The sequence below is a fragment of the Phaethon aethereus genome (assembly GCF_964289735.1).
Source record: "Phaethon aethereus genome assembly, chromosome: 4".
In the NCBI taxonomy this organism is placed as follows: Eukaryota; Metazoa; Chordata; class Aves; order Phaethontiformes; family Phaethontidae; genus Phaethon; species Phaethon aethereus.
Window position 1 is genome coordinate 78142446 of NC_138578.1, and position 279081 is coordinate 78421526.

A 279081-nucleotide genomic window follows, 5' to 3' on the forward strand; every position below is an offset into this window, starting at 1 on the left:
CTTTAAGAAGGTGGGGGCTTCTTTTAGAGAAACAACAATTTTTTTTTTTGATCTTTTGAAAGTGTGAACAAAGGAGTGGAAGGTTTAATTAATGTTCTTTTTTGCAGGGGTCATTATTTGCAATTTCAAGAATAGAAGTCTCAAAAAAAAAAAATCAAATTCAACCTGTTCTTTAATCTGGCTTTTCTTTGAATCTCTCCTTTCTTTGCAGACATGTCCACTAGTCCTTAACCTGATTTATGTGATTGGTCAATTGTGAGTTAATGAAGGATATAAAATGTTTTCTGGAATGCTGGGATAATCGACAAATAGCAATGACCAGTAACTGGACCACGGCCAAGACAGGAACTTAATCCCCTGAAGTCCAAGGGTATTGTGAAGTTGCACTGAAGTGGGAACTGAAAGAAACCAGTTACATCATTCCATTTGTTTCCTTAGATTGGGACAAATGCGCTTACTCCAGTAAGCATATTTGAAGACTAATTATATAGGGAGAAAACAAGTTAGGAGGGAATTTCTTCTACTTCTTGGCATATGTGATTTCAAGTGTGGTTTAAGGGTTTTAATCCTCTCCTTTTCTGGCAACTTTTTACTGTTTGATGCATTCAGTGTGGGTTGTTTCTTCCAGAGGTCACACACTCTTGCCCCCTACCTCTGCTTTCCCTAATGATGTGGAGCAGCTCCCTCACTCTCTGTCAAACATTTCGCCTGAATTCTCAGTGGCAACACAAGAGCTGAATGGTTCAGCTGCAAGGATTAAAGAGGTGGGTTTAAAATGTATGTATATCCTTCGAGTGTAAAATTTAAATTAGAATACAGAGAGACACTTGCTTGCTCTGTGTTGGATTTTGTGTAAAGGTCAGAATTCATCACTACTGGAGTCCCACTGACGACAAGGATTTGTCCTTGGGGCTATTCAGTCCATCCAAGGCTTCTCAGCCTGGTTCTTTCTGATTTTGAACACACACCTCAAGACACATGGTGGGGGAGGATGGGGAGAGAGGATTTTCAGGTGGCTGGTACACAGTCATTTAATTTAAAAGTCAAAACTATGCACATGAAGCCCTGAACAATGCTCAAGAGTTCAGCACCTAGACAGGGACTGAAGCACAGCACCTGAGAGACCACCAAAGAAGTGAATTATCACACTTTTGGTGGAGGAAAAAGTTTGGGCTATGGACAACACACTAACGATAGCGAGAGGATAAGGGCCCCTCTGAAATACTCCCTCTCCCTGTGGTGGGTATCACCAGCACCGAGGAATTTGCCAGCAGTAGAGGGAGGACAACCCACTTCGTCCTAGGCCTCCAGTTTTGGGAAGTTAGACCAGGTCCCTATTGTGTTACGTGATATATATGAGCACAAAGAGATTCATTGACTCAATCCTTGTACTAAGACTATGCAACACTTCTCCCAGAAGGGGATTTGGGGATACTGCAGGATGACCCTTGTGCTCTGATCAACACCTGGATGGTCAGTAATATTTTCTCAAATACACATAATCTTCGCAGATCTTAGATCTTACTGGAATAAAAAAAACCCTACAAACAAACTGAAGTGACAGAAACTCTTCATGGACTTCCAAGCTAACACCCTTCCATGTGTTTCTATGCTGCTTACGCTCACTTTTCTTTCAATGACTGGTTAATTTTTACACCATTTTACAGTTATTTTTCCAGTGAGAGGCCCTGGAGAGCCCATGTTGCACATGCAGGTGGATTGTAAATTCACTGGGGAGAGGGCTGAAGTTTATTTGCCTCATTTGCACCTCAGACAGTAGGTCCTGATTTCACTGCTACGCCTAATTCATGTAATTGATGGGCAAATAATTGAAAGACTTAAAATGCCTGGGAAGGCCCAGGAGAAGCTTCAAATGGCCATTGGTTTTCTTACAAGAACAGTTGGGGTCTGTAATGATGTGAGCTTTGAAGGGAACAAGAGATGGTGTTTGCAGTAATGAGATTTCCAGAGCTGGAGGTCCATGGGGAATCATAAAGAAGAGAATGAAGTGAGACATGAGGAGTGAGGAGAGATTAATTAGTGGTAAGAAACATCCTCTTGGTACTCTTTAACAAGCCAAAACACTCAAATATGTAAGAACTGTGTTAATAGCCCCTGGTGAAGCACCGGATGGGCCAGCACCAGAGTCTACACCCAAATGTAGGAGCTCTGGGGCAGTCCTGCCGCTCCTCTCCCTTATCTGGCTCTGATCCGCATTTGCAGACCCCTCGCCACCCAGTGCTGCCTGGCTATACCTCCGATGGAGTCAGGTTCCTCTTCCACCTCCCCTTGGCTTCTCCACACCCGTCTCTTTATGCCCCTGGCCTTGCTCTGCGTATTACTTCAGCAATTTTGCCTCTTCATTAGCATTTCAGCAAGCTAATTGCTGTCCTCCCACAAGCTGGCTGGATAACTGTATCGGCCAGGCAGCTGCATCTCTCTTGTGTTTAGGGATTTGTTGATTAAAACGATTAGCTCATCCAGTTTGACCCTATCAGCTCCAGCTTCCTTTGCTGCTGATGAGAAGCACATGTTGGTGGGCCTGGAGCCTTTCACAGCAGAGCTCATCAGCAAGACAAGGGATTGGTCAACAGGCAGGTGGGTTCTGGCAGTGCAAATTCCTTCTTCCCATGGGTTCAGGAGAGATCCATAGGGACCAATGGTAATCACCAGCACAGAAAATACTGCCCGCAGCCCAGAATTCCATTTAAGACAAAATTCTGCAATAGGTGGCTTCAGAAGACAAGTCCTTCTAGAGAAAGATTGAAAAACATGATGTTGGTTGCATGAGGTCTGGGAAGTTAAGGGAGAAGAGGTGATATTTAGCTGTAGTTTGAAAAAAAAAAAAAGACTTGCATGAATTATTAGTAGAACATGTAGAAATGCTTTGTGAAGAAATAGAAATTCTTCTCATCATCTTTGTGTGTGTTGTACTAACAACATTGCATAAACTCAGGAGAGATGTGTCTGCTCTACATGTCAGAGGTTTCAGATGAAGCTTTTGTTACTAGTCGGCTTTCCAACTCCCTGAAGAAAGCTAGATCTGATTAGGTTACAGCCCAAGGTGTTAAACCTCTTGTTCACACCCTTCTAGTCATAAAGAAAGGGCTTGGAGGAGAGGTCCAGAAAAGTTTTATTATTAATTTGCCTTCAATCCTTAAATGCCATACTAAGGTACAGACTTCTTAGGTCTAATTTGAATCATGTTTAAATCAGGAGGACAAGTGCTCTTGAGGATGACGAAATACAGCTGTCCAGCAATGAATGTCTACGATAGCTCAGTTCAAGTCCTGATTGACTTACCTCAGGTCTCTTAAAAACCTCCCGTTAGAGACCTTCCCATGCAGTCTATGCCAGCACTTGCCAATTCATCGAGTTACAGAGATTTTTGGTGTTCAGCAAATCTGATTCTTTCATTTGTCCATTGTTTTCCATCTATTTTCTCTTCTGTGATTTGGATCTATGTGTCTGCAGTACATATTACTTAAGCTGTAGTGCTTGGAGCTGAACAAAGCGCTCCACATGGCTCAGATGTGCCTCTCTCAATTAAAACCATAAACTAGAGCTGCCAAGTGCTGAGTTCAATAACGGATCTATTAATAGCAACTGTTATCGGGAAAATGGGAAGAACAGCAGACAGAGAAGGAGAAAAACAGTATGAAATTAGACATTTCTCTGAGAATATGCTCCAACTTAAACCACAAAATATAGTCAGATAACCTACAGAGTTATGGCTATGTGGGTGATAAGCCACCCTTTAATTTTTGCACAGGAAACTGTGCTTCAGATTAACTTTTCAAGAAGGGATAACAAAAGCGATTTACTCCTACATGCACAAAACCCCACACTAGCGTGTTTATGCATTGCCATGGGCAAAGCACTTTCCAGACACTCAAGATTATTCCCTTCTCTAAGCATTGTGCACACCAGACTGGTTTTGTTGCTTACTGAGCTATACCAACACTGATAATTAAGTTTGTAACAGAATTTCAGGTAACATAAATATTTAGAAAACAACAATCCAGAAGGATTAAACAAACACAGAGCTTAACTCTTACAGGGTTTCCCCTGTGTTGCTATTCAACTTGCACATTTTAGAGATAGGAAAACCAAACTGCAGGGCTGCGCTGGTTGCTCCCAAAGACTAAATGACCATACATACGGGACGATTCACATGGAGGATTTAAGGATCAGTACTAGACCCTGTTCCTAAATCCTAATTAGGCAACTAAAGAAGGTAGTTCACAAATCCCAGCACGCTAAGCATGGCTCTGCCTGGTACCAGACCCTCTATAAAAAAACAACAAAATGCTGAAGGGGAGAAATTTCATGTGGGATTAACAGCTGGAGGTTTTTCCTTAAATCTAAGCGCTGAATCAGGTCAGTCATTCCTCTCCCTTCTCAAAATATACTAGATTTGGGGTATCTTGTGCAGAGCTCACCTGCCCCAAATATTAGCCTACAAGTCTTTGACATGAGAGACCTCCTTCAATGTCTATGATTCTACATCCACACCCTGCGCTGAAGACCATCTTTGACGCTGTGTCATTGGGTCTTCTGGTGTAACTGTTAAGGGGTTTTCATGCAAACGGAGTGGGGTTTTGGTGTGATAGGGAGTGCAAGCAGAGGGGGACAGGCTTTCTGCAATAATCCATGGGATATGCACTTTGTCTCCAGTATGCTTTTCCCAGCTGTGGCCCAAAGAAAACCTAAAACCCAGCTCAGATTGGGGGGAGGCAGCTTTATGTGGTGAGCCACTGGGCTCATACACAATGAACCCTGTTTTGGATGGAAAAGCTTCAGTTCCAGCTCCTGAAACATGCTAGTGTCAGGGGACTGACCAAGTTATAATTGAATCTCTTTGTGTTATTGGCCCCTTGGCCTTCCTAAGCTGAAGCAAGCTACATTTGATTTCTTTGGCATCATCCAGCACGCGTACTGCCAACGCATTGCCCTTGGTGCCTTGTGTAAGCCAAGCTGGCCACTTCTGTGACCTCTTGTTCCTTCTATACATGGAACATATTTCAATGATTTTATAACTCCTCAAATAAAGTCTCTTTTATTCTAATCTGAATGCCCTGTTAACTTGGTTTTGGATCCTCTCCCAGTCTCCAGAATACCTGACGCTTTATATTTTGGATATGCTGGACTGCCTGTTGTTCCAGGTTGTGACAGAGGATGTCTGGTTCGCATACTTCTGCCTTTAGATGTTAGACTGCTTATTCCAGTTCCGCATCACTGCTTTAAAAAAAAAAAAAAAAGGGGGTAGTGAGGGAAGAGCATAAACAGCTTCCTTCAAAATTCTCACTGTAAAAGCTCCTCACTTGTGCTGCCTCATCAGCTAGCAAAAACAAAAAGTCCCTCTTGTTCTTCAGTTCAGCTTGTCCAGCCCATGACAGATTTTGAATCAAGAAAGCTCAATATGTGTTGTTTCAACACGGTTCTAAGGTCAATGTTTGAGGCACAGAACTACAGAGATGAGGCTCAACCAAGCAGTGCAGGAAACTGGCACGAGAAAAACCACATTTCCTTGAAATGGGTTTGTCTGAAGCCAACCTGCTTGCAGGAACATTTGAGGAGGGAAGAATCTCCAGACTAAACATTTTAAATATATACTTTTCAACTTGCCATAATTTTTTCCTTAAATGAAGAATTTCTTTTGATTCTAAAGCACCTTTGAAATTGTAGTACACTAAAGGTTTCAAAACTTTTTTCATTATCTTTAGGTACAAGAATTGAACAAACTGTTCCCATATGCTTCAGATCAAAATTTCAGTGGAACCAATCTGGAACTGGAGGGGAAGAGTTTGGCATGCAGAGTTTTACTTGTTGTTCTTATTTATTACAGGAGGGGAAAAAAGAAAGCTCTGCAATCACTAACAGAATGGGGAACAAGTTTTCTACTCACTTGTGGGGGCCAAGTTCTCCAGGCAGAGCTGCTCTCACAGAAAACCAGCCCTGGTGAAGGTTTCTTTCCATCAGCAGATGGAGAGGAAATACTCCCCTCTCAAGTATAAACTGGTCATGGAGGGTATAATCAAAACTGAGGGGAGGGGGTAGATTAAGCTGAAGTGATTGACCCTTTCTCTCATTCTGAACTCAGCTTCCTCCTCTTCCTCCAAATTAACTTGTTTATTTGTACATCCCCTACTTAGTATTAAGCATGCAAGCTGTAGCTTCTGCAGTGGTGGAAGATAAGGGTGCAGTTATATTAAATTATAGCAATTGACCCCAAACTTCCCTTGTTTTTTTATGTTGTCATGATTGCTTTTGACTTCTCACTCTCTTTCTCTGTCCTTGGTCATTTATTCCTTGAACATTACCCGCAGAAAGACCTCTCAAATCCTGAAACAGCCTCTTGTGTCTCGCTCATCTGCAGATTTTCCAGTTGAAGCATCCCAGACAGTGCCAAACTGGATATCTTTGAGAAAAGCCTCCCAGAGGGAAGCTTCAAGTGTTTTCATCTGCTCTCCCCCTACTCCTCCTCACACCTTTTTTTATGGTTTGAACTCTGGGCTGTATCATCTCTGCAGCCAGTAAATTATCCAGGAATTCAGCATAAATATGTTCAGCAACATGTGGATTCTTATCAGTTTCTTTGCTGTACTCTATGGCAGGAGTCAGGAGAAAACGGTGTTTTCAGCAGAAAAAAGCAAGATACGCAGTCCCGAGTGTCTTGTTGGTACTCTTCTCCTGTGACACTGGAAGGTGCTTAGCAAAGGCTACTGGACATCCAAGCCTTTAGCTTCATTATGGACATGGTTGATGAGTTTCCAAAGGGTCATGAGGTCTTGGAAGAGTGGACAAGATTGTCTGCCACTCTCATAAACTTTTACAAAACTAATGGCCTCTCTCCAGGTGTTAAAATGAAAGCATGTGGTTAATTCTTAATTATTTGTCCCTCATGAACTTTCTTTTGCACTCAGATTCCTACAATACGGATTTTTCTTCTTATTGCCTGTCTCAAACTTTCAGTCAGGAAGAAAACTACCAGTCGGGAGCCAAGGAGACCTTGCCAAGAGACTACAAGATTCACCAGTCCAGAAACAGAAGCTGAGTCAAAATGGAGCCCAGGCTGACTGCCCCTACTTCTTCTGGGCCAGCAAAGAGAGGAAATTGCTCCAGGTAGCAGATATGACTGAACAACTCCAGGCTGTGCTCCAAACGTCATGCCATATTGACAGGATGACTCAATGCCACGTCAAGTACCATCCTGTGCACTGGGTGCAGATGCTGCTTGCAGAAATCCCTGCCACGATTTACATCATAATCCTGGGCAGTGGAGAAGCTGAGGTTCCCCTGGGAGTCCTGTGACCAGCCAAAATTACAGCAATGAAGAATGTTCAACGACCAGGACAAGTTAAGTGAGGCTTCCATGAAGTCCTATGAGCAGTAGGAAAATATTTTTAAAGCTCCTTCTAGAATCCAGTTTGCCTTTTCAGCTCTACACCTTTTTCTTCACAGTGAGGGAATTTTTCTGGGCAATATTGCAAGGACAATCCCAAAGGCGTAAGGAAGCAGGGAGGGCGAAGAGGACATCAGGGACAGAGAGAGATGGCAACACAGGACTGGTCTGGACCAGAAATACAAGACAACGTGGAATGGCAAGGACCCTAATCTCCCAGGTAAGGATAATATCCAGGTTTTCCAAGCCACCTCCACTCAGAAATATGAAAACTAGAGAATTGCAATCAATTTATCCCCACAAGGCACAGATGTTCTGAAGCTTAAATAATAGCCTGTAATCCCAAGTGGGGAAACAATTACTAATTATAAATGTGATATAGAAAACACGTTTTAAAGAAATCCCAGTTCCTCTTTTCTTTTCTGACAAACCATTCCTTGAATTTTGTAAAAGTGTTTGCTATTCATATACCTTCACTAAAAATTTTGAGTAATAACTTTCAGGCGGTGGGATGCCTGTGAATTGCTCTCAGGTTAGTCCATGTAACTCCCCAGCAAGAGATGGCCACGCTGCCATTTGCAGTGGCCAGCTAAACCTTCCAGCGGTGTCTGTGTTACTGCTGTAAAGTGAACCACAACTACAGGTTGAGGTGTGCTACTGGCTAAACAAAATTATTCTCTCATCAGAAACGAGTGGTTAAGGAGATGCAAACATTTTAAGAAATCCCCCGCAGCTGCCCCGTGTATTTGTGAATGTGTTATTTAATTATTTGATGGGCTCTGGGTTGCTATGGGAACTTGGTGAACTTGGAGAGACACAACAAAACGAGGTCTTTCCACTTGGGACAACGATGTCTTTGGTCCCAAGCCCTTCACGATGCACTGTAATTACTTAAACGCCAGCAGAGCAGTGATATCATGCAAAGACATGACAGATCACACTTTTCTCATATTAGGAGAGAGGGCTGGAACATGTGAATATGTGTACAGGAGTCTGTTTGTAATGAAACTGCCGTTACGGGGCCCTTGTGTGCTTGCAGTCTCATTTCATCGAGTTAAGAGTACTCACTTTTCTTAATGCTTGCTTAATGTGTTTACTTAAATACATTTAATAGCCTATGGAGCCCATTTCCATTTACCGTATCAGGTTTTTTAGAATGGCAAGGCTGCATAACATACCCATGAAAAGCATCAGTAATGATATATTGCAAGCGCTGAGGAGTGCGTGTTCAGGATGTAAAAGGGCAACCTTCAGTTTTGTAATGAAAATAAGTAAATGAGGAGGACTGGGGAGGGGGGCATATTAAAATAGAGCAACCAGCCAGAAAAGTAACAAATTATTCTGTATAGCCGAAGGGAAACAGTGAAGAAGGCCAGTTTCTTTTTTCAGATGTTGCTCATTGTGGAAGCAATAAATGCCCAGTTTGGGAAAAAAAAAGTATTGATAGTACAAGATACTGATCTCTCCGCTCCCTGTTCACCCTCTGACCTCATCACTATTGCATTCCTGGCTGCAAAGCAGCTCATCTTCAAGGAAAAGACTGGACAGCTCTCAAGAAACGCTATGACCTGGTGGTTAGGACACTCTCTTAGCACGAAGGCAAGGAAAGTTTAGTCCCCCTTGGTGTCAGTGATAGCCTCTTTCTTCCTAGATGAATGCAGTAGCATGTGAACAGCAGCCACCACCAAGAGCAAAGGTAGCGACTGTCCTGACCACACTCTGGGATCTTCTCTGGGAAGCCTTGGGTTGATGAATGTGGTGGACTGGCTGCGACTGTGATTGAGCTCTAGGCGGGAGATCACCACCTGGTTTTACCATTACAGGCTCTTCTGGCCATGGCTGAGGACTAGAGATAGGCATTGGGGGAAATCTGAGGCAACGTTGCTGCAAGAGCTACAGCTATTCTTGTTTCTAGGTCAGTATACAGGACCTGGGGGACGAGAGGGAGCAGAAGAGGCTAAAAGCCTTGAAGCTGAGGCACCGAGTAATTGGCAGTACACCCTTAAACTGCAGGAATGGCAAGGGGATTTTGCACTCACCCCTTCTGTGTTTGAGAGCCGGGAGTCTTGTTATTCCTGCTAGAGACTTCTGTATATTCGAAAAGCAGGTCCTGGTGGCAAGGGACACAATGATCTCTTCAGAAGGGTCCCAGCTGCCTCTCCCTGTTCAGTGTCACTCATAGCGCTGGGCCTGGGGAGCCAGTGCTCATGCATGTAAAATCACTCTTTTTAATTTTCTGTTTCTGTAACATGACCTATTACTACACTACATCTTCATGAGGCAGAGCTGTCTGGAGAACATCTGTTGCAGTCCCAGCTGTTCGGGTACTTCCTCTGTCTGATGTTTCAGCCCTGCTATGTGCAAATCACTGACAGTATTACATCCCCCAGTTCCTCCTACAAATCCTATTTTCTCTGTTCTCACAGGGCGGGGGGAAGACACTTCGTTAAATATGGGCTAGATGCTTTATTCTCACCAAATTGGCACCAGTAGGGTCATTGTGGACTGACTCATACCAGACAGACAGTAAAAACCATCCTAGTGTTTATTTCCTTTGGAGCCTGTATAATTAAAGCTGCCCACCTGCTCCTGAATTTTGCTGTCATTTTTTGATGCTATGGGCAATGTGATACTCAGTTATTATCATAAACTATGTTAAGCTCTGCCCACTGTGAGGTTTGTGACAACAATCCTTGAGAAAACTGTAATCCTCTGTGCTCAAGTATATCTCCTTGTTACAATGCTTATGATTCTTGGCTTGAGATGATGGCAGATGATGGCCATAAAAGACTTCCAAATATGGGTCCTGGCAACTTGCTCCTTCCCTGGCTTGCCTGCGTTAGATACGTTAGGTGAAGCCATTTTCAGCCCACCTCTTCCAGCCTTTCAGCACAGCCGTCATTCCTCTTCCAGGACACATGACTGAGAGATGTGATAGCCTGCCCCGAGGTAATAGTGACCTTCTCATCTCCAAAGCCATCCCACACACATCCGCTGAGGGTCCGGGGGGAATAAGGTGGCTGCAAGGAGGTGGGGGGGCTGGAGAGTCATCTGTACAGCTCTCACGATGCTTCACCTCAGAGTTTGAAAGAAAGCCACTTGCCTCCTTTCCCTGCCTAGCCCGCAACTCTTGTTTTCATCCCCGCGCAATAGCAAGCGTCAGCGTGCCCAGCCATGGGTGCTCAGCAAGAATTTGGAGAAATCTCCAGGGCTTTGGCTGGAAAATCTGCAGGGACCGGAGCGTACAGAGCCCTTCTCCCACACCTTGAGTGAGAGTTACGACCACTAGATTAGCACATTAAAGGGTGGCAAATCCTCTGAGTGTGTTTTAGAAGAAAACACTGCTTGGATTTTGAGAAGGGTTATATGGAAGAGCACTCCAGGCTGTGGGTCTCATGCAGACTGGACTTTGGGTGCTTCCAGGGTCTGATATTTCCCCTTGGAAAAATGGGAGTTATTGACTAGTCCTCCTTACACACTGCACAGACCCTGCCAGAGGCAAAGGCCAAAACATGTCTCCAACGCTCAACTTTTAATCTGCTACATTTGAAAAATAAACTAGCTTGAAGGTCCAAATACTGTAGAATAACCTGAGGACATCAACCTACAATCTTACAAATGCAACCATGGGACAGTGCAAATAATTGACAGTCTTGGAAGCAATAAAATGGGTTTCTGTATCACCCGATACCAGTGACACATATATTAAAGCAACCATCATAAAATGGTTACTGTAACTTCATGATTGAAAACAGCAACATGTTTTGTTTCTGTAAGCACTCTCCACTGGTTTAGGGAAAATTAAAAAGCATTAAGAATGTATCTTTATAATAAAATTTGGTAAATGGTACAAACACTGAAGGCTTTGGAAATTCAAAAAATTTTTACGACTCTTTTTTTTTTTTTTTTTAAATTCTGAATAACCATACATCTAAAATTTAACACCACATGGTTAAAAAAAATACACATCTGATATAGTTTTCCCTGTACTGGTGCCTCCAGCTATAATCCCAACAACAAAAAACTATCAAGATTAACAATCCAAACATGTTTCCTAGAGAGTCTGGTCATCCATAATTGTTGGAAGCAGCCACTTCTCTTCACTGCCAAAATATTGTCTATCATTTGTTGCCTGATACTCCTGGAGGGAATTACCAGTGTTTATTAAATAATTTGAATCTGCTCGGTAAAGTTTCTGTTTAATGCTAGTTGAAATGTGAATTATTTATCATGCGTTTTTTCCCTCCCAGCTTTCTGAAGGACGACACGTGGTCTTTGATAAAAGCATTTGAATGCTGAACATGCAAGAGTTGGAACCACACACAACTACCTTTCTGTCGTAGCTGTAGGACAAAGGTTTGATGCTGACACATCTTGCACAGGACGGTGCAAAGCAAAGTTTCCCTCCTATTTCTCTTGCACATGCTTACCCAGAAAAAAAAGGAAAAAAGAGTCGTCGCTCAGTGCTGATGACAGCAGTTCTCAAAAAGCTGCTAGCTTCTTAAGAGAAATGAGCTATTCTCTCAAGAAGTCCAGCATAAGACTCCCAGTGACTTCCATGAGGCCAAATTCAACCCAAGCTGCTCAGATGGCCTCATCCAGCGGCTGCGGAAACAGCTCCACCTTCTAGAATGTGTTTTGGGACAAACAAGGGTAATAAGGACCTTGAACAGAATAACGAGCCAGCTGGGCTTCCCATTGAGTGAGAAACCGAGCTCAGCACTGGGATACAGGCACCCCAGTATGGCCTCCGGTATCTTCAGTCTGTCACCAGCTCAAGTTTGGGAAATAATTGATGCTGGTCTTGGTTTGCTACCTCTGATGCTCTGAAAGACAGCAGATATCCTGTGATTTCCCTGTGTCAAGGAAGCACTGCTGGTATAATGAGGAAGGTAATGGCTTCGGGCAGACGTTAATTTAGTCCATGGAACCAAGTCCAAATCTCTGCCCTTCCTGCTTTAAAAAACTTTTCATTTCTCTGTATTTCAACGTTTCTTCTATACAGTGAGAGTAATTATGGCTATAATTCATAGGGATGTAGTGAGACTAAGTGAGCAAAGGTGTCTGGAGCTCAGACACTCTGGAAATGGAGAGGCACTCAGTCATTTACCTACACAATGTATACCATCTTTTCTCCTAAAATGATTTAACAAGTAGGTTACTTTTAAGTGCCATTTTGACTTTGTCTCGCCTATGTGATTTTCTGCCTTTTGGTTTGTAGGTGCCAGTTCTAGCAAAGGCAACAAATGAGATTAAATACTGCAGGGACTTCCACTTTAAATGCTGACCACAGAGTTGTGTTTGCACAGAGGCCCCTGCAACACTGTCAAAGAACCAAAAAGCAAGTGCAAACGGAGTTGTGCTGACTTTACGGCCCCTTACAAATCTTTTCTGGCATATGGGAGTATTAGGTCTTAACACACCAAAATGGGAGAAAAGTGTTTTATCACTTCTCTCTGATATCAGGTCAAACTTGTCCTTACACGCAGCGCACATTTGGAAGCGGGTTTCAGATAAACATCAAAACGCATCTCTTCTGATGTCAAGCAGGAGAGCTCTTTGCTCGTATTGAACCATGACGGAGGGCAGCTTGTGTTCCCCGGCAGCGTGGGGCCAGGGCCGGCAAACGGCGATGAAAGCTGGGGCTTGTATCAGCAGGCAATCCCACCCTGCACGCCTCTCCCCTCTGAGCCCCTCATTTTGTCTCCCATTCCTATGGGTAAGGAGAGTTCAGGAGAACACCAACCTCCCAGGCTCAGTGGGATACTGCAGAACACAGCAACGGACGGAAAGTCACAATTATTTGCTGAGGTCTCTGCTGGATTTGGGTAAATTTAATGTATATGGACACTTGAACATTTGCTGTGTATTTTTGCAATTTTCCAATGTTGTATTTCAGTGCCAAAGCCAGGTTCATCCTTTTGTTTCATAGTAACTGGATGACAAATTTAGCTTATCTCGTTGGCTTCAGTGTAACGGTAAACACCATTGGTGGTCTTTCCACCCAGAAAACAAACTACTTTTGGGAAGTGCCAGTTTCCCTCTCTTATTTAAAAGGAAGCTCATGATGCCTAGGAAGCTCCCTAACTTTGCTGCCTCACTTAAGTAGAATGAATCCTGTCCTTAAAACACGTCCTTATTTCTCTTTGAAATCCAAGCAAGGCAAGAACCTGATTTGAATTAAAGATATTCTCCAGTGATGTACTGGATTGCCCGTTACTGTGGGAATTGAGTGCTCTGGTGTGTGCTGGGTCCAGGGGAGCAGCCAGCAGCAGCCCTGGCTGCCTCCCGGCCCCAATCCGTGCGGAGCTGCCAAAGCAATGGCTTGACTTTACCCTGGAAGCCTCCTGCCACGTGTCACCTCTCCACCTCTTTTCTACTTGCTCCTCCTTATCATTCACAACTCCTCTTTTCATATTCACCTCCCGTCTTAGGCAGCATTAGTGAAAATATTAATATTTTCAATTTTTATATTAATAGCATTAGTATTTAAATAACTCAGCAAAATTTGCCTTAAAGCCTTGCCCAGTGCCTCAGCAACACTCAGGATCCCAGCTCCCACTGGTTTCAGGATCTGGGCCTCCATCCTTACCGCTCTGATTAAATCCTTAGCTTTAAAATCCTTCACCATTTTTGACCTGATAATATTAAGCACAGGAAAACACGGCTGGAAGCTTCACGAATATTTATTTTTTCAACAGCGAAGGAGCAAGTTTACCTAATAGCTTTGTTAACTGATCGTCCGCAGAACACGGAAGTTATGGCCATGTTAGCGCAAGCAGTAGTAGTTTATTGTTTTAGTAGACACTTCTTTTTCCTTCCTTTTGAATAAACACACTGCAGGGTCTGGGAGGACGTGTGCCAAGAGCATTACTGAGCGCAGCAACAGCCGAACAAAGCGCGGCAAAAGCACAATCCTAATCATAACAGAGAGAGCAAGTATTGTTGCAAACGTTCCCTTTAGAATGGAAATGAGCCAGGGGTAATAAAAACACCATAAAAATGTCAAAATGACTGATCACCATGAAGCACTGGCCCTTTTATAAGCAAAACTTGCAATGAACTTAAAAAAATTCCCATGTTAAGAGAAATGCCATTTTTACTTAACTTTATTGTTTGACTTATCCTCACTTCGCTGCACAGTTAAATGATTGCAGAAGAGAGCAACTTCAGAAGGGCATCAGTAAAGATCTGATTGATATTAAATGATGTTCAAGCATGATGGTGGACTCTGGATGGAAACAAACTGTTAACCAGGGCATTAACATTAACACTGCTACTGCCTTTTTATGAGAATATGGGGCATATTTAGGTACTAATTGTTTGAACAGCAGCAATAAAACATAATGCTTAATGACATACAAATGAAGAGCTGTGTAATTCATGTAATTCCATCAGAAAACACTCAGGAACAGCAGCTTGACTCTTTAATTATTCAGATCAAAGGAAAAAAGAGGCATTTTGAAGTCTCGTCTAAAGTGTTATTTATTACTCTTTCACTAAAGCATAGATCAGCTCGGCTAGGAATAGCACTAACAGACTGGGTTTGGTTAGCGAAAACAGGAAAAAAAGGAATATTCATTGCTTTGTTGATGTCCACGTACATTGTGGGATATGTTAAATCCCAGTTCCCACAGATTGGCAGATGGGAAAGGAGAAAAGAAAGAAGAAGTGTAATAGCTAAAATAAGGACAAATAAAGGTCATAGCACCACGTATTAATCTCAGAGACCTGAAGCGAGCAAACACACACAACGGTGCCTGGGCTAAACACAAAATGGAAACTGGGCATCCTCTTTCCTTCGGACTCCACTCTATACATAGACCGCAGGTATGTGCCACTTAAAAGTCAATGTGACACCAGTTTTTTAAATATGGTTATACGAGCCATTGCTTCCTATTTACAACTACAATAATCCACATTTTTGGTGGTGGGTTTTTTGGCATTTGTAGCAAACTTTTAAAAGCTGGGAATCCTGGGCCAAGAAATGCTTTGCTGGTAAGAGAAGCTCAAGAGAAACTCTGAAATACCTACAGCTTCCTAATTATTGGCATTTTCTGGGGGGTCCACAATGCAGAACCGACCTGGCAGGTGGCCTGAGTGCATCCCAGCACATGTGGATGACAGACCCTGATGCTGGTTTGGCCGGTACCTTCATGCCTCATTTTGTCCTCTGTGAAATTCTTGCTGAGATCTACAGGTGAAACCCGCTCCATAAAGCCAGCTGGTTTTGCGCTACGCCCCTCACACCCGCACTCCGTTGATCGCCAAGCAGAGAGAAACACACGGGTGCCCTCCCTGTGGGTCTAGTACCCATCAGGATGCCATGCGTGCTGGAGACCCGTAGGGTCACTTTGGCCAAACCATACAACCCAACATACAACCACTCGTGTCCAAACGAGTCTGCAGGGGCAACCTGTCCCCGTCCCAGGGCCAGGGCAGGATCCTGGCTGGCTCCCATGCGTGGCAAAAAGGGATTGAAGACACTTAACACAAGTAACGAGTTTAATCGGCGGAGCAGGCCATTAACTGCATGTGTTTACATTCAAATTCGCACGTAAATCCTTCATGACACTAACTGCAGCGAACCCAGTAAGGTTTTCTGAGATGCTGAAGCACAGAGGAGGGCTGCGCGTACGCACAAGGCTACGCTGCTGTTTACACGAGGGGTTTCTTGTAGGCGCAGTGCGCGTCGACGCGCAGCTCCAACCTATATAAATAACGCCATTACCGTAGTAATAAGCTGGAAAGTGCTGAGATCACACGCTCACAGTCTGGAGGCAAGCGGAGCTGGGTGCGCAGCCTGAGCGTGGCTGCCGTGTGCCGAATGCCGCTGTAAGGTCTGCGGTGCACGTGTGCAGCTACGCCGCTCGCCAGGAGCAGCACGGCTGGGTGCGGGGGACCTGCGCTCGCATCTCCTTTGCTCTGCAGCTTGGCTACACTTCTTGAGTAGCTTGGCTACACTTCTTTAGGGCCAGGATGGATGACCCCATCTGGACTAGATGTATCCCTTTATCCTAATAAATTCTCAAAATCTTGCATCCAACCGAATGCCCTGCCCAGAAAGCACCCAGCGCTGTTTTGAAGATTTTGAGAGATGCAGTGTCTACTCCTTCATTCGAAAGCTCCTTCCAAAATGTATGCATTTCCCGTTTAAATATGTCTGGCTCCATACTCTGGCCATTAACTCCTGTTACATCTTTTTCTGCCAATGGGCCAGCCAGAACAAAGATGTAAAAACCTTGCAAGGACTCCATGTGTCTGACTGATTTCCCAATGGACATTGCAGGGATTGTTTCCCACTGGCATCAGCAAGAGCTGGAACGGGTGCTCTGTGTGGAATAATCATTGACTTTGGGGCATGTGGAGTCCTGGGCACTCTCAACATACCCCATGCAGGCAGAGGTGATGCCCAGATAGCAAAGCCATGATAAATTCCCCATTAACCTTTGACCACTTCCCAGTTTTTGCTCACTGCTACATCTCCCCTGGGGCTTTACTCCAATATTTCAAACTTCTGAAGAGTTTCAGACAGCCACAGAAATGGAGCTGACAGAGAAATAGTTCCTCTTTCCCACCCCAAGTGTGCCATTTCTGCACAGGGTTCTTGGGACCAAGGTCCAGGTCAGGTCAAGATGAAGTTTGTGTGAGGGCCAGCTTTGCTTAACCTAAAAGTGTCAGAGCTTGGACATTTGCTGCCTCTGGAGCGAGTAGTGAGACGCTCACATGTTTGCCTTGAAGGCTTGGAGGTCCTGGGCTTGACCCTGAAATCCCTGCTCCACTCCGGGCACTGGAGTTTGGCCATCAGCTCCAGGGACCCCAAAATTTCATCTTGCTAATAGCAGTTTGGCTCCTGGTGCAACTATATGGCATTTGGCTCTAGAGGTGAAGAGAGGAAAAATAGTCCTTTTTCACTAAAAAAAGAGAAGCTTTTTCTAAATCATTCAAAAACTAATGCCTCCGCTAGATTCAGAGCACCTACACGAAATATCAGACCGGGTCGTGGTGCAATATTGTCTGCTTTGTCTTGCCAGCAGGTACTCCTGATGTGTGCGAACACACGCACATGCACACCCTCACACACACACACAGAGCCATCCTTCCCTTCAAAACATAGCATGTTTACAGAACTCCATCGTCCATTAACACAATTCCTGGCTTATATTCCTTTCTCCTCTTCTGTAACTTTTACGACCCAGCCACAGACATACGCACGCTCTGCCATGCTGTCTCGTTTTGATGTGTTCAGTTACCATATTTGCCACTGATTGAAAATCATGTGACACTTTTTATTTTAAATGTCTGAGAAAAGTTTTTAGTTCGAAAAGGACCGACTGTACAAAGATTTTCCATACAAAGTTTAAAAATGCCACACACAAGCTGGCATGCAAGGCCATGTTTGGTCTGTAATGCAAATAAAATAAACAAAGACAGTGAGTTTTAAGGCTAAAATTCCTTTGATCTTTGAAGCCCCATGGCTTTAAAATTTCAACTGCCTTCTGTATCAGAGCCTAGCATGTACATATGCCTATACCTACACCTATACATAACATAAAAAACTTCTGTGTCCAAAATAGGGCCAGTAGCTAATTGCAAGACTACGGTTTTCTTCTTAAACACGCTCTGTTCATGAGTGAAGATGAGTCCAAATCTTGTCCCACTGATGAAAAAGAAATTCAAACATGAGCAGGACCTGTCTGAATTTATTTAGAGTAAGGAAGACGTTGCAATACATGCAAGGCACAATCAAGCCCTAATAATAAATGGCACGCTGTAGGGCATGAGACAGAGGGACTCTTAAGAGCACTTACAGGTACCCTGTGGAGGCAAAATAACTCCTCAACAATGCAAAACCCACCCAGGCACAGCAAACCAGCGCAAGGCCCAAACAATATATACAGCCCCTCTTAAATAGAGCGTATGATGACATTTTCCTAGGGGGAAATTCCACACCAATTTGGGTGCCCAACAGGAGATGCTCAAGAGGGAGCTGATACCCCAGGCAGTATGAAAACAAGCTTTCTATCAGTCAAGACCTCTATAGCATCTCACATGGTGCATCCAAAACCAGAGCTGCCTTCTCAGCACCATGGCTGAGAGCTGCATCTGTGCTTGGCTGTTGCGTCGTCCATGATGGTTGGTTTACTGCAGTGTTCCCCTTTGGAAATCTCTCTATCTGCATCACTACAGAGTTGTGTCTAAATGCAGGAGCTTTAAAGGGCAGGAAGAAGCCACTCTTTCCCTGTATCTGGCAATATGTAAAGTTTTTGACTGCATCATGCAACACTACGGAGCTGGATCACAAAGGGTAGAAGGCACCAGTGGAGAGCATGATGCTGGGTGCAGAAGACTGTGCTGCATGGAAAATGCAGAATTGCTTCTTTTAACCCACTGACCCTTTCTGCGAGAGTCAGCGAAACAGCTGCCATCTGAAAAAGTGCCATGGGGCAGTCTCTTCGGGTTTGCTTAGAGTTCAACCATAGAAAACCAGTGTTCACTTCCACATTTGAAGCGGGTATCAGAACCACTATCACAACATATGTTGGAAGTGTCCTCTTGCTGCAGCACTGGCACAGGGAGCGCAGAAGGGCCACGGGCTTACAGGTGTGTCCTGCGCTCTGCCATGCCCCTAATGTTGCTGAAACCTGCGGTAGCTCGGTACATACTATGGTGCGGTAAGTAGCTTACCACAGGCACGAGGTACGAGATGTAGCCCTTAGTATCTCTCCTGGGAACATCCACTTACTGCCTCCTTAAAATAAAGGTGATGCATTTAGTGTATAAAGTCTTTTTAGGTCTTTTTTAATGAAATCACTCAATAAACTACTAGGTTAGTTAAAACAGTTGCTTAAACTGTTGCTTAAATCATGCCTTGTATCCAAAAAGACCCCTCAATGCTCTTATTTAAGTCTTCCTGAAGCTGAGAGAATGCATGCGAAGATACTCCTGATCTGAATGTAGCTTTTATGGATCTGCTGGTTTTGACTGGGATAGAGTTAATTTTTTTCCCAGTAGCTGGTATGGGGCTGTGTCTTGGATTTGTGTTGGAAACAGTGTTGATAACACAGGGATGTTTTCGTTACTGCTGAGCAGCGCTGACACAGGGTCAAGGCCTTTTCTGTCTCTCATCCCACTCCACCAGCGAGGTTGCTGGGGGTGCACAAGAAGCTGGGAGGGGACACGGCCGGAACAGCTGACCCCGACTGACCAGAGTGATATTCCATACCATATGGCATCATGCTGAGCATATAAAGCTGGGGGAAGGAGGAGAAAGGGGGGAATGTTCGGAATCATGGAGTTTGTCTTCCCACGCAGCCATTACCCATGATGCAGCCCTGCTTCCCTGGAGATGGCTGAACCCCTGCCTGCCCATGGGGAGTGGGGAATGGATTCCTTGTTTTGTTTTCCTTGCGTGGATGGCTTTTGCTTTACCTGTTAAACTGTCTTTATCTCAACCCATGAGTTTTCTCACTTTTACTCTTCTGATTCTCTCCGCATCCCACCAGAGGGGGAGTGAGTGAGTGGCTGTGTGATGCTTAGTTGCCAGCTGAGGTTAAACCACAACAATGGACTTCAGAAATTTGTGTTAACAAAGTGTAACTGAACCCTCCCACTGAAAAAAAAAAAATCAGCAACGGGTTGCTTTACTGTAACATCTACAGGAAGACCATCGTGAGGGATGGACTTCCTGTAGAGTTTGTAACATGGCTTTTCTACTACAGCATGCAGGAAAGCAGCAGTGGGCTATGCAGCGCTATATTGCCACGGTGCCAGTTGGTAAACTCCACGTGAGTAAGAAGGCCTCCCTCCTCTATTTCCTCCTCTTCCTCCTCCTCCTCCCCTTCCCCAGAGTTATTGGATGGCTCCAGCCAGCATCGGCACAGTGCACAGGGATGGGGCCACTGATCCAGGTGGCTAAGGCAAAAAAGGGACTTTTTGGAGCAGCATGGATTAGTGAAGGAAAGCTGAAGGTTACGTGCTTTGCTGAATCGGGGCCCCATCTCAGCGCTACGGCTGAGCAAACAGGGAACTGTTTGGTTTGCTGGTGATTCAAACAAGCCAGCAGAAAAATCACTGCAGGTCAACCCAGAGCAAATACCTTCAGAAATGTTCAAAGCAAAGCAAAGCCTAAAGTACTGTTTTGTTTCAGGTTAAATGAAGTGTTTCACTTCTAAATGGAGCAGCTGGTTTGCTGAAGGTCTCTTTCGTGGAACAGGCTTGAGAAGGAAGTAATTTCAAAATGAGAAATTGGCATGTTTCAAATTTTCAGGGTTTTTTTCCCAACAAACTTTAAGTGAAACTCAAGTCAAGAGCAAACAGTTGCAGCATTGCTGAACCTGCCTTCTCTGAACAAAATTCTGGCCGCTAAACGGTTGCGTGCCTCTCCTTGGCATGCAGCAGACTGAAGGTGAGCCCTCCTGGAGGGGAGCAGTCCCCCGCGTGCTCTTCTTACTGCACCCAGCTCACCCTCCGCTGGCTCCTTCAGCAGCTGCACTTACAAATGAAGTGTTTCACCTACATTTCGTAATTTCCCCTCCCAAGCACCCTGAGGCCAAAGTTCATTATACAGGCTCACAAATTATCATGTTTTGAGTCACAAAATTTTCTTTTAAAAAGAAAACCTGCTGCAGGTTTGTGCTTAAAAAACAAATACAAGCTCTTTCTCCCATTAAAAAAAATGCATAGTGAAACAGATTTCCCTGTTAGCAGAGATCTTTGCTACCAAAGGTGACAAGGGGTCCATGAGAAGTGATCTGGCCATTGCAGACCCTCACAGCCAGAATATAAACCATAGAAAAGGACGGTTTCTGATGGGATCTCAGCGGTACCTGAGATGATGTTACCAGGTTGCACGTGGCTAGTCTGAAAAGGCATAGAGATAGGTGACATCCAGGTTAGGAGAAGTACAGTTTGTCATATGCTACATTGAGCGTATTCTGAGCATGGCATCTATAGAACCTGAAAAAAAAAAGTCTTTATTTTCTTTGATCAAAAATATGTATAGAAATGCCTGTTTTGAGGAAAATATCATACATTTTTTCTTGTTTAACAAAATAAATTAAATATACATGACTTCTGTTTAAACTCTATATAGAATTACAAAGGTTTTATATTTGCAATCGGATTCATTTCCAGTCCATATAGGTATTTAATATGGTCCTTATTTATTTTCTCTTCTTACTGTTGTTTGAACTGCAATGAAGTTGTATCATTTCCAAAATGTTATCCGAGGGGAGGGGACAACCACACAAAACCTAGGTGAATATTTCTCAAATGCATTTTTTCTACAATATTATTCTTTCATTCTCTTTGTTTCTTATTCTTTTTTCTAATGTTTTCATGTATTTTGCATTGATATAGAAAATCCAGTAGCTTGTCAAAGTGAGCCATCAGAGGACAGCGTGTTTTGCTTTCTTCACTGTTAGCAGTTCAATTATTATTATTATTAATTATTATTATTTCTTAAATATAAATATAAAGGTGTTCTGTACAATGTTCCTCTTTCCTCCCTCCCTCCCTCCCTCCTTTCCTTCCTTCCTTCCTTCCTTCCCTCCTTCCTTCCTTCCTTGCTGCCCTCCTTCCTTCCTTCCGTCCTTTTTCCTGGCAGTGGCACTGAGTCCTAGGACCGGGGGAATGGCGCACTCGTTGTTTGATCTGCAGAACACCCCATGGGAAACACAATGCTTTCAACTTGCAGAAATCAAACCAACCAGCTCAGTTAGCATTTCAGACAAAATGACTGTGACTGAGAAGCATTCGGCATTTCACATTCTGAACAGAAATTAATTTTGCCAGACCCTCTTGTGTTATTTTTTTCCCTGGAAGACGTGAGTTGGTTATTTCTCCTGGTGCTTTGGCACTGAACCTCAGGTACTTTAGAACTCCACTCAGAGGGAACAGACAACCGTGGTTGCCTCTTGCTCTTCTTGCTCTTCTTAGCAACACAAGGAAGGAGGTGGTGGTTCATGTCCCTGTGTTCTGTCTCGCTTCTTGCCACCTTCATTAAAAAAAACAGGAAGGCTCCGCTGTTTCGGATGGGTGCCTCTGCTGAGATTTGGAGTTCCTTCATTATTCCTCAGCTACATCCTGATTGCAATAATTAAAAAAAAAAATCTCTTTTCTCTCTTTGTCTTTCTCTATTATATATATATTTATATAGATAGATATAGATATATACACATATATATATACACACACATACACACGCATATACAATTATATATATATGTATATATATATATTTAAAATTATATATATAATCTTTTCTGTCTGCTTTGCCTATTGCTGGCAGTGTGAGCTGACGTGGCGCAGTCTCTACTGAGGTACCATGAGGAAAAGCCCAAATGAGCTACAGTACACGGCCACCGTCTTAGCACTGGTACTGAATGTGCTGGTGCTGATGGACTTTGCCTTCCACATGTGAGTGGGTGTGGGTGTGGATGTCCGTGTAAATCTTTGGGTACATTTTGGATGCCACAGCTGGGGCGAGTGCAGGTCCTTGGGACAGTAAATGCTGCTGCTGCGCAACATATTCCTCGTAGTTTATGGAGGAAATGCAGTCTTTGTCGGGGACCTGGGACACACAGATCCTGTCCCGGGGCTGCGGTCGGTGCACAGGGGCAGCAGCTGGAGGGGAGCAGGGCTTCTTCTTGGTCTGGCAAAGCCACAAGAGGATTGTCCCAAAGATGAAGACGGCTCCAGCAGGGATGCCGATGATCACGGGCCAGGGCAGGCTGCTGGCCGAGGAAGGGGGCACAGGTGCACTTGGAGGCTTGGGATCTGGACATTACGGCAGGAAAGAGAAAGAAAGAGTTAATTAAATGCAGGCAAAGTGGATTCAAAACAGATGTCACACTTGGGCTGGCTTTTGTACAGGCTGTCTGACAACCCTGCCAGGCCAAGTAACAAGGGAGAAATCAAGCCAGCACATGATGTTTGGTAACTGTTTTGCCTTTCAGTGCTCCTGGAAGGACAAGCAACTCATTTTCTCTGGTTTAGGGGTTGGGAGGGGAGTCTTTGGGGGATTTTTTAACTTTCTTATCCAATCTTTAATAGATGCACTAGGGCCAGCCCGAGAGAGTTTCCCAACACCCTCACTCTGCGATGGCGTAGGCTTTGCTGCTCAAATTGGAGGTCACAACGTGGAACGTGTCAGTAATACCTCCATGTCAACAACCTAGGAGGCACAATCGGGTTGTGCAGAGCCATGGCACGTTGGCCACTCGCCTCTGCCAGGTGTAGCTGCGTGGGCTTTAGACACTCTTTAGTATTCCTGTCTAACGATACCGGAGCTACTCAGCAATGCTCCGCCATGGCAGGCAGCACGAATGTAGTGTTTTGGAGGTGGTGTCTTGAGTTTCTAGTGTGACTGGGAGGAAGGCTGAAGGACGGGAAAAATGTAGGTGAGCTGGTGTCCCCTCCTTGGTGCCCAAGCCATGGAGAACTGAAAGTTCACACAGTATTAAAGTGTGTGTCCAATTTCCTATGCCAAATGGGCTCTACCTCCACTAGTCTCTTTGGAGCTGCTGCTGGCTTTCCAAGGGCAGCAAATTCAGCTACCAGAGGAGATAAGATGCTTCAGACAGCATCTTTCACACCTACTTCCCCCTTTCCCTCTTTGCCTGTACAACCCTGGGTGAAAACTCTGCTTTCTCAGTCTGATCTCTTGATTTATAGACCCAAAAGGAGTGCTGGGGTAGGATCCTAGCTGTCAAAATCCTCATCTAGGTAGCCAGCAGCTGGGATTTCCAAAGCCCTGAAAAATATCTAGGCACAGAATTCAGTTTGCAGTAAGAAACTCAAGAAACTTTGAAAACCAAGGCTATCCAAATCGCCCAATATGTTATATTCAAACATATATCACTTAACTTTCAAGCCAAACTACTTTAAGACACTAATGTCTTTTTCTCTCCTTGACAAATAATCCTATGGCTAGTTTGAAATATGAAATATATACCATGTGGTCTTTTTGACGTCAGGAGGACCTATATTGTTGACCTCAATAGACAAAACTTTGATTCACCAACACTAGAAATTACAGAATAACTTAGGCTGGAAGAGGAGTCTGGAGGTCATCTGGTCCAGCCTGCCGTTCAACGCAAGACAGGATCAGAGAACTGACCCATCAGCTGACCATGAAAACAACAGTCTTCATGTTGGTTGGCAGAAATCCTCTGCTGGGCTGAAAAAAAAAGTGTTTTGATATTCATCCATGCTGTTCTTCAGAGCTGTCTATGTCAAATCTGGTAGATTTACAAGCAAAATTGTGTTTTTCTAACTCATGGCCTTGCAACCACATCTTTGTCTCTAAGGGCAAGCTGGGTTCTCCTTCTCCATCATTGCCAATAACAACAGGCCTGCAGGCTCTGGTTCTGGTATGAGGCCTCATTATAGTCCCATTTAAATCAGTGGAAAATCTCACACTGATTTCAGTGGGAGCTGGATCAAACTCTCATAGTTCAGAAACTCCTAGAGGGTTTGATTTATATCCCACCCGTGCAGCCTTTTCCTTGGGATTGAGAGGCTTTCCAGTGGGAGTTTAATCCTAAATCTAAGTGATGAAGAAGACGCCAAGAGCATTCTCTTACTTGGCAACCTGCTGTCAGTACCTAAGTTCAAGCTAGTGACTCTTGATGGCTGCTAAGATGCAGAGCTTTGGTAATCAGTGGGCAGAAGTCATGCTGCTTTAGTTACAGGAGTCATGAGCATTTTCCCTGCTACCTACACAGAAAACCAGTCCTAACAGCCTGTGAGAGTTAATGATCCCTGTCTCTCACTGGTGTTTTGACTGGAGACATCCCATGAGATCTGACAGCTAAAATGTTCTGATATTGGCTCCAGCTCCTGCGCTCTCTTAACTGTGTTGGCCTTGTAGTGGTGAAGAGAAGAAAACCAGTAAGATTGATTTTTGTCATAAATCTGGTGGATCTGGATACTCACAGCAAGATAAGGCAGAAAGAAATGCCCTTTTCAATAAAAAATATTTATCAGGGCAGAACTGCAGTCAGGAGGCAAGGAGTAAATGACAAAGCAAGGATGGTGTGCCTCAAACAAACTCAATACAGCCTGAGCTGGATGTGGCCACCAGCTCTGAGGCCTGGGGAGAGAAGGAAGCAGCTGTGAGTTTGGTACGAGGGTCCCCAGGGGATCGTTGGGTAAGAATTTAACTAATCAAGCGTTCTTTCACACTCGCTCTTTTCCTTTCCTTGTGACGGGGACAGTTTTTATTCTTCTCTCATTTTATGGGCCTGTATCATTGTTTCATTTTACCAGTAAAAGCAAATAAATAAAAGCAAGAGGAAGGAGAAATGTAAGGGGGTGGGGTTGCAAACTGTGCTGTTATTCAGTTCCCCTCACATCCTGCACCGTGTCACTGAAGTGATACTGCAGTATCCTTTCCCAGCTCCTCTTCCATACAGGGATAAAAGGAAACATCATCAAGAGGATTTCAGCAGGGACTGATTTAAATCAGGGTTGATTTAGTCCTCATTCATTCTTATCAGAACTGGGCTAGCCTAAATCAGCGCAGCATCATAGAGGGCCATGGAGCCCCATGGGCATCAGCAGTTGTATTCGTAAATACCATGATGCAAATTATTGGTTCCAATGGGGGAAAAAAGGCATAACTCACCTGGCAGGACTGTGAGAAAAGCGCTGCGAAAGCTGTAGCCCATGGTGTTTGCCCCTAGGCAAATGTACATCCCTGCATCCTCTTCCTTGGCTCGAGTAATCATCAGTTTGTTCAGGTAGGAACCGTCAGGACGGGACCAGACCTCCCCTGTGGGCAGCACAACAAACTTCTGTCCCCCAACATCGATGGTTGAGTTGTACTTGCTCTCTGTGCCGTACTCCACCCTTTTCAGCCACTGGATGACAGGTTTGACATCGCTGCGGACTTTGCACTGGAAGGACGTGGTCCCACCGTAGTCTACCGTTGTGTTGACGGGATGTGTTCCTGTCAGGATGGGCTTGGACCTCGTCCTCTCTGCACAAAAACACAGGGAGCTCCATGGAAAAAGGTGTTTGCCAATCTCGTTAATTTGTGATTGCAGAAACATAGGAAAAAGGTGTAGGAGGGATACGAAATAATTGTCTATTCCAACTCCCTGCCCCAAGGCAGGCTGAGATTTCTGCAAACCTCTCCTGATATAAATTTGCCCAGCCTCTGCCAAAGCCTCTAATGGTAGATGCTCTCCCACCTCTCCAGACAACTCTTCCATTGTCTGAGGCTTAGCAAATCTCTTCTCATGCTCAATCTGCCTTCTTGTTTCTAACAAGGAAGTTACTTACTCTATCTGCATCAGACCTGGAGAAAAGTTTGCTCTCCCTCTTAGCCCTTATATTTTGGAAGATTTTCTTCATCATTCTTTTCTGTACACTGAACAACCCTCCTAACTGCTAAGAAAACAGTGTCCTAAGAATGTCCTAGAGAAGGTTTTTCTGTCTTTGCTGTGTTTCTGCTCTCTCAGGTCACTCATGAAGCATTTATATTTGGTACCCAGTTTGTGGTGGTATTACTTGACACCATACAAGTCAGGCCTGGACTTTCTGCTCCTTGGCAAGTACTGTAAGTCTAGTCTGGAGCGCTGAATTTCCCCATTCCCTTGCTGTAAGCTGCAGCTATAAGATGACAAAAGGGGAAATCCTTCCTTGTACTCTCACTTATCCCCATGTCTCAGGGACCATATCTCAGAATAATAGGATCTTAATGATGTACCTTGACCTACAGGGTCAGAGGCTGCAGTGATCTTTCTTGAGTCATGACCAGAGGAAAATAAATGGCCTGATACTAGTCAAAAAGTCCAAAACCCTTCAGGATTAAATTTGGGCACTAGTACAGGTCTGAATACAAATTAAGTGGATTATTTCCTGTAAATGTTCACTTGATATTGACCCTGATGATGTCTTATCAATGTTTATAAATATCTGAAGTGAGGTGTAAAGAAGATGAAGCCAGGCTTTTTTCAGTGGTGCTCAGTGACTGGACCAGAGGCAATGGGCACAAACTGAAACACAAAAGGATTCCTGTAAACGTCAGGAAACACGTTTTTATCGTGAGGGTCACTAAGCACCGGCACAGGTTGCCCAGAGAGATTGTGGCATCTCCGTCCCTGGTGATACTCAAAAACTGTCTGGAAATGGTGCTGGGCAACGAGATCTAGGTGACCCTGCTTGAGGGTTGGACCAGATGACCTCCAGAGGTCCCTTCCAACCTCAGCAATTCTGTGATGCTGTGTCTCTTACCACCATGTCTGGTAGGGTGCAATTTACAGATGAATATGATAGAACCTTATGTATTCTCAGACACAACCTCAGTTTCTTATCATGTTATTTACAGGTAAAAATAAGAGAGAGTCCACACCAGAACCACTGTGGCTACTCCCAGTCTGGGGACAATGAGGAGTGGGGTGAGACATGTTCCTTCTCCTTTTGGTCTTCCCAAATGTTCATAAGGACAGACAAAATTGGATGGGAAAAAGGCCTCTTCTTTCACAGACTAATGGCAGGCTGTGGATATTGTCTCATCTTTCGGCTGGGAGTCCTTCAGGAGATATCTGTCATCTCTGTTGCTGGGCCTGGGGGACCAAAGCTGCCCATGGGGACCAAACTCTACTGGAAGCCATTCCGTGCCATGTCATCCATTGCTGGAGAAGTTGAGACCACAGGCACTACCGATGAAGAAGATCTTTTCTTCATCCTCATATCCTTGCTTTTATTATTTCTTTCTTCAGTCTAATCGTCCCCACACTCACTATGGAGCAAATTTTTGTGGCTTTTGCTTTTCTAGCCAATAAAAAAATCTTTCCTTTCTCACAAAGTTTTTTGCCTCAAGTCTCAGCTGATGAAGGAAACAAGATGGTAGGAAAGGAAATCAAACACAAGACGTTCACAAGACAATCCTTTCCAGCATGATCGTAAGCCTTAGGTTGTGTCAACACCACAAAAGCAAAAGGAAAAATATATCCCTCATTCTGAGGAATGTTTTGATTTTTTTTAATGCTAGCATTAGAGGAATCAGTCACAGTTTCCAGACAAGGAGGTACTGCAAACTTCTGTCCTAGGCACAGAGAGGAATTATGGTGCCACAGTGGGTGGTAACTGCTGGCTATCATCGACCGTTTTTGATGGCAAACACTGTTGGATTGAGCATGTAACAAAACAGCTCCCACCAGCACTGGCTTTGGGGTGAGGGGAAGGAACAATGGACCCTCTTTCAAAAATCAGGATATTTTCAATAATGAGGGCTCTAAAGATGTGCTTGGGAAACAAAAATACCACAGTGGTCTCCATAGGCTTTGCCTTGGGACTATGAGCAGGAATCACAGCTGGGGAGACTGAGACTCAGATAAGCAGGACTTAGGAGTGGAGTCTCAGGGGGACAAAAAAAAAAGAAGGAAATTGAATAAAACCTGTAATGCTCCACAGAATGATGTTAAAAATAGAAAAATGTCTGAAAACTACTTAATGCCCTTATCTCCTTGACTCTGGTTCCAGCTTTGGTTACTGTTTTCACTCCTAGCCAGCAAAAGCTAATGAAAACAAAGGTTACATACATCTTTAAGTTGATAAAAACCAAGATAAACAGGGACACAGAAAGGGGTTTGTTCCTGGTGCTGTCTGGTTTTGATGAAGTGAAAATGCCACAGCTGCCATTAGGATGGGGCTTGATTCATTTCCCTGTCTCTGCTCCTGGTTTTAGTGTAAACACATGTTTTTACTGTCTCCACACAGCTGCATCTTTATCAATCCCAGATGTCCAGCAGGTTTGTGCCTTTTTGGAGCCCAACAGAGCTCCCCACATGTGCTTTTAATTCCTGTGATTCTAGAGAAAGGACTTACCAGAGAACAGATCTTTACCTTTAAGAACAATCTTTCACACTGGGATAAACTTTCTCATGCTAAAATGTATGCACAGACAGACAAACAACATGCTCCCCATGTGGCTGGAAATAACCTCCTATGCCCCTGCTCCTCATTAATGAAGGCTCTTCAATCTTCCCTCCACTCAGCTCATCTTCTCCACTTTCTTGAGTTGGCTGCTCTGTAATCATTTCCATGACAACTTATGATGATGTCATAGACAAAGCACAATGATTTAAGAATAAGAGCTCTTCCCTGATAGACTTAGGTAGGATTTGAGTATAATTATCTTCAGTAATAATAGAGGAAACAGGAGATTAGAGACCAAGAATCAGAATAGCTAGACAGAAGAAGGGGAGCAATTTCTGAAGAGCAATTTACTCTATTCCACCACAATGCAGGGTAATCCCCCACAGCTCATCTTCTAAAAATTGAATCTTTAAAGCCATGTAGGCATCTAAAGATACAGATGGGACCCTAGTGGGATTTTTTTTTTTTTTTAAGTATCTAATTTGTACCCACCCGAAACTTCAGATGGCCAAATGTTTGTTAAAATATGGCCCTAAATTCTTGTCTGGCTAATCACTCTAGTCATAAGATTTCTGCTAATTCCCTGCGGAGACTTCTAATGACGTGGACCTCCTATTACGGCTACCTAGACTAAATTTGTAATTGTTTCATTTCACCCTATTACCGATCTGATGATAGAGTAATTTGGGCCATCCTAAATATTTCCACCTTTCCTCTATGGTACGTGAAAGGGCTTTCTCAGTTAATTCTCAGTTTGTCCTTGAATATACTCTGTTGGTAGTGTAAGATCGAACTGGGTAATGGTAAACTTTTACCATGCAGGTGCCCTAAAGGTGACTGTTTCCCAAGTACCTCTCCTAATTTCAGCTACTAAATTGTATTGTTGCTACTCTGTCTTGCCCTGGTGTTAGGTTTATTCTAGAGTTTCAATAACATTTTCTCTGTCTCTGCTGACCGTTTTAACACTTCCCCATTTCTGTGTCCAGCTATCGGCACTGCACACTTGCCGTCACACTCTCTTTACTCAGCCAGCCCCCTGCTCAAAGCTGCTTTCCTGCCTTTCCACCCCAGTGGCTGCACTTACGGATTACTTCAACTTTGTATGTTGCATTGATTTCTCCAACTTTATTAAACACTCGGCAGGTGTATTTGCCACTATCCTCTGGCTTCAGGTTCTTCAGGTTCAGCGTCCACTTCTTCTTCTTGTTCTCTCCAATCTCTTGGGGCGTGAGGGGCTTATTGTCCTTCAGCCACGTGATGTCAGGCCGTGGGTTCCCGCTCGCCACGCATTTCAGGCGGATGGAGCTGCCAACAGGACGGGCAATCACTCTCCGTCTCATCTTGGCAGGCTGCGTGAACCTGGGCCGGGCTGAAAAAGGCATGACAAATTGACTGTGGTGAGCAAAAGGCATGCAAAGAAGGATACTGCTGTCAAGTGTGATGGACAAATTTGCTTGAGAGGCACCTGGCAGCCCCATACACACCATTGTATCGCTCTTTCTCATATCAACTCAAACTGATTTCCTTAGAAAAAAGACATCATCCAGCCTGGTGCATTTGAACATCTACTGGACTGCTACAGCCACCGCATTAGCCTTCTGCATAGCACAACTCGGGAATTTCTCAGTGTCCGTAAGGCAACTGTGTCAGATCATCTCAAAAAATAATACCAAAATCATGCTATTGTAGCTGAAGGCAAAATGCGGCCCCATAATCACATTATAATTGTTACCATATTCCATGCCACAAATGCAAGCCCTTAGCCAATAGCAATGGAAAAACCTCAAATTCCTGTCAGGCTGACCATTTTCTCAGTCTTTTGCTGGTCGCTTGAAGCTTCATTTTCTGAAGGTGTTTTGCCCCTTAGTTCTCACTGGCTTTCACAGGACTTAAGAAGTCAACATCTTTTCAGTATGTAGGAAAGTCTTAGAAGTGTGCCAGACTTTTGTACATTGATTTGAACTTAAATGTATGCAATTCATTCAACATTAATTTTTGAAAAATTCATATTGAAAGGCCCAAAGAAGTAACAGACAAATGGAAAGACCCAATAAAAAACCCTTCAGTTTGCTATTAGAAAATACCCCATGCCAGTCCATCCCAAAAATGGAGAAACTGAAGCAGTAGCTGCTGGTGGACAGAATCATGGTTAAGATAGTCACCTTGTCTTAGCAAGGAAATCACCAATATTTCTAATGACAATGACAAGAACACTAGAGAAATGCAAGGTCTTCACCTGGCAAAATCTGAAACTTATACTCTCAACTGCACCTAACTTTATGTCAGAATTCAAGAGGGAAAAGAGGTGGCACCTTTACACCCTAGGAGCTTTGATGACGTTGCAGAGAGTTTTCCTGTAAAGTCATGAGTTGGTCTAACTAAACAACAGAAAGAAAAAGATCTTTGCAAAAAATTTTAAGACAATTGGAACAATAGAACATGATCTGTTGCAAGGTAACAGCTTGTCTAATGGTATCCTGTAATGAACAACAAATTTCTCAGTTACTTTAATTACGCAATGACAGTCCAGGGGCACTTCTAACTGCAGCCTCTTGCTAAGATTAACACCACTTCTGACTCCTACTTAGCACTTTTCCCCTACATCCAAAATACTCCTGCCAAATTCACCCATCTTCTTTTTTTATTTTGGCAAAGCCAGTTTCTCCTCCAAGTCCATTCAGCATTTCCACAACGGGTTTCTCCCCCTGCTTTTGAACCCTATTTCTTGCTTACCATGAGCTTACTCTTCAGCCCTGCATTTTTGCACTCTGCTGGTAAATCCTCCCACATCCTTTTCTTCAGAAAAAAGAGGAACAGGTAATGCATGGCCTGCTCTGCGGCACACTGGATTGAATTACACCCATCAGCCACTTGCCTTCACCAACGGCAGCTGGAAAGCCACAACCTCAGTAGCATATAACACACCAAGTAGCATATAACACACCAAATGAGAACATTGTGCTTCAGGTATCAGGGCAGTTAGCTTCAGGATGGCATGGTGGGACTCTGTACTAGAGAGCCAGCCCTGCTGCTCAGGGCTGAGACAGAAGCTCTGGGATGTGCATTATAGCGGAGCTTTGCTGAATGGAGGAGGCTGGTTTGCAGCTTCCTCTCTCCAAGCACTGGGGAACAGCAGCCATTGCCCTCCGAAGTCTGTGAACATACCCCTTAGTCCTCACCCCCCTGCAGCCTTGCCCAAGAAGAAGACACCCTTTGGCATACCCCTCTCTTCAGAGTCCTTTTCTGTAGGGGAAACCATCCGCCTCCACAGCCTTCCCTTGTCCCCCTTGGCTGTCATTTTGGGTCCCAGCCACTTCATGTTATTTCAAACTCCTGCTCAGAAATGCATTGCTCTCCGTACAGAGGCTTTCATGTGTAATCTAATGAACCAGAGCGACTCCGGCACTGAAAGTCCTTGCCGTGACAGCTGAGCAGCAAGTGTGACATACTACCCCGCTCCACAGGTTGTGGTGCATAAATTGGTGAGTATTCCTTTGGGGGTCTGCTGCAAGGCCCCCTCCTAGCAAAAACAATCACCATCCCAGAGAGACAATTAACCCTGTCAGAGCTGCACGTTGTGAGCAATGACATGCCGAAGTTCAAGTCTGAGCTGAGGGAGACATGCTGATAAGGGCTGTCACTGTAGAAATTGAGTAAATGTCTGCAAGGTGCACGGAGAGGTTAAGAACCAGCTGTGAAATGGGTCTAAACAGTTATCCTCTAATATGGCAGTAATTTACTCCAAGAGCGGGAACTGCAGGTCCAGGTACGGGTAGATCCTGGCCAGGTGGGGTTCCCAGGTTGGGACTAACTATCAAAGAGCAGGTTGGAGACAGGACAGCCATGCTGCCCGTGCAGAGTGAAGAGTCCAGTGAGTGACTCTAAGCTGTCACCTTCCCTTGTCTCTCCCCTGCTTCCACATCAATACTTCCACAGCAATTACAGAAGGACTTGGAGGTGTCCCTGCTCAGTAAGGGCACTGCAAGACAGAAACTCTCTTTCCTCCCAAAAAAGCAGGCCTATAACATTTCTGGGTTTCCTCCCACTGCAACTCCCATGAATCTGTCTGGACTTTTGCATTCACTCCTCGTACATTGTTGCCCAGATACATACCAAACTACAGGTAAAGCTAAACTTCTTTGGCTCTTTCTGTCTTTCTTTCTTCTGTTTAAAGAAGGTTAAGTGATTATGTGGTCTCAAAAGCCACTCCAGGCTGTGTGCAATACGCTGAAACCAGATCCCATTTACACAGTCCTGAATGTTTCCTTGATAAAAGCCTGAATTGGACAAGTTTAGAAAAGCCAGTTAACAAAGAAGGAGAAAGAGACACACACACATAAGAGAGAAAAAGAGCCCCAGCAAGCACAAAGGAGAAAGAGGGAGAAGCAGCAGTGTGAGAGAGGCAGAAAAATCGTCTTTTGAGTTGGTGCTAGTAAATGTCTGTCCCCAAATCTGTACCATTTACAGAAGTTTTGCTTGTTGGAGTGCCAGCGAAGGCCATTACAAAGTGCCTTTCTCTTATTTATACTTCACATGCTTGTTCTCCTCCACATCATTTGGCATTTGCTTCATAAACATGAACCACACATTTGTGCAGTATAAATTATGCCACACACAAGAGCCAGGGGAAACATAAGTGGATGGGCACAAAGAGACAGTGTTGTGTATGGGTTCCTTACTGAAACACTGTGATACCACGAAGATTTATTCGAGCTAATGAAAATTAAATGAAACAGAAGGCTGTTGGCACAAAGGCCTGGGAAGAATTCAGCAGTCTCCTCTCCCTGTGGGACACCTCAAGGTGCATCGATTTGTCCCAGAGGTTCCTGTCAGATGTTGCTCATACAAGGTGAGGTGGTTAGCTAAAACATGGAGTCTGCTGCGATCCGCCACAACTACCTCCACGTAGTGACAGTTCACTTCAAGCTTTCGTGATACTTATACAAAAAAGTCATAATATGTCTAAGTATTGAAATGCTTTCAAGTCTTTTGGATAAGAACTCAGTCAGTTGTAGGAAGATGTGGATGGGGATATCTATCTTTCCCCATATCAGCTCCCTGCTCTTGATGGAGGCAGGACCCGTCCCCAGCAATACCGCTCCATGATGGTAGATAGAAAGCAAAGTGGAGCTTTTTTTTATTACCATGCTTCTCCTCTCCCACTTGTCTAGGGCCCAGGACTCTGTAAACACAAACTGCTCTTTCACCCATTATCCTCCAGAGACCTGCAGACACACACTGAGCCTCCCTGCACACCAGCTCACACCAGCACTTTGCTGGTGAACGCTGCTGGTTGGAAAGGACTTGGGCATGTGTGTGGCTGGCCCCAGCCACTTCCCTGCCTGGGTAGAGGAGACAGGAGGGAGGGAAAGGGGAAAAAGCAGAGGTGCAGGAACACTCTGCAGCACAAAGAAGGACTGGACCAGGGCAGCACAGAGTGAGACACAATCTGATATGAGATTGTCAATGCCTAATAATTTCAGTAGTGCTTACATCTGTTTTCATAATATTGTTGTTGTATTGATCCATCATTCACCAGCTCTACCAGGAGCACATCTGCCATGACATTCAATGTCTGCTCCTAACTTCACCAGGGTAATGAAGAATGGAGAGACAGCAGCTTTTCTTGCTAGCTGCTGAATCCCTCCTGAAGGACTCCTGACCTGTAGTTTATCTAAACCACCCTTTCTCTAGCTCTCAAATGATGTCATCCCTTTCCAGAATGAGTGGAGGTTACCTTCCTCTCCCAGAGCAAGCTCAGTCTCAGACAAATCTGTAATCCAAAGCTATTATGGCACTGCCTCCTCCAGGTGTGGACTGGACTACACCACGGCACACCACATCACTTGTTTGCCAGCTTCTGAAGAAAACTGGCCTCAGCTCAAGTCGTGGGGACTCATACGGTGAAAGCTCGACAGGTTCCACCCCTACCATTGCTATGAGGCTACTCCCTGGCCACGAATGTGGTACAAAGCAGTCTCTGTATTATAAAATTAAAAGGAGGGATGTCCTGCAAGAGCAAAATGGAAATGCTGTGCTTCATCCCTTGAGGTCATAAACTCAGATCGCACTCCTGTCAGTAATAGCCAAAAGCTCTTTGGCAACAGCCTGACAACTTATTGCCCTTCAAGGAGTGCTTGGCCCAAACTTTGGACCTGCAAGTCTTGTGGTGATTCAGAACCTGTTCCAAGTGAGATTTTAGCAGTTCCCCAAAGGTTTGCAACAGCATCATAATCCTATGCTTAAACAGTCCAGGGTTTAGAGAAGTTCATGCAGGTGTCTAAAAGAGAGAGTAATTTTAAAAAATACTCAGCTTTGGCCTAATGTTAATTCTCCCGAAGTGAAGTCAGACCTCCCATTTGCCCTCAGTGGGAGCAGGGTTATGTTGGCACTGAAGGCTTTTGGAAATATTGCTGTAAAAGTCAATACGCCTTTTACAGAGAGTCTATGAAAGCTATAATAGCTGCACATGCAAAAGAAAGTCACTGCCCAGAAAAACAAATGCAAGGGAGGACCATGCTGGGGGATATGGCAGGGGGTCCTCGAACGGACCACGGGCTGCATTTTGCAGAAGGACTCTTGGATGGGATCCGTTCACACTGACGTGTTCAGCTGACGCTCTGTTTATTATTTGACCATCTGTAGGGAGAACTCACTCCAGTCACTCTGCCTTTCCTTTCCTTCAGCAACTGAAGGAAATGTGCCACGTGAATAGCACTGAACAAAGAATCGAGGAAAAAAACCAAACATACACTGCTCCTTACCCCATTGCTTCCCAGAATGATCTTCATATTCTCCATTGGAGCCTTCAGGTACCTGGCTATCCTTTCCTGAGCTGGCATCATCTGCAAAGGAATGGAAAGGGAAGATATTAAGAAGGTCTCCTGCAGCGCAGCAGTACAATAACAAGAGTTTGCATTTCCTCCTGGAGGCACCATGCAGCTGAAACATGCTCAACATACACTTGGCATCCACATCCTGGCACTTAGAGCCTGGACAGTTTAATGAAGAGTTTAGTTTGCTGCTTTATGAGCTTTTCGGCAGGCTACCAAAGCAATAGGAGAGTAATCAATGTTTCCATTAATAGCTGACAAAAGCCTCTTTGTTTATGTGTACAGGTTGCTGTTCCCTAGGAGGAGCTGATTCATTGTACCTTCTATGTAAATAATGGTATAAATCAAAATTACATATAATTAAACCTAGGAGGTGGGGGAAGACTTATGTGATCAGTCACACAGAACGCAAGCAGTGGAATTAGGGCCACTAATTCGCCTTTCAGCTTCCATACAAAATCAGGAAAGCAAACAGGTCTGGGGCCAAATGAGCCCTCAAGGGATGCCGAATGCAAAGCTATCGCTGGAGAAAGCAATACTGAATTGAAAAGCTGTTTGTGGTTTGGTTTTTTTCTTTAATTAAGACTGCCCATCAACTTGTATTGACAACACACCACTTTGTCCCTTATCACTCTAGTTGTCTATACCACTACCACAGAGCAGCATCAAGGTCTCAAGTCTGCCCTGTACCGCCAAACGTCACCACAAGGTGAGACCCTCAGCTCTTCAGCAGCCCCCACCTCAAATTGCCGCTGTGATATGGTCACCTACAAGGTCTCCACAAGGGCTGAGGGAGCAGGAGAGTGCCCTGAGCCTCCTTCTACAACCTGTGTGATGCTGATGGCCTCACACCTCTGCAGTGTCCGGACGTGAAGTTTTTTCCTCCTCCAGTAACAGCCTGACCTTTACTGCACAAGTGCTCAGCTCAGAGCATCCGCTTATAGCAATGCATCACACCAGGAGGGAGGTCCACCTGAGGGACTTCGGGCACCTACAGGTGATGGCGTGGTAAAGCGTGGCTCTTCCAAGGCTAATCCTGTGCTCTGCAGGTGGCACAGCCCCATATGGCAGCTGGATTTGAGGTGAAGATTGTGATCAAGAGCTACTCAGCTCCCAGCTAAAGCGCACTCAAGTATGCGAAGTCTTATTTTCAGAGATAGGTCAGGTGAAGGCTGGGAAAAAGTTCACCTTGATAAGAAACTGCTCCACAATGGTGAAAAAGAAAAACCAAAACCAAAACCAAAAACGAATCAAGAGAAGTGGAAACCTCTGGCCTAAGGAATGAGTTCCTCCAAATGCCCAGTTCTTAAAACCCATAAGAAAAAGGTCTCATGAGCAAAAGAGAGGAAATTTCTTGCTGCAATCTCTGTGGCAGAGAGGAGAAACTTATCTCAGCTTATACATGAGCATGGCCCCCAAAAAACCTAGAAATAGTAGAGCTGCTCTTTATGGCTTCTTTAGAAGTTGGGCTGTGCTTAAACAGTGCTTAGTGCGTAAACTTGTGTGCAGTCTTTGTGAGAGAAGAACCTGTGTTTAACCCCATCGTCAATCCAGGTTCGACTATTTTTGGAAAATCATCTTGTCTCTTCAGCATGGGGCATTTTATGCCGACACATGTTCCTCTCTTGTTTGCTGCTGCGATGCCATATGGGTTTGTCCTGACAGATTTTTCCCTTCTCCTTGTGATTACTTCGGCACAGTTTCCCCCGGAGGAATGTGCAGCTGTCACTTCGAGAGGAAAAGAAAACTTGCAGGGCAGCAGCATGCCGTGCTCCTACTTCGGCAGCTCGCTCCAGCCGCCTGCCCCTCCCCGCCTGCCCCTCCATCCATCCTCTGCCGGAGGCTTTCCCGGGCGCTCCAGCCGGCTCCCAGCCCCGACCACAGGGAAGCAGCCCGAAGCGCAGTCATGCTCAGGAAACATCAACCCTCGCACAGCGCCGGGAGTGCAAATGCACCGCCCGGGCTCCGCCGAGGCTGGCCCGCAGCCTGTGTTACAGGGGAGGCGAGTAACCCGTGTGCTGCATTTTACAAATGTGTTTTTACAACCTTGGCAAACTGAATGCAGGGAATACAAATATACTCATTATATATGATGGCTTGCATATGACAGATTGTCTCCTTTCAGTCAAAATACTGAATCGATTATCTTCTGGCACTTGTACAATTTTTCACATAAATATCAGCAGTGCTACAAATGAAATCGTCGATGCTCTCTGACAGTGAACATAGTAAATCCCTTAAAACAATTAGAAAAATGTATTGAGTAATGGAGAATAAAGAAAATCTGTGGTCAGAGACGTAGGATTCCTGCCCGTTGTTAACTGCCGAATATCTTAAAAGTGGTTAAGATGTTTAAGTGGCGATGTTCTGTCAATTATATCTTAATCCTACTCAGCTTGATGTACAAAGAGCGGTATATCCTCCCTTGTCTCCTGCCTCATGTTACAGTATGTCAGCCCATGTGCGCTCCTGCTGCCTACACACCAGGACTGACTGGAGTTCTCAACACCTCTTGACACGCTGCCAAGCTTTTGATGTAAGTAGAATTGCTCTGAATCTGTTTGATCCTTTGAAGATGCTTCTTTGGTTGTTATCCTGCCAAATCGCTAAACCTGTGGAGTAACCTATCAAACCCAGAAAAAATCATTTTAGGGGGGAGAGATCAGGATAACTAACGCCACCGTGCTGAGCCTATGAAATAGATAATTTGGTGGAGGAGTAAGACTGAAATAAATAACCACATGCATTTGAGCATGTTGGTTTAGATCCACTGGAACCAGTTTCACGTTTGTTAAGAATGTAGTAATGTTAACAACAACATATAGCAGAAGCCTCGGGCGGGGGAGCCGAGTGTCATAAACATGGAAACTCATGTAGAGCAAAACTACTTCTTCGCACCCCCAGAGCTACCGACTGGGTGAGGGATGTTACAGCAGCCTCCCTTCCAGCTGCAACATGCAGTGAACTGGGCTCCTACCTTCAGCGCGACTGTGTCTGAATGAGCTCACACATGAGAACTGCAGGAAAAAAGCTGATTCATGAGATCCAGAAACTGGATGAAATTCAGCAGCGCTCATTTTGGGAAGATTCCCTGAAGCCCAGGAATCTCTGGTCAAGCTTCAAAGTGTGAGTGAGGCAGCAGAATAGCCAGTGATACAACGATTAAGCATTAACCTGTGATGCGAGTGACCCAGGGCCATGTTCCCTTTCTGCTGCATTCAGAGGGGGATTTGAACCTCCCCTCTTGCACCTTGTGTGAGTGTCTTAAGCCTTGAACTGTGAGAGCCAAAAAGGAGCTTATTATTACATAAAGTGGAACAGTACTGTGGGAGACAGATATCTCAAGAGCAGCCTTAGGATGGAAGACCCCTCTCTAATTTAGGTATCACCAAGATTTAACTTCCACCTCTGCCCCATCCAAAGTTAGTACTGTGGTACTGTGACTGCATGGAAAGAATCTGTCTCTCCCTTGTTTTGAAGAACTTTCTTATTTTTTTAATTTTAATATCGAGTGGTTTCCTAGGGTAGGGAAACATTTCTGCAGTTGTTCTAGTCCCTGTGCTAGCAAGGACGGGTATCTTTCTGCACCACAAACACACTTCGGTCATCCTGCTCACTCCTAGGGAGGGATCTATGACACTGAAAGCAAAGCCAAATTTCCTGAAAGTTCAGGGGCATCTGGTTCAGCCCAAACCTGGACTCCGAAGCAAGCTCTGAAAGGTCTGGATAATACTGCCAGATCTGAAGACCTGCTGTTTGCATTTCACCCCAAGCTTTACAAATGCAACTGGCCTGGCAATATATTTATTAGACAGAGAGTGGACCTGAAAAACAAGCCACATTCAAATATGTACGACCAGCATATGAAAGGATGAGTTAGTAGCAGAAATCACATGAGTCTCAGCTATATTCAAAAATGACCTAATAAGCCGATTGCTTATTCATGCTCTTGTCACCTCCCACAGAGGCAGACAGGTCAGGGTGATAAGTACATACAAAAAAATCAGCCTGCAGCCAAAGGGCGGAGGGGCCCAGCTATGCTGCCTTGCCAGCTTTGCTGCCAGCAGATTACTGCAAGAGGCAGTGCTAAGAAGGATGAGCTGCTGAAGTTTCCTACAAGCTCCCTTTTCTGTGACCTATATTGGAAGGTCATCCTGTACTGGACTTCTTGGACAGTATCACGGGCTTAGGAAAGCAGCCAGTTGGAAGGCGAAGTGGAAAACCTGCCTTGAAAAATAATCACTGACTAATTTTATGTCACGAGTATCTGAGGCTAAGAAAACATACATGATTTAGGTGTCCTCACTGTACAATTTGGTTCCACGGTGTTACAAAGCGTGCTGGCTGGTTGAGAAACCTGAAGTGGAAGGCTCTGATCTCATGTCAGGTGATAGACTTGAAGACACGGGACAAATTCGCATAGCCCCTTCCCCTCCAAATACCATACAAGACAGGACCAGGATGGATCCAGAGGCATCAGCCCGTTGTTCAGGAATGTCATCCCAGTGGCATGATCCCCAGCTGCTCTCCAGCCATTGCCTCTCTTTTGCTTCAGGATCTCGTTCCAAGCTGGCTTCTAGGTCTGAGATGCCAGAAGACTGAGATGCCACAGGACTGAGAGCTGGCACTGTGCTGGGGAAGTGTGTGGTGGGGCTGAAAGGGGCAGTCACAGGCTTGTTTTTGCAGGAGACTTGACACATCTGAGTGTATGAAGCCCTGATTATCAGTGCTCATGGCATCATGGGCCAAATTGTCCTTTCTCTACACATGTTGCAAGCCACGGGTCTTTCTGGTCTACTCCCTGTCCCAAAGCAGGCTGGATTTCTGCAGAAGAGGGATTTCTGTATGTAACTCCATCAATTGACAAAGCACTTTGAGGATCCTATGGGACAACGAGTGCCACATAAGTGGGGTATGGTTACTGTTTATTACCATAGCAGAATTGTTCCATTCCCTCTTAAAAGTTAAAACAAATGGAAAATTCTGCATAACGGTCCGGCTCTGAGAAAAACTGATGGGAAATATTCACAGACTGTTACTGAGGCAGGATCAAATTTTATTTACTCACAGACTCTCTACGAAGGCTTCGTGTTTTAGCCAAAAGGGCATGACTGGTTTTCAGGCCAATACTATGTGCTAAGCATCCATCCCCAAGTCAAAACAATGGCCCAATTTTTGAAGCAAAAATCTAACCGTAATATTTCTCTATGATTCACAAAGTTGCTTTAATTTGTTATAATGCAAGGCCCATTCCTGCTCTGACTTGATGGGACCAGCTTTGGAGTCTTTGATGTCAGAGGCCTTGAAAGCCCCATTTCACAGATGAGCCAGCTTTGCATAAATAAAGCAAATGACCTCTGAACTGGAGCCTGAGACCTGAGCACACTTCAAAGCACTGGGGGAGGCGATGGGGGGCAACGGCGAATGAAGCGATCAGCATGCATCATTAAGGCAGCCCCTGCTCAACGCTGCCGCTGAACAACGGGTGTAAATAAAAGGAGGGAGGCAACTGGGGAGGGAGGGAAATGAGGGGGAAAGTGATGTAATCCAGTCAGGCTTGAACAATTATAATGAGGCCTTCTCCCATGGATGAATGAAAGAGATCTCCCTGAACTCCAGCTTTAGGAGCTGACTCTCGCATTTACCCAGATGCATCATATTTGCACATCATATTTGCGCCTCAATATCCTTCACTGCTGCAGATGTCCAGTGAGTGACAAAACACAAGTTGCTTGTGGGAGGTGGGTCTTGGTCTTTCCTAGGAGTTAAATCAGAACTTGTTCTGCTGAGCTTAACCAGTAAAACTGAGGGGTAGGAGCACACCATAAACTTAGACTGGGGAGTTATTGGACTTATTTTTCAGTAATCCTGATGATGCAGTAGACAGAAGATGAGCAACACACATGAAAGTAAGTACAATCCAAAAAAGTAGATCTCTGCAGTTTATCTCAGATAAATTCAGGATTTCCTCTAATACTTGCTGGAATTTAAGGGGAAACACAAGGGAAAAATTCTGTACTTTGTTTTAGAGAGTCTTCTACTATCCTGACTGGTTCATCTGATGCCCAGATGAATGGTTGATGAGGTATATATGTAGGCAGGCAGTTACAGCTTTATGACTGGGTTTGTGGGGATTAAGGCACTTGCTTTGCCCAGATCTCCTTAATGTGGATTAACACTCCAGATTTCACTAGAATTTCAGCTCGTATTAACCCCCAATGGCCAGCGAGACACATCCCAACCTACTGGCTAGTGCATGATTTCCATCTGAAAGCTACCATTGACAGCTGCCAGGATTTTATTGCTCATCTTGTGATATTTGAGGTGTTTCTGGAGGACCTTGGACCTGGCAAGTAACTACTTGAGAATCTCATTTTTTTGGTTATTGAATAACAATTCTTAACATCTGTGATCATTAAAAAAACCCAAACCCACTATACAAATACACCTTAAAAGATTGGGGGAAAAAGAACAAAACAGTCATTTTTGAGATCTTGTGATTTTTCAGCTTGTTTCATGGTTTTGCAAGGACTGAACTATAACTTCAGGACCCTTGGGACTGGTGATCCACAGATGCATCCCAAGGCTCATTTGAAATCATGAAAAAGATTAAGATGCAAAGTCTGCATCTTGACTAATTCTGAATTTCCTCCAATCACTGAGGTCTAATTTAGCAAGTCTCCTCTCTGAAGCCTCCTTTCTGCCAGAGGCAGACAGCACAAAACTCCAATAACCCATCCCACTAACACAAACGTGGTTTAAATCTTAGATACTATTTTGAATGTTTTTCATAGTTCCTCCATCAACCTTTCATCTCATGCTCACCATTCCTCAACCTGCCTACTATATTAACAGTCTCGCCTACTGTATTAACTGTGCTGATGCTGTGAAAAGACAGGAAATGTGTTTAGAATTTATTTGGAAGGGCACAGTGAAAGCAAAGGGATCAGGAATATTTGGAGGGAAGAAAAAAGATCTCATGGAGGAAACCCCTCTCCTTGGGCCCAGCCAAACAAAACCCTTCAAGATGAAAAAGAAGAAACCCACTCAGAGGAGCACATAGCCAAGGAACACTCTGCTTTTTAAAAAAAAAAAACCCAAAAACAACCAAAACCAACACAAACTAAAAGATTACTGGCAGAGAATTTGCCTCTGTAATGGGCACTGAAGATTTTACTGCCTACTGCCTTTGACTCCAGCTGGGCCAAAAATAACCAGAGGTATTGATACTGGAATTTACTGAAAACAGAAGTAAAAAAAAATGTTTGTGTTAGTGGCTTATTTGGTATTTTAAGCTCTGGCCATTCTCATGAGAATTTCCATACAAAAAATTTTCATGAATTTCACTTCAGCCCCAGCACTGGGAATCTCTCTGTAAGCAGAATGCCCTGCAAAAGAAAACTTTGCAGCCCACCTGCCTTCTGAAACACTGGAGAGGCTCCACAGATCACAGATCACAGCCCTGGCTGGAGAGGGAAGAAACAAGACTTCTGTCCCCAGCTAGATCAGTAACCCACATTTTTAAGTTATAATGATGTACAGGCCAATCTTATTACCTGTACATGACACAGCTCTTAATTGGTGGTCATTGCTGCATCCCGTATCTCAACACACAGGTAAACATATATCAGAAGCGACTGCTTGAAGACCAAAAAAGACTTGGCTCCTTTCCAGAGAATGAAAGGAGGGACTATGGGGTAGCATAGACATATGAGAGTCAGTTTATTTTACAGGCTGGTACCAATCTAGCTCCAACAGCACAAGCAAACCAGCCCTTCTTCTCTGGACAGTTTTAGCAGCCCACAGAGAATCTAATACTGCTGTGCATAAGCTGCTACCAGCACCTGAGCTAACTCTTTTACCACCAATTCCTTCTTAATACTCCAATCTCTGCTGAGAGTACAACATAGACGTATCACGGCTCCACACTCTTGCAGACCACTAAAGAATGCTGTGGTTAATTGCTTGGTTTGGAAAGGGATCACATATTTCCTTAGAAAAGTAAATGTGTAAGGCGAAGAGATGAAACTTCAGAAAAGTGGGATATTTTAGGCATATAAAGAGATTAATACACAAATTATAAGATAGACAATGAGAGTATTTAAATTGAACATATGTGAAAGCTTCCTAAGAGGGGCAGCTGCTAGACTATGGAATAGTCTCCCATAAGAAGAGAAAGAAGTTGTATTTCCCTCAATCTTTGGAACATTTAAAATTATAATGCTCTGAACTAGATGATTTTACTTGATGATGGCTGAACCACAGATTTTACAAATTCATTTGCCAAAGTTGGCTCATCTAGTTCCCAAAGAGAGCTGTAGTAACTCCTTCACTGTTACTGTGAATGCAGCATAACTGTATGATCAATAAGAATGAAAAAGCACAACAGAAAAGGCTGTTCATGAAAAAGGAGTCCTTGAAGATCCATTTAAAAAAACCCTATTGGCTATATCCATACAGAGTAACTTTGGAGCTCTTCTGAGCTCCTGCATGGAGCTCTTTTGAGTCCATGAAGGATAAGAACCATGTGTACTATGTTCATCTCTCTCCTCTCCTTCTTCATCTCCATGACTGTATCTGGTTCAAATCTGCACCTCCTTTATAACTCTTTCTCCCCCTCCTTCCCCAACCACTTTCCATAAAGCTGCGGAGGGAGAAGCCTTCCTGAAGGTTTAGTTCTTCCCTTGCTCACTGTGGTCTATTGCTACCCACAGAGCCATCTGAGACACATTCTCAGTCATGGCACAGCTGCACACAGGGACGCCCCATCTCCTGCTGTAACCACACAAAGAACCACAAGGAGAAACGGCTGGAGCATTTCACTGAACCACTGCAATTCCCTGCTCTACCATTATAACAATTACATTGGAAAGGCAAGCACAGGCCTTCCTCCATGCTGACTCCTCCAGACACAAGGACCTCCTGCCTGTCTTCAGGTCTCCATTCCACAGGGGGCAAGAAAACAATTCTTCCATCTTTGTTGTTGTTGAGGTTACTTGTTTTATCAGCATGCTCCAGCACACACAGACAGCAGTCCCGAGAGCTCTGCACTGCAGGCACCAGTCTGCAGTTATATTCTTGATCTACTACTGGAGAGGATGAAAGGCAGGAGAAATCAGAGAACAAGATGAGTGGCTAGGCTTCTTCTGTCTTGTCACCGGCACTTTCTGAGCATGAAATAGTAGCACCAATAAGACAGTAATTACCAATCAGCTGCTCCAGACCTTGAACAAATTGATAATATTTGATAGTATTTTTTAATTGTTACGTGTGCCATGATAGTATCAAGGATACCTTACACACAGGTTCCCAGTGTGTTAGATATTGTTCACTCACAGCATGAAAGACAGTCTCTGTTGAAAGAGTTTACTGCCTGGGTAGTGCAGGCATGGAGTGGATGTCACACGTATTACTGTTCCTCAAGAATCATATTTTTAGCATCCAGTTGTTTTGTCCTGCTGCGGGAATGATGGGGGTCTCTTGTACTTTTATGGAGTTGAGAAGCAAAGCTTCATTTATAACATCAATCAGCCTGAGTTTATAACAATTTTATTGCATTTATTATTTATAATAATAAATCATTAGTTACATATAGTAAGATTATAAACATTGGGAAGAATTACGTGATTTTAATTGTTATCTGACAAATAAAGATGTTGAAACAGCCCTTACTTTAGAAACCTAGCTCTAGTGCCCAAGTTAGTAGCGAGAACGAAAAGAAGGTCAGGTTGACATCTACCTCTCTTCCCTGACTGGAAAGGGATGACAGAGGAGGCCTCAGCCACGGACAGTGGGTGCCAAAAGCGAGGTGGTATGAACACTCCACCCAAGAACATAGGCCAAAATTCCATCTTCAACAATCCTAAATCGCTTAGAGTTGGGGGAGGGAGGCATGCCACTGAAAGGACTAATGCAAGGTTAATGATAAGAAGAAGCTAACAGCAGAGCTGAGGATAAACTGATAAGACCTGGCTCTCAGTCTTCTATTTTAACCACTACACAGCTGCTGTTCCCCACATAAAGTTATACCTCTATCAATCCCCTTCCTAGTAACACTGATCGATGTTTATTATTTCCTTCACCAAGATGTGTAGGAACATCACTGATAAATGTTCTATCCCCCTGAATGTTCACATGGTCAAAATAGCCAGCACAAAGAAATTTCCAGAGGGGTTGGAAGGAAAGAGAGGTCATATATGTCAGTGACTGAGTACAGGAATTATTTTTGGATGGCATTTATAATCAAACAAAAATAATCAATTGTACAATCCTGTCCCTTCCAAACACTGAGTTAATTCCTTAGTGTGGAATTACCCAATCCATCATGATGAACTGGGAATTGCAATACTGGACTTTACAGACAGGAACGTGGATCCAGCTGTTTCTTCAAAACCAGTATGAAAATTATTGAAACATTCTTTATGGGCTTACATATTTCATAGTCTTCTAGTAGAAAAGTAAATATATCTCCTATGGAAGAGAATGGAACATCCTATGCAGTATGCAGCAAACTCTCAGAAACGACTGCTGCTTAACATCTTTAACAAGAAAAGTGAGCCCCATGTGTGTTTGCTTGAGGCAAAAAACCACACCTCATTAAGATCCATCACTAGCCTACTATGTTTTAACTTTGATTTCAAGAAATAACAGCATCTATAAGTGGTAAAAGTGCTAAGAAATCAACAGAGCATGACGGTTTTTAATTGGACATTACAGCACATATAAAAATCTCAGTGTCTAAGGTGTTAGTTATATTCAGTAAGGCACAAAATGTTTTTAAGGGATCCTTCCTCTCAGATTTCAAAAGAGAACTATTTCATAAAACAGTCCATATATGTAATAAATATGGATTTAAAAAATCATGTAATTTGCAGCTGTCAGCCCCTCAACAGCCACCACCCTATGACTATATACTCAAATATCTTTTGATAAATGGACTTTCTAAAGGACAGGTAAACCATTAAGGTAGAAAGTACAGAAAAGGCATTTGAAAGAGTAGAGAGGAAAAACAAATTTTAGCTTACTCTTTTTTTTTTAAACTTAGATTTATTTTTTATTAACAAACTGATACGCAGTAGTGTAATAGCAATATGACAGTGGTTTAATCTCTCTTTATACTTTCATTATAATTTATAGCATGACAAATTAAAGAAACTGAGATTTTGGGGTCCAATCACGAAAGATAGAAAGTAGCCTCAGTTTCTGATGATGTCAAGCTTTTCAACATTGCCCTCATATGCTGTTAAACACATATTTCATTAGTGAAGTGCCATACACCTTCTACATAATGTTCAATGAATGCTACATATATCTCTGGGTTATTGTTAGACTAATAAATGGGTTTAAGTAGCAAAATGTTACCACTTTCACAATTCTGTCCAAGAACAACTCTGGGCAAGTGGCAATTTTGTTGGCTCCCAAAACAAACGGAATACTTGGCACCCTACCTAACGTGAGGATTACAGTATATTACACTGGATAATATGGGCCTATGTCTCGCCAAAATTAAACCTAACCTAATTACTTGGAGTAAATTATAGCTTTCCATGTGGGGTAAAACACAAATTGTAAAAATGGTTGCTCCACAATTAACTATATAAACCCAATGCTGTCATTACAAATTTCTAAAACATACTTCAAAACAATGACTAGTGTAGTACAGTCATTCCTGTGGGATGGAATTAAATTCCCCTGTGTTTTTTGCTTTTTTTTTTTTTTTAAAAATGTCTGTCCTAGCACATGACCAGCAGTATATGAGAACAACAACCAGAAAATTTGTAGTACCGGAAAAGACGAGAGACAGGAGCCATTGAAGAAAACATGTGAAACCCAATGTGTTTTTAGGTAGAATTCAACAGATTTTGGGTGCTCAGTCGCAGAGTTACTGCATTTTTTGGAGAGTGAGGGTGCAGCTCTCCCCAACGCTCAGAACCCTCTACAGTCAGAGATGCAACACACCCCATGTTAGTGCACTTCATACCTTGAACTTCTTTTAAAGGCTTCACTGAGACGAAGAAAGAGTGGCAGAGGGTTTGCGTGAGTAATACTGCTTGGCAGAATGGGAACACAGGCAGGGAGACCATATAAATGCCTTGAGAAGAGATACTAGAGCTGCAGTTTGAACTCAGTGCTTGTCAAAGAACCAGAGCTAGCGAACACCTAACCAGTTAGCTGTCACCTGTGACCTTGCCTAGAAGATCCATAAACAACCTTTGCTAAGTAGTATTTCACCTGCTTTGATATTTAGAAGCTAAAGCAGGTGCAGTTTATGAGCTTTCTATGTGAGTTACTCCATAAGGATTGCTCTTGGTGAGCACTGGAAGCCACAGTGTGCACCAAGGGTGCAAATGGGAACATTTAAGTCCTCTATTCAAAATACAGATAATATATCCCAGTATTATCGGGGGGGGGGAGGCTATTTAATTTTTTACTATTAAACAGTGCTTTCTCCAAAACCTAAAAATACTCTAATGAGCACTGCAGTTACACATCTTATTTTTTACTGTGATAATGTATACTATTATTAACATACTCACAGGAATATTGCATACTGAATGTATCCCACACACTGTTGGCTATTTTAAACAACAGATGTGAGAGGGATTTAAATGCCAATTTTAAAACTGTGCAGTTGATTAAAATCCTGTGAGCCATTCATAGATTGCCAGATATTCTATTTACATGTATTCCTCCCATGTAAAATACTTCAGGGAATACTCTAGACCCTGGCATATGGTTTAGAATGATGATAACCAATGTTGGAGATGCCACACAGACAACAGGACGTATTATCTGGTTACATCTGTGTGTAAAATGCTTCGGGATTTTTTGATGGAAGGAGTTATGAATGTGTAAGGCTTAGATGCTACATTTATGTCCCTCTAAATCATGCTCAGAGATAACAAGCAGTCAGAGCCCCATCAATGCAAAAACAAGCACTTTTATGAATGCATTTCATTGCATCCATGTGCTGTTATCCTCTAGGGTAATTATGACTTGTGGGTGAACCTTGAAAAATTGTGGAGGATCAGCTTAAAAGGAGCACTCCAATGCCAAAAGGCATCCAAACCTTGAAAATGGAAACCTTGTGAGAATATCCTGTGCACAGCCTGCAGTGCACTCAGGGCTTGCTCTTGACTCCTTCTAACACTAGGGAAACCCCTACCCATGCCTCAAATCTGACTGACTTCAACTTCTGCATCTGTAGCCTTACAAATCCCACCGGCCCAAAACTCCCACGCTCTATAGCAGAGGCCCTGCCTGACAGATTACATGCAAATGTTACAACTACATCATAGGTTATACAGTGGAGGAATGCTCACAGTGCTGCAGACGCGGTCGGGAAAAAAAGATTCGGCAAGACCCCCTTGTTAAAGTCCCCCTGATAATATGTCCTGAATGAAGAACTCTATCGTGTGAAAACATTCCTAATAATTCTTTCTGTTTTCACTAATAATATTAAATTTCCTGCTTCTGGGATATCTTTTTGTTTTTACAACCACAACTTTTTGTCTCGTCTTCTGAAAGACTGCACCACTATTATTACTATTTATGCTGAGGTCATTTAAATGGACCAGGCATCCATATCCAAAATCAGCAATTTGCAAGCCATAAACTCATACCAACCAGATTAATGTGACACCTGAGATGTGTTTTCTTTCAAGACGTAGGAGTCTGAATGGCTCAAAGTGTCAGAAACGCATGAAAAAATAGTCTTTCTGCTTCAGAAACCTATATGCAGTTGATTCTGCAGTGCTCATAAGTGACCTTCAGTGATTTTTTTCTTGACAAAGAGCCAACTAAAACTGAATCAAATTGTAATAGGCCAATGGTTTGAAATCACTAGGAAAAAAAAAAAAGAGTCTTTTTCTTGCTCGTTGAAATACCTCATTCTGGCACAGATATAATTAGGGGTGGATAAATTATCTGGTCTACGATTTTCTCTGGCATATTATTTTACTCATGTCTTTCTTCTCCCTCTGCAGGGGGTACTTGTGGTCATATTGTTCTTTTATTTATGGCTCACAGCCTTTTCAGTGGCAGCACGCACACCAAAGCGCAGGCACCAAGTGGGAATGCAAATTCCTTGCAAGGTAACCAAGAAGAGAAAAATGTCCCAGACCATGCCAAATCTTTTCAAGAACGGCAGTTAAACAGAAAACTATACACTTAAAAAATAAAACCTGGCAAACAATAATGCTTAATTAGAATGTCATGATTTGTATATTTACAAGCTTTAAATATAAGACCTGGTTCCCCGTTGAAGCCTAATTGGTTCTTTTGAAATTCCCTTATAAAACAGCGCTCATATTATCCAGCTGATGTTTTCCCCTATTTATTTTGCTCGATGGTGACTCGCTTCCACTTTGAACTGGTCGCTCCCAGGACTGCTCTCTGGCTCAGCTTTCAAGCTGATTTCTCTGACAACCTGGCAGCAATAAAATAATTCATTCCAGAGGCTGAGAGAATCACCCGCAGCATATACTGCAAGTATCATCTGGCAGCAGCACAGAGGCCTACGCAATGGGAAGCCTGGGGTAAACCCCGCGCTGGGACGCATGAAAGCTGCAGGGAGGAGGAAAGGCTTCAGTAATTCGGCCAGGAATAAAGGCAGCACCATGGCAGAGGGATGGGAGGAACACTGGAGAGGGGTTGCGCCGAAGGAGACTCACTGAACAGAGGAAGAGGCAACCAAGGAGAGAAGTGTTTTGAGTAAAACCAGAATTTCCAAGAGAAGAAGTAAGCCCCTGGGAGCAGCCCTGCGACGTGGCACAGGTTTTCAACCTGTGGTTTGCAGATCCATGATTACCTCTGAAGGCCTCGGGAAGGTAACTGAGGAGGACAAGCCAAACAGCAGCAGCCATGCTTCTGCAATGTTTTTGGTAGGGTTTTCTCTGTATTTCTGCTGGAAATGCTGGGGATCCACAAGCTGAAAAAAAAATCCTTATGTTAAGCACTATGATGTAGGAAGTCTTATAACCATGAAAGACTAAAACTTTCAGACTATGAAAGTCTGAAAAACAAGAAACCGTGGATCGACTCCTGTTCAAAAAAAAAGGTAAACTCCTCGAATGTAGGAGGTTTTCTTTCTATAAGAAAAAATAGGCTCGAGAGACTACATGTCCCCGCTGCAGTCACTGGATCTCTACGTGCTCAAGGCAATCGGGACTTTCCTGTATCAGCATGACGCGTAATGAACTGGCCCAGTATCTCACTGAACAATCACCAGCCTGTTGCAAGGAAATCTGATTACATATCCCCGTGTACTTCCAAACCAACCACATCTGGGTAGAGATTAGTCACTGTTTTTACAGTAAACTCCTGGACTAAGATCTGCTGTCTGATGCATTTCCGAGGGCTAGAGACCCCACTTACCTACATGCCCTGAAACCTGTACGAGCGCAGCCCCAGCAGACTCCCACATGCTCCCTTGGAGGGGCAGGAAAGTCAGGGTGATTTGGCAAGTCCCCTTTGAGCTAACACAGCAGGATAGCAAGGTTAAACTGTGCTGGCTTTGCTCCTTGAGCACTCGAAAAATTATACCGTTGGAAAACTATATCAGCCTCCACATGAATCTTCCTTAATTTGACTTCTGGCTGGAGTAACCATAATTTGTCAGCATTTCAAACTGCAAGAAGTCTCTTCCGCAAGAACTTCTCATAACAGAGAGAGCTGCCCCTCCTGCACAACCCAGTTTGCTCAGCTCGGTGGGCAGATTTCCATTGCCTCCATTCAAACCTGCTCACATTGTCCTGGCCCAGTCTACATAAAGCTCATCAATCCCTAAGGATAGCCTGGCCAAGGTCAACCGCCCGACCTGCAGCTAGCATGGCTCTCTAGAGAAGCTGTCTAGAAGGTGATGCACGATGTTGCCCCTTCACGAGTAAGCGCTAATGCAACCACACTGTCAGAGATGCAAAACAGACTTCATAACATGACATTTAATCACAAAGTCCCATACTGAAATCTTTCCATTGAATTTCCAGGCTGAAGTTGGCAGAATTTAGGATTATGCTTTAAATGAAGCAGAAAATTGCTGCTATTTTATTTCTAAGCTACATGTTATTCAAGTGACCAGATATTCCAGATGAAAACTGCATTGGAAACTTCCCAGAAACCGAGGTGTGGCATTAATTCTGTATAAAGCCGAGCAGAAGGCAGCTATCTCCTTTCTATAGCATGAGTGGTTGGTTGGTGCCCAGCAGTCTTAGGAAGATTAAGTATCACCTTAATTTCAGAAGCCTTCTGCTCTGGCTGTAAAAATGCTACAACTGCAATTGTAAAACTTCAATATTTGGCTTGGATTAATACCACTTCATATCACAGGGAAAGTAGTACAATGGGTCTTATGTGTTATCTCCTCCAGACGAGAAGGGTTAATTACTCATTATTCATTACACTAATTGTGTTTTTGCCTTCTGAATGGAAAACATACGTTGTTTTATGCTTTATAAATGACATGTTAATCTTATCAAAAGAAAAAAAAAACAACTCTGCAAGTAGATAATTTCTTTTCAATTGTCCTTTTTAAAAAGGAAAAGCATAAGAAAAGTGAAAAAGCATTTTTTAGCTACTGATTTTTTTTTTGTTAAAAAGCTAATTTGGAGGCAGTAAAGCTGGGGAACACATAACCATGTCTATAGATAAACACACCATATGACCGTTGTGCAGGAGACATCTCTCGGAAGAGACTTTCAGGGAGCTGTTATCTCAAAGCTGTCAAAGCCCCTTCCCTGTCCTCACCTTCAAGGGGGACTAGTGGAGCAGAGAGCACGGCATTGGCCAGGTTCTAGGCTCTTCACTACTCCTGGGCAGGTGACCTTCCCTGCTGATGGCCCAGGACCTCGTCTGTGAAACCAGGAGCAATAGGTTCCCGCCCACTGGGAATAATATGAGGGTAAATACAGCCAAATTGCAAACCTCTCTGGTACAAGCACAGATGCAGAGAGACAGGCATGTTGTTTTAGTCAGTGAGTATAACTCACTTAAATTTACCATGCAGTTTCAACTTGCAATCCCATATTTCCTGTCCTAATCTCATATACAATGTGGGTTTTGTACTGTTAAACAGCTTCTCTGTGGTTACTCCATAGCAATGGGCAAATTGATTCCAATACAAAAGGCCAGACTCTGCTTTTGGATGCATGAACTGTTTCCACCGGTCTGAAATGGGAGTAGCTGGTGTGTTCAAGAACAACCACCAGTGGAAGGATAAGGCACAGGTATAAGGTACAGAGGAGCTGATCTTTTCCCAGTTCTCCCCACTGCCTCTGAATATAAATGAGCAAGTTATTTACTCCTCTTACTGGCTCAATTTTTTACCCATGGCAATATTAATTCTGCCTTGTCTGCTGTTACTAAGATTACATATTCTTTGGGCAAGGGTTGCTTAACTGTCCACAACCAGTTGTGCAACAGGACCCTACTACAAGGAGTTAGTAACAACTAAGAGCAATGTTGGTATTCCTTTAGAGGAAAGGCTAACTACAAACTCCTTTCAACCACCTGTACAGTGAAACAGCAACCTTATACAACTATCACAGGCCTGATCAAAGCACACCAAAGCCAAATAAAATGTTTCATTGGCTTCAAAGTAGAATGGATGAAGAACATTAATGTTTAAGGATGGATGTGAGCAACACTGAAAGACCCAAAAACCTGAAACTGTTCTCCAGTGGCATCTTGCTGAAGTGTTGAAGTGTTCTTCATCATGTATTAAGGGATTATATCGACAAGACAGAAGCAATGCCACAGGGAAAAAAAAAAAGAAAGAAAAAAAACAATGGAAAGCACAAGCTGTAGAAGGCCCCAGTAAAAGGAACAATACAAATTACCCGGGAAAAAAAAATGGATAAAATTACCACCTCCACCCTTCAAAGTTTCTGCCTGAAACCAAATCTAAATCACACCTTTGCTGTGCAGGAGTGTTACTGGATGGGAAGGCGAAATACCTAGTTAGCAGCAGCAATGCAAACAGAGGCAGTGAAAGATGCAAATCCACTTGTTAAATAACATATTGCCTTAGGGCAACACATATTATGTAGGTTATTTTTGTGAGTTCATTGATACCTGATTTCATCTACACCTTGGGGTTTTTTGAGCTTAACAACTAGTAGGCCTTATGATAAATCCTGATCTGTATGCACAGTCAGTGGTCCCATTGGCAATTTGTGCCAGAAAGATCTTATTCTTAGGGTTATTACAACTGTTGTTTTAAAAGAAAACTATTTTTTCAAAATATGTTATATACTTGTCTGCACACAGTAGATAACTAGACACTGGTTTGTGCTTCTGTCATCGAACCCAAGGACAAGCTTCCAACATCATCCACCAAATGAGCCAGTACACAAGTGTGTTCCCATGTGCTACTGGGAAAGGGACCACCCCATGTAAGATAAACACCACCTGGCCCTAAGTGCTTCTCTGTGCTTATGATTTCTAAAAACAAGTCACTCATCTTTGCCGTGGCCACAAAGCATATTTCTCAGGAACCTATCCAACCCTCCTGCCTACCAGAGCTGAGGAAATGGCAAGTGCTTTGCCTTCAGCAACAAAGAATTTCCACCCTCTGGAAATGGTGGACAGTGTGAAGCCACTCCAGCACGGGCAATGCACCTTACAAAAGGGTGACAATCCTGCAACAGAGACAAGGAGGCAAGGTTCCGGTGGGAACAGATGAAATGCTGTTTGATTGGAACTGAGCAGGCATCAACTAGTCTCAGAAAGATGAGAATTTGTCTAGACAGCCTTAGGCCATGCAAGCAGAGAGACTGGACAACTACTGTAATACATCCTACCTTTGCCATTTCCCCAAGGTGAAAGATAGGTTGAAGGGTTGTCTTCTCCAGTAAAATCACTGCATTTCACTGCGTGTCTCAGCTGTTGGGTTTTTTAATCATACACCCTCAAGATCTAAGAGCAGGAACTGGTTATTAAAATGGCAGCAGCTATGAGTGAGCACAGTTGACAAATGTAGCCTGTGAAAGAGGGGAGAGCTGGCTTCTATGTCATACATCACTGCTCTGAGCAAGGAAAACATAACTGGCAATAAATTACAATGAAAAGAAACAAGCTGATCAAATAGCACTGAAAAAACTGTCATTAAGAAAAAAATTATTTAACTGGCCACTGGATAGTGCATAATGACACATTTGAGCTTCACCCTGTGAAAAGCAAGGGAGATTGGAAATCTCTTGAAAATGAGCGAAACGCCTCCTAACTTAAAGAACATAAAAGCAGAGACACCTGTAGCGCAAAGTCACAGCTGAGAACGTTTCAGTAGCAAAACTAGGCTCACAAATAGCAAGACAGAAAAGAAGGTTCTTTTTCTTATATCTTAACCATTGCATAGTCAGCATGAGAAGTAGATACCTGCCTCCTTCATGCAAGTCTAACCAAGCAGGACAGCCCAGAGCCAAGTGAGTGCTCAGAGAGAAGTGGGGCATCAGTGAGAAATCAAGATTTGCCTTAAATCTGCTGGGATAATCTAGCAGGTCTGAAGACTCTGATTCACAGTTCAAGCAAGGTAAGATTAGGCAAACTCTATAGAACTCAAAAATTGCAGAAGAAAGCAAAAGAAACCAAAAGCCAGTTGCTCTGGAGGAAAGGCTGTTGTACTGGCTGACCAGTCCCTTTCTCCAAAAATCGTTTGCAAGCATCTTTCTAATATTGCAAAAGGATTGTTCTCTAATACTGCAGAAAGTATTGGCAATGTGAAGAAGTTCAAGACAAACCCTTCTGCCCAAAAAAAGTTCACCTCTACTATTAATAATTTCTTGTCTTTCAAGATGTTCTGTCCAGATCCAGATAACCCTGGAGTCCAGGAAAATTCAAATCTACCTAAAAATGGGACAGGTCAGATGCAACTGCCTGCCTGTATCAGACTTACAGCACAAAGAGTAATTATCTGCAACGGTGTGCCGTTAAGGCATCTATTGCAATTTTTCTCTCCAGAGCTACGGGCATCATGGGCTTCATCCACACAAGTGTCTATTAGCACAACATGCAGAGTGCTCCAGGAGAAAAGCAGGAGGATTATGCTACAAACAGTTCCGTAGCCTTCAAAAGCCTTCACTATGTTAATAGCCTTTAAAGTGACATTTCAGAGCACCAGTGGCACCTGGGCCAGATGCTTGCAGCTCTGCTTCCATCTGAAACCCCCTTGCTGCTCATCTCCCAACCCCAAGGGCCAAGGTGAGGAGGGCTTGCGCCTGCCTGCTCAGTGCTAAAATTTATTGGTTAGGCAAGAGGAGAGGACACAGGATTCTCCTTCGGTTTCTTCTGCACATTCTCCTCTACAGCTGCTGAACGTAACTTTAGCAAACATCAAGGAGAACAGGAGGCTTTACTGAATTAAAATATTTAACATACTGGCTAGTCATCGTTCCCTTTGAAACCAATACCCATCTGGGATTTGACTTCATGAAGACTGCTACAGTCTTTCCATACCATGTCCCAAAAAAGTTCAGAAGGGAAGCACATTGTTGTATACTTTATGTAGGCCCATAGAAAGATTTGGTTTGAAGTGCACATGCACACAAAAGCTTTTTATCTCTAGGGACCTAACCTTTGATAACTGTCATTGCAAGCATTTTATTTTGCTCACTTAAGTAGCACTATCAATAACTGCCTTTTGCTCTAAAGACAAACGTGGCCTGCTTTTCCAAGCAAAGGAAAACAAATTAAAGACTTAAAACACCCATCAGTTTTTCACTTCAGCAATTTGATCGCTATCTTTTTTTTTTTTTTTTTTTTTTAATTTCCAGAAGACATTTCAGGCCAGATAATAGTCACTCGCTGCCTGCAATGCTGCATTTCAGTCCACAGTATGTGTATTTTTTGAGAGCTTCAGTGAAATATGAGTGAGAGGCACAGATTAGAATCTGGCCTGGAATTACAGTTTGAACTCTGCAAAAACGGATACAGCAGGTCAAATTCTCCTCTCAGTTACACCAGAGTAGCATTCCAATGAAGAACAGAAAATCCATGTTTTTAGCCCTCATTTTTTAGGTTATTTATACAACCCAGAACAATGGGGGAGTTTTAGAAGGATTAAAATAATTTGTAAGAAATCCGTGGCAAGCTGCATGTATACAACTCACTGGCACATCAGCTGAATGCTTGACTGAAGAATAAAAAAGTGTGTGGCTCTGTGTCATTTGGGAGCAGGCAGAAAGGTCTTACTGCCTTGCACGTCTTAGGGCTCTCCATGGCAATTCCTGGAGTCTGGCTGAGTTTGGAGGAAGCTCTTCAGGCAGCAGAAATTTAGTTGCAACAGCACAGGGCTCAACAGGGGCGATTTTACTCAAATACTTGGGATTCCTCAGTTATTCTGATTTACTCTAACAGTATGATAAGACACACAGACTTCACACCACCATGGCTAGGTGGATGCTGCTCCCCATGATATCTAGGCTAATTACATCTGTCATCACTTCATTAAAATGAAGACAGTGGTGGAGGCATACCCAAAAAACAGCGAGAGGAACTTGACATTTACCTTGAAATGGGAAGAACCAACATAAACATGGTGGCAAACAACACCAGAAAGGACCCTGTGCAATTCAGTCTAGGGAGCACTAGCATGGGAGCAATGCAAGGCATTTCTGATGCGCACAAAATAAAAGCAGCGTTTGGGGCCCCAAACACATGAGTGAGTGCAAGTGTGAGTTGCACCCACGCGCACCCACGTGCGTGTGAGAAAGGGAATGGGGCACGTGCATCTCTGGTGCAGTTGCCATGGAGTGATTCAAGAGACAGCATTTATTGGCCCTGCTCCTCTGCTTGCTTGCAGTGGAGACACATCAGGGATAAATTTCATCCTGTGATTCTAAGCAGCTGGCCAAAACAATAAAACTGCAATCTGTAAACGTGCTCAGACTTTTTTTTTTCTCCCAAAAGGTAATAACTTCCCCTTGCATACACAGATGCACATTGTTCAGAAATATTAGCCATTTCTCCCCTGCTCCAGCTCTGCTAAGTCAGGTAATTGAAGCTTCAAAGGAGAATCATGGTTTTATGGAGCTGTGCTTGCCAAAGAAGACAAAGGACTTTCATTAGATTTCTTCCAGCTTATTTACATGACTTATCTTTTTATAAATTCAACTTCCTTCCAAAGTTGATAATGAGGTGCCTTGACAAAAAGAAAGAAATGGAACGGTTTATTTTGTCGCAAGACAAGTGATTATTTTTGTGATAGAGTATGTCTGGTGTAAAGTTCAAAAACAATAGAAGTAATAGTCTTTAGGCAAAACACATAACTGTTCCTGATAAAAGTCTACCAGGAAAAAATGGCATTTTTCAGAATTCTGCATAATAGCATTGACAAATACCTTCCAGGAGCAGCTGTCATGGTTAGTTTCTGCTCTAAGATCTAAAACCAGGGGCGGCTTTTCAATTAGACATTATTCATAACTTTTTTTTTTTTTTTTTTTGCATTTTATTTCTTTTGCCTGAGCAGAGAACAGACATTTCCGAGACAGGAAAAGAACCATTAACATACTAAATGAAAATGTTTCCATGCATTTTAGCCCTTGTCATTCTGACATGGACACAAATATATCCAATTTCTCCAGTGTGGAGTCCTCATAAAATCACAGGCGTGCTGATATTTTCCTAAACTGGCCTCTAAAGTGTGGCAATGAGCCTTGTGAATATCAAGATTTTAGTGAAGGAAAAACTGAAATGGGGCAATTGGATAATTTGAAATAATGATGGAAGTTACTTTCTAGGTAGTAAGTGACCAAAAAATAGGCAAGGCGATTTGTTGTGATTTGTCATTCAGCAGCTGGGATGCATGGAGAAGATTTACCCAAAACAACAGAAGGGGACAGATGATCAGAAAAAAAGGATGGAGCAAAGCATCCCTCTCTGCAGGGAGTCAGCTTCAACACTTCAACTAACTGCTTCTTTATGGTTTGCATAAAATCCCGACAAATAAGCACTGACCCAGGGCATTTGACAAATTAATCTGAGGGTCTACCCACGTGAATGTATCCCAAATAACTACCACAGTTAGATCATGCCTTAGCTGAATATAAATTAACTTGAGAAACACTCAGTTCTGGCCCCAAGATTCCTGCCTCCAAACTTTTTCAATATATACATCAGCAACCAAATATGTTTGAGTTTCACTCAGAAAAAATAATCCCATGTCATGAAATAAAAAAAAAAATTAAAGCAAAACTATGTGTGCAATAATTAGACCAAAATAAAAAGCCCTAGCATACTTGAGTAGACAAACTAAAAATAGTTCCCAAAGACATTCTCAACATTTCTAAAATTAAAAGCTGTCATAAGAGCATTTTGCAATAGCAAATCTTGCTGCAAAAAGTTCTGAACTAATCGAAACTAAAGCAAGAATTTTTACAAGTCACTTGACTCAATATTATGGTACATTAACCTTGATTTTTATTACTGCTCAGCATTTTTGCTTGTGGACCAGACCAAAATGCAGAAATACCAATGAATACACATATGGGGGTGGGGAGGAGAGAAATGGGAAGATTTGGGTTCTAATCACTGAAAAAATGCAGTATGAGTTCTGTGCTAAAACCCAAGTGGGTTGTCGTTTTATCTAACTGATTATCTTCATCCACAATTAAAACCCAACTTTTCTCCCTGCATCGAAACACGTGTCCCAGAACTGTGCAGGAGGGACAGCCTGGGATGCGACGTGGGCTCAGGTTCAGGGCACAGCTCAGCCTCACTCCATTGAGATCAGACTCCAGAAGGAGAGTAACTTCCCAAAACATCCATTTAACTGACTACCTCTTATTCAGTGGAATATCACATGTTTGCAAATAAAGTTGTTAAAAATAAAAAGGGTAGCTGCTCTGCCTTTGCACTGATGGGAAAGACAGATGTTGCCTGTAGCTCTACCCACCACAAATTTATTCTCAATTTACCCACCACCCCCTGTTTTATGGCTCACACTGTGGTAAAATACTGGAAGTCGGAGCTGCTGATTGCCAGTATGAACCTCGTGCTGGTGTTTATAGTGCCTCATACCGGCAGCCTTTGCTGGAAAACAGTTTGGAATATATCAAGAAACATTCTCCAGTCATTCCAGCGGGAACCCACGAGAGCTCTGATTTAACCTTGGCCAAGAAGGAAGTGAAAAGGAAAATAAAGAAAATGAGTGGAGAGAGCATTCTTGATAACACATCCAGTTTACGTGCCTAAATCTTGCCCTCAGATAGAAACGGGCAACTCGGCTGCTAAACAAATGCTTGAGCAAAGAATTTGGCACTGACGTTTCTAACCACAGGTCAGTGCAAAGCAAATCGTCTTTGCTGCCCTTCGCAGCACTGGAAAAGGTTATTTCCCAAAGATGCAGGGCCCCAGGGGTCCTCCGAGTGGGCCAGGAGACCCAGAAGCACTGTGGCAGAGCATGAAAGGCAGCATGGAGTAGCAGCAAAACCAGTTCATCTCAATCTCTTCTTAAAGCAACTGAGTCCTCCTGCAGCCTTTGAGGTATGACTAAAAGCTGCTTGTGTTTGACAGAATGAGATGCCAGCGGTGTGGCTGATGTCCCAGCCTTTCCAGGCTTCCTCTCATCTTTCCCAGTAGGAGTCTAACGATCTCATGATCATCCCAGATTTAGCCCATTTTGTAAAATTAAGCTGTGCCAACACAGCGCGGACGCCCTTTCCCCCGCTGTGTTTACATCCCTCCTTGATTCGACACACCTTTACATTCGTCTGCAATCAAACGTCAGCATGTTACCTTGGAATTTTTGTAAAATAAATATTTGAATTGTGATTTCTCCTAGTAACAGAGAGCTCCTGCACTGATTTGTGAACACTGTTCTTCTACGCCGTGTAAGACCGTGAACAAACGGGTAGATGAATTTTGAAGAAGCCGGACAGATTACGGCAAATGCACTGGCACCCAAAACTAGGCAACAACACAGCAGAAAATTAGCCCAGATTTCTTTAGTTAAACTGACATGCGAGTTGTTCAGCTGTGGCTCATCTCTAGTGGAAATGCAGCATATGCTGATTATTTCAATGATGTGGTGAATGCAGGTAGCACAGAAATGCAAGCCCACAGAAACATGGCTGGTTTTACAGGAGATGCAGCATAGTCTCATCTCAAACAGACTCCTTCATCTTCAACCCACCTCCATCTACACAAATATTTTTGAAAAATGCCTAAATTGCCTAGTGGTCAGCTGTATATCCCCTCACCCATAGCGGTGTGCTCACTGGTGTGCCTTTACTGGCCAGGAAATCACAAGAGGGTACACACAGGTGAAAAAAAAAACCTGGAACTTGTAACTTGATGGGGTTTTTTGCTCCTAGTCGAAGGTATTTTTTATATTACTCATTTCTGGCTCTTTCATTAAGCTAAATGATTTGGATGCCTTTATGTACGCAGGCTGGCATGGTGAGGCAGCGAGACCGGACCTCCAGGCCCACCAGAACTCCCACTGCTCCAGAGGAAATAGCTCTGAGAGCATCTGTGCTTGGAGTTGGTTCCGGAATAACTATTTTGCCGTCAGCCACATGGAGATACCCTTATTCCCAAGCTCTCAGTCCAGATGAGGAATGAGTGGTGACCTCAGACCTCTGAAAGGAGAGGTTTGCACTCCAGAATTGGTGTCTAAAAACGTATTTTTGCCACAAAACCCTTTCTTGGATTTCCAAGCGTTAGTGCAAGGGAAGCGAAGCGGGCTCCCCAGAGAGCTCCCTCCCTCTGCCAGCTAAACCTGCAGTAATTCTGCATTTGATCGTACTCCCCTGAAAGAACAAGAACTATTTTGATGGCCAAAGGAATGTTCCGTAGGAACAGCAGGAGGCAACCCTGGAGCCTTGACTTGCCTGTTATACTGGCCAATACTCAACCGAGGTTTCTGGCAAGGACAGAGGGAATTTAGCTGCACACAAACTTCACGTTTTGGCCCCAAGAGACTATGGATAGATACCTAAAAAATAAAAAATCTCCTCTGCCTCCAAAGCAGGAGTATTTAGGAATCGAGGGAAAGTCTGAAATCTCCTACGAAGAGAACTTTTCTATGGAGAAGCTCCTTGGTGCGGGCAAATTAGAACTGGAAAAAATCAAAGCTCTGGAGGGTTTTATGCAACAGTAGCCAAAACCTTGAAAGAAAACATTGTCAAAGGTTCGTATTTTCTCTTTTCTTTGGGGTGACCGTTTCTTCTGGAGTGGCCTACATTCTCAGGCCTGAATGCTCCCAAATTAATTGCTTTGCGTCCCCTTCCCTCCCCCCACCCCCTTTTCTTTCCCTCTCTTTAGCTTAGTCCCGAGCCAGTGAAGTCTTGGCCGGGGCTCGTAATGAACTGGCAGAATGATAAAGAGATGCGGGGTGGAAGGAGGTGGGGGGGCTGAAAGCCTGCTAATAAGACGAGGATCCCCTACTTATGCCGTGCCCCACCGCGGGGAAGCCATTAAAGACCCACAGAATAGAAGAGAAAAGGAAGAAAGTTCTTACAGAGAGACCTCCCCTCCCCGGGCCCTCTCCAGCACTTTTTCAGAGCGGAGCCCTCGACATGGCTAATCCCTCCACCGCTTAATGAACTACAAGTTTCCCTTTCACTCGGACAAAAGTTTCTTTCCTTTCTCGGGCCTAATCGCAGACGAATGGTCCCCCCACCATGATGCCTGTTAAAAACCCATTCCCTTTTTTGAGGCTGCAAAGCAGGAGGAATGCCACTGGCAAGAATAGGTACCCTTGAAACGAGCTCCTTCTGCACTTCTGAGAGATAAGTGGGAGATGACATTGGAGCTATAATGGAAAAAATATTTTCACAAGGCAGCATCTGTTGTTTCAGTGGATGCAGCCCCATTTTTGTTCCAGAATGCTTCTGTGCATCTGTCTATATCTTTTCTGTCAGTGAAACAATTACCTCCCGCCCGCCCTCTCTCTACACACACATATATTACTGCTAGGAATGTTGCATGGCTGCACAACAAAGCTGCCACAGCCTCTGCCGAGTTTCGTACGGACAACAATTTACTGCAAGAAAGAGTTATTGGTTTCCTTCCAAAATGAAATAGTAGGCATGCCTTTTACAATTTATTACTTCACAATGCGTGGGATGAGCTCAAATATTGCCAGGTCCATACAGGAAAAGGAAGATATGCTATCTAATTGAGTATAAAAAAGTTTAGCATCCAAATTTTATTTCAGTATATAAATAATTATCCTTATTTCAGGGTAATAAAGAGGCAAAGCATTTGCAGCTCTCGCTTTTGCTGAGCAACAGTGAAACCAGGCCATTTATTTTAGTGTTTAACCTTCCAAATACAGTATGAATATTTTGTCCTAGATGGCTTTTTAGATGATCATTCAAAGTTGATTTCCCCAAGTTTATAAAATGCACCAGTATCAGAGCTGGGAATGTGCCAGGTCTGCCAAGCCTCCCTTATGTCCTTGGTCTCACACTCCTGTGTGACAAGAAGATGGATAGACTTTAAAGCATGTAGGGACTGTTTGAACATCTAATCTGAACTCCCATCTAGTCAGTGCTGCTGTATTTGGCGAAAACATTTTCCAGGAAAGCTTCCAGAAATGAGCTGAAGACATCAAAAGATGGAAAATCCATCCTTTCCCTCAGCAATGTGTCCCAGGGGCTTTTCACCTCCATGGCCTGGATAGTTTCTACCTTGCTTTTGTCCAGAATAACCTTTTAGCTCTCATATCAACTTATGCTAAATTAAAGAACTGTTTAATATGCTGTATCTTCTGCCCATGAAGTTCTTGCACCCTGCAATTAATTCACCTCTCAATCCTCCTGTTGATAGGTTTACAGCTGGAGTTCTTTAAATCTTTCTTTAAGGCCCTATCTTAATCCTGTCAACATTTTTGCGGCTTTTTATATAGCCCCCCTGATATGTCAGTGCACTCTTTAATGCATGGGCCCTTTGGTTGTGTGCCACATCTCTCTGTCTCACCAGTGCTGTTCACATGGCAAAATAATGTCCTGCTCCCAACAATTGAGACCATACTAGACCTTTTGCAATGGCATCGTTTATACAAATATACAATCATACTTAACAAATAGAAGTACTTAGCATATAAAAGTGCCTTTTTGGACATTCTGTGGGAATGGCTCTGCTTATTTTCTGCACCTGGACTGAGGGAAAAGGCAGACTTCAATTTGTTTGCAAGACAATATTTAGTTACTGGATTTGACTAGAAGGGAAGGGAGAAGGAAAAACTCCGAAACCTATCCCAGCACAGAGCCTTGGGACACAGGCTTCTCTCATGCTCCCACTCTAAGGAAACTCTTGAGTTTGAATCCATGTCTCAGTAGACTTCATATACAGTTAGTTTATATTTTAAAGGCAGTGGGCGGGAAACTGTATGGTTTAAATGAGCAGCTGTAAATCGATTTAAGATCAAATGCTCACAATGGATAAAAGTTTACATCAATGAGCAGGTCAAGTAAGACCCAAAGCACATCTCTGGGACACCATACATTCAGCGTTTTCCTTCCTATTACAAACCATCGCAGCAATAGCAACTGCAGTTTCCTAACAGGCCCCTGTGTAGGTACCCAGAGTTTTGGGTATGTCACCAGCACCCTACAGAGCCTGTCTGGGAACTCCCAGAAGCATTTTCCCTGCAGGATTCCCAGTAGCTCTTGCTCCTACTTTGCTCCCCTACCACTGTACTTCTGCTCATGCTCTGGACAGATCCAACAAATGCAGAAGCAGTTGAGGAAATGACAAGCATTACGACAATAAGGACTGTGCAAAGCGATCTCACATCGCCACACACCGCAGAGGAGAGAGAAGCTGAAACCCACTGGGGCGAATAGGAGCTCTGTGGCTTTGAGCCCACCTTGAACCACCGCATTTATCTAGAACAAGGGTGATGACACACATTTGGACTGACGAGGCTTTAAACTGAACTAGTATCAGCTATACAGAATCAGGAAAATGCATTTTTGACAGAGGAGGTCTCTTTTAAGGCTATTTCCCACTACTACACCATTGAATTATGTCTCTCTTAGGAGAGGTTCTCCCCATTCCAGTGGCAGACGCCCCCGATATCTGGGTTACTCCAGGCTTTTGCAAAAGCAGCACAGAGCTTATCATCACCGACTTGCAGCAGAGTTCACACCGCAGTCTAGGTGAATCTATGCCAATGTCTGTAAAGCACCTAGGATGTGAGAAGTGACAAGTATTAGTACTTTCAACCACACATTTCTGACTCTCCAGAGCAGGCTCAGGTTCAAAGGGCTGGATTCTGTTCTTATTTCTCTCAAGCTTGTCTACTCATCAGTACTTGCAGGGTCAGGCGTAGGAGGAGGGGACTTCTACCCAGCAAATCAAGCAGCTACAAAACAAAAGGAATCCCATTCAATTATTCCCAGCAAGCGGATTAAGCAATGAAAGCGACATACGAGTCCTTTGTGTGGTATTTTTGCAATTATGTTCATTTTTCCTACATTACTAATAGGCTACTAGAAACCAGACACCATGCCCAATAATGCGAAAACAAGACAAAAGAATGGAGCCAAGAAGGGGAAGAGAGAGAGTGGAAAATGCAAAACAGTAAACTATTCCTCTTAGCAAATATTAAGTACCAGCAAGGGCACATTATAGCTGGGCCCCCAGACTCACGCAGCAATGAACTAGGAGCAAAGCAGCAGATGGTGGTGCAGCAGATTAGAAATTGCTACCAATAACCTGCCTGGAGAGCTTTGCTTGGGATTGCAGACTTGAGAGTAGAGCAAAAACCTGTAGCAAGAGACATCAAAATGCAGGGATCCTTGAACAGGAAGGGTCCAGGCTTCATGGACTGGAAGTCCATGTGGATTCTGCCCTGCCAGTGTCAGAGGAAGCAGACAGAAAGATTTTGTGAATGTGTTACTAGAAAATGGAACTAGATCATATTACTGTTGTGAATCAGTGCAGCTGCATTGGCACCAGCAAACCTAAGTCAAAATGTGCTATCTGAGATTCAGGCTTCAGAAACCAGGCAAAAACAGATGAAGGTAATCACCTTGTGGTGGGCTTACAAAGGAGTGGGAATGAAAAAAACCACCATAGTCTATGTATGCCCTAGAAGGAAACACTGAAAACGTATTGCTTTCTCGTTGTTTTTTTTAAAGACCACTTACATAGGTCTGGTAGGACCGGAGCAGCTCTGACAGGTTTCATAGTCTTTCTCTGCCCTTTTGCAGAGCCTGATGTGCAGTGCACTGAACTCTCCACATCTCTCTCTGGTTTCTGGCGACAAGGATCCAATGCACTAAGACTTCTAGTACAGAAATGTACCTGTGGTGTGAGAGACGTGAGCGTACCAAAGTGCTTATACAGTGCTCCTTCCTGCAAAGATCAACCATTAATTCTCCTTCACTCTTCTATGCCCGTTGTCTTCCAGGTATAATCGTAGAGTGACGCATTAGCATTTCCCCATTAAAGTGCCATTACAGAGCAATACTTCCTAAAGTGCTGATAAAAAGTGATGTATATTTGAGGAGTGATCACCTTTACTGTTGGCTGCTTGGAATAGTAACTGCAGCACAGCCACTGAGAGTAGAGAGAATTGCAGCACTCTTCAGTGTCGAACAAATGTCTAACAAACTATTTCATTCAGAATTTCATTCACAAGGTCATCCTCATGTTAAATGGATCTCACTTAAGTTCCTGTTAACTACCAGCAGCTACTAGTTTATCAGTGCATCTCTAACTACAAGCTGACAAACACACCTAAGCAGGAACCCAAGAGGTCAAAGGAACTGACTTCAAACATTACTGGATTTAGCCCTTCCCTTGTATGACCAGAGGTATTTTCCAGACCAACAGTTAGATGAAAGCTTGGGAGGAGATCTACTGTATCAGCATGGGCAAATGTGCATGTATGCATATATTTATCACCGCAGTCCTCCCAAGGACTCAAAGTGCCTTCTGCAGAGGGATACAGTTTCTTTACTGGGTGATGTCCAAGCATCAGCTTCTGTCATTGGCTTTAACTAATGAAACGTTCTGACAATAAACGCCAGCAAGCCGCATGCCGCATCCATCGTGCTGAACCAGTGTGTGTTTGCACACACATTTTGAAAGCACGCTTTCCTTGATAAGCCTTGTAATTCAACTCAGTACATCAGTGCAATGTGCACTAAATGGGATGGGAGAGTCCTTCACAGTATCACTCACATGGCCAAAGATCTGAAGCAAATCTATTAAACACATTATGTTATTCCAGATATTTAGCTGTGGAAACAAGATCAGGACCTGGCTTATGATCACAAGAAAAATGTCCCTTATGACCTTTGTCTTTCAAGAGTGAGGGGAAAAATCTGCCGCTTGAATATATATAAGGTTTACTGATATAGATTTCAACCTGGACCAAAGAGGACCTAATGAGAGGGCCAAATGTTAAAACAAATTAAATAAGTATTTTACAGCAGTTCAGATTTGGGGGTCCAGTTGTCAGTCCAACCAAATGCTGTTCTCTTTCTATTCCAGCATCTTCCAACGAAAGCAACACAGGATTCTCTGTTTCTCTTGAGAACACAAAGCTCTAAGTAGCTTTGGAGTTTTACTAAACAATACCTACATACCTATACTTTAGAATCACACCTTTGCCTCAGCATGACCCCATTTAGTTTATGACAAAGTACCTTCATAAAATTCTTTTTTAAAAGGAGTGAGAAAGGGAATGTCCTCCTGTAAATACTGCCCCACTCGCTTTTAGTGAAGGAAGCCCAGTTCCCAGTGAGGTAGTTGCTCCTGTCATAGAGGGCAAACACAAGGAGGTGAAATACCCATCTTGTTGAGCACTAACTCTTTAAAGCTATGTTTGACACAAACAAAACCATTTCTGAGCACCTTATTTCAGGTGCTCAGAAAGCTGGCATTTTCACATCGTATTTGTAAATCAAATAAGGTTTTTCAGGCAAATAAATAAAGCACAGAGGCTGCCCTGCTTAGGTTTTTTCCAAGAAGACCGGTGACATGAGCAGCAAGACATGTCACATCTTGCTGCCATGGGGGCCAGTTAGTGGGTCAGATCCTGCCAGTGATGCCATGCAGTGTACCCTGTCGATACACACTGCGATCTGTGGGAAGGGAGCAGTCAGGGTTTATTGCCATTTCCATGAGGAATAAACCCTGATTAGACTGGCCAAGGCAAACGCTGGCCTGCCCTCCCGCCTGCCTCAAAGGTCAGGGCTGGTGGGGCCAAGCCAAGTACTGGCTGTCATCTGCTGAACCTGTGCCATTCCCCACGCAGACAAGGCTCTGCTTTTCCAATACGCAGCTACGGCCAGGCCTGGCAGATGCTCTTTATTGGTGATTCCAGGACTTTCACTTTGGCTTGACTTCTCCCATTTGGATGGCAGTCATTTTTAGTGGCAGACAGGCTGGCGCCTGACGAGGACTGCTCTGCAGGCAGGATGCGACCCCTCAGAGATGGCCAAGGGCTCCCTTTTCTCTCACCTCTGAGTTCACAATCCAAGCCCAGAGGCAGAAAAGAGACAAGCCCATGGTGCACATGGCTGCTGGATGAAGCTCAGCCCTTGCCGCTCAGAAGATGAAGGCAGGAAACAGTCACTCCATCCACTGCAGAGAACTTGAGTCTATAAAATAGCAGAGCCGGCAAAGTTTCTTTTAAAGCCAATGCTCTTTGTAATGAAGGCAAAAGAAATCTGTTAAACTAACCCCCCAATTATAATGGTCTTTTTACATCAAAAGAAAATTTAGTAGCTTTGTTGCTTTCACAATAATAATAAAAAAAAGAATCACTTCTCAGGAGACACAAATTAAATATTTGTCTTCTTTGCTGACAGAAAGGGTGAGGTTTCTGTCATCTGCTGCACAAGTAATTTGTGCGCAGTCCCCTCGTGTAACACTATCCCCCTCTGCCATTAAAGCAGTGTGGGTAGAGTTTAATCACTGCCCCTACCTGCTCTGCTTACAGCCTTCCCTTAGAAGACAGGTCTCCCTTCGGAGATGGATTTTACCACCAAATCCCTCTTTTCAATGCCACACCCACTGCACAAGATCACAAAGAAAGGAGATTATTTAAACACAAAACCACAACTGTTTGATCACAGCCATGTTAGCACTTACAAATACTGCAGAATCTTTCAAATCTCCAGGTATTCCTACAAGAAACAGTTAATCTCTGCTTCACGTCATAACATATTATTTCCTCTTCACCAAAAAGAGTTGATTTAAACTTGGAAAATGAGAATGGCACTTATATACATAACACATATAAATAAGTCTTACTCCCCTTTCTACTCATTAGAAGTCTACTTAAAGATTAGCCCAAGTCAAAAGTCAGGATCTAAACAACCTCAGGCGGTGAAAACGTGTGGATCCAAGAGAAGTAAAGCCAATCTCCAGTAACATATCAAGAGGTTACCCTGCAGCAGAGAAATAAGGGACCCTTTCCCCATCTGAACCAGACATAAATTCTAGCAGAGTCCTTCCTTCAAGCTAAATGGCTTTTTAGAACATAAGTATTGGTTGTGTGTTATTTGTGACGCAAGCACAATGCAAACCTGTAAATTCATTGAACTAAAAAAGGAAAATGGAAAAATTTGGGCAAGAAATATATAAAATATCTTGACATAAATAACTGCAGGACTATAGTCCAGTGACCTTACGAAGATGCATGTTAAAAGCGTGCAAAAGTGACTGACACGGAGCTCTTGAGACAGCTTTGAGAATGGAAAAAACTGAAGAGCACAGGAAAATGTAAAATTTCTGCTTTATGGAAAATTCTGACATTTCAACATTTGTTTTATATCCTGGGTCTAGTATGTTGACACCTTTTGATATTTGTCTAATGGACCAAAACATGAAACTGTTTAATTTTCATGTTGTGAAATCAAAACAAAACATGCTAATATTCTTAAAAATTAGACACCCCATTGTGATGTATTTAAAAAGCCCAAAATGTTTAATTTCTCACTATGTTGACACTAGACTGCTTTCTCCTCCTCTTGCACATTGGATTATGGGAGTTGTAGTTCCCAGACATACTTCATCTTCTCATAGGTATGCAGAATGACTGATTCTTGCGATGGATCAAACAAGTCAGGACAAGAGATGCAGGTATTGTATTACAAAAATAGCCCATGGGAAAGAACGTAAGACTAAAGTATAACTGCTAGAAGGTGCTTGCTGCATTAGTAGAAGTAACTTAATACCTTATTGAACTGACTCAAAACAAAGTAAGGTGAGTCAGATTCAATAAAACACAATATTTTAATTTGAATCATGCATACTCAAATAAAATTTCTTTAGGATTTTGCCAACAGAAGAACTGATATTTTTGGCATAATCATAAGTTTTCTGAATTAATGGATTTATAATTTCCATTTTCCATTAGAAAATGTCTCCGGGAAAAAGTTTCCAAACAGCTTTCATAAACATTGTTGGTTGAGGCAGCAACCATCCTTCTGTTCATTGTGCACTGGCGAGTACAATAGGGTCCCAGCTTGTGCTGGGCCTCTTAGATGTTACCTTGTTACCAGTATCATTAAATACTAGAAGAAATACATTTCTATTGCCTTGTTTTGTAACAGCTTTTTTGGTTTCTTGTGCATATTTCTTTCATCTCCGTAAGTCAATTTTACATGCATGAAGTTTCTTGCATTGCCACATAAAGAACTTCTCCTTGGATCACGAAAGAAGCTGGCAAGGCTTGCTACCTGGCAAAACTTTACTGAACATGGCTCAAACGCCAAATTTACCATGAAAAGACCCAGCAGGGAAGCCTCACATTGATTTCTTATACTTCGCCGACACACCACCAAATAGGTCTTCTCCTGTGGCTAGCAATTCATAGCCAGGCAAATAAGTGAATCATTTCATGCTGGGCTTCATTCTCATGGCACACACCTACTCCTCTAGGCAAGAGAAGTTGTTTTCTGGGCCTGGGGGGAAAGTATTTGACAGTAACTGATCAGGACGAATGGCTGCTGTGTCCCTCTCCAAGTCAGCAAAACGTGGTAACGCACCATCCAGAATTTGTACTACCGCAGCTTAAAACACATTAGGAAAACAGTCCAATCAAGAAATCCTCAATGAATGCACCAGCACATTGCTGTGTTATCGCACGAGTGGAAACAACAAACGTGTCACTCCAGTGATTGTCTGATGTGAAACCATGTGGAACGCCTCATTTGGAGAGCGGCCCGGTCGGCCTCTCTGAAACCGATCCCCCTTGCGCCATGTTAACGAACGCTGGAGCGTGAAATCCAACCTCGCATCTGCGCTGCTGCAATCTCATTTTGTGCCCGCTACGTGTCAGCGTCTGTTTTTATTTTCTGGCACCTTGAGCGAGTGTTAGCAACTCTAAATAATAAGTGACACACGGACACTTTGCTAGGAACGAGCACCTGGACTGGAGCATGGCATTCATTAAAGCCCGACGCATTCACCCTCTGCACTCTTTTCAGTACCTTCCTTTCTTTCCCTTACCACACGATTACTCATGTGCCTACTGGCAACGTCAGAAATGGAAAACATAGCATGCCCCACTGGCCTAACAACTGGACCATGATTCCAGAAAAACTCTTCTCCTCTTTGGTCCCTTTTATCCTTTCTGCACAGCACATTTAATAAAACCACAGGCACACCTTGGTCAGCTTCCTTGTTAGAGAAGATTAGGCACTTGTTTTTCTTCATTGCATTGAAACCAGGGATGTCATACACAGGTGGTGCAGTCAAGCTAAAAGGGTATGTATGTTTTGCTTTACGTGAGAAAACAAACTTCAGGGGAGGTTAACTGCGTCTCCACAGCTTTGTAACATGCAAAAAGACCGATTTTTTGATGCATACCTTCCATGAAGTTGAACTTCAAAGAAAGTAAAGAACAGTGCGCACCATGATGGTTTTGAGACTTGTTAGTGCTCTCTTATCCTGTGTAACTACTAACTTACCACCAGATGAGTCAACAGGAATAGCAAGATGCTGGAGACACATGTTGGGTAACTTGTGGGTGATCAGGAAGTTGCCAGCAGTCATCCTCCCCATAGGAGTTGCTGAATCAAAACATTTACTATCCTCCAGAAAGCAAGCTGTGTCTAGAGGGGTGGAGGGATTATAATGGCTGTGCCGTATTGCACTGGGTAATGCAGGATGAACTAAACATTTCCAAACCACGTGAAGGAGGAAGAGAGACTTATAACCTTTACCTACAGCAAGCTCAGTCCCTGAGCTAAGAATGGGATGACCATGAAGTTTTTTCACAGAGCAACTGCTTTCATTGGCAGACCATCCACTGCCATTAGCAAAGACAATGAGTGCTCCTTAAGCCTCTAGTCATAACACATGTGGGTATTTAAAAAAAAAAAAAAAAAAAGCTTTCCAGGGCTTAGTTGGACCATTTACCTGGGCACCCCATGCAGCCTGAACTTCCCGGTGGCTGTCTTGGGGTAGCCAAAAAAACTGTCTTGGCTAAAATGATGTATGAAAGTAATACCAAAATATTAAGAAAAAGCATGTATATATGCATGTATATATATGTTCATATATATATATACAGGTTCCCTGAAAAACAGGGAGAGGAGAAGATTGATGATGAAGAATGTCGTTAGTCTTTAAAAAACACAGCCTGCAAAAAAAGTAAGTTAAAGGAATGAAACACCAGGGACTCATCAAGCCAAAATCAATAAAAGCAGCATTTAAAAATCCATTTTCAGTTCAGGATAAGCCTGTTGCTGTATGGGGAAGGAAAAACCATCAGTGTTAGTACAGAAAGGAAAAAAGCAAAAACAAACTGTGGAGGCTGTGTATCCTGAGAGAGAGAAGAGAGGTGACTGTTAAAGCATAAACTGCATTCTCCACTAAATAGGTAACCATTCAGCAGGTTGATGCAGTGTGCGTATATCTGAGGTTGGAAGAGTGCAAAGCTTCAGGTTGTGAGAACCAGTCTTCAGAAGTAGTGACTTTAGGACTACCAGCTCAACTTGAACTCTCAGGCAAAATCTGTGGTGAAAACAGCTAATGCATTATTTGTATACATGGAGAATACTACAGTGAAGTGGATGGGTGATCTGACTGTATACACAACGGTATCTGAGATAGATAGCATTCTGGGTCCAGACTCAATGCCGTGGCTCAAAAATTAAACGGAAAGAATGAAGAAAAAAAAAAAAGAGCACAAAAGGGAGCGAAAAAAAGAATTAAAAGAGCAGGAGAAAACACTTGTAAATGTTAAAGTACTCAGCACATTGTAATAGTTAGGAAGAAGAATGAGAAGTGAGTTAAGCCCCTTAAAAGATTCTACTACATAACCAACACATAGAATTATGGCCTCTGCAATCTTGGTGAATCAGTCAAAATATAAGCCAGTGGCTAACGGTGGAAGTCAGCAAATGGCAAAAGAGAATTTGCAACAGTACAATTTTTTATGTTTCATTCATCAACATCTTCAAGCCCTTGAGTAAACCATTTTCCAACCTTTTCCTGGACGCATACATAGACATACAGTTGTAATATGGGACTGAAGAACTCAGCTGTTATTTCACAGCAAATCTTTCATGGATTCCTAAACCAGTCATCTTTCATTAACTTTAATCTTGTCAAGTCGCAATGTTTAGCCTTACTTTCTTAAAAAAAAAAGCAAAAACCAAATAGCCAAACCCAAATATTTCACCATTTTTCCAAACAATAGGAACTAATGTAGCGTAGGTAGCAATTGTGATGACATTTGAGATTATCCTATAATCCAGTTTCAGTCTTCCAGCTGGAGAGTGGAGACTGGATGGTTTGAAATCTGTGAAGCTCTTTCATTTTAAAAGCTTAACAGGCAAATAAAAGGCAGTGTAGGCCAATGACACCAAATTTGCTGTACAACGTATAGTATGCTGGATCCAGATTTTATACGTGTCCTCTGTTTTCTTACTCTGATATAAAGTTACAGTAAACCAGAAATATGTGCTGTCTGTGCAAGATGGACTGGAATTCTGTCTTTGCTCACGTCTGATCTGCTCACACAGAAGTCAGCGGGATCAGCCAAAGAAAGAGAAGTTCTCAAGACAGAAGGTATTTAACAACAACAACAAAAAACCCTAAAAAATTTGATCATGAAGGAGGAAAGGTCATAGGGAGCAGAGTATGCGTCTTTATATTCTTTGTATCGTATTGTAGTGTGCGACTAGCTCTTGTCCACTAACTTAATCAGGAAGACATATTTTAGGAGAGTGACAAGTAAGAATGAATACAGTCAGTCTTGTTTTCACCACAGGACAGAGAGATTGGGTTTGGATGTCTTTTTGAAGCATTCATTTGCCAGGCAGAATGGGAGCCTGAGGGCAGAAGGCTTCAAAAAAGAAAAAATACATATCCCAAAAGTGATGTAAAATACAGGGCTACACTGTCAGCTAGTGTAAATGAATGTAACTCCACTGATGAGAAGAAGCACCTATACTATAAACCAGAGGAATATCTGTCCATGACAAACTGAAATTGTGCCCTTGGTCACATCTGATCTATTCACAAAAATATGCATGCCTTCTGGGGCAAATTTTACTATCTGCTCAAGTTTCTTTGGGGGAGTGTATACAGCTATGTCTACTGGGAGAACCAGAAGGGGCAGAGGGAGTGCTCTGGCATAAAAAGCACTACATCATTAAACATCTCGAGGAGCAAATTCCACCCTCAGTTGCACAGAGGACAATTAACCCTCTCCAGAGCTCTGCTCCAGATGATCAATCCAATGCCCAGTTCTCACCACTCTTGTAGGAAAACTCCTGGTAGAGCCATGCTCTCCAAACATTGTGCTGGGACAAAATGGGAGCAACTTTGCTGAAATAGCCATCATAGTCAGTCTACCATAAAGCTGAGCTGCCTGCAAGGGGAATGCAATTAGAAATAAGAAAGAATTTATCTGCCATGAGTGGCAGTGTGCTCTAGTTCAGAGCAAATTCCTTGTCATTTACGCATGCAGCTCTATGTGGTTTTAACCTTAGCATAGTCACTGGTAAGTCAATAGTAACAGAAGGGGTGGGGGGGGGCAGATGATTTATTTTTCCTTCTTGCTGCTGCAGAGCAACTGCATATTTTCCTTGTCAACAGCTGTGGTTCATATACACTACAGAGATAGGCAGAAAGAGGAAAAAAACCCCACCCAATAAACAACATGTAGGACTCTGAGGAATTGTTATTACATGCTGAGCATGCCAATATAATGCTATTCACAGTCTCCTCTCTAGGTCACTAGAGATTCCAGCATCCTTTGTCCAAAACAGTTGCTCTTCCCCAGGAGTCTGTGCAAACCCTCATCTTTCTGCCGTACTGCCAAACCCCAGTGGAGGCTTTAACCAAGGGAGGGTAAACAAGTCCCGCTTGTGCACCTAGCTGAAACGTCTCTGCTCTTCACACCAAATTACCACATGCCTGTCTACCCTCTTGCTTTGTATCCCTCTTTCACACTTCTTTGCTGCTGCCTTCCACGTGACCGCTCTTGTCTCTAATCCCTTCCCAGCCCCAGTTCTCTAACGCCTTCCACACGCTTCTGCTGGGAGGTTTTACTGTTGTTAGAGTCCACAGGGACACGTAATCCCGACACTGACAGGCAGTGACACTCCTACTTGCTTTTCACCTACTCCACACATGGCATCTTGCTTACAGCTTAGGATATTGGAAGCTCCAAGAGGACAACTCTGGCTATGTTCCCTTTTAGCATAAAGGCTCACAACCAAAGACAGTGGAGCTGCTGTGTCTATCACAGCCATCTCTTTGTAACACCAAATAATCACTCCGTCTGCTCCAGCAGCAAATTAAACATGGAAAACTAAATTGCTGTGAATGTGATGGCATAAGAATGCCATTTTGGGTACCACAGCTCAGCTGAAGAGGGGTAGCTTATTAAATGGTTCAACCGAAGCCTGGGATTTTAGGTTCCTTGAATTTAGCTGTAAATTCTTTAGCACCTTACTGGCATGAAAATACAAGCGCATTCAGACTCAGCCCTCTACCTCAGCTTTCTTCTATCTGGGTAGGATAGAAAATATTGCCAGCTGTCCACGAACACAAAACACAACTGCTGACCTAAACCTTCACCTACCATCTGACCCAAACTAAAAATGTATTCAAAGAGGTAGGAAGTCTTTACTTTACTCTAAAAAGTGTCTGAAGTATTTTGGTATTTTCCAAGAAAGCTGATGTCACAGTTTCATGATAGAGGCTGTTCACTGAAATGTTGATTAATATTTATGTTGTGATAGTGTCTCAAAAAAACCTCTGTCAGGTCCCCACTGACTGCAGCACTCTCTCCAAAAGCATTCAGCTGACTGAAACACCAAACCATTTTACTTGGCTGAAGTACTTGGGGAGGACAAGAAATTAAGGTCAATTATTTAGAGTTCCAGTAGAATCCAAGCAAACCCATGCAATTTTGAGCTGAATTTTGTCTGTATAGGAGCTCAGCAGAAGTTGAGGTCAGTAAAAAGAACAAAATTTGGTTTTCCACTGTCTTGTTTTCACCAGAGAGAAGATTTTTTGAGGAAAAATAACACAGTATCTGAGCTTCTCACAGCCACCACGCTATCCAAGTTTTTCAGTTTGAGATCTCACTTCATGCGTGTAATACTGGCTCCATAAATGGGTCTTGGAGAAAATGGTCTTACAAATATAAACATAACGGGAACAGATGCAGTTCTGCAGAATACTATCTATTCTTAGGTAGAAAAGTAAGCACACAGATCACCCAAACCAATTTTAATATTAATTTTCATAAAGAAATAATAGAAAATAGCCAGTGATCATCACAGAGGTCCTGCAGCCAGGCTCAAACCTGCTTTCAAACTAAACACTGTGGAAAAGTGAGCAGCATTTGCTGGCATTTCCACAATGCAGGTTGGAAAGAACACTATAACCACTGATTGACACGACTCCTTCCAACCAACCTTCAGGAGTTGCACAAAAACAACATCTCCCTGCACCCACTTTCCCTCCACTCCCGGTCCCCAGAGAAGGGCATTGCCTCTTCCCAGATGGACTGAAGGTTGATACTGGCAGCTGCATCGATGAGAACAACAAAACACAAAAAGTCTTGCTCTCCTGGGCTAGGCACTGAGCTATGCCTACATGTCTGGAGCCAGATACTTTCCTGCCTGGCTTTCACAATGCCAGCTTCCCTTTTGTTGTGCAGCACATCTTACACAAGGAACCATGTATCTGCTTTCATTTGCAAAGAAAGATCACCCACAGGGCGGGACCTCCATGTGCCTGGAGGGAAATCTTTCTCTTTCGCTTGGTGGGTTTTATGAGGGCTATATTCCAGTTTGCATAGCAAACATATGGCCTGATACAAAGATCATTCAAGTCAACAGGAAGGCTCCTCTTGACTTCTATAAGCTTTGGCTCTTGCTGCTCTGGAGAGCAAGAAACTATAGTCTTCATACTAAGTCCCTGGGCCAAAAATAGGGTTGCACACATGACACGACTCTCACCCCAATCCCATTCTCATCCCCCACCTGCTTCTACAGGTCACGGCTTTGTAGCCACAGGAAGATGTTTACATCATGGTCCTATTGACACAGGTCAGAGTTCAAGGAAGCCCAGTAAATCATGAGTTTAAATAGGGTAGGGCTGGAGCTGGGAGGAGGAGAGAGGGGAAGTAATGAGAGCAGAACCATCTCTTTGAAGAGGAACAAATGTGAATGTTTATAGTTCCCCTGGTGCATTCTCCCTCTGCTGAAAACACGTTCAGATACTGGTTGGCTAATCTGCCTTCTGAGAAGTTGTGCTGAATGGCAAGGAGCCCTATTCATGCCATCAACATGATCTTCGCGTCTGCTTCAGTCTACCCTGCAAAACTCCTAGTGGCATGGAAGGGAGACCGTGCAGTAGTCCTGTATTTTCATATGCGCTGTACCAAAGAGCAAAAAAACCCCACCAAAAACCCAGTTAGCAACAAGACAGGGCATGTTTCTGCACTAAACCACAGCACATAGTTTAACAACCTTTCACAAATCTTCATTTATCATTAATCTGAAGGCAACTTCTTTTTCCCCAGCAGAGTGTGTATGATCCAGTTCCTTTATACTACAACATTTCAGGGTTTTCTGTGAAGTTTAGAGGATCTCAAAGATATTCCCACTGCCTGTAATTACTGCAAAGTGCATTAGCACTTCACTCTGTCACTCATTGATTTCCTCTGCCTCATTAAGACTTCAGGAGTATCTGATGAGAGCATTTAATTAACAGTGAGCACAAACTGATAATGAGGCCTTGTGATTCTTTTGTTCATCTCTTTGTTGATCAGTAAATAGTAAATTCAAGGGACTGAAGGGCAAAGTCCAGGACAAAATGAGTGGAGGAACAGTAAGAAGGGAGAGTTAATGTCCAGGTGTGGGACATGGACCCAGCAAAATCAAATTTCACACTGAGATCTGTGTAGCAAAGGTGGACACTGTATTAGAAATGCTTGAACTTTCTTCCTTTTAAAAACAGTTTGAAAGACATCTGAAAAGCATTGTCATGTCAGGACAGTCCTGTACACGATAGACTTCTAAAGGGAAGTGTGACCTGCGTGCCGTGTTCCATCCACTTAGCAAACAGAATCCAACCTGTCTTCAGCACAGCCTCTTTACCGATGCCTAATCTATGCTACAAATGTTATACTCGCACAGCTTTATTGTCAGACCCTTCCTTGCTCAAACAGACGTAGAAAATTATCATATGGACAAAATCCTGCTATTGCTAGTAAAAATGATTTATTCCAGCTAAGCCGCTGGTCCTGGCTTCATTTTCTCTGCAAGAAAGTCCCAGCAGAGATTCACACAAAGAAAGGGATCCCCAGGTAAAAGCAACATTCATTTGGCTTCCCTGCTGTAGCCTTGGCTGATAGCGCTTTTATTAGATGGCTGTTTCAGCGAAGAACAGAATATTAACCATGTGGGCAGCCAGCCTCCCACTTCTGTAGGTTTCAGTGAGATCTCCAACTTTCCTTAAGCCTTTTTAAGCCAGAAATATTGTTCCTGATCAAGTTTCTTTTCTGCTTTTTGCAGCGGACAGCAGTGGCCTAACTTTGCTGCTTTACAGTCATACAGATCCTCACCCACAGAAGCTGAATGGCTCCTCTCTTGAGGCAACCACAGAGAAGTCTGTGGGATCAGACTGGCGTTTCCTACACAACATGTACTTTTAGATGTTGTAGCTGAAGGTCAAAAGAGATCACAGGAACATCTATACTGACTGCCTACCTATCACATGGCATGACACATCGCCTATATTCTTCACTTAACAAAAGTTTTTAGTTAATCCAATTTTCAAGCAACTACGTCAAGCACAACAGTGAAGGCCCAACCACTGATCCACATTCCAGGCCCTGATGAAGGAGAGGGTTAATTGCCTGAAGTAAGGCCCTGTGCTAGCAATATCCCTGGCTGCAAATACACACAAAAAAATATCTTGAGAGATCCCTGCCAAAACCTTTAAAGAAAAAATTCCTGGCTCCTCCTCTGGCAATGAAAGGTGTTTGCCATGTGAGAAAGACACAAAAGACAGACATTGAAACCACTGTGCTGTCTCAGAATTAAGACAAAAAGTCCTCCTTTTTGTTGGTATAATCAACTGGTCTGGGCTAGAAAACAGGATAATATGAATTATTCTGTGGCAGTAAGTATTTTCCTTACTCTTTCCTGACTTACTTTTGGGTAACCTGTGAATTTTAACAATGTAGAATCACAGTCCTTGTAATGACTGCCATTTTTTATTATTTATTATGTATTCTGTAGCTATTGCTCAGGGACTCCATTCAGGCTAGGCGACGCACAGGCCAGGAGCACAAAGCACAAGGTGACATGGATATGCAAACAGCCTTATGTCTGGTTTATAGGCTTTGAGTCGTCATTATTATTTCCTTGTTAGGTAAGTAAATGTAAGATGCAATTGTATCAGTCATCCTTCCTGGCGCCTGCCTAGCCAGTGATAAGCAACACAGCCCACGGTATTGCTTTTAGTAGGCGACACGCACAATTCCCTCCTCCGGCTACCTGAGACATTATACTTCAGTCTTATCTGCACAGGAGAAAGGCATCGTGTTAGCAAACATACTTGTTAGCACAACATTCAACATAATTTGTCCTTCTGAACAATGATTATCGCTTTTAAAAACACATTAAGTGATCTCAGATATTTCACAGAAACCCGTTAGTGACCTGTTAAAACGTTTAACAGTGTCTTGGCTCAGGCCCCCTGGAAAGTCAAGGACAAGCTTATCCCTCTACCTGCAAATGACTTAACTATCTTTACTTTTCTTTAGAAGAGTTGGTTGTAATATTTGGTTGCCGAATTGCCTGCTGCTTTCCGTTCCATGTACTCTGAGGCACTGAGACGCTGCAGGTATTTTTGACGACCCTCAATGAGAGGCAATCCAGCAGAGGTCTGGGTGAGCATCCAGCACACAGTGCTCCCCCCTCCGCTGGGGATAAAGTCCACCAGCTGCGGCTGTTGAGACAACTTTCCTAACACCATCCCATGATGCAATGTCTCCTGCTCAGAAATTACTCAGAAATCCCCACTTACAAAAACAGGACACAGGAAGAGGGTTTTTAGGACACCCAGGACAGGCTGGCATAACCACAGCTCTGTCAAAATATGTGTCCCGCTGTGGGCATAGTAACGCTCTTGCATGGTTAAGTGATGCAACCTGCCATGTTCCAAATAAGCACCAACTGTAATTTTCTCCATATTTTGAAAATTACACGTGGCTCTCGAGAGCCTGGCAAATCGTCAACACAGCCCCTAGTCTGGGGCAATTTAAGCATCCTTAATCCAAATGGTATAAAAGGAAACAGTTACGGAAACTCTGAAAATAAAGGATGATGTTGGGTTGATGGCTTCCTAAATATTTCTTAAAATCCTGGGGATGTCTTCTGTAGACATCAATTTGCAGGCAAAACTCTAAAAGCCTGAGCTGCCGTCACTTTTCAGAGGAGCTAGCTTAAAGGCTATGTTTAGGAGATCTTGCCAAAAAAGTTTCCTTTAAATCAGTCTGTTTCAGCCTACCTAGAAAAGGATGTCATTTTATACTCATTTGCTTAACTTTTAGCTATTTCCATACACATACATTTGTTAAAGGAGAGAGACAACTGGGCTACCTCCTAAACTTAAACCATCATATAAAGCTTGCAGAGAAAATGCCAGCTCTGTGCATAGTTAAAAAACAACGTAGTATTTTCCTGGCACTGTGCAACTGACTGATCCAGTGGTTGTTATCTTTGCAAAGTGATCAAACTATGAAATTCTTCATTGGTTGGCAGTTACCAAAAACTTTTGGGCAGAATCTGGCTTATGTGATTTGAGCACTGCTTATCATCTCTCATGAAAAAGGTTTAGGATGAGTTTTGTTCTTTTGCAGGAATGCAATGAAACCGAAGGAAAACTGAAAGCATGCGGAAAGAAGCACATGAACAGAACAGCTCAATTACTACTACTGAAGTGTTCTTCAAGCATCTTTAACCATCAAACATTAATGTGATCCTGTCTCCTTAGGGATGGATTACATGACCTCTTTCTGTAAGTCTTTCCCAGCTCTTACATCTATGATTCATCCCTCTTTTGGGCAAAACATAAAACCAGTGTGCTGATCATTCATCATCATTAAAAACCTCATTGCATTTTTCACAAAAGCAGAGATGTTTGTTCTAGACAAAATTCCAATTTGTGTAATTACTCTACATTACCTACCTAAAAAATTCCCTTCAGCCTGAATCACAGAGGCATTACCCTATAATATCTCCTATTCAAAGGAAACAGACTTCATTCTTCACTCTTGAAGACTGTGCAGTCATTTGCACGTACCCAAAGTGGGCATAAAAACTCTATTTACATACATTGTATTTGAGTCCTACTGGGTAAAGCATCACACAAGACACTGTGCAGGGAAGAAATGAGCATTATAAGTCGTGCAAGCCATGGGATTGTAGCAATAAGGACAGAAAAACATTTTGCATGCTTCCAGATATGAATTCCTTCTTGCTGCGAAGCTGAAAGCCTTCATAGCAACTGCAGGGTACCGCCCTCCCAGAGGACATCTCTATAGACTAGTCCTTCATGGATGTCAGCTTTTCTGCCCCTGCTTTGGGTTGTGTTTGGTCAGAAGGGCCTTACAGCCATGTTACACTCTGCCCAAGGCGACATTTTCTATCAAGGTGTTTTCCTTACTGTTTTTCTTACAGAAATGTGAATGGTTTTTAGCACAGAAACTACCTTATCACAGAAAATTCTGGTTCCACCAAACTCCAGAAAATTTACAGAAAGAAAATTTGGGGCCTGCTCTCAGAATGACTATTGCTCTAGACACCACCACGAGCTGCAACAACCTCTTCCAGAAAGCAGCAAATCTGAATAAATGACTGTGTTATTTGGAAAGAAACAAAGGTGAAGGAAAGACTATTGTACAGTACCCTCACCATCATTTTGGGTGCCATTTCCACACACAGTATACTTCTCCCTACTTTTGCAAGCCACCACCAAGGCAAACCTGGAAGGATTTGTGGACAAGTGTGAAGGAAAACAAAAAGATCACCTTGTGGATCTTTAAAGTGGTGGATGCCAACCTGGGGCGAATGTAGAGCCAGATAATGGCTTTTCAGCAGTGCATTTAATTTGGCTGCTCCCAGCATGAAGGATCAGGCCCAGGGAACTCCTGTCACAAGAAAAGGACTGAGTTGAGTTGAAGCCTTCAAGGGTTTGCTGTCCGTGGGAGGTGAAGGAGTAACTTCTGCTAGAAGCCACCCAGAGCTGCAAGAGGTGGTGACCCTTCAGCAGCAGCCCTAATGCTGCTTGCAGCTATGGAAAGGGCAGGTCCTTTCCTTCCTTTCTGCTGCAGCCCACTCTGACAGGAGAGTGAGGTCCGTTGCCGCTCTCACAGCCAGTATATTCCACCACAAAAAATCCAGCCATGTCTCCCATACGCTAAACAGGCTGTTTACTCAATTTTTAATTACAGCAGAATTTCCCCTGTGTTGTTGATAATAAGCCAGCACAGCTTGGGGTCCAGTGCTTTGCACGCTGTACAGAGACACCATTTCTGTTTCAGGGAATTCCCAAGGAGCCCACTAATGGAGTTCGGGCACTTCTCCCAGGGGAATACCACGATATGATTCCTCTATGTTTTTTTCACTTTTCTTTAGGCATCCACTGTTGTGGGTGTTACAGACAGAATGTGCTAGATGGGTCTCTGCTTCAGCCTGACCCGGGCATGCCCATGTTCTGGCACCCTGTTCCTAAGGCCAGCTTGTAAGACCCGCTCTGAGGATATTAAGTCAGTGACAGTAGGGTGATAACACAGCTACCAGTCATAGTACAGATAATTGCATAGGAATGTCCAGCACAGATTCTAAGCTCAAAGACTCCTCAAAAAAAGCAAATTCTTAGGGAACAGAAGTTATACTTCATTTATTGTAATAAAGGTATAAATGCTGTAAAATTCTAAGACCAAACTGCTACTGCCAGAGGGTCAAAGAGATTTACAGCACCTCCAGTGCATTGAGACACTCTTAACAGATCCTTCTGGGTCCTTAATCTAACAACTAAAATATGGAAAACACCATGAATGTAAAATAAATTTGGACAAAAAAACCTCAAACCAAAATACAAATTATAGTGGAAAATATTGACCATACTCAGGGTTTAGGTTAAGCAGGCCCTTTTAAATTGTTAAAAAACTGTATCCTCCACATTTGGGCCAGTTATGTGTGCATGGAAGCACCTTTGACCCATGTCTTCTCCTCTTCACCCTGAGACGTTATAGTTTGCTTTATATATACTTTATTAGCCTGCCTGATTTTAACAGGCAAATTTTAACACACAATACCTTCCATATGCATTACAGAAATTTCCTGGTGCAGCAACGAATCTTGTGCCTGTGCACAGAAGCAAACCCAACAGTCATTGCTCTCTTATCATGTATGTGTGTTGTCAATAGTAGAAAGCCAAAGCTAAATCGTAGAATCATAGAATAGTTTAGGTTGCAAAAGATCTTTATGATCATCAAGTCCAACTGTTAATCCAGCACTGCCAAGTCCACCACTAAACCATGTCCCTAAGCACCACATCTTCATGTCTTTTAAATGCCTCCAGGGATGGTGACTCAATCACTTCCCTGGGCAGCCTGTTCCAATGCTTGACAATCTTTTCAGTGAGGAAGGGTTTGATATCAATTCGATATCAAAAGGGGATATCAAATTCTTTACATTGTGTCTACCTCAAACTAGAAGAATGAAATTCAAAAAGAAAATATTTAGGTTTTATATCAGGAAATCAGAAAAAAACCCTCTCTGGCAGAGCAGTAACATCTATTAATAAGTTTTGGAAAAGAAGGACAGACTTCTGATTATGGCACCTGGACTAGTAACACAGAGACTCAGTTTCCAGTTCCTATACAAACTTCCTTTGGAACTTCAGGCAAGTTCCCTCACTCAGTAAAATGGGACGAGGGCTGTCACTCATCATTTGTCTGTGTAGTTGACTCAGCCTGTAAGATCATAGGGGTGAAGTCTATTTCTTACTACAAAAAAATGACCAGCACAACTGGCTTTGCTTTTCATTTGCACCCCTGAGCACTATCGTATAAATCAGAAATAACCCAAATGTATGTAAAACTGCTTGGGACAAAAAAAATAAAATAAAAATAGGCTGAGGGGGACAAAACAATAATAAAAGAACCCCATGCTTCTTGCAATAAAGGCACGCAAATGACACTGTCTGAAGAAGAAAAGTCCAGTTCTATGGTAGGACAGGCAGAGTTCATAGCTGGGAATGGGCAGTAGACTTCCAGGAACTGGCAGACAGATGTTGCTGCCTCGATATCCAGGACAGCAGAAAGGGAGCTGACAGCAGCTCTGGATTCCTGCTGGGCTGCTCCTCTTCTAGTTTCTGTCTTAAACCACCCTGAGATGCTGCTGGGAGCTCTGTCGTCAGCTCCTGCTCTGCCCTCCAGAACATGGAGCCTTGAGTGACTTTGATGCACCACCATGTCTTCTAGCCTGGTGGATACCCTTTCCTCAGTCCCTCACCAAGGGGCTATCATATCACCCACCCCTTCACCCAATGGGTGCATTTATCTGCTGGTGTTTCCTCTGCTGCTAGGCACTGCAGGAGGGTTATGAAAGGACATGGAGACTATAACGCTATAAGCCCTGTTCTCCCATGGTGTAAATCTTGGATCCTGAAAAATAGATGCAAGATTTTCCCTCAGACAGAAAGCAGATTTCAAAACTGGAGAATCAAATTCAGCCTTGGCATATTCCCAAGCAAATGGTCAACCCAGGCTACACTGAAGCCCAAGGGACTGCACAAGGCAGCACCCTGCTTTTTAGCAATGCATTTCTGGCCATCACACCACCACACTTCAAATTAAAGGTCTACAAAAGCCTCCAGTTTATAAACCTCTATCAGGTACTTCCATGTCATACAAAAATGTGAACGACAGAGAGATGTAAGTGGAGAGGAGAACTAATACACTAAGGAAATCAAATGCTGTATGCACAACTGACATAAGCACTAATTATTTACTTCAGTTTAAAAACTTGAGTTATTTTCCTTTTCAGTCCTATCAAATCACTTCCCTAATCATATACACTTGTTTTTCCCCAAGGATATGAACACAGCTAGTAAAACACCTACTTGAGGAAAAGCAAAGTGTAGCCCGTGTGACATGAATTGCTGAAGAAATGCTGCCGAGGGTCTGACCCGAATGCAAGCTTGAGCCATGGGCTTCCAGCAATACTGAAGTCCAGAGTCTGAAAATCACTTGTCTCTCTTTGTGTCTTCTGATTCAGCCACTCCATGCTAACCTTTCAGATTACCAGAACCCACACTTCACTTAATTCCTAAAATAGTAGAATCATAATGAAAACCTGAGCTCAGCTGCTTTTGCCCGAACCTGAGATCTGCCGCTTGAAATAAAGGGACTACTTTTTCAATTTCGATTAAATTATTTTTGCAAGGAAATTGTTTTAGCAGATGCTAAGCAAATACTGAACATTTGCAAGCTGCGAAGATCCACAGGAACTGAAGAACTTTTCTCCCATGACTGTTGCATTGTTTTACATGAGGAAGGATGAACAAGAGGTCAAAAGCAATGCAGGAACAGGAGCCTTTGGCCAACTTTGTGTGCTGAGGACTAGGAAGTCCCACCAGGAATTCACTCTGCATTATATAGAACAACATGGTTTCTTTGCAGTGTCCAAAAATCCCGCCCCACCTCCTCAACAGTGGCACATAGGCCCTACAGCAAGCAAAAACTGCTTTAAAATATTTCATCCTGTGCTCTGGCTAAAGCGTTAAACCAGGCTTCCTTCCACCACTCAAAGCTCACTGGAAAAAAAGTCCCAAGCTCTCTGCAAAGACGTTATCCAGAAATAGGTCTTTGCATTCTCTCACATCCAGGATAGACAGAAGCAGAAATAAACTACTCTGTCTTTAGAATTACACATAGAAATTAAAAGAAAAATACTTTAAAATAGTCTTATGTAATTTAAATGTGACCCTCCACTAATGACATTCTTTGAAAACTTCTTCAAGAACTGCAAAGTATTATTGTTATTGTGTTATAAAATAACAGTGTGAAATAATTCCAGATGTAATGAGGATGGAAAGGAAGAGGGTGCCTCATGTTCCTTCAGAATTATATCTTCAGATGACTCTCTCACTCTAGTTGAAATTTCCCATTCTGTGTCCCAACAGTGGAGGTCTGCCGTGCCTTACACACTGGAATTGCTACGATGAAGCCCACGATGAATAATAGTGCTTTTGTTTCAAATGAGCTCCAATTCCCATGATTTCTTTTGAGAACTCTCTCCCCCTTCACAGATTCTATATTTTGCTGACTTTTCCTTATATTTTAAGTGTCAGCCAGCAAAGAATTGGCAACAATTGTGGGACAATTGCTGCTGCTTCTCACATCCCTCTTCCAGGGGGGAAAAAAAAAAGGAAAAAAGAGGAATTTAAAGAGACAGCCTGCATGAAACAGTGAAGCTTGAACAGTAAGCTGCACATTTTCAAAGAGCGTGAAGCTGTGAAGGGGAAGGCTTGGGGAACTGGAGAGGTGCAGCACACCTCAATATGCAGGTTCTTTACCATGCCACCTGAAGTGGAATTTAAGGGCAATGGACCTGTATGGCAGGGCTCTTAGTGACTCACACAGTCAGATGCCACCCGTTACAACTTCACTCAGTTCTCCGTAGCCCGCGGGCGTGTGCAAGAAGGACTGGTGGACTGAGGTGGTCAAGTTGGAAGAGCATTGACTTGGCAATTAGGAGACCCATAGGGCATCCTGAGTGGGATTGTTCTGTTACCACCCCTGCTACAGCTCAGAGCCTGGTGAGTGCACCCTAGATGTTGAGCTATTAAACATGGAGAAAATAGTGTGAAGCCCGGGACTGAGTTGGACAGGGAGCTCTGTTTTCTTCCTGACATGCTGTGCAAGGGGAGGAACGACCCCCTACCCTTCCACTGCCTTTCTACATAGACCTAGGCTACTTCCTACATGGACAAGCACCCAGTGAAGTGCAGATAAATTATTTTTAATGAACAGAAGGTGGTCTAAGCCACTTATCTGCTGTTGACCCTTTGGGAACTTCCAGGAATGGGAGTTTGCTGGAAGTTTGCATCAAACGGCAAATGATTTTTCTTTGGCAAAAATCATAGTCCTCTTATGTTTTCTCCCATAGCGTTTGCAACTTGTTGAACGCAGATAAGGTCCCTAAAGCAAGGGATCTGGGATCTCTGTTGCCATGTTGTAGGACTGTCCTCCGTGGAAGCATGAATACTCTGGTCATACACTTTTATTTGGGATCAGAAAAATAGATGATGTTCTCAGGAAGTTTCTAATGCAGTCCTGGGTGCCACAAAACTGCATCTATTCCTAATCAGTTTCATCCCTCTCACCATCCTCTGTGGGCACAAAAAAGTCCCACTTCTGCTCAGGATGGAGGCCATGCTGGCTAGATGTCCCTCCTACCTTTGCATGTGGTCAGAGGTGACGCTTTATCTCCATGGTGCACAAGGAACTTGGGACACCACGGAGGAAGAAGACAGGGTAAGAACAAATGGGCCCAAACCTGGGAGCCAGGCTGGCAGGACACATGCAATGCCCAGGAGGCTGGGGAAAAGCTGACACAGGGATCTCTACCACCTTAGACTTTATGAGCATGAACTTGGGCCCTTTCTAATCTTCCACACAAGAGTCCCTGGGACAAACTACCTTGCTTATTCACCCTTCTACCTTATTCTCTTCCATCTCCTCTAACACCGTTAGACCCAGTGAAACCCTAATAGTCCCAAGAAACAGCTTTGCCATTGCTCTGGCATGAATACAGTGGTTGCACACAGGAATGAGAGCTTAGCCTGGAGACATAAACCCAAATATACAGCTGTGTACGGTATGCTGAAAACTAACCCAGCATAGAGAGCTGCTTTTATGGGCAGGATTTGTTTTTCCAAATGGGATTTATTTAAAAGAAAATTGAATGGTTATAAAGAGCTCACTAACAATAACACAGAAAATGAATCCAGTGTTCACTGCCGGCTTTGCTACAGGGTACAATCCAGATAGAGAAATCTTCTTTAGAGGGTCCTGGCAGCAAATGACCTGCCCTGCAGAGCAACCCATGCCTTATGGGGAAACAGCTGGCTGAAAACTGGGACTCTGCTAATGACTGAAGTTAAGGCAGGAATTTCACTGGGGGGGAGTGTTACAATACCATCGTGAGGAAGTGACTAAGGGAACACCCTGTTTCAATAACCTGTATCAATAGCGTAGCAAGGCTCTAGGAGACCAACGAGACTTCCCCCTCCAGGAAATTGTTGGCGGTCCCCATTCCCCATTTCACCATTTTCATCACCAGGGCCAGGACCCCTTCAGTCCAAAGGTCACTTGTCCTCCCTTGATGCTCCAGCCAGCTGTATAAAACTGCCTCTGTACAACCTTGCTTCAATTATGACGGCATTTGGGAAGTAACTGATGGGTACCACAGAATCATATGCATCAATAAAAACCTGATGCTTTAGGTTTCAGCATAAGGTGTCCATAACCTGCCCCAATGAGTTCCTTAAAACAAAGCACCTGGGGTCTTTTGACCATCACCCTCTACAAACCCTTTGCTTTTCCCAGTGCAGTACAATGTACTGCAGCTTCCTTTGTCCTGTTTGTCTCCTTCAGTATGTGTCCCAACAGGCCAATAGACACGGTCACCTAACTGCAGTTTATCTGACTATCTGAAGAATAGAAACAAAAATAATTAGCCATGACCATTAATGTTTCTGATACAGTTTGCTTCAGAACTACAAATCTATTTCACAGACTAATTAGAGAGATTGTTAGATGTCTTTAATTTGGGGCACATCAAAGACCTTTCTTCTCCAATTAGGCAATGGGCTTCATTCAGTCCTGCCCAGGACAGTAAGCCATGCACTGTTGCACAGATGTTTTCAAGTCACGAATCAGGGACAATTTTTACAGCTCTTACTGGAAACCTATTAAGGTCATGGTGTTGAGAAAGAGCACAGTATGGCCTTCATATTTTAAGCTTTGGAAATATCAAACCCAGAGTTATAAGATTATTTATACTGGAAGCTGGCTACTAGGCAGCTGCCAGGGTAGAGCTAATCAAGGGACCGGTTGGCTTATTAATCCTGACATATTCCCCAACCCATCGTCTGCCCATAGCCTTCCATGCCTACTCCACAGTCAGCAGATAATCCATTACACTAACAAGTCCTGATGAAATCCCAGATGCAAGCAATTTTTTTAACCTATCCCAACCATATTAAGACCCAGGCAGAGAAGCAGCAGCTGGTTATTTAGCTGTTATGGACAGAAATCTGGAGATGTCGATTAGCCCTGGAAGAACTGTGCCTTGAGATCACCTGATCCCTTTCCAGACCCTCCAAGAGCTCCACAGACTTTTCCAGAGAGACATCACCTTTGCAGTCCTCCCCATAGAGTCTGTAGTTTCAATCCGAATTTGCTCCCATCTCTTTGTCTCAGCACTCCTATGTATCCTTGCTCTGCCCCAGCCTTCATCCCCCAACAGCCTGGATAACACCTCCAAAGCACATTGGAACATCCTTTCCTTCTCCCACACTCCAAGTCTGACACTCAGCAACCATCCTGCACCTGCAGTAGCAGCCTCCATTGCCTCTACCTCACACATAGCAAAGCTTCATCTTTTCTCCAGCAAATCTTGAGGAAAGATGTACTGATCACAGGTGAGACTGAACATGCCTATTCCAAATCTACCAGATCTCACACCCTGCTTTACAGTTATCCTAAAGGAATTCAGATTTCAACAGCAATTCCAAATGTACCTGCTTGCCCTCGCATGAAGTAGATTTCTCCTGCATAAACTGGCTGGGCTGATATCCCAAGATCATCTTGCCATCAGAAATATCCTTACTTGATTCCCTCCTGGGTTATTTGAGGATTAATTCACTCAAAAATGTATAACACCTTGAAGAGGTAAGACACCTGTGGAAGTGGTAAGTTTTAGTAGGGTACACTAAGCGATAGTGAAAATTAAATGGGGTATACAAATTATGCAACACAGTTTTCTAAGACCTCTGCAGATAACTTGTGTTTCTTTTCTATTACGCTGGCGCATTTTCTGAGAAATCCAATGTTACCTAGTGCTAAGGAAACCCTGTCAAATACCTACCCGTGTTAAAAAGAGGAATTTCCCTTACTTAACCTTTTGAGGAACAAGAGGTTAACAGAAAAGGTAAATTGTAAATCTTTCCAATTTAGAAAGCGGGACCTTTTCAACAGCATTTTCAAGGAAATCTACTGCCAGAGTGTTCCCAGAATTAAAATGGAAAACCTGACACCTTTAACAATTTCCTGCCACTGTATAACTGTCAGCGTTGCATGGATTTTATCAACCTAGAAGTTAAGTTTCAAGGTTAGGAAACCTATGCATTCATATGCTTTTGGGTTGTTTTTATACAGTTTTCTTTCCTCTGCAGCCCAAGATACCTGGCTGAGGAATCCTGGGAAAGGCCACGCTGTGTTTTTTTACAGATTCTTCCTTCCCCCATGAAACACTATGAAATGAAGATCTGAACAGGAGAGTTTTGGATCATTCTCTTGATCCAAAATAGCTCAAATCTGTTGCTCTTCATGTCACATCACAAGATACAACTTTCACAAGTGCCAGCGAAGGACCAAACATCATCGGTGCGGCTACTACTTGCCATGCAATTAAATCCAGATGCCATAACAAAAATTAGAGCCCCACAAGGATGAACACTGTCCCTCTGGGAGTACACAAGTGACATATGTAAGACCCAGGTAGGAAAGCAATACCCAGTGGCCCCCAGTAGCTAAATGCCAGAACCAGGGAAAAAATCCAGGTTTCTTAACTCCTTGCTTCATGTGTAGTACACTGTGGCACCCCGCTTCTGGGATAAAGCGAAAATTTGGCTTAGCTACACATGCTGAATTAAGGCTAGAGAGGACTGAGGTGCAGTTATGGTCTTGCTGAGTTCATACCACACATGGATGCACACAGCTTTTACTATCTTATCAGCCTAGGTAAACTTTAAAAAAAAATTACCGTTCCTTTCCTTCTTGGTCTCTTTCTCATGTGCACTTAAAAGTCAAATCAGCATCACCAAGAGTCACCAGCATAGAAAAAGGTCCCAATATTTTACCACTCCATCCTGTTTATTACACAAAAAGTGCTGGCTTTCCTCTTCAGAGGTGTGCTAGGGTATACCAGCCCATTTTCATCACTGAGAAGACATTCTTGTGCCCATGTCTTAGCCAGAGATGCTCAGGATCCTGAGAGTACTACGTGTTATGATTTAATCAGTTTTAATAACTAAAGAAGTATAACATTATAAACACAACCCCAAAAGCACCCTCCAAACATGCGCATCTCTATAAGGAGAAAAGCAGAAGAGCTGAAAGGAAGGGAGTTCACATGGGAGGAAGAGACTACGACTATAGGAAATGTTTCTACAGTGCTGTTAATTATTTTAAAGCCATCCTCACCATCCCCCACAATATGCTATTTTTTAATTTTTCTTTTTTTTACAACAGAAAGAGCATTTGAGACAGGAGAAGGCATTCGGTTCAGCTGTCCACTCTAAGCCCTGCAAAACCACAGGGCACTCTCTGTATTTCCACCTCCACCATGCCGGGGAATGACATCACCTCTGCTCGAGGGGGCTGGCGGGCCAACAAAAATAACTGTTACTGACCAAGAGCGCTATTGCAGGGAATATTTTTGGAACCATACTCCGCATTCCTCCGAGTCCCCTGCTTCCTAGTCCAAACATATCATGGCCTAAAAATTCCTCACATTTTCTATGCAGTGTTTCCTTTGGGCTCACACAATGGGGCAGTTCTTCTGCTCAGCAGCACTAGTGTTCTGGAAAGGGAAGGGGAAAAAAAAAAGCTGAAGCACTAAATAACCCTAATGGCAACCGCAGGGGCCGCAGTGTTATTTTTAGGTCAGAAAAATTATGCAGAAGGCAACAGAGTCACCTCAGATTTACCTTCCACTGCCCTTTACTGAACAAAAGACCAAAGAGCTTGGTCATTTCACAGAATCACGGAATCACTAAGGTTGGAAAGGACCTTCAAGATCATCAAGTCCAATCATTAATCCAGCACCATCGTGTCCCCTAAACCATGTCCTGAAGCACCACATCCACACGTTTTTTGAACCCTGCCAGAGATGGTGACTGGACAGCCTGTTCCAATGCTTGCCCACCCTCTCAGTGAAGAAACTTTTCCTAATATCCAATCTAAACTTCCCCTGGTGCAACTTGAGGCCATTTCCTCTCGTCCTATCACTAGTTAGTTGGGAGAAGAGGCCAACACCCTCGTCGCCACAACCCTCTTTCAGGTAGTTGTAGAGAGCGATGAGGGCTCCCCTCAGCCTCCTCTTCTCCAGGCTGAACACCCCCAGTTCCCTCAGCCGCTCCTCATAAGACTTGTGCTCGTTTTCTTCCACAATTCTTCATCTCAATTTCTTCCACATGGCAGTAAGGGGGACTCACCTATGTTTGTGGCAAAGAAAGACCCAGCTATTTAGGGGAATTTTGCATGGAAGAAGGAGGCCAGGAGGATGTGACATCTCCCTCTGACAGCACCTCTGGGACCGTGCAGGGGTAATGCAGCTCCAAAACCTCCTCACCTCTGTGGTCAGCTGCCCTTCGGCTGCAAGAGGCACAAAACAATGGAGGCAAACTCTAGGTTACGTCTGTGCACCAGCCATCTCTTCCCAGAGGAAAGAGCAGAAATCCCCAGCGGGGACTGTCCCTCCTAAGATCCCACCCAAATGACACTGTACCAATCCCTTCCCCTCCCATATCTGTTGGCGTATTGGCAGAAGCTCATTCTGGAGGCTTTCTTACTAGCAAACAAATTATTTTGGCAAAAATGTGCATACCTAAAAGTATTCAGAGAATCATAGAATCGTTTAGGCTGGAAAAGGCCTTTAAGATCACTGAGTCCAACCATTAACTTAACATTGCCGAGTCCACCACTGAACCATGTCCCTAAGCACCACGTCTACATAGCTTTTAAATACCTCCAAGGATGGTGACTCAACCATTTCCCTGGGCAGCCTGTTCTGATGCTTGACAACCCTTTCCAGCCTAAGGCAAACAATAAAAAAACCTGTTATTGCTTCTTCACTGTGCATTTCTACCATTTTTTTTTCTCCTTCATTGTATGAAAGCCATTTTTCCTTATTATCAAGATAAAAGTCATGGGTGATCTCGCAGGGACAAGTTACATGTACCTAAATGGTAGCTCCATTCCAACCCTGCTCTGTCCCAAGCAGAACTATTTACCCAGTCTTGGTATAAATTTCTATTTGTATAGAAACAGAGGCTATTAAACAATACGTGCTTTACTGGCCAATACTTCGTTTCTTTTTTTAGCTGTCCAGATAAGAAAAACAATGCAGAGAAGAAACTAGTCCCGGGAAAAAAGAGGCCACTTACGCCACTGATGTTCTGCACAACGTTTAGAAACTCCCTTTACCTTTTTGTTCCTCTGTTACTCCACCAGTCCTAAACAGATAAAGATCAATTTTATCTGTTTAGATCATAAAGTCTGGGAGTTGCTTTCTGCTGTGCCTTACTTCTCCCACTCGTAGGTGGGCCTGAAAGCACATGTTTATTAAAAATCATTGTATTTTATCAGGTATTTAGAGTCACTGCACATCCACAAACAGAACAGTTGCCATAAAACTGTTTTCAAACACAGGGACAGCAAACAAAGTCCACTCTTTGCGGTGTTACAATTGAGAGATGAGGAATGGGCTGGGGAAATCAGTATTTAGGTGGAACTAATTAGCAACGACTAAAAGCTAAATGACAATGTAACCCACAGCCCCCTTGTGGGATATTCTAAAATGGCTGTGCATGTCTGAAGCATTTCAAGGACTTTCATTATCTGCTCAGTCTACTGCTTTCACAGCTCAGATAAATCAGTATTTTCAACCACAGCATTCAGCCTGTTGTCCCACGGAATAATTCCCCAGTCGTAACATCCAGAGATACAGAAGCACACAAAATATGATCTCTTTTACTAGGCTAATAAAAATCAGAAACTATACTGTATAAATTTTATAGACCTCGAAGGTCTGTCTTCCATAGGAGGAAACTGGGACTTCAGGCTACTGTCGGCACCGTAACAGAGATAAAAATATTTTTTGGCTGCTTTAGAAAACCCACCACATAGAAGTCACCAGCAAAGCAAAATAACATAATTGTAAACTTACCTGAATCCTTCCTCTTTGTGGAGTTCCTTCATGTTACGGTTTCAACTTGCAGATTAACACTCGTAGAGCCACAAGGGAAAAAGGGCCAAGCAGCAAGAAAACCACTTCTGCTTCTTCGAGCCTACTCCGAGCAGGCAACTCTATACTATCAGAATGCAAAACGCAAGGGCCATATGGGTCTCACTCGCAGCTCCTCTGCATCGCCGCGCTGAGCCCGCTCTGTGCTGTGCGCGGGGTCACCGGCTCCCTCCAGCTAAGCCGGGCTGGGGGCGTTCAGAGGAGAGAAGGCGCCTGCTCTGTGCAGAAAGTCCTGCTGAGTCGGTAGGATAATTCGGGGAACCTCTCTGCACTCTGTTTCTGAAACGCACTGGCCCTTAAGATATTACTGTGTCACTGAGCGCTCTGAGGTATGTCAAGCACAGCCCTCATGGCTGTGTTGCTCCTTGCTGATCCAGGGATGAGAGATCAGAAACCCAAACACCCCCTGAAAGCCACCTGGGTGCCTCCCAGGAGCTACATCCTGAGCCAAGAAGATCCATATGGATTTAGCTTCTCCACAAAGTGGGGGGAAGCAGACTGTGAAAGCAGGGGACAGAAGGGAAGGAAAGGAAAAGATTCGCGCAATTTTCCCCAAAGAAACTGAGGTGTTGAGGTAATGCTTTTATAAAGATGAATGACTCTTCCAGAGGTGGGAAGGAGGACTTTTTGACTGTCAGATTAGTGAAAGTGGGAAGAAGCTGAATACTGGGGTCCCAAGGGAGAGAGCGAGCATGCTTCAAGCAGCAGCTGGGAGCTGCAGGAGGGGAGCCCAGCAGAGGTGACCTGGAGACCCGGAGAGGCACTAATAGAGATTTTGGAGATTGCCTCGAGGTTGGAAGGAGGACCCCTGCACCAGCAATGTGTTTACTCCCTTCAGTATACCTTCTGTGTGGTACAAAGCAGAAAGTGCCTGCTTCAAAGAGCTTTCTGCAAAATCCATGTCTGTTTGCTTCTGGGCAAAACCTCATGCCTCAGACAAGTGATATCAGACACTTTGGTATATGCCCTGGATTCTCAGAAAGTTCCTGAAGACCCTAAACCTCATCCAGTTTCTCTGAGATCAGAGGTAAGACTGATGTCCCGAGCGCAGACCTGCGCAAATGTGTTTTCATGAGCCTTAGTGGAAGGCTACACCTCTAAAAGTAGTTATGGTTTTCCATAAAAGAGACATTTTTCTCCTCATTTTGTTTGGGTCCAGAGAGCCTTCCCACATGGAAACACCTCTGCTCACCTTCATTTCAGTAATCCAGGACTGAGCAGCTTCAGAGGGGGGACACTATGGTTGTGTAAATAAATCCAACCAGGGACCATCACATGTTTTGCTCCTCCAGTGACCAAGGAGTTCAGAGACCGTAGGAAACAGGACCACAAGTGAAAGCCAAAAGGTGCTTTTTCGTTCCCCCGTGATGACAGTTAGGTTGGATTGCACAAAGAAATCTGATTCTTGCCAGGCAAGCTCTTCTTGGCCCTAGAAAAAATTTTCCCCAGAGTTTTCCATTTTACCCACCAGGGGTGTGGATGGCATTGACCACTCTCCACTTCAGCCAAGCCTCAGGAAAGAAATCTGTTGCAAAGGAAGACAAGCAAATACGTGTTGTGACTGGCTTCCACTTACATAACTTTGGACTTAGTCCCAAATTCATTAGCCAATTTTCTCTGTTTCTAACAAATGAACAAACAGAATCCCTCCCTGGATTTGAGGACTGGAGGGAAACTGGAGGGAGACTGCAGTAACCTTGACAGGTTTGGAGGAAATGGAGATAGGAGAAACTCTACTGAGACAAAGTTCCTCGAGTGAGATTAACCTAACTAATCTGAAGTATTCCATCTTGACAGGAGAGAGAGGGAGGCACCCAACCAGCTTAGCTCAGGTTAGTTATGTGAGGATCCCATCCCCACAGTCTAGTGGAAAACACAGTGGGTGCCTCTTCAGCCCAGCTTTAGTCCTAGTTTCAGTACTAAAAGATGGAACAAATAGAACTGGCTCATGACTTTGACATTTGCTCTGCTGTCATCATCAGCTCTATCTGATAGGATGACACTGCTTGAGCTGTGGTAGCCAGAGGAAATCCAATGTTAAGGAAATGGACATTCATTTAATGTTTATCTAGGATCTGCTCCACCAATGAATTCCAGATGTTGGCTTTAATTGTCGCATTCTGGTACGTTTAAGCAGCAGGAGTTCATAAGGCCGATTTGTAAATCAATCTGGCAGACTCATACTGAATCCCATCTTTGCCAGCTTTTCTAAGTAAGAAGATGCTCTTAAAATATTAAGTACTTAATGTGTCTGCAATGCAAAAGGAAGGAAAGTTTTTTTAAAAATCCCTCCCTGATGTTTTTCTCCTTTTTCTCCTTCTTTCCTTCATGTCCTCCCTGCAGAACTGCAAGACAAGCCTTTCACCTCATATGAGTGCGATGAATTTTAGCAGTCCTAAAGCTAACAAGGGCAGGTACTAGGATGCCTCTATAACATGGGCAGAGCACCCTGCTCCTCACTCACATAAATTCCTTCTGAGTAACTCCACTGATTTCCCACCACAGCCAATGGCAACTGCATGCATGGACTACATCCAGCAACAGTGTTCCTGATATTTGAGCCCGGAGTTTTTTTACAGAGGGAAAAAAAAAATGATTACTGCAACCTTAGAACTGTGTCAGGGCTCAATTCCATGTTCTTATTAATTTGTATTTAACTGTTACAGCAGCTACAGCTCCTATCCAAAGGTGGCAGAGAAATGTCTTTCATATTCTGAACTCCAAAGCATCGTACAAGCTCCGTGTTAGACACTAGTAAACCTCGCAATCATTTTGTGCTCAGCATGACTTCACGCAACAGCTGAATGTGATTGCTTATTGCAACAGCCAACTTCTCAGTCAGGCCTTGCTTACAGGAGAGAAAACTATGTTACTTCAGCTGAAGTACTATGTCCCTACTGACTAGGGCAGACACTATAGCTCCTTAAAATTACTTTTGAAATCCGTTTTCTCAATTTCCTTTCAAAACACCTGCTTCCAAGAAAGCACCTCAGTGTTCAACACATGTGAACCCTACTTACATTTTCCCAAGAATGTGTGCTTAGTACACACATTTTTCAAAAGGTGTCACTGGATGGTTAGGTAAGGTTTCAAAAGCTTTCAGCATTGGCAATACTCATCCCGTGGAAGTTCATGGGAATTCTTCAGAAGGGGTTGGCTCAGCCTCGGCTGACTGCTTTTGAAAAACTCCTCTTTATCTTCCATCTTTGATGGTCCAATAGATAAAGTGCTGTAAGTTCAGTTTACCATCCTCCTTTAAAATTACAGCCCTCTAAGTGGGGTCCACTTCTTCCCTCACTAAGAACACGAAAAGCATTTCACTCGTGGCATGAGCCAAGCCATATTTGAAGAGGGGTTTGAGAAAAGCAGTGGCTAAAAATCCACTCATTACTTTATGCTCTGAGCAGAGACAAAAGTACCATCAAAGACCTCTCTGTATCATCTCAGCTTAGCAGTGATTTAGCATTTGAGGCTGGAGAAGAAATCTTACTGCATTACAATAGCAAATCCCCCAAAATAGACAGAATGAAGTGAGCAGGCTTGAAACTACCTTCCAAGTCCATGGGATCATATCTAAGCAAGACACAAAAGCAACGCCATCCCAGTAAGTTAAACTGTTATCACTGTGTATCCCGCAGAGCTGGGGTGGCATCATGTATTGTGCCACATCTGAAATACAAGAAGGCAGGTCAGAACTCCGTAAGGGAATAAGCAAACTGGTTATTTCCCCACAGCAAACAGGCTCCCTGTGCTGTCAAAAAAGCTGGTACAGGGCTCTAGGGAGGTAGCTGTCAATAAGAAAAAAAATAAAATACTGTAAAAACAGGCTGCAGCAGAAATAACAGGAAGGATGTGCAGGCAACTTGTTGGCTTTTATTCCCCATGTCTGAAACTATTTCTGTGGTCCATAGCACATGAGCAAAAATGAATAGTTTTGGCCCAAGACACAGAAGAGTGCCTTCTCCAAATAAGAGGTGGGAAGGATCTAGTGAAACTTTTAAACTCTTTCTCCTTCAGGACATGCCAGCACAGCTTTGGAGGAACAGAGATGCTGTCACAGGATCTGCAATATTCCCTTCCTCGCTGCAGATGCTGAAAGGTGGCAAAAATGTCACTTGTGAGCAGTCCAGTGTGCAGCCTGTCCTCCTGGTAAGTGTGGAGCTTTGAAAACAAGAAGGGCCAAAAATTCCTAAGAAAAGCTAACATGGGTCAAACAAACAAATAGCAACAACCACATTTATATGTGGCGTAACTTCTGTATTTAAGGTTTAACAGTTTAATTTATAGTTGAGTATGTCCATGACCCAGGTTTTCCCTAGAACAAGGGTAAAACGTAGCCAAAACATTCCTGGCAAAGGGATGGGAGATACACACGAGCACTGACGGTACCAAGGATGTTGGGTGGCCAAATTCCTTTCTGACGCAATTCCACCGATCTACCACTGAAAGCTGTTGCCCTTTTGTCTGTTTGTCATGGCAACATTTCAAGAGGCCACCACAAAATTCTCTGTAATTACCCAAGGACGGAGCACCCAGAGAACAACTTCTTTTTTTTGAAGGTCATATAGACATGTTTTTACAATGGCCATGATTACAGCTTCTCAGACACCTCCCCATAGCCTCTGAAAACCATCCCAGAGGAAAGATGTTGATGGATTCTCCACAGATGAAGCCAACCAACGGCCAACGTGAGCAGGAGACTGCTCGCACCTCAGAAGCACGCCTGTCAGGACAGGAGGAGCATGCCTAGCACCTTGCTTGCATTTCAAGCCAAAGGCACAGACCAGCTTCTCAAAATTCACCCTCACTTCCCACAAGTGAAGGCTGCTGCATCTTCCAAGCTTCCTTGAAGGAAACGGATTATCAAAACCACACTCAAACCAAAGCTGCTCACACGCCCTTGGATGAAACAACTCTCTTCATGTCACATTCCCACAACTTTCTCCTGGGTTGGAGTTTCTTCTGCCAAAGCACACGTGAGGTCTACCAGGAGAAACTGCAGTGGGCTTGCAGTTGTCAGGAGATGCTGCAAACAGAGCACAAACACTGGCTGTGCTGGAAGTTGGGGAGGTGCCGTCCTTCTCCTCCATGAGATTCCTGGGATTGCTTTGGAGAGAGCAGCAGGCAGGTCTGGCAATCCCAGCCCACATCTGATGTGGATCCAGCTCCCTTCCCAAATTCCCTGCCAGCGAACAAGGAGGACTGCCACCAGCTCTTCTCTCTCTTAACAGCTGCACATTCAACAAGGGTGAGATGAAGATCCTTGTTCACTTCAGCGGAAAGGTCATCGTAATTTATTCTAGCTTGAAAAAACCTAATGCAAATCATCATGCCAACTCATATGGTTTCTCTTTAAGAAAAGAAACATCTAAGATTAGACCAAAGAAAACTCAACGAAGAATTTGGTGGTAATGCTTTTTCCAAATCAAAATAGTTTTGTGATGGAAGATTCAATCCCAAGTATTTCAAAGCCCTGTGTTGATAATCAAGCAGAAAACTGACTCAACTCAATAGTTCAACTGACTTGACAACATTTTTCAGGGAAACAATGAATTGGAGGGAAAAAAAAAAAAGAATAGATCAGAAAACCATCCATATTCTGCATTTTTTGCCGTATAACCTTTGTAGAGTGCCTGTAAGAAAATTATATATACACACAGGAATACATGTATCTATAGCAAGATGACAGAAAAGAAGAAAAGAAAAGAAGAAAGACTGCCTTTGTTGCACTGGATCACTGCAATGGAAAATAAAATTATTTGCTTCCCTTTAATTTACATGAAATATTTTCTGTACGGGCCTGTTAATAATTTAGCTTGTTATTAAACAGCAGCATTGTTCTTACTGTTTGTCTCTCTATTGTTCTGCCACTTGCAGTAATTTAAAACAACCCAGAAGAAATCACAGACAGATGCATTGCGTAGAGGACAGATGTGTTGACCCATACAGTGCTTTAACAGCTAAGCTTGCAAGGTATGTTTATGTTCTTCGCTTTTACTGCACATTGAAAGAAGGTTCTCTTTAAAACATTAACTTGAGACCTGCAAAATACATCATGGGAGTAGAAAGTGAAGGGATAAATTCTATGTTATCTGATTCCTTTTACTGCTTGGAGGGGTTTTATTTTTCCCCTCTTTTCTTTGGCTTCAGCACGAGGAGCAGGTTCCACCCCGTCAGCGCGAGCAGAGTAAAACTGACATTTTATGAGTGGAAGCAGTCCAAGGATGGTGGCTTATGCTCTTAACATCCTGACACCTCAACCTCTGAGAGCAGCCGCGGCACTGCTTCCAGTGGCTGCAGAACACCTTAAAAAGCAGCACAAACTGACAATGAAAATAAACGACGGTTACAGCACTGCTGGAGTCTGGCAGCCCTTAACAAATACAGCGGCGTCTGGGTGTTAAAATACATAAATCTGTCATCATTACCAGGCTAAGGGGTCGTCATCCTATTCACAAAATAAAAGAACTGTGCATAATCAGTAGGGCAGGGAGTTCAGAACAAAGTACGCCTTTTACAAACTCTCAACTGCTGATAGATGGATGTTTGCAAGGGACTTAATGTCTTCAACAGGGTATGTTTAAGAAGGAGTGTAGGTTTCAGAACTCCTGGGACTAGTCCTTTTTTTTCTCTCCTTTTCCAAATTTATTGCCAAAAGTGTATAATGTAAACACTCAGGTCTTCTGACTATGAAACCCAGGTTATTATAAAGTAAGAAGAATCAAAGCATTCTAGCACAATGATATTATTCATCAAGCACAACACAGAATATGTTCCTTCTTTCATCAAATAAAAATAAATTGGATTTAAAAATAGGTTTATACACTAATTGCCAGCAGTTTTGTTGGTTTCTTTCTTTCCCTTTCTTCATCATTTTCTTAAAGTGGATGCCAAAGACAGCACAGGAAAGGTAGAGAACCAGACCCTACAGGAATGTTAAAATACACCTCCTCAACAGCCATACATTTTAACAGGCAACATTCCTACATGTATGGATCAAGAAGCAGCACATGAGCAATCGACGGTGTCTATGTGCTTTTAGACATAACGAGGGACTCTCCAAAATCAACATTCAATCTGTACCTTATAAACTAGCCCAACTTGGTGCTGGTCTTTCAATAATAAATATTATACACTGTGCTTTAATTTACAAGTGTGCCTTTTGTGCATTTCTGAGTTAACTGATATCAAAGGGACTAAAATTTTGCTAAAAAAAATACTATCAGCGGTATTTAGAATCATAGAATAGTTTGTGTTGGAAGGGACCTTCAAAGGCCATCTAGTCCAACCCCCCTGCAGTGAGCATCTAGAGCAAGTTACTCAGAGCCCCGACCAACCTGACCTGGAATGTTTCCAGGGATGGGGCATCTACCACCTCTCTGGGCAACCTGGGCCAGGGTTTCACTAGCTTCATTGAGAAAAATTTCTTCCTTATATCTAGTCTGAATCTACCCTCTTTTAGTTTAAAACCATTACACCTTGGCCTATCACTACAGACCCTGCTAAATGGTTTGTCCCCATCTATCTTGTAGGCCCCCTTTAAATACTGGCAGGCTGCAATAAGGTCTCCTCGGAGCCTCCTCCAGGCTGAACCACCCCAACTCTTTCATCCTGACCTCCCAGCAGAGCTGTTCCAGCCCTTGGATCATTTTTGTGACCTCCTCTGGACGCCCTCCATCAGGTCCATGTCTCTCCTGTGCCGAGGGCTCCAGAGCTGGACGCAGCACTGCAGGGGGGTCTCACCAGAGCGGAGCAGAGGGGCAGAACCCCCTCCCTGGCCCTGCTGGCCACGCGGCTTTGGGTGCAGCCCAGGACACGGTTGTCCTTCTGGGCTGCGAGTGCACTTTGGCAGCTCATATCCAGGTTTTCATCCGCTATTTTTACTGGGCAAACTGAGGGCAGCAGAGCTGTATGATGGCACTAGTGAATGGGGCACAGTGCTTTCTGGCAGAGACTTCCTGGAGACACTGTGCCCATGAAGCTCAATGCCGCTTCAGCAGTCCAGTGAGTCCAATGAGGCCATGCTAAGTCCTTCACTCCCAGCCTTTGACAAAAAGAAGAGAGATCATAGAATCACAGAATCATTAAGGTTGGAAAAGACCTTTAAAATCATCAAGTCCAACTGTCAACCCAATACCACCATGCCCACAAAACCATGTCCCAAAGTGCCATATCTACATATTTTTTGAACACCTCCAGTGCTGGTGACTCCTCCCTGGGCAGCCTGTTCCAATGCTTGACCACCATTTCAGTAAAGAAATTTTACCTAATATCCAATCTAAACCTCCCCTGGTGCAACTTGAGGCCATTTCCATCTTGTCTTCTCATCAATGGAGCACAGGTGCCAAGGAAAGACTGTCAGGAAAAGGGGAGGGGCAGTAGTAGTTGTAGGAAAGTTAATAGAAAGATCCTGCTACTTGGGAAAGATGGTCATTTTGGATTGTTGACAGGATGGTAGAGATCTCAAAACTGCAGATGACCAGGTCTCCAATTAATGCAGTGGTTACTCATTACCTGGGGAGCTATTAATTAAAAGACTTTTAACTAGTATTCTGCAGTCACAGCAGACCTTAACTGGTAATCTAGACCACCTTCTGCACACCTGCCTTCCACACACATACGTATCACCTGCCTGGACCAGGGACTGCCTTGGCTTTACTCATAAATGCAGCTATTTCTAAGCGTTACAGATCCATAGATGTGGACAAATCAGTGGCTGTGCATATCAGCATTGCTCTGTCAACATGGGCTGAAATTCTGCCCATTAGCTGTATGGAGGATTCTAACAAAGACAACCCTGATTAATTAAGTCAGAGGCAAAAGATGTTTTTAGGCTCAGACATACTGACAAGAAAAACCCAACATGTACACCGCAAACTCATTGGGATCAGAGGCTAATTCTATTAATAACATTTAACAGAAGGAAGTCATAAATTGCTCAGATCAAACACACTTTTAACGTCAGCCTGCCTGGCATTGTGTATTGCTTTCATTCCCAAACAATATTTGTGCACCAAAGAGAGCTGCAGTTTGCTGTTTGCATGGGTGTAGCAGCAGCTACACACTCCAAAGCATCTGCAAAGGATTGTGGGCTAAATGCATCCATATGGCCTGCATGCCTCGCATTTACACTGGCTGCAGCTCTGGTTTGCCGCAGTCTACCACAGGATGGAGTACGGGGGGAAACTATATATCCATACATATATGTATGAATTTCATGCTTACATCCATGGAAAAAAATCTTTTCATTTCCTTTAAATTGTGAACAGGTGTTGTCACCTTCTTAACTTGGCTTCTACGTTACAGCTTCACGAAGGGAAAAAAGAAATCTACCCGAAACAGTGAGGCTTTTGTTAGCCAGAACATGATGTATTGATAAGCATACAGTAAAGTTTGTTATAAAATCAAATGAAACTAATAAAACCTAACAAAGATCTTGTAAAAACTGTGGACATTATACAGCATTAGTAGTGAGTTACGTTATAGATCTGGACATGGAAGAAACAAGACTGCTGCCCGGTTGCAAAGTTTTCCAGCCTTTTACAGACGTTCACCAAGAGCCATCAGTCACATCGCTCGGTGCTACATTTTTGATCAGTCATTTTTAGGGTAGTTACAGCTAATACTGGCACTCACATCATCACCTCTTTCTGGAGAAAGAGCTTTTCAAGAACAAATTATTATGGGCTGTTGTGATATTAATCTAGCATAGCACTCATCAAAATGACTAAAACTAGTGAAATTGTTTTTCTGCAACAATCCAGGAATAGTCACCTTTTCATTTTGGAGTATTTCTCTCCTCCTTTCCTCTCCCAGGACAGCAGAGATTTTCCAGGGCTAAATACGCTGCACGTGCGAACTCTGAGCAGGATTCCCCAAAGAAGGAGGAAATGAAGCACCACTGAAATTCAGGGGATAGGAATAACTGATTGCTTTTAGATTCCTTTTAACTTCTGCTTCTGCTGTTCCTGGGCTACACCAAGTCTGGTCAGGGTGTGTGTGTCTATGCCTACGCTCATAAACACTCAGAAGGAAGAGCCTTCACTTGGGTGAGGGCATCATTAGTCAATGATGAGTCACTTCCACTGGAAAAGGAGCTTCATTGCCAAGTGAACAGTGTTAGTTATGAGTTTGCACCAAAACATGAAAATATTCACATTTTATGTACCGAGCATTTCATTTCATTGACTCCTCTAGTCAATGGGATCGGTTCAGGCAGACTGACAGCCTCTTCCCACAGGCTGACATGAAGGACCCCCGCACTTGGCAACACCCCTTAGACAGTTATTGTTCTGAACCAAAGCCCTACCTGCACCTCCACAGAGGGGTTGCTGTGAGCCGGTAACACCATACCACACACTGACAAGAAGTCCTTGTGCAACGATTGCAATTGCTAGGCCTTGAGTAGTAAACTACGGCTCCCCTTTTCTGCTCAGCTCCCAAAGGCCAAAATCAATCTGAGCTTTAATTAGCAACATAACCATTACTAAGCATCAGTGACTATGGCCAGATCCTCATCTGGTGTTAATCTGCGTATGCACAGGAGGCCACCAACGTAGATACAGCTGCCGGATTGGGGCCTTAACAAATTAAACATGAGAACTTTGTTACTGTTTATTGTCACAAGGAATTCTTCATTTCCATGTAACAACTGACTAATCATCATTAGTCATGATTATATGCCCTGTGATTGTGTTAACGGTCCCACGCTGGATAGGCTGCCTTTCACACTTTGTGTTGAAGTAAACGTGCTAAAGACAGATTGCTAACTCCATACCATGACCAGCATAAGCCACACCATCTTGTTCTTGGTCTCAAATGAAAATACTGCACCATTTTTTTCTTTTTTTAAGTGTTGACTCATTTCATTTTTTGCTTAGCATTAGCAGTCCCTTGGTGCACACATTGCTGACTCAATGTTGATTCACATCTTCTTGCTGAGCACATCTCTCTCTGGTGTCCAGAGTTTATTAAGAGGCCAAAACCCAAACATAAATAAATTTGTTATGCTTTTCCATCATGGCTGGTGGCACCTGACTCTGTGCTACAAATGTTTTCTCAGCTTTTGCGCTATAAATGAGTTCTGAGACATGGATTGATGACTTCATTGGAGAACTGTAATGCAAACCATATTTTACTGTACTTGACTTTTTTTCACACAGTATTTTCTACTAGTATGAGCAGAAAAAAGCACATTAGAATAAATATGCTTTCAGACATTGCCATGATTTTTTTTTTCCAGGATACTTATGCTGACTGTTTAAAAAAAAAGGTTATTTTAATGCAAATTTTTCACACATGTCTGTTATCAAAGAGAGCTGTCTTTGGACAAGCTGTAAAAAAGCATAAAGTAGCAGCTGGCTTAGCAGGAAAAAGCTACTTTAAAGATAAATCATCTGATGTCAGGGAAGATTCTCAAAGCAATCAATTGCAGCAGACAGACAGCAGACATTTAATAGTAAATTTGATTTGTTTGAAAACGAGATGTAGCTCAATTTCTCAACAGCCCATCAGAGGTTTAGGACAACAAGCTGCACTCTTCTTCTTTCTCTCTGCATTAGTATTTTACTACTCCACATCCCCAGTGGGGCCAAGCGGCTTGGTCACTCAGAGGGCCAGGCACCAGACAGGGGAATGAACTGGATGGATGATGGATTCTTCACCAAAATCTTCCTCCAAATAAAGAAAAAGAAGAGAAAAAACAATTGCAGTAGTCAAAGATACAGGGCAAGAAAAAGAAACAGTAGAGCAGCTGTTCCTTGGACTGAAATGTTGATCTTCCTTGTGCTAAGATGCACCCAAGTAAGATGTGTCCTTGGCAGTTTATAAACTCCAAGTGAAGCAAGAAGTCTACAGTGCAGAGACAATCCCAAACCCTACTCTTGTGGCTGCTTCCTTTTTCTTTGCTACAGAAGGTAATGAAAGACATGCATGCAGATGCAAAAATAGAGACAGTTTGATCTTTCATCACTTGGTTGAGCAACTGATGCAAGATGAAGTATTTACTGGCAGCACCTGTAGCAATAGCCCCGCATGTTGCAATGCTGGCACACCTTGCAGGATATGGCCCACAACACTTCTGCAAGTGAAAAGTCCTCTGTGTTGTGCATTAGTGAAAGAGGTCATTATGCTACAGCATAAGTATTTACTAATAGTCCTTCCTACAGCTGTTCGCCAACAATTTTCCCTTCAGAGAATGACCAGACTTCTGGTACAAGTAGTACAGTTTATTATTGCAGAAAGAGATGGTAATGGAGTTTGTCCAGCACTTCCTTGTTAGAAGACTTTGTATTCAGTTATTTATAAGTCAGGCAAATCTCACCCATTTGGGCAAAGATTTCCCAGTGAGTGCCTGATGGCTGGAGCATGTGATGGCTCTATATGCACAGCCTCACATTTTCCCCAAGATGGCCACAGCTTGATACAGGTTCCAGTTACACCATCACATGCTGTTTTTTTCTGCAGAACACACCTCCATTCAGCACACAAGGTGGACAGTTTTCAAATAATGAGAAGCTATTTAACATTTTTTCTCTTCCTCTTTGGCCTTAGGCTTCCTTTTAGAGCACACTGGCAAGGAAGTCTTACTCTGCAGTAATGAAACCGCAGGTTTCCATCAAGCGTCTAAAAACAAAGTTACTTTTCATACCTGTAGATCATAAATCAGCTCTTCTGAATTGATTCAACTGGGAAAAACCTTAAAGATAAGTTTTTCATGGACATCACTGTACAAATAACTCTTTGGGAAGGTACATCACATTTGTTTTGATGAGTTACAGATAATTCTCCACAATAAGGAACCATTGTACTTAATAACTGCAATGCTGATTTAACACTGATTAAAGAGAAGTTCCTCTTCCAGCATTTGTAAATCTGTCTGCAGTATAATTGGCATCCCAGATCTTGTGGTAAGCCACAAAAACTATTAAGGCTGGCTAGGAAAGGAAATTGTAGTTTTGACTTATATTGGTTATCTGCTTTTACTGGCTTACATTTCACACAGTGGTGTATTAGAGCAGGATTCCTTGGATCTTTGGGATCCAGGCCCTGCAGTCTGAGAAGATGGGGAAATAAGCAGGGCAGAAACCAATTGCTACCATCTGGGTTGGCAAAACCTTTGTCTGAGAAGGAAGATCAAAAACCTAGAACAAGAGAAGACTCCCTTCCAACACAGCAGCAGGAGGATCCTAAATGAGGAAGAAAAGACTTTAGCAAGTGTTATGAAGGAGGAATAGTCTTTTAGGGTGAGATTTAAGAGGTTTATACTCAACTCTGAGCCACAGCTCATACTTTATGTGGTCTTGGACTAATCATCTGGTCTCTCTTTGCCTTAGTTACCATCTGTAAAATCACAGTAATCTGTCTCATCCACACTTGCAGACTGAGAAGTTCTCCAGCCAGGCAATGTGAAGGTATGTCTACCAGACATGTAGAGGCAGACCCAAGTTTGGTCTGCTTGTGCACTGAGCTGGCTGGTTGTAAGCAATATCTGTCATGGAAGCCACAAAGTGACGTTTGAACAGGCTTGTACCAAAATTATTACATCTCAGAGAGACCAACCTGCAACGTAGACAAAGGAGCTCATGTCTGCCAGCACCCACTGATATTGGTGGATCCACTGCCCTTTTTTACTCCTTTGTACAATGTCACAGATTTTTGTTGGTTCTCTATACTCTCATTCCCAGAATATTTTCATGCCAAAATGGATTTTATTTTTTCAAGTCCCAACATTTAATGAGTCATTTGATGCTATTTTAGACTTAATATCTTAACCACCTTGCCCATGTCTGATACCTGCATGGTTTTACATGCTTGGTATCAGTAGTAAAGCTGGAGTAAAAGGGCTTTTGCTCCTTTGAAGGAGTGGGAGACTAGAGAGGCCATATGGTTCAAAAGGCCACTCTGCCTAATGAAGTTTGTGCTTTCCGGGGCACAAACAAAACAGCTCCATCAATTTGATCTTCATCCTCAAAACTGACATGCAGTTGGTTTCAAAACATTGCCTCCTTCTCAAAAATCAACAAAGGATTGATTTGCTTTCAACCAAAAGCATTTTCACCAAGACGAACACAAGCATCTGGCCGATGCATTAAATGTTTGGGTCCTTTGAAAGAATAAGTCAGTGATACCTTGTGTTTACTTGCAGACCTTGGCAAGAAAGACACTAGGGGAACATTTGTTTTCAGGGGAAATTGTTCTAGTGAAAAGCAATTGGTTTGAAACATTATGTGAATACATCTGTACCACTGGAGACAAGGGACGTAAGTAACCTGTCAAAAATGTTCTGAGCAACAACAATGCACAAGGGTACACTGTGAGACTAGGAAGGAAGGTGCAAAGAGCCTAAGAAATACTGATTTTAGCCAGCATTAGAACAAGGATGCATGGAGGTGAACGATAACTCAGCCCATATGTCTGCCACACATTTAGTTTAAAGTTAGCCTTTTCTTGGCACTTGGTGATCAATATTTGTTTGCATAGGGCTCAATCTCACACCCACAGAGGCCAGTGGGAGCTTGCCATTTCCTTCCATAGCTGCCCAATGAGGCTCCAAATAACCAGTGTTTGTGCCCAGGGCTTTTCAGTGCCAAATATAATGAACACTATTGTTCTTAACACAATTAAATTTGATAATCCAATTTCCCTGAGCAACTGAATTGGAGTTTTTGCCTCAATCTTTCCTGAATTCTAGTCCAACTTTTACCCTGTGCCTCCTGGCTTTTCCCTTTCATTTGTTTCTGTTGTGCTACCAAGAATAGTCAGAGCCTTCTTTGACTCACAGATGCCTCAGTGTTGCTTTGCCTTGGAATAATGGCAGCTGGCTAGGGCCTTGAGCTTTATAGAAGATACTGGATGACAGAGAGATCAAAGACTTTGGCAACCTCTACATACTGCAAAAGCACACGCAGGACTGAAGCAGGTTCTTATAGCGTTCCTTTCTCCACACCAAACAGTCTGGAAAGCACGTCCAAAAGGAGTCTGTATAGACATGACTCTTTAGAGACTATTTCCACTTCACCCTTTTTGCTCAGTGTGGGAAAGAGAGATGGATGAATGTGGATAGGAAAGACGTGAATGAGGAAAACCAAATCCACAAACTATGTAAACCATAAGATGGCTTTTGCAGCTTTATCCCACTGATGCTACAGCAAGAGTGTTTCCCTCACCTAAAGCATCTCTTTCCTGATAAGACATTTACATTCTGGTCTCTCTCCCATACCGACTCTGCAGCTAAGTGCATTCTCCAAGAATCACCCTGTTATCGGGTGATAATCCTCCATCAAGCAGCACCAAGTGCTTGCTACATGCTCTGAGTCCACAGAAGCCCTCCTACTGCAAAGGGGAAGAAGAAGAAACAACAAAAACAAGCAAAGTGCCAACCAGTACGCAGCTGGAAACTGCCCTAAGCTCTGTCCTCACTCCCACTGTCTGAGAGAAACAGAACTTCATAGACCAGATACTAGGGGTGCTGATCAGGCAATAGGGTGGGCAAGATACTTGATCTCACTCCCTGCTTTATAATCCTCCCCTTTGCTTCCTCAGTATCTTCCAGCATGCCAAATTTTATCCTGCTCTTTCCCTCCTCACAGACAATGACCAATGAGGATATTTCTGTGGCAGCCACAGCAGAGGAATCTCTGATTACCCAGAGAAGTGTCTTTGGGGACTTTCAGGAACGCTCAGCCCAGCAGGTGACCCCAAAATCTCATTTCCAGGCCAAGCAAGTCCTCTGGAGCTAGTCAAAAGCATAGCCAGAGAACCCACAGTCACCAAGATGGCATCTGAAGCTTTTTTAATCCTGCTGCTACCAAGGGGATTTCTCAGGAATTGAGCGTCGCTGGGGCATATGCCAGCTTTGAGCTTTATTTCAGACTAAATGTTATTATTCCTGAAGACACCACGCTTTGTGAAAGCTCAGTACATGGATCTTCCAGCTGTGCGTTTTTCTACGGGTGCCTTAAACATTTGTTTTGAGAACTATGCTGTTCCAACAGCAAACATAAAGATCAGTGTGACCTCTCCTTATCACACAGTCTTTCCTGTGTGGAATTCATTGTGATCTGGACCCTAGTGACTATTGCATCATTTCTGTTTATTTGTAACCTTTGGCACTGCGTAATCTTATCTGCCTGCAGCCGGCTGCAGCAGAAGATGAGCAGCAACACAGCCAGCTCTGGCAATCTTCAAACACTGGAAAGGGCCAGTTAAGAGTGGAGGTCAGTAAATTATTAGCAAAGCAAATCTGCAATCACTGACAGCTACACAGCTCGGTCTCTCTCTCCAAAGCAGGTGAAAGCTTTTCTCCAGCTCTACTCACCAATCACGATAAGGGTGTAGTTCACATTGGTGCTGCCGAAGCCATTGGTGGCTTTGCAAATGTAGGTTCCCGCATCTTCACTTTCCACCTCCTTGATTTTCAGCCCTTGCTGAAGGATTCGGAACCTCGTCCAGCCACTGTGGATAGTGCGTCCATCCTTCATCCACATGGTGAGAGGCGGGGGGTCACCCTCCACTGGGCACAGAAGCTTGATAGTCCTCCCTAGCCTCACCGATTGACGGTGAATCACTTTATCGGCAATCCTTGGGGGACCTAAGAAAGAACACAGAGAGAAAGAGCTGTTATTACCTTTGCTGGTGGTATAGCAGGGATTTAAAGACCAGTCATCAATCAGGGCATTACACTGACTGCTATACAGAGATATAGCAAAAAGTACTTACGAAAAATTAACTTATAACCAAGGCTAAAAAATGCAGGCAATTACAAAGGGATACAACAACAGAGATCCTGGTTTGTGCAAGACCTGAAGCTGTAGCCTTGCCATCACCAGCAGCTCATGCTAACCCATCAGGGAAGCCTGATTCTAGGCCTCTTGCTTTTCCTCATTTTCTTATAGCAAGAAGGTGTCCCATATACAAACTATTCAGCTGTACTTGGTAAAGCAACTGTAGTTGTTTTAAACTTAACACCTATCCTGAAGGCAAAATTAGTAACAGCACTGGTACTTAAAACAAAACTCTGCCCCACCCTCAAAATGTTATAATCCTTTCATGTTGTATGTACGGTAATTCCCTTTAATAGTCACCAGATGGGCTTTATCTGAGATGCATAAGCCTGCAGTTGTCAGACATAAAGCATTCGTTGGGTAGCGCTTCACCGAAAAGACACAGCATAGCCTGACATGTTAACATTGCTTATAGTCCAAAAGAAGGTATTTTTATAAACTGCCTTGTCAGCCTTTCTGGTTTGACCTGACTGACAAATATTTGCTCTTTGTAAAAGGTGATAATTTCATGCAAAACAGTGTGTCCCTGGAATGCCACAGAGTGAACACACTGTTTGCCACATGATATCAGGATGCACTTGGACAGGCCAATAGTCAGAAAAAAGAAGTGATAAAGACCCCAACTGTGGGAATGGCCCCATAGCTGAATTCAAACAGAATTTCTTCCCAAGGCTCTGAAGAGTTGAAGCAGAGAGTCTTTTTCCTGCATCTGCCTTTTCTGCCTTTTCATTAATTGCACAAGTTCCCCACACAAACTGCAATACCAATGCTCTTCCCAGAATAGTCTATTAATGGGCGTGATAATACGTGCCCTGCCCTTGCATAGGGACAAAATGTTTTGCTAAGAATTGCTGATTCTGAGTTGCACCCAAAACCCACAAGATGTTTGTGGGATTTGGAACTGTTCCCTCATATTTTATTCCCGTTCCTAGTGTTTTGCAGGATTGGACCCACATGGGATAAGCTACAGAGCTCATATTTGCACTTCCTCATGACTAATTCCTATTATTCCAACGTCTGCCTGAATTCTCTCCTAGCATGACTAAGGCAGTACATACAGTCCAGCTCATGAATGACTACAGAGCTGCTGTTGCAATTACTCATGTTGAATCGCACCCATGAATTTTGCAGCTTTGCTGCTGAACATAAGTGCTGCTCAAGCTGAGAAGAGAATGATGAACCAGCTTAAAACTCATTAATTAGTTTAACTAAGAGCCTGGTTAAATTAATGGGTCTTAGACATACTCAGATTCATGTGAACTGCTGAAGACCCAAAGTGGGGATATTGAGAGCACTTATTCTGAAAAAGTCAGTCCCTGGCAAAGATAACGCACATCCCTTCGCAGCTTCTGCAGACACCTGTGGGACAGCGTCTCAGAGGTGATGGTGCCCTCCCAGATTCCAAGAGAACTGGCAAAATACCATAAGAAATCCCATCTGTCCAGGTCTGTCTAAGCACTGCAAACCACACTGTTAATATTCTTCACCTTGAGAGATTTCCAACCAGCTCTGTGGATGGAGAGATAATCCCAAGATCCACAAGTCACATTGCTGAATCTTTTAAAGAGGAAATCCATCCATCAGGAGGGATTGTGTGTGTTGGCTTTGATAAAACAGAACTCACCAACACCAGGTGAGGATCCAGCCCCAAATTCTGCTACATTTCCCTACGTGGTGCAGTGTCTCACTCAGTGTAAAGGAGCAGAAACATCCAGATAAGTCCACAGCCTTGTTAAAATTCTGTGTTGGCCTTGGAGAGGTCCCTTCTGACCTAGAGACCTACCAAACCAAGTCAAACTTTAAGAGTAGCTTCATTGCAATCTACTTGTGAGCCAGGATACTACTCCATGCATATTCAAATGGCAAAAACAGATCTATAATTAGTGCTGAGGAAAAATGTTTGGTGCAGGGCAAGCAGGGACAGTGGAGAGAGAGCACCCTCCTCCCAACTTGGAAACTTGCTTGTAGCTCCTTCAAAATCCCTTTCCTTCCGACATTCAGGTTGACTCCTGATGAATTTTGAGACCTGGAGGGATCAGATAGTTTCCCAATCACGTCATGTGCCTCATTGGGGCAGGCTGCACAAGCGGCTCTCCTGATGGCACCAGCGTTGCCTCTGGATCTGTCACGTGTTTGGGTCAGCGGTAAGCTTGGTCCTCCTAAATGCCATTTTCCTTTGATTGACCTTTCGTTCTGAGGAATTGTTGGATCGCTCTCTGTCACAGGATCTACTCGCAGACCTTTATGACATTTAGAAAAGGGTGCATTTCTTAGGGCCTTTCTGGCTGAAAAGAAAAACACTAGTGCAGTCCTCTGCAGCCCTTCATTAGCCCTTCCAGTGACTTTCTCAGGGTGAGGAATAAAAATTTCCCCCCACTCTTTTCCCTGCTCTGAATTTTGCCAGATACTGCTGCATGCACTCCTCAAGGAGGTACAGCTTCAGGACATAGATGTTAAAACCTTGCTTCTGTTCATGATTTGTTGCTGTAAATACTCCCATTTCATTACCTATCGTCTTTGCGCTAGTAACTTTCTGCACAAGCAGTACTCTTTCTCTGGAATCAGTGCCTTCGCATACGCCAGAGGCTTCAGGGGCCCTGGCAAGCCAACGGTAGCTGGACCTCCTGTAGATGGCTACAGCAAGAATAAAATGTTGATATCATCACGGATCTCTCTCTCTTTCTAATGTACAGGCATCCCCTGGGTCTTATTTCACTACATATCTGTACAGCCCTGCCTTGGAACTGCAACAGTGACGATGAATGCTTTTCAAGTCAAGATACAGTTTGGCACATCTCACCACGCTTCGCTGTCAGTGTTGGGAGGGGAGGCAGTGGAGAGGGGGACGTGTGCTTTGCCAAAGGGTCCTTCTGCAACGTCCCCTGGGCAGTGGGTGCTGCTGACACAGGGCTCCCTCGCGCAACGTACTGCAGAAATCCCACGCTCTCCAGACAGAAACGTGTTCCCCCTCTGCATCCACATGTTAAGCTGCCCAGAACCACTCAGGTTCCCCTGGAGTTTAATTTCTGGGGCTTCTCAGAAGCAAGCATAATGGACGGAGCAAAAAGATGTCGTAAAAAGATGGTGAGCACCCCCGTTTCTCATGTGCACCACTGGTATTGAGGGGAGCTCCCCACCTCGCAGAACTGGCCCGTAATATGCCGGGGGGTGGCCATGAGAGCAGAGTGCCCACAGCGGCCGGCTCTCCCGAGGCGCTGGTTTGGGGTGTCCCTTGGCGGCTGCCTCCCGCAGGGCTGGGGCACGGGAGCAGAGCCCAGGGCACGGCCTGCGGCCCTGCAGGCTGGATACGTTTCTACAGCTGCTCAGAGAGGCAAAATCCCCGGGAAGCACCTGCTGCTTCACCTACAGCTGCCAGCGAGGTAAAAACAGGCTGAACCCTGGCTGCTGCCGACTCCCCATCCCCTGCTGCTGCCGGCTTCTGCCCGGTGCTCTAATGCAGCATCAAAAAGCAGATGCAATTACTCCTCACGCAGCCAGCGTCACGATCTCAGCCATCCTCGACTCCAGCTTTGCGCTGCACGTGAGCACAAATGATCTAACGTGTTTTGAGAGCAACTCACGATAGCTGCTCGCTGCAGTGCCGCCCTTGCCTTGTTTGTGGATCGTGCGTTAGGGCAAACACCACAACAGCCGGATAACAACACCGTAAGGGATTGTTTCGAAAAACTGAAATCATTTCGTCAAACCAGATTGTGAAAATTGTGAATTCATCTACCTACCAGCACAACGTTTTTACTGCCAATACCACCCTTCTGGCTATGGGGGGGCGATCCCGTGAATTGCCACATGCCCGCACCCATGGGCCAAAGCTCCAGACTGGATCCTTTCAAGATGGAGCCAGGGAGAGCAGTGGTCTCCGGCCCTGGGTGTAAGTGCTGGGGGAAGGTGTCCCTACACCACACTTCCCTTGATTTCTTAGCCATCAGGCAGTGACTCTTGAAAAAATCAGCCTTTGTAAGTGCTGAGAATCTGCAGCCTCTGATGCTCCTGGAGACAGAGGTAACGTCCCACAGCATTTTGCCATGAGATATGGCAGAAGGGGCCAAAACCAAGGCCCCAGGTAGGTATTCCACCAAAACTGGTGACACAGATTTTTACACAGTTTTATAGTCGGGGGGGTGGGGGGTGGGGAGAGAAAGCAACCACCATTTCTCGCTTCCACTCCTGCGGTTTTCCGTTACGCAAAGGCAGCTCTCCACAGCCACGGGCGCTGCCGAGAAACGGCCTCCTAGGCCGTGCCACGCCAGAGAGCGTGCAGCTGACTCCACAGCCGGTGTGAACAGCAGGAGCCATTGCGATAAATTGAGGTTTTCTTCAGTCCCCCTTGTCCTCAACAAAATAGTTTGAGAGAATAATTTCTTAATATTTTGGCTGAGGGGGAAGGGTGGGGTTTGACATCCATGGATGTGACTTGGGAAGAAGTGACGAGAATGCAGCTGCCTCCCCCCGCGCCTGGTTGTTATTCTTTCTCCAAATACAAACTAAATATAACTTTGCCCCATAACATTCAAATCATTTTAGTTACTAGAAGGGATCATGCCTGGAGTTCCAAGGGCCAGGGTGCAATCAGGCTTAAAATATAATTTAAACAATCCAGACTCTACATATTCCACCAAGTTATCTCCTTGCTTGTAGTTTCCTCATCTACAAATACATGTAAGTACACCCAGAAAGAAACCAACAATCCCAGTTAGATGGCAAGTTTTGTGTTCAAGATCATATAAGTCCAGTCAAACATTAACAAGGAAATGCCATGATCACCTCATTTGTTTTAAATATTTCTGCTCATATACATGCAGACAAGTGTGCAGATTTATTTGCCTCATTTACGAATACAAGCAACTGGAATCTCCATTCTGTTCCATTATATAAAGACAGATCCTACACCTGTCTTACTGAACAGCTGGGCAACTTTCAATTTATATCCTGCGATACTGCTCTCCACTATCCTATACCGCAGAAAAGCCACACTTGCTGCTCTGCTGCTGACACTGCTTTACAAGCATTCCTGTTCTCCCCTCCAGTGCCTTGGAAGGGCTGGTGGTTGTCATTTCTTGGCAAAAGGGGTTATGTAAAACCCAAGAAAGTCTCTTCGCTTCAGCAAACAGCTATTTCCGGGAAGCAGCAAAAACAATTTCTAGAAGTGTATTTAAGACAGAACAGTGGAATAGCCTGGAGCTTCCTGTCCATATTTCTCACAGTCAAAAACACACATACATGTAATTATATTTTCCTGGACTGCATTGCAAAGTTCATGCACTCATTCAACTCATACACGTAGTAAACATGATTTATAGCTCTGTGTGAAAACCCTCTAGATATATGGTGTTTTGATAGTGACTCGAACCTAGAGCTATAATTTAGTAACACCTAGCAGTGAAAGCTAAATGATTTCCCACTCCACATTCCTAACTTTCCGTGAACCCCTTTTACTGCTAACCTGGGGAGGAGATACTGCTTCTACAATTGTTTGGATTTAGCCTTGTTATTCCTTCAACTAAACTGCACGCTAACATCAAGCTTCACATATGGTGAACACACCAGCACTGACCCACGTCCTATGAGACCATTTGCCATGATACAGTTCAAAGTGAACTTTATTAACACATTAAACATAATTACAAAGAGGAAATTCCAAAGAAGGTCAACCAGCCCGGACAGTTTCTTGGAATGGAAAGTAATTTATAATATCCACATACTGTATTGTAAAGTTTATAAAGAAGTTAAATAAGTTTTAAGAGCCCCACGGGTTATGTATATTTTATTATTTAATACCAAACACGTTCACTTTCCATGAAGATAAGATTTCTTTTGAAGTGCTGTGTTAGCAAATTAACAAAGTCATTTACCATGAAGCTCCCAAACAACCCATCAATGCATGCAAGGAATTAACATCAGAGAATGGGCTATCACAGTATGCATCCTATGAGGAGAATACAGCAAAGCAGAGAAATCTTTCATTATGACAGTGAGATGAAAGACTTGGACAACGGCCACTAACCAAACCACTTGTTCCAAATGAACATGGTCTCTTACACCAACGCTTGAGGCAACATCTGGCTTTCACCCATCACTGTAAAACCTGATCCTCCAGAGTCCTTAGTACAAGGATAGTTCACACCAAAGTTGATTTCTTTCACCTCTCCCATGCTTCAGAATGAACATGGGTGGCTGGAAAGGACCGTCTAAAAGCCATGTTTTAAACTTGCTTCCAGAGTTGGTTAACTTGAGATACCCATTGCCAGAAAGCTGGGCTGGACAACACGTGCTTACAATAGGAGTTTAACCCTTACTATAATAGCTTAACCCTCTCTGCAAGACTGGCATGAGGATCATAGACTTACACTCTCTGCATATCACTATTACTATTATTTGTGTTGGCATTCAAGCTGTAATGATGGATCAATGGATAGAGGCCTCGCTATGCTGAGGGCTGGACAAACACCTACCAAAGAACAATTCCCCCAGGGAAGGGCTTACAAAGCAATGATGGCAAGACTTTCAATTAACATGAGTAGGTGTTCCTCAAAGAGAGGAACTATGGCTCCCTGAATAGTGCGAAGCCATTACATGGAGCGCAGAACTGATAAAAATGCTTTTTGACGGAGATAAAAGGATGAATGTGTTGCCCATGTATACCATTAACTACTGGAATAAGCCGTTCAAAGGACTGGTGAATCCAACATCTTTTCAGATATTTTCAGAACAAAACAGTCTGCGTTTCCAAAAGGTATGCATTAGCCAAGTAAAGTAAGGGTCAGTATAGGGGTAACTGGGCCACATGCTTCAGTATGTGACACGAGGAGATCAGATTAGATGAGCTAATGGGTCTTTCTTGGCTTGAAAACGTAGGCGCCCACAGACAAAAACAACGCTTATCAAAAACAATCAAAAGATTAAAGAAAAAAACCAACAGCATCTCTGTAGAAAAAAGATTCTTAGAGAGGAACACAAAAACACCACAAGTATTTGCTGACCAGCCCCGATGATTGGTCAGGCTTAGCTTTGGGAATAGCAGACTGTTTGCAGGAGCAAGTTCTAGGCTTGGACTGCACAGCTGAGCCCAACAATGTGATGGAGAAAGCAGCTTTCTGGACTCATTTTACAGCAAGTGAAGTGACATAATTTCTCTTTCTTCTCTACCTCTGTGGTAGGAGCTGCTTTCCTGATGAAATGGATGTTTATCGATAGCACAAGAAGTGCTTGCCATATTTTTACATGACTAATAACTAGCCCCTTGGGTGAAGGCTGCCAGTAAATTTTCTACACTTGATGTTCCAAAAATAAGAAAAATAGACTATTTGGGAACATGTTCCATTTAATTAAGTGCCCTGCATACACATTTCAGTGAGATTTAATAAAATAGTTATTGTACATTAAACAATTGGCACTTGATTATTGCATAGATTTATTGCAGTTCAACAACAGTAGATGAGATACATATCTCTTACATGGTTTTTAAATCCTTTGAGCATATGTTTTCAATAATTAGTTGGTATTTATTTAACATGAAATTACCATCTTATTAAATTAAATGTGCATGGGTGACATTCAATTTCAAGTGTTGCTGAATATTTTTTCAGCAGCAAAAAATAGTAACTTTATCCCTCAGGTTTTGAGGTAGCAAACGCAGAGGAGAGTTAGGATTACTTCAAATTACTTTTGAAGAAACAATTCGTATGCTAGAAGGTTTCTCTTCTAATGTGGAAGAAAAGATATTATTTATTGTTTCTTCAGTGCTGCCAGTGGGCTTAGTGTGGGCCAAAAGAGAGGACTAGTGTTTCTACTCTATGGCTAAAATTATACTGACAGCGCAGACGGTAAGCAGTTCAATGGATAATGAGAAAACTTTTTTTAGACAAGAGATAAGTACAACAAAGGTGTGTTGGCACATGTACCCACACAATCTACCTTTTTCATTCCCATTCAAAAAGGCAAGCCCATCTGAATAATGGCATTCCTAATTTGCTTTTGCAAAAGAAATGGCATTAAAATATATTTTCCAGGTTCTGAAATTAAAAGGCTTTTTTTTAAACTTCTGTTTCCAGGAAGGACAAACTGCCTAATTCTGGAGGAAAGCTAGAAATCCTCTGGCCTGAGGGAGTTAGGAGGATCCAGAACCCAACTGAAAATCCTGCCCCATAGCCCCAACCTGCTTTCACCAAACCTAATCCAAACCCACAGCATCTCCACCACAAGTCACACAGGGACCATTCCTGCCAACATAAGGCATCTGTTTGCTTCCCATAATCTCTGGGAAACAATCCAGTCAGGCAGTCCTGAATTAGCTTCTGGGGTTAATCTACCCCAATTTTAACATAAATGCTATTGTACTCTGCCCTTCCAACTGCTTCCCGACCGTGCAAATCCTGCTTCACAAGCCCTGTGGATTTCCCAGCCAAATCGCCCACCATCTCCAAGACTTTGAGCAAAACAAACCAGACACTCTGCAAATCTCAGTTTAATTCACTTATTTTGTAACAGAACTCCCCTTCAAGCCACTAGTTGCAATCATGTTCCAAAACCCAAGGCTTCAAAGACAGGCATTTACTTCTAAGCCAATCTGCTCCGTTTTTTGTCCCCTTCTTTGTCCCCCCTGCCTACGTGCAGTATCCTGTCACCTAATCATTTTATTTGAACAGCTCCTAGAAAATAGGATGCCCAAGTTCACATTTGGTGACACGGATTCCCCTTCAACTTTCGTAGTCAATATTTAACCCAGTCTAAGCACAGTACAAAGTTTAATAAGTAATTAGCCATTTCCCTTATAGACAGACGTTTGTGCGAGAGCTGCACAAGCAGGAAATTGTAAGTGTCATTGTTTATGTCTGCAGGGAAACAGAAACCACTATGGTTGACTCCATGCCGTATTCGGGAATGATGTGAACGAAAGTCTTTAAATAGTTGGTTTGCCTTCCTGCTAGTCCACAGCGGCAAGTCTTTGGCCATACACTGACACAGCAGCCTTTTTCATTTGTATCCAAGGATTTGGTTTTCCTCAAAATATTCTTTAAAATCTTTTTTAACAAATTTCTCTCTAAGGGGTGAAATTGGAGAAGACTTTAAACTCTTCCGTCCAATGCTGCTTCCTACTGACCTTTCTCAATACCCAAGATGGAAAAGGTGTGATTAGGGCATTAAGGGCTCAGAAAAAAAAAAATCTTGAACACTCACTCTCAAACAGGAGACACTGCCAAAACATCCATAAGCCTTTCACTGTTGGGAAATCAGTGGCAGTGCACTACAAGGCGAGGCTGCTCTCAGCCCTCTCTTTGCTCAGCCCGCGTCACTGGGGGCTTCTAAGTTTGCTCACCACAAAAACGTGGTAACAACTGTTTGTTAGTGACCACAAAGAGATAAACACTGTGGTATTTAAGAACTGAAGATATTTTTGGAGGCTTCTCTAGAACAGAAGGCACTGCTAGTTGAATGGCTGCAGAGCAGACTTGGTATGGAGTGTTTTGCAGAAATGTTTTTCTATCAGAAAATGACATTTTTGTCAAGAACCAAGACTTTGTCCAGTTTTCTCTTCCAATATTCCCTTTTTCAGTTTAAGAAATCTTTTGCATCATAATTTTGGGAAACTAAAATGAAACACATACAAACAAAACAGTTGGGATTTTAAAAATATATTGATTAAGCAATGGTAATCTTTTTTTAATGGATTGTTGTATCCCTAAAATATGAAAACAGTTTTGATTTGGGACAGGAATAAATTAAAATATATTAAACAAATCACAAGGGCAAAAAAACCCCAAGCATATATACATATAAAAAAAGACTTGTCTTGCTTCAGAAGAAAAATTTTTTAAAAAAACCTCATCTTGCTCCAAAACGCAAAATGCAAAGCAGAGCTGACTTTCCACCTTCTAAGACAGCAACATTTTAAAATTCTGCCTGAAATCATTCACTGTTGCTCTACCAAAATCTCCAGTTCATGGTAGGTGTGATGGAAGTGCTCTATCCAGCTCTCTCCAAATTAAACTGTCATCATAAGGGTCTACCTTACGTGCGCCTACATCAGTGTTTTAGTTTGGACCGGGGTGTGTTTTAAAGTGAATTTTTTGATCACCCCCACCACTTATACTTTGGTTCACGTCATGAAACAGTTTTGGTGTACACGAACTGAGTTGCTTTTATATGAAATTTTGCTGCAAGGAGTGCTCCTGTTCAGATGGACATTTAGTTCATAGGACCAGACTAGGGCTATTCTGAGTGAAAGACCCCTCTAAAATGGGGGTGTCAGGTGCTCAGCACAAAATGCTTTGCTTTACAGCTCCAATCTTACCAATACCCACCAGCTGCTAATGCAGACACAGCCATCTGGGTCCCCGGCAAAACAAAAGCAGAAGCTGTGGTCTTGGATTTCCATTAATATGCGCTCAATCTACACGACCAGACTGGAGCTAATCCAGAATAAACTCCCAAAATGCCTATAGTGTGAACATCACCTCTTCAGCACCAAATATTTCACATTAAACATTTGTTCCTGTTGTGCCATCATACAAGCTAACTTAGAAATACTGGTATATCACTTCCAGGAGGGGAAAGTATTTAAATGCATTTTAAAAGAAAGTGTTCACAAGGTTGATTGGGTGAAAACTTACATTTAAACTCAAGAAACACCAAGCCTTCCGCATATGAAAACAGAGAAACCATCACCGAAGTCTTACAGCATTCACACCTGCTTCCTGCTCCCCAGACACTGAAGCATACACTACCTGATGTAAAAGCACGATACCCGATAGTATTGGCACTTATAGTGCCAATATATGGGACTTCTTAATAGATGAAACCTTGATACCTGCAGAATATTATGTTGTCAGATCTCATATAGGAAACAGCCTCAGCTATAGGCCATACCCAAAGGAAAGTAGTAACATTTGCTTCAAATGGATCGATCCTGGTCTGGTGCCACATCACAGTGTTAAAACATGTGATCACGTCCGTACAAGTCCATGCACAAGCGACCTTCTGGCTATGAAAATTCAAATTATCATTGGCACAGTCTGAGGGCCCAGCTGGTGCCTTGGACAGAGACTAGTCCAGATTTCTGCAGCCTGCCTGCAACTGGGACAGCTTCGAACAAGTCCACTTCCATTGCTCCCCCTTTACTGCATGCTGGCCTGCTCACGACAACAGGCTCGGTGCACTCTTAAGTGGCTTTTATTAGTTTTTCTCACAGGATATAGTAAAGAATTGTTGTTCTGTTAGGCTGCTATATCCGATTGCACTGCCGTGGCTTGTGCCTAGGACTGCCAGGTGCTTTTCTGGGCAGTCCCAGGACTGTCCAGCCCCAGGACTGTTCAGCTTCTAAGGTCAGATAAAATCAGTGCATTTCATCTTGTATATCTGAAGCTCTGCTGCACCCCTTGCTGCTCAAAAGCTGCTTCACTTCATCTGGAGGAAGGTATTTTTTCTATACTTCTACTGCACACTAGTGTGGCATGTCTCAGGATGAATCGTATTACCAAAACGGCACCTATCAGTAGGTGATTCATTCTGCCTAAATTGAAACACTAAAAAGAAATATTTAAAATATAAATCCATTTAACTTCCCCAAACTATCCAAAGGATTTGGAAATATTTCTCCTTTGCTGAAGATCCCATATCACCTGCCTTTTATCTATATAAGTCTGCACAAGTAGAAAGATGGTGCTAATTATTATCTGATACACAAGCAAACTACCAACCCCCTGTTATTAGCACAGCCTACAACCGTCAACACGGTTGCTTTATTCGAGCTGCCCAAACTTCAGCAGCTACAGAGTGCACAGGAGTTTTGCTGACATCGATTGCTCTGCAATTTCAAATGATGTCATTCCACTGGCCGGCTACACACTGGTATGTAACGTCGTATCCATCAGGTAGATAGAGCTACACTGGAATATTGATTAATATGCACCCCTATCACCTCACAGTCTGATAATGTGCAGTCCCAGCTACCCTCCTGCAAGTGTGCGCGGGGGGAGAAACCTGGAGAGCATAACAGCTATCTAGGAAAAGCTGTGCGTCGAGAATTATTGTCTCGGCGCGCGGTTACATAGCTGCTTTATCCCCTGTTGCGCGCATGCGCGTACCAATGCACGCACATCACGTCAGCTGTCAGCGGGAATTCCTGACCGCAGATTAAAGCGTTGCCACAGTCTGTCTGCTCCGCCTGTCCTGCCGATGCACATCAAGATTTCTGAGCTTCTCTGTTCACAGAAATAGGAGTTTTACTGTTGCAGTGACTTGAACTTGCTCTTGAGAGAAGCCACATCAGAAATCACGCTGGCATTTCTAAGTGAGGAGTCAAGAGGTCAAAACCCAAGGTCAGAAAAAAGCAGACACGCAAGACCCCTTGCTGTACCTGTGGCTGGATAAATCAGCTTTCCTAATCAGTCCCTAATCCCCTAATCTTTACTGCATGTAAATTCCAATCCCTTCTCAAGAGCTGTGCTATGGTAACCTCCGATCTGATTACAGTCAAACCCCATTGGAAGACTCATTGATAAAAGATGGAAATGTGTAAAATCAATTTGCTATATATCACAAGCAGCGCTGCACACACCTTCAGGGATCAAAGAACTGCCATCAAATACCAACAAATAAAGGGCTGTTAAGAACACTTTTTATCTAACAGTGGATTTCATTATTTGACAAAAGACAAAATTCACTTCTGAGAGGAGAACCAGGGCATTGTTTTACGTACAGTAAAGGATCAGTTGGTGCCTAAGGCAGAAAAAGCAGCATAAGAAAGGTCCTCGTTTAAGGCCATGCTATGAAAGTGTGAGGGCAAAAGACAAGAGAGACTAGATGGACTTAGGCTCACAATTTACTGGCAGGAGCTCAGACTCAGCCAACGATCTCAGCTTTACCTCCAGAAGGTACAGCAGGGGCAGTGTTGGCACGGAATGAATTTGTCATTTGGCATTTCTCTTGATAAGAAGCAATAATCATTGGTAGGGCTGAACAAAATGCTCCAACGTTTGGTCCTGAGCTCAATCAAGCTTTGGGCTAAAATGGTCCTGGCAGTAGGGGCCACAGTTCTGGCCCACCGGGAACAATGTGGGCTCCATCATTGCTAAGCACAGTGGTGCTTAGTTTTGAAAAAAATGGAACAATAATAACACTTTAAAAAATAGAAAAACTTGGCAGGATCTCACTCTCATATCTACAGTGGGTAGAAGGGAAGCCAAAGCTTCCTTCATGTAACCCACCAGAAGATAGAGAATAATATTAAATCAAAAGAAAGCAGAGGCCAATCTAACTCTCGTGTTTCATCCATTGAGGGGAATTTGCCAGCATTCACAATTTTATTTTTTAAATCTTGTGATATTAGATGCTTGATTCTTAATGTCTCTTTTCTGAGGGCATAATCCTGAAAGAGAATCTCCTGTTTATTTGAACGTGAAAGGAAATTTGTGACCTTTGTAATTGTGGGGAATCACTAAATGCTCTAAAAACAGGAAGCAAATAAGTAAAATTCAATTTGTTGTAACATTCATGCTATTTAAGCCAGAGTACTGGTTTTCTGGGGTTTGACCCAGGAGTGTTGAACACGCAGGATTAGTAACACGAGTGTTTCCCACGGATGTGTCCCATGTGATTTATTTAAGCATCTTTATGTCATGCATTAACAAAAAACTACACTGGCTGTGGGATCCAATAGTTGTAGTAGGATCCAATATAGCTTATGCTCCACTCACCATAGAAGAAATGGTAAGCAGGTGTCTCTCCTAGAGAAACTGCTATGCTACCATCAACAGGAGGCTGGCTCATATCTCCAGATGTTTGTCATTATGGGAAAGGGTGGGGGGAAGAGGGACATTAGGGTCAATAAAACCATGCTGCTGCTCTTGCAGCACCTACAGTCCAAGAGGGACTTCAGTAGCTCAGCTCTGCCATTGATAAAAGTTTTACAAGACCTCTGCTCCAAACAGCCCTGAAATCAAAGGTCTGTTTACTTAGCCTTTGCTTGCTGGGCTTTAGGATAGTGCAGGGAAGATCAAAGCAGAGACCTCGTTTAACATGTCCAAGTACACAACCAGCAAGTCTGTTTATGTTGGATTCCTACACACTGAGTGTGCTGCTGTCTGTCAACACTTCAGGCTCATTTTCAGCAATATTGGGTGAGGAGGGAAATATTCAGAAGGGCCCCACAGATTTTGGTCTTGCTGAAACAGAAGTGAAAGTCAGAGCAGGGAGGTCTGCTTCTGTGAACTCCTTGCAGGAAAAAAGAAGTAGACCTATGGTCTCTGATGAAGTGCTACACCACTAAAATGCAGCTAAAGTCTGCAAGAAGAGTCACAAAAGATGATCTTGGTTCCGTATTATTTGAGTCCCACCTGTGTTTATTGCTAATGCACAGTGAAACTAGGGTACTTGTTTTGGCATTGGTAAGGGATGAGACCCGCTGCGCCTCACACACAGAAAGAGGTGCAATAGCCTTCAGGGACTCACATCTTCCCACAGTCTCCCACTGATGCCTGTACAACCCCTCTTTGGGGATGTAGCAGTTTGCAGTGGCAGGCCAGTTATTCACCATACATAGTCTCTCCTTCACACCCGCTGCTGGGGACTCCCAACCAGGGATGGTTTTTCAGTTATCAAAAATGCAGCAGGACTAACAACCCTTACTTTCCAACGTCCCAGATGGATTCTGCGGCTCGATTTCCCAGTGCCTATTAAGGAGCAAGAACCTGCTGACACTTTCATTTATTTATTTGCCTGTTTGTTGCTGGTTCATTCATCGCTTTAATATTTAGTAAAGGCTGAAGCCATGCAATGACCTTTGCCTCAAGTGTGGTGGTAGTGGGATGCAGCACTATTACAATCAATCCCACCTACATGGCTTCCCATTTTCACCAAGTTTGTAAGAACTTCTTATCTGCTACATCACTCCTCAAACAGGTATGTCTAAAATTGCCTGATCGGCTCAAAAGGTATTGGAAGGGATGGAGATGGAAAAACCATCAAAAAATGTTGCCACATGGATCTCATCTCCTTAGGACACCAACCTAAAGACCAGCCAGACATGGGTAGGTAAAGGAAGGGCACTCAGACAGAAGGAGGCAGCTGGCTACTTATTTTACTTTGGAAGCAGGGTTCTTTGAAAGTTTTTGCTGAAGATACAACCCCCATCTGGTATCACAGCAGAATCTTCACCAGAAAATTAAGATCACAAAAGTTGGGGTGGTTCCACTTTTTTCTGATTTCTTTTACTTTTCTTGGTGCTTATGTTAAAGTTTCCCAGAAACATCCTCTCATGATCTGACCAGTGTTGCTCAGAAGAAACAACAACCCAGGACATGAGAAATATGAGGTAGTCTGTAACCAGTGTTAGGAAAACAAGTCTACCAACAGACAGCTGCTTGTGGAGCTGCCTCCTGCAACATGCCCCGCATCTCCTTCTGAAATACCTGAAAAGGCCATGGGCAGAGACAAGCCACTGGACTGCACGGCCCACAGATGAGCCCAGCACATCCCAGGACTGGGATTCAAAATACATGATCTATTCTATTCCTCCATCTCCCACATGCTTGCTTTCTGACCTCAAATCGCCTCTATTTCACCAGATGGGAAACAAAGTAATTTTTTTCAAAGCATTGCATATATGTTTTGAAATTTTTAGCTGATGGATGCACAATAGCACTCTTGGAGCAGAAATGGAGCCATTTGGTCTGAGTTAGACCAGTCTGTCATTTGCTTTAGGAAAATAAACCATACAACTGACAACCAAACTGACAGTTACTATAGCTGTGACCACATGGGAACGAGCAACGTAGTTCAACTCTACGTGCACCTTGTTCCCACTGCTATCCTGTTCTAGCCATGTCTAGGGCAAAATTGTTTCAGTCTTAACTGCCCACCTGAACATGCCACTTCCAGTGGTTCCCTCCCAAACTTGCTCTCTTGCACTGATGGGAAAAGCTCATGTAGGAATGAGCAACAAATACCTGCTGCTTCTTCCCTTGGCTTCACAGAGGAGTAAAACTTTGTAAGTAGTAAAAAAATTATAAGGAACATGGGGAGAAGACCACACAAATTGTAGGCTGGAGGAGCCCCACTAGATCTCCTTCCCATCTATCTCACTGCACTATCAACATGACTGACCCATTAAAACAGACACAAGTAAAAGGAAAAAGAGCATAATGGTTAAGATACTTTCTTAGGTCCTTGATGTAAGTCAGATAGCAAGGATCACACAGGGTACCAAAGTGCCACAACTGCACACAGAGACATCTCCCTCTCATTGGGTGCTGTGAGGACAAACATTAGATTGTCAGGCACCCTGTGATGATGGGAGTGCAGATGGATACCTAGGCAGATATGCAGATATAAAAGAAAAAGAAATCTCACTGAAGAGTTTTCCCAGTCTTGCAGGGGGATGTTTTCCCCACCTGAGCAATTCTGACCACTTTGCTCCACCTTATTCCACTGCCTCTAGTCAAAGTCCTCATCTACACTCCTAAACTGTTCCCTCCTCCTCCTCCTGGCTCCAGTATCCAATCCCTTCATACACTTGTAGACAGTTACTGTCCCCTCAGGTGTCACTTAGCCAAGCTATACATATATTTACAAGCAGCTCTTTTAATCTTCTCACATAAATCAGTCCCCCCAGTTGTCTAATCCGATCATCTGGGCCTGTCTCTCTCTGTCCAGACAAAAACCGTGCCTGTCTCCCTGACATCTCATGGATGTCGAGCTGTCAGCTCAAGCTCAGAGCTCTTAATCTTCCTCCCCCTCCTCACCTCCTTCCTTAATTACTGTGGACACTGCTACCGTCCTGCCAAGTACTTTTTGCTTGTCTCCCTCTCTAGCTCGCCCCATCCCAGCCCAGACCATGAGCCGCAGAGTCTTTCTGCAGCTCATTGATAAGCCCCAGCCTTGGCTGTCCATCCACTCGCAGTTTGCATCCAGGCTCCCGTCATATTTCATCACGACTCCTCTGCTCCAGCCTTGACAAAACACACTCTTGCCTAATTCGTATTCATTTTTTTCTAGGCACTGCTCTGGCCACATCTGCTTCTCTTCACATCTAGCTCTCCCTTTCCCTGCCACATCAAATGGTTGCTACTTTTCTTCACTTGTCAAGGCTCCTCCTGACCTCTCCCCGCTGTTCCTATTACCTCTTTCCTACCAGAGGTCCACCTTCTTCCAACTGGCCCAGAAGTCCAGGATGTCTCCTCCCCTTTTACAGTTTTCAAAGAAAATCGTAGATGTTTTCTGCCAAGCTGCCTGTGTGGGAGCAGCTCCCCATCAGCACTGGCCGAGGCGTCCAGCTCTCTCCCTGCACACTCCTCCTTAAATCTTTCCTGCACCAGACATCCACCATTACTGGTCAGCAGGTAAGTCTGACACCTCTGCTGGTCCTCATGGTCAACACCACCTCACTGCTGCTTTTCTCCCCCCATCTCTCCATCTTCCTGCCATCGTCCTTCGTCTCGTATCCCCAGGCAGCTCTTTGGGCACAGCCTGCTGGTTGCGTTCAGCCAACACCTTGCACAGGGGGGTGAAGGCTCTGAGCACAGCAGTGCCACACACAAATCACACTAATCTCAACAGCTTCTCTAGCACCTCTCCACTGATTATCCTCATTTCTGCATCCACAGCATTAAAGTATAATTGCATTTTAACAAGCTTCATTAGCACATTGCCTCAGTCAAGCTTAACACAGTCCAAGCACTCAAGGAAACCTCATGGTGCTTCTTTTCTGCTCAATATAATTTTCAAGGCTTCTGTAACTTGATTTGTTAGGAATAACCTCAGGGCTGTAAAGCTTTTCTTCTGCCATCCAGCAATTAAGGAATAATTTGTCACGGAGCAAGTCAAGCTGCAGGGCAGGAAAGCCCTGTGCAATACAAAGAAGCTGTGTAAACCACAGCCCTCAGTGCAGGAACGAAGAGAGCATCCCTCCCCTCCTCCTCCGTTAGCCGGGAGCCGGTGCTCAGCAGCAGCTCCCGTAAATGCAGCTCCTTGGCCCGCAGGCAGAGAAATGCCTGTGTACACCCTGCCAGTGTACACTAACTGGGACTCTTGTCCCTCCTGCACTTTTTTAGACATTGTGCAGAAAGGTAAACAGCAAGTTGCCAAACCGTACCACTGGCACAAGCTGTAAAATGGATTGGATCAAGAAATGGGCTGCAAAGCTTTTTTTAGCAAGTTTTATGAAGCTCCAAAGGATAACTGAACCCCCTGGAAAGAAAAATGTTAGTATCTTAAGAATAAGAAAGACTGAGCAAAGGTAGGTAATGAGTTCACAGCACTCCAGAAGCCTTGAACTCGCTTAATTTGTGTACACTGCTATCCGTGACAGACATGAGGCATGGTACCCTGGACAGCCCAGGGCAACCTGCAGTGTGTATGCGACAGGGTCACGACACGTTCCCGGGGAGCAGCTCCCAAGCAGGGACACCCTCTGCATTCCAACCATAGTTTATGGTCCAACAATTGTTCATGTAGCCATGGACAGATACACACACATACACTGAGGAGAAAACAGTCTCACATTAGAAAGAAAGAAGAGACAGCCCTTATGTCTATAGATTTCGATGAGTATTTCTATCTGGCTAAACCTTTGCTAGCTTTAAAGTTGTTTAAAACTTTCTTCAGTTATGTCAGTGACATAAAAGTCAAACACTTTCCCAAGCATTCCTGGAAAGATGCTTCCTGTTTTGGTGAGAGAGAGACGGTATTTTTACATAAAAAATGATCTGACTATGCTCACTCTGTATTAAGCCCAGTCACAAAACCAGAAGTAGTTTTGCAGATGGATGTTGTTACCTGATTTTTTTTCTCTTTAACGTCTGTAGTACCCAGATTAAGGAACTGCTAGCAAACCTCAGTCACTATTTCCAAGACCATACGTAAGAACAGCGTGGCAGAAATAGAAAGCTATAGAGTATCAACCACTACAAGGCCCCAGGCAGCTGTCTGTGAAAGCAGAAAACATGGGGTTAATGGTTCTTTTATATTTTTCTTTTAGTACTTGCAGACAACTGAGGACTGGCATGGAGATCATTGATCACTGCTGGAAATTCTGCATGCAAAGAGACAGTCTGATCTTGTGAAGTGTGGGCAACACTCAATTCCCATTAATTTAAAGGGAGATCAAAGTTGTCCAGCATTTTGTAGGAAATCTAGGGACAGGTAGGATCCCATCTCACTATAAAACATTTCTTCTCCAGCAATCCCCTCTCGTGTCTCTATTTATTAATGTTTTGTCATTTTTCTGTTTATGCACATAAAGAAGAAAAAAACCCCAGTTGATAACTATCAGATATTACAATGATACATTCTTCAGGAATACGTCCTTTTCACACCCTACTACCATTATTTTAATGTTTAGAAGTAGAGGAAAAACTTCACCCATCCCCATCTTCCTCTCCCTTAACCAGACAAATAAGGCATTCAGCTCGTCTGAACTTAAATTTTTATTGGAGCTGATCCAGCAACCAGAGCGTATTGCAAGAAACCAAGGTCCCACTTCCTTCAATACACCTCCTTCATTCTGACTCCCTGCTTTTGTACTGCTTTGGTAATCTCAATCTGTGGTCAGGGATAGGATAAAATTTCAGCTATTTCCCCCCTCAACTGCACAGAACAGGGCTTGCTCTTAAATCAAAAGCCCTGCACCCTAAACCTCTGGTTAAGTACTTAACTATAGGCAGGTCTTTGAAATCATCATGGGCTTTTTTTTTTTTCCTCTTAGATATAGCTCTGAAAACCACAGGAGTAAACCAAGTTGTCAGGAATATCAAAGGTATTTGGAGGAAATTGGAGGAGGGGGGCACATAGGATGGCTCCACAGAGCTTTTTTGGCCTGATCCTCTGAAGTAGATGGCATTACCAGTCCTCATTCAAAATGTGAAATTCCCTTCCTTATCCTCTAGGGCATGAGAAAATATTGTTAACTTTTCTGGAAGCATTAGGAGCAGGCAGCAGCCGGGATCCAAGCAGAAGTCACATTTCTGTCATTGCTTTGGTAAATGACCTCCACCTTTCTGCACAGCATGGCGTGGTCTCCCACGTACCTTCTACTAATGTTTGTATTTTCCTCTCTCCGTGTTTTTCCTCCACCGCCCCCCCCCCATCTCCTCCATACAAATAGTAATTCAAGAACCACAACCAACCCTTCGCTTGGCTTCGGGTCTCTCACATGGGCTAAAGTTACCTCCAGTTCTCCAGCATGGTTTGGGGAATTTATTTATATTCCGTGTTCTGGAGATAGACCTCATGTCTTGCCAAGGGCTCGCATGGGTCTTACAAAAGGAACACTGACAAATATTTATGGAACCTAAAGTGAAACTCAAGACACTGTTAAAATAAAGTTTGCCTTATTTTTTTTTATTTTCCTGAAGAATTGACCTGGCTTTCTTGGCAGAAAGACTAATCCAAATGCTATTGGTATCTTAACAGCTCATAAGAACCACATGCTTCAAATAAAGTCATTACTATCAGACACGCTGAGTGGTTCAATTAAACAAATATGAAAATAGACACTTCATCCTGCTTTAACTAAGTGGGATCATTTCACTCCTGAATCCAGACTGACAATGAAAATGATATAGTATTTATAGAGTAGATTTTTATCCTGAAAGATCCCGAAGGATTACGCAGACCCTGCTTCAAACACTACTGAGATGCTGCCACTTCCAGGGAGGAACACATGAGCTGTCCCGCAGCCCTGAGGAACGGCACATGGCAATTTACGGAGGAGCAGAAAATAATATCGCCTTCAGCTGAAACTATAGAAGGGAATATAGGCAAGCAGAATGGAGATTGTTTAGACTGGAGCATATCCAGCACGGAGGACGTATAGTACTCCAATGTTTTAAATATGAAAGTTAAGGCAAAACAACAAAAATATTCTGGTTTAAACTATCCAAAAATCAGAATTTAGGGCAGAAAGTGATACACCATCTTGAAGGTGAACAGTTTCATTCTGTCCACTTCAATTGTGCATGGGAAATTCTCTAGAAGATGCTCTTGCTCACTATTCCTTTCAGGAATACCAGTAACCTGCATGGGAAATTACCTAGAAGATGCTCTTGTTCACTATTTCCTTCAGGAATACAAGAATCAGGACTAATAATACTTTGCACAGTTGCCTGTTAACGTAAGGATGACACAGGATACTTTACGAGTTAAAGGCTTCAAAATGCTTTGACTGGTAGTCTCACACACTTGAGAAGAAAATATTGTACATCACACAAGGGGTCACATCGACTGCTGCCAGGATCCCTGCTGGCATCTCTGCCCCGTTTCACATTAGCAGCATTGCAAATACAATGCAGTCCAGTACGGAGAGAGCGAGCCACTTGCCCAAGGCTGCCCTGTGAGTCTGCGGCGGCAGCATCAGGACTCCAGTTTTGACCCCCAGTGCTCTGTTGTGATGACCAGGTGATGCTTCCCCTCTCCAGGACATGCTTCCTCCCGTGAAACCTTGCCCATGCCTGAGGAACTCGGCAATCCTCAGGGTTTTCAAATATTATGTTAGTAAGCGGCCAAAAAATTCCCAGTGAGAAGCTTTTGTGAAAGAAGAAAAAGGAAACAGCTGATTTGTGGAGCAGCAGCATGGCAGATCACGATGAAACAGGCAAAATCCAGCATTTTAAGAAGCCAGGGACACAGCGACATGACATGGAGTCACATGGGGATGCACCAAATGTCAGCTGCAATTCATGGGGTTACAGCAAGGACTGGGACTACCTCAGCATGAAGAGTTCAGCCTGTGGATGTGCTTATGTAGCCATGTCCGTAAGTCCAGTCAATGCAAAAAGCCTTTTTTTTTCCCCCTGCAAGATTTACACCTGCTTTCCTCTAAAAATGTCAGTGGTCCTGATTCACAAAGACACATCTGAGAAAAGTCATAGAATCACTGAGGTTGGAAAAGACCTTTAAGATCACGGAGTCCAACTGTAAACGCAACACTGCGAAGCCCACCACTAAACCATGTCCCTAAGCACCACTTCTACATGTCTTTTAAATACCTCCAGGGATGGCGAAGAGAAGTGAAGCAGCAGTCCTGACATTATCACTGCAAACATCCCCCGGTACAGAAGTGTGAAAGAAACACAAATGTGCAGTGAGAGTTTTTACCTGGCACAAAGACTAGAGCTAGCAAAACCCTCTCTGCAGAACAATTAGCAGAAAGCATCGATCTTATAAAGCTGCTTGCTTTTCCTCAGTTCATTTAGCCTGAAGTAGAGCAATCAAGGCTCTTCTGGCAAGATATCACATTCTCAATATGCAACCACTTAAAGGAAGAGGACAGCTATTGCAGAGAGATGTCCCAGGAGAAGAAATCATTATACAGGTGAAAGGGATTTCTTTGGAGTGACTTTTAAAATCATGTGAAGCTGCCTTCCCACCCCCCCCCGGACTGGACTATGAACATTTCTTTCACTAGCTAGAGGTTGTTCACACACCTAATCTTCCATGATTTAAATGAAACCCCTCAGGCCTATAATCGTGTACCAGCAGGAGGAAGGGGCTGACTCTGTGGCCCGACAGCCTCCAGGTATGGCATTATTTTTTCCCTGGAAGGGAAGGGAATGGGAAAGAGTGAAAGGAAAATACTCAATCTTAAGAGATGAGCAAAGAGGAAGGAAGAATTTGCATGGGTAAAGGAAAAACTTCCAGTGGCTCTACAAACTGCCAAGAACTAAGCCTACTCTCTTATTTATACGTATTTTAGGTGGGGGTCAGTACTCACAGAACTCCTATCGCTGACAGCAGGGAAGAAAGCGCATCTATACATTTCCCTGCCATGATGGGGAACCTGTCCTCAGGTATGACAGAGGAGGAGGAGGACACCAAGAGGTCGTCCCTGTCCGGCTCCGGGTCCCGCAACACGCAGGATAGCAGAGCTCCAGACGCACGCGGCAGCGCAGAGGCAGGCTGTGGGACAGGTAACTGAAGTAGATGCCTGTTGTGCCAACTCCGGTGGGGCGGTTTGGGAGGTGTGTTGGACTGAGGCCACCAGCTCGGCTTCTGTTTTGGAACAAGAAACCCTCTATTTTCACTTCTTCTGAGCAAGAGCCAGCTTGGACTAATGGGCAGCAGGCTGAGCTGGAAGAAACTCTGCGCAGCAACCTGAAGGCGAAGCAGCCCACATGACCCATGGGATTCAGTGTTTCCTATAGAAGTGACTCCGTTCCTCTGTTCCTGTGTGAATATGCTGCTCGTAGTGAGTAAGCCTGTGTCATCCTGCAGACCTGGGTTGTTAGAAACACATCCAGCTTCAAAACCCTGTGGATGGCAAACGTTTGCAACGCCAGTCCTCGAACTGCAGCGCAGGGCTATGCATAGCCCAGAAAATCACAGAATCACAGAATCATTAAGGTTGGACAAGACCTTCAAGTCCAACCATCAACCCAACGCCACCATGCCCACTAAACCATGTCTTGAAGTGCCACATCTACACGTTTTTTGAACACTTCCAGTGATGGTGACTCCACCACCTCCCTGGGCAGCCTGTTCCAATGCTTGACCGCTCTCTCCGTAAAGAAATTTTTCCTAATATCTAGTCTAAACCTAGTCTAAATCAGGCATCTGCAAGCTTTAAACAGAGTAGTGAGACAGACACCTGCGAAGGAGTGGTGGTAAGGGCTTCCGCACAGATTAGCAACCAAAATATGTGCCTTGGAGGACCTCTGGCTGGTGTCCAAGGTCAAAAACCAAACCTGGCAGAGAACGCATTTTCTCCTTCCCACCCTCCCAGTATCTTTAGGATGGTCCCCTCAGCTCTGGCTGCTGCTGGTGCTGATACACCCATGCAGCAACAGCACCGCCACTGCCTGCATAGCCTGAGCTCTCCTGCTAATCCCCCCTAAACTCCTCTGACACTGGAAATGCCCGACAAGCTATCCCTGCTACGGAAAAAAAAGGTGACTGTTGCTGGGAATGGAGGTAAGCTGGAGAGGGCAGAGTGGAAATGGGATTTTTAAATAATGCAGCAAATGACTGAAGATACTAAAAATTATTTAAAATCTATTTTTCTAAACCAAAACCAGAGATTCTTGTAAAACACAAAACCAGTTCCTCTGCATATGTTTATACATGCACACATGAACAGCACACACGTGTGTGCACACATGACCTACATGTGAAAACGCACACACTTTACTACATGGCTCTGCAGATCAGAACATGACATCAGCCCACATATAAAAAACACACGTGTGTGTGTATTGATACATATTTCATGAAAGTAGAACTGGGATAGCATTGTACTAATGAAGCTTACGATGCTACTCCACAGCCACGAGGGCTCTCTCTGTAGCTTGAAATACATGGCTATTTTACCACATACGGAACCTACTTTCTGCAACAGCATGACATCACCCGCCCCACATTCAGAGAATAATTATGGCCTTGTCTGCACTGCAAAAACTGGCCCCATAATTAAAAAAAAAGTATTCTTCAGCCAGTAGCAGCAACAGCAGTGCTATAGTGCAAGACTGGACTCAGCTGTGTTTAGTATTGGATCATCTAACTCTGCTTAGAGTGGGGTTAGAAAAAACACTGGGAAAAACTCCCATACCCTGACACCCCCCTCTTAACAATAGTCTAATTGCAGCAGCCATGAGGAAAGTGAGGGGGAAATGGTTTTCCAGTCCCCAGAGAGTTTTCTGAAATTTCGAAAAGAAAATTCTATTCCAAAGAGGGGTAACAAATAATAATGAAAAGTAAGAAAGTCAGTGTTTTCTCAAAACATTAATCTAAGAACACTTTCCTATCTGGTCAAATGTTATATCAGCAGTTTCATTTCAAACCTGCCAGCTGCTATTAATTTTTAATCTTTTCAAGCTTTTGGGTAAAAAGTAACCTAAATTGCAGATAAAACCCAAACTATTCCAAATCAGAAAATGTTGCTTTTCATTTGAAGAACATAAACTGCAATCACAACCTCCTTGGGTGAAAGATAATTTTATTCCTACCATTCTTTATTTGTAAAACAATTAGCCTTCCCTGATCCAAGATAAAGTCCCCCAGGCACAGTTGTGAAACAGATGATAATAGCAGTGTGCTGGGTTTTTTTAAATGAACCTGATGAATTACCAAAATCAAACCTTTCCTCAAAATTTCAGTTATGATGAGCTAGCATCTTGCACCCCAAAAATGTTACCTCCAAAAATTGTCAGCTAGACCCAATAGTGATGTAGGAGCACCCTAAACTTGAATGTCTCGCAGCAGTTCATGGGCGTTATGTTATTCCATGGTGCTTCTGCAGCTGTGTATTGACACAGATACTGGCTACTCTTCTTAGACAGAGAATACATAAGATTTCATGCACATTGGACTTTAAAAAGCAAAAGTAGCTCCTTCGCCTACATGTAAATGTCAATGAAAGATGAAATGAATTGAATTCTTTCACGCACAGAGCCAATGAGTCGTAACGCAGGGCAGCACACTAGCTCCCCATGTCAGCAAGCAAGAAGACAAGCACCGAGACCTCGTACCAGATGCACCTTATCATTCCACTCGCACGCAGTGACGGATGAACACATGGGTGATGGCACCTCTTCCCTCGCGTATGCCCCTATCAATTCCCTGCCAGGGAAACGCTTTGCAAGCAGCTGGGAGGCTGCCCTGCGCAGCGAGCTATCTGGCATGGCCTTCAAGATCTTCCATTCCTCTGCACAAATTACTTTGGTCATTCAGATAAAAGCAGAGAGAGATGAAGAAGCACTTGTGTCTGGAATTCCCTGAATTTCATTACCAGCCACAGAGGGCTTAGCCAGGGCCAAGCTCTGTGGTTATTGAACAGCCACGCTTTGATTTCAGGATGATAAAGGTCCATTCACTGCCACCAGCGAGCCTTGAGGGGTGTGATACAAGTCCAACAAGGAGCAAGAAAACAGTCCCCAAGGTGACACCGGACTGAACTCACGCAAACGAGGCAGCTGTTGCAGCATCCCCACTGTGACATGCGCTGCCACAGTACTTCTGCTGCTCTTGGAGCGCTTAACCTATGTCAACTGCCTTCTGAGCCGTCCGCTTCAAGACCTGATAGTGTCAGACGTGTAATTTGGTTTGGGTAGGCGGGAGACCCGACGCCTGCTTTCCCTTACCACCTCCCTCCCACATCTATCCACTTTCCCTGCTGTGGGGTTACGCCAGCCCAAAAGCTTCCCTGGGGAAGAGAATAACAGCTGGTTCTCTCAAACCATCTCACCCAATTAGAGAAAAATCTGCAATCAATGCTTGCATGCTTTTATTGTTGTCAAGGCACAAGGGGGGTAAGAAGCGACCTCACCCTCCCTTGGCTGTGCTGACTTTAAGAGATTCCTGGAAAAGGTCAATCGAACAAGAAGGTGCTGCCTGTAGCCCACCATTTCTCAGAGCAGAGTCAGGCTTGTAAATGTTAGTGCTTATGTAAAACTCTCTGAGATGCCAACTGTGCTCTTTTCATCCTGAGTTAATTATATTTAGTATGTTTTCATGAAGTCCCAGCTTCTGGAATCATGGGATAACACAAAAGGATGAACCTTAAGGAATTTATTAGCCATTGTGGAGACAAGCTTGTGGAAATCTTGAGAATCTGAACCCTCAACGAGAAAACAAGTAATGAGCACCCTAATGTCAAATTTCAAATACCTTACAATATCCTCTTGAGTATTGGAGACTGAGTCATGGTTCTGGGACGGGTAACATTACATCTTCATTGTCTGCTGCACTACTTGACTAGGATGAAGTCAGACATTTTCTGTAACAATTTTGGGCCTCTGTCTCTTGTGTGGAGGCGATGGTTCTCAGCAAGTAGCTGGGGATGCCTGCCTGTTAAACTGGCATTAAATCAATAGAATTACAAGAGTTTAACACCCTTCACAGATCAGGACAAGCCAACACATTTAGGTGCCTAAGCAGATTTAAGCATCTATCATTAAAAGTGTGAGTTTGAAGGCTTGGGCCCTAACTTCTTAGTGTTATTTCTTCCCTATGAAGTAGGTCTAAATCTAAATCTCTGTCTCATGGCGGCATCATGAGGTTTTTCTAGTGCCTGTAGAGTAACCTGAGATTGAATGAGATGTGTAATGTCAGTGTAATAATTAACAGTCAGTAAGGGCAAGCTCTTGAAGGAGTATTTTGTACTAGGGACGCACCAAGCTAATGTAAGGAGAGCAGAGGAGACTTGACCAATGTTTCTCAGCAATTCCTAGGCAGGACCCCAAGTACAGCTCCTCTAGCAAGAGGCCAACTGTACTGACACAACCCCTGTGGTGGCTGAGACCAACAAGCGGGCACTTGGGCAGGTCAGAGCTTTAGTGGCTGAAGCTGTCACAGGTCACTTGCCAACAACATGTCAGCTATAGTTTTTACTGTCCCCTGAGCATCCCATCGCTACCCTCTCCTCTCATCCCAAAACATAAGCAAGTGGCACTTCTGAAGGAACTCACAAAACAATTTTCTGATGTTCACAAAGCAAAGTATGACATGTGTTGAGGGATATGGCAGGGATTCACCTTCCTCTCTGAGCCTTTTCACATATGTATCTGCAAAGTCCCGGCTCCCAGGGCTCCAGGTGATGTGTGCATTACTACCGTTCTCCAGAAGAGTCAGCTCAGCAACCCCCATGCCCATCAGCTTTTAACCAGGACCTTACACATTTTGTTACACACCCGTACCACCATGCCACGCAAAAGCCCCCTACTCTGAACAGAGCCCTCGACTCTGCAGCCACGCAGCCTGGTCCTGCCGTAGCTCCCTACACAGTATTCACATATACCTTGTTATTTATTAACAGCGTCGTATTTATTTTCTGCCAAATATGTTGCTCCCTTGTACAGATCATGGGGCCATTCATCTCTTTGCCAAGCAGGCCTCGCAAATATACAGCGTTAAAACTGAAAAGGCCCTTGAACTTGTGCGGTGGAATGTTTCTTCCCTGCCGTATATTGTACCCCAGGTACAGCAACAGTCCTTATTCACGGGGAGCCGAGGACAATGCAGTGACATTGCTGCTATTAGCCCAATGCACAGGGAGCAAGGTGGGGGCACAGATCCATTCCCAAGAGGACAACCCAATGGCCTGGATGTGGCAGGGGACAGTTCAACCCGCTCAGCCAACAGCCATGAGATGACAGAGTTTTAGGCCTGGGTTCACCACACTGGTCTTTGGATTTTGCAGGTGACATTGTGCTCTGCTCTGCAGAATCGTTGCTCTCGGATGTGAAACCACGCCAGACGATGGGCCACAATTTGACTGAGCTGGCATGCAGTGCTCTACAAAACTCAAAATTTCAGGCATTAGTCATCTGCAAGCCCTCACACGACAGCAGTTCAGTTCATGAAGGAAGGGATTCCTTTCCTGTAAAGGTCCCCCGTAACAATCACAAACCTAAAAAACCCATACACGAGTACAAATCTCATGGGGACCAACCAGGCTACTTTCACTGTTTGTAGAGCAGGAGGCAAACGCCACTTTGATTACCAGCCATCTTCATTACGTTCCCCACCAGGAACAGGGAGGGGGATTTTCAGTAGCGCCGGCTGGCCTGGCAAGAACGACTAGTGCTGAAAGACGAAGGGACTTTTGCTCCTCAGCCAGCCAGGAACTTCAAAGACTTTCTCATTCAGTTGCTGTTACCACAGTACACACATACACAACTGCTGTTAAGGTATCACAAGCCTTGGCAGAGGTCAAAGCTGCCCGACTCGTGCTACAACTGCCTGCTGCAAACACAAAGTAGAAAGCTTTCTAAAAGGTTTTTTTTTTTAACCTATATACCACTTACGTTCTGTGTCCAACAGGAACAATGCAGGAATTACCACGTGAGATTTTGTGAAGCGCATTCTGCAAGAGATCGGGTGAGATTACAGCACAACCATTTTCCAGCTGCCTATGTTTCAGTCAGAAGATGCCAATTTGAAGAAATGTGCAAATTTGGGATGAAAGTATATCAAAATTGATATACTGTAAAAAACTTTTTAGGTCCAGGATGGAAATTCATGTTTCCCAGAACAGCCAAAGTCAAGATCACAAAAACCTCAGTTCAAGCCTTGTACTAAATCAGTGAGAACACGACTTACATGTTTTCTCACAGCTCTAGTGCACACACAGATGCACCTCTACAGCTCTCCTTTCTTTCTGGCCTGAGGAATACTGACTTTATAATAAAAAACTGCTCCAAGAAATGAGACTGGGAGATTGTCACCTCAAACTAGCTAGTCTGGTGAGAACCAGCTTCTCACCCGTCCCAGTGATTTCCCTCCCATAGAATAGGTTGGTGCATGTTTCTGTCTCTTTGGGGCTTTTTTCTTCCCAAAACACCACCTAACTCCAAAATACAATGGAAAAAATGAAAAAGCTATTTATGATAAGAGAATCCAAACGATCCTTTTTGCCTTTCAAGTCTAAGAAAAAAGTTTCTTGCTTCCACAATGCTTAAGTTTTAGGATCAAACTCTATAGTGGTTTTATACAGGAGCTCCCCACAGTGCCAAGTCTCAGTTAAAGTAAGATGCAACAGGTCCATGCAAATCTGCACAGGAGAAGGGGTGAGACAGGGAGAGGGCTACTATAACTTTGCACCATGAAACAAATAACACAAAACACATTAAAACTCTGCCTCGGTTGGTTGTTTTTTGTTGTTTGTTTTTCCCTGAGTGTTAACAAGAGAAATGAAGATATTTAATCACAAGTTTTAAGCCCATGGTTCCCTTTAAAAAGGGAACTCCTCTGTCCTCCTCTGCTCTCAGTAGGTTTTTATTGAGCAATTGGAAGATGCTATTTTCAAAGACAGGACTCCAGTCAGTTAATTGTTACACCTCTTTGTTTTGCCTTTTCTTTCAACAAAAAACAGCTAAAGGTTTGCAGGAAGGAGCCTCAGGGCTGCAACAGATGTCATGAGCCACTTCCTACAAATTAGAAAAGGAAAGTAACCCCTTCAGGTTAATTATGGGGAGAGGCCACACACGGAGCTGTGTAATGAGCCTGTGGGATGGAGAGAAGGCAACTGCTTCGTATTACATTTCAAGAGACAGAGCATGAAATCTCTCATGCTGACTACATGCTTTCACACTGCAAGAGCAGTGCCTTCTCCTCTGGGGAGGACACAAGCCATACTGTCTGGGGCCAGCAGCAGAGTTAAGGAAGGATACGCTTACATTGTTCAACTACCCTCTGACGATACGGCTTCGCGTACACATCTTCCCGACGGACGGCTACGGCAGCAAGCTGCTCTCTGCGGCTCAGCACGCCGGGGCTGTGCACCTGCCTCCCTATTTACACAGGTGCAAGGTAGTTAGAAAGCCCTGGCCTAAGGACCAAAGCATAAAGACTGGGACTTGGCTGACCTAGATGTTGTTATTTTCCTGGTGGGATGAATAGACCAAAGTCCTTTCATCTTTCTCTGCCTCATTTCCCCATCTGTATTATGGAGATGGTAGCATTTATCTTTTTTTTTTTTTAAATAAACTGGTTAGATTTTTGCTAAGGGAAAGCACCAGAACAGTCCTAGGTAGTATCATTACCAGAGAGCTCTGTGAGAGCACAGGTTATGGCTTTTTTCTCTCTTCTCCTTTTCTTTTCCATTCTCCCCTGCCCAACCGCTTGGTCCAGGCTTGTCTGACAGACCATGTTTCATGAAACCGTTTCCCTAGAGATCAGGGTCACTTTAAAAAGTCACAGGCACTCGTGTAAAGTAAACCGGTGTAGCTAAGCAATTGTAACTCAGCCATGAACCTCAGCTGAAGAATCAGTCCCATGTTTCCTTCAACTAAAATATACCATCTATGGTCAGGTTAGCATGACCTGACAACAAACTGAGCAATGATGAAAACAACCCTGAAGGAGCCAGCTAACACACCTAGATTTATTTTAGTAGGGGGGGAATAGCTTGATGTTTACTTAAAGTCTGATTTGCAGATTCAGGGTTTAAGAGACAGTTAATGGGTTCATCCACAAACACGGTGAATGCTGGCAAAAGCTGGGCTACAGCTTCACCTGGGAAGGCATCGTTGTCATCACAGGAGAGTTCAGTGGGATCCAGGCAACGTTGCACAGGCGTAGCTGAACCTCCTACTGCCAGGATGGCCACGCGTAGTTGTTCCTGAAGAAGTAGGGGTAAGTTACTGCATGCTTTAGTGAACTCATACAGTGGCCAGAAGGAATGGAAAAGCTCAAGATTTTCAGTCCAAAAGAGACATTTTGTTGACATTCCATCTTGTGGGGGGAAAAAAAGTGAAACATTTTGGGTTTGTTCCAGTGCAGAATTAGTTTTTTTCATCTCAAAAAAGCAATGGGAGATAGATCTGCTATCCTTTGGACAGCTGTAATCACAGCCTCCTCCTGTAACATCTTCCCAGTTGCATGCACACCACTTCTAAGGCTTTTGTTGACACTGTGCTCAAAACAGGGGCCAAGCAGGAAGGTCTGAACTGTTTCAAACTGCTCATAAAGCATGACCAGTGCACATTAATACACAGTTCCCTCACTGACAAAAGCACCAAGCTGTGATTGTGCCAGTGGATTTTCATCAACACCTATCACTTACAAGAGCACGGGAAGATATTCACAAATACACTAAAAATGACTAGTGGTCAAAAAATACCCAAAGAATATTAAACATCTTTCAATTTTTCCACACCCAAAGACAAACAAGCAACCTCCAGACTTGATCTGCTGGTTTGCATGTCATCCTACTTCCCACTTCTTCCAAAAAAAGGCACACCAAATCCACGCTAGTTTCAGCAGGTAGATTAGAGACTAAGTAAAACTGTTTTTCTTGAGCAGGATTACCTTGAGGTGCTTCCGAGATAATCTGTCTGCCTTCCAGGCACCCTCTAAATACTTAGAGGCACCCATTTGTCATCACTGCTGCATTATCCTTGCAAAATGCATCATCCTTGCACGATGGAGCTACCTGATCTGCAGGGTGGGAGTGTGCATGCCTGTTACCTTGCGTGTGTATCTACTGGGGAGAAAAATAGTTTGTGGCCTGCGTATGTCAAGCTGAACACCAGAACTGTGCAGATATTACAGGGAGACTCGTTGCTGAACTCTGACCATCCTTTCCCAACGGTGCAGGATGGTACCCGGTTGAGCTAGAGGAATGTGGTATGGTAGGTCTTCAAAAAAAATGACCATTCAGCCGGGCTAAATGAGCAGTTTCAATCTCTTGCAGTAGATATGAGGCCACAAACAGTCCACCTGGGCAATTATCAATGTCCTGTTAAGTGCAACAGGATGGCAAGGCAGCCTGGAAAACTGAATAAATACAGCAAGTCTTGTTCATACTTGTACCAAATTTTCTTGGGCTCAAAGGATTTCACTAAGATTTAAACAAATAACAGGATCAGAAGGTTTTAAGAAGCTCCCACAGGCTCATAAGGGGCTAAGATCCAGCCCCCAGTGCAGTCAATAAGTTTGAAAAAAAAAAAAAATCTCCAACTTAAACACAGCTATCACAATTTGCACCAGCTGAGGATCTCTCACCCTGACTTTGATGGGAACATGACCAGGCTGCTTGCCAGCACTTTTGGCTTTGCTGTAGTAGGAGTGACGTTCAGGTATGCGTGACCACTCGCCTTCAGATTTCTTTACAATGACAAGCTTTGAAGTCAGAGCGCTTTGCTCTCCTTCCACAAACCATTTTCATTCAAAACAATAACTATTTAAATGGGAGTCTCATCAAAGCCATTTCAGATTTTTTTTTTTTACTCCTCTGTCGATGATAAAATATAGTTAAAGCACAGAGGCAGAGACACCTGCCTGCTCCACAGTACCTATTCAGCATCGGCTGGATACCCCAACGCTCAACCACCTCCGTTATTTTTCAGCACTGCCAGAGAAGGCGTCAGGGGCTTCACCCAGTATTACACAGAAACGCTAAAAAGAATAAAATTGAGCAAATTACTCTTTTTGCTGAAAACCTTGTTTAGCTCCTCCCTACAAAAACCATTAAAAGTTGTCTTTTTGTAACCAGTGGGGCTGCTAGAGGCTGGAATGCGATTTGTGGACCTCATCCTGCCTATTCAGAGCAAAAGATAACACCTGCGGGAAGCAGGCAAAAGGTTAAAACCTGGTACCTCTCTGTTTTCCTAAGTGCAGAGCTTGGCACCAGAACAGAGGCTGCGAACAATGGCAGGAGCACCGCGTGTGTTTTCTTTTCCCTTAAAGTAACATTTTTGCTGCAGTGTCATCTTTCTGCTCAGCCAAGCAGGCGCTCTGGGTCAAATCAGCTGCGTGAGCCGTCAGCAGATTTTTCTGGCCCTTTCAAAAGATCTTCAGGCATTAATACAAAGAAGCCAAATCAGTGAAAAAAACAGGAGGAAAAAAAAAAGCGGACAGACTGCCCACACGTTTTACCGGTCAGGCGCTCGCATGACTGTGAAATAATCAGCATTCTTTTGGTGATATGTAGCAGCTTTAAACCAGCAATCTGGCTTCACTCTCTGGAAAACAGTGTGCTTTCTCGAAAAAGCTAAAACCAGGGTATTACAGCCTGACAAGCTTCAAAATTCCTCAGACCTCCCGTAGGAATCACTCACAAAAGAGCAGGCTATTCCCCAGGGCTCGATGTCAGGGAAACAGACCCTCTGAAGGAAAACCCTACGGGAAGGCATACTTCCATTTATACCATCTTTTATGTTTTGGCTAAGTGGCTTGTTTATAATTGTTGGGTTTAGGCGAGAGGCTTCACCTCTCTTCACAGTTCCTGTGATGCAGCAATAAGAGCTTTGGGGCCTGTTGGGTCCCTTCCCAAATAGAGAAGAGAGGAGAAGGTTTCTTAGAATATTTCACGTATTTTGGCAAGCATCCTCCAGCAGACACAGACACAAGTAGCATGGAGGACGGTCCCACTTTCACAGCCTTTAGCACAAACCATACCCATTTCTAGGAGCCACCATGCACCAAGCAGAGCAGAGAGGAGAGGTACTGAACAGTCTTCATCGCTATTTGCCACAGCTTCCTTAAAATAAATATTTTTTTTTAAATGAAACAGCATTTTTAAGGAACCCCACCCTTTCTATACAAAATTTCTTCGAGGGCTATTGCTATCCCAAACAAAAGAAACTGAGGAGTTACATATGAGACTTCCATACATAATAACTAGCACGAGTCTCTGTTGTTATGTGAGAATCAACAGGTTGTTACAATTGATGAAGACAAAAGATTAATTAATCGCTCATAATTTTGTGAAACAGAATTGTTTGGGCTAAGACTTTCCCATGCTTGGGACATGTAACTACATTCTTACGAGAGAAAAATAGTAGGAGAACATCTAATTAGAAAATCTATGATTTGGCATATGGACACATGAGCTGAATTAAGGCAGAAAAGGACATTTTCTTCAATTCTTTGTTTTGCAACCTTAAGAACTTATTTCATGTAATTTTATGTATTTGTAAATATATTTAATGGATGGTAAGTGAATGCTAATTCCTAGTACTTGTGAAGCAGAGGAGTTGAACTAATCATTGCTGCACATTAAGTAACAGATTATGGCCTTAATTTCTGTTTGTATGGTACTAAAAGAGTGGCCTTCAAGCTTACACCCTCCCTGCTGCCTCTTCTCATGTGAACTTCCTCCAGTTTGCACTGTAGTGATAAACAGATAAAATCATTTCTAAAATGAGATGGAGTCCTGAAATGCAAATCAGAGGAAGAAGTCGTCAGAAAGGGGTCTTCATAAGGATTCGGTAGGTTATCAGCTCTTCACCTGCCTGGTAATCAATCCTGGTGCCTGATCAGCTTCAGGGGATGGACCTAGCAGCAGCACAAAGGCTCTTTATTCCCTTTGCTCATGTTGTGACTCTGCTATAAAGCCTAATACCCCGGGAAGGGCAAGGTGGAGCTGGACATCGGGCCTATCAGGTAACATTAATGTTCAGCCAAGATATGGACCTTGTGTTTGAACGAAACAGACAGTCTTTGAAGAACATAATCTGTGTTGCCAACAATGGCTGGAGTGAAAGGAACTCGCTCTGGTTACCTTATAGCATGGGCTGGTAAAGCGTAGTTGGATTCTTATCAAGATGTTGGGTTTGGGGTTTTTTTTATCATTGATTCATATAGTAATGGCTGTGAATACAAAATGCAAGGTCTTCAAAGAGAGGAAATATGAGAAAGGTATAGCTTTACCCAGTTCACGTTAAGGTTGCACACTTTTATTCTGTGTGATTTTTTTAAATACATAAACCCTGCTATCCTCGCAGGGACTAATCCTACCCATGTCTTTTCAGATTCCCTCCAATCGCAGTTGGACACAGGCTCGCCAGCAGCAGTGAAAGGCAGCAGCTCTCCTGGGGTGCTTTGTTTCTCACATTGACCTTAGCTCTGTTTACCCTTGCTTCAAAAGTTTGGGCCAACATCTGCTAAATAAACTGGAGTGCCGAGGCGATGGGGACAGGGAGGGGGAGTTAAAAACAAATGGGATTGTTCTGAAATGAGAGAGTAGCTAGAGCTCTAGGGAGATTGCTGTGGGTCAAAATATAGGTGCAATTCCCTTTGAATCAATAGAAAGCCTTCTTCTGACATCTCTGATCCAGTTTTGAAGCATGCAGAACATACCTGTCCAAAGGTAGTGTTTCCAATTCAGATTGAAGCACTCTTCAAAATACCCAGCCAAGCCACACCGCTATTTCTCCCGTTTCCTCTTCATTTGCAGCACATTGAAAATACCCATATACTTCACCCATGCATGCAGTATTGGCTTTGCTCATACAGTATGTTTAAGGGCAGCAGCTTATATTTAAGATAGCAGAATCTATTTCCCCTGCTAGCTAAATTCAAGTTAATTAACCCAACAGGAGCCAGGTGCAAGCATGGGGGCTAGAAAGGTCTTTTCAAAGCCAATGGTGTATTCATTCCAACACATCATGGTTTAGCCCCTCATTACCAGCAACCGCAGCATTTCACAACGCATCACAGCTCCTCTCTGATCCAAGAGGTGCCTCATATGTCACTCTTGGGACTTTAGGGCTGGTCCCCAGACCAGTGGCCTGCACAGCATCACTATATTGCACTCATGCCTCCCTCCAGCTGTTTGCCAGGGGCACAGTAATCAAAGCTCACTCACCCTTAGTGAGTGTAAATGGAGAGAAGATGCTCAGTGCTTCGCTGAAGAAGCTCAGCACCTTGATGGATCAGACATGCAGGTATTGCCTCACACGTACATCCTTCCTGATTTGAACATCTTGCCAGCTAGACTATCATTTAAGCACTAATTCTGAAAGCCAGTAACACTGGATAAGGCAACATGCAGTTCTGCTCCCCAAGAGCCAAGAGTAAACAGTAAGTCTCGGACAGGGCGAGGGGGAGGCGGTGCAGGCAGCACCCTAAAGGGTGTTATCACTGTAATGATGAGGCTGCGTAAGAGTGATCCCAGTCTCACTCAGGAGACTCCAGTGTAGACAATATATACAGGAAAACCTGAAGCTTCTTAAGTTTTCAGAGAATGCTTTAGCTATGTGGGCCAAAGCATGGCTTTGTTGCAGCAGTTATATTCACACTAGGAAGCCACTGACTGCATAGCATACCATTATATACCAGTAAAGCGCTCTTAAATAACCGTATTCTCAGTATTCAGCATATGCCGTTAAAGCATCAGGATTAACATCCCTTAAAAAAGAAAAACTGGGTAATATGAGAGCAGATATCCCCATTATCAACATATCTACATATTTTTTAATCCCAACCAGCATGTGGCCCTAGTATTATCTCATGGCAGTATGTTCCAGAGCTTATCTAGAATAACTTTGCTTTTCATCACCTTCAAAGTTCCCTGAATATTTCCTTGTTTGTCTGTCATACTGCCTTTCGCTTACTGGACAGCTCTGTTCATACTCAAGGCATCCGAGAAAGAAACAGATCCCAGCTGACTCAAAGCCACTGTCTAGAAAAAAAGGCAAACGAGGCCCTCCTTGACAGCAAGCTGTCTGATACTTTTTTTCATACACAGCAATAGTGAGACTGGCACAGCGTCGTGTGAGGTGAGCGCAAGCCACGGAAGACAATCTTACTACTCTACAGTGCTTTACAGAAAATTTGGAAGCCCTAAGCAATCAGAAGCAGATAAGCAGCCAAGAAAATTGTGTTAAAAGCAATATTTCTTAATCAAAGATGCCAACTGACTGGGCATCTGCTTTTGATATGAAAACTGATTTTCTAGACATAAAAAGGTGATGCTGAGTTTGAACAAAGCTTCATTGGCTCATGCCAACCACACAGAAAATGAAATGGAACTCATCTTGTCTGAAAACACCTCGCTGAGCCACGCTGGAAATATTCAGTGAGCATGAGGAGACGGGGACTGGTAAGGTGGGTCGGTCAGTCACTGAGCAGGAAACCACCCAGCACCATGCTAAAAAGATCAACCTATAGGAACTTTTCTAGCAGAATTCTTCTAAAAGGGTCCACAGGGTACATCTTGCTAAAGGAAATCACTAACAAAGTTGGCACCAGAGCATAGCATGGAGTTTAGGGGCTGGAAGGTTTTGTCTCAGGGTCTTCAATCCACTGACCGCTCTAGGAGCGGAGCTGGATGCCACGTCTCTCCAGAAGAAGTTGATTATAGGCAACCTGGCGCTTCCCAATCAAAGTATTTCTGTGAAGCGACATTATCCTTGTTTCACACCCAGCAAACTCATGCAGGTGCTGGTGATGGCAAGGACAAAAGGGATTCTCTCAGGCCAGGCAGGAAGACTGCTGATGCACAAAGATTTAAACCACAGTTTGTTAAGTTCCAGATGAGAATGATAACCAGTAAACCAGTTTTTCTCCCCTCTAGGTTACAAGTCCTTGAATTCCTCTCCTGGAACAGATCTCAGGTACATCAATCCCACATTGGGACATTTAAGGGTTAAACAGGGCTTACAAAGCATTTCCTCTGCTGATGGTAGAGTTCAAAATATATTACAAATAAAACCAATGAAAATTGCAAAGGAAACTCTATTGATAACTGTCACAGTGGGAATTCCCTGAACATTATTTGTAATCAAAAGCAGCAAAAATAGTAACCTAAGCCTGTTCAGTTCACCTCTAAAAGAAGAAAACTAGAAGAAGCAGGGAGTTGAAATGTGTGTCACTCGATAGCTCCTGGCAAACTCTTCTTGACTTTATGGTTATGATTCTGAATCTTCTCAATTTAATGGTGTAGGTTTCCCTATTTTTAGATCACAACTTAAAGCAGCTCTGCTTTTTTCCTCTGCGTTATTTTTTAACCAGTCTGTGGTCATTAAACTTAGCAGAAAAGGAGCAAGAGCATCCTTTAAATACAAAAACCCACCATACACGTGGAAAAACCACATGGCTGGAGGTCGGCTGGAAATCGCTCCCAGGAGCTGACAGACCTCTTGAGTTTCCACTTCGCTGGCCCACGAGGCAGGTCTGGTGCCGGGACTCCCGAAACCCCAGAGGTGCCAGGACGCTTGGCGGCTGACGGAGAAGCTTCCTTGGCACAAGTCTCACGTCAAGCGCAGGTCACCAGCAGGTCTGCAGCGAGCGTCACTCCGCAACGCTTCGGTTGGATTACAACCACATAAACCCCGGGTTAATGCAACAATCAGGATGAATATGGCACCTCGCTGCCTCCTCTCTGCACCGGGCTCTGCACCGGGAGGGCATGCCGTCCTCCAGATTGTTTTAAAACAACAAGAAAAAAGCTTATCGTAATCCTCCTGGCAATTAGAGCCCTGACTGGCTGTAGAGTGTAATGCATTTATCAAAACCGCCTCTGAAGGCGCTGAGGGAAGTGAATTTGAAGCTGTTGGGGACTGCAGGAGTAAGAGAGCCCAGCTGCTCCCGGGGAGCCTGAACTGGGGCGAGAGGGCAGAGGGGGAGGGAGAATTCCCTTGTCTGGGACATGCACATTTTCCATCAGCCTGTTTGTGCAAGGATAAATAAAACGTTATCTCTTTCAGTGTATCTCTTGAAAGCTCGGCAGATTACAGCTGGCATGTTCCAGGGGCTCTTCCTGCAAGGTTTGCCAAAAAGTTAGCCACCCCTAAAGCCATAAATCACCCTAAACCAGGCTTCTTCTCCCCTCCTCCCCATCAATGCGAGAAAAACCCAAACTGTTTTTAAAAAAATTTAAAAAAAGAGAGGAAGTTGCCAGTTTTGTGAAATGTCAAGAGGACAAAACTAGCAGCTTTTGCCTTTTTTACAACACGCATCAGCAGCACTTTCCCAGAGGCAATTCACACCCAGAGGCATGTTGAAGGGGATCATCTCCCCTTGCCACACAACGAGGCTGTGGTCCATCAGCGTGAGGCAGGATTAAAACAGTGCAGTCTTGTAAAAACCATCTAAAGTAACAGGCTAGAGAAGTGTTCCCAGACATCTACCACCACAGACTGGGTAATGGCATCTGATTAAATTCTCCAGACCCCTTTCATTTCCCACCTAGGGTCCACTGCTCTCTCCACAGCCTTATAGACCTCTGAACATCCTTTTCCTTGTCCCCAACCCTCAAAATTGCAAGTCATTTCCTTAGAGGGAAGGGGGAAGAAAATTGCTCATTATGTTTTCTCTCCTCTTCTGCTTCCCTCTGTCTGGTGGGGGCATGCAACCTCTTTGGTCGCAGGACACCCTCCTTCCCATTGAGCAAAGCCCATACCCCAGGATTTTTATGCTGTAATGTAACTGGTCTCCCGACAGCAACCAGGGAGTTTGATCATGACATCACAGCTCTCCTACCACAGGGAACGGAGCTGAGGCCAGCCCATCACAGAAGCGTGTTGGCACATGCACACCCTCAGCAAGAAAAAGGATGTCAGAGTAGGGAGCGAAAGTCAGGGAAGAAAGAAGCAGATGGGAAAGTAAAGATGAATTAGAGATTAATTAAATTGTCCTGAGTAAACTGTCTGCAGAGAGTAGAACCCCTGTGCCATCCCCCTGCATCGACTCCCCACACAGGGTGGGATTTCTCTTTACTCCAGATAGAAGCACAGTCCCATGCCCCTTCCAAAACAGCTTCTCCCCTCAGAAAGGTTTTCTTCATTCGAAACCACTGAACAATCATTGCCTTGAGCATTTTTTTAATCACTCCCAAATGCCTTTCCTTTGGGGGATTCCTGTTGAGATCCCACGCTGGATTCTCCACTGGAGTAAATCACCCCAGCTACACTAACTGGGCTGCTGAATTACATCTACTAGAGATCTACCCTCCTCCCAGCCAACTTCACTCCCTACGCTCACCCATGCACAAGCCTTGTCTGAAGAACTCCTGGTGAAACCTTGCAGTGCATCCTCCCCTGCATAGGGCTATTCTTGGGATTTAAGGAATGTGGACATTATATTGCTATGAAAAGGGTCACTGTACTGAATTTATACACAGAGAGATTGCAAGGATGGGTAGTAGCCTTACATCTGTGACAATGTTACAGGGGTGACAACAGCAAAAAAACTTTGATCAACCCCAGAGTACAAATGCAGGTTTATACTCTTGCCATCTGGCAGAGTATCATGTTAAGAGCTGAGCACACAACAGTGGCTGCTACTACACAGTGTGCTATATACCAATAAAAGCTGAATGGATCTACAATAAAGCAGACTTTTGAAATAGCTGTGAAACGAAAATCTAGGCCACTACGTGCTGTTAGAAACAATGTCCTTATATTTTTTCCCTTCCCTTGCTGTTCTCTCCTGTCTAGCTTCTACTCTTGGGATTCCTCTTCCCTCCCTTTTCCCAGCCCCAGTGGCTGCACAGAGAGCTATCAAGTGAAATGCTGAACCTAAACTAAAGGTTGTGTTCATTTAACAAGCATTAAATAACAGTCAGGAGGGGCAGACTGGCAGCTGCCTTCACAGCTGAGGCCAATCCCCTCCCATAAATGGTGAAGCATAGCATCCCCACAAATGGAGGAGGTGACTGCAGTCTCTTCTTTCATGCTTCTCCCTCCCCTACTCAGCACAAAGGCATACGAGACCCATCCTGAGCCAGAGACCCATGGATAAAATCCTGGACTAGTATAATCATTGTCTTTTGCACTTCTCCAGAGCTTCTTCAGAACAAGGAGCTCCAATCATTCTCTGGACCTTGCCCATAGCAGCTGTAACTCCCATATACGACACCACTGTAGTGGGCAACAATGCTCCGCATCCATCTCAAATGCAAATGTCTTAGCTCAAACGTCTTTCATTAGAAACTAAGTGGACTGCTCTGCCATGCACTTACCACATGCCAAGAGCACATTTCCTCTGACACATGCAGTAGTGCCTTACACGTCGTTATTTGGCCTGCAAAGAGACATAGAGTATCCTTCTGACGGAGATCAGGAGGGACAAACTCTTATTTCACTCATGAGTTCACCATAGTTTAAAGATGTTTGCCCAAGCTAGTAGCAAAGTCAGGAAGAGACCCTACCCATCCTGGTTCCCAAAAACCGGTTTCGACACCAAGGCCACCACTCCTGCATTATTCAACTTCACAGGCCATAGACGTCAACACAAAACATGCTTGGTATCATTCTTCACAATAAGCCGCGTAAGCTGTCTGAGCTACCAAATCATCACACCCACTGGATATGGACAGACATGAACACATAAATGCCAAGATGTACTCTCCAGTGACGCACTGGTAAAAATACCATGGACAATGGCACGTTATCTAAAGGCCCCCATGGGATCCCTTATCTCTGTTTCAAGTCTGTATTCCCCATGAAAATGAACAAGAATATTAGCCAGCAATTAGACAGAAGAAAAATTTAGCCTGGTAGTTAGGTCTCATTGTTACTAAATTTTCGTATCAGGAAATACAATGGCCTCAGAAGGGAAGCAATGGAAACTATCACTCGAAACAACTGAACAGGTTGCTAGACTAGGCGCGCTACAGGGAACAGTTCTGACCTGGCAGGAAGATCCAATAGCCCTATTCTTCCTCTTTGGCATCTGTGATCCTACAATTGCTCAGTCATTTCAATAAATCCTTCAGCTCCTCTATCAGATTTCTTTTTTTTATGGGATTAGCTCTCAAAAGAACTTGCTGCCCAGTATTCAGGCCAGCTTTTCATCTTCAATTGCAACTCTGAGCTTTCCAAACATGCTCAGCACCCAAGAGGCTATCTTCGGAAAGTCCCAGACGAGGTGGTATTGCTTTGCCAAGACTCTGAAGTACTAAGAGTATATTTGATGGCTGCCTGACTCTTCAACAGGAGGAAATGTTTGCATGATGTTCTTATGGATGTTCACACTGTCAATGGGGCTAGATACTATTTTCCCAAAGTAACTTGACCCATTTAAAGAACTTCTTCAGGAAAGCCAATTGAGTATCTCTGACATCTGCATTACCACAGACACTCTGGTATTAACCATCCCCTTTATCTCACTGTATTTTTGTTGATAGCTGAGCTATGCAATGCAGTGGTTCTGGCATCCCAGCAATGGCTAGTTATCAGGAGCAAGAAAGCACGAGGTCTGGGAACTCATTGAAAACATTCAGGGGCGATACATGAGGGACTCAGAGAGATTAGACAGGGTTTGCTGGGGCTCCAGGAATTCCTGCAATTCAGGAGTTACATGGTGAGATTTCTTTTTTGCATGGGACAGCAGCAAGCAGGAAGATGGAGTTTCCATTTCTCTTTAAAGTTGTTTTCCCAAAACTGTCACACATACACAGCTTCTCCTGTTTTTCCTACACTCTTTCAATCAGCTGGGGTACTCAGGGCACGTCCTCAGAGTAACACCTCTGATGTAAACTGGAGACACTCAACTGGGCTCTCATTTCACCAGGAGCTAGACTTTGGACCCTAACTGACAACATCCACAGCTGCCTCCTCAACAATTCACCACTTAGAAAGGGCTAATTAGTATGAGGTAATTAGTTTCAGGCAAAGAATGCTTGAAAAATAATCTGTGTGTGTAAGGTCAGCCACCCTAGGTTTTGTTAAACACACTTTTTTTTTCTCTGCTGCTGAAACAGATCCCAGAAAGGTGATGTAAGACACCTAAAAGAGGCAGATGCTGGAGATGCAGAGAATCAAGTTGTTTAAACATACTAAAATGCTTAAAGATGCAAATTCAACCTTAAATGCTTCTGATGTAACAGGCATATAAAATGTGGAGGTTTCATTGACGATGCTAATTATCCTAATAGCTCATCTCCTCTTCCCATAATACACAGCCACAACTAGGCTCTTGGTTTGCCAGGGGAGACAAACAAGACAACATGAAAGCAACGTAGCAGAAGACAGACGTGTGGACAATGAGGTCTTGCAAGAGTTGCAGCTACATTCATTTGCCACTCGGCTCCCACCCAGTCATGGGGCAGCTGTGAAAACAAGGCCACTGGGAAAGCATCACGTGAAGCCAGAGTGGAAATGCCAACACAACCTCAAAGTAAGAGCAGCCAATCTCAGCCACAGATGCTGTAGTGGAAGCTTTCTTGCATTGTTGTTGTTTTTTCCCTAAAATAGCCTGTAAGATAAAGAGAGACAGCGATTAGCTAAGTGCCATCTCCCTTGATACGCGTTTGCCCATTATCTGCTCCTGACACCTAATATCTAATTGCACTGAAACATCCCAGCAGGACAGTCCGTTCTAAGAGGAACTGAATAGACTGACTGTGGGGAATAAAAAAAAAAGAAAAAAAAAGCTTACTGGCACATCCAAGAAATTAAAAGGCTGCACTCCAGCAGGGTTAGGATGTCAGCATGGGGTGCAAAAGGTTACTTCTAGGAAAGGTTGGCTACCTCTCAGAGGCATATCCAGGTTCCAAACTATTGAGTCTGGTAAGGTTTCCTGCCCACAAAAATAGCCTTATGCTCTCTGTCAACGAGACCTGGGCCCTTCCCTCTTTCCTTCCTGTTTATAACACATCACTCAAGGACACCAGCGAGATCAGAGGCTCTACGTGCTCCAGAGAGAGACAGCCCCTGCCTCGCCATGCTTAAAATCTGCACAGAAAAAGCAACAGGGGAGAGGATGCATTATGAACTCTCAAGGAGTTTTTTGTTGCTGTCTTGGGTTTTTTGAGCTTTTTTTTTTTTTTAACTGGTTCATTTCTCTGATCCTGTTTGCCAAGCAAACTCATGATCAGCACAGCTGGCCAAGCAGAACAACATAGCACAGGAACAGATGACCAGGTACAAGAGGATGGACCCTGCCTAAAAAAAACCAGCCTGAAGTATACCGGTATCTCCCAAAGCAACACAGGGGACATGTGGCCGAGCCCAGTTCCCCGATGCTTCAACCAATGAGATCCACTTGCCTTTCTACCATTTTGTAACCAAGGAGCCAACGCTAATGGTGGAAGAGCTACATACCAAGCCCTGTGGGCTCTGGGACTGGCACAAGTCATCCTGCCCCTGAATGCAGGACTGAGTCCACCATATACATGACATTGCTTAAATGTTTGTGGTACACTAAGCAGGAAGGTATCAGTTATTTGGGAACATCATGCTGTCCATACTGGAGAAAGAAAAGTCTCTAATCCTTGAAAAGCAGCAAATTGAAAATTCTTTTTGGCTATAAGGTTTGTCTTCTACATTGTTTCCTCTCACGGCAACGTGATTTTGGGTTATGATCTGCAGATGCATGGAAAATGCCTAATGCCCAGGAACAAGACACAGGTTTTTTTATTAGGTTGCAGTGCTCTGTGGTTTGCACATCAACAAAGCAATAGCCATGATGAATACATGCATCCATGACAGTTATGATACAGCATAACACGTTCACTGTCCCAAAAAACTGTGACATAGTTCTCCATCCTCTGACACACCTGCCACACGCCACTGAATACTGTGTTAGCCAATGCAAAATATAACCTCCAGAACTCAGGGACATTGCTTTACTTGGCTTTGAAATCAGTCTGGAAGAATCTCAGTTATCCAATGTTGGAAATGTCACGATGCATTAGATTGCTATTCTGCCAAAGATCTGTGCAAGCATCTTACAGCCCTAAAACCACTCTGAGCTCTTTAATCTAAGCAGAAGTAGTAGTGCTTCAGTCTTGCTCCAGACGGTTTGCTCAGGTTTTAGAATCTGAGATCTAATCATAATTAGGTTGCAGATCTCATTTCCATGATGCTGGAATCATCCAGGCTGTTATGATCAGAGTCATACCATCTGGAGAAGCATAAAAAGGCTCCTAAATCCCACCACACACTGCTGTAACATCATTCCTGTTTTCCTGATCCCCATGCTAAATGGGACCAAATTCAGAAAACAGACCTCTCTGGTCATGAAATCCAAATCCAAAACAAAAGACCATTAAGTGGATTAAACAAAAGCCTTTCCTCCACATAAAAATTATCATGTAGATATAACAGATAAAGCTTTCGATTTATGCCCATTCCTTGTGAAATAATATGCAATAAACAAAAGTCTTACTATTACTGTTGGGCCATATTTGTCCTACAGGACATTGGTTTGCAAGATGACTGCAACTGTTCTCTCTTTATGTGAGAAAGCAAAAGGAATGCATGCAGCTCTGCTAGGGATGGATGACAAGTCATCTGAGAGCTTATGGGTCAGGATTAGAAAGCAGACCACTATGGTCAATGTTGTGGTGGGTGTCTCTGACAGACCACCTGCTCAGGAAGAAGCAGATAAAGCCTTCAGACAACTGGAAGAAGCCTCATATTCACAGGACCTGGTCCTCACAAGGGACTTTAACCATCCTGATATCTGCTGGAAGGGCAGCAGGGAACAAGCAGTCCAGGAGGTTTCTGGAGTGCATTGACGATAACTTTCTGACACAGGTGACCAAGGAAGTGATAACAGGAGACAACCTGTTGATCCTGATACATATGAACAAGGAAGATCTGGTCAGGGATGTGAAGGTTAGGGACAGCCCTGGCTGCAGTGACTATGAATGGTGGAGTTCAGGATCCTGAGAGGAAGGAGCAGGGCAAAAAGCCCTGGATTTCAAGAGACCAGACTTCAGCCTGTTCAGCAATCTGCTTGAAGAGTCCCATGGGACGAGGGTCCTGGAGAGACGACAGGTCTAGCAAAGCCGGCTAATTTTCATGGATCACCTCCTCAAAGTTCAGGAATGATCCATCCCCATAAGCAGAAAGTAAAGGTAACAGGGAGGCTTGTGTGGATGAACAAGGAGTTCCTGGCTAAATTCAGTCATAAAACAGAAGTATGTAAGATGTGGAAGCTAATCAGCCTTATCGCAATCCATGGGAAATTGATAGAGCAAATAAACCTGAAAACCAAACATATTACAGACAAGAAAGTGACTGGTAGTAATCAACATGGATTTACAAATGGGAAATCATGCCAGACCCACTGGATAGCCTTCTATCTAGCCAACCACAGTGGAGACGGGGAGGTTAGTGGGTGTTGTCTGTCTCAACTTAGGCAAGGCTTCTGGCATTGTCTCCCATAACATCCGCATTGATAAACTGATTTGTGTGGACTAGATAAATGGACAGCAAGGTGGTTTGAAAACTGACTGAACTGCCGGACATTACAGGTTGTGATCAGCAGCACAAAAGTCCAAGTGGAGGCCAGTCACTAGCCAGGGGCCACTACTGAGGCTGGTACTGTTTGACATCTTCATCAGTGACCTGGACAATGAGACTGAGTGCACCCTCAACAAGTTTGCAGAGGATACAAAACTGGGAGGAGAGGTTGCTGTAGCAGATGGTCGTGTTGCCATTCAGAGGGACCTCAACAGGTTGAAGAAATGGGCAAAATGAAACCTCATGGAGCTCAACAAGGGAGTATGCAAAGTCCTACAGCTCGGGAGGGATCATGTAGCAAGACAAGCTGAAGATATCTCCATCTTGGAGATATTAAAAACCAGGCTGGGTATGGCCCTGAGCATCCTGCTCCAGCTGCCCCTGTTTTGAGCAGGGATTGGACTAGATGGTCTCCAGAGGTCCATTCCCACCTCGGCTATTCTGTGACTCTGTTAGAGTGTATGGAAAGTATGCAAATACTCTGGCTTTATAGTACATGAATAAATACGTTAGATACTAAGACTGCCTAATTGTACATTCAAATAAAAGGTGACTATGAAAGCTGTCAAAATGATGAAGGCTGCCAAAGTGGACACCAGAGGGAAGGTTGTATACATTCACAAGCACAGCAGGCAATGCACAAATAAGTACTGCACCAGCTAGTGCCAAATATGAAGCCCCCTTCTCTTTTTTATTTTCATTTTACTTTTATTTCAACTTTCATTCAGGAATGAGGTTACATCTTTGACTTTGAATGCCAGAGGTGCAGGGTCAAGGGTCTCTCACTCTCCCTCTTTCAAAGGTCCATTTTGTTCCCGGTCAGAGATTTGAACTTGGAGCACCATATCCTGAGCCATCAAACTGAACTCAAGATGAGGAGCACCACACTGTCTTGCTCTTCCTTTGGTTTGGCTTCTCTCTTGGGATATTCCTAATTACATTTTTCTTAAAAACTTGTACCTCTTCACTAGTATCAGAGAATCACAGAATAATTAAGGTTGGAAAATACCTTTAAGATCATCAAGTCCAACCATCAACCCAACACCACCGTGCCCACTAAACTATGTCCTGAAGTGCCATGTCCACACGTTTTTTGAATACTTCCAGTGATGGTGAATCCACCACCTCCCAGGGCAGCCTCTTCCAATGCTTGACCACTGTCCCGTAAAGAAAGTTTTCCTAATATCTAGTCTAAGCTTCCCCTGGCGCAACTTGCAGCCGTTTCCTCTCACCCTATCGCTAGTTACTTGGGAGAAGAGACTGACATCCACCTCACCACAACCCCCTTTCAGGTAGTTGTAGAGAGCGACGAGGTCTCCCCTCAGCCTCCTCTTCTCCAGACTGAACAACCCCAGTTCCCTCCGCCGCTCCTCAGAAGACTTGTGCTCCAGACCCCTCACCAGCTTCGTTGCCCTTCTTTGGATGTGCTCCAGCAACTCAACGTCTTTCTTGTAGTGAGGGGCCCAAAACTGAACACAAGATTCGAGGTGCGGCCTCACCAGTGCTGAGTACAGGGGCACAATCACTTCCCTACTCACAGAATCACAGAATCACTAGGTTGGAAAGGACCTTCAAGATCATCAAGTCCAACCATTAATCCAGTACCACCATGTCCCCTAAACCATGTCCTGAAGCGCCACATCCACACGTTTTTTCAACACTTCCAGAGATGGCGACTCCACCACTTCCCTGGGCAGCCTGTTCCAATGCCTGACCACCCTCTCAGTGAAGAAATTTTTCCTAATATCCAATCTAAACCTCCCCTGGCGCAACTTGAGGCCATTTCCTCTTGTCCTATCACTAGTTACTTGGGAGAAGAGACCAACACCCTCGTCGCCACAACCCCCTTTCAGGTAGTTGTAGAGAGCGATAAGGTCTCCTCTCAGCCTCCTCTTCTCCAGACTGAACAACCCCAGTTCCCTCAGCCGCTCCTCATAAGACTTGTGCTCCAGACCCCTCACCAGCTTCATTGCCCTTCTCTGGACACGCTCCAGCACCTCAACATCCTTCTTGTAGTGAGGGGCCCAAAACTGAACACAGGATTCAAGCTGCGGCCTCACCAGTGCCGAGTACAGGGGCACGATCACTTCCCTACTCCTGCTGGCCACACTATTGCTGATACAGGCCAGGATGCTGTTGGCCTTCTTGGCCACCTGGGCACACTGCTGGGCTCATGTTCAGCCAGCTGTCAACCAGCACCCCCAGGGCCTTTTCCGCCGGGCACCTCTCCAGCCACTCCTCCCCAAGCCTGTAACATTGCATGAGTTGTTGTGACCCAAGTGCAGGACCCTGCACTTGGCCTTATTAAACCTCATACAGCTGACCTCGGCCCATCGATCCAGCCTGTCCAGATCCTGAACCGGCTCTGCAGAGCCCTCCTGCCCTCGAGCAGATCAACACTCTCGCCCAACTTAGTGTTGTCTGCAAACTTACTGAGGGAGCACTTGATCCCCTCATTCAGATCATAGATAAAGACATTAAACAAGACCAGCCCCAGAACTGAGCCCTGGGGAACACCGCTTGTGACTGGCTGCCAACAGTTGTTGGTTTCAACAGAAGTACAAAAACAATTTTAGGAAAGCTTCATTTCACAAAAATGTTCCCATCACCTCTAGTGGTGACTTAACTTTCTCTAAGTACACACAACATGAGTCCAGCTGCAATGTGTGTGTTGTGTAAACCTGGTGTGACTTTGCTGAAGTCAACAGATGTGGTCCAGATTTGCAGTGCTTTCTTGGAATGAAGAACTTTGCCTTCTATTTATAACATACTTCCTTGCTAAATAGTCTTAAAATGGCATTCACATTTTCAGTAAATGCTTTAGAAAAAAAAACAAAAAAGACCATCAATTACAAAAAAACCCTCCTATGCAATGGCAAAAAATAGCATGTAGTCCAAGTTTTGCTGTCACACTGACACAAAGCTGGAGTCATCCTGATCTTGTCATTAACACGACTACACATTCACTCTAATTTAAACAGGCAGCAAAAAGCTATTCTCATGCAAATAATACACAAATCTGCCAGGAACTGGTAATACTTAGGTCAATATGACAGCTATGCATACCATCAGACAAGTATCAATGATAAATAAAGATAATGAATGAGAAACTTGTGTTTAGCAGCCTAAGCAATTAATAACTAAAGACAGACAGCCAGACAGATGAAATCTGTCAGCACATGGAAAGGATCCACTAATTGCATTGCACGTAAGTCACAAAAGTGGACAGCTTTTATTGTTTTGTTTTTCAGAAATACAAACATGTAAGAAAGTTTAAAACAATGCTGCTTTTCCGTGGCTGCAGCTCCCCCCTGAGCAGGGTGATGCCATATCTGCCAGACATCTTTCAGGTGTCCTACCCCCATCTCCTCTGCTCCGCAAGGGAACCAGGACACCGACAGCACCCCTCATACTTACATTTTCCTCCCGTTAGTCAGGTGACTTTCCTGTTGACTTAACTCCCTTTTCTTTAATGTTTCTAAGGTTGATCTTTCCGACATAAGTCCCATTCATATTTAATCTCTAGCTCTATTTAACTTGTCAAGGCTCTAATAAATGAGGAGAGCACTCTTGGCCGAAGATTTTCCTCTGATCTGCTTGGTCCAAATAGGTACACAGAAGTGGATATATACTTCAAATGATACAGTTCACCTCTCAGAGGACGCGAGTGAGACTTCAGCAAGCAGCGGGGCGTGCAGGCACCCCAGCCACACCACAGACCCACCACTGCACCCCTTCATGTTGAGATAGATATCAGGCTCCAGCAACCACCTTAGCCTTGTTTGCATGTCCTAGTTAACTCCCAGGATATGGTAGGGAACCTCCAAAAGATGAACATGGCCACTGAGTAGGTTCATCAAAAGCAATTTCAAGGACTGCAGGAGACTGGGATGCAGGGTTCACCATGGTCTCCTCCCACCTTGGAAACAGTCCACTTTAGAGGGTCCCTCCTCCTTTTTTTCAGGAGCAGGAGCTGATCCCACTCCCTTGATCCCAAGGGAGCTGCTTTGGCTCTGAGGTCTCACTCATCAGTGCAACTTCTGCTGGAGAAATGGGGCAAATCCCATAAGCACTCTTTAAATGAAAGTGTAGGACACCTGATGGGACAAGAGGTGGCCCTGGACAGCTGAAAGGGCCACAAACACCAGAAAACAAGGCTCTAAGTGCTGCATTTTGGAAATCTTGCTTCTATTGGACCGCACTTTCATCCCTTTCACGGTGAAAACCTTGGTGTCCTTTCTGCTCACAGCCCCGGCACCGGCTCCCATTGTCACCAGGACCTTCCCCCTCTCCCTTCCATCATGCACTGCCCAACTCCCCCACCCTTGCCTGCCAGCACCGGCCCTCCCCACACACACCGGGACTGCCAGCCACCTCAGGAGTTTACCGCCGATGTGCCCTACCCAACACATCGTGCCACAACCACCACGTCACGCCCTACCCACCTACCCACACCACCCAACCCAGCTCCTCACGGCAGCCATTGCAGCTGGTCCAGACCGCTACCTCAGCAGAGAATGAAGCACAGGCCTTTCTCTGCCCCAGCTGCCAATTTTCCCTCCCCCAGTCTCCATACCAGTAGGCATTTATCTGAAAAATGTCACCTTTAAAGCCAAAACGCACACAGGGGCTGAACGATGGGAAGAGGGGCCCTTTCCATCCGTGCCACCCAGACGCTCTGGCAAGCGGCACTATCTCAGGCTTGGCTCCCTCCTCAGCCCCCCGACAAACATGGCTTCCCTCTTGACTTGCTATTTAAAAACCGCCCCAAGACCGGCATATGGCAGTTTCAGATTAACGAGCTGGAGTTGTTAGCGGGCGGGCGGGCGGGCGGGCGGTGTCCCCATCTGCTACGACAGGCCAGATGCCCCACAGTGGAGCCGCTGCTGCCTCCATGTCATACCAGGACATTTATATGCTTGTGGCTTTGTCTTATTTTTTTTAATTTAAGGAGGACCACTTCCTAAAACAGGTTAGAAGCTCCAATTCCAAGGGAGAGGAGGCTCAGTCATGCATAAATTTCAGCGTTTATTGCATTTACACATCCCCTCTCATCGCACTTTACCAGAATAGCTCTTTATCTGCAGACGCGACTTGCTGACCTGGGCTGAACATGGAACCCGTACCGAGGCAGACAACACGACCGAGATCATTTGGCTCCCTGTATTGTGTCCCTCCATCCAACCTGCTCCCTCTAAAGCCCACGTCCCACCCGGCCCGCGGGACAGGGTGTTGAAAGCCTCCTGCCACCCAGAGGTAGGCAGAAGGTGGGCATTCTGTTTCACATACAGTTTCAGAGATTTTGAAATCTGGACTGGCGTGGAGCAGCAGCAACGCCTGAGGTGTGGAAATTGTACTAAAAGGAAACCCTTATTTTCAAGAGGATTGTTTAGGCCCGAAGTTCAGCAAAGCCCATGCTGCTCTGTGACGTGCTTTCGTTTCAACAGGAAAGGACTACAATTTCTGATAGAAAACAGTCCTTTTCCCAGGTTTTATATATATATATATATATATAAAATCAGAGCTAATATAATTACATGCATGGAAAAGAGTGTCCACATGTATTGTAGACCTGCTACACTCAGGGCAGTCACTTACAGTGATGCAAGACGGGGTAAAGACCTGTCAAATCGACACAGGAGGGTTTTATGTCACGATTATTACAGCGCTTCCCCCAAGGTCCCAGTCGGGATCACAGTCCTGACCAAACGAGGTACCGTGCAAACGCAGGAGAGAGCACGTCCAAACAGGGCGCCTGGACAGGAAGCAGGAGGATGCACAGAGTAGTGAAATTAAGTGGCCAAGGTCCCACAGCAGGTTGAGCACAGGGGCAGGAATCACCCCAAGGGCAGGTCACACCACCCTTCGCGCAGGTCTGCACAACCGTAAGTGAACAGACACTTTAAAATCAGACTCACTGTATAGGGAAACGTGGCTTTGGGGCACCGCCAGTCCAGACGTACATGCCAGGGGCCCCCTCTTTACAGCTCACAGCTGCACTCTTGCTTTCTGTGGCAAATCTGGACCAAAACAGCACCATCAGTAGATGGTGACATCATTTAATACCTTCGCTTGTTTAGTGCACCTGGCCAAGAAAAAACGCAAATGTTTTGTGATGTAGGTGAAGAGCCCAGTGCCCTCAGGATTTAGCTGCACTGCAGGATGAGAATCCTGGAGAGACTGCTGCTGGGTAGAGGAAAAGAAATAGCCATTGAGAGGATTAACGTAAGCAATTGCAAGAGGATTGACAGTGGTGGAGCCTGGGTGATTAAAAACCAGGCACAAAACACAAACTGGCTTCAACATTCAGAAGCAACTCAAAAAAAAAAAACACAGGAGCATGGACAGACATTTATGCTATCCTTGTGCGAGACCAAGGCAGCGCCATGCAGACGGGGTACCCGCTCAGGCTGTAACCATCTGAAGGGCTGAAGCAACAATCCCCAAAGCCAGTGGATGGGAAGAGCCTCGATTACAGTGGGTGCAATCTCTCAGCAATTTGTAGAACCAGCTTGGTATTTCACACAGCCATGCTGTACCCTACATACCATGGAGTGTATGCTCCTTTCCACATGTCCAGAGATGGCAGCGCAGCGATGAGATGACATCCTCTCTTAGGTAATGCCATCAAGTCACAGCATGCAAAGAGAGGGGCTGGAAGCTGGAGGGGCAACTTGTGGGACTCCACTAACTTTGTTATCCCCAAAAGTTGTTGGTGCGTGCTAAAAATGTGACCGCTATGGAAGAGATCTGATAAAAAAAGAACAGCAATTGCATTCTAACCCTGAGAGTTGCATGGTTGAAGTCCATGGAAAATGTGGTCTAGGATCCCTAGAAGACATCCTGGGCTAAAAAGCCATCTTGGTGAGTCCTTTCTGGGCAATATTTTGTTGCCAATCAAGCTCCTACCCTTTTTAAATACCCCTGTCAAACAGCAACCTCATCCACACCATCCTCCAAGGGCAGTCTTCAGAACAGCCACTCACATGGCAACTTCCACCTCCCACCAGTGCCCACCCAGCAGCCCAAGGACTGCAAGTGAACCTTGGTTCACCAGGTGGACCCTCTGCCACCTTCAACCCAGGCTGGCACAGGGTTTTGAGGCGTCTGGTTCGTAGGGCAGCAGTAAGGCTGCCCGCCCCAGGCAGCAGACACACATGCAGCCCATGCATTTACTTGCAACCGTTTCTGCTTTATATTTACTGAAAGCAATTTTTAGGGGTCCACATTAGAAAAGAACCACAAGATTACAGAGGGCTTGTGGACAGCCACAGTCAGGCCCACCAGAGCTGAAACTGTGGACACCCCAAAAGAAGACAGAAATTCTCCGGGAACTTCAAGCCCGTCACCAGGTGCTGATTCCTTTGTGTTCATTCAGATTCAAATGAGGAGAACAGACATTAAATCCCCAGCAGATCTGCAGTTTAGGACTCCAGTTAACAAGGGAAGCTTTGCCCTGCTTATTTTTACATTCCAGTCGTACATAAACAAAGAATATAATCTGCTTGTGAGGATTTGAAGTCTGTGGATCTTGCTGTCAATGTTAAGGTGCTTGGCCGGTGCCTTCAGCCTCTGTTCGTCGGGTCTGATGTGCCAGGTTGTTCCCCCTAATGTTTTAGAAAGGGAGGGAACACTAGAGAAAGGAAAATTGAGGTTGCTTTTGAAGAATTTCTTGCTGTTAGGGAATGCAGGAAAACACTTCTGATTCAGATCAGCACGGTTGATCTGAGAGGAGATCTCTGAAAGGAGACCTTTGGCTACGAGGCCTTGCATTTCATCAGCACAAGCTCTTTGCTGGTGTGCTGTCAAGCCCAGTTCTGACCATTAAAGCAATGGCATTTTCAGCACTGTTTCCCTCCAGAGGCTGCCCTGTAAGCTCAAATGTCTGGAGCTATTTACACTGCCTATCTTTACCCTCTTGTGTAGCTAATGGACAGCGTAGACACCACTGAGTCTTCACTTCGATACCCAAATTAGATGCCTACAGTTAGATGATACCCCCAATTTCTCACACACTCCCTTTCACGTCCTTCTCACGCTGCCAGACCGGTGCTAACAAACCTGAGCATCCACAAAACTGTTTCTCCCTCTAGGATTAAAATACCCCAGGAACAAACTGCATCCTTTGCCTGGGAGCTATGGTTCCACTGGTTGTTGGCCGTCGGTTGTGGCAGGTTACAAAAGAAGGCTCACTGACTCCCCTGCACTTTTCATGTACATTAAAGAGAAACCATGGATGAAACGCAGAACCAGCCTCCACCCAGACACCTGTCTAGAGAGGCAGTGCCTTGCACCCAGGGCATGATTTGTAACGAGAAGGGGAGCAAGAGAGAAAAACCTCTCTCCGAACGCACACCCCACCGGTCCCAGCAGCCAGCTTCCCTCCAGCGGCCTCGCTTTGACACATTACACACTGGATTTGGGCTGTGAAACCTTGGGTTGCGATACATCTGTAAAAGTAACAGCCACCATAAAACGAGGGGAGGGCTCCGGGTTTCCTGCAAAATGTAACTAGCAGGAATTAAAACGTAAAAGAAACACCCTCCAGGGTCTTCACAGAAGCTATAAACCCAAGCAACTGTTTTGCCAGGTGTTATTGTGCAGCGCCTGCTGTTAAAGCGACTCTTTGCTGGCACCTCGCCCGCCTCATCCTCCCAGGACCCCTGAGCCCACTGGGCAAGCAGCGCCGAGCGGGGGCAGCCGGGGAGGTTATTAGCCAGCGCCGCTCGGCAAGGGCCGAACCGGCGACGGGCTGTGAGCGGCTGAATGAAGTGTTGTCATTTCCCAGCTGGGAGCGGGAAAGAGCCGGGTGCCGCTTCCTGATGCTGTTATTTTATTTTGCAGCGGCTTCCCCTTCCCGCTGTCTGAATGTCACAGATTACTTCACTGCTGTGCAAGCCTCGGGGGGGGGAGCAGAGGGGGAAGTGAAAAATCTGGCAAGCGCTTCCCGAGCTGCCGGCATCCCTGATGCCCCAGCTGCTGCGCAGAAACCAGAGGCTGGAAACGATGGGTGGAAAATTCACCTTTTGGGAAGCAAGGGCCATGCACAGGCCAGTAACTCACCTGCCGAGGTCTGCCAACACCCAAGGATCCTGCTCTCACTCCCATCTATTTAACCCCTCTACACTACGGCTCGTAATGTCATGCTGGCTCAGGAAATATAAGCCCCGGGGCTGCTTTTTGGAGGCTGTCAGCAGCGCTCTTTTGTCAAGCGGAGGCCTTCCTGTCAAGTGATACAAAGTGCTCGCTCTCCTTTTCCCCTTGGGAGCTGCACAGGCTTCCTCCCGCCGCAGCCCCAGCCTTTGTCAGCCCGGGGGAACAGGGCAGCTGGCAGGACGCCCGCGCCTCTGGCAGGGAGACCGCTCCGTAGCTCCCCACCGCACTGCATGCAAAGGGCCCCGGCAGGGGAGGCGGCGGGGAATTTGAGGGACCAGGCTGGAGAATGGCAGAGATCACCCGTTTGGATGGATGGGAAGGATCTGCTCATTGCTTCGGAGGAAAGCAACTCGGCTGAGCCTGCCCACAGCCGCTCAGGGTTGATGTCCCGTGCTAGGGACTGACCTACTGCATGGCTGCTGGGAGACAGCATGCCAAAATGGGAAAAGCAGCAGTGAGGATTACATCCAAAGGCAATACATAGTTTTCTGACCCTTTCCAACCTTTCTGGCTTCAAACTAGAGGCAGAGAGAAAAGCAGAGGGTCTATCTGATCAAGTCAGAACAAGTGCTGCAGCCACATGATTTCATATGGTTTACAGAGAGCTCCTTCCCGCAGCAGGAGTAAGCTGTCCAACCAGGGCACTCGGAGAACTAACAAGAATAACCAAGAACAAGCAATAAAAGGGCCATGACATGATTTCCCCAATGATGCTACACAGCTACAGCAGCAGCAGTGAGAACGTCAAATTCTCCAGCGTACAGGAGAAGCCCCTTTCACCAGAGCATCCCTGTCTTCACTTATCTCTGAAATTTCATTTGGCCGTGGCACAGTTTTGGTGAGTTGACTCCATATCTGCAAATTTACACACTTAGATTTGTACCCTGTAGATTGTACACACAAAATAAGTTAGACCAAATTCAGTTCTGTCTCCATATCTTAATAACTAGGACCTCTAACCCCAGGTGAAGAGCCATGGCGGGGAGAGCAGACAGCGCTAGTTTGAGCTGGTGTGACCTAACACCGATCTACAACATTGCCACTGATTATCAGGTGGGTCATATTCTCTTTTACTTGCTGCTTGGTTTAGTGAAAGGTCTTCCCTGTGCCTTGGATTTGTAAAGCAGGGACAAGGGTGCCAACTGCCTCTGTAAAGCATTTTAAGACCTATCCACTACGAGGTGCAATACCCATTAATTTCAGCAGGACTGTTGCTTGAATAAGGTGGCACACAGAGAGCTCAGAGGCTGAGGCTACTGAAATCATCCTTTGCTTTAAGATAAAATTAAGAAGATGCAAATAAAACTATTCTGCATAGATTTGTTCATTCTGAAAGGCATGCAAAGTGCTTTCTTGAGTATGCAAACACAGGAAGGATAATTAAACAGAAGAGATTGGGGCAGCATGGCATGTCATTGTGACAGTGTCTTGTTTGCTGGTTCCCCACATAACTGTCATCAGTAACATCTGGTAAAAATTGAGTGTTGTCAGAAGCAATGAAATTTACACCATTTTCAATTTTTAAGCATAAAGAGCCTATAGAAAAAGGTTCAACCTCCGATTGCGAGGGAGGTCGTGAATCACATTCTCCTCTAAGTCATTTTTCCTTTTACTTCCACAGTCAAAAAGACAGTTCATTTTAATAGACAACACCAATAGAAAATCTTATGGCTTATTTGCATCACAGCATCAAGCCAGGAGGACCACAATGGTAGCCTGGAGCTCTCTTTTTTCTGTATAAAGCTCCCAGCCATCTACGTAGAAAGCTATGCAGGATAGGCTGTAAAACCTCAACCTGTATCAACTTCTTGGTGGATTCCCCCAGACTAGGCAAAGAGGGATTCATTAGCGCATCAGTGCTTCGTGGGAAAGGGTTGAACTCATCTAGCCTCATCCTGCATCCACGCAAGACAACCATGAGAGGAAAGTAGGGCTGTCGTTGCACACCTTATGTTGGCCTAAATCGCTACCATGGTTGAAGTTGGTTGTACGTCGGGTCAGTTTATCACAACTGCTTACAGCAGCACCGGGGGAGGAATAGAGCAGAGCTGATAGGTGGTCAGGGGCAGCGGGTAGGTAGGACCACTTCTCTCCGCAATGGTACCAGCTTGTAAAGGCTGAAAGTACCAGCGTTAGACATGTAATCGCACTGCCAGCCCTGGGCTGAAGGACAGAAACCATTTGGTAGCGCACAGCACCGCTTCACAGTAATTCACGCAAGGAGATATTCGTCACCACATAGCCCCATGGTTTCAAGGAGCATTTAAGTAGACAGGTTGCATTAAATCCCATGTCAACATGTAGCCTCCGGCTCTGATGTTTGGATTGAGTGAGTGTAACTCTCCACTGATCTCTGGGGCGACAGGGAAAGCACTATATCCTCACAACCCTCAAGGTACAAAGAAAATCTTTTCGTTCTCACTTCTTCTTTTTCACCCCTCTTAAAGTGATGGCATTCCTCACCAGCTGTAATCAGCACGCACACTCTCCCAAAGTGCCATTTAATACCGTCACACAAAACAGCAGCGTGACCCACTTTGGGTTATTATGTGCAATAATTGCAAGACACAGCAGCCCCGGTCTGCCAGGCTCCAAGAGGCTTTCTGCAAGGGCATTCACTCAATCCCCTCTTTCTGTAGGCTCTCAGCTACATGCCTGAGAGATGGACAGCATTTCCCTCTGTCGCATCCACCCCCACCTCCACTTAATTTCATGCTTGGACTGTGACTGCACTAACAGGGCATATCTAGTTTCTCCCTCGTACGCTGATTAAACCGACATGGTGCTTTGCACAGTCTTTCACGGACTCCTTATCTCAGTAACAAGAGGGAGGAAAAAGCACAAGGACAACTCTGAGCAAAGCAACACTGTCTTCTTTTCTGGCACTGGCAGAAGTCTCTCTGGGAAATGGTGTGCACCCTCTGTCAGGATGCTGGGAGAGAAAAGTTATGACGGCTCAAGGGCTTGTCAGGGCAGGCCGTTCCTGGTAAATGGGAAATTCTGGATGTCTATTTAACAACAATTTTCTCCAACGTTTTAACTGTATTCCATTGAGGAGGTAGACGGGAATCAGGGGCTTGGAGAGGTTGTGCACAAAGGTTTTTAGAAGTGGCCTCTGCTGCTGAGAGCTCTCCAAGACATGCCCAGGACTGGGTGGTGCCCTGCCCTGCCACATTGCATGACCAAGAAAATCAGGATCATGCCTACAAGAGCAGCGCATTAAAGCTACATCTGAGTTCTGCTACTGTACATCAGTGTAAAACTCATTAGATCAGTTTTAACCCAATGATTTTTCCCAACACTTCTGCCATGTTTTTGGGTTGTTGAATGTACTCTAGCAAGTTTACAAAGCTTTTCTGGAGAAATATCTTGGTTCAGGACTAAAAAGAATACTTAAAAATATGACATCAGGGATTTTCATCTAATCCCATTTCCTTGTTTTTTCAAGTAGTCATAAAAGCAGGAAATATTCTAAGGCCCACAGTAATTACAAAGGGAATTGCCACCATACCAGGCTAAATCAGTGGCAGAGCCATGGGTAGACACAGGGATGGGAGAGAGCTCTCCTGGCTTTAGCGCCTTCAGTCACTCTAAACATAGATGCCCGGCGTAGCACACGATGCCCCAGGTCATCCATACAGAACTGGCAGATAGGACACGGAACATATGGGATGCCTATATTCTTGCAGGGTAGCAGAGCCTTGGTTAAGAGCCCCCATGTACCAGTTATCTGTGTTTGGGAAACCAAATAATAGCCTAGATTTCCACAATGCAGCTGCCGACATCCAAGCTAGTTCCCTTCAGCTCCCTGTACCACGAGTATAGAGACTCTGTTCATCTCATGATAATGCAGGCACTTAAAACAGGTCAGATGATTCCCACACCAGGTCTCCTAGCCTATAGCCCAACATACCCTCTGCAAAGACTGCGTTTGACAGGCTCTTCAGACAGCAATAGAGCAATGAGTGTAGGGACTGTAAAATAAGGACAGCCCTAAATCAAAGCCTTCATCAGTCCTACAATCTGAAGAGACCTTTGGAAAATGCAAATGCAGAAACTGGCCTTTCTCTCCTGCTTTGTTCTTGGGCTCTAGCCAGATACAAAACTGTTTTGGTACCAAAAGACGGGCTTTCCACTCCTAATGGGCTTGTGAAGCACTCACAGCTCCTTTCAGCTCATACTAGAACCATTCAACACCTTTACAAGTTCCTTGGTTTCTCAAAGGAGCCAGCCCAGCATCTCCAGAGCCAATTATAGGAGCGCACAACGCACGTATAAAAGAACAGACTGTTTCTAATCCACAGGTTAGAGGCTTTGCTTAGAGAACCTCCAAATCCATCACAAGCGCATTCGCTGTCTCCAAATCCCCTTGCCATAAACCTCCCAAAGATGCGGCACCTGGGAGAGGAATCAGGGGAGCTGATTTCAAAGGCAGATTGATTACCTGTGACACACCTCGCTGATGCAAAGGGACCAGCTTGGACCTCAGCCTTCCCTTTGCTCGTTACACAAAACTTAGTTCGAGACAGACTTGTTCTACTCACACATAACTAGAGGTGACATTTGTGCAGTTCAAAACAAGCTATTTTCAGGAGGAAATATCTTTCTTGGCTTGGGTTTTTTGACAGGACCAGAGAATTGCAGCCGATATCACTACTGAATGGAGCTAGGGCAGGTGGGTTATCATTCCAGATAGCCGGTCTGCTGGAAAGTGCTTACACACGCGCACGCATGCACGGAGTTTGGCTGGGCTGGTTAAAACACTGCAGCACTTATTGCTCCTTGAGGCCTATGAGTTCACTTCTAGGCTCCAGGCCAGCTTGGAAATCACATAACCCACATGAGCTACAAGGTTGTAAGGAGACGTTTGTCAAGAAAAAGAGATAGTTCCTGAGTGCCATTCCCCGCAGGACATATCTCAGCAACCCTGAAACCAAGATAGTAACTAGTCAAGATTTTGGGGACTTTCTTTGGCGAGGTCAGCCAAGAAATAAGTGCCACCACCACGAATGAGAGTGTTGCCATGCTGGGGGAAAAAGGAGAAAGCACCTCCTAGGCCTGGCTCTTTTCTGCAGAGAACAACAGAAATTTTGAGTCATACTCTAGTGCTTCTATGTCAAGTAAAAGGGCCCTAAATCATTTATACTATCTAGAAAAGACAGCAGAGCATAGGTTGTTACTTTCCAAGGACCTCCTTGGAAACAAGGGGTGAGAGGAAGATGCCAGGCAGTGAGAAGATGGCACACTCAAGAGTCATGGAGCAATAGTGGATGGCCTTACATGGTCCACAGGGCACCTTATTTCTAGACATGCTTCTAAAGGAGATTGAAAACCACCATGGGTCTCTTTTCCCCCACTAGAGCAACGCATCATGGGCAGGCAGCAAGGTAGAGAAATGCCTCTCGAAGCTCAGTATTGATATACCACAGAACAAGGTCCTTTGCCCCAAATCTTGGCAGGATTACTTGTGCTGGCCCTTCACAAATCTATGTTGCTGTGTCCTCCCTCTGCAGCACTTGGTGCATCAGCTTGAATCAGAATGGGGTCTGAGACATCAGGGGGATTAGGCAGCTTTGTCAGGCTAAATTCTGATACCTCACAAGCACATGCCACCACTGAGGAAGCCAACTGGGTTTTGGACCATCAAATGGGGATGTAATTTATGCTGAAAACAATCCACTATTGCATCATGGTGTAATAACCTGCATGAAAACACAGCGATTGATACTCATTGGGTTTCCCATCTCTAATAGTCCTCTTTTTCTTATTTGGTTTTAATTTTTGCTGTGAAAGTAGCTCATTATTGGGGGGGGGGGCAGGGAGGGAGGGCTATGTTTTTTTCAAATTAAATTGTGGCAGTGGTGTGCAGAGAAGCACAGCACTTCCCCTCTCTCACCGGGTAAACTGCAGCACAAAGGCTTGGGGCTGATCTCACATCCTCTTCAACAATTAAAAGTCAAGGCCAGCAGCACAGCCAAAACTTGACACGCTCTTTAGAGAACAAAGGTCACAAGATTGAAGTCTTCACTCCCGGCTTTGGCTGAAGCAGCATGAAACATCCTCTTCAAAACCTAAGGCAGTTGAATCTTTATCAGGTGATGATGGCTTTTTGGAGAATAAAGACAACTGACTTCTGTGTCTTCCCTCCTACTGTTCCACAAGAAACCTTCAAGCCACCTAATTAGTATAAATCATTTTCCAGTAAATGCTCCTGCCCCATGACAGCCTCATCAGACGTCAGGTCCAGAGAGAAAGCTCCCGATGGCGGCGACAGCAGCTGGGCATGATGGCTGAAGCAAGCCAGAGGCCGGATGGTCAAGGCTACGGTTGGCCCCAGCTGCCTGGGGAGTGGAGAGGGCTGAGGTGGTCCCTGCAGAGCTGCAGATGGGACCTCCGCACAGCTGTAGGCCACATCGCCACCCCGGCAGGGGGCAGGGGGCTAGAGAGGACAACGGCTGGGCAGGAAATGAGCCAAAGAAATGCTGCATTAGAAACCCCAGCACTCCTAATGCTTTTGCATAAATGGCGTTTTTGGAAGACGAAATAAAATAAAATAAAGTAAAAAGTTGTTACATGGTTAAATGGTTAATTTCACGGCCGCACTCACAAAGCTGACAGAAGTCAGTGCAGCCACAGGGAGGCCCTGTCCAAGCCTGACAGCAAGAGCAGCCCCCCCTTAGAAATGAGGCTTCACTAAGTAATTTGGTTCTGGCTAACATAAAATTAATCCTCAGAGCACGTTGCTTGGTTAGCCCAGGAGTCTCACTCTTGAAAAAGGCCAAAAGGCAGACTTAAAGGACAAAAGTCAGCCATCTTGCCCATCATGGGGTAGGAGTAACATCCATCCCAGAGAGTTCAGAGGTCCTTCCTGCCTGTTGCCCCTTCCCAATGCTCCCCACTTCATCCAGTATACTGAAATCCTTACCTGAGAGCCCACCCAATTCAAAGGTAGCCTCAACGTGAGGACACTTTGTGTGAATGGTGAACAAGGCCTAACACAGCTCCAACTGCCCCTTCTCTGCTCGAGGCAAGGATGACCCGCGAGGAGAATCTACAATGGTAGACTGAAATTGCCTTAGGGTTCGTAGGATTTGTCTTACTCACTCCTTCACACCACCTCAGACAGACTCTGGAAGTGGAATACAGACCGACTACATTTCCCCCCAGCACTTTGGTTTGCTTCTACCATAGCCGTTGTCCCAGCACAGAGCCTTCCCAGCAGTTCTGCAGCAGCCAGGGAAAACCCTCACAAAAAGGGTATTTTTAGGAGCTGTTTCTTCCCATCAATCTACAAAGCAAGTGGCATTTTCCTATCATTAGCCCAGCAAAAATAGAAAGCACAAGGCACCACAGAATGAGACGTCCCATTTCCATGAAGAACTCGACTCAAAGAACTAATCCTGAACTCTTCCAAACTTAGGTGCAAATCGCGAAGTGGAAACAAAGTGATCCCCACCAGCACCAGCACCGTGATGGTGTTTGGATTCAGCAATGAACTTGGAGAGATCAAAGTCTGAAGCAATGCTAAAGTAAAAATCAAACAGACCCTTTCCTCTCCTCAGAGTGTGGTCACTCCCTAGGTACTGTCATGGTCAGAAGGAAGATTCAGGTCATTAATCCAGCAGAAAATGTTTTGCTGCATTAGTTTTCAGTCCGACTGGCCCAGCACAGGCAGAGAAGTGTGAGAAGGCAGCAGGCAGCCAGCAGCAGGAAAGGACACAGGGAAAGAAGGGCCTCCAAAATTAAACTCACCCGAAAATATGATTTTTATATGAAACAGCCTCTGCTGACAAATAGTTCTTTGTCTCAACACAGAGAGCACTCTTCAGGCAAGAGCTGCTAAGGCAGAATTTCCCTCATGCATTTCCCCGCTCAACAGAGATATGCTGCAGAAGCTAGTACTGCCTCCGTGTGCCTATCTGCTTTGGGGTTAAGACAAAACATTTCCAGCCATGTCCTCAAATAAAGTACTCCATTTCATGTATTGATCTATTCTACTTTCACTGAGCCAAACTCAGAATCTCCATCCAGTACCACTGAAGTCAGTGGGGCTGCGCTGCCGGGGCCCAGGCACAAACCACTTCTCTCAGTCATCTGTGTTAACCGAGGCTCAGAAAACAAGACATTTAATAAGACACGAGGTAGCTTTGATCAGGTTACACTAATTGATACCCTAAATTCCAACATGTAGTTCTAGTTTTAAAAACTTTGTCTCCCCAAAAATGTTTAAGGGGGGGGAAAAATGCCAGATTTTCTTCAGTTTTCTTTCATAGGATGCTGAAGAAATTCTAAAAGATGGATGGAGTAGAATAAATTGTATTTTAACTCTGAAATCAATTGGCTTAATACTCCTAGGATCCTCCATCAAAGTCTATCCCTAGGCAACTGGATTCAGATTTATCAGACATGAATTACCTATATAAAAAAATAATCCCACCTCTTCCTAAAAACTAGTGGTTAAAAATATAAAATTGATAGAGAAGTCATAACAGCTGAACACACACATGCATTCACCCTGCTACTTACTAACCACAGCCTCTAATAGGAGATAATGGAAGCTGTTTTCAAATGAAACGTCTAAATGGGTCTAGAGCTTGTTTTCTCCAAACTCAGCCAGGCATTACTGCTGCCACAGCCACTTTCAATCAAGCTTTTACTGCAAAGCAAAACAAAGGAAGAAGTTAAATCCATGGGAGATTTCCAATGAATACTTAAAAATCTTTTCATGGGACAGAGTGAGGGAGCTCTGTACCAGCAATGACCTCAGAATTCTGGTGAGTTCACCGCATTGCAGACCGTTCCCTCTCTCCGCTAGACTTTAATTAGCTAATTCAAGGCCTTGTATGGAGGAGGAAAGAGTAGTGCTTAAGCAGCAGAAAGTTTAGCTAAATTTGCTGTGTGCTTGGAATTTAGGACACAAATACCGAGATCCTTTCGGGGACTGTTATTTCTCACAGCTAAAGGCAGACATACGGACACTTGGAGCTTTTCAGAGGACCACGTACACAGACAGCGTGCCCACGCGTGCCGCCGCAGCAGCTCGTCTCGTATCAGGTCTATGCCCAGATCTGCGCACCCTGCGCACACCTTCTGATGCACGTGGGGATGCGCGCGTGGGGAGAGGCGCTGCCGTGCTCTACGTGTGTAAATTTGTGACTGTGCAGACATACCACACACAGTAAAGGCATTTTCCCTGCCTGCCCGCTTGTCCCCCGTAAGCTCGTTTCACCCGTCTGAGGAACAAAGCCAGCGGTTGAAAGATTCAGCAGAAGTGCCTTGTTACACAGAAGAAAGAGACACTTTAACTCAGCTGTCAATAAGTTTTGCCCATTTACATGTGTGCGGAACGCTTTGAATAAATTACGTTTCCAGGATTTAGCTCCACGACACCAGCCTAACAAAAGCAGACTTAGAGCTCCGGGTGAGGGGAGGGGGCCAAGGGGGAAACACATTTTGCATCAAATAAAATACCTTCCAGAACCACAAGGCAAAAATGAGTTGGTGTTTTAAGAGCATAGCTTTTACATCACTTTCAATCTATTTTCAGACACATTTTCTGCTTTAAAAAGCTGGATTTGCATCAACCCTAGAGAGTCAGTTGCCCATATGGTCTATGTGGTGGTGAGGATGGGATGGTTTTGCTTTTTTAATTACAGATCCAACGGAAGTAAAAACGATGGGGGAACCATGAGGAGCTGCTGATATCAGGTAGAGATGTGCCCCTTGGGGGTCAGATTTTACTTAGAGGGTGAAATCTATTCTTCCAGCATTCAGCAGGACTAGCAGCCAACAGAAGCACTTACAAGACACTAGCTGGATTTTATGTACTTTAAATATGCACATATAGGTCCCCAAGTGACTACTCTGCAGAAAATTTACCAGTGAGGAGTGAAACAGAGGAGGATGCAGTCTGTCACATCACCCGGGGGGCAGGAAAAGCAACTTTCTCATGGACCAGTCCTACACCAGGTGAACCACTTGAGTATTTTGCTAAGAGACCCTAAAGAGGCAAACCCAGTGAGCTAAAGTCAGCGGAATTTGTTAAGAAAAAATTGGGAAATTAGGTTTCCTGGTTATTGAAAGGCACAAGTTTGTGCCCCCGGTAAGGGACCAGGTAGATGAAGCTCTCAGCTCTGTCAGGCAGCACAGACCAGCCACTCTAATGGTACGCGCTGATCCTCGCATCCTTCAACCTGCAATGACACGAAATACAGCCTGGCAGCTTTCCAGGGTTGTCCTGGTCAGTGACTTAAATAAAAATAAGTGAGGTAAAATAGATCCATGAGGCTGAAAGCTCAGGCAGATTCCCCACAAAAAAAGGCAACTGAAAATATCCCCAGCTGACAGGCTCTGCGGTGCTTCGGTGACAGCAGTTTGGGACAGGCAGCCAAAAAGAGCTAAAGGCTACATGATTCCTTCCTCCTCGAAGGCAGCAAACATGAATTCCTGACCTCCCTGATATGAAAACCAAATACACCGAAAGCGAGAGAAAAGGAAACCACCAACATCACAGTTTCGTGTTTAATATCAACGGGAACATGCAGAACCTTTCTTCACTGCTTCAAACAAATGAGTGACTCATTCCCTTCGCAGCAGCAACCCTCACAACCACTGCCAGCGAAAGAAACAACATGCAAAAAAAAAATCTGTATCAATTAGGTGAGTTCTCTGCCCCCAGCACCCACCAGCGATTGGCGCTTGACAAATGATATGAGAAAACTTCTAAAAAATATCTCATCATCATCAAAAACAGCCTCTCTGCAATTACCACCCTAAGCCAGTCAAAACCACTGCCAGAAGTGTGCCGATTTCAATGCTTTTAATCTTATCTGCAGAAGAGGATCCAGGGCATCAGCTTCACTGATGTTTCCAGGAAGAGGAGCCCTAATCAAGCATTTCTCCCCATGAATAACAGACAAGGAATGTCTCTGCTTGTCCAGTAGTAGCCTGTCAAAAATTAACAAGTCATTGTAAAATCTGCTTTGGAAGCAGGAGAGAGCTAGCAGAGTATGCAATTGCTGCCTTATCTCCACCAGTACAGATGTTGTGAAGGCAAGGCTGACCCATGGACAGTTTGCCACTCCAAGCTGGCCTAACCAAATCTGCAAGGTCAAATACAGACCTAGGGAACTGGTCTACCATGTTGGATGGCAAGCAACCAAAACAGAGGTTTCTGCCCAAGAGATTTTTTTTTTAATTATGAAGAGAGTTGCAATAATCGCTAATTTTCTTAAAGCTTCAGCTGCTGCAGCATTGCAGTGATGGGAAAGTTGCAGTCAAAAAACACCCATTGTTTTTAGAAAACTCTGAATGTGCATCAGAAATAGCCAAAGGACCACAAACCACTTCAGGTACGAATCTGAGACTAACCAGGCCCAGCTTGGGAACTTGACCCATCACTCCGGAAGGCACCAAGTGGGCCATGTTGACTTTTTACTAGAGGATACCTCTGAAAAAGAAAAGCAAATGTTTACAAGTTCTTTTTCATGCCAACTGGGCCTGGTCATTCCCAACTAAACCCCATGGATTCTTCATGGCTAGCAGACAGTACTGCATTTGGCAGGAATAATTGCTAATGTTGGGATGGCTGTTCCTCAAGCAAGTAAAAGCACTTTCAAGTGTGTACGTGCATGCAGATTTGCCATGGCACTTCTTAGAGATCTGACAACATGCAGCAAAGGGTCAACAGTTCTCTCTGGAAGGCTGTGCTGATATCTCCTGCAAGATAACGCACCCTGCAGTCAAAGAGACTTATTTTCTAGGCTCGTTATCAGTTGTTATTGTAAGTAAAGCAGTACTATGTCAAATGCCCCTTCATTTTGACCCTACCATGGGCAGGACTCACTAAGATCTCATGGAATGTAAAATAATCATTAATACAGTCTCCATGGCAGTGCTAATAAATCATACAGCTCAACATCTTTTAACAAAGCAGTAAAACTCTACCAAAGACACGCCAATAAACTGCACATACGAGAACTCTTCCACCCCCAGCCTCTTCCTTCACATTCCAAAAATGCAGAAAAGCAGTGGTGACGTTGGCTCCCATCCTCTAATCCCCAAATCCCCAATTACACTGAGGGAGCTGAAGATAACACAGATTTAAGACCTGGAAGGAAGTTTCTTCCAGAGGTAGAAGAAAGGTGTTAAATCTACAATCCTGGGTAATGAATTCACTTACCGTGACACTTCTCCGTGTGCAGACAGGCAGCATTAATGCCTATGAACTGCTGGCCTCCCATGCAAGCCCTTAAGAGAGGGGTTTGGTGGTACCTGAGCCTTTTGCAACGAGCTGAATTTCATGCCGTAAGGAAAAGTTTTGCCTGTGTAAGGGAAAGGCCTGGCTCACATATTAATCCTTCTAACACTCACTGAAGCCTGAGGGTAAATTCACGTTTATTGGCTTTAAATTAGCCTTTCCTTTTCCACTTCAAAGAAGCCATTCCTGATTTACATCAGGACGTGCTCAAAACCAGACCCCATCAAGACTCCTTCACCTTTAACTTCAGACGTACAGAGTATAGGCACCTCGGGGTCCCCCACCTCACCTGCCTTTTCAGCCACTGAGGAGGAAAAGGTGCTTTTAGGGCATGATGCACCTCAGTCACATGGAGGTAAATAGATTGGGCCAAATAAATCCTGCTCTGCAGCATAGGAGGGGCTGGACAAGCTTCTCTCCTTCATGTTGTTGGAGGGACCATCGGGGCTCTGCACAGAGCATTTTTGTTGGTGGCTTTTTCCAACTGCTGCAATGGTTTGATGTTCCTTTTCACAGCAGTGGGGCTCCGAGCCATTATGTCCACCTTTTCCGGTTCACACGAAGCAGGAGCTGCTCTATCAACCCTATATCTAGCCACGGTGAAGGCCACCAAGTCCTCTGTGTGCGTCACCAGCCTTGTCACCAAGGGCAGGATTTGCAGCAGTAACTCAGAGAGGAAAGTTTTGCCTTCAGCTCCTGATCCACCATCCACAACTCCTCCTCCTGGATCCAGCTACAATCTCTCTGCTAGGACACTTTAAAAAAAAAAAAAAAGAGTCATGTTTTCAGGGTCACCGTGAAATGATGTTGTTTTCAGCAAACAGAACTGACTGAACCTGATTTACTGTACACCCCGACCATGCTTCACAAAGAAAACCCCACGCAAGGTTTCAGGTCAGACCTTTGAGCCCCTCCTGCTTCGGACGCTAATTCCCTGGATGGTGATGAGAAAGCCCCAAGGGCTATTAATCCTTCTCACTCTGGGGTATAAATTGATCACCAGGAGGGAAGAAAACCACCCCTTCCCTCAAATACATATAATATTACACGCTTAGGAGCAATTAGCCTGCATGTGAAGCTCCCAGATGCAGCTACTACTGCTGACAGCAGCCAAAATGTACCTTGGGTCTGGCATTGGATATTTGTCCAGGCAGTGTGAACTGCAATGTGTCCTCAGGCACCAGCACCCAGTGGGGAGCACTTGGGAGCTCTGGGTAAGGGTTCCCTAACCTTGGCTGAGGATATTAAGTAGCTATGGAGTGAGCTAGAGTCCATCCAGGCTCAAACACAGGGAAAACAAACTCTTTGGGGACTTGCCTGTGAATTACCTGGAAGCTTTCATTACTGGCACTGCATGCATATAGATGAGCAGCAACCATGTATAGCATCACCATTAACTATCCCAGGAACTTAAATATGGCCAGGACTCAGCTCTTGGATTCACCTAAAGTTAGGTGTCTAGCTCCCATTATGATCTGCAGAGAGCTGGTCAATACTAGCTCAATGCCCTACATTGATGCCCTAATATCTTCACCAACTTTGAGGGCAGCTCAGACACCGACACATAGATGACTTAATCTGTGAGCTGAACACCTCTCGCGGTGCCTCAGCTTCATGCTGCAGGACAGCATTCCCGTGCCTGGTGGGGTAAGCCCCCATGGCAGAGACGAAGGGGTCACCTGGAGCACCTTCCCCATGTGTAGCCCACCCAGGGGTACACCAGGGAGTCAATGCACCAGCACAGCTGACTCGGAAAATAATCTGTGGACCTGCAGATGCGGGGAGGACCGGTCCTACCTGAGCAGCAGCACACAGAGGGAGCTATGTCAAGCCCACAGCCTCAGGGTTCATGGGGACTGCCCTGGTGCTCCTTTGCAGGCTGCTGCCCACTTAAAAGGGGAGCCAGGGAGGGGACCCCCACGTGCAGACAGTAGTTTTCAGAAACGCTTTTTCGTTTTCACTAAATCCTCAATCCAAACGTTTCCATTTTGCTGGAAGTCTTTGCAAACACTAGCAAAACCTTTCCTGTTAATCTTTCTTCATCTCGCTAAAACAACACAGACTGTCTGTCTCCAGGGAAGGCTGTCACAGGATACAGGGGAGAAATCTATCATTTGTAATGCATGGAAATATAACTTACATATATCAAAGGCATTTTCTGTTAAAAAAAATATGCAGCAAAGATTGGGAGGCCAAACCCCCATTGCCTTCAAGCTACTGTGCTTAGCAATCGTGTGAGCAACAGCCTGAGCAAACCCAATTAACTTGATTTGTAGATTTTACAGATTAGCAATTGTGTTCCAATAGCAAATCCCACAAGGAGACCCTTTCCCTTATGTTTCTGTACAGCCCCTCATGTCACCATAGCATGTAAGGGCACCTATCTAAATCCCGTACATTTATGTACTGCCAGGTATGCAACCCTGGCTTCCAACAGCACCATCCGACCAAGAACTGCAGAGATCTCTGCAAATGTTAATTCTGAAAACTCTCTGATGTCTACATCAGGTATATAAACAAAACCATTTACACTGAGCTACCGAAAGACCCAATTTAGCTGTTAACACAGAAAGTTTGGAACAGAACTGAACTGTCTTGAGGACACAATTTCTGATGGACTCCACACTTCAACCACCAACTGTGCCAAGACTCCTCTACTCTCCAGCACTCCTGACTTCATCCAAATTTAACTCCCAATGTGATCAGATCAAACGTGAGACCTTTTGCATGGTAACAACCCAAACAAGGGGCATCTTAGCAAAAAAAAAAAACTTATTCTGAAAAGTGGAAAATGTTGCAGGAACCACTCCTAGAGTGGAAATTATTCTTTCAGCTTTAGGAACAGTTGTCTCTCAAGGAAAAATTCTTGACATAGAAGTACATAGTCAAAGTTGCATGAGAGTCTTAAACCCAGAGATGTCCCTCTAAAATGAAGAGCTTTGTGAAGCTGGGAAAAAAATACAGTGGTGACAGATGGATAGGGAACGCTTTTCTTTTTTTTTTTTTTTTTGGTGCTGCATCAACTAAAGAAACATGTTCTGTTGGTTGAAAATAAAGAAGAAAGCAAGATGTCTGATGAATAGTTCTACTGATATTGACTGGATTTCTATATTTCTAAAAACATGAGCACTCCATAAATACACTGAAATATTCTGTCATCGCCAGACAGAACATGCCAGTTTCTATAAATATAGACATCTGGCGGTGGTTTCTTCTACTGTTATGGATTTCTGGTGTGAAGAACGCTACTTTGTGAGCAAATGCATGTTTGAAATTAATTTCATATGCGACAGGTTACATTAAAGAGCAAGAAAGATTTGCTGGGCAGAAGCGCATAACAAAAACACTGTGTTCCCATACTGCTGCAGACCCTCTGTATGAGGTTGCCTGCACAACACCGTAGAACATAAAATATGTTCCTCCAAGCAGTGCTGTGAAGCTTAATTAAAGCATGCCCGCAAATTGCATCGAAACTTAAAAATGGGACTTGGTGTTTGGCATCGTAATTCCAGTCCTAGTGAAACGCCACTGAGAAAACAATGTGTATTAAGTACGAGGGAATAACAGCATGCTTTGTACAAACCACCTGAGGGGTGCCACAAGCAACAGCCAGGTACATAAAATCCAGTGCTACAGGGCTCTGCCATGACTGATTGACCGGTTTGGGGTTTTGGGTGGGATTTCCAGACCTCTGGCCTAATCTGGCCGCAGCGCAACCATCCACAGAGTTGCATCAGACAGAGTGCGAGCTGGGGACACCACAGGGACACAGCAAAGGCATGAGCATGGGGGGACACCTCACATCACCAAGGGCTTGCTGGGGCTGCAAACGGATGCTAACCTCGTACTCCAAGGGCGACAGAGGATATCTTTGTGTAAGGGCAGGGGCTACACTTTCTATCTGCATCTGCCTTGCTCACCAGGCTCCCTATAATGAACTCATTAGCGTTGGCAGGTAGATCAATTTTGGCTGCAAAAGTTTCCTTTCTGGATAACATAAGCCAAGCGTAAACACTCCCTCGCAGGTTAACAAAAGCCAGCAGCCCAAAGAGGGATAACACTTCAAGAAAAGGGGAGTTGGAGTAGGGGGGGAGTTGAAAAGCCAATGAATCATAAGCTTTCCTACACCATCACACATTTTTGCCAGTGACTGGATGTTTAGGGTGACTCTGTGTTGCTCCTCACCCCCTTTAAACCCTGGTTTGGGGGAAAATTTTCCAACTGGAGTCACCAAAAGAGCAGGGCCCAGAGCCACCCTTGGCATCCAGCCCCGGCTGCCCACCTTTCCCACTCCCTTCAGTAAACACTGCTAACTCACTGTCTCCATTAGCACCCTTTTTTCCCCTCTCCCAAACCACCCTAAAAGCATTTTGGGACCAAAGACAAAGAGAAGGAAAGGAAGGGGAACCCACCAAACCCAAAATCTCCAGACAGCTCTCAGTGTGGGTCAAATACTGGCTAAAAAATCCAAAGACAGACAAACCCAAGAAGCCTCGATACCCTGCGTTATCTTTGCAGGTTGGCTGCTGCCTTATCAGCTCCAACAGAAACCAGCATTTAAGAAAAATTCAGTAGCCTTTGGGTGGAAGCTGGTTCCTAAGAAAACACACAGCCAAATTGCTGGAAGTCAGTACAGGAGGAGAGGGTGAGTGGGTAAGAGATGGTCTGAAAGCCTCCGCCACCGTCTCGCTGTTCTCCATCAGGAAATACGCTGCCATGTATGATTTTCAATTATTTTTCATAATTCACTCCTCATGCTTCACACCCGTTGCACAGGCCAAGAGCTACCAGGGTGAACAATTACTCAACATGCCACTTGCTCTCATTAGGAACCAATGAAGTCCAGGCAAAGCCAGCAGCTCTTGGTACCAGGTTTTAAAGTGCATCAGAAATGGAAGAAGACAGAAGACCATGTCCGACACTGACATTAAGTACCACTGTCCTGATGGGGAGGGACAAAGATTTTTTTTTTCTCCCCATCCGCACTTATAACAAAGATGTTTCTCTTAGATAAACTCTCCATGGAAGAATTTGAATGTTAAAGAGCATTTTTTCCATGAAAAGCAGAAGTCTGGTTTGCTCTCACATGTAACTTGCCACGCACGGAGTTTGGCAGCCACCCCACACAGGAGCTGGACTTCCCCTTTGCAAGGGTGTGAGGGTCCCGCTGTTGAAAAAGTTATAAAATAGTTATAAAACACCTTTGCTTGACATTAATTGATGGGTAGAATGAGTTAGAGAAGAGCTGTCTCAAGGCCAAGGGCTGCTTTTCAGCGTCTCATTTGTAACGTGACAGAGGGAACAGCTTGGGGGAGGCCGTCTGCCTCTCGTCAACCCTGGTAGGAAGGATGGACAGACGGACGCTCCTCGGGGAGCTGCCCTGGCATCAGAAACGCCTCCGGTAGACGGTGAGCAGCTTTCTACCTCTGACCCAACCCTTCCTCCCCCAGAGAGTCCTCACAAATCTTCCTCAACAGCTAGCAAAAATTGAAGTGACACAGCTGGGCGCCCCAAAATATCCTTCTCTCTTTTTTATTTTCAAGTTTTGCCCAAGATGACATTGCAGGGGAGGCAGAGGAAGAAAGCAAAGGAAACTGCGAGTGTGGAGGGTGTCTGCACAACCAGGCTCAGGCCCTCACATGAGAGCACTTTTTGGGGCACTGCCAAAATCATAAAGCAGACTCCAGAATAATAGGACTGGTTTAGAGGAGTCGTGCAAAACTTGCTTCGATTCTTTCTTTGTTTCACTTCTGGTGTCTAAGCCAGCCAACAAGGTTGATGCACACAACTCATTTTCTACCTACCCTTCAAAATCATCAAGGCTGAAATCTTGTGGCTTTCTTCAGCTGAAATCTGAGTTATTTCACAATTTCCATGAGCCCAGAAAAATAATTTTAAGGGGAAAATCCAGTATCAGAATCCTTGTGAAATAATTGCTACCACTTCAGCCCTCCATATTTCAAATAAGCGTAGCATACTGTGTAACGGGTCCTCACCAAGTGTTTCTTTGAATACAGGCAACCCTCAGGTGCTTAAAAGTAAGTATGTGCTTAAACACCTGGTAAAAATTGTGTCTAGGATCAGCAACTTATGTAGTTGCAAAAGTGCACTGAAATACCTGGGTTTGTATTTCCCCTTGCGTGTCTGCAGTGTTGTGCTACATGGGTTTCAGTGGATTCAAACTGGGATGAATTCAAAAAGATGTGTCATACAGTATTTTCCTTGTTTTATTTGACTTTAATTACTTCTTAACAGTACTGCTGTTTGAAAAATCTTTCTCAATTGAGGGTGTTGGTTCTGCCTAGGGCTGCTTGGCCCTTTTCCACTGAAATGCCCTTTCCACAACACCACAAGCCTTTCCAAGCAAAATGAAATCTTTTGGAATAATTTCTTTTTCTGTGCCTGTGTGAAAATTTGCCTTTCTCAACTCTCTTCCTCTCCCCCAGGTTTTAGGTTGGCTTTTCTTCGCCCTTCTCCAGGAGGGAACAAAAACCCACAGTGGGCTCCAGCACAGTATGGAGCAGTGCTTGAGAAAAGGCAGACTTTGTTGTTAACATGCCTGAAAACACCTTGATGATGATGACGATCATCATCATCATAGCTTGAATAATCACCCTAATTTTATTTTTTTTCCCCATGCGAGGGCTTTTGATTTTTTTTTCCATCAGATATAAACTCGGTGTAATTCCTCTCTCTCCCTAAAGTCAATGATGAAGTTTGTACCCAGCGGAGAGGGGATGACTGGGCTTGTGATTCATGCACGCAAACCGCGTCGGGTGTGCGGTGCGAGCCCTCCAGCCCGTGCATGAACGACACCTTTGCACCTGTTTCGCCTTGGGCGCTTGCCCAGGGTTGGGGCACCAGATTATCGGCCGCGCGGGTCTGCATTGCAGCAGCGGTCAGCAGTCCTTATCAGGGCAACGTCTGCTCTGCTCGGGGCGCCGTAGGCAAACACGGGATCTCAGCTTTCGCGGGTTTACATGGGTAAAATAAAACTCGGCTGATCGATGGGTCTGGTTTTCAGAGGGAGTCTCTGTCAGAGTAAAACGAAGTCTCTGTACAAAGAGCCGTTACGAACTTGCAGTTAAGACCGTAGCTGTCTGTCATTCGGAGTTTGACAGCCCTTAACACAACAACAGAGCTTTGGTGCAATTAGGACTTCTAGGCACTAACCCCAATACTAAGAAGAAAAAGAAAAAAAAAAAAAAATCACACCAGCTATAACAACAACTTTGCCTTACACTGTGTTCATTGTATCAACCAAAACTGTTGCCCATTTGCTGACCTGCTCTCCAAAAGCAGTATTAAATATTTTAGACATTGCAGTCCTCCTCCAGCTCTGCCTTAATATTTCTGTCTTGTAGCAAAATACCCTCCAACACATGCCACGGAAAGAAGGCCCTGCTCCGTTTTTAAGGCTGGGATACTTACAGCAGAAAGCCTACTCAATTACTTTGGTGCATTTTTTATCTCCCTCAGACAAGTTATTGGGTTTGCTGGTTGGGTTTTTTTTGCATGCAGCATACATAGCATCTGCATTGCTCTTGCAGAGGTAAAAGGGACAGTGCCTGCAAGTACACGAACACAAAGAACCAAATCAAGAGGCTATTAAAATTCATTCAGGCTTGTTCCCCTCTGCTGTTATTTCAATTAGTGTCTGATAACTAAGCTGTTCTCTTTTAATACTACGTTGCACATTTTTTTCTTCAAACACTTGTCTCAGTAGAAGTTCAACACTATTTTTCCTTCTGGAGAACGAAAGCCCAAAGATGTATTTTCAACCTCCCGGCTCAGTGTTTCACAGATATTTTGAACAAGGGATGGCTGCCAAGTTTCACATTTTTCCACAGATCACCGCACACCCTCATGCTCTCAGCAGAAAGCTATCGTGGCGACACAGACATAGGGATGGACCCTGGAGCAGTTCTTATTGCTCTGGTTCTTGTGTTGGCCTTATTGTGGTCCATGAGCCGGCATGGGAATCGGTGCTTGCCCATCTTGCATCGTCCAGGCCTGAGAAGATCTGGCAGATTTTAAAGGATATTTAAAAAATACCACATCTCTGCTGCCTTGGGATAATTATAATTATTTAGTACCAAGTTCTGATTTTCCTGAATGTACCAGAGTTTAGTCTTTCAACACAGAGTGATGCCAGCAGCCTTCACATGGGTACTGGGACGCGCACCAGGATCTCCCCTTCTCTACAAAAAACTGCATCAATGGGCGAGCAAAACCGCACTTTCTCTGGGGTGCAGGGTCATGGTTCTTCACATTAGACATCTGTCAATCATGCCCAGCCGGAATTCATTCACTGCATCTCACAGGCCAACATAAACACCCCCCTCCAGAAAACCCCTAAAGGCATTGTTAATGCAGTCCTGCGCCTTTACCTGTTTAGCCTACTGGCTTTGTTCCCCTGAACAAATATTTTCACCCACGGGGAGTATTTGGCACAAGCTGTTTTCTCTGCCTTATTTTCGCAACCCCCCGAAGTGGTGTCAGTAGTCAGAAGTCCACATGAAGACGAAGCCAAGGTTGGGGGAAACCTGGCTCCCTCTCAAGCCTGGGTGATGCCACATTCACCTTGATACCCAGGCCGATGCACGCTGTGCTGGGACCGGAGGGAACACCATCACCAGCAGCGCTGGTGGCAGCCCGCGTCGGCCGCCGGCTGTGCTCCGGCCACAGCAGCTCCCTCCTTGCAGCAGGCAATGCCATGGGAGGGCCACCAAATGTTGGCGGCACTCGCTTGCCATTTCCCAACTCCCCAAATGATCCTTCTCCCTCAGGAGCCAGAAGTAGAGGGCAGAGCAAGGAATATTCCCATTCCCCCTATAAAGCATCCCAAATGTCAGGGGAACACTGAGACAAACAGAAAATTGTCCTGATACAGTGTGAAAGCCGGAATCTCCCAATTCCGAAAGGGTAAGAGATGTGCTGCCCTCTGACTGAGCTGAACCAAGAGCAAAAGTCAATGGGGAATAATGTTCAGAATGTTCTGTTCAGAATGGCCCAAACCACTTCTGGAGAAGTTTCTACCAGGATAGTATACACTTTTTCCAATGGGATCCACGGAGGGAGTACTCAGGATCCAAATCTGATTTTTCCAATCTTCATATTCACTGCCCCCAGGCAATGCTACATTTTGCAGTGTGGACTGTGCTGCATTTTACATTCCTACAGGGTCATTTTATAAATGTTCATCTAAACTCTCAGTCCCCCAAAGTACTGACCCTTCCTGCCATAGGTGGGAATGGAAAGGACTTGCTGCCTGTGGTCACGCTGCGATACCCCACGAGCACAGGCTGTGCTCCTCTAACAAGTTAATCCAACATATTTTTTTCTAAGTTGGCTTCCTGCCCAGGTTACCTCCCCAAAACACCCAATGGCAAAGTCAGAAGAGCTCTCATGCTGGCACCAGGGAGATAACAGGCTGGGAGCAGAGCAGGACAAGGACAGGACAATGGTGGGGTCAACTTCAGTCATCTCCAGCTGCCACGAGATCACACCTGAGAAGCATTTACTGCCAGGATCCGAGCGGCCGCAGTGGGGCAGAGGAAGGGGTGTCCTATTTGTGCCGCTGATAACCCAACTTAGCAGGACAAAAATCACATGCTTGACCTTTCCCAACAGCATGTGAGGCAAATGCTCCATATGACATGGCTCCAGCATTATCTACCAGGCACAGGTGCATGACTGCAATTAGAAATGACTGGCATTTTGTACATAACAGCACCTTTCAACCCAGCTCAGCCCATCCAAATACACTTGGAGGCTCAGTTACCACCTTCTTCCCACCCAACCTCCCCAGCACCTTGCCTGCTCAGGAAGCACCACACAATTCCCCTCAAGTCCCACAGCTATTAACTGGAAATTAAAATGGAAGTCACAACACCTCTCCGTACGCTGGTAGATCTTAAACTTGGCGCTTGGTTTGTCCCGAGACCATTTCTCACCCCCGCCCCTAAATCAACTTCCGCGGAGAACAATGCTGCTGGTTTGTGTCCACAACAGATTTATTCCCCCCTTCCAGCAGCTCGCGACGCCTGTACTTTCAAGGGGCAGTAGCTGCTCGAAGCGAATGGTTCCTTCTGGTTTCTGGGAATAAAAGGCTGCCCTCCATAATCAGGGTATTGTTCTCCCTAAATGGCCCCAGCCTCTGTAAACACGCTCCTCTGCACGGCGCTGGGAGGGCGAGGGCGAGCGTGTGTATACGTACATGCAGGGAATGTGTCTTGTTCTAAAAACCAGTAAATTATGTTAATTCGTTTCCTCTGCCTAAACAGTGGTAATAAACTTCGGGAAAGGAGGAGGAAAAAGTAAACAAGAGTCAATTACAAAAAGGTGAGGAGGAGAGGTAACCGAATAACTCCACCAAATGTCTCCTTTGGGAAAGGACTTTCACATTCCAGCTCGGATGGGCTCCACGCAGCCCTCCCTCGGTCCCGCTGGAGGTGTGAATGTGACTGTAACAATTTCCTTCTTTCTTTCTTTTTTTTTTTTTTTTTTTTAAATAAGGTTTCAGCCTGTTTCCACGAGTTCAATCTCGGGAGCTGCGAAAGGAGCCCCCACCGGTGCCCTGATCCACGGCAAGTACATCCCCGGGGGCTTTGCTCCACATGTGATGTGAGCGCTCCAGTGACTGAAGCCAATACGAATAGTCAGAGCCTATTTGTAATTTTCTAACAGGAAAATAATTTCACTAAGCAAACTACCATGCTTTGACTCAAAACCCTGATTAGCACAGTTTGAAAACAGGGCAGCATACTGTTCTGGGAATTAACTTGCTTGACCCCTAGTCTATAATGGCACTCAAATAATCTGTGAGTCAGACGAAGTTGAAAAACTCTTGGAAGACCACACTGAAAGAATTTACTGGATTTATTGGATTTTCTAGGATAAAAGAAAAATAAGCCTCAAACTCTACTTAGCTAGTCTGTGGTCTTCAGAACGACAAGCTTTTTCTCCTGACACTATCTAGAAAAGAAATGCTGCCTATGCTGAGCAGCACTTTTTGGGTCTCTTTTTTGTATTTATTTTTTTTCTTCACTGGAAACTCTCAATAAATAGTAATACTTATTATAAATATACAGGTCTATTGCTGTGACTACTTTTCAATAGCACCTTGCTGTCTTCTTCCTTGGGATCAGTGCTAAAACATGGGGAAAAGGAACAGGTTCACAACCTTGTGAATCTGCAATCCTTCTTGCAACAGGAGTATTCATGCAGAGAAGTGCCCCGAATTGAACTTCAGATTAAATATCCCGAGCTTACTTTACCTGTTGCAAAGGACTACTCTGGTGTTTCCAATGAACTTCCAACGCCAGCATTAATCCTGTATATAGCATTGTCACAAAATACTACCCAAAATCCTCCGAATCTTCTGGTCTACCCCTGTTTGAGCAAGCAGGAAATCGGGAAAAGCATTCTCCATAGTGATATGAGCAGGACCTTGCTCTGGTCTAGATAAAACACTGACCCAGCTCTGCTTTATGGTTTCTCCAGCCTCTGAGCAAAATGCTCTGACTAGCCTCTACCAATTCTTTGTGTCTCTTTGTATCCCCAGAACAATAGATGTGTGCTGGGAGCAGTGGCAAATATTTTCAGATAACAAATCCAGCAATTAGAAATCAACTGTCCAAAGCCAGTTCCCCTGCATATGCAAATATCTCCCTAAAAGGTTTATGATTCCTTGTCAATCAAACCTGTTAAGGAAAAGTAAACACCTGTCTTGGCTATGATTACGCTGAAAGCTCCACTCTCATTAGTCCTTAACGAAATTAACCCCGGCAATACTGCATTTCTGATTGGTTGTGAATACCAGGAGGAGGAAAGATACTCATCAGCTCTGATCTGTTAATCTAGTTTTATATTAACTACTGCAGATCACGATGAACCCTCCCAGGGCTTGGTGCCACACTGTACAGAAGTGAAACACAACATGGTCTTACGAGGGCCCAATTTCTGCTCTCTGGCAAGATTATGAATTTAAATGCTACTCAAAGCTACTCGGCCACAACTCCCTGAACCTAAAGGCACTATCACCTTTGTAATGGAGAGCAATATCCAACCTTCAATATTAAAATATGAAACAACTTGTCAGAGCACAGAGCCTGATCTCCACATGCCAGTAGAGCTGGCAACTCTTCTCCTGGTTTCCCACTTTAAACTGCACAAAAATACATTAAACACTTCCTAATATTACTTGTCTGGCTAAAGAGACACTCTGACTGCCACCAAAATGTCGTGTTAATCTGCAGAAGAACATGAAAGATTTTGATCCACCCAGAAAGCAAGTGACATGGCTCATAGCATCCTCTCTCAGAAGGGTATCCACACTCTGAAGGAGTTTTAGCCATCGACTGGTCAATGGCAAACAAGCATTCTTCCTTCCACAAAGAGCCTGCAGTATCCCTGTGGAGATATTCCACCAGTTCCAGAGGTTTACCTTGTAATTCATTAACTCTTCCATCATTGACATGCAGTTCATACACCTGTAACTCGTCTGACACTTGTCATTGCTTAACCAGTGTTAACAGATCTGCCTAGGTGAGAACAACCGCTGAGAAAAATAGCTTCCTCAATTACTCCAACTCAAATCTATTAGTCAAGGAGACGAAGGAGGAAAAGACACCAGTTCACAGTGCTCCAGCGTCTGCAGCAGCTTAACTCCAGTAGTTTGGCTTGTTCAGCTTTGGGAGGCTGGTGGGGCTGAGTAACTGTTCCTTCTCCCTCTTTTGGGGTTGATTTGGACTTACCCCACCCACTTCTGTCTTAAAAAAGGAAGATTTAAATCCATATAAGACAATTTCAAGGTCAGGTTGGACAGGGCTCTGAGCAACCTGATGTAGTTGAAGACATCCCTGGTCATTGCAGAGGGGGTTGGACTAGATGACCTTAAAGGTCTCTTTCAACCCAAAGATTCTATGATAATAGTAAAATACTAGCTACCACAATGAAACCCGCCCCTTTAAAAACAGACTGCTTCAGCTTAGAGTCACACGTTGGTCAAAAGCCAGTTAAGCATCACACCTATACCCAATGACGTGGGGGCACCTGGGAGGACAGAGGTGAAAAGAGACATACAGCACAGATTTGAAAAAAGCTGCGTCCCAACATCGTCATCAGAGCACACATGCTGCCCACTCGAGATGCTCTCCCAAGGCTTGGCTGCACCAGGCTTCAAGCATAGCAGTACACCAAGGCAGCCTAAATTTTCTCGTGGAGGTTGGCTAATGCTTACATTTCCCTCCACATCCTTCTCCAGCTTTTTCCCCTCTCCCAAATATCTTGTTCTAGGCAGAACTAGCAAGCCCACGGTTGCTCTGAATAGTCTGTACAACGCCAGTACCAAATTCTTACAGTCATCAGTTCACTGGATGTGTGGGAGCAAAGCCAGCAAGGAAAATATGAATTTTAAAAATGCCTATTGCACAAGTTAAGTCCACATTTCTGCATTTGTCTGCCATTCCTGTGTGTTTATCTAACATGCACAAATACTGACAGCTCCTAAAATACCCACCAAAGTCAACACCACCCAAGTGGCATCTAGGGTATGACACCTCTTGCATTATTCGCTTCTCAATCACTTGACAGAATACCCAAGACTGTGTAAATTTTTCATGAAATAAATTTACCGGACACGAGGAGAAATGATTTTGGGTACCATCAAGCTAGAAGCCACGCATAGAGGCTGAGAATAGAGGTGCAGTAGTCCTGAGAAACATTAACCTGCTCTGAGAAGCCTCTGTTCCCAATTTACATTTTTCTTCCCTTAGTGAAGCTCAAAATTAAGTTTGAACACTTAATGGAAGAAGTAGCCTGGAGTTATTGGCTGAATTTCTTCCTGAAAATCGGAGTTGTCGGGGCGAAATAAAAACGTTAGGTTATTCGCAGCACTGCTGGATACTGTGTTTCTACTGCGATACAATGGGGAGACTGTGTAATCAGGGCAACCAACCAAACTCCAGGCAGCCCCTGTTTATTTGACTCAGAACGGGGAGGAAATAAAAAATTCAGAGATGTGAATGGATTCAGCAGCAAACGGCATATATTAACTTGTTAAATAACACTCGGGCCAGTCTTCAGCCCCCCCATACCTGGCAGCACTGCCCGGCACCCTTTCTCTGGGGATAAAGCCCTCTGCGGCGACCCGAAGTTAAAGCAGTGAGTTTCCAAGTTGCTCTCAGCCCTGGCAGCACACGCTCCTGCCACCAGCCACAGTTCACAGCGGGCAAAAGCAATGTGTTTCTAGAATAAAAAAATTGCATCCAAGCTGTCCGGACAAGCCGGCGAATGGCAGGATGCAAAATACCACCCTTAGCCCACATTTCGCCTGCTGTCGTACGTGAGGGATCCATACAGAGGTCGATACCACAGATAATCTGTCAAAATCATCCAAGTCATCCTTCAGGGATGGATCCAACGCCCATGGGAGCGAGTAGGAGTCACGGCACCAGCACTCAGGCTCTGAGCCGGGTCCTAACCTGTTAAAACTGTCATGGGCTGCATCTGCGTATCACATATGACATCGGGGCAGCAGGATCAGATTATTCAAGCTTACTTTTGGAAATGTATTTTTTTTACTTTAGTACCATGGCTGCTATGAATGAGCACCAGACTCAATACGCTTGCGTCAGGCAGTGGTCTTCGCAACTTCTACATCCACACTAGCTCTACAGTCCCTTATATGACCAAAAAATGTTCCACCTTGGTGCAAAAGAGTAGGACAGGTCAACCCAGCTAAATACGTATGGGGGTATTACTATTAGAGAAAGCTGCAAGTCAAGACTGATTACAGAGAACAAGAAAAGGAATAGAAATCCAAATTAAATGTTCAAAACAAGGTCAGATGCATTTCAGCTTGAGCAGCCCACCAGAAAGCACAGGAAGAGGTCAGGTGAAAAGAAACTCCTTGAAACAAGACAAAATGAGGAGGTTAATGAAGGAAAGGGGACAAAGGAGCATTTCCACCAACTCCTGTAATGCTGGGATACATTTGCACGGACCCTTTGAGCAGCATGATTTTACAAGTCACTGCAGACACAAGTAGGAGCTTCATGTCTCAGGAAAATCAGAAAGCTGCACTGGTTCTACTCCCACTTCCAATAATTAATCCAAAAATGCACAGCCAGACAGTGACCATCTCTACTGCATTCACACTATTCCATAACAAGTATTTTGCACCCAGATGTACCGGCATCGCTCGTGGCAGCCGCTCGAAGACAGGTCATTGGAAAAGACCAGCTCTATCACTCAATTCACGCCAGATGACAAAGTTCATCTTTAGTTAATAAATTAGTACAAATGGTCTCAAACCTTGAAAAGTGGGTTCCTGCTTGCTAGCAAGTGTCATTTTTGCTTTTTTGTTTTTGAATTACTTTTTTTCCGGAAAGAACCATTTTCCTGTAATTTCTCAAGGCACCACCTCATGGCACATGAAAGTTTCTTGTGTGGCTCATAGTAAGACTTTGGAGTCTACCTTTTGCTGTGTGCAAGTTCATCACAGAAAAGACATGTTTTAATTTGCTGCCTGCATCTTTTAATGAAGGTCAAAGAAACTTATGGAAAACAATGTTATAAAAACTTTAAGGGAAAATCTAAATGCATTTGAGCAATTTGCCGAGTTTTGTAATATTCCTATTAAAAAAAATCAACCCTAATTTTCCAGTATGACGCACGCTGTATTTTATGTTTAAACTCAGCCGCAATTTAAAGCGGCTGACAGCCTCAGAAGAAGGGAGGAACCGAGGTTTAAAAAAATAACCAAGATTTTCTTAGATCGTCATGTTGACTCTAGGTACAAGTCATGCTGACAGATTATTCATGAGCAAGTTCCCCAAGAGCACAATCCAAAAAAATGCGCCAAACTTAACCAGAAGATGTGCAGTGACTTACACAAAATCTGAATCAGGTTGTGAGATCTGAACATGCTTCTTTTCCACAAGCGAGAAATTACCTAATCGCCACATCTGGTAACAACCATTCAACAAGAAGAAAGGAATAAAACAGAAGCCAACAACCATCTCTATTATATTATCATTATTTATCTTTTCCACATTTAATACCATTCACTTTTATAAACCCCAAAGTTACAGAACGGTACATAATGTTCACCAGAATGAAGAATTCATCTCCCAATAAATAAAAAAAAAACCTTCTAAGACCCTATTCCCTTTTCTCCAATATTCAGAGAAACAATGTCGTCAGATAACATTATTTCTGCAAGAAACTGCTGAATTTTGAGGTGGTCCCATCCGCAAATTGCCTGTAAAGCAGGCATCAACCAGGCTTGCAAGCCAAGCATCGCACAGAGCAGAAAGCAATTAAGGTCCCGTTCTTCCCCTCCCTACGCAATGCACCGAAAACGAAATCAACATCCAAACTAATTAGTTTCCAGCAGAATATCAGTTTACTTGCTAACGGGAGGGTTGTTACTGCACTTACCAAAAACTTCTAAACATACCATACGAAATCTTGTTTAAGCCACGGGACCAAGCCAAGCACATCCCAATGTTACCATATACGGTCACCAACGCGAATACGATGGCAACTTGACAGATTTGGAACAAATATTGCGTTGTGTGTCACTGAGATAACATCGGCAGGAAAATATCAGATTGTATTACCTGTATCCGACCGGAGGTGTGGAGTGGTAGGAGCTACATTGCTCCAGGACACAGTCACTAAAGGTTAGTGACCCAAGATGGCATTCATCCCCGCGAAGGACGGCCAGGGCTGGACGCTGAGGACTTTTATGCCCAGTATAGGGCTGCTTGGAGAGAACAGAAACGGAGCGACACGAGGGACGAGCCACCAGACCTGCACTATTATCCCAGGTTCAGGGCTGACGCTACCCCGTGCAGCTGGCAACCGGGCTGAAGCTGCTGCCCTACACCTTGGCTGTCAGCCGGAAGGTATAGTCCCTCTTAGAAAAGCACCGCACGCAGGTTTCGTTCTCAAAGAGCGGATTTTGTGCACACAGAAGTTCTTGCCTTCACCCACAAGGGAAAGAAGGGGCTTGGATATTTACCAAAATAGCTCCCAAGGAAGAATATTTTTGGTACAGGCTCCCTCCAGGAGATCCTTAGCCCAGAATAAGATCAGTCACCAAGGGTGGTATTCCAGATTAAGTTTGTTGGAGGGGTTATTCCAGCGTTATTCAGTATACAAGCCCTTAGCCAAAGTCTTTACATTTCAGCCCTGAAAGCATTGGTGCAAACTTAGCCAGAGCCACCTCACCCTTCCTGCCTCCAGACACAGCGAGTTCTGCACCTGGACCTCTAAAATCAGACCTGCTCTCTGCTTTCCGTAGATACTTTGAAGGTATTGCCTCTTTCTCAAGAGTTTATCTGGGTTTCCTAAGATATCTCCTTTTTTGCAGTGTTTTGTACATTGGCAATGCAACACACTGGGTCACAAGAAGGGACAGACCCAGTAGGCACAGCTCCGAACCTGGAAAAAATCCCCCGTTTGCTGGAGGGCAGGGGGAGAAAAGTTGCTGCTTTAGCCCAGTCAGTCATCCCTGCAGGGCCCTTCACCTTAAAAGACATCACCTAAATAAACGTGTAAAAATAATACAACATTAACATTTAATGCAAGATTGCAGCTGAGCACTCAACTGTCAGGAAATATCAAAGCCAGCACGCGTGGGCAACTTCACTCTGCCCCCTTGTGCGAATGCACTACGGCACAGCCCTTCCCCGAACGCGGGGCACGCTATTAGCCGTCTCCAAATGGATATCCTAATTCCATCATAAGTTACTTTTGCCTAATACGAGTAGAGGAGAAGGACCAGCACTTTCACACCGAGCCTCCTCGGCCACCTTCCTCACTAGATTGCGAGCCAGCGAGCACCTATTTAACTTCTGACACCTCAGATTAGGAGGCGTTGGCACACTTTGGGCCACACACGTCTAATTTGGAATCAGGCTACAGATATTAAATGCTGTTTGGCCGAAACAAAGAGCCCTTCTTCCTCCGGAGAAAAGCCTTGCGACCTCAGGCTGAGATTTGGCTGATGGACTGTCTATAAAACCCAAGCGACAGAAACAGGTAACATTTATACATCTCCAGCGGCCGAACCCACCGTATGATACATTCGGAAAAAATCTGCAGGCATGCTAACAACTGGGCACATTTTTCCAAGAATCTGAAGTTATCCCAATGTAAACATCTAATAATTGGGAATATTCAACAGCACAAAATAAGACTGCAAAGTGCGAGAGAGTCTCATCTCTGCTCCCTTACAAGTTCGATCTTTCATCTACGTCCTCTGCTATCAAAAATACTCTAACCCTCAGGAGGTGCAAAGCAGGTTTGAAATGTTAGGGGTTTTTCTGTATTTTTGCAGCAATGACACCTTTTTCTTATTCCCTTCCCCTCTCTTGATATCAGCACATGAATGAATGACATTTTTCATGGGTTTGGCCCTGGTTTTTAAACTCTATTTCTACGTCATTTTAAATAACCAGGACCATCTATCTCTCCATCCACTCGCAGGACGGATTTTTCCAACTCCGAGAAGAGTTCAAACAGCCCAATTACCAATATGATCCTAGCAAAGTTACATTAAATAGGAAAATTATGACATCCGGGAATTACCGCTGTTAAGTTTCTGTCGCTTCTTCACATGAAAACAGTCCACAGCACTTCATTTTCCAGGGGCAATAAAAGAGTACGAGCAAGACAAGTGCAAACCAAATTTAAACAGGGTCAGCCAGTAAAGCAGCCGATACTCGGCTCACAACAAAAATCTTTTTGTCTTCTCCTGCCCACTTCAGATCTTTTCCGGAACTCCACCAACTTCTCAGGTCCATTGCAATAACATACATCCATGAGGTCATCTTAATTCATACCCTGCTGCCCATTGCCTACAACTTAAACTGAGTCTCCATTGTAAACCTGGCCTGGAATTCAGACTTGCAGGACTTACAGTCTATATACTGTTTTCTTTTTCATTCAGCTTCCAACCGAATCATTTTATAGTGCTTTTGCCTCCATAAAATATTTGCTTTGGAGCCAATGCCAAGAGGGTGAAAAAAAAAAAAAAAAAAAAGCACCACACTAACCAAACCTTGGGTTTTTAGAGTGACGCTCCCCTCTATCACCCTCGCCCCCAAAGTTTATTTTTGGCAAGTTATGACCCAAGCAAAGGGCAAGTTTAAACTTTCTAATTCACAGCTCCATGGCACTGGGTGATTTAAGGGTCTTTCAACAATTCGTGCAATCCTGATACTGTTGGGAGCTGCAGCTGGAGCAATCTGCATCCTAAAGCCATACCCCCATTCTCCCAGAACAATGCAGCCCCTCCTTTGTGACCAGAGCCGAGGGAGCTGAAAGCATGGTTTCCCACTCAGGCTTTCCAAGGACAGGACCCACCAAAGCGCGACACAGGCGAGAGCGGAGGAAAAGCCACCGCTCCTTCCTCTCTGATCCCAGAGCTTTGCTTAAAGCCCCTTCCCAAAAGAAACTTCTTTTTTTTTATGCACACACACAGCCCTGCCCTGCCACTCCCAGGCCAATGTATTTCAATTTGCCTGTGGTAGGGTACCCTGTTTATTGAAATCTGATCAACTGCTGGAGCCCCAGCGTTAAAATACGCTCTGGCTGTTGGGAACTGTCATTTGTCTGTCACCGAGGAAGTTAATGGATGCGTTTGTTTAGTTTGCTAGTGGGAATATACAGGGCAGAGGCTGGAGGGATTACAGGAGGGGAGAGGTATTTCTGATCCACAGAGGAATGCAGTTGCTTTCCTTTAAAATTGTCTGTGTATTTTTACATGCTCACGAGAAAAGCCCCTGGAAAGTTCACCTGTGCCTAAAAGACCTCAGCAAACCCAGGACGACCGCGCTCCATCCAACCCGATGGCCCCGAAACGGGTGGGTAAGGAGGCACCACACGTGGGCACGAGCCTGCACCCCTGCGCAAACAAGCAACGTGCAGGACGAGTCCACGCCGACGGCGGCTCCCGGACGGGGTCCCTTCGAGGGCATGACGGGTGCTGGCAGAGCACGAGCCCGGCGGAGCAGAGGGAAGGGTGCAAGTTGCAGAGAGTTTGTGGCAAGCGCGGTCTCCTTACCTCTTGCCGAGTCTGAAAATGCAATTATCCCGGCAAAAAGGAGCGCGAGCTGCAATTCCATTTTGAAAACCAGATCCCTCTGTGTCGTACAGGCTACCGTCCTCTCTAGACCTGGAGGCAGGAAAAAATGAGAGCAAAATAACTACTGAGAAAAAAAAAGAAAAAAGAAAAACAAATAACCCACAACTTCGCAGAGTTTTAAAACCTATAGTGAAGACGCAAGAGCAGAAACAGCAAATGAAAGAGCAACGTACTTGTAATTCATTCCTTGGCGCTCGGCAAGTAAAACTTTGCCCTCCTCTCTGCTTTAGCCTGATATAAATCAAGAACCCACTGAGGCCAGTAAGCTCCTCTAAGTTTACAGTTAATGCATAATTCTTCGGTATCCTGTACAGAACCAGTCTGGAAGGCAAACAAAACGCTAGCAAGTGGCCATAAAACAAGATTTCAGGTTAACAATTTGCGGAGGAACTTGGGGAAGGGAGGAGGAGGAATGTTACCTCTCCCATCAGCAGCCCAGAAAACTTTGTGTTGCTGCTTCAGTGCCCCTCAGACAGGCTCCGCTCGGGGTACGCGCCTTCCTCCCCTCCCCAACTTCCCTGACTCCCCCCGCCAAGCCCCACTTGTCTCCCTGTGCTCCAGAGGTGCGTCCCAAAGCACAACCGCACTTAATTATACGGATTCTTGAAGATGCCTTCGCTGTGATAGGCAAACCGGGGGTAGATAAGGTTTACATTAATTATACCCTGTTCTCCTCCTAAAACTCTCACTCTCTAAATACCGTCTGAATTCCTCACGCTTGTAACCTCCTCGGCCGGAGCACCCCGTGCCCCCAGGGCAGCCGGCAGCAGCGCCCGCAGAGCCGAGCCCGCACGGAGCCTCTGCCCCCCGCTCCCCAGCCTGCGGCGCGCAGCGAGGCCGGGCGGGCGAGGGGGGCTCCGGGTCCCGGCCCGGGCGGGGGTCTCCCGGCCGGGTAGCGGGGGGTTGCTGGGCACTTACCTTGGCCGCTGCCGGGGCTCTAGCAGCGGGCGCTGGCGCCCATCCCCGCCGCTCGCCGCCTCATGCCCTCCGCGGCCGCGGCGCCCGGCGGGCCGCTCCGCCGCTGGCCCCTACCTCATCCCCCCGCCCTGGGGGCGGGTGGGGGCTGCCCGCTGCCTTGGGGGGTGCCCTCCCCACGGAGCGGCTCTCCCCCTTCACCACCGGCTTTTTACCAACAGCCCCCCGCTTCGCCCCAGGGGCGACTGTTCCGCTCGGGAGCCACGGGCGAGGAGCTCAGGAAAAGGGGGAAACCTTGTAAATTATTCCCCCCCCCCCCCCCGCTTTCCGGGTCGGGCTGAGCGTGTGTGTGCGGGGAGGGACAGCGGGGACCTGACAGCTCCGCCGGGCTCCGCGGCCGCGGGATGCCCGGTGATGCGGTCCCGCGGCTTGCCCAGCCGGAATCCCGTTTAAGGAGCGAGGGGAGGAGGGGAAAGGGGCTGGGGAAGGGGAGGGGAGGGGGAGAGCCGGGGCGAGAGAAACAAGCGATAGAGCAACTTTCCCTGCAGCGCTTTGTGGCCGTGGGGGCCGAGCCGCCGCGGAGGGCGGTGCGGGGCCGCCCCGCTCCCAACTTCGCACCAATCCCCGGCGCCCCCGCCCGCCCCGCGCCACCGCCCCCCTTAACCCTTTGCGGGAGCGGCGGCGGGCAGTGGCGGCGGCCCGCACCCCCCCCGCCGCCCCCTTCGCGCCCCACGGCGGCGGAGCCCCGGGGGCGCTCCAGGGACCCCCCGCCACCCCCTCCGGCAGCGGTGCCAGCCCCGTGCCCTGCCGTGCTGCGGAGCATCCCCCGCACCCCACGGAGTCCCCCTAAGCCCGGCGGCGGTGGAGACCCCCAGCCCCGCAGCCCCCCCACCCCACGCACCCCACAACCCGTCCCCGCCAAACCACCCCTCTTCCCAAGGCAAGGAGAGAGCCCCGTCTGTGGAAACGAGGGGAAACGGCCTCAAGTTGCGCCAGGGGAGGTTTCGACTGGATATTAGGGAAAATTTCTTTATGGAGAAAGTCGTCAAGCATTGGAACAGGCTGCCCAGGGAGGTGGTGGAGTCACCATCACTGGAAGTGTTCAAAAAACGTGTGGACGTGGCACTTCAGGACATGGTTTAGGGGGCATGTTGGTGTTGAGTTGACGGTTGGACTTGATGATCTTAGAGGTCTTTTCCAACCTTAATGGTTCTGTGATTCTGTGAAACCCACCCTGCAGGCGGCGAGGGAGAGCCTGGGGTGGGCTACATCAGCTGGGGTGCAAATCATGCCAGAAAGCGGCCAGACTGAACTAAACCAAACCAACTGGAAAATAAACTGCAGAGATGTCTGTTCCTTAGATGAACTGCTACAATTATTTATTATTTACTTTCAAACAGGACTTGGCTGATGCATCTGCTCTTACAGCAGATTACTCTCTGCACAGGATAAAAATCAACCTGGCAGAACTCACCAAACAGACTAAACAAATGACAGGGAAAAAAGCTGCCTCGATAGCTATACTTTTATATCTGGAGAGAAACATTGTTCCTGTTGATGTTATTGTTTATTAGATCTCTTATTTGATATGCTCCAGCAGGAAGGCCTCCTTGAAAATGAAGCTGTCTCGATACTAATTCAATGTGACAGGCACCAGAAGAACCCCTAAACCCAAGCCAAGAAGCAGTTTGAACACCCATCTTATCTATTTTGTTAGGATTATGAAATCACACCCTCTATTATTATTATTATTATTACTAAATATTTTTACTCAGTGGTTCCTGACAGCACTAAATCTTACTATAGAAAATCAATGTGAAAAACATTCAAGACTAAACTTATAAACACCCTGAACCAGAAACAAAGTGGCTGACAATACTGTTTTTATATTTTACATATTTATATCATCATTTTTATTATTAAAGTTCATTCATCTGAGAAATCCCAGATGGACTACTCCTCCCATCAGGCAATAACTTCAGCCTTACTGACTTCAAAGACAGTGTTGAATGAGACAAACCTTCAGGACTTGACCTACATGGTCATATTCATGCCATGGATTCTGATAAAATCACTCCAACTTGCACCAGAATGAGAGCTCAACCGCACGCTACATCTCGAGGGGTGACAGACGTGTAAAACACCTCTTTGTAACGTTTCCCAGCCATTTCACCACAAAGGAGTCAAGGTCTTTGTCCCAAGGACATCACCATCTAAGATCCGGCCCCAAAACTATTTACATGACCTTCTGTTCCCACTCAGACTGAAGTTCAAAGCAGCCTCAGTTCTGGCTCAGATGCGGGATGCCTGCCCATCACGGGTGGGTTTCCCACCAGGTTAGAGGGACCCGACCGAAGAGCTCCTACTCATCATCTCTTTTTTCTGGGTCATGCAGCGAGACCAAGGTTTAGTTCCCGGCTGCACCGTGGCTTTTTTCTCACAGCCTGCCGAGAGACACAAGTGAACTCTGGGCCTGAATCAGCTCCGATCTGGAAGAAGGGATCTTCTTCCAACCCAGGCTGTGCCCAAGCCCAGCTGCGAGCTTCCATCTCAGGTTAGACACAGAAGAAAAAAATCCTTTTATGGATCCACCTCTTCCATCCCACTAAAAAATCCCACATGTGCCTTTGTGGGCTCCAACATCTCCCAGGCTGTGGGTATTCCTCTTCCCAATACACCTATAAAGCAGCAAAAGCCCTCCTGCAGCCTTTCACCAGTGGGAAGTTCTGGGAGATGGAGGATTACAGAGGTGGTACACAAGATTTTCAAAAGCATCCAGGTGCCTAAACACCTTCAGATCCCCCTTAAGCCTCTGTCTTTAGGCATCGAGAAGCTTTTTAAGAATCTGTCTCCAAGTGATGTTGCAAAGGGATTACATGGGGCAGGGAACGGAGCCCACAGCTTCCATACCCCAGGCTAAAATAACCAGAAAACAACCCCTACTGACTCCAAAATGTCTGCACAATTATTATTTTTTTGCAGGGGCTTGGGAGTGCCTGAAAGACAGTCTGAAACCATGCTGTAGACTTCATTCATCTCCTTCCCAATACAGCAGTGGAGGAATAAATGTAAAACATTGATACAACAAAAATAATTAATATTCCTGAAACAGCTCCTAGTTTATCAGAAATAAAATCTCACGCTGTTTTCCCCACACTTCTACCTAAATAAGGAAACATGCAGAGCTGTGTTTTTTCTGGGCTGGCTGTAATTTGCAGGATGATTGAGTAGTCTGAAAGTCAACAGCCCCAGTTTGCTCCTGCACCCCACAGTCCTGAGACAAGGCTGTGGGAAAACAGCTTTCTGGAGCTGACAAACAAAACCAAATGCTAAGCAACGAAGAACGTGTCTCCGCGTGGTCTGAGAAGCAGCCTAACAGGCCATTTGTATCCCAGTTGTCCCCAAAGCCCTGTTTCCAGACCACGGCTTTCCAGATTTTGCATAGCTGTGATGGTCTAGTGAACGTCCATCCCCAGAACGACTTTCCTCATGTCTCCAAAACCACGGCTTGGCCTTTTTCCAGCTTTCTTACCTCTTTTCCCCTAGGATCTGCTCACCTCCATCATCACAGAACTCCATTTTTCCCCGTTTTCTCCCTTCCATCTTTATTGTTTTGCCTTTTCTTTTCCCCTACAGATGGTGTGGGAGACACACCACCTCCAGGATGCAATTGCTAACCTGCTGCAATGATTTTCTCGAACTGTTGGTGGTAGCCATGCGGTTGAATTTCCCCATCACCCCCGGGATACCCCGGGTACCCCAGTATCCCGGTGAGGGGGATGAGGCCATCCAAGCAGCTCGGGTTGGCAACGGTGGCTTGCAGGAGCACGAGGCCCTGTGGCACGTGTCCACAGGGACATGCCAGCGGGGCGGAGGGTGTGGGGACCGGGCGGCTGGGCGCAGCTGACGGAGCACGTGAAGGTGATGGAAGGGCACGGCCAGGATTAGGCGCATTCCCTCCACCCGCCGCCCCTCCTCGGGTTACGGGGGGAGCAGCCGTGGGGGTCAGCCCGAGCACCCGCCTAGGCAGGCTGGCTGGCTGAGGGGATCGCTCTGGACGTGGGAAAGGTGACGTGATCAATGGGGCAGACGGCCCTGGGTGGATCAGTTCTGATAAAGCACTGGGCGTGTGACAAAACAGCACAGAAAATGTCACAACCAGGCAGACAAGGAGCACAACACACACCTTTCCATTTGCACACCCCCGGAGTCACTGTGCTGATCGAGACTAAAACTGTGATTTTCAGAGAAAGTGGTGTTTTATGAGAGCTGAATCACCATCTCCCCGATTAGCAGCAATTGAGACCTAGCTGTAACCTAGGTAATATTCAGAGAGGAAATATGGGCAGATGGAAAGATGAACCAGGGTGGTAAGGTCCTGAAATCTGTACTTTTTTCTCAATAAAAAATTATATTTCTTCTCTCCACATACACACTTATTCCCTTCAACTATGCTTTGCTCTAAGCAGTGTTGCAAAGAAATAAATGCTCCATCATATGCATGAGTGTTAACTTTTATATGCGAAGCATGAACACCATTCAGGCGGAGAAAAAAAGATGGTAACGGGGTTAAAAGTCCCATCAACCCAACCTTGGTCCTGTGCCGGATGCTGGGAGTTCTCGGTGCCCCTTGCAGAGGGACTTTCGAGTCTTTTTGCAGGCACAAATGATCCTTCTGCTACCTTTTTGGTCACTGTCTTGGTCTGAAGTACTACCAGGAGAGGTCTCCCAGCCTTTCCCCTGAGGACCAGTCGCACACGCTGCCCAGTCTGCGCCTGGAGAATGTGCTTGGATTTCTCATTGATGCTAAATTTGCGCATGACAGCATCTGCAGCAAACGCTTTCCACCATCCCCAGGTGGGCAGGAGACCCCATCTCTCTTGGCCAGGTTAGGCACGCTCTGTCAGCGCTCCCTGGCACGAGGGAAACGACAGCCCTGAGCATGGAGCGGGCAGCGCTCGGGGAACTCCAGCCAGCCCAGCCCGGGAGGACGCAGCTCATCGGCAGCGCGCGTCCCTCGCGCTGCCTTCCCAGGGGCTGCCAAATGAAGTTCAAGGTCTCAGTGGCTGGGATACACGGCTCAGCTGCTTAGTTCAGGTCTCCAAGGAAGATTAGAGCAGAGGACAACTACTCTCTCCAGGCCAACCTGAACTCTCCTCTGGAAGGCACAGCTCGCTCGTGCAGGAGAGCCAGAGCATCCCAGGGCAGCCCCGCGAAGCACAGACATTGGTGGTGTGACAGCTGGGTCACAGCTTCAACCAGCCTTCCCTGCTCCAGAAGTGTGTACAAGAAGGTCCTAGTACAGTAAAACACTACAGTCGTGCAAAATTCACCTTCCTTGCAGGAAAGGTACGTGCAAGGAAGGGTTATAGATCAAGCCATACAGACGGAAGAACAGAGAGGGGTTTGGACGCACAAGTCAGACCTCGTCTGCTTTTTCTCTGACTTCTCTCAGTAGATCTAAGAAAAGGTATTACCTCTCACAACAAAATTTGCTTCCCTTCCACCCAACGACCACAGCACCGCGATGGCTATAGCAGGAATAAACCACATCTGACCCTCAGCACACCATTTCCACGCTCCCAGAAGGCGCTCGGGTATTTGGATGAGGAATATGGTATAAAAAGCTTCTGGCAGACCATGTTGCCATTTGTTTGAAAGAGCTATACTCCTTCTGCTTTCTTTAATTGTATCTCATTCTTCTTTCTCACATCCCTCTGCATCACCTCAAGCAATTTGCTTATGCTCCATACTTTTTTTCACTCTTAAACGTTTGCAGGCAGTTCCCTTACTCAGCGTTTGCTCACACTACAAGTAGTTAGAGTTTCCAAATGTTCTCCATAAACACATCCTTCCTAAGGCCCCTTATCCTTTATATCACTCAACACTGGTTTCTTGGAGTCAGTCTGACACTGATGTATGAAGGATTTGATTTTGCTTTCCTTTTACATCTGGCTAATACAAGAATAATCCCACTGGAGCCATTGGAACCGTTGTAAGTGAGAAAAAAACCTGACCAAGCCAACAGACTCATCTGTGCAGCAACTATTCAGTCCAGGTAGTCTGAGCTGAAAACTCTGAATATGCATTCCTGAATCTAAGTATCTCATTTGGGGAGATGACCACAGTTTTGAAGGCCTAAGTCTCCTCTCACTGCTCCCTCATATCATCCTCCTGTGCAAGGAAGTTTGCCTGTACACATCAATCCCGGGTTTAGCAAAGAGATGTAGCAAACATGAAAAGAGAGATGCGAAAAATAACCAGAAAAAAAAAGCCCAAGATCAACAGACAGAGTGAAAAACAGAAATGTCAAGTATTAATTGCTGCACAGACGTGAGGAATGTTAAGGGAAACTGTTTGGGGATTTATGTTCAAAAAAATAAGACAACTTCCCAAGCTATTTCCTTTCAAATCTCTCAGCATTTTCCATAAATTCCATGTGCATGTGTGGTGCTCTCTGATAACATACAAATCTGCATGCATAAACTGTTTTGAAATGTTTGTACAGTTTCATCCAAAAATATGACTATATGTTTGTGTTTTAATTGTCAGCAATAGGATATTAGGCAATAGCCACATGCATCATGTCAGGGGCACTGGCTAAGTTTAGGTGGTACTAGCACAACCTCCCCCTTTCTGGCTGGACCTCCATAATGAAGAGAAACCAGATTATCCGAAGGAAGACCCTGCAATCAAGCAGGGTGCAAGCAAGAGCACAGCCCTTGCTCTCAGTGACCGGGGTGCCAGTCCGGACAAACTCACTGAGACCAATAAAGCCGTTTCAGATTCACACGAGTATAACCAGGAGCAGAAATTTGCTTATTTCCAGGTCAGGCGTTAGAGTTTTTGCAACTGTCTGCAAAAAACATACAGCCTTTTGGGGCGGGCGGGGTATGACACTTTGCTCCAATCAGTGTTGTTTGAAATGTCTTTCATTTATTAACATTCTTGCTGAAGCCGAACATTAGTTCCACTTTATCAGGAATATAATGCAGCTGCATTTTCTGGATGGGAACGCCACCAAAAACGCCATCAAAAATATGTTAACTATATAGTTGACAGCTATGCCTTGTTTACTCTTACGTGTAAAACCACACGGAAACAATCCTTGTAGGAAATCTCTTTTCTTTTTCTCTATTTGTATGCAAATAAAAATAATAAGAGAGGTTGGAACGGGATGCTTGCCGAGAAATGGGGTGGGAGGACTTTGCTGCCGTCTCCCCAGCGAGCAGCAGGATCGAGTCAGAAATCGGTGGGTGCGGATTTGTCCCCCGAGCGTGGCAGAGGGGGCTCAGCACCACACGGTGCCCCGCAGAGGAGCGCTGGGTGCTGGGGAGCCTCTTGCCCCGTCCTGCCTGGGCTGTCAGGAGCTTCGTGTTGCCCAGGGTTTGCTGAGGAACTCTCCTTGGTTCCCCCAAGTGCAGACCCGGCCAGGCCGGGCTGCTCTTGCACAGCAAGGGGGTTTGCAGGGAAGGTGCACCCACCCCCTCAGCGCTCTCCCTCCAGGACGTTCCTCTGACCGGCGCCTTGCTCCCGGAGGAAGCGCCGCAGGCAGGGCGCTGGCTTGTGGGTGGCTCAGCGCATGCGACCGCAACGCTACGACGGCTCAGCCCTGGCGTTACTCGCGCGGGGGCATGAGCTGCCGCGGGAGGAGATTGTCCGGCTCCAGAGATGGGCTCCCGTGGGCACGGGGTGTGGGGGCTGCAACGAAGGAGGCATCTCCAGAGGGGCTTCCCTGAGCTCAGGGGGGACCTCTCGGACTTTCGGCTGCTCAAACGTCCGTCAAACTCCCCTTGTCCTGGTGCCGTGCCCGTGGCTTCACCCAACAGCGCTGGCAGGGCGGCTACGGGCGCAGGGCAAGGCTGGGAGGGGAGGACACTCACACCAGGAGGACAAATTTTGATGGACCTGAGGAGCGCTGCCCGCTTTCCCACAGCCCGAGGAACACGGCTACAAAATCCACCGGGATGTGACGCACCAAATACTACGTGGTGGAGCCTCCATCCCACCCTCCCCAGGCACAGGCAAGGTTAAACGTCAACCACACCGTGTCTGCCTGGGCAACCCTTCGGTTGGGCAGCCGCCCCCACAGCCATCCCCCGGTGATGGGAAGAGCAGAGAGCATGCTGAGGAACCCTGGAGACATGCAAGGAGTTGCCATTGTTTGCTGCCAAACAATTTTATCTTTAGATGAAGATAAATCTCTTGCTTGCTTAACCCAGCCTTTATGAAACTCACAGCTCTGGGTTTCCAAAATCACAGCAGCAGAGTAGGGCTGGCCGGTGTCCTGGTGAGAAGCAGATATGTACAGGGCAGCTAGAAGGTGACAGCACACCTCACTAGAAAAGTGGCCGGAGAGTGAATCATATATCATAGAAATAAATAAGAACTTAACCTCTGTGGGCTGGAGAACTTATCTACTTGTGTTTCTGTAAAGTGCAGGTGTCTGTTTACTTAAGAGAACAATTAAGATATAACGTTTAATAATGAAGAACAAAAAAATCTGCTACTCAAAAAGAATGATGAAGAACGCAAAAACGTTGCAACGCGAGGCAGATGGAACGCAATAGCCAAGGAGCAATACATAAGAGGGTGCTCCCGGCTGCCGCAGGGGTTGTAACCCAAGGCCGGAGGGATAAAAGATGGCAGTGATTCAAGGCGCAGCCCCCACGGCAGCGCTGGCTCTGAGCCCCAAGGTCTGCTCACCGAGGTGCTTTTATTCGTGTTACATGCGACCGTTGAGTTCAAACAGACGCATGCCAACCCGGGGTTGTGGTGTGGCGCTGACAGTGAATTTGGGACCTGCCTCCTCTAAGAGGTCCCACATCCCACCGAGCTGGCACTACCGATTTACCGGGGCTTTTGTCAAAGCTCAGGCTTCCTGCAAAAACGCGCCAGACTCCACCCTCATTTGCAGCTCATTTCCCTGCTTTTTGGGGGGATAGGTGCTGCAAAACCATGGCAAATACTGATTGGGAATAGCAACTCCCTTTTTAGCTCACCAGTCCCAGTAAATACTACTTTTTTTAAATACTAGAGTTATTATCTGCCAAGAATATAGCCCCTTCCTCTGCCACCCATGACCCAGGCTGAACCTGTTTGGCCTGTGTTATTGTGCTAGTGTAATTCAGTGGAAAAGAGATTGGATTAAACAGGCAGCTCTGGAGGAGTAAATAAAAGGAACATGCTTTAAAGAGTAAATAGACAAGTCTGGGTATAATGGAGTAACTCCTGGTGGTGCTAAATCAAAGAGAAAATAATGACCTCACTAAAATCTGAACATGGATGTTTGTCTCTGCAAGAAAGAGCCAAACAAAACCCAGAGGGGAACAGAGGGTGCTCTGGGGGTGTCCGCAAATCCACACTAGAAACAGTACACACACAAAAAAAAAAAGGAAAGTATTAAAGAAAAAAAATGAGGCAAGATCTCTGTAAAAGCCCAGCTCGCTGGGGAAGAAGCCCAAGGTCTGAATGACCTGTGCATGTGCAGACCTTCTCCGAAGAGGAGTGCAGAGAAAGCCGTGTTAGCTCCGGCTAATTCCTCGCTGATTCCAGACCAAATCTGTTTAGCAGCAGAAATATTATTTTTTTCCTCACTGCCAGCCCTGCAGTTCAACCTGGAGTGGAGGGTCAGGTCCTCGGCTTCACCTCCCCTTTTCCTTTTATGCGGCTCCAGCGAAGCCAAGAGCATGTTTGGAGGCAGTAATGGGATTTTCCTAGCATGGGGGATCCTACGGGAGTAGCCAGCAGCTCCTGTCCGGGCCAGCAGCATGATGTCCCGGGGCGGGAGAGGGCTGGGAGGGTGTGATGCTCCCTGGCAGCCTCAGCATGCAGGTTCCCACTTTGGGAATGGTTAGCTGATGGCATAAATCAGCCCCGCTGCAAAGTCAATTGATCCGTCTTCCTCCACAGGCGGTTTTACCCCCCAGCAAAAAGTTGAGAAGAGGGTGATAGAAAGCTCACTGCGTTCCCCCGCTGCTCACCAATGCTTTGCACCCCCAGGAGCCCTGCAAGAGAAACGGGGCACTCGCCTCTCCAGGATCAAAGCAAGAAACAAAGGTTTTTTGCAAGCCCAGGGTCTGATTTTGGTTGTGTTCATACCTGTATAATCCAAGGCGGATCCTGGTCTGTCTCCATCCCTCTGCTGGGTTGGCCTGCAGAGAGCAGGGGAAAAGACTTTAACATCACCTCTCACCTGAATATATGAGCAGTAAATATCCAAGTGGGGTAAAGCACATGTGGAGTCGCTTTTCAGAGCTGACATCCTCATTTTCATGCAGTGGAATCAGAAGAAGTGCACTGTGAATGACTCGGGGACAGTTGTTTCCCCTCAGCTGCAGAGGAGATTCTCTGTGCTTGCAAGGTGTGACAGTCCTCCCCATGGGAAAACGGGACAGTGAATCTGAGAGCCAAAAATGAAGTTCCCTTCTTTTCCTCATTTCTACAGTGACTCTCGTGTCAGAGCTTTAATCAAGAGTTTTGACAATATATAACATTGTTATGTGTTGGCTCAGCTTTATGGATGTGTTTCCTCTTCTCTGCTAACAAGGGAATAGGGATCATCATTTCAGTTGAAAACAGATATACAAGTGCAGAAAGACTAAATATATGCAATTTTATATAGCCATTTTCCTAACCAGACCCCAAATGTGTTCATAAATCATTTGCTAATATGGAAAGGATAAGAACTTTTGAACATTTTGGGGTCCTGATGTGACCATTAATTAAGGTTACAGGCACAACCACCACCCCTACTTGAGCATAACACTTGAAGTGAATAAATGGAGAGAAGGAATTATACATAATGTAAAGTTATACAGTACAAAAGAAGTCTTTAAGGAATACCACATCCTGAGCCTTAGACAAGGAAATCCAGGCCAGGCATTGTGGGAAGAATTAATACATTTCAAGGCCAGGCAGAATTATGAGGATGATCAATCTGAATAATCCAAGGTTCATAAACTCAGACGTATTTTCCGACAAAGTGAAGTAAGCGTGAGTTTGTCATGTAATCCAGCACTGAGGTGCAGAACTTGGGTTACAGACACCAAAGTCACCTGCATGAAAGGCTCACCAGGGCTCCACTTCAGAAGAAATTCAAAAGCAAAAAGAAAATTAAAACCGCAGGGCAGCATTTCCAAATCACTGACTGTGACTCCAGACACACTCATGTTGGCAACATCCCCAAGCAACATAACAAGCTATGCCTCATGAGGAGCTCTCTGGAAGGTGCTTCAAGATGAGCTGGTAGATATTTGGGCGCAGGAAGTAGGACTGCATGGCTTGAAACCTAGAAGGCCAGGAAAGAGCAGCATCCTTCAGCACAAACACAAAGCTTTGGTTGTGAAAAATGACTTGTCAAGAGAATGTAGAACAGGAGGGCATTTGAGCTGGTGTCTATAAGAAGAAAATAAGAAGAACCTTCTTTCTGAGTAGAGAAACATCATTGCTAGCATCTATATCCTTGTATAATTACTTTTGTTAAACATAGGTCCATGCTTTTCTGAAGATACAACCCAAGAAGGCTAATGTGGCAAGTGCAAGAACATCTTAGTTATTAGTAGCTATTATTTGCACAGCTCTCAGAGGTGTGCTGGGGCTAAAGAGATAAAACATGTTTATTGGATCTGAATAATGCCTTGTGGGTCACTCAAAAGTGACAAAAAACTCAAAGTGGAGTGGAGGTTAGCCAAGCACCGTTTCTGACAAGTCCTTTTGACAGCAGAGATGCAGTTTATTATATTAATGAACTCCAACAGAGTGGTCCTCCAACAGGCCTGGAAATGCCGACTTCATTCTTAGGCTGAGACTTTTGCCATCTACTAAGGGCTTTCGAGCTTTTCTCTTCATCTGCCCCACCTGGGGATGAGAATGTGCAAGTTGATCTTGCCATTTTCATCTGTCTGGTGTTGGCACTCAAGAAACTTACACCTTCCTATATTCAACTCTTGGCAGGTTGGTTTGCTGCTTCTGTCTTCGTGTTCTCTTCAGGAAGCAGAGTAAGAATGTAAATGACATTTAGCATGGGTACAATCCTGCGAGAAAGGGAGTGTTGAAGGAGGTGTAGTGTTGTTCCCATCACCTTGAGGCCCCTTTTTGTGCCACTCTCCACATTGATACTGTGGATTTAATTGGAAGCAAAGGCCCCGTTGCACTGTGCAGGAGGCACATCGTGGCAGCACTGGAGAATAGTTTCCAGGTGTGATTCTGTAGGAATTCATCCACGGCACAACTGAGTCTCAGACTGCATTTCTAACGGGGGTCACTGGGGTCCTGTGCATCAGAACAATGAACCATGCACTTGGATAAGTTGGACAACTTATGGTGTTACAGCCCTGACGACGCTAGATGCCAAATTGCTTCACAGTATAACACAAACCTGAATGCTGGCATAGCTCAAAAGTTTCTAGGAATAAACCACATATTTTAGAAGTTTAGCTCTTCTCAGATCTAAGATCAAAAACAATCTCAGGTGTGTGAAAGGCAGCCAAAGCAACAACCCCTTATACTGGGAAAACTGGTGAAGACACGAGGAAATTGAGGTGCTTGAAACTGCAAGCTGAAATATCATGCATGTAATGGTATAATGTCTCCAGCCTTACATGCATGTTTTCTGCATAGAACTAGGGTCATCTTTGGATGCGTCAGGACATGAGTATAGTCAATATCCTGGTCATGAGCGTAAAGAGGTGTTTAGTTGCTGTATAGGTATACGCTAGTCTCTTCACTCATGCATCTCTCAGCATTTTACTACTATTCATAAACTAAATCTCAGTGAAGCCTGCTGCTTCAACGTAAGGTGTGAGAACAAGTCTGCCTGCTACACACATACAGCAGAAGAGATCTCATGGTCCCAGAGACCAATGTATCTGAAGAGCTTTCACTGAAGGAGGGCTTGCCACCAAGGACATACCCAAGCTTTGGCACAGAACATGCATAAGCCAGATGCCAGCCCTTTCCTTCTGCTGTCCAGCTCTGGAGCCCTCAGTGCAGGAAAGACACAGACCCAATGGCGAGGGTCCAGAGGAGACCACCAAAATGATCAGAGGGCTGGAACAGCTCTGCTGTGAGGACAGGCTGAGAGAGTTGGGGTTGTTCAGCCTGGAGCAGAGAAGGCTCCGGGGAGACCTTCTTGCAGCCGGTCAGTGCTTAAAAGGGGTTTATAAGAAAGCTGGGGACAGACTTTTTGGCAGGGCCTGTTGTGACAGGACAAGGGGCAATGCTTTTAAGCTAAAAGAGAGTAGATTTAGACTAGATATAAGGAAGAAATTTTTCCCAATGAGGGTGGTGAAACCCTGGCCCAGGTTGCCCAGAGAGGTGGTAAATGCCCCATCCCTGGAAACATCCCAGGTCAGGCTGGACGAGGCTCTGAGCAACCTGATCTAGTTGAAGATGTCCCTGCTCACTGCAGGGGGGTTGGACTAGATGGCCTTTGAAGGTCCCTTCAAACCTAAACTATTCTATAATTTTATGATTCTATTCTATGATTCTCATTGCCAGTTCAAATGTCAATCGCATGCAGGCTCCTGATTTATTTAGTCACATTATTTAGTCACATTATTATTTAGTCACACCACCACTCTTGTGAGCTGGAAGTGAGAATGCCACCACAGAGTGCAGAACACATGGTGTGAAAGTGCCTCTTAATGATGCAGTCACGGTACGCGTAGGGCAAGCAGCTGACACCATCATCCCCAAATAAGGTGAATTTGCACGAACAGCAAATATGAGCACATGGGCTAAGACTGACAAAATACTGGTCAGACACGAGCTGCAGCCTCAGAATTTGGCTCCAAGTCCAAATTTTTCCAAAACTCAGGAGCATTTAGACCTGGAGCTGTTGTTCATCTTGTTGGAGACAGAAGATCTCATAAAGACATGTCTTGTGCTGCTTTGGTCGCTAGTCCCTAATCCAAATATCTACAATGAGCACATGGCACTCCCAACATCTTCCTCTTCTCTTCCTATCATCCTCACATGTTCTCACCAACTTGCTTGAGTTAGTGTCATGTTTAAGGAAGCTTTGCAGACACTTCTCAGCTTTTGCCAGTTTGTCCTGAAGATAGTCTAGGAGTCTACATGTTTGCCTATGCTACAGGAACTATCCCTTGCTAATCATCCCCCCTCTTGACCCCAGCGTTAAGACAAAAGAGAAAGGGAGAAATAAACGCTGACAAGCCTCAGTTGTGGGTGAGTAACAGATGGGTGGTTTATCCGTCTGCTGCTAAAGGTAGTGCAGAGACATCCTTCTGAGTTCCATCAGAGGCAGCATGACACCACCTTGCTCCTTACACCTGATGGCATGCAAATTGAACTATATGATTTCCAGGCCCACATCAAAAGTCATTGGCAAGATCCCACTGCTGTATCCTACATACAGATAAGTCCTCCAGGGCTCAGAGGTGCTAGGGACACTAAGGAAAGACAGGTAAGAAGCTCTGCATAGAGTCTTTCAGATCTGCTAAGATCTGGTATTGGTATTGATCATCACTGGAAGGCCCACATAGCTCAGTGCAGACTCTGTGCAGGCACTTTTCCATTGTGCTGCCAGTGCCTCCCATAGCTACTTCAATTTTTGTCAATATCTGATTATCCACACACACTCCCAACACAGGTAACATGATTATACATTGAAAATGTATACATTTTCTTTCCAACATCTACTTTCATTTCTTCTTTTCTTATCCATGTCTCCCTCTCAGCTGGTAAGTGCAGCACAGCCTCTGTTTTGCCATGTATAGAAGCAGTGTGCGAATAATAAACAACGATATGCTTTCAGCCAGAAAATGAACCCCATATGTGTCCTCAAGTCTCTCCTTTCTCTTGAAGAATTCACACAAACATTGGTTCCAGAGACTGTTACAATCCTGTTTACTTGTCAATGCTTGGAGTGAGCATGTAATTATAGTTCCACTGTAAGATACTTAACATGTAATTCAATGGCAAAGAGCTGCCACGTTATTATAGTCTTCTAAGGTTGGATTTATGCCCTGAAACCTAAATTAGACCCAACAATTTTTGTTCAGAGGAGGATAATTTAATGCAAACATTATCAAGCTCACCAAAGAGCAAATTTCACCGAGACAAGAGACAACAGAAGCAAGTAGATTTTTTTTTTCAGTTTTCTTTGCCACCACAGTTTTCTTGGACTTGTATCTTCCTAGATAGGCAAAGAGTATGTGTTTGAGTAGAGTGCAAAAGTGATGAAAAATGTCAGTGGCAACCAAAAAAAACCTTAGGAATCAATTCTATCCTTGGAGACAGACACAAATGATGTCAGTGCTGAGATAAAAGATGAAGAAAGTTATAGGAGTCTGTGGCCTTTGCTCACTTATTCAGCCCAGCGCAGCTATGACTCTAGAATCTGTTGTTAAGCTACTGCCTGTCATACCATCATCATCAACAACATTAATTGGGCCCTGCCTTAAAATAATCCATCCTCAGCACCACAACACTTAGCACTCCTACGGGCCTGTTCATACAAGACTCACAGAGGGCTTTACATGCCCCAACTGCTTAAGCAATACAATGTGCCCAAGAATGTGGTCAGAGGCACAACAGGGGTAGCTGCATTTGCCACAATAAAGCTACACACTTGCCTATGGCCACAGTCAAGGCTGCTCAAGGAACAGAAACAGCAATCCAGTTCTTGACTGTCTTCTTTTTCTGCTGGTCCAGTCCCGCATTTTGTTCCAAGCCTCAGTTTCCCATTTGTAAAAGGACCTTTGGACTTTCAGTCTTCCCAAGGGCAGGGTGACACCAGTCACGGGACCCCTCTAGAGCAAATGTGTTACCTGCGGCAGTGGAAGTGCCTGGGTCTCCTTCACCGCCTTTCAGCAAGGTTGCCCTTCCCAGCCATTCCCCGACTCCTGAAGCTCCTGGCCAGCCCTTTCGGTACAAACATGACTCAGGCAGTTTTGTTACGAGGCATAGAAGCCACAGCCAGGCTAAAAGTCCACGGGAGTCATGCGAATGCGGGCAGAAAGTCCCCAAAGCTCAGAGGAAGGAGAGCAGAGGAATGCAAGCGTGGGGAGCACCTGGGACCCCAGGCTGCCAGCAAGCCCAGGTGTGCGCCGCACAGGCGGGGGGACCGCGACCGTGAGCCGGCGATGACAGCTCGGGGTCCCTAATACGTTAGTTCCTGGGGTCTCATGTGCATCTGTTGGAGGGTTCGAGATTTGCCGTGGGCCAAGGGGATAATTAAGCAGGTGGGCTGCTGGCTGTCCAGCATGCCTGCCAAAATCAGGCCTGCTGGAAGTGGGTGTAACCCTATGGAAATCAGGCAGGCATGTGGATGTATGTGCAATATCCTCACCCATGCACGCATGCAAACACGTGGCAGGGAGAGAAGAGGCGCGTGCACACACCGGCTTGCGCACATTCACGGAAGCAGAAGAAGACCCCAGGAAGAGCGATGCGTGATCTGCAACGCAGAACCCATGACCCGAGAGCCACCATATGCCCCTTGGAAAACGTTCAGCTCTTCTCTTAGCAACTCCCTGCTCTTGTACTCGGGGAGAGCTTTGTAATGGGCTAAGCGGCTCATACGACGGTTACATTGTGCCATCTTCTGGTTAAAGGCTTGTGGACTCCCTCTCAGGGAGTCCTGCTTAACTCCAGCACAGAAGAAAAGCTTTTTTCTTACGCCTTCAAGAAGCGGGACCTGGAGGCGGCCGGGCAGCTCGGCTGTTGTGGTGTAACAGTATTACCTGCAGAAATGAACCGCAGGCACACAGCAGAGTTTTGCGAGGATCACGGGGACGTGGGAGGTACCAACCAGAGCCCTGGTCTGCCAAGCCTGCTGTTCTTGCCTCCAGGAGAAATGACTCTTCGGCACATCTCTTCAGCGTGACATTGAGATACCCCTATGCCCATGTGGCCAGCTGTGCAGCTATGAACCACCTGTAGGTGATGAGCAAAGCCGCAGGAAAGTGAAAAAGAAAGTAGTCTTAGCGGGGACCTCAGAGACAAAACATGTTCATCTCTCTACTAAGGAAGATCATAAATATCCATAAATGCATGAGGACACATGTTCAGAACAGCTGCCAATTACTCATCTGGATCATGAATATGGGGAACTGGATGTTCCCAACCCACCCTTTGCTGCAGAAAAATGAAGATACACAACTGCAAAGGGATATATGATCTTGGAAAGAGCTCTTCATGGAGAAATAACTGGTCTGAATGTACAAGCCTAGACTTGATACAAAAAAATTAACTGACAAATCGTCTTGTTTTTCCACAGCACAGTTCATAATCCGAGTTTTAAAACATGGCCCCTGAAAGCAGAGCAATTTCCAGCACTGGCACATCACGCCCGACTCTGAGCTCACTCGCACCAACGTAGCTCCCTTGATTTCAACAGCAACGTTCCTCCACCTACTAGGATCGTTTTGCAGAAGTAGGTGTGCAGGGTGATGGGTTCAAAAGGAGCTAATTAGGCACAGATTAGACAGACAAATTAGAAACAACGACTTCACTAAATACCGGTTAAACAAACACAGCTTCAGGGAAGATCCGTGCTAGGGATTGTCATCAGCAGTGCTAGTGTGAGCTGGATGAATTAGGTGCACAGCAGTCCCCACCAAAAAGCTGGCATGATGTTGCTGCAGGAAATGGTACGAAAGGATGAAATCACCTCCTGTTCCAAGGAAGGGGAAATAGCCACTGCATTTCAGACACCACAGAGTATGGGACCTGACAGACTGCAAGCTGTAAAACCTGTAGGCTGCAAGCATTTGCCATCCTAGTAATATTTAACTATTTGCCTGTAATGAGCTCTGCAAATGTGTTTAGTCCTAAAATGTCTTTTTATAGTGCCCTGAAATTTCAAGTAGATGAGGATCCTTATGAAAGCAGCTTGATGATGTTACACACAGGTATCAGCCAGTGCTGAGGTATCGTTTTGTTCTTAGCTTAAACTAAAGCAGCAGAAGCAGAGACAGAGTTTTACACGATATAGATGACTCCAGCCTAGTCTGCCCACTCATAATCTGCCTACGTTTCCTAACATGCCGGGTATCTCCTTGCACAAGTCTGTCATCAGAAGATATGGGAACATGTCCAGATTTTGAAGTAATTCAGTAGGTCTGTACCCGCAGTGATCTGGCAGACGAGCAATCAGGAACTTGGATTGCACCCTGCTGCACTCCGGCGGTGCGTGATGTCTCTGTGGATTATATGGTGAGTGGGAATACGCTTACTGAGAGTAAATCCATGCTTACAGCAGGATCACTGACAGCAGAAGAAGGATTTTGGACCTGAAGTTGAAGGCTTAGTGGGTTGAACTGAGAACTGAAGAGTACAACCACAGCAAGGCACAAGCTAGCATCTGACCACTGCTGTTATCTCGTCAACTCCCAAGAATGACTAAGTCCCTCCCTACACTTGCATCATTGCTTGAACACGTTAGTAATAAAATATGAAGTGCTTTTTCAGCTTGCAAGTATACCAAATATGAGTCCTCCTTACATATCAGCTTCTAAACCTCGCAGCATTTTTCTTTTGATCATTTCTATGGCTACATTTCTTAGATTGTACAAGCCAAGACTGATGAAAATATTCAGTATGGGGTCTTTCAGGGCTGTGGGGTTGTGGGCTTCTGAGAGCAGCGATCTGAACTTGTTTTCATTTCATTATTTACTGTAACTTTCAAATTTTCTTTGAACTCATTTTTTTCCCCAGATCTGCTTCTGGGTTGCTGTTCATTCACTGCTGCCACAGTTTTCCTCCTCTCCACTCTGTTTTGGCTCTGTTGTCCTCCACTTTTGGCATCAAAAGCTGACAGTTAAATTCAGGTTTTCTGCCAGGCCATCAGCCCTGATGAACGCACCCACCGTCTGTGTATTTTGCAGGGCTCCATGGCCCATGGCCTCTCTCTCCCTTCCTGGAGGACAATCTTACTTCATCCCATCTCCATTCCCTGCTCTGGTCACGGCAGGAGTTTTTGACCCGCCCGTCCCTTTGCCCTCTTGCTGCTTCTCACCTGCAATGCTCCAGATTTCACTGCAGGGAGGTCCCAGCCACCAGACCCCCATTCCCCATCCCGGGCGGTGCTGCCTGCTCTCGGCATTCCTGCGTCCGGAGGGGCCGGCCGGCGGTCAGCTCTCGCTGCAAGCATCACAGGTGGTGCCCACAGCCCACAGATCTCCCTGATGCCCTCTGGGACCGAGAGAAGGAGCAAGTCCCCAGATGACCAGGAACTGGCTTGGTCCTGGAGGCATGAAATAAGAGTCACCTCCACTACTGACCTCCTTGGCACCCTGCTGCGCCCTAGGGAGCTCACCAGTAGCAACAACGCTCTGCTCCTGGATAATATATAGTCTGAGCAAGTGTATTTTTAACCACTTAATATTTTTATCCGGTTTCTAGCACAGCACAATATCAAATACACCCCTGAATCCCAAATACAGGATGGCTGCGCTAGATTCGCTGCATCTACTAAATCAGGAAGGCAATTATCCATTTGTTTGGCATGATCTATTTTTAATACGCCCATGTTGTTTGCTGGCTATTGGATGTTTCTCAGCCAAATGTTGTTACACAAACTCCTTCAACACACTGCGAAGTCTGGACACTTCCCAGAAACAGGTAACAAGCTAATAACACAGAAGATGCCAAGACCCGATTTCATGGTCTTCTTAAAGACAGGTACCATATTTGTTTGCCGCCACTCATCAGATGCCTCCAACCTGGAGATTTATCGACTTAATTTTCACTGGCCTTTTTTTTTCTGTCTGATCCAGCAGCTCTCATGTCTGATTCCCATTGACAGCAGAGAGAATTTGGGTTGATCAAGGGCTGGAGGACATGGCCCTGGCTTTTTTCATCTCCCCTGGGTGCATTTCATCTGTTGATTTACGTGAGAAATAGTCAGTTTGCCCTGGTAGAGAAACAAAAATACCCAAGTGCAAAAAGAAAAGGCGCTGAAGACACAATGGTCACGTCGTTATTGAAATGTGCTTCTCACTTCAGAAACAACAATCTGTGCTCAAACGAAGTGATAAGTGGGGACAGAGATTAAGCCAAAATAAACCTCCTTATCTTAAAAAAATTCAGCTTCCTAAAGCCAACCTGGATCTGATCTGTGTGAACAACAGGAGAAAGTGCAAGAAAGCTGAGATATTTCTTGAAATAATATTACTGTAGGACCCAACAAAGAGTAAACTGTTCATGGGACAAAAGTTATTTACAATTAGCACTGACACTATGCCCATGAGAGGTCAGATGGAGAGCAGAGCACTAATTAACTGTGTCTTGCACGTTTAATTTACAAACATAGGCAAAGATCCTGCGGGGAGATACCTTGGCCCAGACATCAAACACCAAGTGGTTCTCATTGTCTGTGAACTTCCCTTTAAAAGCAACAAAAATCCTCCCAGCACGTAAAGTTAGAGGCCTTTGGTTAAAAACTCTGTGTTGGACCGATTTCACTCCAATGAGGCAAGAAGGACGATCCCCAGTGCATGGTGCCGAGCAATGGGCTTCAGTTTGAGCCCTGGCCCTGCAAGAGACTTCCGGGGTGTCTTTCCCCACCAAATTTTCTTTCCTCTTTTAATCCCATTCCTTGACGTTGGATTGAAATAAAAAAATAAATCTTGAGTATATTCTTTGTGAAAGGTTATAAATGCCTCTTGGACATCAAGTCAAACCTTCAGGTCCTGTGAACAGGCCTAACGCAGAAAACAACAGTTTAGGCTCAATAAGGTCACTGACCATAGGGCAGGGGAGATGTCCCACTCCATGCCTTGAACTCATTCCTCCTTAGTCCCCTGATCCAACCCAAGAGAGGTCAACCAGAGGGCAAAGCTGTGTCTTCCCTGCACAGAGCAAACCCCTCCAGCGTCAGACACAAATGCGTCTGCCCCAACCCCTCTCCCCACCTACAGCGCACAGAGCAGCCCTGGGCTGGGGTGTCCCGTCCTCCCGCCTGCCTCGCTGGGAATTGTCACTGAAGATGTGCTCTGTTTGCCTGCTGTGCAGATTACTTTCCTTCATGTACAAAATATAAATATACTGGGACACACATACATATTTAGATGCATGCACACCAGCCTATGTGTATGGGCTCTGTCTTTGTCTTTTAGTTAAAATAACCAATCAAAACAAAAAAAAAAAAAAAAGGAGGAAAGAGATGTCATGTCGTTAAACCTTCAGGACCTCCGTGACTTCTGCATGGGAGAAACCACCATGGACCACCTCCCTTTGGCCAGCCCGATTTTTCTTCTTCAGGTTAGCAACAAACTGGTCCATCCCAGGGCTTTGCTAATAAATATGCTCTAAACTGAAATGTCCAGCTAGCGGTTCACACAGGCTCCAAAGGACTTTTAGGGTGCCACTATTACACAACTCCAGAGGAGGCCTGTGCCAGACTGTCCTGGTTTCGGCTGGGGTAGAGTTAATTTTCTTCCTAATAGCTGGTACAGTGCTGTGTTTTGGATTTAGTATGAGAATAACATAGATAACATATTGACGTTTTCAGTTGTTGCCAAGTAGTTGCAGTGCTTATACTCAGTCAAGGACTTTACAGCTCCCCATGCTCTGCCAGCGGGGAGGTGCACACGAAGCTGGGAGGGGACACGGCCAGGACAGCTGACCCAGCCGGGCCAAAGGGATATTCCATACCGTATAGCGCCATGCTCAGCATATAAAGCTGGACTTGGCCCACGGGCAGGAATTGCTGCTCAGGGACGGGCTATTGATCACCGCGTGGTGAGCAGTTGCTGCATTGGGCATCACTTGGTTTTGTATATTCCATTACCACTACTACTACTACTACTACTACTATTACTACTACTACTACTATTATTATAATCTCTTTCTTTGCTGTCCTATTAAACTGTTTTTATCTCAATCCATGAGGTTTATTTCTGATTCTCTCCCCCATCCCACGTGGGGAGGAGAGGGCGAGCAAGTGGCTGTGTGGTGCTTAGTTGCCAGCTGGGGCTAAACCACGACACAGATGTGAGGCCCCCAGTTGGCCCACCATCCTTTTCCACTCCAGGTGTACAGCGGTGCTAGCTCCAAGCAAATGGTACTGTGGGTGCACCATGACACACCTGAAGGAATTGTTGGACTGTTTGAGAGATGTTAGTATCCACATGGCACTGGCAGTGGACAAATTGACACCTCCATTTGGTGAACTTAGAGCTATGGATCTGCCCAAAGGGTTGACAGTCCAATGTAATCCCACAAAAGCCAAGTCCATCACTAAGCTCAGACCAAGAAAAGCCTGTGGCTTTGCCAAGTATTTTGAAGAGGAAGGAGAAGGTCTTCTCCTGGAACACTGTTTCCCAGTAGAGCAGAGGAGAAATGACATTTCAAGTATGCCCACCTTGCCCAGACACCTTCTGGAGCCAGGTCTAACAGTGTTATCCCTCACTAAAGACGATGTTGCAATCACTATGGGTGCTGGAAGACGTCTAGCCCCACCATCAAACCATCCATGAAGAGAAAGTACTGATGAAGCAGAGTATCAGCTGGGAAAGGCTGTTTCTCCTTTTCTGACTTGCAGAGAGTCTCTCAACACTGTTTCAATCATATGACACACTCAGCAGCAATGCGACCCGAATTGTTGCTCCTCAGGGGTCTGTCTGCCAAGAACACCAGGGAATGACTCATGTCGTGGCATTCGGAGCACGGGGAGAGCAGGACAGGGAGGTGACTAATGATTCAAAAGCACGGGAGGTTACTTCCGAGGGAGGACGGGCCAGTCCTACACACGGTGCAGGAAAGAAAAGGACCTCGCAGCACGTTGGGATGACAGAGCAGAGCAATGGGTACGTGAATGGGGGAGGAATGCATCCCTGTCCTAAGGCATTGCCATGAAGACGCAAGTGATACGCATCTGATCCGCCATGGACCAGAAGACTCAGAGGATATGGGTCTCATTATGGGTTCAAAGCTGAACCAGATCATTAGAAAATAGGCGAGGGCTGTTCAGTGGCAGTCTGAAATGGGGTTTGGAGGTTTCTGCCGAATTTCTTCCTGAATCACAGGAAGGACTCAGTGGGAATATTCAAGAAAAGGGCCAAGACAGTACTTCCTCAGTCGTAGAAGGAAAAACTGTTAGACTTGTATTGTGTTCTCTCCCCATGGAGATGCACTGTGGTCCATACAATATCTGTGCTGGAGAGACACATTCTGCTCTAAAGATATTTTTGAGACCCTTGAAAGCAGGCTGCACAACCAGGGAAATGCATCCCCTTTGCTTCCTCAAATATTTGCTTTACATCCATGACTTTAACCATAACAAACCACCCATTTACAGTGCCCTAGTGGCCCATATTTTGCACTTCTTGCTGCTTTAAAAATCCCATGGAAAAAAGCTGTACCTCCGTTCCCATCCCTTGTCCAAAGGAGAGAATCAAGCAGGGGGAGATGGAAAACTGTTATAAAATCAGAGGCTCCTCGTTACATCTCTGCTTTTCTGCTTTCTTGCATATCTTTGTCCACAAAAGCCCCATCCCGCTACCCATACATCAGCCCAGTCTGGGTGTCTCACAGGAGGCAAAGGCACCTCGGAAGGCAGGAAGGACCATGTGAATTTTAGGGGGAAATGGGCAAGTTCTGGAGAAATCGTACCCAAAGAGGCAGTTTTGACTTGAAACTAATACAGAATACATGGCTGTGCTTATGTGACACTTGACGCTGCCGGAAGGCGCATGGAGCGGGGAAATAAAACACCCCCCACCACTCCGCTCACCGCCAGCACCGAGCGTGTCCAACTGCTCAGATGGAGACAGCTCACCAGCTGCGGGGTGGGCACCAGGAAAAACAAGAGGGACCGGTTGCCCCGCGGTCCCGGGGACGAGTGGTGGCCGAGCGCAGCCCCCTCCGGGCGCAGGGCTGGCAGGCAGAGGTTGAGGCCGGTTCCTGGCGTAACTAAAGCGTGGATGGGGTTTGCATTTGGCAAGGGGTGGAGGGGTTGCTGCGCCGTTGCGTCGGGGCCAGCTGCTGAGACGATGTCTGGACCCAGGCACTGATTAGAAATTATCCCAGACGGAGCAGGGCGAGGGCGAGGGGGGAGAAGTGAGCGATGGATTAACCCGTTTCGAGTCGCAGACTCCCTATAAAGAGCGGGCTACTTTCTGCTCCAGCATGAGTTACGCTAACAGGCATTGCTGAGACAGGGCCTGGGCGAGATTTATTTATCTTGAATCCCTTTAAACATTTCAACACCCCGTGGCCGCGCACCCAGCGAGCCTGCGAAAACGCATGCCTTGCAGTTCCTACCCTCTCCCCGCTCTTCCCTCCTGCTCGTTTCGCTCTCGCCTCGCTGCAAGCCAGATTGCTTGTCAAAATTAAAAATTAAGCCATAGGAGTCAGGCACTTGGCTTTCCCCTGTGCCCATCTGGTAGGGCCCTGATCCTGCCTGGGATGGTGGGACTTCTCACAAGCACATAATCAGCGCTGAAAGGCCCCACGGCCTCTTTTCTTCTTTAAGGCAATATGGATGCTGGGGAACAGCACAGCATGGGTCGCTCCCTCGAAATGGTGTTAACTTTGGAGTGCCTCATGCTGCGCGCAGGGTGAGGCTTCGCGTGTCTCGGGAGGAGCTCCTACATCTGCGCGGACCCAGCCGAGGAGCCGACGTGACGCAGCCCATTTGTGAACTTCACCGTCCTGCTAAACCATCGAAACACAGCGGGGTGGGTGAGGGACCACACAGGGGCCCCGGCACCCCTGTTTCCATCTCTCACCTTTGCCTGGAGGATGCACTGAACCCGTCGGGGCTCTCTGCGGGAACAGGGTAACTGTCAGTTATGCGTAAGCTGCTCCACCAACTTCAGGAGAGCTGCAAAAACGGAAAAAGACAGTAGTTTCCCCCAAAGACTTCCTTGCAAGAGCAACAGCCAAAGCACGTAGATTTGCCCTATTCTTGCACTACTGGATGAATTTTTCTTGCTGTTGAATCTGGTTTGAAAGGCTTGCAGCTCCGCCTCACCCTTCCAAGCTGCCCTCTATTTAAAAAGCATCTTCCCCATCCCCGCCTCCAAAAAGATGACATTCAGCACCCATCAAGGCAAGAATTCCTTGGCAAGACAGGTGGACATTTCAGGATCCTTTCTCCCAAGCATCCTCAGTACCTTCACTGCATGGCAGACTCTCCTTGCCACACTGCCTGGTAAATGCTGTGCTTCACTATCCTGCTGTTTCTACCATTACAATATTTTAGCACCATTTAGGACAATTTCATCCAAAGATCTCAAAGTGCTTTACAAGGTTTAGTTAATTAAGCCACTGAAGCATTATTACACCTCTCTTATGGAAGAGAAAGCCAAGCAATGTTAAATGACTTGCCAAATGTAATATGAGTCAGTAGCTAAGTAGGGAAAAGAACCCAGGAGCCCTGACTCTTAACCCATGGCTGTAAACCATCTTTCTCTATAAAACAGAAACTAAGCAAGCAGAAGGGCGGCATCATGGCTTTTCCTTTCACTTGAGCCGCCTTATAATTAGGACAGCAGGAAAAATATCGATTCCTAATCTTAGAACTTGGTCCATTTGTTTGAAATGCACTGTGTGGAAGTTTTGAGGGGCTTGCTGCTTTTTGAAATTCTCACATCGCGGTCGTGTTTAAAGCAGCTATAGTGCTAGCAGGAGTTATGGGCTTGGTGCAGAAATGAGCTCTGTGTTATCTAGCAAGTCAGAGCAGATCGTTGAAGCATCACTTCAAAAGAGTCTGACAAATCGATGACGTCTTCCTGCTAACTACGGCATTAAACCCACCAGAACAAGTTACCGTTTGTTCTCTCTGTTACCAAAGAGCCGAAAAAGGGAAAGTAAAGGTGATTTCTTTTGCAGAAGAGGACTCCTCTTCCTCCAGCCCAGCCCAGGACCTGCAAGTGGAACGGCTCCAAGTCTGAAGATAAACACAGCGATAGCAAGGGCATTTCCACAAGGAGGCCAAGGAATTTGAAAGAGGAAGGAGTAACTAGGACCCCAATGAGCCATTTGCCTGTATCCTGCTGTCCATAAGTTTTATAAATTATGGGGGAAAAAATGGTGTGCGTAACTGAAAGCTGCCCCGAGACACCAATAATTTGTCTGACCTGCATTTAGACGACCAATCCGCTCAGCTCTAACAAGCCTTGGCAGCCTCGCGCGGGTCATATTTTTACATGGATGAACTGTTCTTCAACAATTTCCTCCAGTGTGCTAGCAGCACAAACAGGCTTTTCTTTCCACGCAGGTATGTGTGCCTTCTTTTTCCAGTTACTTCTTTTCTCACACACGTGGTTCGTGTGGCCACTTGCAAAGAAAAAATGCCCAGCCCCCTCGCTCTTTCCTACTAGCAGGGTTGCTACGAGCCCTGTTGCAGTTTTATGGGGCAGGAATGGAGGTTTGCTTAGGTTTGGAGTCCCCTGTTTTAGGAGGCAACAGCATCACCTTTTTCTTCCATTTTTCCAAGCCCTATTCCTGTCTTTCCCTGACATTTGCCTGCAGTATCATGTTTTATTACTCAAGAAACTTCCTTAACGCTCATAGTGACAGCCAGAATTTAAAGTTGCAAAATTCCTGTTGCTTCCTGGAGTAATTCTGAGGCTGAATTAGACATCTCGGAGAAATCACTGCGAAGAAGGGGAGAGAGCTGGGCAAGCTGTGCCACCACCTCCCTAAATCCAGGGCTCTCATCCTATGAGTTTGCTTGCCATGACCAAAGCCTCGCAGCCCCTTGGGTCTGTGGGACTGAAGGTATGGTAAGAAAAGCATTAAGAAAAGAAAGCAGGTGACAAGGGCACTGTCAGAGATACACAGATATATATGTGTACACATACACAAAATATAAATGTATTCGCCCTTTCTGGGAAGGGATTCATCATATGCACCAAAAGTCGCATGACCTCAAGGTATAGTGCAGGATTTAGGGCCTTGTAGGAATTTCCCCTCGCTCTCTCTTCAAGGCCGAGTAGGATTGCGCCTGTATGAACTGAGCACATTCGGTGGTTTCCCTCAGACATTTTGTTGATGGATTGCTGGCATCACTTGTTTTCTTTTGAAGGCAATTCATTTATCGGAGACAATTACTCAACTGATAAGTTCAGTGTGTTCAGCTGTTCGTGGCTACACAGCAGCTACAGACGAATACATATGAGCTACAATTAGCCTGATTAATGATTTCAGATCACTAAACTGCAGCTTTGTTTAAGATAAGGCTCTAATAAGCTTTTCTGCTGAAGCTGGCAAGTTTACCGGCGCCGGTGACACTACCTTCATTGTCAGTGCCCAAGCCCAGCAGCTCCTTCAGTCTGACCTTGTGCTAAAGCGAGTCCCACTCCTCGGGACCTCGGAAGGGCTCAGCAGGTGTTGGGCGTACCGCGAGAGGGAACCCCCTTCCATCTGCCATAGCAAAGCGCTAAGGAAATTGTTTCCAAATGTCCCTTAATTTAGAAGTTTACTTCTTCCCCCGCCGCCGCCCTCAGCCTCCTGTTTTACTCCTCGAGGCTGCTGACCTTGACCTCTGCCGCCAGCATTCAGCCGCGGCGCGCATCCTGACGCTGAGCCAGCCACGGGGGTCTCGGAACATGGAGCAACGAGCCAAGGGAAGAAAGACTGCAAGAGCCCAAATACTGTGACCAGACTTTTAAGCAATGGAGAGTGGATGTTAGTCGGACCACATTTGCTTCAACGTGGTTGAACCCTGCGACGGTGAGACTTGCAGAGCACAAAGCTGCACGGGCCAATAGCAGTCCCTTCAGGTGGGATGGCATTTGTGTTTCGTTCATTTTCTGGTTGTAAAGAACATGAGCATGAATGTATGTGTGCATATACATGTACCTACATGCTCTTCCCCTGCTGCCCTCTGCTAAAGCAATCAACATCGTTGATTTTTGTGCCACAAGCCCAGACTGGTAAGGACTGTACTTATGGAGCAGCAGTTTTGGAGTTACAAGCACTGCTAAGCTCCAAGCCCAGGCTCTGAGCCATAAAATGAGCTGGGCTTCACTCACCACACTGCATCCGGCACGCTTTACACAGACCCAGTCCCACCTCCCGCCCCTCCCAGCGAAGAAATTTTCAGGCTGAAGAAGAACTCCTGGGCATAGCAGACCCCTGGAGATTTAATTTCAGCGATCTGGGGAACAGTGCGATTGGCATTTTGCTTTAGATGGGTATCAGATGAAATTCAGACCATTGTTAGCAAATGTTCAGTCAGGGTCTGTAAGTGGGGTGTCCTCCCCGAAATCAGGGGATAGGAACAGGCCGTTTGCTACTACTAGGAATCTGCTGATTTCTGGGCTTAACGTAACACCATGCACAGGGACACAGCTGCATTCCCAGCCTTTTCTCAAGTTTAGGTGTTAAATTAGCACTGCAGCTATTTCAATCCAAGGTGGGAGTTTCACATCTCATTCCAAGGAAGAGATGTTGGGAAAAGGCATCCACCTCGTGTGTAAGGGTCCTGCAGCTGCTGCATTTCCTTGTGCAGTGCAAGATACCATAGAATGTTTCCAGGGATGAGGCATCGACCACCTCCCTGGGCAACCTGGGCCAGTGTCTCACCACCCTCATTGGGAAAAATTTCTTCCTTATATCTAGTCTAAATCCACCCTCTTTTGGTTTAAAACCATTACCCCTTGTCCCATCTCAACAGGACCTGCTAAGAAGTCTGTCCCCATCTTTCTTACAAGCCCCCTTTAAGCCCTGGCCGGCTGCAATAAGGTCTCCCCAGAACCTTCTCTTCTCCAGGCTGAGCCCCCCAGCTCTCCCAGCCTGTCCTCCCAGCAGAGCTGTTCCAGCCCTCGGAGCATTGCTGGGGCCTCCTCTGGCCCCGCTCCAACAGGTCCATGTCTGTCCTGTGCCGAGGGCTCCAGAGCTGGACGCAGCACTGCAGGGGGGTCTCCCCAGAGCGGGGCAGAGGGGCAGAACCCCCTCCCTGGTCCTGCTGGCCACGCGGCTTTGGATGCAGCCCAGGACAAGGTTGGCTTCTGGGCTGTGAGTGCACATTGCCGGCTCCTGTCCAGCTTTTCATCCACCAGTACCCCAAGTCCTTCTCAGCAGGGCTGCTCTCAGTCCCTTCATCCCCCAGCCTGTGCTGATCCCAGGGGATGCCCCAACCCAGGTGCAGGACCCTGCACTTGGCCATGTTGAACCTCATGAGGTTCACACGGGCCCATTCCTCGAGCTTGTCCAGGTCCTTCTGGATGGCATCCCGTCCCTCAGGAGTGTCAACCACACCATTTAGCTTGGTGTCATCTTCAACCTTGCTGAGGGTGCACTTGATCCCACTGTCTATGTCATTGATGAAGGTATTAAAGAGTACTGGTCCCAGTACGGACCCCTGAGGGACACCACTCGACAACGATGTCCTTCTGGACACTGAGCCGTTGACAACTACCCTCTGCATGTGACCGTATCTTGGGTTCAGCTCCTGCATCAATATGGGGAACAACAATGCAACAACTGCTGCATTTCACCTCTGCACCATGAATCTGGATCTCTACATGGCCACAAGGAGCAGGGAGGAGAGCCATGGAGCATGCAGCAGGCACAGCCAGGAGGAGGATGTTGTTCTTGCTCACCCCACTCCCAGGGCCCTTCATGCATTTTACATGACACTTTAGAGGAAAACAAACTGCAGCTGTTAATGTTATGCCCCCCCTGTTGCTTAAGTTTACCATGAGAATCCATTTAAAACATGGCATAAATATTTGGAAATCAATACATTTCACTGGGAGGTTTTCTCACAAATGACAGGTGACAGGTAACAGGTATATTTATTAACTTAATTGGAATTGCTCTCTCCCATACCAGCAATGCAGTAATCTATTTGTCAGTCACAGCCAAACACTGAACTGTTTACTCAGATGTCCCCAGGGGATCAATAAAAGAAAAAAACAGACCAAACCCACCCCAAACTGTAGGCACAAGGGGCTGTGTATTCTGGGACCTGGATGTGCTCATTTTGCAAATAGAACCCTCCTGAAGGAACCTTCATCCTGGGAGCATCCACTCACTCGCCGGTCTGAAGGGCTGAGAAAGGACAACAGGAAAGGAGAAGAGGAAAGGAGAACAGAGAAGGAGGAATTGATGATCGAGAGGTATGATGCAACCCATGCAATCAGCTCATCTTTGTTTTAGAGATAAGGAAGATTTTGGTGTGATTTTTTTTGTAGTCTGTGGCTTCTTCATTACATCATGAAAAGGAAATATGCCCATCAGAAACATCACCTACAACTTTGGGACTGGTTCAGACGAAATCTCATGGTTGCTCAGACCTCTGGGTTTTCCTTACTGGAGGGATTTATCTACTGAATCCAAACTGGGGACCCACTGTCTTCCAGTAAGAACCTGGTGGTGTAATTAAAACTGTAGGATTGCCATGAGAATGCCCCAGAAGTAAGATGAGAATTCCTGGAAAGTTTTGAGGACCATAAAGCATTTCAGCCCCTTCTCAAGGCTGCGTATCTATTGATTTTGAAATTTCCCAGGTTGCTACAAGAACACCTTTCCTTTGGGTAATGCTTGCACATTGATACCCTGAGAACCCAGAAGCATACTAAGAAGTGGAAAAAAGATATTTTTATTTTCCGCAGACCTCAGAAAGAAAATCTGTGCCTGACTCCATGTTCCTATGGATTCATGGCCTTGGAATTCATATGCTAAAAACTCACATTCTGCTTCTACAGAAAACCACCAGAAAACTGCTTGGAGCCAGTTGAATCTTAAAGGGAGCTGCCAACAGAAAACAAGGTGAAGACCATGTAGAGTTCTAGATCCCACAGAAAATTCACTAGTCATATGCTGTAACAAAGGGAGACCAAATCCAAAACTACTACAATATCACAGGGAAAAACAGCAAAGGAACCCAGGTTACATTGAAGGCTGGATAAAAACATGAGGGCAATGTTATCATGACATCAGTTTTACAGGGTCCTACATTAGTGACTTTTTGGGGGAATTATTTCTAACGTACACTGGGACAAATGTGCACATAAAGTGGTGCGAAGAAGCGAACGAAGCCAAATCAATACACAATGACACATGGCCAAGTCCTGGTCTTGGCTACACTGGAGTAATTTCCATCTGATCAGCTTTGCTCTCCCTGGAGCTACTCTGGCTTCAGACCTGGAAAGCTAAAGGTGGACTCTCCGTCTGCACACTAAAAAGATCTGAAGCAGCAGGAAGCTGGACCAAGTCGGGGAGGATGAGGCGAAAAGGGAAGGAAGGCTTCACTGAGATGAAAGACAGGAGCGATGGCACTCTGGAGAAGATAATTTCTAGACCAGTTTCCACAGCCCAGTTTCTAGAAAAACACAGTTTTGGCAAGTGCACTGTACTCCATCCCTTGCCAGCCTAACTGGGATTTTAGCAGGCATGATGACAGCAATCCCCTGCGAGAAGAGAGTTATGCTGACACATACCTCATTGGCTGCAGCATGGCTGGGATCCAGGGGAAACAGCGAAGGTGACATCATGAGGTACTAAATGAGGTCACTGAAGAGGTCTCAGCATAAGGTGGAGAAGGGCAAGGCTATGGCAGGAGTCACAGGTTGTGCTCTCAGTGCAACCCATGCCAAACCCACCAACGCTAACGGCGGAGAGGATGGTTTGGCTCAGCATGCAGGGAGGAATGGTGTAACAAGAGCAGGGAAGACACAGCTGCCCATGGGCTGCACCGTGCCCACACGGAAGGAAAAGTCAGCAGACTGGACAGGGAAAGGAAAAATCCACCGGCATGAAAAGCCCTGTAGGAAGCCCTCCCTGAAGAAAGCTCTCCTGAAGGAAAGGCTGGTGGGTTACTAAGGGGTCGATGAAGCTTTCACTACTTTGAGGCAGACTCGGGGGATGTACAGACCCACAGCATGTAGACCCACAGCATGTAAAGTTTTAGCCTATGGCTGGGGTTTCATGGACAGAACATGACAGCTTCAACCCAGCATTTGGAGAACTCATCACCAGAACCATAAGCTAAGAAGAAAAGTAGCTTTACCAACTGTGTCAAATGAAAAAGAGAATCTTTCCCAAACACCTTGCTCCATAAAGAAAGTCCCCAAACCTCAAAGCCCATATAGTTTCTTTTCAGCATTTTTTTTTTTTGAAAGGTGGAAATAATTGTGTCTTTAACTGAACATTTACTTTTAGTTAATGTCCTGGGTTTGGCTGGGATAGAGTTAATTTTCTTCCTAATAGCTGGTACAGTGCTGTATTTTGGATTTGGTATGTGAATAATGTTGATACACACTGATGTTTTTAGTTGCCCAGTAGTGCTTCCACTCAGTCAAGGACTTTTCAGCTTCCCATGCTCTGCCAGCGGGGAGGTGCACAAGAAGCTGGGAGGGGACACGGCCAGGACAGCTGACCCAGCCGGGCCAAAGTGATATTCCATACCATAGACATCATGCTCAGTATATAAACTGGGGGGAGGTGGCCTAGGGGCAGTGACTGTGGCTCGGGGACTGGCTGCGCATCCGTCGGTGGGTGGTGAGCACTTTTATTGTGCATCACTTGCTTTGTATATATCATCATCATCATCATCATCATCATTATTATTCCCTTCCTTTTCTTTCCTATTAAACTGTCTTTATCTCAACCCACAAGTTTTACTTTTTTTTCCCCTGATTTCTCTGCCCCATGCCACTGTGGCAGGGAGGGGAATGGGCGAGGGGCTCGGTGGTGCTCAGTTGCCTGCTGGGGTTAAACCATGACAGTCAAGGTCCCATTTTCCCCTTGTTAAAAAAAATAGCTTGAAAAACTTTTGCTAAATCTTAGCATCAGTCTCGTGACCCAGGATTGAACAGACCAGTATGGTTTAATTTTAGTCCAGTTCACAACTTTTCATTTCTTCTCCGGTCAGGATGGGAAAGCTGGTGGCAAAGGGTCTCCCTTCCTCCTGCACTACCCTTATTCCCTTTTAAAGTGCGTGGTCTTTCGCCTTTCCCAGGCACTCCATTCACACCAGTTTCAAATAATAACGTAAGCCTAGCGATTACTCCAGCAGTACCCCGGGTACAGGCGGCTGTTGAAGCCGCACTGAAAGTTTCTGAGTCTGCAAAAGTCAGTCTCCTAGAAAACTGGAGGGGGTGATGCAAAGAGGCTAAAAAGACAAAATTGCCCCACTCTCACGTGGATGGGCAGCTCCTGGCCATGCTGCCACCGTCAATCGGATCACACGCGTAATCAAGCAATGCTTTTGGCGAAGGGGGCTGGGACCATAGACGGTCCCAATTATAACAACCCACAGCCAAGCGTGCCACAGGGGCATAACAAATGGCCACGGATATTTTTTACCGAGCAAGCAAGAGGGAGGGTGGGAACCTCCCAGCCCCTACTCTGGGCAGGGGAGGTTTATTTAATCTACCCGGCCCCCTTCGCCGACCCCGGATCGTTTCCTCCTCCAACAGCTGCAGCCGTGGGGGACGGAGGAGCGTGGAGACATACAGCTGTCCCTGCCCGATCGCCGCGCACCCCTGCCGAGGACTGCTGGATCCGTCCCCACGAGTCCAACCTTGGGACCAGCTTCCCCAGTCTCGCCTCGAGCCCCAGTCCTTGTGAGCTGCTCAGGACAATTTGCAAACTTCCTTTTTCCTTGCCTCAACCATATCGGTTTGAAGAACAGAAGGTAGAGCCGCTCCTTGCAAACGTTGCCTGGTTTACAGCTTTCAACCAGCAAAGCCGCTGTGTGATGGTAGAAATACACATTATTTGCAAAGTATTTTTTTGTATTTCAAATATTACGGATAAATATGTTTCTCCTTGACCAGCACACCAGGTCTGCGAGATGGTCCCAGCACGTGCTGCTCTTGATCTATACCCCTAGCACATGAACTGGGATGATGATACTTTTTGCAAAATTCAGCTGTCAAGAAGCTCTTAGAGCAGTTTGTTAAATCTCCCTAAGGATTACAGTCCTGCCTGAGGTAAAGGGTTTGGGTTATCTGCCTCAATTTTTAGTGTTTTGGAGGAAAGGAGGTTGTTTTTGCCAGTCAGCTGAAGGGGATTTCTGAACAGGAGGACTCTCACGGTGGCGAATGTCACTTCTCGCAGGGAGGCCTTTTTCCATGGCAAGATCTGCACAGTTGGAATCTGAACAGAATAAGCCTACAGACTGACCAAACACAAACGGGCCTTTTAAAAGCTCTGCGTCAGATTTGTTAGCGCTGGTCCACAAAGACCTGGCTGCAGTCATGAGGACAAAGGGTTCAAAAGAAGACACATCCTCAAAGTGGGCTGGATTCCCCAGTACAAAGGACCAGAACAAGGGCACTAACTGCATTTCTCCTTTAGTTTTTGTCCTATTTAGTTTGACCCTACCCATAGCACAGTTTCCTGGCCTGGCTCTATATAAATGACAACTTTGTAAAGTTGAACTGCTCTTTTTCTAATGTGGATTTTTTTTTTTTTTTGACACAAAAAGTTCAGTATTAGACATAATCACTTTTTGGCATGCTATATAATTATGCATTTTGTTAGATTGATTGGCTCTGTGTAAAGACCTAAACGGAATAAAGTTCTACTATTCACCATTGTCAAAGTAATACCCCAGAATCCTACTCAAATCTGCTGCCGCAAAGGTAGAAAAAATAATAAACCTGCTATAACTAACTTGCCTGGAGCCACCGCTCTGACACCAGGAAACTGAGTTTTTCTGTGCTGCGTAGGGACTTGACTGATACATTTTTTCCTTCAGTTATGGAGTCATTTTCTCAATGGCACAGCATTTTCTCCCAAGTGGCATCACAAGATGCACAGGCTACAGAGGGTTAGATCTCAATGTTGTTAGGGAAAAAACACAAGCCTTTCAATGCACATAAGTTGAGGGTGCAGGAATGTAGAATTAGAGTATCACAAACTGCCCAAAACTTTAGCCACGCCATATCCATACATATCAATCAACACTGATGGTCCTCATAGCAAATTTAAACCATCTCAAACTGAAAACTGAATTTGGGAAAAAATCAGTATCATCACTGTTCAGCTACCTTGTACTTGATGGCAGTAACACACCCGTTTTCATCCTGATAAATTTGATGCTGATGCTTTGAGGTCCGGGCAGGAGGTTGGACTGGATGATCTCCAGAGATGCCCCCCAGCCACTTTCTCGATGGCTGTGTGTGGGTCTGTTCTTTACTTTGCCATCAGTAAGACCTCAGCATTTCGTTAATACATGAAAAAATCTGCCTCAAGGGGATCTCTGGAGACGGAAAAAAACATTTTCATGTTACTTTTTACATGTTTTGGAGTAGAGTATAAAAAATAAAATAAAACTACTTATTGTCATGATTGCACAGACTCTTAATTTATATACATGTTGTTTGTCCAAGGTGTAAGTGTCCTTATGATCTCACACAAACAACATGCTATCAATGCAAGCAGCCCAGAGCATTTCAAGGAAAACCAAGCACTGAGGAACAAGATTTTTTTGGACCATTTGCACTTTCATACAGAAGCAGAGTCTAATTTTATCTTTGTGCATAAGTTGGTATTTGGGGCTAACAGACCAGTGTCTGGATCTCTTAGGAATTTCTCTTTTTTGAGGCCGTGACAATAAACGTAGACCTGCCCTGACACACTGCTCTGTTCTTTCCCAGTTCTCCAAGTGACATGAAATGTTTCTCAATTAGATTCTTAATTATCAAGCCACCAGACCAGCCTCACAGCAACTGCATAAAACCAGCTTTACCTGTTGTATCAATAGCAATGTCACCTCCAAAAGGCGTACAGGAAAACAGATTTTATGCACGACCCCGCTGAATAGCAACAGTCTACTGCTTTCACCTACTGCCTCTGGAGCTGGAGATGATGTCCCCACTTCACACATAAGGAGAGGTTGCCCAGCTAGACTAAGTGCCACAGTCTGACCGTGCAGGGTCTGATTTAGCCTTTGCACAGAAGATGGCACTTAAGTCAATGGAGCAACGGAATGATGTGCCCATGAGCAACAGCTTAGCTAGGGCATTGTGCTCTTGGGCCCACGGTCCTGCCCAAAAGCCAGACTGCAGAGAAAAAAAAATCTTTTTGAAGGCTGTCTTAGTAGTATGTCTCTGAAAATGTCCCCGTTCCCTAAAGCCACCCTTTGTCCGGAGGACACGGGAGCAGTGGAGGACATACAGGTAGGCATTAGCACTGCTGGACGTCTTCCCAAAGCTGTCCTGCATGTTGTTATCCATGCAGGATATGCTTTCCAAAATGCTCCTAACCCGTACCATGGAGGCCTATGGGGTCAGAGAAGTTTTGATTTGAAACTCAGCCTAAATATTACTGCAGCTTTTTCATCAGGAAAAAAATATTTCATATACTGCCCAAACCCACTTCCTACCCTCATTGCTGGCAGGAGGTAGGGGACAGGGAGGAAAAGACAACCCTCATTGCTGTAGCGCAGGCCTTGTGCTGCTGGCTTGAATACTTGCAGTGAAGCTGAAAATGTTCCTAAAGCCCTGGTACTCCTCTGCAGTTCAGCTATTGGGACCAGGAGGAGGAGAGGAATTTGGGTGAATGACCACGAAACTTATCACACGAGCGGAACTCGGTGTTCCTGCCTGTTTCCAAAGGGGAGACGGGAGCCAGCCGGGAAACAGAGTGAGACCTAAAAAACACACAAACCAAGTTTGATTAACTGAAGAGGTGGAAGAACAGCAAATTAGTCTCACTTTGAGGATTTTATACCAATGCACAAAAATACATTTGTGTTTAGGCTTCCAAGCCTAAAGTAATTGTGGGAAGGAAGAGGGGGACTCTTTTCATTCAAAATATTCATTGAAAATTTACTTTAAAGAATCCCTAGTGCTCTCCAAAACAGTTTTGACAGTGGAGAGGAGATCAGAGCTTATTGCATGATGGGGACAGAGGGAGGGAAGGCACTGAATGTAGACAGGACACTGCAAAAGCAGATTTGCAGTGGGAAGGGTCTGTAATGCACACGGATGTGCTTTTTAGATGTCTTCGCGCCAAAGCAAGAAGAACCCATGCGCACCATGGAATGAAGAGCCATAAAGTCAGTCCCACCAGTATCCAGGCTGCTGAGATGCCCTTGGTCACTGCTAAATGATTGTGTGTTGGGTGATCCTGACCATCGTCTAGAACAGCAAGGTGGTAAGGCCACGCTGTCTCTCTTATCGCTGTCGTGACGGGACACTGGAACAGGCTGCGCAGAGAGGCTGTGGAGTCTGCTTCTCTGGAAACCTTCCAAAAACCTGACTGGACGTGTGCCTGTGCAACTTGCCCTAGGTGATCCTGCCTTGGGAGGGGGGTTGGACCAGACGATCTTCAGAGGTCCCTTCCAACCCCCACCATTCTGTGACTCTGTGATTCATTTCTGTTTCCCATGCTGAAGTGGCTCAAGCTGGGCTGAATGAGGTTTCACCCAAATAGTCTACACTTATTCTTTTGGACATCAAAGCTGGGGGGCAGCAAAAAAGCACCAGCCCCACAAGTGTTTTCCTACACTCGTGATCATACACCACCACTCATGCTATGCAGTCAGGCACCCGCCACACCACTGAGAGCGGCCTTTGCTCCCCTGTGAAAGAGCACGTGTTTCCCCCGAGTGATCCACAGCCTTTTTGAAAAATCGCGTCGCCGTTCCCATGCTTGCTGCACATGGACTATGGTCTCCCAAATTCCATCCTGGGCAAAACGCATGCTGGACCAGACCCGTGCCCCCTGCCTCCTGTACCCAGACCACTGTCCCAGCAGCTGGCCTGACCTTTGGGTGAGAAAGCGAAGGTCCTGCCTGCACCACACTTTTCAAAGAGCACATTAACCCTGATTGTCTTGGCTAACTCTCTGGAATTTCCTTCCTTGCCCTGGAGACAGAGCATTCTGTGGAAATGAAAATTAATACTTACAGGCGGCTTGAGTTTGGGTGTGTTTTCAATTATATATTAAAAAAAAAAAAAAAAAAGGAGAGTGAAAATTCAGTGGCTGCTACAAATAAGCCCATTTTAATTGTAAATCCATTTAGCAGGAGGTGGAATTAATCACCTAAAAGAGAGCGGGGGGGGAGAGCCCCGAAGTTGCACACAAAGCAGGGAGGGTGCGAATCACACAGTTGGCATGAGATCCCGTTTCATTTTTGTTAAGTGCAGGGGTTTTAAGTCCTTGAATATCTCACTGTTCTTTCCCTCCTGTTCTCCAGAGGGAGAACAAATGCAAATGGTGTCGTGTTAGAAGGGGCTAAAAGGGCACCCTGCAATAATCCAGTGTGCGAAACCTCATGGATTCATCAAGGAGAGAAGGTGTAACAGCCCTCAGGAAGCCTGCAATAGCCTCTGTGTACACATAACACCTCCAAAGGAATTTTCTGCAGCTATCAAGAACAGACCCGGGTCTATTCACCCCAGCTTCACCCAATAGCTCACTCACACATGCCTGCGGAGCGCTCAGGGGAGCGCGACGGAGCGCCGCGCCGCGCCGCACCAGAATAACCCCAGCCAGATGAAAAATAGGCTCTGTTGTTTCTCCCATGGGCGCTGGTGTTGGAGTTTGACAGGCAAGGGGGAGGATAGTATTCCCACAGCACGAACCCTAGAGCACAGGTTAGCAAGAGCAGGAGCAAAGCAGCAGCCGGTTACCTTGTACCACTTCCCCCCACCGTGCTCCGCGAACCCCTTTTTCCACCCCAAGCGGGGACGGGAGAGCCCAGGCGAAGCCCCAGCACCCGCCACGCTCCACCGCGGCAAGCCTGCAGGCTCCATCCAACGCAGCCAAGTCCCGAGGAACACGGCCGCGGCACAGCGGGCTGCACGGGCGCCGCGGGTGGGATGAAGATCCCGCTTGCGGAGTGGCGGCGGCAGAGCGGATCGGCGCCAACAGGTTTTCCATACACCTTTTCCTTGAAGGCTGCGAATTAATTCAGCTTGGGCAAACACCTTCATTTGATGTTCCTGCTCCACAAACGTTCAAGCTTTAGCTGTACAAATACTTAGAGGAAATGTATGCCACGTTTCCAGCCAGCGCTTGTCACCTTGCACATCAGCAGAGCCTGAATCCTTCTACTGTCGATGAATTTGTCCAGCTCCTCCTTGGACCTGCTGATGCTGTCTCCACAACCTCCTGTGGCAGCACGGTCCCACTGTTTGCTGCCTCTGCCCAAAGAAGCTCTTTCCAACACGTATTTTAAACTGGTCTTCTAGTTTTGCCTCCTAGTTTTAACATTAGGAGATTTGATGAAAAACAGTATCACATTCAGCTTATCCATTGCCACGAAGCTTTTGAAAACTGGAATTATACTCCCTGACCAGTACCCTTCTCCTCTCCAGCTATTGCTTACGATATTGCCGTATTCTGCAATGACTCAATTCAGACAGCCAAGGCTCTGGCCCAAAGGAAAGGGATCATCAGGCCAGTTAGTCACGTCCAGTGAGCAATCTGCATATAATTCTTAATTCCCTAGTTAGTTTATTTTTTAAATTATTATTGCAAACTGGCTCTGTGTAATATACTGAAAACAGTGTGTTGCACAAGTTTTAGTAGGAACCGAATTTTGAAATAGCTACATGCAAGAACGCATACCAGCTGTGACCATGAGAAAAACCACAGGTCTCATCCAGCTGACCACAGTTCACATGTAGAATATGTCCTATCAGTCTGCTTGACTCTTGGAAAACACACGTATCTCTCAGTTACATGGTTTACTTTACAGGGAAAAAATAAATCTGTTTTCAGTGCACAGGTAGGATTGAGAATAATTAATCTGTCAGTTTGGCCATCAAGCTGAAAACATTTTGATTTGATCTGGGTTGAAGCTACATTTTTCTCTAGTTTTCCTTAGACACAGGCAAGATATCAATCTCCAAAATGAGGCACGGAAAGCCTCACACAAAAGCACTCATTCAGTTTTCAAAACTGCACAAACTGAGCTTATAAACCACTTTCCAGGAGTGGTTCACTCTGTGAACCTTGAAGCATTTCTCAAAAGTGAAGAGCCAAGCAGAAGGTTTGCGACACCGAGGAAGAGCTCCTGCTATCCTGAGCATCGCTGCACAGCCCTTTAGTCACAACCCTTCAACTACCAGTTCTTCTAACAGCCTCCACAGCAGAGAAATGGCATTTTCCCCGCTCCACAAGAGACATACCTTAGACCCCCAAAGGACATTCAAGCAAAACAAGGTCTCCAGCACAAGGTGCCTTAGTCCTTGGTAGCACCTCCACCGTTGGGCATGCATCCCCCAGCACGGGAGAGTGGGCAGGAGCCTGTGAGGGAGATGGGCAACAGAGAAAGAAAAAATACAGGAAAGGAAACAGTTACAGTAACATTGTGCAGCTGCTAGGAAGGCTTGCTGGGGGACAGAAGGTGATGTATGTATAGCGTTATAGGCTACAGCATCACAGAGGAGTGACAAGTCTCTGCACCGCGAAGGCACAGGCTGCATTTAAAGATTAAACTTGGTGCTCTCCCTTGGGCTCCAACAGTCAGACGCTTTTACTACAGACTCAATTCTTGGCAAAATAAAGCAAGCTTTCAAGCATCCAGCTATGCGAAATAGTCTCGATGGATGGTATACATAGACACATAGTATGTATGGACTATAGAGCTGGTTGATTGCTAACTCTCATATTGATAGACAGATACAGATTGATACAAGCAATCTGTAAATCTCAAATGTTGAAAATATTTGGCATAAACATGGGATTTGGGGGGAAAAAAAGAAAAGTCAAACTCATGATTTTTAAGGGATGGACAAACGATTTCTGAAAGCAGGGTCTGGCCACACTTTTTAATGAAGAGTGGTGGGCCCCCTCCTCTCCATCTGAAGTCTTTTATTACTGTACCAAACGCTTACTTTTTTCCAGTGAATGTCATGCCCAGTTCCGCAGGCTGTTTGTAAGCAGAGGATAACCGGTTCCTAAAAACTACAAGGAAAGACAGAGCTCCGGAGCATTTGCGGAATCTTCCTCCAAGTGTCTACATTTGCTATAGGCGATTTATTTCAAAGAAAACTCATTACTTCTGCACAGTTAGTTACCACCCCTCTGCCGGCCACTGCACCCACGAGCCTGCCAAGCACTAGGGATCTTCATGAAACTTTCCTACCCAAACCCCCTTGATCCCTTCCTCCTCTCCATACATCATCAGGTCAAGGCCAGCATGGCCCCAGACAAGCTCCTCATCTCAACAGATGATGCAATAGCGATTGCGTTTGCTCAGTCAAACCAGGTAAAAATGGTTTCTTTCCGATTTGCTGCAGAGTGGCAGACTGTACACAGGAACAGATTTGCAAAAGTGCTCCCGGTCACCCTTAGCATCCTCTATTCTGCATCTTCACAGCAGAAACGCAGGGTTTTGACGGCAGAAAATTGGTTTCATGCAATTGTCTGTTCTCACGCACTGCAGCTCAAAGAAAAGTTCACAACGGCAGAGAAAAGTATTTCAGGGCAAATATGATTCCCATACCGTTTGGTTTCTTCAGAGCAGCAGGTTGAAATACCAAGCTCCATCTCTCCCACTGCTGGGCATCTTTGTTCAGCCCACACACAGGCAGGCAGGAAAAGGCTTTAAACAAAGTATTCCTTTAGAGAATATCAGTGGCTCTATTTACGTGCTATTCAATAGGGATATGTGGGTGCATTTGTTATCAAACCCCAGTAATCAGATGTTAAAGCAAAGATGTGCATCGCACAGAGCCCACTGGGACCTTGCACAATGTTCTGGGCACTGAAAGCCAAATGAGATGCTGGTAACACCTTCTCTTGTGCAATTGCACTGAAGAAATACTGGCGCTCTTTTCCATTTTTAAGAAAAGAAGTAGAAAAAAAGGATGAAAGGGATGATATGAATCACCTGCCATGCACAGCAAAGGGGAGGCATGATGAACCCTTTGCTTGAAACGGAACATTTCAGCTGTGAGGAATTTTTTTGTGCCGTTCTTTAAGCCCTAAGAAGGACTTTAACCAAAGACACACAAATGCTGTTACATCAAGAAGTGCTGCAGGTAGGTATTACTGCATCGATGTTCACAATGGACAGAAATTTAAGAGGAGAGCAAAAGAACTGGTACAAAAGAGTCCCAAAGGAAAAAACACCCCATGACCCCACCACTTGCAACACCGCTATTGATACGTGGGAACCAAATCCCTTTGGCACATCAACATTACGCAGCCGGAAACTTGTGAAACTTGTTCCACGGGTCCACAAACAAGAGCCGAGGAGATGCGGCAGAGAAACGACATGGGGGAAAGCGAGGTTATGGACAGGGCACCAGCAAATTAAGCCAGGAAGAAATTAAATTGAGAGAAAGCAGGAATGGGCAGTTATAAAGGACATCGGGCTGGCTCCTGCTGCGAGCTTTCTGCCCCAGGAGTCTCAGCCTCCAGCAATTGCCTTGCTGCAGGTACCTCTGCTCAACTTCAAGGGCAGCCGCTCTGCGCGGAGCCCGAGTAGAGGCTCAAAGAGTTCAGCATGATGCTCCATTTCAAAAAAAATTAAATTAACTTGGGATGCACCAAGATCTGACAACCCCCTAAAGACAGAGGGAAGGAAGTTTTCTCCATCAAGTTTTCTCCATTTTCTCCATTTTCCGCATGAGGAAAAGCATTCCCAGGAATTGCTGCTGCTCCTTCACTAACAGCCCCTTTTCCCTCACGTCTCCCCCCGCAGCAGCCCCTGCTCTCCTCCTCTGCAGCCCATCATTATCGTCACACAAGGTCACACAATCACAGAGACTGAGTACAATGGCAAAAATGTAGTATTCAAACCCCAGTAGCAAGAGATGTCTTGTTTGCAGATTAGCATCATTTCCCAAGACAACAGGAAAAATGACCAATTTAGGGACTCTCACTAGATTAAAAGAGATTTCATCCCCCTCTCTGTTAATTCACCAACCTAAATCTTACAGTGCTTGTTTGGGGAAGGAGCGGAAACAAAGGGGACGAACTCTCTTCGCCTCATCCATCATTTTGAGGATGCAAGATCATCCTTGATGCTTTATAGACAAGGTCTGCTGGGCTTTGCAGGCAGCTTTTTTAATTTGCCTGGCTAATAACATGAAGACAAAAAACATCATTTCAGCTACTCAGCCCTGCATCGTACAGATTTATGTTATGGCAGCTGTACGTGTGTTATGGCACCCTAGCACATTATGCCGCCGCTTGACCGAATTCGGAGGAGTTTTTCCAGGGTCAGCAGAACTGCATCACAGCAGGCCTTGCTGTTGAAAGCCCCTCACGCTGCTGTGCAGCCACGCGGGTTGCAGGGGGTTCTGTGTACGTGGCAGTGGCATAAACATCGCGTGATGGCAAGCGGATCAAAAAACAAAGTCTTCTCAGAGCTGCAACTCTCCAAAAGCAGCTGCTGCCACTGATACTCCAACTGGCCAAATTCTGCCAACCAGCTAGTTTTGCTCTGGAAAGCACCCGATCTTTCAGTTTAAGTGTCTTTTCATCAGCTCTGTGGCCCATGACCTTCAGCTCTCCAAACAGCACCAGCCTCAAAGCAAAAACCCTGCCAGCCAGCCTGTCGCAGCACATGCAAATAGCTTTTCTTAAGAAGAAAAGCCATGGACTAGAGAAGTGCTCAAAGGGCATGTGTGGAAAGTCGATGGCAGATAAGGGCTGTGTTTGCTCAGACATACCGAAGTTCATGGTTAACTAAGCACAAAAAAATATTAATCATGCTTACATAGGCAAGTCTATAAATAACCCCAATGGATGGAGTACACTGCTGGCAATTTCCTTATGGAAGTGAGAGCCAGACAACATTCATGTCCTCAGATTTTAAGGGGATATTAGAGTCCCCAGGGATGTCAATGATTGCATTGCTCCTATGGCATTTTAATAGCAGTGAGACAGCTGCATCTCCGTGTACCTGTGTCCTCCTCCCTCCCAGATGAGCAATACCGACACTAAAGGTGACGTCTCTGCAACCTGACAGAATCACTGTGCAAGAGAGATGCTTCCCAAATGCCTGCAGCTTTTTGCCCAGAGCTATGCAAGTCTGGGACGTGCCCTGTGGCTCTGCCTGGGAGCTCAGGGCATACGGCAGCCTGGTCACAGCCGCTGTGATACAGACATCAGAAGGACTAGATTCATATAAAACATCCTCAAGAGTCTTTCTTCCTGGACAACAATTCTAGAAGGAGGATCTGCCTGAGAATATTCGGAGGGACAGCAGCCCTGTGCAGGAGAGCCCCAGGAGCCCTAATGGGACCCTCCTGCCGCCGCAGGCAGAGCCCGAATGCCCTATCCGGGTCACCCAGGGAAAGCCGCACACCAGATCAGGAAACCAAGCTTGAAGTAAGGCCCTGCTGTGTCCTGGGACACATTAAAGCCAATGTATTTCCCACAGCTATCAGGGAGTTACATTTCTCATGCAGAAGATATCTGCATAAAAGCGGTGACCCCAAATGCATGCTGTACGGTCCCACTGGAAGATCCCAGCCCATTCCTTTCATTCGGGGTGGGGGGAAAAAAAAAGATCATATTTGATCTGCAGTGGGAAGGGAAATAGAGCATGAATACACTCATTCAGCTGGTGCCCTAACAATTAATAGGGGCTCCAGCTTAACTTCAGTACAGCAGGAGGGGCAAGCTTTCGAAAGCCTGAGCCAAGGGGGTAACCGGGTGGGTTTGGGATGGAGCAAGCAAATGTCCCCCAGCGACAGCTTAACACTACCACCTGGTGGAGAAAGCCAAATTTGCGCTGTCTGCTTCAGCGTGGGGCGGCAGAGGGGTGCAAAAAAAATACAACGAAAGAAGATAAAGATGTAACAGGGCTATTCAGGCTTATTTTTCCACAGAAACTGAATTTTCCACCCCTTTTCTGTAGGCACTCAGCGAGGATGAAAACCACACTGAGACTGAGCTGTTTAGCTCAGGTGTCCCGCTACAAACGCAGCCACGTGGCCAGCAAAGAGGCCGTTGGCATGGGGCATCCAGCAGCCTCCTCCCGAGCTGTGCTCCCAAAAAAACAAGCAGCAGCAAAGACTTGTCAGGAGGCAACCAGGCAGCTAACGTCAGCCTACATGGTATCAAAAAAAGTGCCGCTCTGTGATAACCATCTCTCCCGTTAAAGATATTTCATAGCTGTAGGTTTAAAAAAAATAAAAATCGTGCTCCCTGAAATTTGTATTAGCAAAGGAATTACTTGAAGGAGCCCTGGATGAGAAAGGATATATTTAGTCCTTCCGTTCTGTAGCTTCATGAATTCCTAAATCTGCACACATCTCTATCTAACCGTTCTGAAGTGTTTAATTAGTGATCTTTCCAGAATCTGCGGACAAAACATTCATTTTTGACAATGTCAGGGTTTCATTACACTTAAGCAGCCTCATTATGTAGTTCCATCCTGGTGTTGAATCAATTAAGCATGGCGGCAATAAAGCGAAGTGGAACTAAAACTAATGTTCTAGTGAGAGTTAAATCACCAGGATTATTCAGAGGGAAATGTTACTTAAGCAGACCCAGGCAGAGTTTGTTTATGCTCGCGAGCATCGCTGTGCTGCACCACACAACCTGGAGATCTTGAGCTCCTGCTGCACCCCTCTGAGAAGCAGCAAATTAAATCCCTAAATGGGAGGTGTGTGCACTCTTGTAGCTAATTTAAGGTTATGAGTAACTTAATTTTTTTATTCATGTTATGTAGATACGTTTTATAAATATTTTTATATATGTGGAATAGAAAATTCTGTCAAAATTAAAGCTCTAAAGGAAAGTCTAATTCAAAACCAGCAATATCTTAACAGAGACAGAGTAAATAACTTCCACTATTTATATAATTGTGCAGTGTAAAATTATGAGCAACAGTCTTGGCTACTGTAAACCAGACACTGTTGACTTCTAGTCAACTATGACAATTTACAGACTCCTCCACAATTTGCCATGGCCACTAATTAGTTTATTAAAGACTCCCTGCCAGTTGTGAACTCCTGAGATGATGTAAGCTGGAGTGTTGGGGTTTTTTAACATGTAATTAATTTTTCCATTTTTTATTTTCTCCCTCCTTTGCACTTGGCTCAGCTCAGGCGGCTCCATCTTTGGATCAAGCTGAGCTCAGCTTGAGCACGGTGCTGCAGCTACGCTGTGCTCAGCCCAGGGACTTCTCACCAGATGTTAATGGTGTTTATTTATTAAGAGAAGCGATTGTGAACAGGATTGCTCTGAATTTCAGCCAAAATAGGTTTTCACTTGCTCAGGCTGTTCAGGTCTGCAGGAAAACCAAAGTTGGGGCATTTTAAGCAGAAAACTTCTTCCATTTGGAAATGCTGCAGGGATGTAAGTTTTGGGCACAAGTTACCTGCTCTCCATCTTTGCAAAGGGCAAATCAGATTTTACCTATGACTCCTTGGCCCTGGGACCCTGTCCTTTACAGGAGAAAAAAGGTGTGAAGCAACCAAACTAGATCCTCAAGCCATTGCTGTGATATCTCGCTGAACTGAAAATACTCTGGTTTTCCATCAGTGTTGGCCAAAGACAGGCAACTTTTGTGCAGAGCCATGAATTTTGTGAAAGCTGCAAGTCAAAAGCTTAGTGCTCCCCCTCGAATGACAGTTTCATCAAAATATTTCCTTAGATTAAGGTATTTTAATAACATCCCTCCAGACACCATTTAAATACCATTTGCCTGGAAATGGATCAGCTTCCAGCAGGAAAGCAGGCAGTCCTGATCCAGCATCTCTCCAGCCAGCCCGTGAAGACGGGAATGGAATGAATCCCTGGTTGACTTCCCAAAAGTTGCATAATTAGACAGAAAAGCCACTCCAATGCCTGAGCCGAAAAAATTGCCAAACTGGGGAGCAGAAAACTACACCGCTGCTTTGCTTTCACAGGTCAGCAGGAGCTTGGCCATCGAGCAAGAGGGGACTCGAGGCATTGGGATGGGGTGGAGGGTTAAACCAGAGGATGGAGGACGGCGGCTCTGCAGCATCCGGCCAGGGCAGGCTGCGAGGAGCCAAGGAGTTGGGTAAGAAAACAGCCTGGCTTCTCTCACAGCGTCACGGAGGCGATACAGCCCTGCAGAGTGTTTCCATTGTAATGAACTGGCATTTTCTGATGGGGAAAAGAAAAAAAAGCTCTGAGCCTGGAAGCACTTTTGTAGCGAGTGCTGCCAGCGCCCACTGGCGTCAGGGTGTTTTTGAGAAGTCTCTCACTTTCTCAGGTGTCCAAAATTAAATTTTGGAGACCGGCCTTAGGCTCCCGCTTTCTTACCCATCTTGGCTGATCTTCAGCTTTTCATCAGATGGGTAAGCAGCAAATCTCCCCCCACGCCACCATCCGTTGAGTCAGGGTTGCTCCACATCAGGCATCCTCAGTCTGCTTCTTTCCTGGCTTTGGACAGATGCAGGACTTGGAGATCCTCCTCCTTGAGATCCTGTTGCCAGGAGGCTCTTTTTTCTTCCCTGTCCTTTTTGTTGTTGTTCAGGCCCCAGGAAAATAAGACTTTTCATTTCCCATCTCCACTCTCCCTTCACAGGGACATTCACAGCCTGAGGCATCTGAAAGGACGTTGGAAAGGCAGAGGCTGGCCACTCTTGCCCATGCAAGGAGAATGGGGAAAAAATTTGTGTTTGGCCTTGCCAACACTGCTGCTTCTGGACTTTCAGTGGTGCAAAGCATCCTGGCAATGCCCTCTCCTAGAGGACAACCTACACAGAGGGGTAGAAACTGCCACTGGGGAGCCAGGGCCCAGTGAGATCTGAGCAGTGAGCAGAGGAGCCATTCCAGCTGGCAGCTCTTCCCTGGTGCTTCTTCCACCCAGCTCTCTGGGCCTCCAAAAGCCTTTGAGAAAACACAGGCCTGTCCACAAGCCCCCCTGAGCTCCCCCAGCCCCAGCAGCGAGCTGCACAGCTCCTGTCTCACAGCTCAGGCTAGAAGTTCATGGGCCTCCCCAACTGCTTGTCTTTTGAGGAAGATTGTCAAGAAAACAATTGCTCTCCAGATGTAGCATCCCGTGCCCTTCTCAAAGCAGCAGGGGAGCTTCGGTTTCTTTCTCTTTCTCACAGGCATATCGGCAATTTCTTCTTCACTGCCTTCCCAGACACATCCCTCACTCTCCAGCCAGCTTTTCCTTCCTGCAACATGGGCTCCAGGGAAGACTTTGCCATCCATCGCATCCTTGCTCAGCTGCCAGGGGCTCAGAAGGACAGAGGACACTGGCACGGATAGCGAGAGAGAACCCATAGGTCTGTACCACTGCCAAACCCCACGTGGATATGGCACAACCTGCTCCCAGCACCTTGGACTCATATTTCCAGCTCATACCCATGGTCTTTCCCTCCCTCCAGCATCCCTTAACTGGACAGGTCTGAACTGTCCTTGGAGAAGCCCTCCCCAGCTCCCAGAGCCTAGTCACAAGCTACTGTGATCTACTACTCTAATCACTACTGAGTTTTGCTGAAGGCTTAGTCCTACCCCACACTGCCAGATCTGCTCAGCTCAGGGCACTTTGCAGCATTCAGGTCAAAGCAACCAACAGGTGGTCAAGGGAAGTGATTTGGGGGCTTCCTGGAAGAGTGTCAGGGAGACCCATGTATTTATGCAGCTAAGGGAATCACAGGAGACAAGCCATCACACACAAGAATGATTTAGACCTGTCACTGCTGAGTTTCAGAATGGGACTCACCAGGGTTTGGACTTCAAAAAAATCAAAAGGACTGACTACTGTCCAGGAACAGGCACCATTTTTGCTCCAGGCAGCTGAGCAGTGTCTTCTCTCTCTTCAAGATCCTGACATATCAGTCATACATAGCTGCAGACAACCCTAAAATTTCTTCTCTGGCTCACCATCAGGCAAAGCTTTAGCTCAGCCCTGAAGCTTTCCACCATCTGCCTTGCTCCTCAGACTCTCACCTTCATTACTCCCACCGACCAGACTTCTCAGGTCTTTAACCTACAAACTAAGAGACCACACTCATGCTCCTATGGCTCTAAATAACCTGAATTTGAGCAGTATGACCCCTGGACCCGCCTCCCTCCACGTGGGCAAACAAGTTACACCTGGCTTGGGTGAAGCTGAACCAAACTTTCTTACAGGGTTGTATTGGTCTGTGAGGACCATCCAACAGTACAACCCAAACAAAGGCTTGCTTTCAGAAATCATCGTTCTCAACAAATGCTATCTGCTTCACCTCAGTGTCCTCAGTGATGAAAATGTGGGAATAGGAATAAAACACAGTGATAATAATAGAAACACACTTTTTTTTTCAGGTAATAATGGTTCTCAAAGCCCGCGTACCTTGAGGACTGAAATTGGAAACCTCTGTAATAAAATGCATGAACCACTTGTGATTAAGGTAAAGGACAACTTATGGCTGAGGGGCAGTAGGTGACTTATTGGCCCTGTGGGGAACCTTTTAGGCCATTTCTATGGAGAATACACATATCTTGCCTTCCTGACTCACTGTTACAATGGTATTGTTTGGAGCCAAAGGGAATAATTTTCTTGGTAGCAGAGAGGATCCTGAAGGCAGAAGACCTGTTTGTTGACGCAAATTAGCTACTGAAGGCTCTGAGACTCAGAGAGAGGTTACTGAAGAGTGGCAGTGGTGGGGACCAGCCAGCCAGGACAGGACATGAGGGAGGGACGAGAGAGGAGTGAGCATGAAGGAGTGCGGTGTGGAGAACCTGCGGGAAGGACTGGCTATCTTGGGAGTGATGGAATGAGATATAACGATGCCTTGGGCTGTGATGGATGTAGAAGAAAGTTACACTGGCAGCATGGATGTGCCCCAGAGCTCTGCTGCTCTACCCTGCCCTCAAGACTCCATCCCAGATGGCTTTGTGAAAATGAAAAATTCGTCCCTTGTTGCTGCAAGATGTGTTATGTGCAGAGGTCCCGAAGGAGATGTAAGCCCAACAAATATCCAAATTCACATGGACACATTAAAAAAAAAAAATCAAAACAGGGATCCTGAAGCCAGTAGCAGAGACTTTCTTGTCAGAGAGTGAGGAGCCAGGACCTGAGAGGAGGAAGATACACACCTGACTTTGAGCCATAGCGTGTCTCAGTGAAATGTCTTCACCAGCCAGGAGCACCAGCAGGAGCAGAGGCAGACCTGGCCATAGCATTACATGCCAGGAGAACTGAGACTGCCCTTCTCCCTGTGCAGCCCAGTCCTGGATTAGCTGAATATCCAGTGGAAGAAAATCTGAGCCCCAAGCATGCATTGGCATTTGCACAAAAGAGAGACAGATCTTCAAATAACTTGAGATTAGGCAGCTCTGTAAAGTCCAAATTACACTTCCAGAGCTGTATACAAGACTCGGAGCCACATACGCCCTCTCCCTTCATACAGAGAAGTCTGGGAACATTAATGCCAAAAATTGAATCCACCAAATGCAGTTTTCCCTTCCTACCAGCAATTCTCTATCCCAGTGCTCACGCCCAGAATGGGTCCCTGGCATCAAAGCCCACTGGCATGCAACTGCCCACTTTCATACTGCTGTCCTCCAAAGCAGGGTGGCCACGTCCGAGCTGCCATGGGGATGAGTCCCGGGCTGCCGCCAACTCCCAAGCCGCCTGCATTTGCTGGCTGGGGACTGACAATTTAGCAGCACAATTGAGTTGTGGTGCCTGAGGACATTCCTTGGCTCTGCTCAACTTGCTGTTGTAGCTGCAGTTCCTCAGACCACTCCCTTCCTGCCTTTCATAGCCAGTGCCTCTTTGATGTGGTTCCAGTGTAGGTTAGGTTATAAAACTGCTGCAACGGAGAGACCCTCACTTTATCACGGCTCAAGGAAGACTTCCCATACCCACCTCTTGCCTCATCATTATGTAAAGAAAATATTTGCTTTTATCTCTTCTGCAAAAGATTACATGGCAACTCACCCAGAAATAGCTAGATTGGTTTTGGATCACCTCTAGCTGCGATACCAGGATAAGATGGATCTGCCCCATTCACTTACACCACCCTGGCTACTCATTTCCACCGGTAGCTGGACATTTGCACAACTATCTGTGCACCAAGAACTGTGTCAGGTGTGCAGGAAAATGCCTTTTCTGGAAGTGAAGGGGCCAGATGTGGCTTGGAGTGACTGCACAAAATACTGCTGACACAACTGATGCACCGCAGGAGAATGAGTGGGAGGCAAGGGGACAGAAAGCCAATATTGCTAAGAAAAAGACAGCATTGCATGCAATCACAAACCCAGCGACCGCTCTGGCATTTGCAGGTTCATTCTTTTAAGCTAGCATGACAATATCTATACGAGCTGCAGTCGTGCAGCAAACTGCCATGCAGACATCCTTTGCATGGAGAACCTCTCAATGAAAAAAAAAAAAGAAAAAATGCATGCTCAAGAAGATGGTTACATTTGACCTAAGAGCAATGTGGGAACAAACGTCAGCAGTACCGAATATAGGTGTCAGTGCAAATTTTCTTCCTAAACAAGCAATCTTTTGCTATTTAAAAAACCTTCTTGTTCTCAAGAACATTCCATCCCTGAATTCTCCACACAAAGCTTGGATCGGATGTCTACTATTCATATATTTTTCCCTCTTGGTTTCAATATTAGCTGAGGAGCATTATCGGCAGGAGTTAGAGCCGGAAATAGGAAATGAGATGGAAATTGTTAACAAGAGAGGAAAATAGTTCAAGGAGGTTGGTCCTTCTAAGAATTGCTACCTTTTACAGCCTAGGATTTTGTGACATTCCGACCAGAACTAATTTAACAAAAGGAAAATTCAAGACATTTGTTGATTTTGATCATGTTGTTCAGATATCTTGTTATTTGCTATGTTTTATTGTGCTTTACAAACATGGAACATGCATGCAATCCTCATCCAAGAAGCTGACAGTCTAAGTATGAAAGAAATGGTAGGTGGATATATAGCACACAATATGAAATGGAAAAAGGAGGTAATAGGGGCCAGCAAGGTAAATGGTGGTCTTAGCAATATCTCTTGAAAGACTTGCCACTGTCTTTTCTTAACAAACAAAACCTTGATATGTGCCCTGTACAAGAGGGGTGACTGCATACACAGCAGTCACAAGGTCCATGGGATAGAGGCAGGACAAGAAAGATGGATACTCCAAGCCCAGTGCAGTCCTGATGCAGCTTTAGTTCCAGCATTAGCAGGACCAAGAATTGCAGATGGTTCACACTGCAACGTGGAAATGAAAAGGGACATGCCCAAAAGCATTCTCACGGGATGTGTTATCATTTAAGGCATTCCTATCTATACGAATAACCATCCAGGTTGAGACAGAGAGAAGTGCCACAGTTCTCCACGGTTACATCTTGCCCTCTTTGTACTCTGTGCATTGCGTTAATAAATAGAAAATATGGAAGGAGAAAACCCAGTTGCAGCTAAATTTGAGTTACTGTTGGTACACATTAAACGGATGAAGCTGGTACCACAAGTCAGGAGGACACTAGATAACAAATCAATGCAGCAGGTAAGTTTCAGTATTTCTTTCCAGTGCTTTTCTCATTTGTGCTCTGCTGAAGTTAATGTCTTATCTTGTTTAATTTCTCCTTCCTGAAGACTAACCCTATGTAGTCTCTGTACTCGTGCTAAAAATCTGGCTTTACGCTGGAATATATCAATATCCCACTGGCTGTGAAACAGATTCTTGAGGGACACTGCAGATGTTTATTGCTGGTAGCTCTTTACAATCAGAGTAGGTAAAACCATTAGTTATGTTCATATGCTGGAGAAGAGCCTTACCCTGGGGCAGGATGATCTAGGAGTAGCTACAAAAGATAATAAACAATTGAGTTTGTATGACCTGAAAACGTAACCTCCTCTCTCCCAGAAGCTGAGACATGAAAACTCCTCATGCGCAGCAACAGCAAAGTAAAATGGGCAACCTTAAGCCATTATGAATGTGTCCTGTCTTATTTTACACTCTCACCAGCCAGAGTGAGCATAATTACATCTGCAGTACAGTAAATCTTGCCATATGCCAACTTGATGATTACCTCTCTGATCCTACCCTAACCCTAGGTAGGATGCATCAGCAAATGCTTACATTCTCCACGGTTCCCTCAGTTACAGATTTAATATATTATCTGTACGTCCACAGCCTATTTCTGTACATCCTGGTACCATTTCAATATACGTTGCTGAATATATGGTGTTTTGCTGGCACCACTATTTCAAATTCAATTAATACGCACAGGGGAATCCCTAAGCAATGTCGTTTGGCACCACCAGGAGAGGTGGGGATGCTCCTCACTATATTTCTCAAGGATAAAGGCCAATGTGGCAAATTGCACAGTAAAAGAATAACATAAATGTATAGATTGGGAGATTACGATGAGTACTGATTCACTAAATGTGTAACAACCACAGGTTCTAACTGTGGATTTGATCTAAATGGTGAGTGTAATCCTAAAACCAGAATATTTAGTTACCTTAAGTGCAGCTCCGACAGGCCGAGATCCTGTGGCTTTGGTTCCAAAAGAACGAAGCTAATTTTATCTTTCTTGATTTTCATATGAGTAGTTTCGGGATCCCTGCAATTTTCTTTGGTTTGCAGGCTAAGCTGAAACTCAGCAAAAATAGTTTGCCCAGCTTCAAAATAAAAACATTCTCAGTCATGTAGGGACTAGTATGTTTACCACCTCAAAATAAAATAAAGCTCTGAGCTGCCCAGAGAAATGCATCATTCCCACCTCTAAAATTAAATCCTATTCTTTCCTCAAAGTTTTATTTTGACTTGTTGCTGTTTATCCTACCTTCTCTATTGTTTCTGAGCTACGTACACACAAAAACGGGATTTCTCCATTCTCTAATGCTGAGTAAACTGCACAAGAAGACTTCACAGGGATTCCCCATAAACAATCTGTCATTGTGCATCCACCCTGCAAATCCTGGGATATGGCTGTGGACTGCAATACGCATGTTTTGGTATGTGACACCCGTATTTTGGCTCCCACCTCAGGGCACATCTCTTCATATGCTGATTTATCTTTGCTCATGTATCTTCCATTAGAGCAAAGCAGTTCAAACTGAGAGACAGTTTCTGAACAAGGATGACCTTCATCTCGCCCAGCACGATGCAACTTGAAGATTTTGGTGTTTAGTAGCAACAGACATCAGGACAGAACCTGAGTGTGGGTGCAGACCCTGACATCAACTTCCAGAGGGACTGAGTGTGTTTGTCCAATTTTTCTGCTCTGTTCTATCTCTTCTATCTCAAATCTCACCCTTGCTCTTAATCACTGTTGCATAGGTGAGATTTGAGATATTTTCCAAGGGACTACTTGCGTTCCCAAGGTGTATAAATGGTATGCACAAGAGAAGCCTTTCTCTTGCACTCACAGAAACAAAACCAGACATGGGGATTCCAGCTGGCACAATGAACCATCACAAGCATTTGTGTCCAAAAGGCTCTTTCCAGCCTCACTGATCTTGGTCTCTTTGAGCCATACGGTGGCCAGAGAGTGTTTCAGCCCCAGCTTCCCTTGAGTGGGTAGGGATCTGGTTTGAAGTGGATCCAGACTCCCTAAAATTGTGTATTTAAAAAGAATACTGGGCTCTGAAAGGAGCTGGGTTAGCACCGCAGGGGTATAGAGGATGCACACCTATTTTATTAACCTTCCCAAAGAATGAGCAGCTGAAGTCCTGCCGAGGGTGCTGCCAGTAACCTCAGGCGGTCTGGGATTTGCAGGCTGAAGCACTCCTCTGCGCAGCTTTGTCCTGGGGTCTCTAGTAGCACCTTTGTTTCTATCCTCTCTTCTTCCACTCACATCTCATCTGCCACAGCTGGCGTAGGCATCTCCCAAAAAGAGACAAATTTAAAAACCCCTGGTCCAGTCACGTTTCATCATTTGTCAGCTCTCTGGTCAGAGTGTACCTAGAAGCTTTTATTAATTTAGCTTTCCCACACTATTGTTACTGCCCTGCTTCTCCTATCTAATTAGAAACTCATTTCCTGAGGAATACACGTCTCCCAGAAGGGAAACAATAAGAAACATTTGGTAATCACTAGCCTGTGCTATAAGTTTATTTTAAGGCTATAATTGCTGGGAGTTCCAAGAGATTTAGGGGGTATTTATTGTTACAGCAGAGCAAGTCAAAGGACAGACACTAGGATAGAAAGCCTTTCATCTCTGGGTCACTGATTCAAATCCCATACAGGTCAACAGTAGCTATAACTCGTCTTTACCCAATGAGTCCTCAGAGTCGAACATGACATTAGTTTGGTGACCTTCATTTATTGCCTTACAGGCAGATGCCAGGCTCCCAGATCTGGTGCCTCTGGGTGACCCCACCAGCCGTCTCAGCAGGGCCAGTCACCACATGGGCCAGCAGGAAAGGTGTTGTGGAAATTACTCACTTTCATAAAACCAGCCGTACCCATGCGCTTCCTGGAATTGGGATCTTAAAGCCAAGACTAATCATTGGAGAACCAACACATCCAAGTCCCACCTCTCTTGTCCTCTGTACCCCTTTCCTCCCCTTTTTCTCCTCTGACTTTCAACAGTGTTCTGATGCTGCCATGCAAATTCTCGCTTGATCAGCTGTGAGTCCCCAAAATGAGCTCCCTTCATGCAGACAAAGAAAAATAAATGCTGAGTTATGAGTGTAACGTGACATATAACATAGCATATAAAAAAATGAGTATAAAATCTCCATTGGCTTGGCCAGTTGCAGGTGGATTTGCCCTGAACATGGGTCTTGTGACAGATCAAGGGGTGTGGATCTGAGACCTGGTCCAGGTTTATATTGAATTCCCCCATTAACCAACCACTCAGTTATTCAGGGTGACAGACCCCATGAGCTGCTGGCTATAGAGACTATATTTCTTTTTGAAGGCTACAGACACCATATATCTTTCTCACGCTCAGCTCCTGTGCTCCCGGGCTTTCGACATTTTCCATTGCAGATTTGCACCCTGGGTCTTGTCTCTTGCAATAGTTACTTCCGTATCACCAAAGCACAGCATGAGAAAGCAGTGATGTCTGGCCAGCCAGCGTGGTATCTGAGCCTGCAGCAGGGCTGGCCCAGGTCCAGCACGTACATCAGGGAGGGCTGCAATCTAGGAGCCAGTTTCTAGCCTTAATTATGTAAGCTTGACTACCAGATATCTCTATCAAATTCAGTGGCACGACTGCACGTGGAGTTCACACACAATCAAGACCAGGATCTGGCTCTGCAGCTGCAAACACCGTTGCTGTAAAATTTGGCTCAGGGGTGAGTGGTTGTGTGGGCTCTGGCATCTGGCAGGCTGAGCATACGCACTGGCTTTTTGGGGAACATATTTCCCATTTATGAATTGAAGTCTTCTTCTCAGACCTAGTGACAGCTCTCAGTTTGGCCGCGATCAACTCGGTTTCTTGGGAATGCCTGAGTGAAACATTCAAACCTAGAAGACATGAGTTTTATGAACCAGAAAAATATAAGGTGCACTTGGTCTTGACACCTTGTGCACAACTTGCATATTTTCCCAAACAAACCCTGCCTAAACCTTCCAAGGGCTCAGCATGAGATTTGTAAATGTGGACAATTTGACAATTATATTTTTGATGAGCAGAGCTAAAATACACAGCTTTTCTCATTCTGTTATTTAATTGGATGAAACATTTGAAATTAGACCTAATTACTTTTCTCACTCCATTAATACCCAGTGACAGTTGATTTCTGTTTTGTGAGAAGCATTAGAACTTTTGCCGAATTATTCAACTACCACCTCACTGTGAAGGATCCTAGGAAGTAATATCAATAACAGCCGTAGCTAGTTTATGCTAAAGTGCCTTATGCACACAACTTGCATTCCGCCCAGGTCAACTGGATGTAGTTAAGCCTCCTTGGATCATATGTTACTTTACTTGTAAAGTAAAGCTGAGAGTTTGTTCTTGTTGGGTTGCTGTGGACAGGCTCCCACCACTCTCGCCGCTGGCAAGTGCTTGAATGCTACCCCAAACTGCTTGGTTTGGCACCGGCTTTTGCACTTGGGTGTTCGTCTTTGCCCCAGGTTATTCTGGCAGGATCTCTCCTCCTCATTTAAATTCTTGTGGGCAAGGAGAACTTCACCATGTTGAGCTCAACTAGCAATGAGGCCATGTAAGCTTTCCAGTTGCCCTCTCCCTCTACACTTGCACATGTATCCCTTCAGAGCACTGCCTTTTCTTGCCCTGCTGCTTTGCTAGAGACACGAGTATTTGTAGAAAGAGATTTCGAAAGCTTCTTAATGTCTCAAGAGAAACCTCAGAGTACAAGGAAAATATGGGAACAGTATTCTCAAGCTATAGAAGTACATCTTTCCATCTTACTTGGCCTTAAGATGAGGGTTGGGAGCAGAAGCAGTTGTGCATTGACTCTCTTCAGCATCTTCCACACCTTGGCTGACACAAGCAGGAGGGCCACCACCTGCAAAGAGGATGACCTAGGTCTCTGGGTGAAACTGGGAGGACAAGAGATGGGGAAACCCCAGCTGTTCCAAGAAATGATCTTTACGACAGAATCTTCTGGAGTATGTTCAGGGAATCAAAAAGATGCAAATAATTTTGCAAATGTACAATTAAGACAATTCAGAAACAAAACATAGCAGTGAAGGTCTTGCTGCTAGGCAGACTATTTTCTGCTGTTCTGGTCTCCCAGAAAATACAGAGAACACTCTTTGATGAGACCAACATTTTCAGTCAAAATCATTTGAGGATCTTCCCAGCATTCACCTCCACTGGAAATGGAAAAAAAAGAACCATTCTGCTCATGGCTTCAATGACGTGATTATACCACATGGTTGCAATGGCTGTGTTCCATGGACAGATCCACAATAACCTTATTGATATGGTTTGGTTTGGGGATTTTTTTAAGCTTCAGTGCATATTCTCTCTTTTTTATCAACTCTAATACACTAATTTTGTGCAACTCATATGCAAAAAATATCATCAAAGTGCAGTCTAACACTCATAAAATTTTACATCCTCCCAGGGTATAGGCTTCTAGTAAATCAGAAATCCATCTTTTTTGTTTCAGCATATTTCAAAGCGGAAGCACAATGCTCTTCTGACCTTCCTGTCATCATGTGAAGCATTTTTTCACCTGTCCACAATATGTCTGCTCCAAGTCATGCTCCAGCATCACCATTGATACTGCATAGCCTTCTCCATGAAGCTGTTATCTCAAAAGGAAACAGATGGGAAACAGCCATGATTAACACAGGGCACCGCTTCTTATCTCTCTCTCTTCCAGAAACGCATGGGATTGGCAGCCTCCTCTAAATTTTCTGTGTAAGGATACCTAGAAGACAGTGAAAATCTAATCCTCCTCCGGAATTCTAGAAAAATCAGAACTCCATCCGCATCCCTAAGTGATCTGAGAGAGATCATTCCCTGATCATGAGAGCAGTCGTTCCCTGGCTTGTTTTGGTCAGAAGGTGTGCGACCTGCAGCCATGGCCCTTTTCAGACCGTTACTATATCAATGTTGAGTCGTCTTTGGGTCACAGAGATACATCACTCCTGCTGAAATGGCCGTTGCCCAGGCTGGGGGGCATTCCCACGCACTAGCTTCTTCTAGCTTCTCTGAGAAATCCCAGTGAGGGGAAACTGCCAGCAGTTCTCATGTGCTGTTGGTCTTCAAGGTCTCAGCACAGCCACAGTCCTCACCCATAGACTTCCTTGTGCATCCCAGGAACAACTGGGGTTGCAGACCGGTAGCAGCCATGCTGTGGGACAAAACTGGGGAGCAAAAGCTATTGTCAAAGAGATGCCAAGCAGGTTTGCATGCTCCTGTCCTGGAAGAGGCAGAGAGCTCAAGTCTGGCAAACACCTCCATGGCTTCCTAAATCTATACTACATCTCCCATGCTTCAACACAGTCTCATCTCCAGAGCTGGATGACCAAAAAATGTCCAAGTGGTTTCCTGACCTCCCCACTTGCAGCAACAAAACCATCACTGTGCTGATTGCAACCCATCCCCATGAGTCACAGTCAGAGCAGCCAGAAACAACCCTCTGCTGCAAAAAACAGTGCCTGATAAATCATGCACAAAAAATAACTGCCTCATTTATTTCTCCTCAGCCTGACTCTCCTTTTGCCACTGTGCAGAGCTACCGCTGACCAAGCCGTAGGGAATAATAGACCTTAACCCCTCCACTTGCACAGCAGGCAGGGTGTGTGTGTGATCCTGAGACTGGCTGTTGTGATCACACCGCTCAGCATGATTCCTGGTAGCACTATCTGGACTGGTGAACGTCAGCAGAGGAAATATCAGCAAGTGCTTGTTGATCCTATCTTAGTCCCAGGGTCCTTATATTTTACAGGAGACATCACAGCACGTGTTACAAAGACCATCGCAGAGCAGAGGGGTGCAGGATGGGACTTCGTGCCACGTGCTGCTTGTGCAGGTCCCTTAGCGCATAGCCCGGTTTGTGTGTGCGCCCTGAGGAATAGGACCCCGAAGGCAGGTGAATGCCCATCACTGAATCTTTGCCTGAAGTAAGAACATGCTCATGACAGAAACACTGGATTTGATACAGGTTTCACCTGTGCTAGGGAGAGGTCGGATAAGTTGGGTATTAGATTCTGTTTTGGCCTTGAAAATCTGTGAAAGAAATACCTGTACTTAATTCAAACCTAACAACTGCACCGCTAGCAGCATCCCAACCAGTGAGCACCAGGACACAGGACTGGGAATACCTCTTCTGTCACTGACACTTACAATCCTAAGCAAAAACATCATAGAAATCCTTCTGTAAATCAAGCACATTGTATCATCTGCCGACACCAGTTCTCTTCCCTCCTGCTTAGGAGGGAGGTCATTACCCCAATTGCTCACAACCTTTCCCAGTTACTAACCTAGATTTTTTCACGGCCATTTCATGCCCATTTGTTCTTGTGCCAACATTGTCCTTAGGCTGAAACAACTCTTTTCTGTCCCTAGTATATTTATAGGCAGCTGTCACATCCTCCCTGGAGCTTTTGTTTTGCTAAACTAAACAAGCCAAATCCAGCAGTCCCGTCTCATGAAACAGGTTCTCCATAGTCCTGATCCTATCCATGTTTGGTCCAGTCTCAGGTCACCTTCCCAGTTCCAGGAGGTCGGGCCTACTCCAAGATGTCCTACCTAGATATCCAGGTCACTGCAGGTCCTATACATAGTGTCTGGGTGAGGGGAAAACAGAGAGATATGATGCAGCAGCAGCTGGGTTTTTACGTAGATACATAAGCCAGTAGCTCCCAAGGGCCACCACCATACACAACTCATACACCTGCGATGGGGCAGACCCATCGTGCCACGCGGATAGCACAGCCTAGAGCCAATATGTGAAGCAGTAAGTCCAAGGGATGATGCGTGGTGAATACCAGCTGAGCACTTAGTCCCACAGCGATTTCTTCACCAGTTAGGAGGATTTCTTCATGCATGTCCTGGGTTTTGTTACTGTCATGAGCCCATCCTATAAACAGATTTTGTACAATGACTCAAACAAAACACAGAACAGCAGCACAGTGAGTTGTGTTAAACAAGGGGCAGCTCACAAAAGAAGAAATGGTTTGTGGGTATTGAGGAAAGGCAGACACATCCGGACACAACCAGTGATGGGGTGGAGAGCTGGGAAGGGGAGGGAAGAGAAGCAGCAATGCCATTGTGTGGTCTGAGTACAGATTGCCCCATGGCACCAAGTCCTTTGAACTTCTGCCTGCTCCTGGGAAGCCTCTCCCTGCACAGAAGCATACAAGTTGCACAGGGACCCTTAATAAATTATGTCTCCTAATTAAGCTCCTGATTAGGCACCTAAACTGATGGCTTGTTTTTAGAACTTTGATTTTCTTTGGACATGTATTTTTCCATATCCTTGATCATTTTAAAGGTTATATTTCAAGTAAGCCCAGACTTGATCATTCTTTTCAGCAGCATTTCACCATTGAGATGTACATCACTGATGAAGAGCTGCCTCTCCAGAAACAGGGAGGTTATTATAATCACCCTGTCATCACAAAGAATTGGCCTTTGTGCCAGCTCTCAGAAGGATGATGCTCAGCTTTCCTGCAAGTGTGAATTTATTTTGATCTTGCGGATGGATGGGTGTTTGGGCAGCTGATTCACCTGGGCTGGGATTTTCCTATTCATCTTGCTTGGGAAAGGTTATAATAACTTCTCAGAAAACTTTGGACTAGTAACTCAAATAAGGCCATGGAAAATTACTCCGAAGTGACCCGGTGTCCCAAGATATTGTGTTTCATTGTTTATTTGTTTATTTACTGGGAGGAAAACCTAGCAGTAATTTCTGCTATGCAAAATGCTGGATGTTTTAAAAAATCTTGGCCTCTGCAGCACTTTTCCTACTTAGCGATGACCAACAGTGACCTAATTCAGATTTGACTGGACTAAGCTCCAGGGCTCCAGTGTACTAGGTATGTCCCAAAACTTCAGCAATGCATGAAGCAACTTTCTGCTGCAAGGCAGAGAAAATGGAAATAATGAATTTTTAGAAGCCCATACATGGCAAGGAAGTCCCACCTTTTGAATCAAGATGCCTAAGGGAAGACTGCTGCTCTGGACACCTCTTAGTAGTGTTGTACTGTGTCCACAGATGACCTCATGGTGAGGAGCTCTTGGCCAACAAAGAACTGCCATCACCACAATCAACCACCTGCTAGTCAGCAGCTCCAGACACACCACTGTGAGAGCAGGAGGATTGGAGAAGTCCATAACAGAGGACAAGTTTTTGAGGCTTCAACATTTTCAGCAACCTGTTTTCCATGTTTCCATGTATAGTTTTTCTGACAAAATTTTTCTCGGATCCCATTTATCTTTAGGATGTCAGAAAGCGGCTGTGCTTGTGGGGATGGGTGCATTCATAAAACTACCATGGGAGAAAATCAGATAGAAAAGTCTCCAGGTCCAACAATTCCAAACAAAGTCAAGAAAGGCACTTGGTGAAACATGTCCTGTGTTTAGAAGTCCCAAAATTTTGAGCTGTTATTGAAATCCCAGTAAATAAAGGTTCTGAAACACCTGTCCTATAACATTCCATTAACATCTGAATTATATGTCTGCTGGGAGAGAGAGCAGAGAAAGTTGAGACTGAACGTAAGAACTGAAATATAAGGAAATGTTTCTTACGCTGTGGTTCAGACAAGGGATATTTAAGCTATTTAATCAGAATTTTTTAAAATGTATTTGAATGACAGTGGTAAAATTCCTGACTAACAATTTACAGTTAGCCACCTTCTTAGACTCCCTCTTAACATTTACAAAAGAGTTGGCTACACTTTTAGTACAGTTGATAATTCAGCTTCAGCCCAGCACTGAAACTATCTTGTCCCAGCCAGTCCATTTGATAGTTCAAGTATTCTATTGTTGGGTTAGTTCAGTATTTTATTAATAAAATGCTTAGCTTCAGTGATGTTTTCTTGGCTTTAGGTTCGTTTATTTAACAGCTCTAATAAAATATACAAAACTGAAATTGATACTGAACCCATCTCTCTGGAGCAACTCTGCTCCAAAACCTTGGAGGGCCTAGAGTGGATGCCAGCCGTTCAGTTAAACGGCAATTTCCCCCACAATAAATCTGTGCTTTCACTCACTGGGAAGCTGTTAACAATGAGAATGGGGAATTCTGCTCAAACAGTGTCTGGCAGCAAAGGACCACACAAGGTGCAAGACAGAGGAGAACTGGGTCATAAATTATCACTTCATTATGTTACCATTTAAATAGCCTTTGGGATGGAGGTTGCCACCCCTCCACCATGGGTTTTGTTCTTTTCCACCTCCAGTGCATCCCTCCCCTGCCCTAGTCCTCCCCAGCTGGCCTGATGGAGAGATACTCCACACCTGAACTTCACTATCAGCTCCATGGGGTCTCCACTTCTCGTTCCTAGCCTGATCTGTGGGTGGCAACAGGAGCAGTATAGAGGCCACGGGAAGCAGCATTTTGAAGTAGGCTGTCGTAGCATTGGTGTTCAGAGAGACCATGTGAAATGGTAAATAAAAGCTGGTCCTTGGCTATTCAAAATCCGAGTGAAGAGTTGCCAAGATCCACCAGAGTATTTATCATTAACTTACAACTTCTTAGGATGTCATGGACACAGGATCTTGGTTCTCCCCCATAAGGTCCATCATCAGTCTCAAAACAACATTGCTCTATCTATATGTTTTGCTTCTACTGCAGGAAAACTGAACAAGGAAGACAAACCTGGTCCCTAAATAATTGTTATAGAGCCCAATTTTCTAGACTTCTTTGGCATCAACGTTTTTAGAAAAGAGGAAATCAGTTTAAATGTACTTGGGTGCTTACGTCTTGCTTTGTCATCACAAATGGCCATGTGCCAGAAGGCAGAGACCCAAGGCAAGGGGCACAGAAGGGAGCCTGGATTTACGATTCCTCTGTTTGGAGAGTGGGTAACACCGTAACTACAAACTACAGCCCTATCAACCTGGACACATATTTCAGGTAACACATTCTGCAATGAAAACCCACATACCAATGCTCCTGAAGATGCCACAAGCATTTAACTTCTCTTTTGGACTGGTATTTTTATTTCCTGACCTGTGTTCACATGTAACATAGCCCCTTTCCCCAGATAGTTACAAGAATATAATCTTGGTCAGCTAAACAACTAGTTAAAAACGAAAACCACTCAGGTCTTCTACCTGTTGAAATCATTTAAAATGGGGATACTCACACATCACATCGGCAGTTGATAGATGGATTCACCAGGAAGGCAAAGTGAAAATATACCTCTCCCAAAAGTTCAAGTCCTTCCTCCCAAGCAACCTCTCTGCTAACACCAAGAAGAGCAAATGGACACTTAGCAATGAGTACCAAAGGCCTTAACAGGCTGTCGTAAGATGAGAGAGGACTTCTATTGCCTTCTCTCCTGCGTAATTGCACTCGGTGATATCCACGTGCTGGAGACCTCTGTGATCTCTTCACTCCTGGCAGGCACCTGTACACCTTCTCACCAGCACCAATTCTCATGAGTTTGTATTGATCCTGGGGCAGAAGTTATTTCTGCCAGCCTCCAAGAAGACCACAAAGAATTATCAAGCAATAGACACTCAGAAATGGTAAAAACAGAAGAGCACGGTGCCCAGGATTTTATTAAAACCATCATTATCTATAATAAGCAAAGAGGCTGACTGCAGGATGTGGATCCTCATCTGGCCATGAGTTCACCCTGCTCTTGCAGCAGGACAGGCAGCCAGCAGCGAGGGCAGGATGAATTGCCCCAAATCCCCAGAGCACAGCTGATATTTATGGACAATGCTAAAAATTATGGCACAAGGAAATCAACAAGCTGGAAAGCCATGCTGGCTGCGGCTCTGTAGGAAACAGTGGGGCGGAAAAGTGAAGTTTGCCAAATGGATGAGGAAAAATCGGGTAGGGATGCTTTTTCTTTTTTTCTTTTTTCTTTTTTTTTAAATCAAGTTTCTTAGGATGTTTTATAAACAATGAAGAACAGAAGAAAATGTAGAATGTGTTCTTAATAATAGTGCATGGCTGGGAAAGGCAGCTGCAGTTCAAGTGGAGTTGAAATTAGTGAATGATGGGCATTGTCTTCAGATTCTGGTTCTATCACATCTTGCCCAATCTACCTCCAGAGTAGAACAGCTATCAGGCTCCTCATACTCTTTACCTGGCCAAACTTTCCTCCTGTCCTTGCTCATCGCAATAAATGTAACTAATAAACAGGAGTGTTAGGACTGTGTTTCTCTCTGTATCTGTCCAACCAGTTTTTGCTTCTCCTCCTCTTTCCATCCCAGATGCAACAAAACACCTAAGCACCCGCTTAACTTTAAGCCTGTGTTTCGATCCTCCTTGCTTTAGATGAATTCAAGCACATGCTCATTGCTGGCTGGATCCAACACCATCACTGACAATGTTACATGGCCCCAGCCTTGTAATATACCCAGATCTAGGTCCAAATACCCAGATCTCGACTCAGTTGTGAAGTTTTTTTGGCTTGCACTCCTCTTCTGCTTCGATCAAGGTAGATGGAGCAGCAAAGCCAGCATGAGAGTGTGTCATTCAAAGAAGAAACACAAGTGGTTTGTTCCCCAAAATCATTGCATGGCCACAGACCTCACATACAACTTCCATCAAGTTTCAAAACTTGGTTTTTCCCCTGTGAAACATGGATTTCTGCATATCCCCTCTTCCCTGGACTTCTGTCAAGGCAGATTCATTTAAGATTGGAAAGTATTTGAATACCATTGGAAGAGGAACAACACGTATACTATAAACAGATTTGGCTGCACATTCAAATAAAGCCCCTTGGAAGGGGCATCCCTGGTTGCTGGCACCCCTTTAGCACCACACTCTGCTGTGGAGTCTGTGCCTCTCTTGGTCAATTCAAGCTCGACCAGCAACACTCCCGGGCACGGGAGGCATTTACCCACATGAAGAAATTGTTAGACCAACCCCTAGTGTGAATTTGACCCAACCCAGTTAGGAATATCTCCAAGCCATTCCCAGACTCAGTGTGGGGTTGGAGCAGTCCAGGACCTGTTCCCAGTTGCCATTTTGGACACAGCCAACCTGGCTGGGTGGTGAAAACATTTGCTAGGGTAGCTGAAGGCCATCACATACCAGTTGGCCTCAATGCTCAGAAATGTCCCTAGGTACATTTAATTTCCTAATAACAATATAGCTGGAGAGACCACCACAGCCCTGTGTATATTCTCAGTTAAATAAAAAGGCAATCAAATAAATTCCAAAGAAAAAATATTAAATTAAAATAATTAAAATAATTGTTACATTTCCATTGAAAGATTATGGTCACTTTTGACCAGTTTTATGAAATGTTCTGAGGTTTTTTTATAACCTTTACACAGTAACTCATCCCATGAAGAGTGGAGTTTTGTCTTCTTCTCTTTTGCTGTACATGTCTAGCTGCAGCTACAATAAAATCTGCCTCTAGTTTTGGCTTTAATGACCTGACAGAGGCCTATAGAGCATGGCCTCTCTCATTTCTTTCAAATAAAAATAACTAAATAAAATTTAAATACAGTCTTTGGGGGACATTTTCTTAAAAGCTTCCATAAAATGGGGTTACAAGGCACTGTAGATCCAGGTCTTTGTAGTCATTTTTAATTATAAAAGACTTCACACATGAAATTATTAAGAAAAAAAAAGAAATGGCACTTTTGTATGAAAAGATTGAATGATTTCTTGATATTACGCATATTTGTATATTTTAATGAAAAAAGGTATTACAGGGGACAATCAATTTTGAAATTTGAGCATGAATTTGAAACCAAGCTCAGTTAAAACTCTGGGTGCTCAGACCCGAAACTCTGAAGCTACCTGTTATGTATATGACTTAGGAAGTTCCAGTCTATGAGCAGGATTATCTGACTCAGAGCTTGGGGTGAGAGGACCTGCTGAGTCCCTTTTGGAGCCACTTGTGGGAATCTCAACTAACTTCATTTCCCAACATCCATGAGGACCTCACTTTGGCTGGAGGATACCCCAGTTGTAGCAAACGTCACGTACTTACACGGCGTCTTCCACCCTAAGGCATCTTGACACAACTGCACCTGAGGCTCTTCACCCATCAGTGCAATGACATCCTTTCCCTTTTGGAAGGTACCGTTGGTTTAACACCCTGCAAACCTTTAGAAGAGGAATTTCAGAAGAGAGAGTCCAACTGAAACCTTACAGAAATGCCCCTTTTGCTTTGCAAATACAGAACGGAGTTAAACTTTAGGGCATTAGTTTGATTTCCTGCTCCGGGGAAAGTTGTTAAACAGAGAAAAAACGTCCTTGTTCATAACCCCGTATAACCCAGCGAAAATCAAATGTCAAATCCCCATAAGCATCTGTCCCTCAGCCAGAGGTTGTTTTTCTTCACAGATGAATCAAACACACTGAGTAAATCACATGAATCACCAACGGAAACATCATCCTTACAGCATCATCTCAAATTTATGAATAAGGAGCTTGTTTTGCAGGTCCCTAGAGAAGAAATAAAGTACTGGGAGCTCAGGGAGGGACCCAGGACTTCCACAAGCGTTTTGTTTTAATAGATCATGAACAATAAGGTGTCTCCCTCCTCCCATCAAAAAAGTTAAAGGCAATTGCTTTACAAACCATCTCTTAATTTAGCAGTCCTTTTATTAATAAGAAAACACTGATGCTGATGACATAGCTCAATAACCCAGTTATAAATCTTATAAATCTGTTGCAACGGGTACAAATGAGCAGGGTGATTTATGAGCGGGGCCACTGACTTCTACACCTGACATAAAACTTTGTAGGCAATCAGCCACATGTTTCATTTTAGTTTTATATTTGACATATAAATCAGGTAGTGAAAGGGACTCTCTCTCCACCGCCGCACCTCTCCTTTAAACAAACGAAACAAGCATTTTACAAGCAACATGTAACTCACTGTAGCAAGGACACAATGCGAGGTATGGAAAATATTATGCTGTGATTTCATTAGTGTCATGTGAACCAATACAAGGTGCAGTGACCTGCCCTGCCGAGCAGGCAGGAGAGCAGGCAGGAGAGCAGGCAGTTAAGAGGGGAATAACCATGCGAGTGACTGTGGAAAAACACTCGAGAAAACAAGTCGTTTTCCTGCACTTTTGCCCCTTTTATTTCCAGGTTTTGCAAACCAGTGGAAGGTCCCCATCTTCCCCTCTGGAGTGGAGCAGAGTTTGGCCCTGCTTTTGAGGACAAGGCGTCCAACACAACCCCTTAAAGCTGGTGTGGCCATGGACAGAATGGAGCAGAAGAGGAAACTCAGCAGTCACTAACTGGATTTTTGGGAATTGCTTTTCATAGGTTTTAATAAAATAACTCTCTGCCCAGCATGCATTGCAGAATCCCTCCCCTCTTCAGATGCTACAGCAGATGTGCTTTATAACTTGGAGCTTCAAATGTGAGCCCCAGCTTGAATTACAAAATTGCCCAGCTCTTTATTACAAAAAATTGCACTTGGAGCACATTTCAGTTATTTTGGGGCATTCTGGGATAACCTGCAAGTTTCTCCTGCATTTGTGTGTGACCCAGATCCGAAGTATGTCAAAACCAGAAAGCCTCCTTCATTCACCTGAATCTCAAGATGAGTCAGATCTTTGTGCAAAGTGCTGCCTGAAATTAGGTAGCCAGATGTTTGCCTTGGAAGCCCAAAAAAATACTGCTCCAATTGTCTAGATGCAAATTCAAATGTCTGATTTTCAGCAAGTGTAAAATCAGACCCCCAAATATGGGAAATTTTCTACAGGTAGGATGTACAGAAGTGAGATGAAATGTAAACTAATATATAACAACCTAAAGAGAAGGTTATTTTAAACAAGTGGTATAAAACTGTAGTACTTTCACTCAATTGCACAAGTTAGCTTATCTCAGCTGGATCATGCCCTGTCGAAGGTTTTTATATGTTTTCTTCCAGGGATGTGAATTTTTCCATAACAGAGGTGTTGGCCATTGCTGGAAAGCTCTCGCTATGAGTCAGGCATGTGATACTTTTCCATTTTCTCAGAAGAACTCTTTAAATACGCTTGAGGCAATGGAAAGCCATCTGGAGGCAGAGGTTGAAGGGTGGGTTATGACTGCTTCGTTCAGTGATGCAGAGCTCTGAAGATGGGGAAATAAATATACTATCCAATGTTACAGCAAGATTTTTGTCAGAATTAATCCACTATTTCTTTACTTTTAATCTTCAGTGATTTTATGTGATATATTTTATGAGTACAGGCCTCTTGGAAACTTCAGTTAGGCTCTGATCAGCCATCCAGATTACACCACCATCCAATTTCTAGTGCATATGAGGTATTTGCAAAACCTCAGTTGATAACTACATCTGCAACAACACAAATTGTCCCGCAGATTGTTAATGTCTTGTCTACTCTAACAAATAATGTATGCTCCTGCTTAATCAGACACCATCTGTAATTGGGTTTCTCTAGTGTGTGTTCAAAGTGGAAAACAGCTGATTTGTTTATCAAGATGAGTTTCTTGGACCATAGCTGAGGTCTCATTCTTTATTGTAAAATAAGTGGTAAAAAAAAGTACAGGAGAAAACCAAACTTAACACCAGCTGAGAATTCCCCCTGTACATTTTTCAGCTGCTCATGACCTGCTCACGGACAGCTAAAGAAGTTGATTTTCCCATATACAGAAGGAGCAGTGGATACCAGAAAGCTTTCACCTCTAAGTGTTTGTCTTAACTTAGTATGCGGAATGAGTCCTGGAAGAATGATAATCAAGATGTTCTCTGCAGGTAAATTGACATTTAGTTGGGGGTGATAGTACTGAAGCAAACACAGCAATGAAATAATTCAAGGGTCAGTATAAGACTGAGTTGCCAGTGTAGTGGTCGGGTGTTAAGCCATGTCTGGATCTGACAGCAGAGGAATCCAGGAGCCCACCAGTATCTGAAGCCCTTGTCATGGCAAGGACCGTACTAGGATAAATATGTCCATGTGAGTCCATAGCCCAACTTTGCTTATTTGGCAGCTGTTAATTAGCACCAACCTTTTCAGCCATAAATTGCTCTCATTTTCCTACTCTGGGAGTCTATTCTTAGGGAAGAAGTTGTCCTTGCATTAGCTCCTTGTAGTAGTGGGACTGTGCATGAGGCTATTCAGTGGTCCATCTGTATCATATGGCTTGTGTTATGTCTTTCCCACTGTCACAGCATTTATTTAAAATCTGAAAATGAGTGTTTACATGTCCACAGGTTTTCCATCAGAGCTCCCATTCTTTCTTCTCTCCCCTGCGCATTAACTTCAAGACATGGTATATATAACGGCAATCAGGAGTAGTCAGCAAGGATTTACAAAGGGGAAATTATGCTTGACCAACCTCATTGCCTTCTACAAAGAGGTGACTAGCTTGGTGGATGAGGGGATAGCAGTGGATGTTGTTTACCTCAACTAGTAAAGCCATTGTCACTGTGTCCCATAACATCACCATAGCCAAGATGACAAAGTATGGGTTGGATAAGAGGACAGTAAAATGGGTTAAAAACTGGATGAACCATCGGACTTAAAGGGTTGTGACCAGTGACACGAAGTCAAATTAGAGGGAAGTCACTAGGGGTATACCCCAGGGCTCAATTCCTGAGGCCAATACTGTCTAACATCTTCATTAATCACCTGGACAAAAGGGGAGAGCGTGCCTTCAGCAAGTCTGCAGATGATACAAAAATGGGAGGAGTGGCTTGTACACCAGCTGGTCATGTTGACATTCAGAGGGACCTCAACAAACTGGAGAACTGGGAAGAGAGGAATCTCATGAATATTAACAAGGGGAAACGCCACATTCTGCATGGGGAGGAATGACCCCATGCACCAGTACACACGGGGTGATGACTGGCTGTAAAAAACTTTGCTGAGAAGGACCTTGAGGTTCTGGTGGACAAGTTGACCATGAGCCAACAATGTGCCCTGCAAAAAGAAGGTCAACAGTATCTTGGGCTGTATTAGGCAAAGCATTGCCAGCAGGTCCAAGGAGGTGATTCTCTCTCTACTCAGCACTGGTGAGGTGACACCTGGAGCACTGTTCCCAGTTCTGGGCTTCCCATTGCAAGAGAGACACAGACTTACTGGAGAGTCCAGCATGGGGCCACAAAGATAATTAAGGAATCGGAATATCTCTCATATCAGGAAAGTCTGAAAGAGCTGGGACTGTTCAGCCTGGAGAAGAGAAGGCTCGGGGGGATCTTATCAATGGGTAATAAATACCTGATGGAAGAGAATGAAGATGAGGGGGTCAGACTCTTCTCAGTAGTACCCACTGACAGGACAAGAGGCACTGGGCACAAATTAAAACACATGAAAATGTTTACTGTGAGGGCAGTCAAACACTAGTACAAGTTGCCCAGAGATGTTGTGGAGATAATTCAAAATCAGACTGGGCACGATCCCGGAAAACCTGCTCTAGATAACCCTGCTTGAGCGGGGTTGGACTAGATCTCAAGGTTGGACTAGATCTCAAGAGCTGCCTCCAACCTCAACCATTCTGTGATTCTGTGACTCTGTAATAATGCATGACACAACAGCAACGTTGATCTTCTTTGAAGGTTAAGAATATCCAAAATACAGCATTGCTCATTAGCCTATTAATTGTTCATTGGCACGGTTCTCATTGACATATTAAAGTATGTATGTTTTTAGATTTTGTTTTCAGTTTCAATCTGACACACTATAATATAATAATTGTAATTGAAAGTGCAGCAGTGATCAGATCCAAGAAGCATTTTGGCTGCAGACTCCCAAATTTTCAGGAAGTTCCAGTGCAGATCTGCACCTCGCACCTGGTTCCTGTCTGTGTAATGGGCAGAACCAGCATTTCTTATCTGAACAGCCACCTGCTATTTCAAGAAAACCCAAACCCCGCAGCTATAGAGACATTCTTGTTTAGATTCAGACTCAAGTTTTTTAGCCAAGATCAAGACAGTAGCTGTAAAATTTTCTACCAGCTCCACTCTATCCTGCACCTCTAAATGCAAGAAAAATGTAGCATTAATACAAGTTTTAAAAGAAAAAGGGACATTGAATTAGAGCTGAACAAGACAAGAATAAAATGTTTTCTTAAACAGATTTGGTTTTCATTTTTTGGAATGTTTTTCAAATAACTTTTGGTGACACATACTGCTAAAATGGAGCCAGAAATAAACAGTTTACAACAAACTGTTTTTCCAGTAAGTGAGAATCCAATTATTTTGATTCAAAGGAATTCATTTTTTTTACTTTAACATTTTAAAATACTTTTGGGATTGTTCTTTAAATGAACTAAGCAATCTCAGTCTGCAGAGGAGTGTTCTCCGAGGGCAATGGCCCTTCTCTATCTGGTAAACCAGTCACAAGAAGAGAAATCCTGAGTCCCAGATCTTCAGTGAGAGTTGTTGCATTACACCAGGAGGGTCTAACCTCACAAATTGAGAATGTATATGCTCAGCATCTTTTCCAACAAGCACGAGTTCCATTACATGTAAATGTGTATTATTACAAATGACGTGCCCTGATAGAGTGTAAATGCAGACTGTAGTTTTTCTCATCTTGTTTTCTGTTGTGGAATTCCGGTGACATTAATTTTTCTGCAATTGCCTACATTCCTCATATCACTGGAGAACTCTTAAACCACAGCTAGTGTGGATCAAAGTCCTGACTCAAATGTTTTCTAGATCCCCTAAAAGAAGAAAACATAATTTTAAAAACATTAGCAGTGGATATCGTCTACCTACTTCAGTGAGGCCTTTGACATTGTCTCCCATAAGATTCTCATAGACAAGCTGTTCATGTATGAGCTGGATGAGCAGGCTGTGAGGTGGGTTGAAAACAGTCTGAATGGCCAGGCATGGCACGTGCTACGGCAGTGGCATGAAGGTTAGTTGGAGGCCAGTAACTAGCAGTTGTACCCCAAAGGTCAATACCAGGTCCTGCCTTGTTTAACATCTTCATTCATGATCTGGATGATGGAGCGGAGTATACCCTCAGCAAGTTTGAAGGCAACACCAAACTGGGAGGAGTGGCTGGTATGCCAGAAGGTCAAGCTGCCACCCAGAGGGACCTCAATGGGCTGGAGAAATGGGCCAACAGGAACCTTATGAAGTCCAGCAAGGGGAAGTGCAACGTCCTGCACCTGGGGAGGAACAACCCCATGCACCAATATATGCTGGGGCCACCCAGCTGGAAAGCAGCTCATCAGAAAAGGACCTGGGTGTCTTGGTGAACACCAGCTTGAACATGAGCCAGCAATGCGCTCTTGCAGACAAGAAGGCTAATGCTATCCTGGGCTCATTAGACAAAGTATTGCCAGCAGGTCAAGAGAGGTGATCCTTCCCCTTTATTCAGCACTGGTGAGACCAGACCTGGAGTACTGTGTCCAGTCCTTACTGTAGACAGTCAGAACTACTATACTACGTGGGATGCTGCTTGGCCTTGTGCTCCTCATCTCTGACTGCTACATGCTACCTAACTTTAATAAAGAGACCCCTGTACTCTTTTCTACATTTTACAAAATACTGCTAACCCATGTTGGGAGAATTTAGAGAGTAACCTGCATGGCCATGCACCTCTTGCTTTCTTCTTCACCCCTTTTTCTTGGTGTCATTTTGGCTCAGGACGGTTTTACTTCAAGAGAGACTTTCAGTAGTGCTGGTGATGGAGAGGCTGTATGGAGGTGTAGTGTCCCATCCTCACTCACATGCCAAAAAGTGTGGGCTACATCTTGAGTGCGGGCTCCTTGTCCTCCTGCAACCCCTGGCGCTGGCACAAATGGTGCAGCAGGCTGCTGTGTCTGTTGGAGGTTAGTTTTCTTTTGTGTTGAAATTTCATGAAGCCTTAATAACTTTCACTCCTAACTTTCCAGCCAAAACTTCACTGCCGTTGACCCTGAAAAAATGAATTTATAAACAAAAGTCTGAGAAATTAATGCAGCTGAGCTGAACCAGCTTGCTGATTAGGACTATAATGGCTTAATGGGTAAAGCATGTACCATCTGAGTTTCTTGCTTTGGCTTACATATGGTGACGGAGAAGAAATAAAGACCAGCTCAACACAGGAAATCAGCAGACAAGATTGAGCCGGCATTGGCTATTGCTAACTAACTAACCTTGTTACCACAAGGAATCTCAGGGAAGAAAACCTGGCATCTGACAAGATTTTTTCTGAGAGCTGTTAGCACCATCTCCTTATTAACAGTTTTATCACACTCTGAAAAGAAGGTTTTGGGAAAATACTTCCCGGAGAAATTATATCTATTGTATAATATATATATTATTATACATGTTTGTAAAAAATATCTCCTCCATCAGAGTTTGACAAGTCCTGAAAACACTGAGCTAAGGTGCATCATGCAGTAGGTAGTCAGGCATAAAACCAAATAGAAAGTGTTACACAAGTTTGGTTCACAGCTCGACAATAGCTCTGTACAACCTCATCTAACAGACAAATAAGTAAAATACAACATTTAAATAATACCATAGTACCTTCCTGGCACTCGAAACTTGGCCCCAGACCTGTCGTGGCTTTCACTGGCCACTGAGAATGTGTCTGACAAACCTGGCTTGAGTCTTGGGCTTTTAACTAAACAGCTGGTGTCCTCTAGGCAGCTATTTGTCCCCGGTTCCCCCAATTTAACAGCCAGATTTAACACAGCTCTCCCTTCAGCTGCTGGAGGTGTTGAAGGTTGCTTGTCACTATTCCCTTTTCAGTTTCTTGCAAGCGTGGAATTCTCCTCGGGGGATGAATCTCATCAGCCTTGAAGAGAGTCTTGCAAAAATAGGAATGACGTCAGTTAAGACAGGGCATGTTTGGAGAAGGACAGAGGTATTTAGAGAAGAAGTGGCAATGCACTCGGGAAAAGGAGAACAGATTTTAAATGCTTCAGGAATATTCAGGGTCAGCCCCTGACATCTAAATTTATGAATCCGTTCTGATTTTCTGTAATGATTGAATGTGTACTTTAATAATATGGATTCTTGTTTTCAAAGCCCAGCTAGCATAAATCGCAGATATGCATTGTCTGCAAAATATATGCCACATTTCATCACCTAGGTTCATGACCGACACTTAACTCGATTTAATGCTCACCCTTTCATGTAATATATTGCAAGATATGCATCACTTCACAGTTCTGCACCACGGTGCTCAAAACTGCCTATACTATTGATCTATATAATGATTAAATCTCAGCATTTTTTAAGAAACTAGACTTTTGGAGCACTAGATGGTGCTAGAGAATGCTCTTAGCCAGCTCTGGGGCCCTGTGCCTGTGAACTCCCTCCATGTATCATTTATTTTTGTAGGATATAACAGCATAACCTGCATCAAGTATCAATATTCTCAGCAGTGTTTCAGACAGGCTGCTGACATTGCCCATCACTCTTCCTTGTCAGGCGATGAGAAGTTGCTTGTTATTGCCAGGAGCAAGCAGCCAAACCCATGAGTCAGGGTCCCCAGATCATGAGACTGCCTTCAAAAACAGGGGATACATATATATTTTTTTTAAAGTGCACTTTTTATTTGCCTTCTGGTTCCTAAACTTTAGGACTGTTACGTGATGCTATTTATGTGCTCCCTAGGAAAGTGTGGAAGTGCTGGGCACTACAGGCATCTATGATCAGGGCCAGGCACGGGTCTGAACCACAAGGTTCGAACCACAAGGTTCAAACCACGGTTCAGACCTCGATCTGGGGGTGCTTGGAAGCATGGTTTTGACCCATCCAAAGTAAAGAAACCACCCTTGGAAACCACCAGATGAAAAAGACAATTAGGAAGTGGAGTAGGGAGTTGTATGGTTCTGAGACTGCTAACAACTATAGGAATTTTTTGGCTGGAGCACTTACTGGATGATAAGGGTTTTGGGAAACACCAGAGCAGCTTGCAGCCAGCAAGAGATCTCTCCCATCATCAAGAGCAGTGGTCCACATCTCTAGCTGGTCCCAGTAGGGTAAGGCTGGGTTTGTGTCCTGTGATGGCCAGAAAGGGAAAGGATGGTCGTAGTGACTTTACCAAGACAGCGGTGGGCTGCACCTCTCCATCTCAGAGGTGGCCCTGGCATCAGCGGCAATGGACCCTTTCGTCGGCAGCAGCCACGCCACACAAGGACAGGCTCTTGCCGAGAAACACAGGTTTGGGTCCTTCTCCTGCCAGTTGCCCTCAAGACACGGGGTGCCTCGGGGAACCGAGGCAGAGATGCTGGCAGCATAACAAGGGTGATGGAGGGCATTTTCCCCTCTCTGACAGCTCACCTGTGAGCCTGGACGTACGGCAGTCTGTGCGAGACTCGGGTGCTCATGGGGAGGCCGTATATATTTTGCAGACAGGCACCAAATCAACTGCATTTTCACGGCGCTGGCGCCAGAAGAGACGCTCCCCGGCTGTGCCTATCCCGGGGGCCGGCGCGGTGCGGCGCGGGCACGCGGGCCAGCGCACGGAGCGGCCGCCGAGCCGCAGACGGCAACTGCTGCCCGACAGCTGGAGCGGCCGCAGACGGCGGGTTCGGCGGCTGCCTGGGGGTCAGCTCCGGGGCGGGCAGCCGGCAGCGAGCACCCCTCCTCCTGCGGCCTGCGGGGCAGCTGCAATGGGCAGGAGAGCAGCTTTCCTGGCCGCAACATCGCAAGGGCTTGGCCCCATCCCGCCCCGCGCAGCGTGGGCTGGGGCCTCCTCCAGCAGCAGCTGCCCCGTCCCACCAGGCTGCAGGCTCAGCCCACAGGCCCATCCAAACCACAGCTCCCATATACGTGGGCAGGTCAGATCAGGCGTGATGGAGCCAAGCGTGTGGTGGGCACATCTCTTGCAGCTGGTTCTTCCTAGGCACGGTGTAGCTACCACACATTCACGCAACAGCCGGCAGCACGGATGGAAACACCAGGGCGCAGCCATTGACCACACCATGCTTCATCCCATCAGGAGTACCAATGAAGATCGGTGTAGAATAAGAACCATGGTTTGGACAACATGGAAACCCAGACAGGTGTTATGGGCCCTGCGTTTACATGCCCCTGGTACCATGGACTGAAAGCAATCACTTCTTCTGGCTTATTTAACCTTAGTTTTGTTGGTGATATACGATCCCACCCTGCTCCAGCTTGATGACAGCTTTTAAACCAGATGGAAACGGTTTGATGAATTCAGATATGACATCATGGAATCACAACATCATCACTAAAACAACCAATCAGATAACAGCTAAATAATGACATTTCCAGGGAACTGACATTTCTTTCTGTTGTGTTTTTAGCACCATTAAGACATTGAAGGGACACAGTCAGATCACATTAGGCCCACAGCTTAAGACTTTTTGAAAGACCAGTGGAAACGTTCTTAACATTTTTCTTTTAGCTGAAATCAAATCAATTGTTTGCATGAGTTTAAATGTATCCCTAAAGCGTTCACAGAGGGTGAAACTGCAAACCAAAAGGGAAACCCCACCGCTGTGCTGGTTGTCCCAGCGAAGTAATATGCTTAAAATCTTTGCACTACCCAAGAAACTCCCCGTGGTGCCTCATCCCTGTCTCATTTTATATCACCCAAAGCCTTCTAACATCACACAGAGTGGGAAATTTGCTTTTAATTGATTGTTAGCCTACTAACATCCCTCTGTGGGCCTTTTATTTACATTAGCAGTCTGCAAGAACCAAGTATTCCCCTTCAGGTTTCATTCTGCTGGAGAAACGGATTTGCTGTCATCACTCCTCGTAAGCACAGCCTGAGACCCGCTTTCCTAAATGTCTCCCACCATTTGTCTTCACTACCTCATAGCTGTCAGTTTTTCTTCTAGCTGCTACCATGAAATGAGCACAGGGTCATTTTAGCCAAAAATCACTCAATAATCCACAAGGAGGGGAGGAGGGGAGCAATTATTGATCTTCAAAGGGAAAACTTCCCTGGGATGGTATCCTTGATTAAGGGTTGCAAACCCCAGATTGAAAGTCACCATTAATCCTACCCAATAATAAGTTCAAGAGAATTACAAGCGATCGTTTATTCCTGCAACACCAAAGTTCTCAAATCCTTCTGCCACAAAGAAACTCCTCTCTTCTGAAATTATTTGATATGCTGAGAAGCCCTAAAGCGGCTCTCGGTTCTCTTATTGCAACAGCCAGATTAAACATAGACTGACAGTGCTCTACGACTCCCTTATTCAACAAAACTTTCTTTAGATGAGTTATTTTGTCCATGCTGCTTCAGTTTCCCCACCTGTAAAATGGACATAGTGGTAGCTGCTAGATTGACAGTGGAAGATGTTGGCCAAGGAGGAACGATATTTTTTATGAGCTGGTGGATTTTCCTTACCCAGCTGAACGGGTGCTCAAACATAGAGAGAAAGTCAGGTGAGAAACAGACCCAAGGATCTGGGAGAAGTAAATAGCCCAAATTACTTCAGAAAGAGCTCTCGCTGGACCACCCCATGAGAAAACAGAAAGCCATGTTCAGGTCCTTTCTGTCCAGGTGATAGATGCTTTCACAGACAGTCAGATAAATATATCCTGTTTTCCCGAAGAAAGAAACCTTGTGCAGAAAAGCCTACTATATTTTAATATCACTGCAACTTTCACTTGGGCCTGAAAAGTCTAAACATTTCCTTCCAAACCTTTGGCTTCCCAGAGGTTTTTATTTCTAATGGTCAGTGAAAATTCAGACAAATGTGTCAAATATCACAGGGATTTCAGAATGAAAGAAGTGGTCTGTCAAGATGAGAAAGAGAAGGCACCTTCCTTTACCCCGTTCAAGCTGCTTGGCATCCTGCTGGGTAAATCCTAGGAAGATCTGAAGGGGGCAGGAGGCTGATTCCTCACTTTTGCGTAAGTCCTGGGTAAGAACAGCCCATCAGACGCGGGGCTGGTGCACTACACAATTAAATATAACCAATAAAAAAACAGCACTCTGCAGTCCGAGCGGGAGCTGGCGGGCACTGGTGGTGGTCCAGACCCTCACCCACCCGGGTGACCTGGGTGCTGCTGGGTGCCGTCACCCATCTACCTGCTGCATGGCAGGGATGCTGGCAGTGCCGTCTGGCAGTGAAGCCTTGCCCTTTTCGGGGGAGCCCCCCTGCTGCCATACATCATCCCAGCTGGCCGGGCAGCAACCCTAACCTGGGTCTGTCCGTCAGGGCGGCCAGCGCGGAGCCAGGCTGTCCCCTCGCTCCCCTCCCGCCACCCCCTCGCCGGCCGCGAGGACTTTGTGTCCTAAAAGCTCATTCTTTCCATAGCGTAAAAAATAAACCAGCATGTGCTCCTCTCCAACGCCGCCTGTCTCCGCAACGGCCCCGGGTGGGTTGTTGTTGTCGTTCGGCTCCGTCTCTCCT

General features: G+C 45.0%; 1 protein-coding gene across 1 annotated transcript; it reads right to left on the bottom strand.

Annotated features, from left to right (window-relative positions):
• Window positions 1-22775: 22775 nt before the first annotated feature.
• FGFRL1 (fibroblast growth factor receptor like 1) lies at window positions 22776-200158 on the bottom strand (the record flags this gene model as incomplete). Its single annotated transcript, XM_081999441.1, has 6 exons — window positions 199542-200158; window positions 111217-111489; window positions 36061-36141; window positions 30381-30665; window positions 26037-26390; window positions 22776-23185 (listed from the first exon to the last, which is right to left on the bottom strand). The coding sequence occupies exons 1-6, from the start codon at window positions 199600-199602 to the stop codon at window positions 22776-22778; spliced, it is 1464 nt and encodes a 487-aa protein (XP_081855567.1). The 5' UTR covers window positions 199603-200158.
• Window positions 200159-279081: the final 78923 nt, after the last annotated feature.